The 272375-nt window shown below is 38.1% G+C and overlaps 6 protein-coding genes across 12 annotated transcripts; 4 read left to right on the forward strand and 2 right to left on the reverse strand.

Annotated features, from left to right (window-relative positions):
- Positions 1-7185: 7185 nt before the first annotated feature.
- On the forward strand, positions 7186-104464 carry LOC306858415 (muscarinic acetylcholine receptor M2-like). Of its 3 annotated transcripts, XM_079398956.1 has the most exons (4): positions 7288-7382; positions 67560-67644; positions 67725-67885; positions 100094-104299. In XM_079398956.1, exon 4 carries the CDS (start codon positions 100156-100158, stop codon positions 101638-101640), a length of 1485 nt encoding a protein of 494 aa, XP_079255082.1. In that variant the 5' UTR covers positions 7288-7382; positions 67560-67644; positions 67725-67885; positions 100094-100155; the 3' UTR covers positions 101641-104299. The 3 variants fall into 3 exon arrangements, with proteins under 3 accessions (XP_079255080.1, XP_079255081.1, XP_079255082.1); XM_079398955.1 differs by lacking the exons at positions 67560-67644; positions 67725-67885 and adding an exon at positions 64440-64539 and having other exon boundaries at positions 7282-7382; XM_079398954.1 differs by lacking the exons at positions 67560-67644; positions 67725-67885 and having other exon boundaries at positions 7186-7382; positions 100094-104464.
- Positions 104465-108676: 4212 nt separating this feature from the next.
- On the reverse strand, positions 108677-146089 carry LOC306858417 (pleiotrophin-A-like). Of its 4 annotated transcripts, none has more exons than XM_079398958.1 (5): positions 145911-146089; positions 121459-121547; positions 117210-117383; positions 115711-115869; positions 108677-109780 (listed from the first exon to the last, which is right to left on the reverse strand). In XM_079398958.1, the coding sequence occupies exons 2-5, from the start codon at positions 121544-121546 to the stop codon at positions 109725-109727; spliced, it is 477 nt and encodes a 158-aa protein (XP_079255084.1). In that variant the 5' UTR covers position 121547; positions 145911-146089; the 3' UTR covers positions 108677-109724. The 4 variants fall into 4 exon arrangements, with proteins under 4 accessions (XP_079255084.1, XP_079255085.1, XP_079255087.1 ...); XM_079398959.1 differs by lacking the exon at positions 145911-146089 and adding an exon at positions 135366-135466; XM_079398961.1 differs by lacking the exon at positions 145911-146089 and adding an exon at positions 126268-126446.
- Positions 146090-160160: 14071 nt separating this feature from the next.
- Positions 160161-165443, forward strand: LOC306858418 (zinc-binding protein A33-like). Its single transcript, XM_079398962.1, has 6 exons — positions 160161-160743; positions 163485-163580; positions 163718-163948; positions 164093-164115; positions 164201-164316; positions 164676-165443. The coding sequence occupies exons 1-6, from the start codon at positions 160348-160350 to the stop codon at positions 165197-165199; spliced, it is 1386 nt and encodes a 461-aa protein (XP_079255088.1). The 5' UTR covers positions 160161-160347; the 3' UTR covers positions 165200-165443.
- Positions 165444-170012: 4569 nt separating this feature from the next.
- LOC306858419 (zinc-binding protein A33-like) lies at positions 170013-175830 on the forward strand. 2 transcript variants are annotated; one of them, XM_079398964.1, is made up of 6 exons: positions 170013-170611; positions 170692-170778; positions 170920-171150; positions 174311-174333; positions 174421-174533; positions 175098-175830. In XM_079398964.1, exons 1-6 carry the CDS (start codon positions 170216-170218, stop codon positions 175619-175621), a joined length of 1374 nt encoding a protein of 457 aa, XP_079255090.1. In that variant the 5' UTR covers positions 170013-170215; the 3' UTR covers positions 175622-175830. The 2 variants fall into 2 exon arrangements, with proteins under 2 accessions (XP_079255090.1, XP_079255089.1); XM_079398963.1 differs by having other exon boundaries at positions 170022-170611; positions 170692-170787.
- Positions 175831-177008: 1178 nt separating this feature from the next.
- LOC306858420 (tubby-related protein 3-like) lies at positions 177009-198264 on the reverse strand. Its single transcript, XM_079398965.1, has 12 exons — positions 198167-198264; positions 192489-192530; positions 191725-191776; positions 188123-188285; positions 186112-186297; positions 184710-184843; positions 183196-183387; positions 182987-183099; positions 181883-182000; positions 181706-181804; positions 181456-181627; positions 177009-178777 (listed from the first exon to the last, which is right to left on the reverse strand). Exons 1-12 carry the CDS (start codon positions 198181-198183, stop codon positions 178644-178646), a joined length of 1422 nt encoding a protein of 473 aa, XP_079255091.1. The 5' UTR covers positions 198184-198264; the 3' UTR covers positions 177009-178643.
- Positions 198265-217304: 19040 nt separating this feature from the next.
- LOC306858748 (sodium-coupled neutral amino acid transporter 4-like) lies at positions 217305-253115 on the forward strand. The gene is made up of 16 exons (XM_079399440.1): positions 217305-217371; positions 223915-224039; positions 224210-224297; positions 224380-224495; positions 229281-229354; positions 229432-229524; positions 229610-229691; positions 234959-235041; positions 236068-236126; positions 236326-236583; positions 236688-236767; positions 237644-237744; positions 237830-237954; positions 248726-248870; positions 248979-249076; positions 250550-253115. The coding sequence occupies exons 2-16, from the start codon at positions 223936-223938 to the stop codon at positions 250652-250654; spliced, it is 1611 nt and encodes a 536-aa protein (XP_079255566.1). The 5' UTR covers positions 217305-217371; positions 223915-223935; the 3' UTR covers positions 250655-253115.
- The last annotated feature ends 19260 nt before the right edge of the window (positions 253116-272375 follow it).

Raw genomic sequence — 272375 nt, forward strand, 5'->3', positions numbered from 1 at the left:
ACAGAGTCCGAACGGTGAGACAAGGGTAAATCCAGGAAACACAGACTAGAAAACATGAAACAGGTTCCGTATCGCAGCTAAACTAAACAGAAACACAGAATTGCTTGGTAAGGCAGCTGACACTAGGAGAGTGCTACCCAGAACAATACTCGGCAGAGAGAAAGAGGAAGTCCATGGTTTAAGTAGGGTGTTTGATTGTGTGATAATTCTCAGGTGTGAGCGTGTGATTGAGACAGCTGTGTGTACTTAGTGCAATGAATGATGGGAAATGCAGTCCAGGGTAATATATGACAGTCTGTGTGTTGTGAGAGTCGATTTGATGGAAGAGTGACCTCTGGGGGCGAGCGAATGAAAGTCCGTGGACCTGTTTCATGACAAAACCTCTAACTTATTTTATTTGAGGGTATTTTTATTTTATTATTTCCAAGGCAACATTTACATTTTTCCATTTAGTTTAACATGAAACACTAACATAACTCAAATTAAATAAATGATTACATTAAAAACTATATATACATAATTCTTTAAAAAACTAAAACATTAAAAAATGCATTACTTGAAATAAATGTTAACTGAAATACATTTTTTTGTTTATTATAATTTTTTATGCATCTGTCTGACTGTTTTCATCTCCAGCACTACATCTAGAGTTTAAGCAGATCTAACTTGCTGTTACTCTGACTGTTTGTGCATCTTTATTTACAATCAAGACACTTGATCTGATATTTTGCTATATAATTAAATGACATTCATACATTTATAAGTGACTGCAGTGATACTCAAAAATACTTGAAGTCGCTGTAAGGTTTTGAAACTTGATCTCTCTCTGATCACAGATGTTATCCATTAGGATTGTGGGTCAGAGACGGACTGGAGGCCTGCATCATGAGAAACTACACACGTTGTCACACTGACATCATTCAACACCTAACAAACAGACACATCGCTAGAGGTTATGAAGAACACAATCACTTAAGCAGAGCAAAGTCACGCCGCCCTTCTGTGTGTGTTTGTGTTTATTCACTATATCAACATGCAATTCTTTCAAACTCCTTCAGTTAATAAACGTATAACCTGTAGAGATGAACAGATGAGAGGAAGGACAGGAGCTTCTGTTCCTCTGTGAAGAACATGATTTCTCCAGGTAGTAGAAATTTGCGTGCTAGTTTTATGAACATTGAATACTGACGGTTGTTTGTTGAAACAGCGGCTCTACTGCAGCTTTCACAAACGTTACTCTTCATTTCTGTTTGGGACCAATTTTGTGCCTTGAAGGATTGTGGGCATTCAGTTCAGCAGCACAGAATGATGTAACGCACGCTCAAGACTACAGTATGAATCTGAATAACGTCTCTGTAGCTCTTGGAGAACGTTGCATAAACGTTTTTAGATAGATTTTTTTTTTATGTGATGATATATATATATATATATATTTATGAGATTCTTATATAAAAAAGATTATATATTGCATTATGTCTTGCAAAATTATAAAATGAAATGTTCCCTTAACATTCACATAAGAAAAATTGTTGTTAAAACATTTTCATAACTTAACTGGAACATTAGCAAAATATTCTTAGAACATATCTTGCATATGAATACCCAAACGTGTTTCAATCATCGATAATATTGATAATTAATATCATTGATAATAATTGCTTATAATAAAGAAATTCAGTTTTGCATCACAGGAATAAATTACATTTCATAATATATTAAAATAGTACACAGCTCATGATGTAAAAATATTTCACAATTTTTACTGTCTTTTTATCAAAACCAATAAAGAAACTTATCTATATCTTACAAAAACCTTATATATCTTATGCACACACACACACATTACATATGTGTGTATATATGTATAAACAGACCATCTTTTATTATTTTATCATCTGAAGTGTGGAAGTTTGATGTTTAGTAGAGCATAAATGACACGCTTCCCCTTTAAAATAATTCAGTCTGAACAGCGATATAAGATACAATGCAGCTCTATTCTTCCTGACACTCATTCATTTGGAGGCATTTAGCGGTGTGCTAATGTTATAATGTCTGAATGGGGATTTCAAAGCAATTTAGCGGGAGTGTCTGTCTCTCAGTGAATGTGTGTGTATTGATGCAGCGGTCAGATCAATGGATGTCCTCTAATCCAGCACACTGTTTACTGACACTAAAAGCCAAGAATTAACCTGCACTTGAGCACGTCAGAGACTCCTAGAGACCCCAGAGACCCATTGATGGACCGTGAGGATTGTCCGCAGGCTTGCATGTCGCCTCCCCGGGGATCTGTTCACACCAAGAAAAAGACATTAGTGAGTAAGTAAGACATTAACAGCCCTGAAACAGATGAGAGAGTGAGAGAGAGAGAGAGAGAGAGAGAGAGAGAGAGCAGTGAATATTCTCAATATATTCCAGCTAACAGGGAACATTCTCTTAACATTATGAACAATCTTCCAGTAACATTGTAACAACGTTCGTAGGTCGGGAAGAAGGAGGCGGGAACCGGCAAACATTCAAAGATTTAATAACCAAAATAAACAAACGTAAAAGTACAGCGGCAGCCCCTCACGGACGACTGCCGCACACAAAACACAAAATAATATCCAGGCCTGGTCCTCTCTCGTCTTCCACTGTCGTCACTCCTCCTTTTATCCTTCCGGAGCTCCTCCGTGGGACTCGAGACCGGTGAGTGTCGCAGGTGTCGCTCATTATCATTAACTTCACCGGCCTCGCTCCGTTCCCATGGCTCTCGGCCCCGCCCCACTCACCACATACCCCCATCGCCCCTCGCAGACCGGGGGGTACCCTCGAGACTGCGCTCTACTCCCCCCCTTCCTGGGGGGACCCGTCAGGGCGGCCGCGGCGTACCTGGGGGTACGGACAGACGAGGCGAGAGAAAAGGAGACGGAAGGATGAGGAGTGACAGAGACGAGAGAGGGGAGAGAGGAAAAAAAAAAATTTGGTCCGGTTCCCGGACACACTGCTGGTTGGTCCTCAACCAGCTGAGAGGCTCTCACTCGCGGTGCCATGCGATGGTACTGGACCTCTTTGGTGGACGGCTCGACGCTCCGCCTCCTGGCGGACGGCGATGGCTCCTCCGGTCGAGGGCAGCCGGCAGCGAGTCCCCCACTCCCTGCTCCTCCCCAACATGGCAGAGGGCAGCAGGCTACGGCCACATGGCGAATGGCGCCGACTCCTCCGCTCCCTCTCGGACGGCAGCCCCCCTCCTCGACCCAGGAGCACGGCAGCGAGCCTTCCGTCCCACCTGTTGTTCCATCGCTCCAGCACCACCGCCGCCTCGGACAGCCAGCGGCCGCCCCCGCTACTCCCTGCTGCGCGATCTCCTCAGCACCGCGATCCCCCTCAGCAGCGAGGGCTCTCTCACAGCGTGTCCCTCCTTCCTCCCGGGTTTCGGCACCAATGTAACAACGTTCGTAGGTCGGGAAGAAGGAGGCGGGAACCGGCAAACATTTAAGAATTTAATAATCAAAATAAACAAACGTAAAAGTACTGCGGCAGCCCCTCACGGACGACTGCCGCACACAAAACACAAAATAATATCCAGGCCTGGTCCTCTCTCGTCTTCCACTGTCGTCACTCCTCCTTTTATCCTTCCGGAGCTCCTCCGTGGGACTCGAGACCGGTGAGTGTCGCAGGTGTCGCTCATTATCATTAACTCCACCGGCCTCGCTCCGTTCCCACGGCTCTCGGCCCTGCCCCACTCACCACAAACGTTAATAGAACGTTATCTGGTCTTAAATAACGCTCTCAAAATGTTAGCGAAAAATATTATTCATACATTGTTTATGGAACATTGAAACATTTTAGTTGGACTTTGTCTAACATTTTTCAAATGTTACTAATTCTTTTGGAATGTTCGGAGAACATTCAAAAGTAACATTCTCATAATGTTTGCAAAATGATACAATGGAATGTTCGCATAAACAAGAAAAAACTTGTAAGACATTTAAAAAACTGCATGTTTTGAACATTCAGAGAGCATTGTGATGTTACATAATGCATAATAGATATTATACAAACGACAATAGAATGGTGTTGCTGGGTAATTGCTAAGATGTTCTAGGAGGTTGCCAAGCTGTTGCTATGTGATTTCTAGAGTGTTCTGAGTGATTGCTTAGTGATCAGGCAAAAATCTTAAAGGAATAGTTCACGCAAAAAGGAAAAGTCTGTCATCATTTACTCACCCTCCACTTGTTCCAAACATGTACGAGTTTCTTTCTTCTGCTGTACATGAAAGAAGACATTTTGAAGAATGATGACGGTAGCCATTGACTTCTATAGTTTCTGTACTATGGAAGTCAATGGCTACCGTCAGCTGTTTGGTTACCAACATTCTTCAAAATATCTTCAGTATAAACAGTCTTAAAAAATGTTAGTTGAATGTTCAATTAAAATGTTTCAGAAAAAAATGTTCCATGAACACACACATGAATCAACACAAAATCTTTATTTATATATAAATAAATATTTTCCTGAAACGTTTTATTTGGACATTTGTCTAACGTTTTTTTAATTTTACTACTTATTTCAGAATGTTCCAAGAACATTCAATAGTAATGTTGCCATAACATTTGCAAAATGATTCAACGGAATGACCATCTTAATTTTTTTTTTAAAAACTAGACATTGTCAGAACATTTAGAAATGTTTTCATAACTTAATGGGAACATTAGGAAACTGTTCTTAGCTGGGATGCTATATAAGCAATAGAAAGTACAATATGAGGGTGCCAGGGTGTTGCTAGGTAGTTGCTAAAATCGTTGCTAGACTATATGATTTCTAAGTGAATGCTTACTGATCAGGTAAAAATGGTAAACCTATTAACAAAAGTGGTGCTTGACATAGCATAAAAATGCTAATAACTGTATCGGTAACGTTATGCAACACTTCTTACATGTCACACACCGGCAGGAAAACGCAGCAGTAACAGGTTCCAAATTCTTCTCATTGATTTTTATTTGTCCTGATTCCCGGCTGGTCCCTTAGCCCCCAGTGAGAGTGACAGGTGGCTGATGGACATTTCATTTAAACTGAGACAATCACTCCAGGCTGTCTTTCTCTCCCTGTCTCCCATTCCTTCACTTCATATGGCTCTTTTCTGGGGCGGCAGACAAAGCTATCGCTGCGAGAGGAGCCGCGCTGATTGTATGTGTGTATTGTGTGCTGCTCCTTTCCTAAATGAGAGCCGCGGCTGCAGGAACGCAGCCTCTTCTAATAGCAGCTGTCAATTAAAGCCCCCTCCCCAATCGGATTGTGGCAGTATATACGTACGTATATGCCGAGTGGACAGCGTTAGCTTGACAGCGTGGGATAAATTGGCATGTGAACTAATGCAGAAGACGCTAATTAAACACACAGATCAAACCAACAGCACTGTCTGCTACTAATCCAACTCTCGAGCGCTTACTTTCTCCTCTCATTAAACAAACACAACACAACACTGTTAAAGAGAGACTGATAATGTGGAGAAACATCATGCGAGTGCATGACTTGGGCAGATGCATGCTGTGTGTGTCATGTGTGAACATGTTTAACACAGTGAGGGACGTGCACAATTAACAAGCAAAGCTCAAACCACAAACACAGATATCTTCTGGTTACTCAAAAACACTCAGAAAGACAGTGAGTTTTTCCCCAGTAGATGTCAGTGTAATCTTCACATCCTCAAACACTAGAGCACATTCATGCTTGAAAGCACTCAAACACACCCCTTACAAAAAAAACAAAAAAAAAGTACCGCGGTTGCACTACGGTAACTCTATGGTGCTTCGAAATACGCCACAATATTTAAATGGTACTATAATAAGGCACTTCAAAGAACAGAGTGGTTTCCAAAAACATCCCATTACATTAAAATGTTACATTCTTATGGTAATCCCATGGTACTTTATTTGGGAAGCACATGCACAAACACAATCAGGACATCAGCTGCTTTGATCTTTAAAGTTAATTGACTGGAAAAACTTGTTTAATCTGATATCAGGTCACATGTAAGTGTGGGATCTCATCTCAGTGATGAGCTTCAGTGAATGACACTAATGTGCATATGCACTACATACACCAGGTTAATCATGATCTTTGACTACCTAAACTGGAAATATCACCATGCTGCATGAATACGAATATTCTCAATATCATCACAGCTAATAGTGAACGTTCTGGCAAGGTTCTTCACAAATTATGAACAAACATTCTTCCTGTAGCGTTAAAAGAATGTTTGTTTAAAGTTATCGGCTATTTTTAATAATGTTCACAAAACATCATTTATCATCATTAATGGAACGTTTTTTTCCTGAAATGTTTTAGGCGTATGTTTTTAAAAATGTTTCAAAACGTTCAGAGAACATTCAAAAACAATGTTCCCATAATGTTTGAAAACTGATAAAATAGAATATTTCCTTAAGGTTTGCATAAAAAATGGAACATTCAGGGAACGTTCAAAAACGTTTTTATAACAATGTAAATGTTAAAAGAACGTCCTTAGAACATGTTTTTGTTATATGGGATGTTACTAAGGTGCCAGGGTGTTGCTAGGATGTTGTAAGAGGTTGCTAGGGTGTTGCTATGCCACTTCTATTTCCAGGTGATCTGGGTGGTTGAATATGCTGACTGATACAATGTTTTTTGGACACAATACCATCTGCAACTGATCGTGAAACATATGATAATCATTGATCACCACTATGTATATCAATACATATACTACATACAATACATTATACTACAATGCTATGTTTTTTGGACTCGTACCATAGTAAAACCAGGGGTTTGGAGAATAATATAGAAAATACAAAATTTTGGACGTGCACGCAGGCGATACCATGTTTTTGATCATGTACCATAGTACTGCCAAGAGCGTTACACATGGAGCGTAGCGGTAAATTTTCCGCTAAAATGTTTTTGTGGTTTAGCGGATCTGTGAGGACGCGTCAAAAAAAAAAAAAACTCAAGTCCCGTTTAATCCCCAACGCGGCGTCTGGAGATAGAATCGATCCATCAGCATCTGAAGCCGCGCTCAACGACGCGCATTCACCTAAACGTCACATGCATGTAATCCAGTTAAAGCCTATTTCCCGACTATAAAAGCCCGAGTCTGATGCATCATAACGCATTTGCACGTAAACACTATCAACTGAGAGATATCAATGAAGCTTAGACCCCTGTAAACCGAAGTGTGTTGATGATGTGAGAATGATGCTGTGAAGGGACCTCCTGCGTCTCCTCCCCTCCCTCCTGCTCCTCATTTCCACTTCTCATTTCGCGTTTACCCACGAGAAGAGCACCGAGCGTCCAGCATCATGTCCTCAGACGTCCAGCTGGACAGCAGCGACCCCGCGGGCACCAGGAACGACTGAGAGCAGGTAGGACAAACTAGCCGTTTCTGCGCGTTATCTAGAAAATATTGCAACCGATTTATTACATCACGCGCGGGCCATTGCTTTCATAAGCCAATAACTGCAAACAAATGCACGCGCGTCAAGGAGCGCAAGTGCAACCAACACAAGGTTCGCTCAGAAAAATTATCGTTAAAATGTTCCGCTGAGCCTGAGATCGACGGAAAGGAGCAGGAGGCGCGGAGCACTGTGGTTGTTTCTTGGATTGAGCCATGGAGACTCCAAAAGCAACGCCGATTTCGCGAGCTTTCCCCTTCATAACTCACTCAACTTTAAGACTTCATTCATAAAAGATCATTTAGACTATTTTCTACAGACCCGAGCGCGCAACCCAGAGCAGACCTGTGCTGGAAAACGCACCTCCGTTTTCGCGCAGACTCGCGCCAAACGGGATTTACGCACAAACCAACTCGAGAATTTTAGCTCTTTAATAACATTTGGGCATCCGATCAAGTATTTGAGGGTTATAAGAAACTGATTTAGTTGAATCAGTTGCCGTTCCAGTTGTGCGTAAAAGGTTTTTGCGCACTGAATTTGAGCGCTCATTATAAACACTGGACGGACTAATTATGTAATCTAGTTGGTCAGTTGCTCGTCATGCATCTGCTTCAAATAATGCAATGCACGGGTCGACTACTGTCAAATAAAGTGCCTTTATGTGCCATGACACTGATTTGGACATCGTCCCAATTCAATGTCTGAACTGATTCTCCAGCATGATGTGACGACTCGCTCTTGTTCAAGGCTCTATCATCATTAATTTCCATCTACAGACATTTAACAGAAACAACACTAATCAAACTCATATAAATGCCTCCAACTCAACAGAAATGTGGAAATCCGCAGGGCGAATTGACTTTACGCGCTGTGTGCTGGATGGAGGAGTTCCTTAATGCGTGTTTTTATTTTATTCTCCGAATGAAGTTCACATCATTATTTGGCTGTTCGGATACAATTTTATTTTGCAGAACACTAAAACGTTCAGAAATGAAAAGGGAACGGGCAGAACCGTCCTGGCCTCTAATGCGTGGGCAAGTATTAACTGTTATTAATCAATAGAGTTTGACCAATTACTTGTGCTGGAAGTTTTCAGCTAAGATCTCTAAATGAATTCCTCTGCTGCCCTGTTCATGGATCAGGATGCGCGCGTGGAATTGATCAGATCGCTGCTCTGGTCGATAATCAAAGGGCGTTACGCGGCAGGTGGTCAGATCTGCTATTTTTAACCTTTATGTTTGGCAAATATTTCACAGGGGCAAGAAAACAAAGATTCACTCATGACTGCTCATAATTTAGGTATCAATTCCAGTTGTGCTCATAACGTGATTATCGGTCAGGACACGAGCAGCATATTGATTATCAGTGGATTTGGCACTGATGGATTGTTGCGCTGCTCAAAGAGTCTCTCAGTAAAAGATGCGTGAAATGAGGAAACGAGACAAAATCCAAATGCTCAAAGACCCGGAGGAACCAAACGCTGTGCAGGTGAAATATGCTGATCTGGAACGAGTGCGCGTTTGAAACGAAGCTTTATTGACAGTGAAGATGTTTCATGAGATGTTTTTAAGCTGTTGAACGCTTTTCGCTCTTTTGGTTTGTCGCGTTCTGCCCCGTTAGAGCGCGCATTGCACGCAGACGGGAGCGCGCATGGACGCGCAAAGGTACACTAGAAAAAATCCTATAGCAAATACTGCCAAGTGGAAAAATGTAGTTCTTTAAATTTAACAAAAAAAAATTACATTTATTAATAGCATCTCACTAATGCTCTTAAACATCATATGGAATCAAAATGGAAGTTTTGTGTCTTTTAGTCTATGTACAGTATGTCTCTCTGAGCTCATATACATTCTAGTATGTGCCTTAAATTTGACTACATTTATTCTCCAGCATACACTTTTACAACATACAAACAAGTCTCTCTTAATGGAAAAGGAACTAAAATATTGATGTACTCATTTTTTGTCCAATTAGAATGCCCCGCCCCCTGATGTCACATGATCTAATTCACACAGGTTCAGTCCTCCTAGAGCAACATGAGTTTAAGGCCCATGTCAAGTCGTCCAATGTGTTCGGCACTAAATACAGGTGAACAGGGTCTAAAACAGGGTTAACTGATCTAAATAAATATTCAAATGGACAATAAACATTTGTGCATTAGCAACAGAAAAACAAATGACATAAACCCAATAGAATATTAAATATTAAATGTAAATAAAAAAGAATGATATAAGTAACATTTAAAATATAAATATATAAACACACATAAAATATAAAGTTAGCAATAAAATATGTATATTATCCTAAACATTATAATAAAATATGTTACTATAAAAATCCATGTAATATTTATTATAACAAATTTATATTAAAGAGGTTTTAATTTATTTGATATAAAAATAATATTTTAGCACTATAATGCTATTAATTTATATCGTAAACATTATAATAAAATATTTTATCATTAAAACATACATTAAATATGTAAACAGAAAGGGATATTGTGTTGGTTCATGCCGTTAAAGTCCTGTTTACGACCCGACACTGCATTTCACCTGTCCATCAATATACACCTTTTCATCTTATACATCTATTTTAAGAGTCTCCTGTGTTTGGCTGATGCTGGTGTTAAGCTGGTAAAGAAAAGACATAATGATCTGTGCTGTGTACACATCAACACTCAGTTATAAACATCAGCTGCTGCATGTGTGTGTCTCTATGCTGTTCTTGCATTGGTTAAATCAGCCCGTTAAAGTCTTTCAGCCGCTGATGGACACTCATTCACACTGACCTGCGTGTGTGTAATGTCAGCCATTCAGAGTTTAATGTCAGCGTGAGAGGATGTTTGACTGCAGACAGTGTTTTTGTGTTGTTTAATGGCAGCATGAGGGTGTTTAGGTGAATAATATTTATGGAGTTGCAGCTGAAATCATTTACAAGTGCTAACAGGTCTGTAGAGACCGTGTCAGACTGACTGACTGACACACACACACACACACTCACAGGGACTCCGATCATACACACAGTCTCCTTCTCATCTGTTATTCACACATACACACTTAGTGTGGCGGGTCAATAACACGGAAGGCCTTGGGTACTGAGTGTGTGAGAAAGAATCATTGCTCCTGCTTTGTTTGCAGCACTAGTTGCTTGTCACAGAATCTAAATGCACAACAAGAGGAAGAAAGTCATTGAGCATCTGATCTGAACATCTGGGTTCAGTTGCATAAACAGCCACTGTGTTAAGTCTGTGTCTTAAGATCAACCAACTCAGATTCAAATTTGACCAATCTATTATGACCAATGCTAAAGAAAAAAAATTATATGACTAATTTTTAAGATTAGTCTAAGCTGTTTATGCAATGTGGGTTTAAACTCGTGTAATGATTTCTGCAGGTCATCGTCTGAAGTATTTTGGGAGCGATAGCATGCATATGAATTTATTGAACTATAATCTGTAGACAAATTTGTTAAAATGGCACGAAATGGAAGCTGCGACCCTCTCTTCTTATATATATATCCGAGTGAAATGACTTCTCCACTGACAAAAAACACATGGCGGGTCTTGATTTTGTTTTTGACTTGATTCTATTGGGAACTGACTGAATCGATTGGATCATAGTTGTTTACTAATTGCTGTGATCTTATGCCGGTCATCAGAGAAAAGATTGCATTGGAGAGTGGAAATGAATGTTTTTGACTAAAGATTACAAGGATGTGAATAAAAAAATATGTACGCAGACATGAGTTTGAATGAACAAATACATCAATAAAAAGCGTTGTTGGACTTAATTGTACCTAAATCATCTAATTCTGAACAATATAATATGATACAATTACTGTTTGTTTATATATATATATATAGCTTAATAAATACATGTCTATAATACGCCCTCAACATTCTCAGAATGTTCTGCTAATGTTCTCTAAAAGGTATAAACAAACGTTCTTCCTGTAACTTTAACAGAACGTTTGTTCAAAGTATCTGATCTTTAATAATGTTCTCAAAACAATAGTACAAAAACATTATTTATATATCATTAATGTTAAACAATTCTGCTGAATGTCTGTCTAGCATTTTTTAAACATTACTACTTGTTTCAGAACATTCAGAGAACATTCAAAAGTAACGTTCACGTAACATTCCAAAGTTATAAAATGGAATGTTCTGTTCATTTTTGAACAACCAAGAAAAAACTTTTAGAAACCAGGATGTTTTGAAAGAACTCAAGGTGAATGTTATGAAAAGGTTCTTATGCCATGTTTCGGGGCAGCAGCGTTTAGTATCCCACATCTCCTCTTAAGGAGATCGTTCACCCAAAATTAAAATCCCGTCATCATTTAACTCATCTTCATGTCATTTCAAACCTGAGATATTTAACAGAATGTCCCAGGTGCTCTTCTCCTTCAGACGAGAGTGACTATGATGACAGAACATTCATTTTGGGCTGAACTACTCCTCTAATGATGCTGCACACTCTCCCTGCATCTCATCAGCTTCACAGCAGGTTTGCAAAACCTCCGTCATTTGTTCCACAAAGGGAGACAAATGAAAAAGATATGCAAATGTACTTACTGTTTTCTGGAGCCTGTAGAGCACAGCCCAGAGGAAAGTGTTATTGCTCAGATGTTGCTCTTGCGCAGCTCTGGATACACAATGCCATTCTCAATCGCTTCATGTGCCAACACCGTGTTTCCCATGTTTCTCCTGAGGAGAAATAAAAACAGACACAAAAAAATGGTAACAGTAAAAACCCTTAAAACCAATGAGAAGCAGATAGATCATTGAAAGAGAAATGTTTATATTGAGATCTGATGACGAGTCTTGAGTTAATCTGAGCAGGAACAGAGCTGGTAAACCTAAACATGGGTGTCGAAAACTGTAGATAAAGAAAATAGTGAAATGAAAATAGTTTTAGTACATTGTTAAACTAAATTATAATGACAAATGTTGCTAGCTGAAATAAAACGTGTACATTTACATTTTTATACTGTATTTTGATTTAATATTTTAATATATGTATCATCATATATATTAATTACATATTTTAGTATATATTAGTATAATAATATATATATATATATATATAGACATACAGTGAGGGAAAAAATTTGTACGCTTGCCCACTGACAAAGAAATGATCAGTCTATAATTTTAATGGTAGGTTTATTTGAATAGTGAGAGACAGAATAACAACAACAAAAAATCCAGAAAAACGCATTTTAAAAAAAGTTATAAATTGATTTGCATTTTAATGAGTGAAATAAGTATTTGACCCCTTCGCAAAACATTACATAGTTCTTGGTGACAAAACCCTTGTTGGCAATCACAGAGGTCAGACGTTTCTTGTAGTTTTGTACACATCTCAGGAGGGATTTTGTCCCACTCCTCTTTGCATATCCTCTCCAAGTCATTAAGGTTTCGAGTCTGAACTGGCTAGGCCACTCCAGGACCTTAATGTGCTTCTTCTTGAGCCACTCCTTTGTTGCCTTGGTTGTGTGTTTTGGGTCATTGTCATGCTGGAATACCCATCCACGACCCATTTTCAATGCCCTAGCCCTGACGGTACATGGCCCCGTCCATCGTTCCTTTGATGCGGTGCAGTTGTCCTGTCCCCTTAGCAGAAAAACAACCCCAAGGCATAATGTTTCCACCTCCATGTTTGATGGTGGGGATGGTGTTCTTGGGGTCATAGGCAGCATTCCTCCTCCTCCAAACACGGCGAGTTGAATTGATGCCAAAGAGCTGGATTTCGGTCTCATCTGATCACAACACTTTCACCCAGTTCTCCTCTGAATCATTGGCAAACTTCAGACGGGCCTGTGCATGTGCGTTCTTGAGCAGGGAGACCTTGCGGGCGCAGGATTTCAGTCCTTCACGGTGTAGTGTGTTACCAATCGTTTTATTGGTGTCTATGGTTCCAGCTGCCTTGAGATCATTGACAAGATCCTCCCGTGTAGTTCTGGGCTGATTCCTCACCGTTCTCATGATCATTGAAACTCTACGAGGTGAGATCTTGCATGGAGCCCCAGACCGAGGGAGATTGAGAATTGTTTCAAATAAACCTACCATTAAAATTATGGACTGATCATTTCTTTGTCAGTGGGCAAACTAACAAAATCAGCAAGGGATCAAATAATTTTTTCCCTCACTATATATATATATATATAATAACCCTGCTCTAAAGGAGACGTTGGAGTTTTTTTTGCAAGCTGCAAAAGGCTCCATTTGCACTCTGTTTTATTTCACTGCTATCTTGGAGACATAACTGAGATAATAAAGAGATCTCATTTGTAATTTTAGTCGGGAGCTTACAGTGTGTGAAACACACAATATGACAGACAGTAAAGGAGGACGATTATGCAGTTGTTTTCCCACGAGCAGCGCAACCCCAGAACCAACAGGGGCAAAACATACACAAACTTCATGACATTAAGAGTGGTGACACTTACTCCTCTCCCCCATGGGCGTCTGTCTTAAATGGCACACGCTGAGGCTGCGAGTGTGTGTGTGTGTGAGAAGTCAGTCTGTTGACACACTCTGGTGATCTCTCTGCTCTCTACATTTCACATCTGATATTCTCTGTGCAGAACTCCAGAGGCACACAATGCTGTCAGACACGAGCTGATCTGACAGGACAGAGGAAACTCTGTGTGTGTGTGTGTGTGTGTGTGTGTTTGAGGGGCCTGGAGGTTATTGTGCATCAGTGAAATAGCAGGGCCCACTGGTGAGCTCTCATTCTCGCTCTCGTCACGTTTACACTGTAAGGCTTAATGCACAGAGATATGCATCAGCTTTTGTCCAATCTGTTAATATTAATTTAAAAGGAACAGTACACTGAAAAAAAAATTTCAAGATCTTTTACTCACACTCATGTTTCAAGACTGTACGAGTTTCTTCAAACAGTCGTGACTGTATCTGTTATAAAAGTATAAAAACTTTATTTTTATTAAATATATAATCAAAAATTGTCTGACTATATTGTACAATAGATTTGCATAAAAAACAGACTCAAATTTTTGTTATTATTCACAATCATGATCTAACCAACTTTAAATTTTTACCATTAGAATTTGGTAAACTCATAATGATGAATTTTGTCTGATTTTTAGATTTTTTTTTTATAATCAACAGGACCAAATTTATATATATATATTAGGGCCGGGACTTTAACGCGTTAATTTAGATTAATTAATTACACAAAAATAACGCGTTAAATTTTTTTAACGCATTTTAATCGCACTTATTTTTGCACCGCGGAACGTTTCTCACTGGATGAGTTTCGGCGGACCGATTATACTGCAGTGGAGACCGGTCTTGCCAAGCTTCCTTGGAAGAACGAACTCGGAAGTAGAGCCCTGCGCGGGACTGTTTTCTTCATCCCGCTCCCGCCGAATTTCTGACCATTACCGCCCGCTCCCGCAACGTGTGTGTTACACTCCCACCCGCTCCCGCAATATGTATGTCCACTCCCGCCCGCACCCGCAAAACTCTGAGAATTTATTCCCGCACGATAATAGAGATGCATTGATTTTGTGTCTTCTCCCGTCCCGCAGGAAAAACAAAACGTATTGTATTGCTATTATTAAATAGATTCATGTTTGTTTCTGTCCCTGACCTGCATGTATTCTGACGCACTGGTAGGGAAGATGAATATAGCCTGGGCTATCGGGGACATCTAAAACGCTTAGGCTACCGCGCGTTTCTTTAGACTTCAAGTACTTTGATTTTGTTGACAATGACATCATGTCGCTAGGCTACCTCCCGATCCCGCAGTGTTTTTTTTTAGCCGCCCATTCCCGCCCGCACCAAAATTCAAACCGCCCGCTCCCGCGAGATTTGCGTTGGGTCCCTCTACTCGGAAGGACGCGAGAACACAGAACGCACACTTATGAGAACTGAGATGTACTGAGTTCCTGCTTAACTGACCGCATAGTCTCAGCATAAACAGCGACCAATGAACAATAAATATTACAAAATGTCATAACTTATTAAAACATTTCATACTATTATAGATATTACTTTCATATAATTGTATTGTTTTATTTTACAGCGTTATATGTTTTACTGTTAAGATTCATTTTAATATGCCAATAAAAATGCAGACTTTCTCCGGGTCTTATAACTTTATTAAAATTAACCAAAACAAAACGATAAATGTTTACTTTCAACTTGAAGAGCCGTTAAGTATTTGTGAGAGCGACTTTAAAGCTTACAGGCTTCCGTACACCGGCCACCCACAGCGTTTTCTGTGATTTCTAACGGCTCGATTCTCTCAAGTCTGCACTCGATGCATCCTCAGTTTCAAGAACATATCCGGGCACTTTCATGCATCCTCTGTACTTGCGTTCTTGAGAATTGGAACTGAACTTCGACGGTTAATGATGACGTAGAACGAGAACACAAGGACGCAAGATCGCTGAAGAACGCATATTGAGAAACAGCCAAAAACAAACCACAGTGAACATGGACAAAGAAGCTGATGAGACCGCTTTGGTTGGCCCTGTGGATGGGAAATTTAAAAATCCATATAAAAAAAACGTACTTCTCACTGTTCTCAGGTCAAATATTTATATGCGATTAAAATGCGATTAATTTCGATTAATTAATTACAAAGCCTCTAATTAATTAGATTAATTTTTTTAATCGAGTCCCGGCCCTAATATATATATATATATATATATATATATATATATATATATATATATATTTATAAATTTGGTCCTGTTGATCATACTTGACTGTTTTTGTGACAGTAACAAACAATAGACTATGGAATAAATTTGGATTATTATTAATGCAAGTAGCTTCAACATTTCTTTAATAATTATAAATATACAGAATAAATGCGTAGTATTAATAATGAAACTAGATACAGTTTTAACATTTCTAAAATAAATATCCAAATACATCTATATAATATTAATCAACCTCACTTTTATTGCTAATGTCTATAGAACAAATTTGGATTATTATTAAAAATAAGTATTTACAGCTTCAACATTTCTTTAATAAACATCTAATTTAATCCATATTATATAATATTATTCAACAATTCACACTGTTATTGCAAATGTCTACAGAATAAATTAGTATTATTATTAATGTAACTAGGTACAGTTTTAACATTTTTTAAATAAACACCTACAGTACATAAATCTATCAAATATTAATCAACTAAAGTTGCTGCTACTGTAAATGTGCATAGAATATATTATTATTATAAATGTATCTAGCTACAGCTTCAACATTTCTATAATAAACATAAATAAATCTACATAATATTACTCAACAAGATATCTGATACAAAAGTAACATCTGAAATCTTCTTGTGTTTCTGCTGTTTACACGCATGCACCACTGTGGAAGATATCAGTGAAAACTTTAATAAAGATTCTGTCTTTCATCCTCACGACTCTCTGTATAAACAAATTGGACACACTAACGCGGTAATTTGGTAAAATGCAAACACATAACCCAGCGTAAACACAGCCAGTCGAAATACAAGAACGTCATTCCAGTTTCTCCAAACTCGAATCAAATCTGAATTCTCAGATCGCTTTTACAATGTGCAGAAGCTGCAGTGTGATTTAATTTACCCCGCACACTTCTGCTCTCCGTCGTCCCGGATACATTGTCCACAACTAGTGCGCTTGCTGACGGCCGACCTGACATCAGAGGAGCGACATTTGGAAAGCGGCAGGATTCAGCGAGAATGTGTTTAGATTCAGAGACGCCTGTTTTACATCTTTACAGCCGCGGTATGTCTGTGAGGATGCTTGAGAACGCAGGTTTTATTTGTCAGGATTTCAGTGTTTGTCCTCCAGAAACTAAAATACTGAGCTTATCTAATTCACTAAGTTTCTTCAACTGCCTTTAAACTGGATTATTGATAAGCCTGGAAGATAAAGCACACACACAGTTGCAATAAAGGTGTGTGAAAGATCGGTGGAGCTATAAACCTAGCGAATTGATCAATAAGACTGGCTTAAGATCAAAGTTGGTTTAGTGCAGGTTTAAGTTGTGCGGTTAGACTGCCCATCGGTATTCACGGTTCATCCTTCATTTAAAGTGCATAAAGTGGGCTAACAGTGCTGGACGCGACCCAACACAAGGTCATCAACCCAGTTTTCCCAGTGCGTTTACAGCAATCAATACACACACACACACCTCGCTCTCTCTGCCTTGTAGGTAGATCGTTCTGGCTCTGGCAGGATTCTCGAGTCTGGATATTCAGCCTTACTCTCCGTCTTCCAAACTAAATGAGATTCAGATATCTTTAGACCTGTAGCGCCAGGACTGTTCCAATAACAGTGAAGCGAAGAACATGAGATGCAGTGTAATACACTTAAACACTGGGAACAGATATACAGCAACAAATGTACGCTTCCAAAACCTCTGGTTGTAGGAATAAAGTGAAGTCTTCCAAACTATGGTATTAAATGCATAAAAGGCGAGACACATAGCACATAAAGATTATTTTACTATTTATCAATTTGAATATCTAAAGGGCCAGTCACACTACACTTTCTGTTCCACTGACTTCAATTCATTTGCAAGCTCATTTTCACATTTTGGATGTATTATACAGTATATTGAATTGTCTTTAAAAAAGATACCGCAGAGTTTGACATCATATCACGAGCTTTGGTTTTGATTTTGCTGCCACCGTGGCCTTTGCAATGATACGCTATGTGATTTGTCCAATTATTAGCTGCGCTTTAAAACCTCAGTGGCAAACGGGGTCAAAGTTGATCTAACACCAGTAATATCTAAATGAAAACATTATTTTAACCTTTATATAATGTTGTGGATCAATGCACCAATAATAGAAATAGAAATGCTGGCTAACCTATGATGTTTTAATCAAGGTTTTGTAATGTTTTCTCATTTAGGGTCAACACTCTGATGAATTTATATTATGATTATGATGTTTGCAGATCAGTTTGACCCACATATTTCATGGTTAAAGACAGGTGCACAGACCGAAAATAAAAACATATTTTTAATGTATTCTAGTTGCATGCAAGTCATTTTATCAACTACTCTCAGGTTGTCTACATTTGTGCATTTGGCAGATGCTTTTATCCGAAGAAACATACACTGCACTGAAATTAATATGCATGAACTATTAAGAATGCATACACATTCTTAATAGTTCATGCATATTAATTTCAATGGGAATCAAACCTATGATCTTGGCGTTGCGAGCACCATGCTCTCTATTTGAGCTCCAGGAAAGCACACAGAAAAAGCTTTTTTCACACTTCTTCTGTTTATGTTTAAATGTTACAATACTGTTACAATACTTAAAAAAATAGTTATACAGTTTTAAAAACAAATAATACTGTATGTTCTCATGTTTATTTTTCTGTAATGCGTGTGCCATATTAATGTTACAATTTAATAATTTTTACCTGATATTTTTGTTTGTTTGTTTTTCATAGTGTGATTTTTGGCGAATTGTATTAAATCCAATTAGAGTTAATTTAACCTCCTCCATAAAAATCAGATCCAGAATTTAAACCTAATACAACCGTTAAGAACATTACACACAAAAAACACATTCTATGCAAGTACGCACACACAAATGTTCCTGTAGCTGACTATAAATAGAATTATAAACTATAAACTAACTTTAACTTACTTGCTCAGTAAGTTTCTCATCAAACTGCTGCTCCGAATGAACTGAAAGTAAAAGAAAGTTTACATTAATGCCACCACAGCGGCCCTCGTGCAAAGCTAAGAAGTGAGCTTCTATTTCCAGATGCACTTGTGTTTACGTGGAGTGTGATGAGATATGATCAATACACTCGAAATCATCCGCACACACTCAGAACTATACAAATGAACAGCTGTTGGCATGTCTGGATGCAGGTGAAGCCGCAGCAAACAGATGGACTCATGTGTCTGAATGGCTCTACAGGACGGCAGACCCTCCTGAGACCCAAACACAGAAACATTTAGATTCCTCACACACTTCTCCATTCTAATTACACAAGCCTTCTGATGCGCTTCTCCAGAGAGCCTCTTTCCAATTATCTATCTGCTAGCGATTCATCTCTTTCCATTTCTCCCTCCGTCTATTACACCTCCACACATTCACTTGCTCATTTCCTCCACTGCCTCATTACGGGGAGAGATGGACGGAGAGCCGCTGACACTTCGACCGGAGGATTGAACATAGTATATTACCTGGAAAAAAGGTGATAATGACAAGATAAAGCACAGGCGTTCAATATCTAAATAAATGAATGAATGTTGACCCCCGCTGACTCCACTCCAAATGTGTGTGTGTGTGAATACAGCTCCAATCAGTTCATTTCACTGTACCTGAACACTTTAAAGGAACATGGCATTTACTCCACTTCATGTTCTTCCCATCCTGTATGACTTTCGTTTTTCTGTGGAACCCAAAAAGAGATGTTTAGATGAATCTCCAGTCTTCAATATAGTGAAAGGCAATAATGCCGTTCAGCTCCTAAATGAGAAGAAAAGCACCTTAATGACTATATTTCAAGTCAAACGAAAGCTTTATGCAAGGAACCCAACAGAGTTCGATGTGAGTGGTGTTGAATGCCATTGGTTTTGTGTCATGTGGCCATCGAAATGGTTTCGAAAAGAAACACAAAACCTGTGCTAACTGAAAGAAAACAAGTTAACAAAAAGATTGAATCCAAGATTTGGTGAAAATATAGCATATTGCGAGATTTAATTTAAAGAGCAATTCTTTAAAAAGCCAGTCTTTTTTGACTGGGAACACCAAATTAAGTAAAGGATTTTCAGCACAGCAAAGAGATTAATTAGTATGTTTGTCTCATTTTGTAATTTGTTTTTGACTTTTCTAGTAAAAACAAGTAATCGGCCTGAAATCATGATAAATGTGTACTTAAATGAAAAGTGAAATGAAAAGTGAAATGATTCAAGATAATAGGTCTTGTTTTCTGAAAAATTTATCAAAAGGAAATTAGTTTGTTTAAAACAAGAAAAAATATCTGTCCATGGGGGTATTTTTTTTTTACTTAATTCAAAGTAAAAGCAGGTCTATTTTTCTATTTAGATTAAACTCATTTAATTTTGAGAATTGAATTATCAGAAAAAATATATAATTATAGAGAATGTATGAACACAGATAATTATCATTTGTATCAGAAAACAACACTTCATATCTTCAAAGTCCTTTCAATTTTGAAATAAATATTCTTTGATTAAAGAGTGTTTATTTATTTATTTGTACAGGAAAAGAAAAAAAAATGTATTCAAAATCAGACAAAAATACTGAGGAGTGCATATTTACGGCTTTTTGGAGCTTAGACAGGTTGTGATCATTGTAACGTTCTTTAAAATTCATCCATTTGTGTGGAAAAGGCCAGTGTATTTGTGAACATGAAGTGTTGGAAGTGGATTTACAACAAGAAGCAATGTCATGCACTCAGCTGCTCAGTGTTTCGTCTTCAGTGCATTAACTAAGTCGCCTGGCTTCAGTACAACAGAGAAAAGCAAAATCTCTGAACTGCTTGGGGAGACGCCAGGGGCGGCAGATTGTTCCTGTAGCCCAACTAACCCATTGACTGAAAAAAATAGGAAAGGGCCGAGGATTGAACCTTGAGGGCCCCCAGACCTGGAGGAGATTCCTTTTATCGTCAGCTTTTATTACATGTTTTCTGTACAAACACCATGGCCCACTCAATAACACATGAGCGACCAGATGAAACGATAACGGGAAGCAAGCTTCAGTTAGAAACAATATTCTTCACTACCAAACATGGCTCAAATATGGAGCAACAGCAAAGACTCATCCTGGAGACAAAATGATCAGTCCCACAACAACTGAAGTTTGTGTTTGCTCAGGACTTTAAAAGGAAAAATTGCCTTTCCTTTTCTCTGAAACATCAGTTCCCTTTCAGTTGGTCACTCCGAGTCACGTCGGATGACCGACGAAATTGGGATCTCGCCAGAGAGACCAATCCACTTCGAGTGTAACTAAACGAGCCAATGGAGATTGGCATGCGATCATTGCATCCAGCTGCCGCTGATCACAGCGTGAGCATAAGAGGCAGCAGGTGAACCGCATTAATTCTTCCTTTCGCTTCGGAGCCGAGTGGCAGTGCATCACTGCTGCTCTCCTATCCTGCGAGTGAGAAAGAGCGAGCGAGTGTTGGCGGTATGGCGCAGCAGCGGTGGTCACGTCGGACGGGAAAAAAGATCGTCTTCCGGCTGACAACCACACTAAGAGTGTGCGGTGGCCAGCTCCCCTGCATGCTTCAGCACTGAAAGAGCAAATTTCTCTAAAAGAGCAACACGGGTGATCGCGTCTTTTTAAAGATGTCCTATCACCCGTGCGTTTCTGGGTGTGGTCGTTTCCTGGCGCCTCAGGACGGTCACGATTGCTGCCTCACGTGTCTGGGCATTCAGCACGCTGAGGAAGCTTTCATGGATGGTTCATGTTCTTCTTGTGGGGACATGACCATCTCGGAGTTGCGTAATAGACTCCGTTATGTCAAACATGGCGGAGTCCCTCTGCCTCTGCCGCGATTCAGCGTTCGTCCTGGCACCCGGGGTGACGCTGCGTCGGGTAGAGTCAGAGGTGATTTGAGGATCACGGTGAGGGCATCCCCAAGTGGAGCTCTTCACCCCTCAAGCACTCCGCAGCCGGTGGAGCTGCCGAAGGAGCGTGCTGGGACCTCTGCTGGACGGGGTGCACCAGGCGTTTCCTTCGGCGCCCCCTCTGACGACCAGATGTCGATCGCTGCATCGGAGGGTGAGCACTCTCTCTCCGGGGATGACGACTCGGCTGCGTTGCCCCCTTCGGGTGTGGTAACGTTGTCCGAGCCAGACCCAGAGATGACGGCTATGCTTTCCCGGGCCGCTCAGTATGTCGGGCTCGTGTGGAATCCTCCACCGCGTCCCGATCCTTCGAGGTTGGACGAGTGGTTTCTCGGTGGGGGTCGTGCTGGTTCTCAACGCCCCCCTCCGGTGCCATTCTTTCCGGAAGTGCATGAGGAGCTTACAAGATCGTGGAAGGCACCTTTTACTGCCCGAAACAAATCTTGTGGCTCCTCCTCCCTCACCACCCTCGATGGTGGGGCCGCTTTGGGGTATGCGGGCATCCCCTCGGTGGAGCGGTCTGTGGCCATGCTGTCGACGCTGTCGAGAGCTTTGCCCAGCAGTTTTCAGTAGCACAGAAGCAGACTGAGTCCCTCAGCCTGCTCGTCACCGTGGGCGCCCACCTGTGGCCGCCCCCTGCTCCCGTGCAGCCGCAGCAGCCTTCCACCAGGCAGCGTCGTGGAGCCGGTCGCAGGCAGGACGCTCAGCCCGTCCAGGCCCCAAACCTGACGGTAAGCGCAAGTGCAAGAGGCCCTGAGACGGGCGACCCAGAGATGGATGAGACTGCTCATCGGGAGATGGTGACCGCACCACTCCCTCCCCCGGAGGAGGGCCGGGTGGAGAATCTTTTGTTTCGTTTTGCTTTTGTTGGTACCCAAAACATCTATAAAAGAGCGATTTCCTCAATCTCTGGGTCTCAAGAGGAGGAGTCTGTCCCCAGTCTGTCTCGGTGGCTCCTGCGGACCATCAGACTCGGCTACGCGATTCAGTTCGCCCGGCGTCCCCCCAAGTTCAGGCCGTCGATGCCCCTGTCTTGCGTGCGGAAATCACAGTCCTGCTGGCGAAGGACGCGATAGAGCCGGTCCCTCCAGCCGATATGAGGTCAGGGTTTTACAGCCCTTACTTCATTGTGCCCAAGAAAAGCGGTGGGTTACGACCGATCTTGGATCTGCGAGTTTTGAACCGTGCACTTCACAAGATGCCATTCAAGATGTTGACGCAGAAACGCATTTTCGGGTGCGTCCGTCCCCTAGATTGGTTTGCAGCAATCGACCTGAAGGACGCGTACTTTCATGTCTCGATTCTCCCGCGGCACAGGCCATTCCTGCGGTTCGCGTTCGGGCATATCAGTACAAGGTCCTGCCCTTCGGGCTGTCCCTTTCGCCTCGCGTCTTCACCAAAGTCGCAGAGGCGGCCCTTGTTCCCCTGAGAGAACGGGGTGTGCGCATCCTCAACTATCTCGACGGCTGGCTCATACTTGCACAGTCTCGAGAGCAGTTGTGCGCACACAGGGACCTGGTGCTCAGGCACCTCAGTCAGTTGGGCCTTCGGGTCAACTGGGAAAAGAGCATCTGAGGTCCCTTCGTGCCATCCACATCCTGGGAGTGTTCAATCAGGCAGCCGACGAGCAGCACTTCCAGGGGAGTGGAGACTCCATCCCCAGGTGGTCCAGCTGATTTGGAGTCGGTTCGGAGTTGCTCAGGTAGACCTGTTTGCATCTCCGGAAACCACCCACTGCCAGTGGTTCTACTCCCTAACCGAGGCAACGCTCGGCACGGATGCACTGGCGCACAGCTGGCCCCAGGGCCTGCGCAAATATGCCTTCCCCCCAGTGAGCCTACAAGCACAGATACTGTGCAAGATCAGGGAGGACGAGGAGCAGGTCTTGCTAGTGGCTCCATATTGGCCCAACAGGACCTGGTTCCCGGAATTCATGCTCCTCGCGACAGCCCCTCCCTGGCCGATTCCTCTGAGGAAGGATCTGCTTTCTCAGAGACGGGGCACCCTCTGGCACCCGCGTCCGGACCTGTGGAAACTCCACATATGGTCCCTGGATGGGACACGGAGGTTCTAGGTAACCTACCCCAGGAGGTAGCACTCACTATCGCTTCAGCACGTGCACCGTCCACAAGACGGGCCTATGCTCTGAAGTGGAACCTGTTCGTCGAATGGTGTTCCTCTCACCATGAGGACCCCCGGAGATGTTCGATCAGAGCCGTGCTTTCCTTTCTGCAACAAGGGTTGGAGCATAGGCTATCCCCCTCCACCCTTAAGGTTTATGTTGCTGCCATTTCCGCTCACCACGAGTCGGTGGGGAAGCACGATCTGGGTGTCAGGTTTCTTAGGGGGGCCAGGAGGTTAAATCCTCCTAGGCCTCCCTCCCTACCCTCTTGGGATTTGGCATTGGTGCTAAGAGCCCTACAAACTGCCCCCTTTGAGCCTTTGCAGTCAGTCGAGTTGAAGTTTCTCTCTATGAAAACCCTACTCCTGACTGCATTGGCCTCGATCAAGAGGGTAGGGGACCTGCAGGCATTTTCGGTCGACGAATCGTGCCTCGAGTTTGGGCTGGCTGACTCCAGTGCAACACTCGGAGTGGCTATGTGCCTAAGGTTCCTACCACTCCCTTTAGGGACCAGGTAGTGAACTTGCAAGCACTGCCCCTGGAGGAGGCAGACCCAGCCCTAGCTTTGCTCAGTCCTGTACGCGCACTGCGACAGTACGTGGATAGAACTCAGAGCTTCAGGACCTCAGAACAGCTCTTTGTCTGTTACGGAGGACAGCAGAAGGGGAAGGCTGTCTCCAAGCAGAGGATGGCCCACTGGATAGTGGATGCCGTCACCTTGGCCTATGAAGCACAAGGTGTGCCCTGCCCGCTCAGGTTGCGTGCTCACTCCACTAGGGGTGTTGCATCGTCCTGGGCGCTGGCTCGTGGTGCCTCGCTAGCAGACATCTGTAGAGCTGCGGGTTGGGCGACTCCCAACACATTCGCTAGGTTTTATAGCCTACATGTCGAACCGGTTTCCTCCTGTGTTCTCACCTCAAACGGGTAGTGGTACTGAGAGGCCCGGCTCAGAGTCGGCTTGCGGCGTCCTTACGCCTAATTCTCCAGAGAGTTCCTTAACCAGGCAAACCCTGTCGAGCCCTCCAGCACTCCGGCGTCCGGACGTGGCGGAGCGTCCAGTGCCAGGCCTTTCAGCCAATGAATTCTTGAAATCTGGTGTGAGGCTAGTGCCCATATGAGAGACCCTGTCGGGATCCCATATGTGTATCCGACGGTATGCTTATTAGAGCCGTGTTTCCACTGGCAGACCACGTTCTGCCATCTCTAATGATGCAGCCTAAGCCATCTCAGAAACTTCCATGTGCTATAGGGCCCTACGGGGTTACTTCACATGTCTAAATGTCACTTAACCCCTCTGGGAGGAGGTGACTCCGCAGTGTGCCTCTTCCAAACGGAAGGGCACGCTTCCCAGTGCTATCCAAGTCCTACTGGTGGGTTGCTCAAGGAACAACAGTAGTTGACCTTCTCTGTGTAGAGCCCGGTCCTATCGTCTGCCTTATAGGAAGGATCAGGAGGCCTACACAGGGCACTGGAAGGGGCAGCTTCTGTGGCGCTTTGGTAGGGATCCCAATTTCGTCGGTCATCCGACGTTACTCGGAGTGACCGACTGAAAGGGAACGTCTCAGTTACGTATGTAACCCTCGTTCCCTGAAGGAGGGAACGGAGACGTCACGTCCCGTCGCCACAGTCGCTGTACCACCGCTGAGCTGCCGGGTCACCGGCTCGGCTCCTTAGCGAAAGCATGAATTAAAGCGGTGCACCTGCTGCCTCTTATGCTCACGCTGTGATCAGCGGCAGCTGGATGCAATGATCGCATGCCAATCTCCATTGGCTCGTTTAGTTACACTCGAAGTGGATTGGTCTCTCTGGCGAGATCCCAATTACGTCGGTCATCCGACGTGACGTCTCCATTCCCTCCTTCAGGGAACGAGGGTTACATATGTAACCGAGACGTTTTTTTTGTGCGGACCTCAGGTACTAAAACTGAGATATGAATCAATATGAATCAATAGTTGCCATACAGCAAGTGAATATGACCATAACATTAATGGTGACACTTTACAATAAGGTCTCATTAGGGGACTAACATTACCTAACAATAAACAGTACATTTGTTGAAGTATTTATAAACCTTCATTAAAATTTGTGAAAATACAGTACAAATGAATGAAAATACTACTTTTATTGTTCATGTTAGATAACAACCAGAAAACATTTTAATGAGAAGTTTTTATTTCTGGGGAAAAATATATATGCAAGTTAATTAAACGTTTATGCTTAAAAAGTGTGTGTGTGTGTGTGTGGGGGGGGGGGGGGGGGCTATGTTTCTTTGAATTAAGTTTATTTTTCTTAGCCCATTGGCAGGTATTTTGTCTTGTTTTAAGCATAAACTCACCTAATTTTTGATTAACATTAAGTAATTTTTCTTCAGGTAAATGTTGAAATATTAGTACTAGAACACTGACAAAAAAACTTAGTTAAAAATTACTGAATTAAATTTTTTTGTTGTGACTAAAATTAATAAATGCTTTGGAAGTATTTTTAATTGTTAGTTCATGTTAACTAATACAATTAAGTAACATTAACAAATGGAACTTAACTGTAAAGTGTTATCAAATGAATGTGAATAGCAGCTTAAGTCAGTTACTGATATCAACCCGAACTCACATTTGTTAATCTGAGCACAGTTTTGAGAAACACTAACATCTAGGAAGAACATCTAGAAGCCTTCAACACAAGTCTCCAACTAATCTACGTCAGATAGATGAGTTTAAATAAGAAGCTGTACGAATCGTCATTTTTTTGAGGTCTTTAGGCAATGCTTTAGTACAGAGCTAATCTGAGTGAGCACAGAAGGCTTGTACATCCTGTTTAAAAGCCCCCCGGAGGCTCATCCCCGGGATGCGGCTGACGACTGCGGGGTTATTGGCCTCTGAATGCTGCTCCACTCCTGTGACTTTGAGAGATCAGCGCTCTGTTCTAGATCACAGACATCGGCGGCTGAGCGAGGGACTTTGAAAACCTCTGATGGTATCAGGTGTGTGTGTGCGTGTTGCTCAGGCACCGGAGAGTGTTTTCCTCTTCCTTTTAATGAAATATCCCGGCTACGTGGGTTTGATTGCTTTCTGTGGTTAATTCAAGTTTTTAAAGCTTTTATCTTTTGGATGAGTACACGTAGGAATGAAAGATTATTTGATAGGGCTTCTTTTTGTAGTTTTACCACACATCTCTGTTTTTTAATAGCCATTTTGCCTTGTTTGAAGATTTGCACTCATGTCTCACTTCAGCACTTTGCACTTTCGGTAGATGTTTTTGCTCGCCAGATTACATCTGTTTATTGTAACGTTTTTTCATTTTGAAAGGCTTTCACTGTTTTTGCTCAAGTTCTTCATACATGGAAGCTTATTGTGGGGCTTGTAATTACACCATTAGTGTTGCTATGAAAGGGAAATGAAAGCCTTCAAGCCAAAGAAATGGCATTAAAATGAAATGGCTAGAAATTTATATCACAAACAGACAGCTGAAAACACTGCATTGAAAACTCTGTAGTCTTTGTGAAATTATAGTTTACGATGTTAACAAAACTTTTCCTGTGGTTTCCGTCAGTGAATTCAGGACGGGTTTATGTTTTAGCTGTAGAGCTGGTCTTCTGTCGTTATATGTGGTCTAACAGTGAACGCTCTAATACTGCAGTGAATGAGAGGCTCTTTAAAACCGATCCGGCAGAGACCCAGTTTTCCACCCAGCAGAATCTGCCTGTTCTGATTACCGGTTTAGTCCGGAGAGCAGGTACGGAGCGGTTTTGACTGAGAGTCTATTCCCGAGAGCTCCGGCGCTGTCACACTCAGAACCGGTCCTGGCATTTACATCCCCAGACAGCAGAGGATCGCCCTGGGCCTGGATAGTACCACTTCCAGTCTGGAGCTCGTGGAAGAACGACCTTGTTATTCTAGAGGCTCGTTCTAGCAGTGGAGCGTCTGCACTATCTGTACTGAATCAAAACAGGGTCATTATCAGTATAGAAAACATATGATTTCACAATTATATTAAACAATCAGGAGAACTGCCCATGCAAACCCACGAAAGTATTTAAATACAAGATAAAATATAAATAATTATATATTTCTATTAATTATAAACATAACAAAACATAATATTGTCATTACTATTATATTAATATAATTATATATATATTTATTTTTTTCACTTAAGATAAACATACATGTTTAGTTATTTTGCGAAACATCACTCATGTCATTTTAACATTGTTTTACTTTATTTTTCCACAAAATCTCAAACTTACATGTATCTTCCAATGTCTCAAATATCACGAAACCTCTCAAGATGAGTCACATTTCACCTAAAATCAAAAAACACAAATAAGAAAGGACATTTTTCATTTTATATTGTCATTTTACATTATTTTAATGACAATTAAACACATCTACCCTGAAATTCACATTACTCTAACATGAATATTTTCTTAATTATTATTTATAACAATTAAATAATAATTAAGTACTGCCTTTAATTTAAGCTTATTTAAACTTTAATTTAGGCTAATTTAAAATATTTGTATTGCATTTTTTATTGTAATATAGTGAAGAAAATAATGTATTACAGTAATTAAAATCGCCATTGACAATAAATATTACAGTAAAAATTGAAAAAGGAAACTAAACAATGTAAAACATTTGAATGATTTCCAATAATGGGACTGACATTATTTTCAAGACAATTAAACAAATTTATCCCAAAATTCACATTAATTTAATGTGAAAACAATATTTTTAAATTATTAATTATTTATTTGTTGTGCTGCCTTTAATTTGTTTATTTAAATTGTAATTTATGCAAATTTAATATATATATATATATATATATATCACAGTATCTGTATACTGTATCACAGTATTTTTATTGTAATGCAGTGAAGAAAATGTGTTACAGTAATTACAATCACAATTAACAAAAATACAAAAAATAAAAATTTAAAAATAAAAATTTGGATGCATTACAGTAATGAGAATTTGAGGGACAATGTCTTTAACTGCAATTTAATGCACACAAAAAATCTACATACATAATTCATCTTTCCATTTACTACAATTTTCTTAAGAAATCTGAATAAGATATTTAACAACACAGATATTTGGACATTTCAGCAGCTCAATACGCTTCAGAAGAGAGAACCTGTCAAAACATTTCATTATGAATATGAAACTATAGAAATAACTGCTGCTTCAATATCATAACCTCATTTCCATCTCTCTCTCTCTTTCTCTTCGTGTCGCTGAGATCTGACATGCACTGGGACGCAGTGCTGCATATACGATGCATGAACTTCAGCCTTGAGGTCATCTATAAATTCTATGCATATTGAAAATTTGCATACAGTGTCCGTAATACAGAAATAATATGAGTATTCTGTCTTGAATCTGTGTCGTGCTGATGATGACCTTGTCTGTGGATCTGAGATTTGGCATCAATGTGTGTGTGTGTGTGTTCACACTCCACCATCACTCAACAATCAGCCAACCATAACCATAAAGCTGACAGCAGAGCGGTCGGGAACGCGTCGGATGCTCTGGAAGTGTGTTTTGGAGTATGTGTGAGATATTCCCGCTGCTTTTCCCCCTCTCATCTCTGACAGGCAGGAAAGGGCCATCGGTCACACGTGTGTCCAGTGGCTTTGAAGTGTTTTATGCCGTGTTAACGGTCAGGAGGGCTTCATCGCCGTGATTTTCCCCTGAAGAGCGAGACGGAGCAGGTATTCCCGCCGGAGAGCTTTCTGCTGATTTTAAAGTGCTTTATATGTGCCGTAATTAACCGACAACATCTGTCCCGCTAAGAAGAGACTTTAATCAGACTTTAAAAGCCTCTCCGGGTTCAATACTGTACAATATATATATATTTTTTCCAAGTAGAAAGTCAACATTAAATGGAGTTTACAACCTATTTGACTGATGTGATGTGACATGTATCATAATCAAACTGGAAATTCAATGAGATTAAAATGTAGGGCAGGACTTTATCCTTGGGGAGCTGATTGGAAGAGCGTTTTATGGCAGAAATGAACACGTCTTACATGGTGCTTACATGTTAACATGGCTAATACAATGATTACACGGTGAGTCTCATGAAACTATTCTCATGAAAATATATATTTTGGATTGTGACATTATTTTCATAACAACTAAGCACAAGAATTATATGCAAAAACAGTTATTTAAATGGAACACTATTTAAAGTAACAAGTATTTAAACAGCATGGCAGTATTTACTGCACTGCTCTCAAATCATAAATGAATGAATAAATAATTCTCATAATGTCCAGATGCATTACAATAAAGATAATTAGGAAGAAATCAGCTTAAATGTAATTAAAATAAACTCATAATAGAAAAAAACGTAATGTGTCTTAATGAAATGAAATAATATAATTATTTTCAAACAAGAATTATAAATAATTATAAATAATTAAATAATCATAAATAAATATTTAAATGGAAAATGTGTATTATAAATAAATAAAAAATTATTATGTGGGTGGTGATGGCGCAGTGGATAAGACACATGCCTTTGGTGTGAGAGACCCGGGTTCGAATCCACTGTGAGACACCAATGTGTCCCTGAGCAAGACACTTAACCCCTAGTTGCTCCAGCGGCGTGCGACCTCTGACATATATAGCAATTGTAAGTCACTTTGGATAAAAGCGTCAGCTAAATGAATAAATGTAAATGTATTAACCCAATTTTTAAATAGTCGCCGCTGAGAATAATTTTAATTATTATACATTTTATTTGCAAAACTAAATTCTTTAAATTGAACACTAGTATTATAAATAAATGAAAAATAAATACATTTAGTATATGTTATACATGTATATATATATATATATATATATATATATATATATACACACACACATGTATATTATATATATATAAAATGTTTTTAATAGTCACCATTGAGAATAATGGGAATTAAGAACAATATTTTTAAAAGTAAAATGTCCAGATGTATTACAATAATGAGAATTTGGAGGAAAGAGCTTGAATGTCATTAAAATAAACTCATTACAAAACAGGCTTAATTTTCTGTATGGAAATAAAATTAAGCAATTTCTTATTTCTTTTCTTTTGATTTTAGAGTGAAATGTGAGCTGTACATACTGAGATTCAAGTAGTTATTTAACTGCTACTCATGATTATTACAAAAAGGAAAATAATTTCAAAGGCAAAGTCATTTTTTATTTTAGAATACTAAAAGAATTGTTCAACACGACCAGGAAAGTAAATAGGGTCAATTTAGATGTCATGTTGACTTGAAGTGATTGTCACATCAGGTATAATGAGGCCTGATGCAGTAAATCACACACACTCCTCTCCAAAACTTTAAAGATTTATAACACTTGTCGACTCACTTTACAGACCTGCAGCGTTTTTACATCACCGCGTTACAGCCACGCGCTCTGTGTGTGTGAGACAACGCTTTGACTGTGGCGTTTGATTGAGAATGTCTGCTCTGCGTTTCGATGGCAGCCCCAGTGCATGCTGGGATTGATTGAGCTGTCCCGGCGCCCCCCAAACCTGTCAGCTGCTGGAGTTATGACATCATCAGGCCCCTCATAAGGCTCTCCATTGTTTTGAAATGAAAGAACATAAATTTCCTGCCCAGTGAAGCCTACGAGATGATTTGTGACTGCTATTATCCTGCCAGAGTGTGGCGAGAGCGCAAAAATAAGGACTCTGAGAGAGAGAAAGAGAGACGAGGAAAGTTCTCTCCGTCTAATCACCTGAGACAGCGCTGCATACCTGCCACATCCACATACGCAGCGGCCCCTAAAGCAATTTAGACTCATAAGACACTTAATAATGAAAATACTGTCATACTCACACTTCATCCCGTATTGACTTTTTCTCTTCTGCGGACTACAAAAAGATGCAGATTCAGTGATTATTAGAGACGGATGCTGTCGAGCTCTGAAAAGAATAAAAAACACCATAAGATTATCCAATTAGATTAAACCAGATTAAATTAGTACAAAGCCAATAAAATACAGAATCATGTAACCAAAAAAAGCAAATACCAATATTAAAGGGGTCATCGGATGCAAAATTCACTTTTCAAGTTGTTTGAGCATAAATGTGTGTTGGAAGTGTGTGTACACATCCATCCTATAATGATAAAAATCCACCCAGTGTTTTTTTTAAATCCGTTTTAAAATCTCCTTTCTCAAATCAGGCTGTTCTGAGGTTCCTGTCAGAATGACGTAGTTCTGCACAGGCCCCTCCCACGATAGTTAATTGACAAGCCGTCTTACCTTAGACCCGACCTGAGTGAGCTGAGAGCTGTCCGGTGCAGCAAAAACAAAATGTCTCCGATTAAGCGATTGAGGTGTTTTATGTAGGTGTTTGGATGTGGTAATGAACATAGCAGTCATCATTTACTCCCGACATCTGAGCCGCTGAAGACGCAGAAGATTAATGTTACTTTCATTTTGAAGTGAATGCGGCGATCCCGATCTGCCTAAATGCGTCTATGTTCGCAGGAATCATTCGTGATCCAGCCTCAGCTACAGAAGAAGTGAGTATAAGGGTTTTCTTATAAATCTTTGCAAATCACATTTCCTAATAACATGCTAGTTAGCCAGTTTCGCGGCTAAAGTAAACAGTACTGCTTGTCACCCCACGGAAGAGAGGGGCGGGGTCAGCAGAGCTCATTAGCATTTAAAGCAACATGGACTAAAAAACAGCTTGCTAAAAACAGAGCTGATTTTGACAGGGTAAAGAAGGTGTTTTTTACACTACCGTTGAGAAATTTTAACCAAAGTATGTTATAGACTTTCATTAAGACCCTAAATAATCATATCAACTTGTGGAAAATGGCATCCGATGACCCCTTTAAGTAAAAAGTTATATATAATTTTTTATATATTTAAGTTATATACATATATATATATATATATGTGTGTAATGGAATAATTTTTTACAATATTTTTTTAAGATTTAAAAAAATATAATAATAATAATAAAATTGTGAAATTTTCATCCAATTTAAAATCAGTTTTCTATTGTAATATATTTTAAAAATAATTAATTCCTGTGAGAAGCTGGATTTTCAGTATCATTATTCCAATCTTCAGTGTCACATGATCCTTCAAAAATCATTCTAATATTGCTGCTTAGGTAAAATTTTTGATTATTATCAATGTTGAAAAGTTTGATTTGATAAGTAAGATTTAAAAAAACAGCACTTTTATTCAGCAAGGATACATTAAATTGATCGAAAGTGACAAAAGTAAGCATAACTGTTCCAAACTTTTGACTGGCAGTGTATATGAAAGTTTATGTTAAATGAATGTTAAAGTGCATTTAAGATGCAGATGGTCAACCAGGCAGTGAAGAAGATTCTCTGGTTGTGATTTCATATGAACAGCAGTTTTTCTGATTATTTTCCAATCTGCTGTAGCCAGGATTCACATCAATGTCAAACCTGGCTGAAGCTTCATATCTGATCCAAATGGGATTTGACTAGAGCGAAGGGGAGGATTTTAATCAAATAATGACTTGAATTTTGGTGTTTACTTCACAGAAAGTACTTTTGAACTTCTGAAGACTTAAAAATAATGGTTTTGAAACATATAGATCACTTTCATTTGTCATTTTTGGATCTTGACAGCCCAATATACAAAAACCTCACACTGCACATTGTGCAATATATCCTCTTTCCACAGAAGAAAGCAAGTCATGCAGTTTTGGAATAACATAATGGGAAAGAAAATGATGGCAGAATGTCATTTTTGGTTGAAGTGTCCAGATATTTCTGGGTGCATTGTACCCAAACACCCACCTAGCTCTCAAACGGGCAGCGACTGTCTGTCCGTGTTTCTCGACGGGCTTTAATCTATCAGCGCACCATAGAAAGTGCTGAACGAGGCGGAAAGTTTCATCAGGGAAGAGTTGCTGTCTTGGTGATACAGTGAGATCAGCTTTTCATACCAAAATGAGAATTTCACTTTTTCAAAGGCACAGCCGTAAACCTTCACCCAGAGATTCACGCACACACACACACTTCGCCATGCATCGGCACACAATGGTCTCTAAAGAGTTCATGCTTATATTAAGAGCGCACTTCCGTGGACGTTCGGTGTTCTGTGGGCAGATTGGAGCTGTCACACTGCGTGAGGCTGGACAATAGCGCGAGTTATCAGACAGACGCCCCTGAGTCTCTCACCCGGCGCCGATAGACGCGCAGCACGCAGGATTAATCCCGCCGTAGACACGCAACACGGCTCCAGGATCCGCCGTTGTGTTTGCTGGTCACCGCTGCTCTCTGCATACTGATGGGATATTGTTGTCTAGTTGATTAATTCAGAGGAAATGGGGTATCAGCCGCTTCTGTGTGCATGAGAGCGTGTGTCATTGTGTTATCTGTATTTTAGCACCGTGTTTCGGCCGAAGTCCTCAGTTTCCCAAAATTATCTGCAAACTGAATTACATCTAGAGAGCACAAAACACTGAGAGTGTTGGATCAGAACGACAGGTGTGATGCTGGAGAAAATTTCGAGACAGTTCATATGTTTTTTATTTGCATAAGGATGGGTTTTGGTTGAGTTTAGGTTATTAAACAAAGAAAATAGGAACTTATTATTATAAATATTTAATGTTTTATTAATTTTGCACTGATAATCCTTAAATTTTGGACAGGAAATTAAGGCCAGAAACACATTTCAAATGTTTAACTTGGCAGGAACACTGCAAATGTGTTAATAACCATATGTGTAATTAATTGTAATTCAGGAACTGTTTAACTTTTTCTTTTCTTTGCTGCTGCTTATATTTTTGGGTAAACTGTGATATATTTTATTTTTCAGGATTCTTTGATGAAAAGAAAGTTAAAAAGAACAGCATTTATTTTAAACTGTAATATTTTGTAATTTTATAAATGTCTTTACTGTCACTTTTAATCAATTTAATGTCACTTTTTATTATTTATTGCTGAATAATGTATTTATTTATTTGTTTGTTTTACTTTTTAACAGCAGTATATCATGCTTTTCACAAAAATATTCAGCAGCACAACTGTTTTCAACATTGATAATAATCAGAAATGTTTTTTGAGCAGCAAATCAGAATATTCGAATGATTTCTGAAGGACCATGAGACTGGAGTAATGATGCTGAAAATTCAGCTTTGATCACAGGAATAAATTATATTTTATTATATATATATATATATATATATATATATATATATATATATATATATATATATATATATATATATATATTATTTTATTATTATTTATTGAACAAATAAATGCAGAAGAGACTTCTTTTGTTTAATCTTTTGTAAGTTAAACTATTTTTTTAACTTACTCTGCAAGATGCTTACTCTTCAAACTGTTGCTCCCCCATGATGACAGTATTTGATCTGAAAGAAAAACTGACAACAGAATAACAAAATATAAAAAAAATGCTTGAAAATGTATGGCAATGTTAAGAATACTTTAGGTAATGAAATGTGGATGTACAGTATCAGAATAATGCTAATTACACTTGCGCGGCCAGAATCATCTGTGTTCACTTACGAAGTATAAAAAGGGAGCGTGCAATTTCGTATTGGGTTCAGTCCTGAAATCTGACATCGGTACGGGTCGTGTCAGGTCACAGGTCTCATTAACAAGCAGATCTCTACCCAGAACGAACTCCGAATCACAGACACAATAAACTTCCCAAATAATTCAGCACAATAATCAGAGATGTCAGACAGCAGCTTTAATCTGTCATCTCTTCCGGCTGTTAGTGTGTGGGGTCGTGCGTTGACTTTTCATTTTAAGATAATGTGGCAGCACATTAGAATCTCGTTAATGCTCCAAAAAAACATACAAAAATGTTTGGACTCGGTTCGTGATTGAAAAATCTTTTGATGTAAAGGTTCTGCTTAAATGCTGTAAATCGGTTCTGCAGACACACTGTCTACATTTTAATTAAAACAATTATAATAGCTGTATAGTGAAGGAAAAGGATCATCACATCTGCAGCTTACAGTTCCTCCTTAAATAGTGTTTAAAAAAATCCCAGGATGCATCTGATGAAGTTGGTTGATGAATGTCAAGAGCGAGGAGTGCTGGAAACTAGACATAGAAGCAGTTCAAATATAAGAAAGTTTTCATTTGTATTACATATTTTGATCGCTGCATCATTGCCACACCAGTATTATTTTAGTATCAATGGGAAACTATTGTAGTTTTTAATTCATATTTTGAATATTTACATTACATACAATATTTTGTACAGTGCAATATATTTAATTAATATTTACATTATTTACAGTTTTAGTTTTAGTTATTTTAGTACATCAATTTAAACTAAATCAAAATGAAAAATGTTATACATGTTTTATTTTAAAAAACACATTTTTAATGGTTTTAGTTTTAGTTAGCTATATATTAACATTGTTCCACTTCAGGAACTCGAGCTGTGTCAGGAGACACTTTCGGGAACGCCTACAGCGTAACCGGCTCTGAATACCAATGAAATCTGTCCAAAGGATGGGAGGGACGTCACGGGCGAGGTGACGTAATGACCAGCTGATATAAAAGCACGTGCGGTGAAACCGGCGTCAGCATTTTGTCATTCAGCAAGCGCTCTGTGTTTCTGTCAGTCTTATTTACTGTTGTCTGTCTTTAGCTATGGCTAAGAAGAGCCAGTTTAAGGCTTGGATTATGGGAGAAGTGCAATACGAGCTGTGTGTTCCTCCCTGCAGATGTTTTTTGTGTATGCGGGGGATACACACACCTTGTGTGTGTTTGGCGTTCCCCATGGTGCTTCCCGCTTCTGCTGAGGCGGAGCAGAGGCGGCGCTTGTGGGGTTCGCGGCGGGATCTGATGGAGGGATCGGAGACGAGCGAGTCTCTATCTCCATCCTCACCTGTCAGATCCCATGACCGCTCCTCGAGTTCGGAAGCCCGCCTCGCGGTTACTTTCCCTCGGGCAGCGGCGTCGGCGTTTCTCGTGTCTTCCTCCGAGGAGGTTGACATAGGAAGCGTCGAGCACGTGCACCCACTCTGTCACCCCAATATGAGGAGCTTGTGGAGTGGCTTGTCGAACCGCAGAAAAGGTTTTCTGTGTTTCTGCGGTTTCAGACTCGCCTACACATCCGAGCCTGCCTTTTTTTTCCCCGACCTCCACACTGAGGTGTCGAGGTCGTGGGGAAAACATTCGGCCCGCCTCTTCGTCCCCTCTTTGATTACTACGGTAATGTGATGAGGACGAGTGAGCGCGGCCACAGAGCGATGCCGCGTGTGGAACAGACGCTTGCGAGCTATCTGTCCCTTGACGCTGCGTCGTCTCTGAAGGCAAGGGGTACGCAGCAGCAGGTCGGGCTGGCTTATGTCTGCATGCCATGGTGGTGTTGCGGGCATGCCAGGCTGACCTGCTCAAGGAGTTGGATGAGGGAGGGTTTTCTCCCTCGCCACTCTCTAGCTCACGGGGCTGCTGGGCGAGAGCAGCCCCTGCTGCGTGCTGGCTCCTCGTATAGGCAAGCTCACCCGCCGGAGCGGGTCAGGGCGGTAAGAAGGGTGCGTGGTCAAGGACCTCCCAGCTAAGCAGGCGAAGAGGTCTTCGGCCAAGAAGCCCTGATGTGAGTAGGGCTGGGTATCGTTCCAAAATTTTCGATAGCGATACCGATACCGATACCTTGAGTTCGATACCGGTTCCTGAACGATACTTTTTTCGATACCATTAATAAGATTACATTATCTTAAAAAACTATTTTTTTAGATTGTTGATATTTATACAGACTCAAAGCCTCATCTCCTGAGCCACTGCACAAAGGAACAAAATATATCCAACACAATAAATAAATAAATAATTTTAATAAAGTTCAAATTGTTTTCAGTTTAACCATCTGTTAGGCTACGTTTACATTAGTGCGTGCTCATTTTAAAACACATAGCTCAAACAGAATCATCATTTCTAGGTTGTTAAAGACTTCAAGAAATTTAAAATCTTCATCCACTTTCATAAGTGGGTGTTTTATTTTCTTTCACCACATGTTTTATTGTTATTAAGTTCTGGTGCAGTATGTCTAATTATTTGAATGCATAAAAACAACTAAGTTTATTTAAATTTATTCTTAAAATAGCCTTATGAAATGTTTTATTTTTCCTCAGAAATTCTGTGTTCTGTATCTGGTTTTCAAATGAAGACATAAAACATTAATTTAATTTATCTTTAAATTATTGAAAATCAAAGTTTATTTTGGCAAACAAAGGGGGGTTACTATTAAAATTAAAACATGGAATAACTGTTGTGTGATCATTACTAAAAAAAAAAATAAAGTTTTAATAATTTTAATAGTAGCCTAGTAGTAGCAGTATGTACTGTCTGCTGAACAATATTAATATATTTCTGCCACAGTGTCTTCCGAGTTAAACCGAACTTTTATTTTGACGGGTTGCCTGGAATACCTTTACAGTTCTGTGTGTATATGATATGACGCTAGTTTTCCTCAAATCAAACGGTAAAATGCTCATGAAGTGAGTCTCAGAGCAGTTCTGGAGATGTTGTTCATGTGTTTATGTCCTCATTTAGTGAGACGGCAGACACTGAAATCACCGCGAGCGTCACGCGCGCTCCAGTCTGTGTGTAACGTTAGTAAACAAACCGCGCGATATAAAGAGCGGACTGCTCCGTGCGCTTTCGAAACGCTCTTGCGGAGGTCAAACACTGATCAATCAGCACGTCGCCGTTTCTAGTCAAACACACCTAGTGCTGCAGGATTATTGGCTCACTGATGGTGATGAGATTAACCCCTTAGGTATCGAAATTTGACAAGTCGTTTTTCGATACTTGGTGGTATTGAGGCAATTCGGTCGGTGCCTAAAAAGTATCGAACTTGATACCCAGCCCTAGATGTGAGTGGGATCAGGGCTTATGAGGGTAGGCCCGCTGGGGTAGAGCACGATTCACCGCAGCGTACGGTGCTCGTCTTCCCCCAGTGCCCTCAGGAGATCGAGGAACCAACTCGATGGCTTCCTTCCTCAGCAAAGTATCGACTTCCTGTTCCAAGACCAGAGCCTGCTCGGGGTGGACCGTAGTCACACAGACCCCGTTGAACAGAGGAGGTGGCCCATCGAACTGGATGGAATAGCCAGCCTCTACCATCCGCAGGACCCAAAGAGACACATTCGGCAGTCGCTGCCAGGCTGCCAAACGATCTACTAAGGGAATCAGTCTCTCGAGACTGACCTCTGGTGTTAGAGAAGCGGCCAGACCGCTGCCTCGCTGCGGCGCACCGGCAGGAGACGCGTAATCTGGCGGCCGAGGCGAGTTTCTCAGGCCCGCTGAAATCACAGGCGGAAGAACCTGAGAGTAATACTCGCTGGGACCTGCTGTGCCCTGGAACTGCAGGGTTGACAGAAAAATCCCCGGAGGGCACCGAGGGGAGACGGTCACCGTGTGCCGCGGTGTAAGCCGCTCCACCCCAGTAGGGGTCGTCCTCCGTAGTCCTGGGGCTCACCCGTCAGGACCTCTGAACAAACCAGACCCTGCAAGGTAGGACCCAAAGAGACACATTCGGCAGCTCGCTGCCCAATGATCTTCTAAGGGAATCAGTCTCTCGAGACTGACCTCAGGGTTCAGAGAAGCGGCCAGACTGCTGTCTCGATGCGGCGCACCGGACTGAGACGCGTAATCTGGCGGCTGAGGCGAGTTTCTCAGGCCCGCTGAAATCACAGGCGGAAGAACCTGAGAGTAACACTCGCTGGGACCTGCTGTACCCTGGAACTGCAGGGTTGACAGACAAATCCCCGGAGGGCACCGAGGGGAGACGGTCACCGTGTGCCACGGTGCAAGCCGCTCCACCCCAGTAGGGGTTGCCCCCCGCGGTCCTGGGGCTCTCGTCTCGGGGGGAAGAGACCGCTTCCGAACCGAGAGACGGGGCGCCAGATCAGGCGCGGGAGGAGATAGGGACATGCCCGTCTGACTCTCGCCAGCCAGATCAGCCTTTTTCTTTTTCTCTCTGCAAGCCCCGCGAGCGCAGCCGCCGCTCTGCCTTTTTTTTTCTCTTTTTTACGGCAGAAGCGGGACCGGCTTATTTTTCTCTTTGTGCTTGTGCAAACACTGCAGCTTACAAAGCTCATAGTTATATCATATTGGGGTGACAGAGGCGGCGAAACCTCGTGAACGCTCGTCACATCAACCTCTTCAGAGGAAGAGAGACGAAGCATTGAGCCCTCGTCTCGGGGGAAGAGACCGCTTCCACACCGAGAGACTGGGCGCCAGATCTGGCGGATACGGGAGGAGATAAGGACATGCCCGTCTCACACTCGCCAGCCAGATCAGCCTGCGAGCCCCACGAGTGCAGCCGCCACTCTGCCTCGGCAGCAGCGTGACCGGCACCGCGTGGGGAGCTCGCGAAGGCTCCCTTCTCGAAGAGAGCCCTCCGGGTGCGGAAACCGATTCTGCGTGCTCCGCACCCAGGCAGACCACGCACAAATCGTGATATAGCGAGGGCAAGGATGCACACACGACTTAAAACGTGGTCTGAAAGCTTCACCCCTGAGCTTGCCCTTGGCTTTGGCATGATACTGAATGCTTTCCACTTAAAACTAGGACAAACAACAGTAAATAAGACTGACACACACAGAGCGCTTCGCTGAAGGACAAAAAGCTGACGCCGGCTCCGCCACACGTGCTTTTGTACTTCCTGGTCGTGACGTCACCCCGCCCGTGACGCCTCGCCCTTGTTTAACTGATTACACATCATATTCAGAGCCTGGTCACGCTGAAGGCGTTCCCATATGCGTTTCGACGCAGCTCGAAGTTCCTGGAAGGGAACAATTTTTATAGGTTTTTTTTTTGTCAACTACAGAATAAAAACCCGATCCCAGATTTCTAATTACAATAAACAATGACAATTTGAGTCCAAACCTTTGACTTCCAGTGTAACGCAACATAAAACAGAGACATTTAACTGAACTAATAGACATTTTAACAGACCACACATTCTCTACAAGGGTTTAGATGTGCAGTTGTATTTGTTCGTCTGTTGATCTGAACAGGGCTGTTTGTTGAGGCTTAAACAGAAGGCCATTTCCTAGTGCTAACCTCTGGTTAACCCACATTTCTGCTCCCGCGTCTATGTGGAATCTTCCCAGCTGCGGAAAGTCTTGCAGAAGAAAATTAAATTTTAAAGGGCTGCTCCCTGCAAATCTTTCATTGTTGATTTAATTATGTCTCGCAAAGCAATCCCTCGACCCTGACCTCGCTCTCAAACACACACACAGCCTCTGGAGACCAGTCAAGGTTCCTCTAGCTGTTGGCTTACAATACTGACACAATCATCCTGGTTCTTCACTATTGCCAACGATAAAGACCTCATGTCATGGGAAACAGATTTCCAACAAAGAGTTCATTCTACTAAAGGAAACATTTCAAAACTTCAGCACTCAAAACCTCTTCTCCGGTTCTAAATGAGCGTTTATTGAAACAAAACAGTAAAAACATTGGTTCTGAACCTTTTAAAGAAATTTGCACTACCAGTTTAGTTTGAAATATTACGATTTTTAGAATAAGTCTCTTTTTCTCACCAAAACTGCATTTAAAATTGTGAAATATTATTACCCTTTTTAAAATAACAGTTTTCTATGTGAATATATGTTAAAATGTAATTTATTCCTGTAATCAAAGCTGTACCATAACACCAGTCTTCAGTGTCACATGCTCCTTCAGAAATCATTCTAATATGCTGATTTGCTGCTCAAGAAACATGTCTGTTTATTATCAATGTTGAAAAAAGTTGTGCTGCACCATATTTTTGTGGAAACCGCGATACACTGCCATTCAATGTTAAAAAATATCAATGTTAAATGTTAATGTTTTTAACCACATCAATGTTAAAAAACAAACAAATAGCAAACAGTTATTTTAGATGGTAATAATATTGCACAATATTACTGTATTTTTGATCAAATAAATGCAACCTTGTTGAGGAGAAGAGACTCTTTCAACGACATTAAAAACTCATAATTATTAAAAAGCCCTCATGTCATTTCAAATCTGTAGAACGATGTTCATGCTTTGTGTGATGAACTGACCATAAACTGTTCAATAATAATCTTTGTTAGCTCTCAAATCTCACTCTTGACCTCAAAGAAGCCAAATCTCTCCAACCTAAATCGGAGGTACAAATGCAAGTCGGGTAAACTGTAATTTAACCAATTCCAATAGAAGCACTAGCTCTGTCACAGACAGATGTCAAGGACTTTATTTAGACTAATATCTTCCTAAATGGGTTTCTTGGTCAAGTGAAGAGTTTATTTATCACCACTCGCCCAGGCAATGGCGTCATAAAGCAGCATGTGATATCGTCATCACCAGTGTCGCGAAGGTTTCTACTGAGGTGAAGGGTTTTGCTCAAAGGCACAGTGGAGATTGTTCATGACTCGCTCCTCATGGGGTCAAAACATCAACCTTCTGGTTACCAGCACTGAGCTTTAACCATTACACCGCATCCCATAACCTGACCCAGAGCAGATGTTACCATGGTGATGCCCTGCACTGAAAACTGTGCCACTGTTGTGACATGCAAAATGCTAATGAAGCCCAAAGTCACCTCATTAACCCGCAAATGTTCTCATGCTGAAAACAAGACAATGGTTTTCTTAGCAAGCCACTTGGGTGGCATAATGGAATAATGGATCAAAGGATGACTGTTCTTGTTTTACTGTTCTTGTTTTAAAAATAAAAACATTCCAATGTACTAGATTATTGGATATATTGTTACATTAGCAACACAAAAATCCTCCCCGGTCCATCTAGAAGATCAAACTACAGCTCATTAGCATATGACCACCAACATTTGCATATCAAGAACTATTGCATATTCAGCCACTTGACCCAAAGGATGAAATATGCTGAAACAGGTAGAGATTAATGAAAGAACTTATTTGCATAAAGAACTCTTAAAGGTACAGTAGCAGAAACAGCATGCATAATTAAAGGGATAGTTCACCCAAAAATAACGATTCTGTCCTTGTTTGCTCACCCTCAAGTTTATCCAAATCTCTATGAGTTTCTTTCTTCTGAAAGATGGTTGGCTACCATCAACTATTTGGTTACCAACATTCTTCAAAATATCTTCTTTTGTGTTCAAAAGAAGAAAGAAACTTATACAGGTTTGGATAAATTTGAAGGTGAGTAAATGATGACAAACTTTTCATTTTGGGGTGAACTATCCCTTTAATTCATGCACTGTGAAAATGATTTTTTCGAAGATTAATGGAGTATGTTTTACTTTAAAATACTACTTTAGTTTTTCAACCACAAAATTTAATTCAACGTTTTACTTGCCATTTTTTGTAACTGTTTAGGGAAATTATGTGAGTGTATATTGTTTATACACCATTTTACTACAGTTTATTTATACACGTTACTAGAGTTAACGCTTTAAACTCTAATGTATGGAATGATATTCCAGACATTATTCAAACGGAATTGCAAATTGTATTTGCATTTTCAATTTGTGGATGCATAAAATGTGACATAATCCAAACGCAAATGCAAATCGCGCATTACGTTTGCATTTTCGTTTAAGCGAATGCACAGTGACTGCCAAATTTAAAATGGAAATGCAAAGTCCGTTTGCATCTGTGTTTCCCATATCTTACGAGTATTGACCCAGTCATATTTAAATAGCAATTTCAATTACCACTTCTGCTTTTTCACTTTCTCAGCGTCGCGTATGTAGCCAGCCAAAACTCAAATGGAATCGCAATTCCCTTTGTATTTCCATTTCCGATGCCTTACACGGAAACCTTTTTTTTTTATTATTATGCCTTACATCAGAACAATACAATGAGAAACATTCAAACGTCAAAGAAACATAGAAAAAGAACATTAATATAATGAAACAGTGCCAGAGGACAGTAACAAAATATAATAGACAAATAAATAAATAAATAAAATTACAAACTTTTTTTTTTTTGGGGAGGGGGGCTCACTTTATACAATAGCATACCTGCTTACAATATTATGAGTTCTAATAGCCTTTTTATTTGTGCAATTACACAGGACTTTACAATACAGCTTGAAATCGTTTATAAAATGAGAAAAGTTTGGTTTGGAGCCTGACCACTTCATTTTATGAATATGAAACTTCCCCATTAAAATTAACAATTGTATGAAGTATGCTTTATCTTTATCACCTTACACGGAAACCTGTCAATCAGTGTCAAGGGTGGGATTATGCTATGGGGCGTGTTCGTGTTGGGATGTGACGTCACTCACAGTCAACCGCATTTGGCGGGCCATGCGTTCAATGGGTTTACGTAAAATGTGTTGATCAGAAGATCGGGCAGTTTTTTGTGTACAATTTTCATTTAATCTCGTAATTTTTTTTTCCATTTTAAATTTGGCAGTCACTGTGCATTCACTTAAACGAAAATGCAAACGGTAATGCGCGATTTGCATTTGCGTTTGGATTATGTCACATTTTATGCGTCCACAAATTGATAACGCAATTGCAAATACAATTTGCAATTCCGTTTGAATAATGTCCGGAATATCATTCCATACTAATGTGCAAAACATAAGCCTATTTTAATGTGCAGAATATGGGTGTTTTAAGCAACACAAACTCTGATGTGGTTAGAGGGACTGCTGGTTATTATATACATGTCAGGTGGGGAAACCGAATGACCTCTGACAACTCTTTTGCGTGAGTGATGAGAATATTCCTATTTAATTATTCCAGGCGTTGCATTGACTTCCTCACCTCACCATACCTCCTCAAGAGGAAAGTCAAGGAGGGCCGTTTTAATTGAGTGATAAAATGGTGTGAAATATAAAGACTAGGGACGGAAAATTAGGAATTTAACATTTCCTATTCCACTAAAGATTCTTTTTTTCTGATTCAGTGAGTCACTGGATTGATTCAGTCTGAGAACTCTTGAAAGATTCATTACAAAGAACCGGTTCATAATAATCATTTGACAATAAGAACCCATTTCCAGTGGTGTGAAGTAACGAATTACAAATACTCACGTTACAGTAATTAAGTAGTTTTTATCAGTAATTGTACTTTTTTGAGTAGTTTAAAAATTGTGGACTTTTACTTTTACTTGAGTACATTTTAAGTGATGTATCGGTACTTTTACTCCGCTATTTTCCTCCGTTTGTGGTCGTTACATGCTTATTTTAATTTTATTTTTATCCATTAATGTGATTGGATAGGGAGATAGTGTCTCGTGACTTTCGTCAAATCAAATTGTGCATAGAAAACTTTAACCGCCAACTGCTGTGTAGCTATCATGGCTGCTGGAAGTGCATTCCTCAAGCATCAATGCAGTCACATATTCCTCTAATATGTTAAGGTAAATTTTGGATTTCTGCTTACTAAATGATTTGTATATATGCTTGCCTATCTACACGACCTGAAATTTGGTGTGAGGTTGCGGGTATTGCGTACAGTGTTAACTCCCGCAAGTGCCACGTTCAGTAAATTCCCACTCGAGCCGCGCGATTTGCGCTGCTTCGTCTCTCTCACGTGCGTTCAGCTGCAGTCACTTGGATAAGTTTTTGCTTGTTGAACTTGTTGACTTTTGATGAGTTTGAGCGTGTGATGCGCGCTGTGAAAAAGTGTGTTGGAAACACTGTAAAACAGTTTGCAATATTGTTCTCAAATTGAGGACCAATCTGCACCTTATTGATGACCTGTGGCGTTAATACTGCATCTGTGTCAGCGCGTGATGTAATAAAACTGCAGCTCATTAATAAATGATTTTTTAATTTATCTTTTTTTATCCATTTTATTCAATCCGCTTTCATTTAGCATGTGCACTCGCGCAAGTTCAACACTTTTTGTTGCACTCAGTTGTGGATGCTGCTGATTCACCGAGACCGCCGCGGCTCAGCAAGAGACGTGCGTTTGTGTTTTCTTTTGAAATATTTTCCCCAGAAATACTTTATTTAATGCATTTTTCCTTACAAATTGTTTTATCGACATAACAATTAGAGTAATGTATATGTACATGTAATGTACATGATGCCATACTTCTAGAACAATGTGCATTTGTTAAAATTGTAACATAAATGATCAAGTCTTGTTTCTTTATTGCAAAACGCTAAAACTGGCACCGTTTTGGAGAGAAATGGGCTCTCATTTTAACCCATATCATGGTGTGTGATGATGAACTATGAGTTTCTAATGGTGTTTGTATTTGCACTATTCTAAACATTAATATTTTATGTACAACAACAGCATGCTCTCAGTGGCCTTACACATTATTTTAAATCTATTTTTCAAACTTTATGATTTAAATGGGGATAATTGTACTGAGAATAACTTCTATCTTTTCTTCAACTGAATACTGTTTCCGTGCTGTTTTGATGTGTTTTAAAGAGTTGGCAGTCAAAATCAATCAAAACTGCTGGATTATAGATATTCTTCATTCTTTATGACAAACAAGATAATGTGAATTCCAGGATGTACAACGTTTTTTTAAAGGTGACCCTGGACCACAAAACCATAAGTGACCATTTTTCAAAACATCATCTATACAAAGCTGAGTAAATAAGCTTTCCATTGATGTATGGTTTGTTATGATCGGACAATATTTAGCTGAGATACAACTATTTGAAAATCTGGAATCTGAGGGAGCAAAAAAATCTAAATATTGAGAAAATCTCCTTTAAAGTTGTCCAAATGAAGTTCTTAGCAATGCATATTACTAATCAGAAATGAAGTTTTGATATATTTACGGTAGGAAATTTACAAAATATCTTTATGGAACATGATCTTAATTTAATATCCTAATGATTTTTGGCATAAAAGAAGAATCAAAAATTTTGACCCATACAATGTATTTTTGGCTATTGCTACAAATATACCTCAGCGACTTAAGACTGCTTATGTGCTCCAGGGTCACACATGTATAAATTGCAGTGTACAGCGTTTATTATGACGGGGTAGAATCCACAGCTCAGTACTCACTACTCAATACTCATGAGTACTTTTAAATAGGCTACTCTTTTACTCTTACTCAAGTATTTTTTTTGGACAAGTACTTTTACTCTACTCAAACTACATTTTTTGGAAGGTAATGGTACTTTTACTCGAGTATATATTTTCAGTACTCTTTCCACCACTGCCCATTTCTGCAACCAAACATCTTGAAATGCATTCTGGTCCAGTATTTATTTATTTCTTTTTCAGAAGTGGTTCAGAGTAACTAACATATAATTGTGACACACAGCACGATCTGAGCGCGAGCGCCATGTCGGGGGGGTTTGGTTTGGGATTTACAAAGCATTGAACGGCTGTCAACACGCGCACGGAACGCACTCTCCAGGGAACTCGTGCAAATATCAACACACACAAACACGCTTAAATACCTCTGAGGATTAAAGACAATATAAAGTTTCTCACAGGACACAGTCTGCATTAATCTGAGCAGCACAAACCATTATGCTCACATGTTTGTGTTTACTTTCTAAGACTTCAGGGACAAGTTTGTCCTCAAAAGCGAGCTAAATCTGACAAACCTCCCTTTGGGTATATACAGGGACGTCCTTTATTGGAAAAACCAGTCGTACATAAAATAAATCTTGTAATTATTTCGAAAAATGTGTTTCTTTTAGGGGTACATGCAGCAAACAATTTGTCTGTCTAATTGAACTTGAAAACTGAATTGGACCAATAAGTATGACACCAAGAAACCAAATCATTGAAAAATGTCCATACATTAATCGTGACAAAAACTCAGATTAACAAGGAAGAGATTGATTTTATAGTTGATTAATTATCAATAATAATGCACTTTAAGTATGATGCACTATACATGCCTCTCTTACTGATTTCTTATAGCCAGTTTTGCCTTGGCTAATGCATCTGTGCAGAGTGTGTGCTTGTTTGTGCATGTATCATCACAGATTGTTTATAGACGCAACATATCTCCGTCTCAAGGTCCAGCAACCTTCTTAAACGATTCCTCAAGCTCTCAATCCCAGAGAGAGAGACTGAAAAAGAGACAGACGGTTATGATCTGTTAGGTGGGAGTCATCGGATCTAAACCTCGTGTAAACTCACACACGAGGGACGCAGTCTTTTTAATTGGCTTCATTTGAATGATTGTAAAAGCCACTGCGTTATTAGATTATATTTATCCCTGCAGCGCGGCTGCTTACATCAGCGCTGAAAGAGGGATTAATGTTTAAATTTTTAAACTGCGCTTTAATATTCCGTACAGATTTATCCAAACAGCTGCGTTGAGCCACTCAGATTGAGCTCTGTGCAAAGAAGATTTACCGCCATTACATGCGAGAACCGCACCACGGCTCTTCAAGGGTTCAGAAAACTCTTCAATCTCTTGATTACCAGAGAAAATGACTTCAGCTTGTCACTCGGTTTGTAAAAGCACAGAACAAATGCATTTTGATTAATGCAAGATGTTTAAAAGCTCAAATGTGCAGCTTCAAGCACTTATAATAATTGTTCCATTCAAAACAAAGCGTGTTATTTGAGCTGCAAAGAGCCTAAATCATCTTTTTAGCTCTGGGACTGCTGTAAACAAATTTGTTTTTAGAAATCATTTTCTATGGAAATTACACCACAAGCACTGTCCGTATACGGCTTAAGATGCATTGAACCCGGAACATTTCTCCAACAAAGCGTCGAACGCAAGGTGCTTAGAAACAGTTTTTACACAAAACAGCAACACTACCTGAAAGAAAACAGCCGACCGGCGTCCTTTAATGTCCCGTGGCTGCAGAAGTCCAGCCAAACGCGGCCACATGTTTCAGCTCCAGTAAAAACACTTCAGCGCTGACATTAACAAGAGCCTGACGTTCCCGATATCAAATTTCACACGTTCGCCAAAAGACCATGCAACATTTCTGAGCACATTCCTGGCAGACGTGATACGCTAAAAGACAAATCGCAGATGAGATTCCTTCAATATCTCAAATGTTTCTGCAATGCAGCAATGAGATGTTTGCTGTTTATGTCTCAAACTGTGCTCAGATTTACCAAGACAGTCTGCAATCAAAGGTCTCGATATGAACTCTAATCAGCATCTGCTAAAGATAAACTAGTGATATCCAAATTAAAAATTAATTATTTTGAGTCAGTGATTTGGTTGGTTTGGTTCACCAAACCAGTCTGAGTGATTTGTTTGTGGATTGGACTGAATCAGTCTGGGAAGCTAATGGCTCCTCAACTCAACGAGTCAGTCTAATCGCTTCTCGACTGTCCGTTTCAGACACGTCTGACTCTAAATGAGCCGAGAACCATCTGTACGGGTGCTTTAGCTGCAGAACTGTAATGCAGCACGTCCAAGAGCTCATGAATATTTGTCACAGTCATATTCAACATACAGGGAAAGCCCAGACCCAGGACATTATGGAGTATGAACATTAATCTCAATTAAGATGCAAAAAACTAGAATTGCAAAACCCAAAACGCCCTATAATTAATATACCTTAATTACATAAAAACTTAGTCAACAGCAATGTGTGTCTACATATGGCTTTATTAAAACATGCTACAGAATGTAATATGGCACAGCGGACATTAGCGACGAGTAATTAAATAAAGAAGAAAATTGTTCCTTTATTTTTACGGTTAATTGAAAAAGTGTTCAAAAGAGCCAATTCATAGAAATTATTTGGACTATTATTTTTTCTTACCTTTGAAAAGTGTAGAGATCATCTGAGCCTGATTTAAAGTGTTTTACCTGAAATAAAGAAACAATTTTAATTCTATTAATACTACACAGAGATATCATTAACTAAAACAATAAAAAACATTTTCATTACTGGAAATAAAATAAACATGAACAGAAATCAAATAAAATCTTAAACTATTTTAAAATATAAACTTATTTTATTTTGCAAAGGCAGCCTTTGTCTTTTTCATTTAGTTTAATACTAAATAATAAGTACTAAAATAACTAAAGCTACATAAAAAACTTAAAAAAACGAAAACTTCAACTAAAATTAACAAAAAATATAAAAATAATATCTAACTCAAAATATTAACAAAAATCATAATAGTATATCAATGCTACTAAAATAACATCTATTTCTGCGTTATGACTTTTTTAACTTTAGATAAAAATATATTTATTACTAAAAATACTAATGGCTTATATGCAAAATGTCAAACTGTTCAGGTGAAAATGCTGCTCAACAATAATTGGTCTCTCTCTCTCTCTCTCTACAAATGTGCATTTTGTACATATTATTATGCATCTTCTTGTGAGAGATTTGAAAGCGAGAGCAGCAGAGATTCATGTGTGAGTGTTTGTGTTTAATAAACCCAAAGGGACTGAATATTCCAAACTGGATGTTACCCAAGCCTCACTGTGCCCTTCACAATGTCACCGCTTGCACATCATTGTGTTAGAATCGCACACACACACACAAATGTGCTTGTTAACTCCTGAGATATTGTAAAATGTGCATGTCATAAAAACGTCTTATTAACAAGGCAAAATCAGCTGTGTGTAAAAGTGAGGTAGGATGTTTATCCTGAAGGCACAGAGACTGTCATCTCAAACACACACAACGACACACATGCCCACATGCCCACATACTCACACACTCCAGACCTGCTGCTCAGGAGCGCCGGTATTTGAGTAGCTCAGTCCAGGTGACAGTGTTTCTCTGAGACATTCATAATGGATGAATCCTTCCACACTCTTCTGCAGAGAGAAAACTCTGAATTCAAGTATATCACGACACAATACTTTCTCACATGCACACACACACACAAAATCACATGTTGGGAACATAAACAAGAGCTTTCCTTCTACATTACATGGCAAACTAAATTATTATTGGTTTAGAGTGGTTAATGTACTGTAAGTCGCTCTGTCTGTCTAGTCAGTTGTTTACTATTATTAAGCAGATTTACTTACTAATAAATGATACATAAACATTCACAAAGTGTTGGCTAATTTTATATGAAATATATTCTGGATCTTCTACCACAGAACGATTTACTAAATGCAATTATCTAATCTAAAAAAGTCATTCCGTATAAAAGAGAGAATATATGCATGGTAATTTGCATACTTCTATCCACTTTGCTGATGATGGGAAAGCAGTAAGCATTAGCATCTAACTAAATTCACTATTTTATTGTGTATTTTTAGGTTTTCATGCCTTCAGCCTCATTTCTATACTAATTAAGTTGAAATAAACAAATCACACACTTCTCTCTGGTTGTAGGTAATTATCGCTGAAAAAGCACACTTAGGCTGCATCTGACACTGCATATTTCCCTACTATATACACTGAAAAAAATATTTTCTAAGTTAGAGCATGTTTTACAAGAAAATACCATATCAGTTTTTCTACTTTAAAATTTCATGTTTGATTCACTATTGATTGCTGTTTCTTTGGAATTGTGATGTTTACTAGAAAAAAATCACCAACAAAAAACTGCTTAGTTTGAAAGTGACTTTATACATCGCTATGCTACTGACAAAGACAGTGGCCCTTTTTTGTCCACAAAATTTTACTGAAATATTGAAATGTGAATAATTACTTATTTCAGACGCAGCCTGAAATGAAAAGTCTTTTGGCATACTATTTTAAACATATTATGACTTGAAATGCATTAATTCTTACTTCAGATAATATTTAAAGTGTGATGCAACTGTGGACTCTGAAGAACTCTTACCGAATGATCATGTGGTCAGAATGCCACGTAATCCACACTGATTGGCTGAATTTATGAGCATGAAATCTGCTGTAGTATCTGTCTATAAAATCAAATAAAATAAAAACTTTAATTAAAAATACATCGTATGCAAAACTATTATACACACAAGTGACTTCTTACCACTGGACTGTTTGCATGTTTGTGTGTGTGTGTGTGTGTGTGTGTGTGTAAGTACCTACTTAACCATACTTTTCCAATAAATCTGTACTCAGAATTGAGCTAAACCTGACAAAATCTCCCAAAATTATATAAAAAATATAGTAAAACTGCAGAAAGTTTTCTGTTGGGGTTAGGTTACCGTATTTATAACTAGCTGTACATAAAAAACAATAGAAGTCCATGGAATATCTTTCATTTCTAACAAAAACTAAAGCTCAAATTAAGATAATTTTTATTGTTTTGACTTCTCCTCCTGCAGACATCTTTATATTTGTAGAGCAATAGAGATGTTCTCCTGAATGTGTGTGTTTGTGCGCATGTGTGTGTGTGTTTGTGTGTCAGGCAGTATTGATTTCTGTAACAGCAGTAGATTGAGGAGCTTGTAGTGACATGTTGCTCCCATTGCTGGCCTGATGGAAATGCTGCAGGACACGCGGCACAGCAAAAACACACCCACAGGTCACTTCACACACACTGATGGTCAGGGAACACCTGCAGCCTGTGTACACAATACAGACAGCTGTCAATCAGAGCCAAATTCAACAGATCACGTACGAAACCAGAGAGATACGATAAGAGAACAGAAAAAAAATTCCCTGAGTTAACAAAAACTTTAATACTCAGTGTTAGTAAATGCAACAGTAATAGAGATACTTACAGTGGCAAACAGCAGTAATTAGCATCATTATAATCACGTGCATGTGACATTATGCAAATGAAATATGCATGAAAGCCATTTTCACAGCAGTAAATAGATTATAAGAGACATAAAATGAGAGCAAACTCGCAGGTAAATATAAATGTGCTGGTCTAAATATGGATTATTCTTCGCAATTGAGCTCCCCACTTGTTCATGCATCTAAATTTAGTGTGTACACATCAGTGAATGACGTGGATGGGGTTCCCTTCCAGGAACTTCGAGCTGCGTCGAAACGCTTATGGGAACGCCTTCAGCGTGACCATGCTCTGAATATTATGTGCAATCAGTCCGAAGGAGGGTGAGGCGTCACGGGCAGGGTGACGTCATGACCAGGAAGTATAAAAGCACGTGCGGCGGAGCCGGCTTCAGCTTTCTGTCATTCAGCGAAGCGCTCTGTGTGTGTCAGTCCTATTTATTGTTGTCTGTCCAAAGAAATAAAGCAGTATAGCAATAATGCCAGAACCTGAGGGTAAAAAGAGAAAAAAGGAAAAGGCGATAGTTCCAGGCCACGCTTCAGATTGTGTGTGCGTCCTTGCCCTCGCTACATCACGAGTGGGGACACACACAATTTGTGTGTGGTCTGCCTGGGTGCGGAGCACGAGAAATCGGCTCTCGAGGGAGCCGGTTGCCCTCATTGCGAGCGGCTATCGCTGCTTACACTCCGCACCCGGAGGGCTCTCTTCGAGGAGGGAGCCTTCACGAGCTCTCCACGCAGTGTTGGTCCCGCTTCTGCCGAGGCAGAGCGGCGGCTGCACTCGTGGGGCTCGCAGATCTGGCGCCCCGTCTCTCGTTTGGAAGCGGTCTCTTCCCCCCGAGACGAGAGCTCGACGCTGCGTCTTTCTTCCTCCAAGGAGGTTGATGTGATGAGCGTTCACGAGGTTTCGCCGCCTCTTTTGCCCCAGTATGAGGAGCTTTTAGAGGTGGTTACTCGGGCAGTGGCCAAGCTTGACATCAGCTGGTCCCCCAAGAGAGCATCTGAGCCGCAGACTAGACGTTTGGATTAAGCGTTTTCTGCGCTCGTGGCCGCCACCTCTACACAGGAGCCTTCCGTTTTCCCCGATCTCCACACCAACTTGTCTGCTAACCCTGCCGCTGTTCCAGGGCGCAGCTGGTCCCAGCGAGTGTTCATCTCAGGTCTTTCCGCCCGTGAGCGCAGCGGAGCCAAGAAACTCGCCTCAGCAGCCAGACCTCGCGTCTCCTTCCGGTGCACCGCTTCGAGACAGCGGTCTGGCCGCCTCTATTACAGCAGAGGTCAAAAAAGTCATTCCTCTATTCCCTTAGTAGATCATTTGCCAGCCTGGCAGCGACTGCCGAATGTGTCTTGTCGGGTCCTGCAAACCATAGCGAATGGCTATCGCATGCAGTTCGGCGGGCCACCCCCGCCGTTCAACGGGGTTGTTATGACTGCGGTCCGCCCCGAGCAGGCTCTGGTTCTGGAACAGGAAGTCGTTACTTTGCTAAGGAAGGAAGCCATCGAGTTGGTTCCTCCTCACGGCACCCAGACCGGCTTCTACAGCCGATACTTCATTGTTCCAAAGAAGGATGGAGGGCTGAGGCCCATACTGGATTTGCGTCTACTGAACCGCTCAGTCAGAAAACTGAAGTTCAAGATGCTTACTGTCAAGCAGGTCGTGTCTTAAATCAGGTCCGAGGACTGGTTTGTCACGATAGATCTCAAAGACGCCTACTTCCATGTCTCCATCCTTCCTTCTCACAAGAAGTTCCTGAGGTTCGCTTTCAGGGGCAAAGCGTACCAGTATCGGGTTCTTCCCTTCGTCCTAGCACTCTCACCCCGCACTTTCACCAAGTGTGTGGATGCGGCACTGGCCCCGTTGCGGCAGTGGCAGAGGCTGCTTGGGCTTATGGCAGCTGCGTCCAACGTGATCCCGTTCAGCCTGCTGTACATGAGACCCCTACAGTGGTGGCTCAAGACCAAGGGGGTTTCCCTGAGGGGGAATCCGCTCCGCACTGTCAAAGTGTCACGCCGCTGTATTCGTGCCTTAGACATGTGGAGGAACCCTTGGTTCTTGTCTCAGGGCCCGGTGCTGGGGGCTCCTTGTCGCCTCCCTCACCGGTTGGGGTGCGGTCATGAGTGGCCACCCTGCCCGTGGTCTGTGGAGTGGTCGCCACCTGACGTGGCATATCGACTGGCTAGAGATCCTAGCTGTGTTCCGTGCACTCAAGCACTTCCTCCCAGACCTAAGAGATCACCACGTGCTGGTGCGCACCGACAGCACGGCAGTGGTCTCTTATATCAACCACCAAGGAGGTCTGCGGTCGCACTATCGTGCACCCTCACCCGGAGTTATGGAAGCTGTGTGTTTGGCCCCTGAGGGGGGCCACAAGAATAGCATTTATTTGAAATAGAAATCTTTTGTAACATTATAAACATGTTTTCTGTCACTTTTGATCAATTCAATGCATCTTTGAATAAAAGTATTAATTTCTTTTCTTTTTGTTTTCTACATCTTACCCCAAATTGGAATGGCAACGTATCATGGTTTCCACAAAAATATTCAGCAGCACAATTGTTTTCAACATTGATAATCAGAAATGTTTCGCAGCAGAAAATCAGCATATTAGAATGATTTCTGAAGGATCATGTGACACTAAAGACAGGAGTAATGATGCTGAAAATTCAGATTTAATCACAGAAATAAATGACATTTTAAAATGTAATTTTAAGTGATTCAAGTGATGTCATAACATCGCTTGACTCCATGTTAATATCAATATATCAATAAGCTATTCATAATTGTTTCTACCTCATATTGCTGCTATTTAAATACCCTGTACAACTTTTTTGCACATTATTTTGCACATTCCTGTTATATTAGTATTTATGTCAACAACATACTGTCAATCAACAACATTTTTTTTATCTCTTATTTTGTTTTATTCTTTTTTTTTTTTTCTCTACTTTTCTTTTTCTTAATATTTGTATTCTATACAATTGCACTGTCCTTGGAGCGGACCTGACTTTCATTTCACTGCTGGTTATTATCTGTATAACTGTGTATGTGACGAATAAAAATCTTGAATCTTGAAATAAATTCACATAGCAAAGACTTATTTCAAATAGTAATAATAATTCGCTATTTTACTGTATTTTTTATCAAAAATGCAGCCATGGTGAGCAGAAGGGACTTCTTTTAATAACATTACACAAACATAATTATTTCAAACTACTGACTGGTAGTGTATAAATAGCTTGCAGATAAAATCGCCAAAGAAGAAGTGAACAGGAAGTCCCCACCATCACAGAAAAACAAACACACGCATATGTGTGATTGTAATGAGTTGCTGACCTCTCTTGGATCCCTTCACTTTCTCCTTTAATTAGGTTTGAAATGTCAAGAAGAAACTTCTTTCTGTCTTGGTTACTCTTTATGTGAGTGTAATTGATGCTTAGCCTGCCAAAGTCTTTGCTTGACACAGTTTTAAATTACTTGAAAATGTGAATGGAAAAAACATGTAAAATGAAACAAAGACAGAAAGACAAGAAACTTCAAGACATTATGACCTCTGTGGTTCTGTCTTCTTAATTAATCAACATTTTTGCATCCTAGCAACATCTCATTAAGGTGTCACAGCAGTTTCTGTGTAAATGCAAGTGTAGAGTAATTAAGTCTAAAGAGGAACCAGTCACGAGTCATTAGTCATTAGTGTTTAAGTCAGTATACAGAGTCCTACATATACACACACACACACCTGCTGTATCTGCTGACTGCAGCAAAATCCAGTCCAAAATCATTTAACACACAGCAGACAGCAGTTCAAATTCAACATAAAGCCTGTCCGCAACCCATTTTATTTGACTTCATCACAACGTGACATGTCCAGGGGAACAAGACATTCAAGGAGAACGAAAAATATGGCATGAAATAGAGGAATGTCAGCCATTCATATTGTATGGAGAAAATGTCACTTTATAAAAGTGGTTGAAAAATTTAAATTATCTAGTTATAGCTGCATGAAGAAGTTCCTAATTGCATCATTTCTAAAACATATATATTTTTAAAGTAATAATACAGTTAATATTAGTTAATTTACAGTCAGTTTTAGTATCATTGAGATGCTATTACAGTTTTAGTTCATATTTTTTTTATGTAATTTAATTTTTTGTATTTTCCATTTTCATTTTAGTTTGAGTTTAAGTAATTTTGTGTGCTTGTCATTTTTATTAGTTATTGTTTTTTAATATGTCTTGTAAATAAATATTTTTATTAATTTTTATTTCAGTTTTAGTTGAATGAAAATGAGAAATTTAATAAAATTTTAAGTTAAATGAAAAAAAAAAGTTTCATTTCAGTTAACATTTCTTTTATAACTTTGAATTTAATTAGATTTTAGTACATCAAATTACACTAAATGAAAATGAGAAATGTTTCTTTGCCAAACAGTGGAAAATAAATACTTTCAACGTTTCATTTTAATCATTTTTGCTTATTTTATTTCATCGAAAATATTTTTAAGGTTTTAGTTACCAATAACCTTGGTTAGAGTATCACTTTATTAATCATTAAATTCTCCGGAAATCGATTGTGAGTCAATTTTCTGCTTGCTTCACACTATTCATGTTATGTGCAGCACTTATCACTCACTTCTCAGGTTCCATCTCAGTTACAATGCTGCCTAAGAAGGGAGCCACTAGTTTAGGCTCACTAGGTCAATGTGTGTAAGCAGTTCTGAAGAGGGTCTGTAGGACCCTGAAGATGCTGTTCTTATGAGATCATCACCTCCATCATCATCATCAGCTAATGGGAGGCTCATCACCATAGTAACCGGAGATCTATATGTTGCTAAAGAAAGATCACGACTCGCACAGACACAAACAAAAGCACACACACAAAAGCTACGAGGGTCTCGTTTTTCATAAAATATGAAAGAAGGAGAAACACAGCGGCACGGTTGGATGCTCGCTGTACACACACACATGCATGTCTAAATCATTAACGGCCTTCTCTCTTTCAAAATCAATTCAACCAGGACTGATTCACTGAAATATGGCTCAAATGGAAACTATATTATCGCACAGCTCTGTAAATAAATTTGGATATATGTCAAACTTTATCCACACACATACAGTACACTCATGTAAAGCAATACAATATACTATATATCACAAACCTTAACTGCTTTGTTATGTCTTAAGTGAACATAAACCGTTGGGAGAAAAGTTATATTTCTTTTAATTTCTTTCTTTGTTCATATTTTATTACTGACTTGTCTTTGATAATGTTTGTACTTTATATTAGTGTAACAGCACGGCCAGGCTCTCCGGCCAGGCTCTCCGGCCAGGCTCTCCGCCCAGCCAATTACCACGCTCCACATCACCTGAGTTCTGATCACACGCACCTGCACCCCATCACCATCATCACCCAGAACCACACAAAAGCACTCACCTCCAGTCACTCAGTGTCCGATCTCGTTGATCCAACGTGGACTCCATTCCTGCAAGACAAACTCGATGAGTATTACCTCCTATCCTTTACCTGTTGTACTTACCTCCTGTTCTCCGTCCCGTTGTCTCCCTGTGTCCAGATTGTTCCTCTCCGTGGTCAGTTTCTCAGTTGCCCCGATCCTCATCGGATGCTCTGCTCCTCGCTCCTGGAAAGCACAAAGACAACACTCAGTTCCTTCCCCATTGGCATCCCAAGCCTCTTCGAAGCGGACTTCTCATCCCCAGCCGCACTCATCCACTGCACGATCTCTGCAAATAAAGTCACTGTGTATTACACTTACCTTTGTGTCCGGCTGCGTCTATAACAGAAGATCGGACCTACACCGTTGACACGATGAGCTCGCCGGATCCCTTCCAAGAGCTCGTGGACTCGCTGAAGAGGTTCCTCACACAGTCTGCGGCTCCATCACCACCCTCCACTCCGCCAGTTCCGCCAACCGCCAGTTCTCCTTCGCCTGTGATGTTCGCCAGTCCCATGGCCCGACCAGCGCCCTACTCTGGTGAGCCCGAGGAATGCAATGGTTTCCTAATGCAGTGTTCGCTCCCGATCGATCTAAGATAGCAATCTAAGATAGCGTTTGTGATCACCTCCCTCTCCGGACCAGCGCTGAAATGGGCAGAGACGATCAAGACTCAGGCCGGCCCCGCTACTCAATCCTTCGCCTAGTTCACAGCCCATTTCCGCGAAGTATTCAGTCACTCTCCTGGGGATTCCTCTGTGGGCGAACAACTGTATCAGCTGAGACAGGGCTCTATGACCATCCACGAGTATTCCCTCAAATTCCGTACCCTCGCGGCCGCGAGCGAATGGAACGAACCCTCTTTATTGACTGCTTTCCGTCAAGGCTTAGATCCACCAGTCCGCCTTCACCTCGCCGCCTATGATGACACCTACGGGCTTGAGAAGTTCATTCAATTGGCCATTCGCTGCTCAAATAGGATGCATGCATGCCGTTCCAACTCCATGGCTTCCCCCATCTCAAGCCCGCCTTCCTCCTTCCAACCAGGGACCAGCCCGAGCCTATGCTCACTGACTCCTACCGCCTAACACCGGCAGAAAGACGGAGACGTTTGCAGGGGGGCTTGTGCCTATATTGTGGAAACAGCACTCACAGGATCCAGGAATGCCCTACCCGTCCTTCTCGTCTCTTGGTGAGTGGTATTCGGCCATCCTTCCCTAAGATGAAACCCTTAACCACTCAAGCTCAGCTAACCGTTGGTACCACTTCCCTATCAGTCACCATCCTCCTCGACTCCGGGTCAGCGGGGAATTTCATCGCAGGGTCCCTCTGCAAACAGCTTCAGACCCTCGCCACAGAGACCGCCTACCAAGTACAAACCATAACAGGTAAATCCCTTTCACGTCGTCATGTGAGACGCTGCGTTGGGCCCCTACAGTTGCGCATAGGGATGTTACATCATGAGACTATTCACCTGTTGGTTCTGGAGGAGTCGAGTGTAGACATCATCCTAGGTCTCCCTTGGCTGGTTAAACACAACCCTATCATGTCGTGGCATACCGGAGACATCCTAAAATGGGGTAACTGCTGTTTCCCTCAGTGCTTCCCTCAAATACCTCGACCCTCTCCAGGAAGGCCCATGCCCTTACCACTCCACGCTACCACCATCGAGAGCCCTGTCGCCCAGCAGTCAGTGGAGATTCCAGCCGAGTATGCCCAATATCATGACGTCTTCTGCCCAAGGAGAGCCTCCCAACTACCACCACATCGGCCATGGGACTGTGCTATCGACCTACTTCCGGGTGAGCCAGTACTGCGGGGCAAGATTTACCCACTCTCATTACCAGAACAGAAGGCCATGGAGGAGTACATCGAGGAGGCTTACAATCTCATTCGAATCCGGGAGAAGGATGAATGGAAAATTGCTTTTGTCACGCCCACCGGCCATTATGAATATAGGGTTATGCCATATGGGCTCGTCAACGCCCCCTCCGTGTTCCAGGGATTCATGAATGAGGTGCTCCGAGAGTTCCTCCACCGCTTCGTCATCGTCTACATTGACGATATATTGATCTACTCTCGGAGCCGGGCCGAACATCGCCTACACGTTGCGGAGGTCCTCAAGCAGCTTCGCAAACATCCTCTCTACCTAAAAGCTGAAAAGTGTACCTTCCACCAGCCCACCGTCCACTTCCTCGGTTACGTCATCAACAGTGGTGGCACCCGCATGGACAAGGGGAAGGTGGAAGCCATTTCTTCCTGGCCACTACCCCAGTCCATCAAAGAACTCCAACGCTTCCTCGGATTCGCTAATTTCTATCGCCGCTTCATTTCCAATTTCAGCACCGTCGCAAGCCCACTCACCGATCTGCTCAAGGGAGGAACCAAGACCCTATCCTGGACCATCAACGCCACGAATGCCTTCCAAAAGCTAAAAGAAGCCTTCACGTCCGCACCTCTCCTGGTCCACCCCGATCCAGAGTTACCCTTCGTCATGGAAGTGGATGCCTCGACCACAGGAGTAGGTGCGGTCTTGTCACAGCAGCAGGGGACGCCTCCCAAACTCCATCCATGTGCCTTCTTTTCCCGTAAACTCAGCCCGGCGGAGAAGAACTATGACATAGGGAACCGGGAGTTACTTGCCATCAATCTCGCCCTGGAAGATTGGTGGCATTGGCTGGAGTTGGCCACACATCCCTTCCTAGTACTCACGGACCACAAGAACCTCCAGTACTTGCGTGATGCAAAGCGGCTAAACCCCCGTCAGGCCAGATGGGCCCTATTCTTTACCCGTTTTAATTTTAAAATCTCCTATCGCCCAGGGCCTCGCAATGTGAAGGCAGACGCCCTGTCACGAGTCCATGTCTCAGTGGAGAGTCCGGAAGAACCAGAAGGTATCATACCCACCGAGATAATTGCAAGTCCCATCCAATGGTCCTCTCCACCAGTAGCCTCAACCACTCCACCAGCCAATCCGCCGGGCTGTCCACCCGATCTCCAGTATGTACCCAGGACCCAACGAACCCCGCTCATTTTCGCCACACACACTTCCCTCGGTACTGGCCACCCAGGGGCCAACGCTACTCTCTCGTTGCTACAAGATCGCTTCTGTTGGCCCAACATGGCCAGGGACTTGAGGAGGTTCGTTCAGGGCTGTCCGGACTGTGCCATCTCCAAGAGCCCCTGTCATCTTCCAGCTGGTAAACTACTTCCACTTCCCACACCTAACCGCACCTGGTCACACCTAGGAGTGAATTTCATCACAGACCTACCTTCCTCGGATAACTGCACATGTATTCTAGTCATAGTAGACCGTTTCTCGAAGTTCTGCTGCCTTATACCGCTCTCAGGTCTACCCACTTCCCTCCAAACCGCTGAGTTACTCTTCAACCATGTCTTCAGATACTACGGCATCTCTGAGGACATTGTTTCCGACAGAGGACCGCAGTTCATCTCGAGAGTTTGGAAAGCCTTCTTCTCCCTCCTAGGTGTGACCGTGAGTTTGACCTCCGGATACCACCCACAGTCCAACGGACAGACCGAACACAAGATCCAGGAGATTGGTCGCTTCCTGAGAACCTTCTGCCATAGCCACCAGAACTCTTGGAACCAGTTTCTAGGCTGGGCCGAGTACGCACAAAACTCCTTACGACAAGGCTCCACTGGACTCACGCCCTTCCAGTGCGTATTCGGCTTCCAGCCCCCTCTATTTCCATGGTCAGGAGAACCTTCCGATGTTCCTGCAATCGATTACTGGTTCCGAGAGAGCGAGAGAGTCTGGGACACGGCGCACCATCAGCTGCAGCAGGCAGTGCGCAGGTAAAGGATTACAGCAGATGCCCGACGCTCTGCCACCCCCACTTACCATCCTGGGCAAAAAGTGTGGCTGTCCACCCGGGACATCAGACTGCGCCTGCCTTGCCGAATGCTGAGTCCCAGATTCGTTGGCCCCTTCACCATCCTCGAACGCATCAACCCAGTTACATACAAACTACAACTACCACCACAATACAAGATCCACCCGACCTTCCACGTCTCACTATTAAAACCCTTCTCTCCTCCTGTTTCCCCAGAGCCTGGTCCGGTCGAGGAACCCCCTCTCCCTCTCGTCGTGGATGAAGGCGCCATCTACAGGGTCCAGGAGATCTTACATTCCCGGTGCCGTGGTGGTAAATTAGAGTATTTGGTCGACTGGGAAGGCTACGGCCCCGAAGAACGCTCATGGGTTCCTAGAGAGGATGTTCTTGACCCGACGCTCCTGGAAGAATTTCATGCCACTCACCCAGAACTCCCAGCCCCACTGGGTCGGGGCAGACCACCACGACGCCGGGGTCGGCCCTCAGGAGCGGGCCGTGGAGAGGGGGTACTGTAACAGCACGGCCAGGCTCTCCGCCCAGCCAATTACCACGCTCCACGTCACCTGAGTTCTGATCACACGCACCTGCACCCCATCACCATCATCACCCAGAACCACACAAAAGCACTCACCTCCAGTCACTCAGTGTCCGATCTCGTTGATCCAACGTGGACTCCATTCCTGCAAGACAAACTCGATGAGTATTACCTCCTATCCTTTACCTGTTGTACTTACCTCCTGTTCTCGGTCCCGTTGTCTCCCTGTGTCCAGATTGTTCCTCTCCGTGGTCAGTTTCTCAGTCGCCCCGATCCTCATCGGATGCTCTGCTCCTCGCTCCTGGAAAGCACAAAGACAACACTCAGTTCCTTCCCCATTGGCATCCCAAGCCTCTTCGAAGCGGACTCTCACCTCTCATCCCCAGCCGCACTCATCCACTGCACGATCTCTGCAAATAAAGTCACTGTGTGTTACACTTACCTTTGTGTCCGGCTGCGTCTATAACAATTAAGCTGGGTTAATAGTTTTTGCTGTAGTATCGAAATTGGAATCAAGAGTTATAAAATTTTACTGGTATCTAAAATTTAGCTGTTATTGTTTTTTTAGACTAGAGTTTCACGGGTCAAAAACTAACTGAAAACAAAAACTATTTCTATTATTTATTAATTTGTTTCTGGTGGGAAATTTTGGCAGGGCAAGTAAAAACTGAAATAAAAAAAAATCCTTCGCATTGAGTCCTGACCTTGCTTTTTCATAAGAACAGTGGAGATTTGGTCTTACTGTATGCAAAATACATGATTTATAGGGAATTTCGCCACTATAAAATCTCACTGCTAGATTTCATCACATAAACCCAGAGGTTGCAAACGGTTTCAGTATAATGCATTACAGCATATAAACCATGACATTATGTATTTTAATGGAATGTAATATCTAAACAAATGAATATGAATAGGCTTGAATTATAACTGTAGTTAATATTATTTGCAATACACGACTTGGCATAATAAGGAACTGTAAATGCCTTCAAAACACCTTTATAATATATGCATCCTCGTAGAAATCCTTATTTTTCCACCATCCTCTCTGCGTTACGCGGCCCGAGGGTCTGTTGAAATGATTTGGAGCGACCCGGCTCTCTGAGTGCGGAAAATACGACAGGAAAATGAGATCTGTAGGTCTGATGAAGGTGGGCAATGATTTCTGAGCTGATAGTATGTAATGGATTGAATCAAGGCTACGCTGCGAGAATAAAGAATGCAGGATTTTCCTGAGCTGGTGTTTGTGACGCCGTCTATAGTTTCTAACAAAATTATAGCAGCGTTTTCTTGTGCACCACCTAAAACCTAATCTAATAGTTTAGGGGATTTCTGTATTGTGCTTTAGCTTGTTTGTTTCTAATGTGAGTGTGATGTGAGTGCAGAACGAGTTGCATGCAGAAGTTTAAAGGAATAGCTCAACCAAAAAAGTACATCTGCTGAAAATTTACCCACCCTCAGGAAATCCAAGATGTAGATGAGTTTGTTTCTTCATCAGATTTGGAGAAATGTCGCATTCCATCACTTAGTCACTGATGGATCCTTTGCAGTGAATGGGTGCCGTCAGAATGAGAGTCCAAACAGCAGATAAAAACATCACAATAATAATTATTTTAACTTTAATCATCGCTTCTGGCCAAAATATCAGTCCTTAATCCATAATAATGCTTCTTCTAGTGAAAGGGTGAATTTATAGTGAATTTCTCTCCTGATTCAGATGAGACCGCTTTTTCACCGGAGAGCAAGCGAGCATAAGGAAGATTATAGACTCGTATTTTAGACGGAAGCAATGGTTTGAATTTAAAAATGCCTTAATAATGGATTTGGTTCTTACAAACATGTAGCTTTTGTTTTCTCAAGATGTTAATTGATGGCCTGGAGTGGTGTGGATTACTTGTAGATTATTGTGATTTTTTATCAACTGTTTGGACTCTCATTCTGACAGAACCCATTCACTGCAGAGGATCAGTGAGCAAGTGACGGAATGCTACATTTCTCCAAATCGGATGAAAAAACAAACTCATCTACATCTTGGATGGCTGATGGTGAGTGTATTTTCAGAAAATTTAAATTTTTAGGTGAACTATTCCTTTTTTGTTGTTTGTCCAAATGTCTTATCAAACACTACTAATAGCCAAAGCCTTACAGACTCATCAGAAACCAGGTTAAAGGTATTGAGAAATGTTTCTGCAGTCTCAGTGATGACTGGGTTTCTATTTCTCTGTAACACAATCAGCCTCCCACAGGTTGATGTGTTTTAGGGCGCGAGTACGCGGCTGGTTTTTTTTTACCAGACGCTATCAAAATTGATTTGAGATTCAGCGCTGGATTGATCCTGCAGCAAGTTTAATCAAGCGGCAGAAAATTGAGAACGAAAAAAGAGCCAATCTGTCTCCTTTTATGCATTTACGTAACTTAACACAGTTTTTCACAAAGTGATGGATCAGGCTCAGGAACACACTCAGCATATTACCTAGCGCTCAGACCCTTTGACAATGACACGATGGAGACATCGAACAAAAATAAAGAGAAAACGTGCAGTCCTGCACTGCTCAATGCGAGTTGTCAACGCTTGATAAATGGGTGCTATCACCACGCATGTGTGTGTGTGTGTGTGTGGTCCTCAGCTGACTGATACGGACTCGAGTGTACAGGGTGTCTGTCGGTGTCTATGATAAGGCACACCTCTCTCTGTTCAGGGACGGATATAGAAACCATAGATCTGTCTCTCTATCTTAGCTCCGGCTCTAATCAGAATCCCGTCCACCCACTCTATTTCCTGACACGCTGGAATAACCACACATCTCCCAGAGGCTGCTCAACACACAAATCCATAATTCATCTGTACAGCCTTTAGTACACCTATGTACATAAAGCAGAGTGAGATTTGGATTCCCTGCATCATATGCAAACACATATGTGTCATTTGGCTGTGGTATGTGTGTGTGTGTGTGTGTGTGTGTGTGTTTGTTTGATGGTTTACATGATGTTAGCGTTCAGCCTGAGGGACTAAACTAAACCTGCCAGAATAATAGATAAAACACAACACACTCCGCCCCAGCTGGGCTAATAATAAAACAAACCCAAAGCGAAAATATTTAAGTGCATATTGATCACAAACACAAAGCGCCGACTTGAAAAGGCAATACCAATCAATATGCTGTTGACATTGTTAATAGTTTAAATTATGTTTCACATTTTATATCTATAGCAATTTATTATTGCATCATAGTTTTGAATTTTGGACTATAGTACATTGCAAGACCATACTACAGATACGAACAAATACACACCAAATTTCTAAAATTAAATTCACATTTTGCATGATATTTACTTAAAATTCAAACACTTAAGAAATGGAAACAAATTGTTCACTATACATTGCCAAGAGTGTAGGTACATTTTGGATCAAACACAAGGGGGAGGCAACGCTTCTGTTAATCCTGTTAACTACCCCTCCTCAAAACTTGTTCTGTCCCACTGGCTTAGTAACAGTGTCAGTAATCCCTAGTAAGATTCATCTTTGAACAAGACACTTAAACTCAGGATCCTCCAAAGTTTGTTTCACCTCTCAGAAACTAATTCCACCAGTTTTGGTCATGTGGCAGCAAAAAAGGCATAACATAAAGGCAGATTAATGCAGTCACATCACACAAACGTGGCTCATGTAATCAGAATTTGGAGTCTGAACTATCTATTTTAAAATAAAGATTCCCTTCTATTTCAGTAGACCTTCAGGCTTTAGTTTGACAGAACAGTCACAGTTGATTTAGTTTTATTTTAGCCCAAGATTTTGATCAAATTGACAAAATGAAGGCAGTGAGAGGAGCTGCATTAGACTGTCCACTTCAGCGCTGCCTAGGACAGGAGTGCAAAATTTCTGGCCCTAGACAGACGAGCAGCTTTCATGTGAGAAGACCGCATGCTCTCTGACCTGCACTCGGTCCACAGGTGTGTAATGAGTGCGTAAAGATGCTCTAGAGTCAGGACGACTGTGCAGGTGGCCTGCGGCTATGACACACATACGAGTCTGCAGTCGCGTCCTCAGATGGCACAACCACAGACCATCTGATGCATATTGGACTTAAAAATGGCAACAGAAATGTCATGCTCCAAACTCACTGAATAGACTAATGCATTTTCTAGAGTCAGGATACACAGTTTTTGTTCTTCCAATGTCATGCAAAAAAGTAACCTGCAATGGTTGTTTTACATACCTTGTAGTGTAAGTTGCTTGAGGGATTTTCATCATTATACAGCTTTTGGTGCAGACACAAGCCTAATGTCTGATGGTTTTTTGGTTGGTGTTATAGCTGTTCAATCAAACGTTAGCAGTTGTCTAACAGCCTCCTGGCGACTCGCTGATGACACAAGGGGAATGAAGATCTGAAAAAACAAAGTGTGTTAGAAAGATTAATGCATTCTGTCCTCGAGATGTTTCACCTTTCTACATAAGGTGATCAGAATGAGTCTTTGTGTTGGAAGTAAAATATCTACTTGATATTTCAGAGATTTACATTTGTTGTATATGACTTAAAAATGGCACAGTGTTTCTGAAAATGTCATACAACAAACTCATTGAATGGATTTTGTATACCTTGCAGTTTAAGTGGCTTGTGGGATTTTCATAATAGAGCTTTTGGTGCAGATGCAAGCCTGTCTGGTGGTTCTTTTTGTTGGTGTTATATTTTTCTGAACTCGGACATGCCTGCATGGGTCCTGTGGAGGTTCAGTATGGTTTACATTTAGCATTTCAGCTTGATTTGTGTATGTGAACTGCTTTTGACATCATATTTTCCAGTTACCTGATAATATATTTCTCATTGCAACTCATCTCCGCAGATATCATCTTCAACAAGCAGCTTGCATTGATCTCAATTCCTGAAATGCATCTGCAACATAAACGTGCAAAAAAGCATTCTGTCCTTGAGTGCTTGGACTAGAACGAATTTACCAGTGGAGAAGCCAGTCGAAGAAAGCCAACTGAATTAATCCAAGAAATGAGGCAGCGATACTCTCAAATATTTACCCTGTTCCTTTCCATATATCTCTCATCTTAAAATAGGATACGTTCTTTGAAGGAGCTGACGAGATGGGGGGAAAAACAGCATTACCTCTGGAATGAACTTCATAGCAGGCAATCGTCGCAGGTATATGTTTTCAATCTGAGAGAACCGCATGCCCATATATATTTATATACGCCGTAAATTCAACAGAGCGTCCTCCACAGGCCTCCCCTCAGGAATCAGACGGCCTGTCGGGAATACAGATCTGTAAATGAGCAAAAGGCCGAAGCCATCGCGGCAGCAGACGAGTGCCAGTATGTGTATGACAGCAGAGAAATGAAAGAGGATGAAAGTCGTCACTCAGGGGCGAGACAGCAGAGGGCTGGTAAGATGGAGGAATAACAGTTTACTGCCACATCATGTTGAGGGATAATTCAATCAAATGTTAGCGGTTGGCTATCGGCCTCCTGGCGGCTCGCTGACGAAAGGCAGCGACTGAAGATCTGAAAGAGGAAACAACGTGTGTTAAGGCCATTGCACACTGAGTCCGAATTTTTCGTCCGAAATTTTTGCACGTTGAAAAATAAATACGACCTCACGTTTTGTCAATCACATTTGCACACTGCCTCCGAAATTTTCGTCCGTCAAAAAAGAATTTGGATCGGGTTCGATTTTTTGCGTTTTTCGCATCTGTATAAAGCATTTTGAGATGCTTTGAGAAGGCGTTTTGACAATTCAGAGCCACCATACAAGCGAAAGCCAAAATCCAAAATAGTGTCAGACAAATTAATACACTTCGTCTTGCAGCACAGAGCACTTTATAACAAATAAATTGAGGAATACAAACAGTGTTTCCCACAGGTTTGAAGGCAATGTGTGGTGGTCAGCCCGGGGGGGGGGGGTTAGATGTTTGTCGGGGGGGGGGAATTGAAGCAGCAAACATTCGGTGTAAGAGTAAAGAAACGACATAATTTATAATACGTTTATTTGATTCACAGCTGCTACATATAGTGTTTTGACCTCGACAACCCAACTAGGCTAGCCTACATTTGACCGCAAACTTGCGACTAGTTAACTTTCTAAAGAAGGCGCAATCGCGTTTGCTAAGGGTCGGGACTTACAGTAACATCAACACACTGAAACTATTGTATTCAGAATATAAAAGATTTTATAGCACTTTTTAATCTGTGATTGTGTGTTAAAAGTGTTCACGAGATACCAACCTTTCGCCAGCCGTCTTCTCTCCACAGATGATCCAGACAGATGTGGTGTGCACGGAGGGGAGGGGCTGTGTGTGTGTGTGTGTGTGAGTGTGAGGGAGAGACGCGTGAGTGACAGAGAGATGAAGAGAGAGCAGGGAAAGGAAATGCAGTTGAACGAATTCGCTGCGTGTTTTAAATAGCGTACAAAAGAATAACGAAACGCAATATGTGACGGTCGGTATTGATTTTTTTTTTTTTTGGTCTGTGTTGAATCTGTGGCGGTCGGAATTTAATCTGTGGCGCACCGCCACAGATTCGTCTATGTGTGGGAAACACTGACAAAGATACAGAATATAAAGAACTGCTGTAGCCTATTTTTTTATGCCTGGCGCGCACCTTTCCGATGCCGCAGTTCGGTGTGTGTGTGTGTGTGTGTGTGTCTGTGGGTGTATCCATACCTCAGACAATCTCTGTTCAGGATAAATTGGTTCACGGAAATTGGTGGTCTTCTTTTTAATATGTGGATTCAGTATCGCTAGCAAAGTATCAAACTGAGGCACTGACATCCTGAAATAAACTTTGAATCTCTCGGGATAATCCCACAGCTCTTTGATAAGGAGGTGGAACTCTCCTTCCTCTCTGCGCAATCTAAGGATTGGATGGACCCAATATTTCCTTTTTCTTTTTCTTTTTTTAAAAAGAGAGAGGACAACAAAATCATCCTCACTGCTTGAAGACATTTTGTATAGTTTTGCGAATTTTTTTGCAACGGATTAATTAAAACGCATCGGACTCAGGTCTCTGTGCGTGACGAATTTTTAAGATTGCGAATGCGAAAAAACGCATGCGAAAATTTCGGACTCAGTGTGCAGAGACCTTTAGACAGGAACGTTTCACCTCTCTACGAAAAGCAATCAGAACGAGTCTTCGTATTGCTAGGAAAACAGAACTGATGTGTTTTCATGATCACAATCAGCTTGATGTTTCAGAGAAATTGTGTTGAGTAGCTTCACATTTTTTTCATTTAATTTGCCAAATTAATTTAATTATTAGAGGCAAAATTAAAGATTATGCGGATGAGACTCCCAGCAGTGAGCTGGAACATCTAAAATGTTCATCTGTTCATTTTCAGTTTATTCAGAGAGGTTTCTTCGTCAGGCTTTGATTTGAAATCCAGTAAAATCCATCTGTTTTGCATTTTAACTTCATTTTTGAATTTAATATAAAAAATTATGTCTAATTTGATTCTGTAGCTCTTTTATTCTTTATTTTGGCCTCTTCTACCTTTGTAATCACACCACCTTGTACTTCACAGCTAAGATTCTCTCTCAGTTGCTGCACACGTCTGATGTCACTCCATCACAGACAAAAAGAAAATGCGAGCTGAAGGCAGACTCAAAACTGTGAGGAAAAAAGGTAGAAACATCTTGAATCAGAGCTAAATGAATGGGCAGCGATTCAGCTGGAGTCAATCCGCATGTCCACCGATTTTCAGTATGGAACTGAAGCTGTGAGATATCCTGTGTGGAAATATGTTGCGCTGATTTCATGAGACAAAAGACCATGTCCTAGAATAGTACAGAGATTTGAAATCCATAGTGGCACCAAAGCAGAATTTTGCAAAAATAATTACTGAAGCCCAGACGAGGCTGTGCATTATTATTGGTTTCTGCCTGGTTTTCATGAGATCATGACTTATTTGTCTGATGATATCAACTTAAAAGAGTATCAGAGTTTTACACTCCACAAAAAGTTTTATTAAAAAGCATGTCACATAATTTAACTTTGTAATCATGCCAACTAGAAATGTTGATTTTTGGATCTTTAGGGTGTTAACAGGTCAAATATCCATAGTATTGTGAAAATATAACATCAACATGAAAAATATCAACCAATTTGGAGCACTACAGTACCTAACCATCAGTTCAGACTTCATTTGGCATATCTGTAAAGTCTGTGTTTGGGTCGTATATGTGCAGATGAGCTACATTGCCATTCAGTCCCATTCGCAAACACACACACTCATACACGCTTGGCTGCGGAGAGCACGTTAGCAGAGCGTATCTATCAAAGCCTGCCACTCACCTGCATTAATCTTTCACACACACCTTTCTCATTGAGGTGCAGTAATTACAACATGCATTCAGTGCGGCTGATTGTAAGACGCAGCTAATCGCATTAGCTAATCCTGCAGAATGCAGCTGCTGAGAGCGTGAGACCTCTTCATTTCCCCCGTGCTGAGCTCCAAACACCTCTGACTGCCCCTCACTGCGGATGATTACTGCACGCCTCGATCGGATCAACTCCAACCCTCAAGACCTTATGTATGAGAGAATGATAGATAGAATGAATGAATGATACGATAGACAGACTGACAGCTAGAGCAATAAAACGATTGATAGATAGAATGACAAAACAATACGAACGATAGATAGATAGATAGATAGATAGATAGATAGATAGATAGATAGATAGATAGATAGATAGATAGATAGATAGATAGATAGATAGATAGATAGATAGATAGAACAGACTAGAGACTCAAATCTGATTTTCTGCTGCATTTTCCAACCCACTAATTCTTAACATGCCTTATGGAACAACAGAGAGACAGATATGAAATGCCTCTGAGTGTGTGTGTGTGTGTGTGTGTGTGTGTATATTTAGAGTGAGCAGTGTGAAAAATAAGTCTGTATGTGTGTTTAAAGTGTGTGTTTGGACAGATGCATTAGGTTTAAATGCTCATGGTTTACAGTATTTGAATTATCTCTCATTTAGATCATGGTTATTTTACATTACGGAAACTTCTGGATTCTGAATGTCAGTCTGAACATCAACGCTTGAAGCTCTTTCAGCATAATGAACAGGACGGACTATATATGTATCTGCACAATAAAACAGAGCAAAGAAGAGCAGCAGATGGTTCAGATGAAGATTGGCATTGCACAGTGCTGTGAATAGGCAGATTCTTCCTGGATAAAGGGCCGACTCATAACAGGGACATTGAAAGGGCATATAAACAGCTTATTCCCCAAAATTACTCAATCAGTGGGAATAAATGGAATTTGAGAACTGAGATCTGGGGAATAATATGGGATTATCCTTGGACATGTAATCACAGTCACTGATGCAGGCTGGGTCGTGATATTCACATCCACAGGCATTAAAGGGATAGTTCATCCAAAATGAAAATTCTGTCATGATTTACTCACCCTCATGTTGATTTAAACCCCTGTATGACTGCAAAACAAAAAAGACAATAGATCAAATGGAGATAATGAGAGTGGAATGCTATAAAAATGCAATATTCATAGTGCAAAATACTGAGAAAAACAAAGGTGTGATGCAATGGCCAAACAATCGACAGTCATCTTAAAATGTACTGTTTCAGATGGTGAATTTGCTACAAAAGTGCTGCTTTGATGGTGGTGATGGAGCTTTAGAGGGGATGAATTAAAAAATATAGAAATGCTAATGAAGCAACATTGTGACTATTACAATGGTTTTATTGTGCTTTTTATTTTATCATTAAGTTTCCTAAAGTGTCATCAGACAACAAGCCTTTTGTCTCACACAAGTATTAGGGCACTAGGGCCCTACACATTTTAAGGAAAATGCATAAATAAACAGATTTTGTCTTTTTTTTTTGGGGCTATATTATTTTAATCCTGACCTATTCCCAGTTTGGAATACGCAAGGGTGAGTAAATGACAGAATTGTCATTTTTTGGGTGAACTCACCCTTTAATAATTTATAGAAACCTCTCAGAAATACAGCTGTCATGCCTCTAGCAGCTCGGCTTCTTTAAAACAGCTTATTTTCCACGCTTCACACCTCTGGCACTCCAAAAATTACAGAGGAGACAGCAACTGGAGACGCTGAACAGCATCATCAGCCCTCTTCTTCCTCCTCTGTCTTTGATTTCCCTCTGATTTGCATGTCACAGAGAGAAGAGGAGAGAGTTTCGAAAGCACTCTGCTAAAAGTGTGCAGTGACCCAGTGCAAACCCTGGAGCTGCTCATCACACACACACACACAAGATATGAAAACCACAGCCTGCAGCTGCCCACCAGCCCTGAGCCATCATTACAGCTATGGTGACCATAATATGACTGCAAGTATGTATATAAGAGTGTGCTAGCTGTACTGAGAATACAATACATACAGTTGCTCTGTTCCAAAACCAAGTGTGCTGCCTTGTTGTCTACTGTCTACATAGGCAGCTGCCTACCAAAAGGTTGCTCATCATTGGCAACTTGATTTGGGCACACCTGCCGATGCAAACAGTTAAATATTATGTAAATGAGCAACAAGGGAAAAAAGTGACCGATTTGCGCTCCTTAACAAGTTTAAATTTATTCAGTACTGCACAAAAGCTCACCACTTGCCCTCAGTCACGGTCTGACCTTTCACAAGGACTCTCGTGTCTCACTATCCTATGACCCTAGTGTCTTAACTGTTACAATTAGTACCTGTTTATCCAGCGACTCTATGGCTACTCTAGCGTCTTCCAGAATTGTCTGTTTCTCTAGTGTATTACCTGTTCTCCACTGATTATCTTGTACAGTCAGGTCCATAAATATTGGGACATCGACACAATTCTAACATTTTTGGCTCTATACACCACCACGATGGATTTCAAATGAAACTAACAAGATGTGCTTTAACTGCAGACTGTCAGCTTTAATTTGAGGGTATTTACATCCAAATCAGGTGAACGGTGTAGGAATTACAGTTTGCATATGTGCCTCCCACTTGTTAAGGGACCAATATGTCGATGTCCCAATATTTATGGACCTGACTGTATGTAAATACTCCTTACCATTGTGTTCATGTGTTCGTTGCCTACTTGTTAGAAAAAAACTCACATTTACGTGTGTTCACCACCTCCTCAGCCATCCACACCTGCCTTTTCAGATTCCTCAGTTCAAGTCATATCTGCTTCTCCAATGGTCTTGTCTCAATCCTTGTGAGCCTTATTCTTTCACTTTGCAATCTCCTGACATCCAGGGTCCAAAAACATGAAGGCGGATGACATATCTCAGCAGCACACTCCAAAAATTCCCTCCAATGAGCTTGAACCCATCCTTCCGTCATCACTATATAACCAGCCACTCTCCGTCCTCCCCTCATGGAAGCTTAGTCCACACTTCCCTGGGCACTAGTGACCCAGAATCACACAGACCCAATCACCTTTCCAACAATGGTGCTGGTAGCCCAGTATGTCCCAAGGAGTACACTGCTTCATGCAGGGCTGTCCTGAATGTGCCATTGCCAAGTCACCTCACCACCTACTAGCTGGCAAACTCTTCCTGCTGTTTGTACCAACATCAACCATGATCACACCTGGGAGTGAACTTTGACACAGACTTGCCATATTTTGGAAGGCATACCTGTATCCTGTATACCTGTATCCTCAACCCCTGTATACCTGTATCCTCAACCGGTTCTCCAAAACCTGCCAACTTATTCCCCTAAAAAGACTGCCTACTGCGATGGAAATGACTGAAACCCTCTTCCAACATTATGGAACTATGACTTCCAGAGGACATAGTATCTGACCGTGGTTCCAATTTTATCTCCAGAGTCTGGCGTGCCGCCTTCTCCCTCCTGAGAGTGCACGTGACCTTCTTTGCTGGTTATCACCCACAGACCAAAATGCAGACAGAGAGGAAGGTCCAGGAAATAGGATGCTTCCTGAGAACATACTGCCATACCAACCAACACAGCAGGTGCCCATTCCTTTCCTGGATCTAGTACACACAAAACTCCATCCATAAGCCTGTGACTGAACGCACCTCATTCCAGTGCGTGCTTATTTCCTTTATCAGGAGAGCCTTCCAGTTGGACCACTGGTTCCATAAGAGCGAGAGAGTTTGGGATGCAGCCAAAGTTCAACTTCAGAGAGTAGTATAGCACCAATAGAGTCAGGCCAACACCCGGAGATCATCCACTCCCACCTACCAACTCAGGCAAAAGGTCTAGCTTTCTGTCCGGGATATCTGGCTCAGTCTGTCCAGCTGCAAGTCTGCAAAGTCCTCAAATTATTGGCCACTTCACCATACTGAAACAATTAAACTTAATCACATACCAGCTACATTTACCCAGTGTATGCTGTCAGCTACATCCTTGATTCCTGTCGTGACATTCTTAATCTGGGCCTTCTCCTCAACTTTCATGTAGTACACCCCTATAGCCCAGCTCCAGGAGTCGCTGGAGTCATTGTTTCAAATACTTGGTTATCTGGGAGGAATATGTCCCAAAAGAACAGTCCTGGGTCCCTCAGATTACTTCCCTGATCTGGCCCTTCTCCTCAACTTTCACGTAGAACACCTCAACAGCCCAGCTCCAGGATGGGGCTAGCCACAACACTTGGGTCTCCAACCTTCAGCAGCGGTGCTTTTTCCAGTGACTCATTTGTTTCTCCAGAAACTCTTCTGTAACTCCTGTAAACTTTCCTGTAGCTCAAATAGTAGAGCATGGCGCTCGCAACACCAAGGTCATGGGTTTGATTCCCAGGGAAAGCAAGAGCTGATAAAATGTAAAAACTGTAACTTGAATGCAATTTAAGTCGCTTTGGATAAAAGCGTCTGCTAAATGCATAAATGTAAATTACCTGTTTCTCCAGAGCATTACTTGTTCTCCAGTGACGATCTTATATATAAATAAGAAGAGTCAGGCCAACACCCAGAGATCCTGCACTCCCATCTACTAACCCTGGCAAAAGGTCTGGCTTTCTGCCTGGGACATCTGGCTCAGTCTGTCCAGCCGCAAGTTTGCAATTCAATGAATTTTGCAAAGTCCTCAATTCATTGGCCCCTTCACCATAGTGAAGCAGTTAAATCTAGTCACACACCAGTTACATCTCCCCGGTGTATACTGTGAGACATCCTTATTTCCTGACATTGGAGTCATCATCTCAAATACTTGGTTGACTGGGAAGAATACGGACCAGAAGAACAGTCATAGGTCCCTCAGTTGACTTTCCTCGATCTGGCCCTTCTCCTCAACTTTAATGTAGAACACCCCAACAGCCCAGCTCCAGGATGGGGCCAGCCACAACAGTGGGGTCTTCAACCCTTGGGAGTGGTACTTTTTTCAGCGACTCATTTGTTTCTCCATCAGCTCTCTTGTACCTCCAGTAAATTACCTGTTCCTCCACTGTATTACCTGTTCTCCAGTGACAATCTTATATGTAAATAAGAAGAGTCAGAAGAGTCAGACCAACACCCAGGGATCCTCCTCTCCCACCTACCAGCCAAGGCAAAAGGTCTGGCTTTCTGCCCAGGGCATCTGGCTCAGTCTGTCCAGCCGCAAATCTGCAAAGCCCTCAATTCATCGGCCAATTTACCACACTGAAAAAGTGAAACCTAGTCACATACCAGTTACATTTCCCTGGTATATGCTGTCATCAACATCCTCGATTCCTGAGGTTGGAGTCGTCATCTCAAATACTTGATTGACTGGGAAGAATACGCCCACAAGAACAGTCCTGGGTCCCTCAGATGACATCCGGATCTGGCGCTTCTCCTCAAATTTCACATAGAACACCCCAACAGCACAGATCCAGGACAGAGACAGCCACAAAAATGGGGTCTCCAACCCTCAGGAGCAGTCCTTTTTCCAGCGATGCACCTGTTTCTCCAGCAACTCTCCTAACACTGCAGCGTCTTACCTGTAGCTCCAACAAATTACCTGTTTCTCCAGTGCATTACCTGTTCTCCAACGATGATCTTGTATGCAAATACCCCTTACCATTATCTTCCTGTGTTAGTTGCATTCTTGTTGGGAAAAACTCACAATGTTTAAATGTGTATCCGTGTTATAACACAGCTAAGTTAAGTCTCTGATATATTGCGCTAGTTTGCTCACCTGCTGCCACCACAGACACTACAAAAACACATGACAAAAAAGAACTGACACCAAAAGGGGTTATTTTTTCGAGCTGTCTCGTATTTTCTTTATGACGCGAAAATAACTAAAAATACTCCACGAGTTTTGATCGTACAGATAAGAACAAGGTATCATTTGAAACTTCAAAGGGTCTACTTTTATTTGAGTATAGTCATAATAACAACAAAACAATATGCTTTTAAAAAATAGAGAAAATAAACAGAGACAGAACCGACGGAGAACGCACCCTGTCACCTCTCTTCACAAACACGTAAATAAAACAACATGAATCTCCGCGAATACTCGCCTCAAATACATGAGAAATATATGTATAGACAGCTTGAAATGTCTACTTTTAAATGAAGTAAGTCATGTCCAAAACAAATATTCTATGTTAAAGTAATCCGTATGGAACCAACACGATGTCCAGTTTTCCCATCTCAACTCATTATATCTAATGCGGTCATGAGACGTGCGTGAATGTAAACGCCTACACCTCCTCCACGCTGTAAACAGACAAGTTCATCCCTGCTACTTTCTGTTTCTGGAAGAAGATCTGCTGAGAGAAATAACCCAAAATTTCAAAATGTGTTTTTTATTTTTTCCTTCAGAGCACAAAATGCTAGGTTCAAAAGCCTGGCGTCATATATATACGAATTAAAACTTTTATTTAGCACACAATGATGATAAAGACATCATGTTACAAACGATGCTGTTCTTATGAACTTTCTATTCATAAAAAATAATAATAATAATCCTTAGCTGTTTTCAACATAATAATAATAATAAATGTTTTTTTGTTTTTTTTTGAGCAGCAAATCAGAATATTAGAATGATTTCTGAAGGATTGTGTGACTGGAGTAATGATGCTAAAAAGTCAGCTTTGATTGTTCCTAATAAAATGTTCTGCACTCGCAACTGAATTTCAAGTTATTTTGTGTGATAGCTAAATATATTCTAAATAAACTACAAACAAAAATGTATTTTGTTCTCATATTCTTTCTTGTAACTCTTTCCTCTCAGTCACTTACCTGACTGAATGGCTCATTATGAAGCTCATTATGCAGCTCAGGTGTGAATGTGAAGGTTGACGCCTTCTCGAATAGACCCTTTTTACTCAAAAAGTGACTTAGAAAATTTAAATCAATATATTGGTTTTCTGTGAGCAAGAAAACAAGATGATTTTCACATTATTTTGAAGCAAAAACTCTAGACTACAAGATCCAGTTCCCAAAAAACAATTTTTCTGTATGAAAAAAAAAAATTATGTAATATGTAATACATAATTTATATGTTTATAAGCAACTGAAAAAAGCACAAATGTCAGGGTATGTCAAAACTTCTCCAGGCCCCCAAAACACCCTTAGACCCCAAAGGGTTCAACTCTGACAAGCTGCAATAAAGGATTTATGTAACAACGTGACTCGTTAGTGTTTTTCATAGTGTTGGTTTTTGGCGAATTGCATGGAAACCAATGGGGAGCAATTTGACCCCCAACACAAATAGATTACCCATATTTTCAACACAACAGGAACATGCAATGAAGTTAGATAATGTGACAACAACACAGTAGGCTACAGTCTGAAACATTTGTCATAATACAGCATAGTGTTTCTCAAACTATTAAAAGTGGATGGCAGCATACAGTAAATACTGCACAATATGGAGTAGGCAGCATACGAGTATTACAGTTAACATAAACACAAACACGCTGAGTATGTTGGTGGTCAGATGGTCTAATTCATTTGCCAAAATGTGCAGCAAACTGCCAGAACAGACTGTGTAAAACACTGAGGATAATTTTTTTTAATTAAATCAAACTATTTTTTATCTGTTTTCATTATTCAATAAATGTATATTTATAATCAATATATACACTGAGCGCATTGCAGTAAATACTGTGATTCTCCGTGGAGCCTCACATGCAATGCTGCCTTAGAATTTAAAAAGTATCCTTATTATGTCTGTCGTGCACCTTAAAATGCTCCCTACATAGGCAGCTCACTAGAGACCAGCGAGTGACAGAAATGCAGATATGCTAATGGCCATGAAGGTCTGCACCTCTAGTAAGTGAGGTCTGTTCTTGCAGAACTGGTGTTGTAGTATCTGCCCCAGTGTGCGTGACGCCTGCACATTAAAGCAGCCTCTGTTCCAGCCTACAGCCATAACCCACCGTGCACTAATATATATGATAATCACAGCAGCACACAGCAGCGAAGGCTAATATAATTTTCCCTCCCATAAGAGATTTCCTGTCTCGCATGGCCACCGTTCCTGCTGTCAGAGTGAGCGCACGCCTCCTGAGGGTCCCGCTATACGCAATTTACACTAACAGCTTTATACAAATCATTCACACTCAGTCTCTCCCCAAGTGCACTTCATATGTACATTACCACATGGGCTGTGTTCCGAATGGCACGCTAGCTGGCACATACTTGGTGCAGTATACATACTGTGCACACCATCTGAATTTACTCAGGACCGCATACAACATTCTCCAAAATTTGCAGTGCAGCAACTGTATGCCACATTACAGAGCACTCAACTTAACTTTGAATTTCCCAGCAAATGATTAAAATCGCAATATCAACTGCAATTTTTGCACTAGCCTAGTGCACACTTCAGATAAACATAGTATGTTGCTGCACTAGTACGAGAGACAGACAGGTCTCAGCTCCGCAGGTCGGGTGCTACACAAACAAACAAATCAAATGCCAAAAAGCAAACAAACACCACGAGAAAGCCCTTAAAGCACCATTAATAGCTCATTACGCTGCTCAAATGAAACCCCACTCACGCTATCAGCCTCTCCGAGCATATGAGCTTTTATGAAGCGTGCTGCCTGACTGCTTATTCACTGCCGCTTTAGTCAGAGAATTTGAATTTGCAAATCAAGACCTTGCTGCACTATAGCCACGCTGACTAAAACACTTTCCTGCCAGGACGCTTTGTGGCATACAATTTACACTGATCTCTTATGTCTGTATTCTATCAAGAGACCTATGGTTGGAGTGGAAATCAGCATATGACTAATATATTTATACAAGATGAATTTTCAGGAGTTTAATGACTCAAAACACAACAGTACAGTCACATTATAGTTAACTAAGTAAAACCAAATAAAGTCATTATATGAAACAAAATAAATATTGAATAAAATAAAATAAAATTTGAATAAAATAAAATTTCAGCCAAATTTCTGGCAACATTTCTCCTTTTTATTAAGCTTAACTTGATGTACTAGAATAACTAAAACTGAAATTCAGATATTATATCTATATATATATATATATATATATTGTGGCGGGAGGAGCAAACGACAGACACAGTGGGCGTAGCGTCAGGCCTCGGAGAGGTTTTTATTAAAAAATAATAATCAAAATAGTGTCCAAAAAAGGGGAAAAAAGTGTCCAAAATAAACAGGGTATCTGGTGTCCTCGTCGTGCTGCGGGGTACGTGAAGGAGGGCAGTGTTCAGGAAGGAAGGGTCCAGGGAAGGGGCAGAGTCCGGTGGCCGCACACGCTCCCCTCTCGGGACCGGGAGCGAATGGCGGCGGCTTCTCTTGAGCGGCTTCGTCCTACTCCTTGGCCCCCAGCGCTTCTGGGGGATTAGACGGCCCGGCATCCTGGCCCGTCAGCCGTCACGGGTGCGGCAGTCTTCTTTCTCGACGCGCCCTTCCTGGACCCACGAGGACACCAGCGTGCATGCACGGGGAAGAGACCGGTCTCCCGAGGAGAGGCGCACTCGGCATTTAAACGGCGGCGGTGATGAGGCTCTATTCACATCAGGTGCACCTCATCACACGCCGCCAGCCCTGGCTGTTTCAGCGCCCCTCTTCTCTCACACACCCACTCCCATCGGGAGCCTGGTGAAGGGCGGCGAATACGGGACGGGGTGGTGATGATAATAAGGGGGGAGGCAGCCGACTCGTCACAATATATATATATATATATATATATATATATATATACAGTATATATACACACACATTAAAAAAATTATAAAAAGTTTTTGTTAAAATTAACAAAAATTCAAATGGAAAATATAAAAATATAAACTATTGCAAAATATTAATTAAAAATATCAATATTGTATAGATAATACTAAAATAACACTGCCTCATTTTACCTGTAATGTGACATATTGGTAAGCTTTTAAAAAGCAAAGCTGTGAGCCAGAGCAAGTTATTATATTTTGATGAAAGATTACGAGGCCAAACATTTTGCCCTTTGGATGATGAACATGAATCTTGCACAATAAGACCAGGACAGTGCTTTGAGACAGTAAATAGTGAATTTTGACTTCCTGTGGGCTTTAAACACCACCCTTAAACACTGCCTGATTCCCAGAAGCCCTTGAGTCTTGTTGTCCTGGTTTATTTGCACGGTTCCTAATGAGAATGTATTAGTGGGCTTATTTTGGCAGCAGCTTTGAGAAATGACTTTATTTGCTGGACAGCTGCCAGTCCTCTTCTCAAACATTAGCGCTCGCTTTCTGTCTCTGCCTCAGTCACATCTCAGGGACGCTAAAATCGCTGCACGCTAATACTGACATTAGAAAACCAGCATGATAACTCTGTAATGCATCATCGCTGTCAGTAGCTGATATAAAAGCAAAACCTTTAAAGGCTCTGTTACACTGTGTCCTAATCAGGTGCGACGATAAAGAAAATAAGTGATAAATCTGATCCATTCCACATTAACCTGTTCAGTACAGGGCATTTTGGTGACTAAATCCACCCACAGTGAAATCTCATTGGTTTAAAATCATGCTTGAGCTATTCAAAATTAGCTGCCATGATGCTATGGTGTTCTCAATAGTTGCCAGAGTGTTGCTACGCAGTTGCTAAAGTGTTCTGAGTAGTTGTTAAATTGTTTCCATGCAGTTGTTGGAGTTATTTGGATGCTTGCCAGGGTGTTGCTACACAGTTAGGGTGTTCAGGTGATCGCTAGATGGTTGCTTACATCAAGTCGATGATATTCTGCTCTTTAGATATGGCTCAGGTCCCTCCCTCAGTGTAAAATGGGACATTTTGCACACATTTTATTCCGAAAGGTGAAAATCTGTTTGATCACTTAGTAAAGTAGTGATTTAACATAAATAGTGAGTTAAGTTAACACTGAATATTAGAGGTTTGTTCAAACTCTGGATATTATAATGATGCTTGACTTAAAAACACACTACTAAATATGTTCAGATTGGCTGTGATCTTTGCACAGCACTTGATCGACTGATGGTAGTTAGCACATGTATCATATTGACCATGTTTGAGCAACCCCAAGTGTTCCCCAGTACCTCAGATCTCAGATGGATGGTGGCGGAGGGATCCAGACAGGCTCTGGGCTTCACAGTACTCACTGGCTCAAACACAGCAATATTTTAAAGCCATTACTCCTCTACGCTTTCGCTGGGAGGAGAGAAAATGAAAACCAATCACCCTTGAGCACATTACAGACTTCAGTCAGCTCAGCCTCTCTTGTGTCCTCTTTATCCCTCTCGCTGCAGCACAATACTGTCATTCACACACAACACTGTCCTCATGTCAAGAGTTTATACAGAGTAATGTAATACCAAACCTCTCTCGGGACATAGAATGACAGCCAGTGAATTTACAATCATACACAACATCAAAATAAAAGGAATATTCTGGGTTCAAGTCAACATGGAATGAAAACCAATCCAATCAACTTTCTAAAAAAAATGTTCCTGGTGTTATTGTGAACGATTTAAGTGTTTGCATGCTTGACTTCAATTCCTGATTGATAAAATCAAGTCCTGTCCTACTTTTTCCTCACTGAATATCCTGTTTTACTCATACATACATTATGGTTTTGTTTTGAAATGTTATTCTCACAGTTTAACTACTATCAATTATGAATCGCTCGTTTCTTGGGAAGCTAGTTTCAGAGCCAACTCTTGTAACATTTCATGATTACACATTCAAAACACTGTTGCATATCTCAAATGTTTACCTACGCACTTGCCTGCCAGGCCTCTATTGTAAGTGCATTTATGTCAACGTGTTTCCTTGTTGGTTTATACGCAAAGAGGGATTGTCTACAGCAAAAGATCCTGTACACACATATTCCTTTAAGACTAGGCAGACTTAAAGAGGTGAAGGAAACAACAGAGTTCAGTGGCATCACCCTCTCATCCGGTTTCTGCTCTTCTGCCAACTGGGATGCTGGAAATTATGCAAATCAGCGGATGTGCAAATGTGAGGTATTTAATATACAGTATGCCTAATTTATGAGGGCAGAGGAGGAGAGAGAGGATAATTGAGGCACGGTTTGTGAATAGCTGAGAACTTCTCTGTTCGGCATTGGATGAACAAAAAGATTTTCAAGGCTGATTTTCATCCGCCGCGAATACAGAGAGAGACATGCGCGCTTTAGAGGGACACCGAGAGCCACGCGCAGAGCAAAAGCTATTAATATTAATAAAAGCAGGCTATTAATTCATTATGGCTGACTCATTACTGACCTGCCCGCTTCCATTTGCGCTCCGCTATGTCAGACACAGGCCTTGTGGTAAAGGTTAAGCCACTCAAAATGTGATGTGTCCTGTAAGAGTGTGTTTGAGCAGGACAGGCGAGATGAGCTAGATAAGGTGTCAGGTTAATAGTGGATCAAGTGTGGCATGTTATGACTGCCACAGGTCATGCATACAATGATCAGCTCAAAACTCCATTCCAGGGATTAACTGTCATCAGGCCTGGCTCATCCCAGAAGTTAACGCCACCTAATATAAAGTGTGACCCATATTATTTATGTCTTGTTACTATACTACTGAAATAGTGATGCCACAAAAAAAAAAAAAAAAGGTTGCAATAAAAAAAATATAAAATGTCACAAAATGTCAAAAAGTTTACTAAAAAGTCACAATAAAACAATGACAGATGTTTTCTTCTGTATTGTGATGCATATCTGAGTGAAAAAAAACAAAACAAGTAGGGCTGGGGACTTGGTTTTATACATCGAATGTTGATTGGATAAAGGCAGAAAGGGGTGAGTTTTAAGTGGACTAAGTGACTGTAGAAGCCCGGCTTACATAACCAGAGAGAAGTCTGTCATTTTAACTGTAATGATGTTTTGATTAAAAATTATGAGATCAAAGGTATGTAAAAATAATTAATTTACACATATATGATTCACAATTACATCAATGGTGTGCATTTAGAAAATAGATGAATAGGCTGACTTTAAAGAGAGATTAAAAAGTTTAAAGGTATTATAAAATGATAAAAATTTATAAAAAATAAAGATGGCTTAAGTTGCTTTCCATTAAAATAAAAGAGTCGCTAAACAAGTTGGTAACATGTGACCCTGGAGCACAAAACCTGTTTTAAGTCGCTGGGTCATAAGTAGCACAGGTATTTTTCTCAATATTTAGATTTTTTCGCACTCTCAGATTCCAGTTTTTCAAATAGTTTTATCTCAGTCAAATATTGTACTATCCTAGCCATACATCAATAGAAAGCTTATTTATTCAGCTTTCAGATGATGTAAAAATCTCAATTTTGAAAAATTGACGCATTTGACAGGTTTTGTGGTCCAGGGTCACATATTATTAAGTGTTGGCATGAGCTCAGAATGCAATGGCAAGAGTTTTCTTTACCTTTCCAGTGTTCTCTGAAATCTCGTTTGGCACTGGATCCGTTCAGATCTAAAGTGACGCATCACATATTTACGCTGTAAGATGAGAGAAACTGAAAAACACAGAGAAAGAGAGAAAGAGAATAAGAGGTCAGTGAAAATAATGAAGAGGAACAACTCCAAAAAGCAAATGCTTTATCTCTTTTCTGCTCGTTCTCTTTTCCCATTTCCTCTATCGCTCCCAATCTTAATGAGTACCACGGTCGTCCATCCTACAGCGGCACACAGGCCGTACGTCACCACTCCACGAGGACAGGAGGGAGACGGGACACGAAAAACACAACTCAGCAACAATGACTAGACGGGGCCACAAACACACACTTACACTCAGCTCAATGCGGCTCTTTCTCAAGGGCACCGTTAGAAGAAACTCATTGCATTTCTATGCTTCTTCTGACCTGATGCTGCGCAGTATAACTGGTGATTTTGTGCAGCGTCTGTTCTCTGGGAAGAAAGAAACGCAGCATGAAAACACCCTGGGGAAAGGAAAATCACAAATGAGTTCTCTTTAAAATCTCAGTGTATTCTCCAGGACAGATTTGTACTTAAGCGTCCTGTTTCTCAGATGTTGCATAAGTAAAACACCCTCATAATCTCACGCATGTCTTCGCTGTTTAAGAAATCAAGATATTCAATCTAGAAAACACAGTTTCTTCCTCTCTTTAAACGCGTGAGTCATGTGGTGTGATGGTGGTGCGCATGTATATATGCCGTCTAGACAGTAACGGTTTGAAGTCGGCTCGCAACACCACACCTCTGACCTTCTCAAACACAGAAGTAGAAGGCAAATATTCATCATCGGTGTCTGACAGCAGGATATACAGCAGCAGCCACAACATACATTATAGTCAGAGCAATAGTTAAAGCGTCAACATGGTTATAGTCAAGTCAGATTTATCTGTATAGTGCTTTTCACAATACAAATAATTTCAAAGCAGCTTTACATAAAGTCATACTGTTTTGTCTATAATGCCTTAGTGATTTACCATAGAGCAAGTGCTGGGCGATAGAGCGATATATAATGATGATACAAGTGATCTCCCAGATTTAGATCAAGCTATATTGTACTTATAATGTTGTCTAGCACATATATCAGTGCCGCAGTAACTCGTGCGCATCTGAGCATTTTAGAGATTTAAATATAGGTTGTTCTGTTTTATTAACAGATTCAAATATTTGTCAGGTTTTTTTCTATTAAGAGATTTAAATACTGGTTGTGTTGTTCTGTTAAGAGATTTAAATGTTGGAGGGTTTTGTTCTATTAAGAGATTTACACCTTTGTCAGTTTCGTTCTATCAAGATAACATAGGCCGCTTTCGTGTGTTTGCAAAGAGTATGTTTCTGGCCTAACAAACCGCTCAAACACTGATTACAGTAATAGGAGTGTTAATTAACTTTGTCGATGCTTTCATAGAAGTAGCTAATGAGTTGGTAAAGTTATAGGTGGTGGGTGTAATATATATTAATTGAGTAGAACAAGAAAAACAGGGCTATTTAAGCAGATTGTTGTTTCCCATTTCAGATTGGACTCTCTATCACAGGTCGTGGGTAGTCGGAGAGACGATTAGACCCTGTGGACACAAACCCACACGCGCTCGGGTCTGTGGACCTCATTGCCATGCATTATGTGGAACCAGGCTGCAGCAGAAGCGAATCCCACTACTAACCAGCTGTCACAGACCTGCCAGGCTCTGCCACCAGCCAATCACTCCGCACACCCTCACCTGAGTTCTGATCACGAACACCTGCACCTCATCATGTCCCTCATCACGACACTCCTGTAAAGACACACACCGCCAAACACTAGACGTCCGGTCTTGTTAATCCAAAAAGGACTGCTAGCGCTACCCCAAGCCTAGTTCTACTACCTTTCTGACAAACTTACCTGATAACGTTCTTACCTCTTGTGTGTATGCTCCTAGGATCCCTTGTCTGTCTGCTCCAGGAAAACCTTCCAGTCTGCTCCTCGTCAGCGGTGTGTGTCTCCTCCGTTCTGTCTTCCAGCCCCGTGTCACCGGCAAGACAAGATCCCAAGTTAATCTCCAGTGTCTTCACCTAAGATTCCAAGTCCGATACTCACCGCTACTGCTTCTCTGCTGGTTCAATAAACTTACCCATTACCATCTGTCTGTCTCCGGGCCTCTTCTGTAACAGAAGACCGGACCATCACCGACAACCAGCAGCATGAGCACCACCGATCCCTTCCAGGAACTCGTCGAGCTCATGAGACGAACTCTCACCCCGGCACCATCACCAGCACCCACTGCACCTACCGGCAACTCTTCCTCAACACCGATTTCCAGTCCCATGGCCTCACCAGCGCCCTACTCAGGATCGGCGGAGGATTGCAACGGGTTTTTACTCCAACGCTCACTCACATTTGAGATGCAATCCCAGCAGTTCCCTAACGAAAGTTCCAAGATAAGCCCTACAGTGGGCGGGGACCATTTGGCAACAGGGTGGTCCGGTTACTCAGTCATCCCAAAATTTTATCCACCATTTTCGAGAAGTTTTTGGTAAATCAGCCCTAGACACCTCCATTTGTGATCAGTTGTACCAGTTACATCAAAATTTGTTGCCTATTAAAGAATACGCCCTACAGTTCCGCACCCTTGCCGCTGCTAGAGGTTGGAACAAGCGAGCCCTCCTAACCGCCTACCGCCAAGGTCTAGAACTGCGTCTCCGTCTTCAATTGGCAGCTGTGGATGACTCCTTAGGTCTGGAAAATCTCATTCAACACTCCATCAGATGTTCCACCCAAATGCACTCCTGCCTAGAGGAATTAAATACTGATAACCGCCGCAACCCTCTCCTTCGCCGTCCTGCCGATCTGTACCCTCCAGAACCAGTACAAGAACCCATGAAACTCGACCACTCCCGGTTATCCAACCAGGAAAGAGCTAGACGTTTTTCCCTCGGTCTATGTCTCTACTGTGGAGAAAGGGGACATCTACGCACCTCATGCCCAGTGCGACCTCCGCGCATTATGGTGAGTCCCATCTGCCCCGACGTGCCTAATCTTAAGCCACTGACCATCAAAGTGCTTCTTACTGGCTCTAAATTCTGTTGCAGCACTCCTCGACTCCGGCTCCGCCGGTAATTTAATCTCGAGGCACCCTCTGTCGCCAACTCGGACTCCCAACCACCATCACGCAGAGGCGTTACCAGATCCAGTCAGTAACCGGCACCCCCATAAGCCGCAGGTGCGTAGACCGATACTCTGGTCCAGTGCACCTTAAAATTGGTCTGCTTCACGAAGAGGAGATTAAATTGCTGGTTCTGGAGGGTTCAACAGTCGACATCATCCTGGGACGTTCCTGGTTCATTCTACACGCACCTAACATCTCCTGGCAGTCTGGTGAGGTACTCAAATGGGGAGAACAGTGTTTCCATGGATGTTTCCCCACAATTCCACGACCCAAGTCACCACCCTCCGTCTCCCTGAACCTCAACGTCACTTCCATAGAAAGCCCACCAGAGAAACTCTCCATGGACATTCCAGCCTGCTACAACCAGTTCCAGGACGTGTTCTGCCCCCGGAAAGCCTCCCAGCTGCCTCCTCACCGGCCATGGGACTGCGCAATCGACCTCCTACCGGGTGAGCAGGTGCCCCGTGGCAAAATTTATCCTCTCTCCATCCCCGAGCAGAAGGCCATGGAGGAGTACATTGAGGAGGCTCTCAAGCAAGGCATTCAGAGAATGGCCCACTCCTGACACCATCAAGGGGCTCCAACGTTTCCTGGGGTTTGCCAATTTCTACCGTCGCTTTATCCAGAACTACAGCACAATCACTAGCCCCTTGACTAACCTACTCCGAGATAAGCCCAAGGTCCTACGCTGGACACCAGAAGCCACTCAGGCTTTTCTACTGTTGAAGGAAGCTTTCACCCAAGTGCCCATCCTAGTTCACCCCAACCCCAGGAAACCGTTCATCGTCGTGGTCGACGCGTCCACGTCTGGAGTCGGAGCCATTCTCTCCCAACGGCAGGGGACTCCAGCCAAGCTCCATCCATGTGCCGCCTTCTCCCGTAAACTCAGCCCGGCGGAGAGGAATTACGACATCGGTAACAGGGAGCTTCTTGCGATCAAGCTAGCCCTGGAGGAGTGGAGGCATTGGTTGGAGGGTGCCCAACATCCATTCACTGTTCTAACTGACCACAAAAACTTACAGTATCTCCGGGAAGCCAAGAGACTAAACCCACGCCAGGCTTGTTGGGCACTTTTCTTCACTCGTTTCAACTTCACAATCTCCTACCGACCAGGCTCCAGAAACATCAAGGCTGATGCCCTCTCCCGTCTCTTTGACTCCCAAGATGAAAGCTCAGAGGAACCAGAACCTGTAATCCCTGAAAGACTGTTCGTCAATCCCATCCAGTGGCAACCGGATCCAACCACCTCCTCCAATGTCTCCACTAACACCTCGCCGGGCTGTCCCCCAGGACTGCAATACATCCCCAGGTCCCAACGTTCACCGCTCATTCACTCCGTCCATTCCTCTCTGGGCACTGGCCACCCCAGGACCAACAACACCCTCTCGCTGCTGAAGGATTGCTTCTGGTGGCCTAACATGGCAGAGGAGGTTCGTCCGCGGGTGTGCGGACTGCGCTATGTCCAAGAATCCCCGACGTCTACCTGCAGGCAAGCTCCTACCTCTGCCCGTTCCTAACCGCCCCTGGTCACACCTAGGAGTTGACTTTGTCACTGATCTGCCCCCCTCAAATGGAAATACATGCATCTTCGTGATCGTAGACCGCTTCTCCAAGGCTTGCCGCCTCCTTCCCCTCAAGGGTCTGCCCACCGCCATGGAGGTGGCAGAATTAATGTTCAACCACGTCTTCCGGTACTTTGGCATCCCCGAAGACATCGTCTCTGACAGAGGTCCTCAGTTCATTTCGAGGGTTTGGAGGGCCTTCTTTAGACTCCTAGGTGTGGCCATTAGTCTATCCTCGGGTTACCATCCACAGACGAACGGGCAGACGGAAAGAAAGATTCAGGAGGTAACTCGCTTTCTCCGAACCTTCTGCCATGACCACCAGGACTCCTGGAACCAGTTTATTGGCTGGGCCGAGTATGCCAAGAATTCCCTACGCCAACCGGCCACCGGCATGACTCCCTTTCAGTGCATACTCTGTTACCAGCCACCCATGTTCCCCTGGTCGGGTGAACCGTCGGACTTACCATCTGTGGACCACTGGTTCCGGGAGAGCGAGAGGGTCTGGGACGCCGCTCACTTCCACCTGCAGCGAGCAGTACGTAGATGCAAGATGACAGCCGACCTTCGTAGATCCGAAGCTCCCGAATACCAACCCGGTTAGACGGTCTGGCTGTCAACCAAGGGCATCTGGATGCGTCTACCCTGCAAGAAACTGAGTCCCAGATTTGTTGGTCCCTTTCCCATAGTAAGACAGATCAACCCCATCACTTATCAGCTCCAACTCCCCTCACAATACCGGATCCACCCGACTTTCCATGTTTCCCTGCTCAAGCCTTACCACCCTTCTGTTTCTCCTCCCACAGAGCCTGGCCCCACGGAGGATCCCCCTCTCCTGTTGATCCTAGAGGATGGTACCATCTACCAGGTGAAGGAGATTTTGGACTCCCGACGCCGAGGCGGCAGACTTGAATACCTCGTGGACTGGGAGGGGTATGGTCCAGAGGAGAGGTCTTGGGTACCTCGGGACGACATCCTTGACCCGACCCTTCTCACTGATTTCCATTCCAACCATCCAGAGCGACCTGCACCTAGAGGAAGAGGCAGGCCGCCGCGGCGTCGGGGCCCTCGGGAGCGGGCCGTGGAGAGGGGAATAATGTCACAGACCTGTCAGGCTCTGCCACCAGCCAATCACTGCGCACACCCTCACCTGAGTTCTGATCACGAACACCTGCACCTCATGTCCCTCATCACGACACTCCTATAAAGACACACACCGCCAAACACTAGACGTCCGGTCTCATTAATCCGAAGAGGACTGCTAGTGCTACCCCAAGCCTAGTTCTACTACCTTTCTGACAAACTTACCTGATAACCTTCTTACCTCTTGTGTGTATGCTCCTAGGATCCCTCGTCTGTCTGCTCCAGGAAAACCTTCCAGTCTCCTCGTCGGCGGTGTGTGTCTCCTCCGTTCTGTCCTCCAGCCCCGTGTCACCGGCAAGACAAGATCCCAAGTTAATCTCCAGCGTCTTCACCTAAGATTCCAAGACCGATACTCACCGCTACTGCTTCTCTGCTGGTTCAATAAACTTACCCATTACCATCTGTCTGTCTCCGGGCCTCTTCTGTAACACCAGCATGCTGTCAGACTGTAATGGCTCAAACTAGAACATTACCCTTCGAGACAAACACACACACAACTGCTGTAACACCCCACACACGCCTGATGTGATGTGCTTTTATATATGTCACAGTGCTGAGGTTATGACAACAGACCAGATCTACATGATCAAATGAATTACTCACCTTAACGCACAAATGCATCTTATCCAGGCCATTACCTAGGAGGATGCCGGGGAAATGGCGTCTAACCTCATCAAATAACCTATCAAAAGCCTGTAACCATGTAGAGAGGGTGGAAAATGGGTATGAAAAACTATATTGGCTCAAAAAGCATTTTAAGTGGACCTCAGGGGGAAAATTAAATAGAGTGCAACATTCGGGTCCAGAAGTAAAAACATTTTCTCCATAGGGAAATTGATTTAGAACTATAAACCTTTATAGACAGACCTGCTGTGAGTTCTAAGGTTGTTAATTGGTGGTATATGTTTTTCTGGAAGACATCTGCATTATTTTCACTTATTTTTCAAATAATCATGTTTAACAGAGGCATTTGTGGTGAAAAACTACATTTCCTTTAATGCTGTCCAGAAAATTCCACCAATTTGAGTCGCAATGAGCAAACAACACCAAAAGAGGACCCATGAAGCATTGTTAAAATTCTTTTAAATTTTAATTTCACAGTATTACTGCTTTTACTATATTAGCAGAAGAAAAAAGTTTTTACAAAAAAATTATTTCATAGGTACATATTTTATATATTTGTAATATTTTAAATATGCATATATTTATTTATATTTTTTTAACAATTTTGCATCTTCCATTAAGCACCAAAAATGACATAATCGAGCCTACAGTAGATTTAATTTACTATTTTAAATTAATTGCTTTACATTTATCCATTGATTGACTGTCCTATACAATGCATCATGGGATTGTGGTTTTCTTCCCTCATTAAAGCCGTTAAGTTCACAGTCTTGTACCTTTAAGTTTCAAACACTTTTTTTTGCTTTAAATCAAAGTTTGTAGTGTCACAATTCAGCTCGTAGCTAGTTGGTTTGGTTTATACCATATATTTCTTCAAGGAAGACTTTTTTAAAAATCCCTATGGGAAACATTTATGAAAAATATACTTCCGGAACCAACGCCGCTAAAAAGATAGATGGGCACTAATGCACTCAAAAGCAAAACATGCACAACTTTAAAATCAGGACTGATTAACAGCTAAAAGGATTTTGTCTAATGAAAGAAGCTGTAACAAAAAGCATATGTGCATGTGTGCTAATATTGCATCAGATGTCCCGAGTCGATATCCAGACCTCCAGATGTTTCCGTGTGTCCGTAATGGGTTGTTTCAGGGGCAGTGCCAGTGTCCGCAGAGCCCCGCTGAGCACCATCTCCATCTGCCAACACTAACAGCTGAGGCCCCACGCCACAACCCAGCGCTGAGTTAACCTGTCCAAGAGACCGTAACACACACATGCACACACAACGTATGGAGCAAAACTCAATCTACAGATATTTATGAATGCCTCAGCTTGAGCATTTGTGTACTTAGCAGCACTAATGCTCTGATGGTCAAACTTGATGGCTTCAGGTGTCAGAATGAAACGTTTGAGAGCCGCTCATTCCAGTAAATGTCTTCCAGGATGATTCAGAGACGTTAAGTGTGTTTGTCAGCGTGCTGTCATACACTAAATGTCCAGAGTGACAGCAGCAGATGGAAGACGTTGCAAACACTACTGCTGCCTGTCAAACGCAATCAGGCATCTGTCTCAGGGCACAAACACTCACTGCTGACTATAAACACTCGCATATTCACTTAATATTACAAAATGTTTCCAACAAGCCTCAAGTTTCATAGAGCCTCTCCTCAGTTTGTCATTAACCTTTCAGCCTGACCTACACACCTGCTACACACACACCTGCTGCGAGTTCACTCAAATATAACCGTGTCCATCTGTGTCAGATATCTGTAACAGGGTGGAAACATCGCTCACACACCTAGAGGAAAGAAAAATCACAAAAGACCACATTAATATCTCCCATGTTCCTGAACAGCATATATACATATAATTTTACATACATATACCTATATACAGCTGTTTTCAACATCGATAATAATAAGAAATGTTTCTTAAGCAGAAAATCAGCATATTAGAATGATTTCTGAAGGATCATGTGACACTAAAGACTGGTGTTATGATCTGAAAATTCAGCTTTTCATCTCAGTAATAAATTACATTTTACAATAAATTCACATAGAAAACAGTTATTTTAAATTGTAATAATATTTCACAATATTACAGTTTTTACTGTATTTTTGATCAAATAAATGCAGCTATGGTGAACATAATAAACATCTTTCAAAACCATTAAAAAACCAGTAGTCTAGTGTGTTATTATAAATTTATAATATGTGACCCTGGAGCACAAAAGCAGTCATTAAGTAGCACGGGTATATTTGTAGCAATAGCCAACAACGCTGTAAAAAAAAAAAGTTGGGCCAATTTAAAATTTTAAGGCCACCAGCTTCAGCAGATTTTTGAGTTCTCTCAACTTGTTGTTTTAAGTTTATACAACAAAAAGTAGAGAATCTCCTACAAAAATAAGCTGAGAGAACTCAAAATCTGCAAAAAGCTGGTTGCCTCAAAATTTTAAGTTGGCTCAACTTTTTTTTCTTTTTTTTTTGCAGTGAATACACACTGTATGGGTCACAATTATAGATTTTTCTTTTATGCCAAAATTCATTAGGATATTAAATAAAGATCATGTTCCATGAAGATATTTGGTAAATTTCCTATCGTAAATATATCAAAACTTAATTTTTGATTATTAATATACATTGCTAAGAACTTAATTTGGACAACTTTAAAGGCGATTTTCTCAATATTTAGATTTTTTTGCACCCTCAGATTCAAGATTTTCAAATAATTGTATCTCGACCAAATATTGTCTGATCCTAACAAACCATACATCAATGGAAAGCTTTTTTTTTAGCTTTCAGATGATGTATAAATCTTAATTTCACAAAATTAATCCTTATGACTGGTTTTGTGATACAGGGTCACATATATACAATTTATAAAAATTTAAAAAAGTATTTTAAATATTCTACTATTTAAAAAAAAAAGACAAATAAACACACTTTAAGTCTCTTGATCATTAAAACGTCAACCAAAAACCCCCAAAACACCTCTCTCTCTCTGTCCACACCGCCATCAGCTGCACAGGAAAGACAATCTCTGCACCAGAAGAACTACATCATTAAAATCGCATTGAGGAGCCATTCATCCATTTAGACTGAAATCTCATGCCACTATCTAATCAGAGACCACTGCAGGACCGCCACAGTCAATACAGCAGAGACAAGACACTGGTCCTGTACTCACTGATGCCGTGTGTGTCAGTCAACATCACAGTAAATTACTGGATGCTAATAGTTCGATTACACTGACCATAACAACATAATCCAGACCGAAGCCACAGGGGGGTCCAGCTAGAGACCGCAATGAGACAAAACCAGATTTAGGAAAGCAAACTATAAACTATATTCATCCTACAGATAAACATGTTTGCTATAAATGGACGACTGAACTAATGTTGCAGATAAAACAGATGAAAATAATCCCATAAACTCACATTTGAAAGTAATATCTACAGACTATAATATCAGAGACTTGCAATTCTCTTGACTTGGATATTAAGAAACTGCCTAGCATCACCCTAGCAACCAAGTTTATATAATTTTTTTCTTGCAATTCTGAGAAAAAAGTCTGACTTATGAGATAAAAATGCAGAATTGTGATATATAAACTGGCAATTGTGAAAAAAAGTGAAAATTGTGAGAATAAAATATATATTTTTTTATGGCAAATACAAAAGTAGAAATGTGAGATGTAAACTCATAATTCAGAGAAAAGAATTGTGAGATAAAAAGTCTCAATTACATTTTATAATTTTTTATTTCATGGTGGAAGCAAATTTCCATATGTAGTTACTTGCCATTTCTTTGTATTTATTTGTGAAATTTACTACCAATTTCTGAGTGAAAATTGTTTCAAAGTAAAAAAAAATTGTTGTGATTAAGATAAGATGAACATGCTCTGGCGGAACTTTTGCTAAATGTTATTAAAATCATAACAAAAGGCTCGTAACAATTATATGATTGGCTTAGACTCATGAGCAATACGATCAGCTGAGTGTGTTTTTTTTTATTTTTTGTGGCTACCGTCCAGAGAGCATTAATGAAGACAAACATTGGAGCTGATCTATTATACAGGTCAAGATGGCCGTTGTGCTTTGACTGTTTATGTAAATATATGCATCTGTGGTCAGACACTGAGATTTATCACAGCGGCTACACTGCGGACACAACCCTCTCTCCGAATAGGAGAGGAAAACAGTAAGCAAAGCACAGAAAAGGGGAAAGAGAAAAGGGGCAAAAGTTGGAGATCAGTGCTTGGTGCGTCCCATAGGGCAAAGGCAATTTTCAGCTCTACTGAGCCAATTCCACAACGACTGAAGTCCGAAAGGCTCACAAAACTTATTCATAATGCCAAACTTCTCCATTCTGTCATTCAACATAAGGCCGGGTCAAATTTGGACCAGAGATCAGAGAACTCCATTAGTAAGCAGCAGTGGGATATGAATGCGGTCTCAGGCAGAATAATTCTGACTCGAAATGAGGGCAGTTTGTCATTATAAAACAAACAGCCGGCCTCTGAAGAACCGAATATATGGACGCTTAATGACTCGAATGCATTCCATTACACCTGATTAGTCAAGCAGGTCCAAGCTTTTATGACTCCAAAAGCAGAATATCACACAAATGCCCAATGAAACGAGCCCTGAAAACACAGCCTGAAGAGAGGAGAGCTCAAAAGTACATAAAAACCAGAAGAAAGGATGCCTACAAAAACACAAAAGATCCCTTCCAAAACATGCTGGTTTCTACATTGAAAAAAATAGGTGCAGGATTTACTTTGAAACTATTTTCACGCCGTATTTATTTATTTAGTTATTTTATTTATAATGTTACGCTATTTTGGCATCAAAGTGTATATTCAAGGCACACTCGATAACAATAAGATTTAAATAACAACACTTAAATATATTTTATACAATAATTTAACAATTACAAACAAAAAATAAATATGAAAATAATATTATAAAAGAATAATGAACAAATAAAAAAATATAAAATAACAATTATATATAATCTTTTAATTTGGTATTTACTTAAAAAAAATTCCAGTGTAAATTCCAATGTACTTTCTGTGTAAAAGAAAAAAAAAAACAGAAGAAACAGAATAAAGATTAAAATAATATTTTCATGCAAGACAATCTCCAATAATGTTTTAACTACACAAAAAGTAATAATATTTGTTTACAGAGTAGATGCAAAAGATACCTGACATGAATCGTGTTTCGGATGAATCTGAAGCAGCATCATGTCCTTCACGGATAGAATGAATGCACTGTGATGAGCTCTGTAAAATATGGCAAACAAAGTGAGAGAAATGTCAATTAAAATGTCATTCAATACTAAAAGATCAATAAAAATAGTTCAACTGAATTATAAATGCATTTATGTGTGCTGTGTATTTTTATGAGTATTAATTAAATCAGAATATATAAACAGATGACCACTTTACTGCAGCACATAATATAAAATATAATATAATATATATATATACTTATAAACACAAACATATATAAAAACATATTTAAATGTTAATATATTTATTTATTTTTTAATGACAGTCAACAAAATAATTTGCACCAACCAAGCACAGCATCTTGTGTTTTTCTGTTAATCAATAAGCTAACAAAGGACTCTACTGGAGTCGATTGAGTCAGTTGACTTGCGTGCGTCACGTAAGGAGTTATTTATGTGATGCACACAGTTGCTGCCCACAGTATGCACAGCATCCCTAATCTGCTGTTTTAATTAGGATGCAATAAAAGGCAGCTGACTATATAGACAGCAAGGCTTTGGAACGGAGCCACTGTGTACACATAACTGTGCTTGTCTGAATACACTGGAGTGCTGATCGCCTGTAGCGGGCAGTGATGTGTCGTGTTGCGGTTATTGACTCCTCCCCACAGACACAGCGGGCTCCGTCTGTATTGTTGCCATTTGCCTCTTCTAAAAACACAGATTGCTGGACATGAGCGTTTTTATAGGGATTAGTCTGGCTTAGTGCCATGGCTAACGCCATGATTAGGGCTTTCTGGTACTGGAGATAAGTGAATTCTCTCTGGTTATTCAGGGGAAAAGCAGCAAATAAGGCAGCGTTTTAATGGAGAAAAACAGAGTGAACTGTCGCTCCGTAAGACTGATAACCTCTTCCCTCTAATCACCATTACCGGACTCGTATCTATTCACATTCACAGAGAGAGAGAGAGAGAGAGACAGACAGACAAGCATTAGGTTAATTTTGCCCCCAGGCGCTCATATGGGAACCATTCCTTTGCTCTAATCCTGATTTTTAATACAAAGAGGGAAGGCACGACTAAGCCAGAAGTGGGAGATTAAACTGACAGTGCCAATTTGTCGTTTTTCCTTATATCTTCAGTCTAAAGGATCAAAAAGCTGTAAGGTTACAGAACCAGCTCTGAATTCTTACAACCTGTTGTGTGCAGTCATCCATGGTTCACAAATGTCAGTGGGTACTATTTTTAGGAACATTAACATTTTTGGCCCTCTGACATTATTTTCACAACAACTGAAAAATACATTTTTTTGCAAGGTTTCTGCAGGTTTTATGAAAGTAAATTTACAACTTACCTAGAAATACTGTACCTTCTGATCACACATGTTTTCCAGTGCATGCAATCGTCTAAAGACTCTTATAATCAAGACACATTTACTTGAGAAGCAAAATTACATAAGATAGAAAGTCTTGTTTTCTGAGAAACTGATCAAAATGAAGGGAGTTTATGATTAAAACAAGTTGTCATACCTTATTGATAGATATTTGTTCTCGTTTTAAGCATTAACTCACTTAATTTTGTTTGGTTTCTCAGAAAACAATACTTCTGATCTTTATTTTGCATCTCAAGTAACTGTATCTTGATTTAAGGATGTTTGGATATTTGCATTGGAAAACAAAAGACAAAAATACTTTGGAAGATATTCGTTTTTAGCAGTTTATGCAACATTTTAATGGCACGACTTTATGGATTTTTGCTCCAATTTAAGACCTTTTTACTTTATGGAAGAGCGAATTTAAAAAAAATTAACACCTACAACCCTGTTTCTCCCCCCAAAAATGAAGAAAATGTTAATTATATATGATACAAAAAAAATTACACACACACACACACACATATATATAAAGGTTTATTTTGTTTATTTTATTTAGGGGGGGGGGGGGGGGGGGGGGGCTGAAATGTAACCTGGACGTACATGAGATTTACCATTAACAGTACTAATTAATTCAGTTCTACTACTGAAATGAACCCAAGAATCAAAAACACCGAGCTAAAAAAAACACGTGATGAAACATTTAATCTCCAAAGAAGCATATAAATCAACTGAAGAACCTTATACAGCCACAAATGCGTCTTGACATAAAGCAGGACTGAAGTGAACGGGCGCACGCGCGCGCGAGGAGCCAGTGTAATTGAATGCTGGAGATGGATCAGACAGCGCGCGTGCTGGTGACTTTAAAGCAGAAGCTGAAAGTCACGAACGCTTTCAAGTTCGAGCAGTGCTTAAAATTTCCCTTTCAGTTATTTCATCCGTTTCATTATTCACATTAGTTGAAATCATACCCTTCACGTTTTAATTGGCGTGATGCTGGAATTGGCACTCTTAACAAGATATTTCGACGTTTTACGAGTGTGTGATCATGGAAAATATCCAAAAACACTCCGTTCAATGTTCATTAACATGAAGCCAACGATACTGCACCACATTAAACTACTTAGTTAAACTAGCTCGCTGTTTCCATGGAGACTAACCAGTTTAACTCTGAAATATGATTTCGTTATTCGTTTGTTCGCTTCAAACTGTGATGTTGCGGTGAAGTTTTGACGGATTCTGTGTGGAATACACAGCTGGAATGTATGAAAACACACACTTACTGTAATAATTTCTGCTGTACAGAGCTGGAACAGGAAAATATGCAGCTTTTCAGGGAATATCCATGAATATTAAGTCTTCTGTGTTCCCCTCAGGTGAACGCTGAATCACCTCACCACTTTCTGTTAACAAGTTCGACTGGTAGATGTCCTCATGGTACTTATTTAGTTGGTTATTCGGTACTTTTTAATTTTATAAATCAGAAATATTACTTTATAATCCTCTGTGAGGTAAACCCTAGGCTGCGCTCATCTCACGAGCTTCCCGCTCATTCTTCGCAGCGGCCCGCGCGCCGGTTAATTAGGGCGCGAAAACATAATTTCACTTTTAATTTTTTTATATTTTATCATTTACTGATATAAAACATTATTATGTAAGCATGTAACATTAAACTGAAAACAAATCTAATGTTTAAATAGCCTAGTAATAAAAAGCCTAGTCTTGTAATTTTCATTTTAAAAATTAAGGTGATAGTTACAAATAGCATATATATTTTATACACTATAAAATAAATGGTGTAAATAAATTGTGGTTCAGTGTTGTAGCCTATAGAAACTATTAAGAACTTTTCACTAATAAAACCAAGAGATAGGTTTTCCTTGTTTGTTTAGGAAACGTACGTGGTTTTGAGTCTTGAATTAAGGAAATAATTAAACTGAAAAAAAAATGAAAGAAGGCTACCTATTTATTTTAAGAGAATTAGCTCAATTTTGCAGTTTTATTTTGGCAGTGATTGTTAGCTCCCAGCATGCTTTGTATATGGCTGGATATGGAAAGTAAATATTGAAATAAAGTGCTACTTTATGTGTTTTTTTGAGTAAACACCTATTAATGTTTAATGTTCAGTTATGTTTGACATTTGAAAGAGTCTCTGTTATGTTGAAGTTTCTATCATTAAGCTACCATTGTGTAATTAGAAGAATAGAGCTTATGGTTATGATAACCATATATATTAAAACACTATGAGGCATGATGCTTTGTCCAATGAGTAGTAGCTTTGCTAATGCTAGTACAGTAAAGTTTTTCCTACTTGGACCGCCTGGCGGTACAGTGTTTTACTTGTACAAAATAACTCAAAGTTAAATACAAACAGGACTTACTCATCACAAACTTTTGTGAAACAACTTAAAATAAATGAGCACATTTCACTAATAATATTAAATTAATTGTGTCATAGATTAAATAATTTAGATTATTTATTTTTGTTTTATATTATTATGATGTATTTCAAAAATGGTAGGTTTTATGGATCTGTAATCATATTATTAAGTATGCAATTATGTACTATTGCCTTTTGATACGATCACTTTACCATGGTACTGCCAAAGCATTTTTGTAAGATAAAATTTAGCCTATATAAATTACAAATAGTGCATTGTTTGTCTTTTTGGGTTTGTGGTATCTGCAGATCATTGAAAGTTTCAAGACTCAAATCATTCATAATTTGCAACTTACTAAACCTCATCTCTCTCCCACATAGGTGTCAGAAGTCATACATCCTGCCCATAGTGAACTGACCAGCTGTACCCGAGTGTGGACGCCATGGATACAATAAACTTCACCTTCTGGAACGCCTCTGAGGGCAACGAGACCCAGGAGACGGTGGACGAGAGCCCGTATAAGACAGTGGAGGTGGTGTTCATTGTTCTGGTGGCCGGCTCACTAAGCTTGGTGACCGTTATAGGGAACATCTTGGTCATGCTCTCCATCAAGGTAAACAGGAGCCTGCAGACTGTCAACAACTACTTCCTATTCAGCCTGGCCTGTGCTGACCTCATCATTGGCCTTTGCTCAATGAACTTGTACACAGTCTACATTGTGATTGGATACTGGCCGCTAGGCCCGGTCGTGTGCGACTTGTGGTTGGCGCTGGACTACGTGGTCAGCAACGCCTCCGTCATGAACCTGCTGATCATCAGCTTCGATCGCTACTTTTGCGTCACCAAGCCGCTCAGTTACCCAGTGAAGAGGACGACCAAAATGGCAGGCATGATGATTGCAGCGGCATGGGTTTTGTCCTTCATCCTCTGGGCTCCGGCCATTCTGTTCTGGCAGTTTATCGTTGGCGGGCGCACGGTGCCAGAGAAGGAGTGCTACATTCAGTTCTTCTCCAATGCCGCAGTCACTTTCGGCACGGCCATTGCTGCTTTCTACCTGCCCGTCATCATCATGATGGTGCTGTACTGGCAGATATCTCGTGCCAGCAAGAGCCGCGTCAAGAAGGACAACCGCAAGCCATCAGGCGGCAACCTCGATGTAGCCTCATCCAATCAGATCCGCGAAAACACAGCCAACAAACCCACCAACAACAACCTAACAGCTGAAGAAACAGACCGAGGACAGACCCAGCTAACAGATGACGCCGCCAACCAACACGATGCCAAACTCCAGAACGGCAAAGCGCCATCCAAGGCGAGTGGAGCAGCGGAGGCGGAAGATGGAGGACGAGGAAACTGCGTTACTGCAGAGGAGAAAGAAAGTTCCAATGACTCCACCTCTGGCAGTGGAGCTGTAACCAATCAAAAGGACGAGGCGGTGCCATCCAAAGCCAACGACAACCAGGCTACTGCGAGGCACCGTGCCAAAGCTGGAGGCTCCAAACTGACATGCATCAAGATCATCACCAAATCGCCAAAGGGCGACTGCTACGCACCTTCGAACGCGACGGTGGAGATCGTCCCGGCCACCGAGAGGCAGAACCACGTGACGAGGAAGATCGTGAAGATGACCAAGCAGCCGCCCAAGAAGAAAAAAGCACCATCCTCTCGGGAAAAGAAAGTGACGCGCACCATCATGGCCATCTTGGTGGCGTTCGTGGCTACTTGGACGCCATACAACGTGATGGTCCTCATCAACACCTTCTGTTCTAGCTGTATTCCCAACACCGTGTGGACCATCGGTTACTGGCTCTGCTACATCAACAGCACAATTAACCCCGCTTGCTATGCCCTCTGCAACATCACCTTCAAAAAGACCTTCAAACACCTGCTGCTCTGCCAGTACAAGAACATACGCTCGGCCCGATGAGCTGTAGTGTGTGTGCATGCGTTATATTTTACATGTGTGTTCTGGTTACAAAGGTACATGTGTGGATGTGTTCGTATGTGTGGAAAGATACAGTAGAACCAGTTCAGCAATTGAAGAGTTTATTTGCAAAAACAGAGAACTCCGTCCTTATATCATGTTTAAATCATTGTGTTATCATGTTTTTATTGTGTTTTATTGTGTTAGTTAGCTGTATTTTTTTGTTATTATTATTTAATCAAAACAACCCAACTATAGTTTGATTGATATTAATTGGAATGCAGGACTATAAACGGAGTTATCTGTTTTTGCAAATGAACTCTTGAATTACAAATTGAAGATTGACCCATCAACACCCATCATATACAAAGTATTAAGAATCCTCCGTCCTTGTAGTTTGGCAAATTTGACACGGTCAGCTGCAAGTATTCTATTTGAACAAATTTCACCATGTTTAAATCACAGATTTCCCCTAAAATAAGTGTAAAAATGTGTGTCTGGCAGGTGTGTGATTGCATTTATTGTTTTTTATATATATAGATAGATCATCTGTTGTAGCACTTTACACACGCATAGAGGTGATGCATGTCACAAAAGACAGAAAAGAAGTGCTAAAATATTTGATTTATTGACAAAAATGTTAAAAGTACAAAAAAAAATACAAGCATATAGATCAGATTCATCAGATCATATAGGTCAGATTGGAGTCTGTACTATTCAATACACAAATAAGGGGACAACAGGGCTGACTGAAGATCCAAACCAAACGCGTTTGAGCTTCAGTATAAAATCACACCTGTATATAATCATGTACTGTATCCGTGCCGTGTGTGTGATTGCATGCTGGATGACTGCGTGTATGTAAGTTTGTAGCTAAAGTCAACATGAAACATCCATCCATATATTGTGATTTTATTTAGATTGCGAAGACAATTTTAATACTGTGCACCATTGAATCGTGTAAAATAAGACCAGAAACATGCATTCAGGAAGTAAACAGGCTCATCTTGACTTTAAAGCTTTATTCGATGACAGTACAACAGGTAGCTTGTTGCAGGGGTTGTGTGTGTTTGTCGCATGTGTGTGTGTGTGTGTGCGCTCTCCGAGAGCAATAAGAGGTTTGAAGAGGCTCTCCGGTGTGCCCGTATGTTAAAGTGGATGAGTTTTGAGTGCTCGGGGTCTCCAGGGATGCAAATCTAAACCTTTTAAAGTGAACAGACGCACGGGATGAAGAGGCTCTCACAGGCACGCAGCCATTAGCATCCACCTCACCTCTGCTTTGCATTTACACAAAACAGTTCACTCACGCTAAAGCGAAAAAAGGAAAATACCAGCTACGTGAGCACTAATTCAGCAGATAATCAAAACCGGCTTGTGAAACAAAAAAAAATCCTTATTAAAAGGCCAAAACGCTTGCTCTCTGCCTCATTGTAAATGACATCCAGCACATGCAGGTTCATGCAGAATTGCTGTAGACATGCAACATCCCGAAGACCTGATCTGCTCTCAACATTCATGATTCATGTGTGTGTGTGTGTGTGTGTGTGTGTGTGTGTGTGTGTGTGTGTGTGTGTGTGTTTGATCACCCCGGCAAGGGGTTTAATATAACTCACAGGTTCTTGCCTTGTGAATTTAAAGGGCTAAAGTATATAAGCTTCCTCATCTCATTACCAGACGACAAGTCAACATTAGTTGTTTTTGATTCATTAAAACAAATTAACAGAATCCCCGGTCAGAGCAGAGGATCATGGGAAATGTCAGTCAACCAATGACAGAGCAGCAGCTCATAAATTTGACAGTGATGCATGCTGGGGGAATAGAGCTGGTGTGCGATAGATGAGCTCGATCGCAGTGCTTTTGCATCAGAAACTGTAGCCACAATGTTAATGAATGTACCGTGGTAATGAAGTTTCACTCAAAATACCACAGTAAAATCATTGTAAAGTAACCCAAATCTCAATCTAACTGCTCTAGAAGATCTCATTTGGCATTTTTCCTTCACGAATCAATATCCCATCATATCTATGGGATATTGGAAATCTCTGGTTACCATAGTAAACTTCTTGCAGGAGGTTGCAGAGATACTACAATATGTATAAACATTAATCATCTGATTCACACAGACACATTCATTCTCATCCCATCTGTTATGTCTGTATCTCATAACATTTTTAAAGTATGACAATAATCTCTTTCCAAATAATGCACACATTTACTTTTAGTACAGCCTCTCCTTCTTGCCATTACTTCATACATACAGCTTCATATATAACAGCATCATGCACAATGATGTTTTATTGTTCTTCTGCGGATTGTGATTATTGTAGGGTGACACACTGATTGTGTGTGTTTGCTAGGTTTTGTTCTAGCAGTGACAGGGTGTAAAATACAGAGAAATAGTACTTAAAGTGAACAATTTACTCAGATAAAATTATTCAGCCTAAAAACATCTACATTTGATCATTTTATAGTTGTTTGACAGTTCAATGCAGCCATTTTCAGACACGTAGAAGATTATGTTGTGCTGACTGATGAGACGTCTACTCATTTTACAAGGAAATGGATTTTAAATGGGTTTAAAGTCACCATAAAATCAAAATTGGCAATTATTTTTTTATAGAATATTGTGGCAGGGTTATTATCATTAACTAAAACCATATTTTCCTTGAAACAAAATAAACATTAACTGAAATAAAAAACATTTTATTGCAGCAAGTTGCCTAAGCATTTCTCATATCAATTTAGTTTAACTGGGTGCACTAAAATAAATAAAACTAAATGAACTAAGACTAATAAATAAACATTAATGCAAACTATATACATATTTAAAATAATAATATTAATAAAAATGAAAACAACATGCAACAAAACTAAAAAATCTAATTGAAAATATTAACAAAAACTATAATAGTCAATGATCAATGATTTGATGGACAAAATAAAGTCCTGTCCTACAATTTTCCTTATTCCAGAAGCTGTTTGACTAAGATATATGTCAATGCAAATTCTGTTTTGTGCCGACTTTAAACAAAAATTAAGTAAAATTCACAGGGTAGCAATCTAAATGGCTTGTTGGCACAGTAAGATGGACAAAAATATGTAATGCCTATATATGCAAAGTACATATTTCACAGGTCATCATGATCTAGGGAAACATTTAAGTCATGATGACCTGTAAAACATGTACTTTGTATTTTGAAAGTCTAAACAAAATGGTAAAAAAGTAAGATTTTGCTTTGAAAATGTAATTGACTTAAACACCAATTCCCAAAACAATATAGTATGCACTAAGTATATAGTGAATTACAGTTATTCTAGTGCTTTACACCTGTGTGTGTGTGTGTGTGTGTGTGTGTGCTGGAGGTCAGAGGTCGTGAGAGATGTGCGCTGGTACTGTGTGTCGGTGAGCGTTCAGAGCGTCCGTCCTGTGACCCCAGCCTTACATGGGCCGGCGCTGGTGACACACACTCCTCGTCCTCCAGCGAGGGATAAGACTGAGAGTGAGTGACGCCAGATAAGATGATCTTTACAGAAGCACAGCCAGTCTAAAAGCTCCACAGTGAACACAGGCGGCACCTGGAAAAAGCCAATGCCATCCCGTGGGTCAGTGACGCCGCCGGTGCCCTGCTGGGATTTGTTTAGCGTACACACACACACACACAAATTTATTCAGCTCTGTAAATCTGGATATACTGCAGACTCCAACAGTTTTTATATCAAATTAATTATAGTGACCACAAATAATTCCCAAACTTTTTTTTCTCTCCAAATAATACCCATTAAATATGTATCTAAATATATTTATGTTTATTAATATTTTACCTTAAAATGCATATGTATAATTTTTTTGCATATGTATAAATTAAAAATGCATTTTGCAATAATGTGTGTATATATATATATATATATATAATTTTACACAAATTGTATTAATATACTTTGTTAAGACTGTCAAAATACAAAGTACATATTTTACAGTATGATGACCTGTGAAATATGTATATCCGAGTGAAACAGCTTCTTGAATGACAAAAAAAAAAGTTTTATTTGATTTTAATTAGTTTGCTTAGATTTTTATTTTAAAATGGATATGTACAAAAAATGCATTTGGGAGTAAAAAAAAAATCTTATTTATTATATAAATATCCAGTTTTTATGAAAGTTAATCAGATAGTGAACAGGCTAATTCAAACCTAAACTACACCCATCAAAGAAAACTTGCCTTTTTCAAATAATATTAATATTTAAAAGTAATATTTGTGAGATTTTGGTGAATTATGGTGATACATTGGCACACAGAGTCCACTAAACACACAGTCATTTGCTATCCATAAACTGACTGTATATTACACCTGTAAGATTCATCTTATCTGGATTAAAATGTCTAATAAAAGCTCAGAAAGGAGTCAGGTGTCAACACATTTGGCTATATAGGCCATGTAATGCACTAGCAAGCTAGCTAGAAGGAGTGCTAAAACTTCACCAATACAGAGAAAATGGCTATTTGTAGGTTATATCAAACAATATATACTTACATTCTTAATTTTGGGTGTCTAAAATCCATTTAATCCACTTAATTGACTCATTTTAGGTATCTTTAGGTCATTTCATTCCTGCTAAGCAAGGAAGTTCTACCTGGTTAACTAAAGGTCCTTCCTCTGATTATAGAGAGAGCCAATCACAGTTTAGCGTTTTGGAGTGACACCTAGAGTGGCCAATCAACTTTTGCTACAGCTATAGCAATCTTTTATTTAATCAAACGCTGTGTTCAGAAGTTCAGGTCCATCTTCATCCAGCCATCATCATCATAATCATCCTTATGACAGCACAATTAATACTAAAGGGCTTAAATGTATTTTCTAATCTGTTTAATTTTATGAAATATAATGAAATCTCTTTTCTAGCGTTCAGTGTGGGTTTTCTCAGTTTATTTATAGAAACATCCGTATTGTTAAAGCTTTTGTTAAAAAATAGTTTTTAAGTGTTTGTGTGTATTTTAAGTGTGTGTGTGTGTGATCTGCAGGCTCGTGACCCAGAGGTCAGCGTAGGTATGTAAAGCACATGCTCGCTCTCACACTGATCAACGGACGGTGTGTGTTTTCTAACGCGCCCCTGAAGCACCTCGAGCCTCTTGTGTGTATTACTAATATTGTATATAACTATATTGTGTTTGGTTTATGAATGCAGCCTGTGTGTGTGTGTTTGAGAAACTCAAATCTAGCAGTCACAGCAGTCACACGATGACTGATGACATATCGACAACACATACTGAAGCGCAGACTTTAACAACTCACAGATGCTTTTCTATAACGTTTGTAAATTTATTCTATATAGAAGACGTACAGTATTTCAGTCCGGTGGATTCAGTGCAGAAAAATCAAGCCATACATGGATATTATTCGACTGACACTCCAGACAGACAACAAGAAGAGCCAGGACTTTATGGAAGTTGTTGGTGGCCATAGCAACTGAAGCAGACGTCTGCACACTCGTAAACTTCAAAGTTGTTGTTTTTTTCCATTTTTGGTTTATTAATGGCGAGTTTGAAAGATCAAAGAACTGTGAGACTGTGAACATATTTCACACAAGTACAAAAACGCGACTCCTCTGCCAACAATGAGTCTCATTCAACTTATTGTGGCGGTAAAAAAACCCAGTCCTCAAGGCCAGGGGTCGAAAAAGACAATTCTGATGTATAATATTTTACAAAGCAAATGCACACACACACAAAAAATCAAGTTTGCATATTAAAGCATAGCTACTCTAGCAGTCAAAAGTTTGGACCCAGCTAACAGGGAATGTTCTCAGAATGTTCTGGCAAAAGTTATATTCCATTAACACGAATAGAGCGTTTATTCAAAGTTATCTGGCATTTAACAATGTGCTCAAAACATTATATTTATACATCATTCATGGAACTTTTTCTGAAATGTTTCAGTTGGAATTTGCATCTAACATTTTCAAATGTTACTAGTTTTAGAACATTCAAAAAGTAACAGTTTGCAAACTGATAACATGCAACGTTCCCTTAACATTCATGAAACCAAGAAGAAACATTTAAAAAAACTGGATGTTTTGAACGGTCAGAGAACACAGAAATAATATTTTCATAACCTAATGAGAACGTTAACAAAATAGTTGTATCTCAGCCAAATATTGTCCTATCCTAACAAACCATACATCAATGGAAATATTATTTATTCAGCTTTTCATCAATTCAAAAATAAATAAATCCTTATGACTGGTTTTGTGATCCAGGGTCACATATAGTAACACATGAAACGCATTTCAAATAGAAATAAGATTTCACAATTGTACTGTATTTTTCATCAGAAATACTTGTGTGGAGTATGTTTCTGGTCTAAGGCAGTTAGCCGGAGCACAATGGACTTGAACAGAACACAAGAGTCTCTCAATGTAACACTACATCTTAAAAAGGTAGTACTCATGGCGAGAGACTCTTAAAAAACAGCGAAGGGCGACGCAGCAGCCAGACGTCCGTCTGACGCGTGTGTACATAGACTGAACACAGTGTGTGTGTGTGTGTGTGTGTGTGTGTTTGTGTGTGGAGACAGACGGACGATGAACCCTCCTGAAGCACAGAGACCTACCAAAAACGCTGATATTTGGAGCTGTGTTTGTGGTGTGTGTACAGATGATGCTGTAAATACTCAGAATGCTTTCTTCTCATCGCTGCCGTGCGTCTTGTGCTTCTGTTCACTGTGAGTCATGGCTTTCATCAGTAGATGTGTGTTTGTTATCAGCTTAACGTTTGTATTATACTATATAGTCTATATGTGTAGCACAGATGACGTGTAAATACAAGTGTTTATTAATGAATATGAATGTTATCGATCTTTATTAGGACAATGAGTTATTCTGGATTGGTGATCGCTGTTGAAACATGAGGTGTATTGATGAGATTTGATAAGTATAAGATATACTTTTGGAGAAGAGTTCTGGCAAATAAAGGTGTTATGATGAATTACGCACCTGTTCTGCTCTTTTCTCAGTGAACAAATGACACAAAACTCTGATGGGAAGGAATAATTAACATCTTTATTTACTGGAAATGATGTTACATTCATGACTTTATTTCATTTATAAAGCATTAGTTTAACTTTAGTTGTGTTTTTATTTCATTCTCTAGCAGGGCTGAATTGAGTTGTTTGAATTTGAACTTGTGTTCCAAACAGGATGCAGAATTCTAATTCTAATTTTTAATTGATACATTTCTTTATTTCTCAGTATGTATTATCCATAAATATGTTCCATGTATAGGATATTTCAGAAACATCAGATGATATTAATGATCATTTTAAAATTTTAGGCTATGTATTTAGTAAATTTCATTTTAGTGGAAGGACATTTAATTTCCCCAATCAACTTATATAAGAACACTTAAGGACCTTTTCTGTTCATAAATTACAATTCAAATTCTAATTCAACGTCGTTTGACGAGGACATTTCATTTCAATCTGTACTCATGAATTAAAATCTTGCACTTTATTCATTTCTGATGTTCAGGTGCGCCCAGCTAACCGCAAACATTCTCAGAATGATCTGGCAATGTTATGAATAAGAGTTCTTGAAAGAACATTAATAGAATGTTCATTCGGAATTTTCTGGTTATGTATACATTGTTCATGGAATGTTTTCTTGTTTCAGAACGTTCAGAACATTCAAAAGTAACTTTAATAATGTTTGGAAAATTATCAAATGTAATGATTCCTTAACATCTGCATAACAAAGAGATTTTTTTTTAAAACATTTTAAAAACTGGATGTTTGGAACGTTCAGAGAAAATTCAGAAATACCATTTTCATAACCTAATGGGAATGTGAACTGAGCAGTCTGATACTGCTGGTGCAATGTTAGAAGATTCAGCAGAAGATTTTAGTAATTAACTTGTTTCTTTTATCATTTATGTATTATTCCATGAGCTGTAAATTCAAGCTACAAACGATCTAAAAATATTCTACTGTAAATAAGATCCGGCATCATCTCTCCAGCTCACATCCTCACATCACACACTCTGCCTGAGGAGCAGAAGAGAGCAGCTTTAGGATACAGCTGGAGTTTCTCCTCTAGTCCGCCGGGCTTCGCTCCTCCTTCTTTCCTTCCCGTTTTGGTTTCTGAGAATCTGTGGGGAGATGAACAATACATCAGTCTCTCTCTCTCTCTCTCTCTCTCTCTCTCTCTTTTTCTCTCTCACACACACACACACACACAAACTAATCTCATGAAAACACATCCAGCTCCTATTTCAGCCCTAAATCAGAAGTGTGTGTATGTATATATATATATATATATATATATATTGCTTAAAGAAAATGAGGTCTATTTTATATACATTAAGACAAGTTTTCCACTGTGACATTTAAATGGCAGTTAAATTTTAATTTAATATTTTAATGGCAATTAAATACATTTAACCCTGTATTCTCAGTGCCATTAATTATTTATATGTCTGAATATTTTGCTTTTGAGGTTTTTTTATAATTCTCATTATGATTTATTAATGTATTACAGTATTTTATTTTTATTTAATATTACAGTATTTAAAAATAAAAATGGGAAAAATATAATTTAATTAGAATTATTATTTTTAAATGCTACTGTGGTCTACAAATTATTTATCATTCTCCATAATTCCATTAAAGTATGTATATATATATATATATATATATATATATATATATATATATATATTTTTTTTTTTTTTTTTTTTTTTTTTTTTTTTTTTTGCATCAGTGAGAATTTGCATTTAAAAATTTTAATTAATTTTAAATTGGTTTAAAAAAATATATATATATACTTTATTTAAATCAGTATAAAATGCTCTGGCTTTATTATTCAACATGACTTTTTTTGATTATTGCATGATCATTTGGAGGACAATGTGACACTAGAAATCCAGATAATCACGCTGAATGATTCTATTGTTATATAGAGGATATTTATAAAGGTTCCTCTGCACAAATCTCATCTCAGATATTAAATGAACCTTGACTTAGTTTAATTAACATTCTTCTGAATTTAGTGAGAGCGAGAGCTGGTGGACGTCACCTGTTGATCAGAGTTTATCAAGTGTAAAAGTTCCTGTTGTCATCAACACCTGCCGTCTGCAGTCGTGTCTGAACTCGCCAAACAAATTCGTTTTCACACAAAACAATCAAAATGTGCAGAAAATCTTCATTAAACTGACTGATGATGATTACATGTCCAATAACGCCATCCAAGCATTCATAGCATTAGCATCTCATTAGCATAAAGATTAAATCCATTCAAATCAAACACAAAAACAACCAGAAGACCATCATCCGAACAATGGCTAATTATAGAAGGAAACCGGAGGAAAGACAAACCACAAATGAGATCTTCAGATCAGCTGTTCCTTCTAGACGGCAGTGAGATTAAATGAAGTTTCTCAGATGTTTCTCCAGAGAGAAGCACCACAGTGATCTCACGCGAGCTTCAGAAGAGATCTGTGTCTCAAACTGTGCTCAGATTAGACAGGATCACAAAAGACTGCAATCAAACGTCAGATCTCAATATGAACTCAAAGATTTATCATCAATTCAAGATTAAGTAACGTATAAATAAATAAATACATTTTGGTCAAAAGATTTTAATGTTTCTTAAAGAAATCTCCTGCTCACCAAGGCTGCATTTATTTGATCAAAAATCAATCAGTCAATCAATAAATTAAATAAAATTAAAAAAAACTGTACAAAGAGTAAAACTGTGAAATATTATTAGAACTGATTTCTATTAATAAGTGTAATTTATCCTGTGATGGCAACACTTAAATTACATTTAAGTTACTTTTTAAACTATATTCTAATAGAAATATATTAAAAACGTTGCACATATTCCCCCGGTTTCACAGACAAAGTTTATAAGGCTAGTCCCAGGCTAAAATGCATGTTTGAGCAGTCTCAACTAAAAATATCTTGCTCTAACATATCTTAAAATATGTCAGTGCCATTGATCTTGACCTGTAACGTTTTCTTCTAAGGGATTTTTTATAAAAGCTGCTTAAATATCTTAATTTAACAAAGGCCTAGTCCTGTGAAACCAGGCCATTATGTATTATATATTATACAATTAAAATATTAATTATTCCAAACACACACACACACACATATACATACATTATGTATATGTATATGTATATTTATATATATATATATATATATATATATATAGAATACAAAAACATGCAATTATTTGCATACATATATATATAGTGCGTCCATGTTATTTTTCAAAAATTCATTTGTCTCGTTTGTGATAGATTTTTCTTTCCCCACAAGAGTTTAAGGAGAAACATCTGAAATAAAGTTTGTAATTAAATTAAATGAAACATAATTGAGCATTTCAATGAAGCCTCGTTGAGTTTTGAATGAGCAATGTCTGAGCAATAACATTATACCAGCTGTGATCTGATCACCGTACAGCATGATGGAGAAACGGCTCAGTCATCCACACACACACACGCACATCAGCATCTGCGTCTCATGAGCTGGACGGACCGCAGCGGTTCAGCCTGTTATTAAAGAATTAGCCTTCAATATGAGCCAAATCATGTGACCTGACAGAGACACATAAACAGAAGCCCGGCCAATCAGAGGCTCTGAAAATCCTCATCGCTTCACCATTAACATCAGCGTGAGTAACGTCCCATCCACTCCAGCCTGCTGTACCACAGGACACACTAACAGGTGAGATGATGTGCGTGTCTGTGTTTACCTCCGTTCATCCATCTGGGACAATGACACTCGCTCCCAAACCCCCACAATCCTCTCTGCTGCTGCTCTTATCACCTCAAACAGACCCCTCTCACCCTCTGTGTGTTTGTGTTTCCAGTCCAACTGTAGGGAATTTCTAGGGAGTTTCTAATCACTTCTGTCCTCTGTTTGTTGGCACACTCAAAAGGGCACAAATACACATTACCTGCAGCATCACACAACAGTCACACACACACACACACACACACACACACACACGCAGTCCCAAAGGAACATTTGATTTATTGCTTTGATAGTTTTCATTTATATAAGATTATATAAGATTTATTCTTTTTTTTATCTCTTCTGCTCACCAAGGCTGCATTGATTTGCTCAAAAATACAGTAAAAATGTGAAATATTATTTCAGTTCAATATAACTGTTTTCTATGTGAATATATTTTAGAATAATTTATTCCTGTGATGAAAGCTGAGTTTTCAGCATCATTACTCCAGTCTTCAGCATCACATGATCCTTCAGAAATCATTCTAATATACTGATTTGCTGCTCAAGAAACATTTCTGATTACTATCAATGTTGAACACAGTTGTGCTGCCCAATATTTTTGTGTAGTTTGGGGTAAGACTTAAAAAAAGAGATATTAATACTTTTATTAATCAAGGATGCATTAAATTGATCAAAAGTGCCAGTAAATACATTTATAATGTTACAAAAGATATCTATTTCAAATAAATGCAGTTTTGAACGTTCTATTAATCTGTGAAGCTTGAAAAATAAAATGCATCACAGTTTCCACAAAAACATTGGGCAGCACAACTGTTTTTTTTAACATTGATCATGTTTCTTGAGCAGCAAATCAGCATATTAGAATGATTTCTGAAGGATCATGTGTCACTGAAGACTGGAGTAATGATGCTGGAAATTCAGGTTTGAGCACAGAAATAAAATACACTGCACTACATATTCACATAGAAAACAGCTATTTCAAATGGTAATAATATTTCACAATTTTACACTTTTTGCTGTATTTTTGAACAAATAAATGCAGCCTTGGTGAGCAAATTGGAGTTGGAATGATGTTTCTCCTGAAAGAAAAATTAAAGCAGACACAAACGGGTCAGTTGTTGACATGCATTAAGAATACGGAGCTATTTTTTAAAGAAATGTTTGAGTTCATATTGAGACGCTTATGTTTCTTTCCTGTGGTCAGTTCTTCATCTCTGGTGTTGGATGATGGATTCGGCTCTTTAAGCTCTTTCAAGGTGGCAGCAGCACTTGAGCTCAAGTCCAAATCCTGATAAATGAGACGAGCACACGAGACCCGTCACATCCATTACAGACAAATCCATCTCCCTGCACTTGCTCATCCTCCCTCTATCGTTCTGATCCAGCAGCCTAATCCAGACATTCACAACTGTTACTACAGCACTTTAACACTGGTTAATAAGCAACAATAAGATTCAGAAAAGCTGCTCTTGATCTGAATGTCATCTTTAACTGGTTCCCTGTCCATTTCATCCAAACACAATCATATCGCGAGGTTATTAAACTTTTCTTTATCAGTTAAATAAATGCATATGCTGCTGTCTGTTTTGTTTTGCGATGGAAAATTAAATCTGCAAATTTCAGACTGAAAAACAATGCTCTTGGTAGATTAAGACGAATTTATTTTGATTAGCCTGAATTTTTGCCAACATTTACATTTGCATTGCATTTATTCATTTAGCAGATGCTTTTATCCAAAGTGACTTACAAATGAGCGGGAGACAGTAGCATTAGAAATACTGCCATGAATGTCAGCATATTCCCTTCATAATAATATGAAGCACAGACAACAACACCACAGTCCAGCCGTCTGTGGCCTTTAACACAGACACACTGTCAAACCATCACATTTATTAAACTTTAATAGAGTCTTTAGAATCTTCTTGAGCGGGAGACAGAGAGAAAGACCTTATTGATCAATATTTCAGCGTAACCTTATGATCTCACTGTCCTGCGGTTCAAAATTCAGACCGTTATTCTGTATAGAAGAATAATATGAGAACAGTCTGGAGTATACCATAATGTCAAACATTAGCATAATGCTTGGGATTATAAATAAATATGGATCATTTGGATTTTTAATTATTTTTATGGCAAGACATCACAGAAAAAAAGTTATTTTTCCATGCACTGGTCCATTTTTGGGCTACTTTGCTTTTATAACATGTCTTATTTCAGACTAGCAGAATTTTTTTTTTTAAAAATTCACCTTTAAGTGTTTATTTTATTCAGATTTACTTATTTGAGTCTGTAGATATCTTAAAGGCTATTTCTCAAAATGAGTTTTTATCTCCATTTCAGCAGCACTTATATACATCAAACTTTACAGTTTCATTCCTATTTATATTCTGATGGTTTTTATTGAGGGGTTTGTTCATATATCATTCGCCTGATTTTATGCAACATTTTATTCCTAAATGTATTTTTCCTGGTTTGTTGACAATATTTTTTGATTTATTGATTTATCCAAAATCCCCTCTATAAAAACCTTTAATATGTCAAAAAGTCTGGTTCATCTAATGTTGGATTTTGGTTCTGGAAATGTATGCAAAATAATTAAATATGTCTTTAATGCATATTAATGTCTTAATATAGTGTGATTAATCAGCTACAGAAGCATGGTAATTACATGTTTTACCCTATTCACCTGTGGTACATTTTGCCTTAATGTAAAAACTTGCATCTGTAAATTTTAATAATAATCCATATCTTTAAAGGCTATGAGATTTTTCTCCATTTCAGCAGCACTTACATCAAACTTCCCAGTTTTATTCCAATCTATATTCTGAAGAGTTTTACTGAGGGGGTTATATATAATTTGCTTGGTTTATATTACAGTACATTTTATTCCTAAAAACATGGTGATGCATATATATATATATAATTTTTTTTTTTTTTTTTTTTTTTTTTTTCCCTGGCTGTAGCCAATATTTTCTGATTCATGCAGTGATAAAAAAAAAAAAAAATAAAGAAAAAGTTCCGTTCTGGAAATGTATGCAAATGAATGCATGTTTAATTAGATTATGCCTTGTTTGCATATTTCAACATAGCAATGCAGGAAACTTGTAATACATAACTGTCATAATGTGCTGTGATTAATCAACTAGGGAAGTATGGTAATTTTAATTTTTACCCTATTCACTTGTGGTGCCTTAATGCAAAACTGTTTTTTAGCACTCCAATCAAATCAGTTGATACTGCTTTTGTATTCATTCAAGTTTAGCACATTGCATGCTCAATATCTTTTTGTGTCTTTATGTGTGTGTTCTAGTACCTTGTATCTTGGTCTTGGGTTTGCCGCAGAACTTGGTGGTGCTGACGGTGTTTGGGCAGTTAGCATCCATCAGTGCTCGTTTTAGCATACCAGTGCGCGTCTTCATTCCTGTAGTCGAGTCACACTCTCCCCACGCTTGAAAATCATACTTACACTGACCTGCAAAAGACAAAAACCCACAGCTTGATTTTGACAAGTTCAAATGCAACAAAATTGTGTAAAAAACACATTGCAAATACAAAAGCAAAACAAACATACATGCGTAAACAGATTTAAAGTCAACACAAAATCCAAATTTGGTGTCTCAGTACATCTTTCTGGTGTTATTGTGAAGGATTCCATCAGTGAATGTTATTCTGAAAAATAAATGTTTGTCTTCATAAACTTAAACAAGTTTTCAGCTGCCGTCTCCAATCCCTTTTCAACTATCTGTCACACGGAGAAACTTTTCACCATGCAATAACTCCCAAAGTTTAAAAGCACATTTTTTCTTGTTGAATATCGTTTCACTTGGAAATACATCAGATTATGGAAGTAAAACGGGTTGAGAGATACACAAGGGAAAAGAAAACACAACTCAGACTACATTAAATACAGGTTCACTTACAGTGAGGTTTGTGCCGAGCAGTTTGTTCGTTTTGCGAGGTGAATTATTAGCTGCCGAGAGCATGAGACCATCGAAATGCAATTTTACACGATAAACAATTTAGGTTCTGTGTTGGGTTAGCACTTGACAGCTAATGCAGAATTGGGATCCTGAAGCAAAACCAATTGCGAAGCCCTGATCTATGCTCTCAATCCTGTATCTCTCGTCTCATTTCATCTTTCATTCTTTCTGTCCATACGTTGGAGCGATTTCTCTCGGTCTCTGCCGGAATGGATGGGGGTTAAACTGCTTCAGTCAAGCACAAAATTGTCTCTAATGACATATTTAAAGGCAGAGAGAATGTAATTACATGCAGCAGCCCTCCAGCTGAACGGCCGCTGTCCTGAACCGAGACCCTCAAAAATGAGGCCGGTGTGAAATAGAGCCCTTATAACTCAAGAGGAAAAATTCTGCACCAGACATCAGCGTTTCGATGCTAAACTGCACTGACACGACTGCTGAACTATACAGAAATACACAGAGGATTCATCACTAAACGTTTAGTGTGATCATGTTTTATTAAGTCTGTGATTTCTGATGTTCTTTCAGAGCGAGACGGTCTTGCACATTCCCAGAGAGAGACTTCTTAGAGAAAACACCCTACAGTTTCAGTGTTTGTTGATAGTTTATGTGCATACCTACAAATCCCGAGGGAAGGTGGCATATGCTCTCTCTCTCACACACACACACGGTGGTATATTCTGCCAGCTTGTTTCTGGCTCTCACTGCAGTCGTGTCATTTCTGAGGTCAGAATTCTGTGAGAATCTCCATCTTGTTACTCCACAGCGCTGGCTTATTTACCCTGAGCCCTGTGTGTGTGTGTGTGTAACCTGTGTTTGTGTGGCTTCTCACCTCCAGACTGCTTTTTCCAGTTGCAGGGGATTTTGCAGCGCTGGGTTTTGATGGTCTGTTTACAGTCGGTGCCGGTGCGTGTGCCCTCTCTGGTGCCCAAGCCGCAGTCACCCTCGTTAGCCACACACACGCTCCACTGCCACTCGCCACAGTCCGATTTACGCTCTTTCTTACCTGTCAGAGTGAGAGCACACACACACTTTCATGTCGCACATTACAATTGTATGTATGAGAGCTAGAGAGAGTGTGTGCGGTGTGTGTGTGGAAATATAGAGCACTGTGGGATAATATAGAGGAGTGTGGGGAAATATAGAGTGCTGAAAGGTAATTCAGTACAGTGTGGGTGATATAGAGCAGCATGGGTTGTAGAGCGGCGTTGTAATATATAATGGCATGGGCAACAGAGCAGCATGGGATAATATAGAGCAGCATGGTGTAATACAGAGTGCTATGGGTGATATAGAGTAGTATGGTGTAATATAGAGCTGCATGAGTGAAATAGAGCCGTATGGGGTAATACTGAGAGTCATGGGTGACAGACCAGTATGGGGTAATATAGAGTGGCATGAGTGATATAGACCAGTACTGAGTAATTTAGAGCACCATAGGTGATATAGAGCAGTATGGAGTAATACAGAGTAGCATGAGTGATATAGCGCAGTATGGAGTAATATAGAGAGGCATGGGTGATACAGACCGGTATGGGATAATATAGAGCAGCATGGGTGATATAGAGCAGTATGGGTTAATATAGAGCTGCATGAGTGAAATAGAGCCATACGGGGTAATATAGAGCGGCATGGGTGATATAGAGCAGTATTGAGTAATTTAGAGCACCATGGGTGATATAGAGCAGTATAGATTCCTTTATTTAACCAGGAAAAGACTCACTGAGATTAAAATCTCTTTTCCAGGAGTGTCCTGGCCAAGATAGACAGCCGAGTTTGCATATACAAATAAAAAACATAGTTACAACAAACATTGCAAACCAACATATTGTCAGACTGTGTCTCGTGTTTCCCCGCCTCTCGTGTGCATATTTGGCCTTCCTGTTCCTGTCCTCGTTCCCTGTAATCATTAGTTCACTAGTCCCTAACCCTGTGTTTAATTACTCCACACCTGTTTCTGTTCTTCCTCGTTGATTTCCCTGTGTTCTTAAGCCCTGTGTCTCCCTGTCTCCCATGTCCTGTATTGTTCTTCATATCCCCAAGCTCCTCGTTCCGTGTATTGAATTGAAATAAACGTTGCTATTGGAATCTCTGTGTCTCCTCGCTCCTTGCTCCCTGTGCAGCGTGACACATATAACCAGTTAAAACAATTACACACCGTCAAGTTGCTCCCTAGATTACATAGTGAGGACTTAAAATAATTATAAGAGACCAAGTTTTGTAACTTCATCTCCTTTTGGAGAAGGTTCCAATCTGAGGCAGCAGCATATTTAAAAGAGGTTTTACCAAACTCAGTTCTGACAAAAGGCACGCAGAGATTATAATTTGATTGAGAACGTAATGAATGATTTCCAAACAAAGTCTTTTGTATAAAACACCAGAGATAGTTTGGCAAATGACCCAAAATTGCCATATATATCAACAAGTGCCAATGCATTTTTCTCTGAATTCTCAAAGAAGGCCATGCAACTCTTTCATATAATTCACAGTGATGGGTTAAAAATGTACAATCAGTTATAAATCTCAGAGCACCGTGGTACAAAGCATCCAAGGAAGAAAGAAGATAAGAGGGGGAATGCTGGTAAGCCACATCCCCATAATCGAGAATCGGTAGAAATGTAGTAGACACTAATTTTTTTCTCACCTTAAATGGGAAACATGAATTATTTCTAAAATAAAACCCTAACTACTTCTTTATTTTTTTACTCAGATACTTAATATGTGAACCAAAACGTAATTTGTTATCAAGGATAATACCCAGATATTTGTACTCTGACACTGAGGTAACTTGGCTCCCCTGAGAAGTCTGAAGGACAATAGAATTCTCTAAAGAAGTTCTAGAATTTGAAAATAGCATACATTTCGTTTTTTCAACATTTAAAACCAACTTCAAAGCACGAAACCTGTTTTGGATAATATCAAAAACAGACTGTAATGCAGCCACTGATTGTTGCTTAGAGAGAGCTGAACAGTATGCAATAGTGTCATCTGCGTAGAAATGGAACCTTGCCTTATCAATATTAAAATCAAGGCAGTTTATATATATATACTGAATAATAGTGGTACCAACACAGATCCTTGTGGAACTCCCTTGACAACCTCCAAAAGATCTGACTGAACACCTTCCACCTGGACACATTGGGTTCTACCCTTTAAGTATGCAGTGAACCATAAAATAACATGTTCTGATAGTCCTACCCATCTAAGCCTATCTAATAATATGTTGTGATCCACAGTATCGAAGGCCTTTGATAAGTCAATAAAAAGACATGCACAATGTTGTTTATTATCTAAGGACTCCACGATGTCATTTAAAACCTTTAAGGTGGCTGTAGTAGTACTGTGTCCTTTACGGAAACCAGACTGATTACTAGACGAGATGTTATAATAATTTAAATACTGGGTCAACTGTTTATTAACTAGATTTTCCTACATTTTTGAGAGAATACAGAGCTTCGATATAGGTCTGTAATTATCTATTGAAGAAAGATCGCCCCCTTTTGACAGAGGAACAACAAATGCTTATTTCCAAATCTTAGGAATTGTATTAGTTATTAATGAGAGATTAAAGAGATATGAGAACGGAGGAGAAATAAAGTCAGCCACTAGTTTTAAAAACAGAGGGGCAATATGATCAGGACCTGGCGATTTACTCACGTTTAATTCTTTGAAAGCAGAACAAACATCAGAAAGAGTAATTTGTTGGAAAACAAACTCTCTTGTCCATAAATTACATTCAGCTTCAAGAAATTTGAAATCAGAAATCACATCATTACTTATTGGAAATAAAGACCCTGATGTAATAAAGTGACTGTTAAAACTATTAAGCGTTTGCTTTTTATCTGTAATTTTGGGGTAATATAGAGCGGCATGGGTGATATAGAGCAGTATTGAGTAATTTAGAGCACCATGGGTGATATAGAGCAGTATGGGGTAATATAGAGCGGCATGGGTGATATAGAGCAGTATTGAGTAATTTAGAGCACCATGGGTGATATAGATCAGTATGGCGTAATACAGAGCGGCATGGGTGATATACAGTAGTATGGGGTAATATTGAGAGGCATGGGTGACACAGATCAGTATGGGGTAATATAGAGCCGCATGAGTGATATAAAGCAGTATTGAGTAATTTAAAGCACCATGGGTGATATAGAGCATCATGGAGTAATATAGAGTGGCATGGGTGATATAGAGCAGTATGGGATAATATAGAGCAGCAAGGGTAATAAAGAGCAGACTGGGATAATATAAAGCAGCATGGTGATATAAATCAATATGGGGTAATATGGAGCGGCGAGGGTGACAAAGAGTAGCCTGGAAAAATATAGACTGGTGTGGTGATACAGAACAGTATGGGGTAATATAGAACAGTATGGGGTAATATAGAGCGGCGTGGGTGATGTAGAGCAGCGTGGGGTGATATAGAGTGGAAAGGTTAATAAAGAGCAGACTGGGATAATATTTACATTTATTAATTTAGCAGACGCTTTTATCCAAAGCGACTTACAATTGAGGAATACAAAAAACGATTCATCATAAAGAGGCAAATAAATGCAGGATGTGCTTGCAATTAAAATTTTCAGGCATTGTTCAGATTAGTAAAAGCTAGACAGAGAGCGATTAAGGAAAGAGGAAGCAAAGCGGCGAGGTGATATAAATCAGTACGGGGTAATATAGAATGGTGTGGGTGGTATAGAGTGGTGTACGGTAATACAGAGCAATATGTGGCAATACAGAGCAGTAAGAATAGAAAAGATAGAGCAGTGTTGGAAATATAGATTATGGGGGTAATATAGAGCACAAGGGGATAATATACTGTAGAGGAGCAAGGGGAAATTTAGATCAATCTGGGGTGATACAGAGAAATTCAGGGAAATATAGAGGCATGTGTGGTGATATTGTATGTATAAAGTATGGGATAATATAGCATATTGAGTGGCAATATAGAGCAATATGGGCTAATGGGGTAATATATAGTAGCATATGGGGTAATATATACAGCAGTGTAGGGTAAAATATAGCAATAGGTGGCAATACAGAGCAGCAAGAGTGATACAGAAAAGAAAATGTTCTGTTACCTTGTTTCTCTGTTTTTCCACCATCTGCCAGCGTCACTGTGACAGTCAGGAGGGCCAGTAAAGCCACACACACCCACTGCTGCTGCATGCTGGGAAAAAAATAAATACACATTAAGTGTATGGCTCATAATACAACAAAACAAACAGCGTGCAAATATCAACCTGTAAAATGCTTCATCCTGTCAGTCATTCTCTCTCTGTCTCTCAGGAGGAAACGTAAAGGTGGATTGAATAATTAGAAAGCAATTTTATCCCAAACGCTCGGCTGCACTTCAGTTACAGTAGCAGTGCAGCCCAACGGCGACATCACCTCCATTTCAATTACTTATGAGCCTCCCTCTCTCTCTCTCTCCTTTTCTCTTCCTATTTCTGGTTGGCTGATTTCCTGTTGTGCCCATAAGCATTGGCTTGCTGGACTTTTTTCCTAGTTCTGCCTCATGTTAAAGACGCTCAGCCATTTTCTCTCATCGGGTGAATCTCACGAAATCTATAAATTACATGTCCAGATCAAATTTAAATCAAATGAAGCCTATATTTAGAAAGATGTATTATTTTCAAGAGAGTTAACCACATTTCCTCCAATTTTCCATAATCCAACATCATTGCTGTGATGTGGAAAAAAAGTGTGAAAATGGAACATATTTTACATTATGCTAGTATCTGTTGCACTGCTTTTTATTCATGCAAATTTTAATTAAAACATTATTGTACTACAGTAAAGAGAATGTAATATGTGTCACCACTGAGAATTATGAGAATTATAAAAGACTCCAGATGCAAATGTAAAACACCCAGATGCATTACAGTAACAAGCATTTTGGGACAAAATGTGCTGAATTGTCATGAAAATAAGGTCAAAAAAAAAAAGAAAAAAAAAGAGACCTGTTGATGTTTCTGAGAGATTCATCCCATCATTTCTATATCTATCAGTGCTAATCACACTGGACATGTCTCTGCTGGGCACACACCTCGCACACACCTCGCACACACCTGAACTGTTCCACTCGAGTCAGACTGTGAAATCGTCAGTGCCACATAATAACCGTGATTTCAGTCAGATGGGCAAAAACCTGCCAATCAAAGACTCATGAGTCATGACATATAAAGCGGTTCAGATCGTTAAAACACAATCTGCCCTCCAAACCCTGATTAGCAGCACTGCAAGTGAATGTGTGATACGGGATGAGAGAGAGGATTAGCCTGGAGCGATGTGACAGGAGCACTGAGATTTGAGGACTAGACACCAATTCAGTACCCCAATATCAATCGAAGCGATTTAGCAAACAAGACGCAGAACTGTAATTTGCATGTTAACTTAAAGTAGAATTAACATGGAATGAATTTAACAAAACCCCTTTTTTTAATAAAACATTTCTATAATCTTTTATGGTTTATAATCTATATGGCCATAAAATAATCTTTTATGGTCATGGTTTACCTGTAAGCATGTTGTCACATACATATGTGCAAATCAATGCTTGAAATTTTCTGCTACAAAAATCTGATATTTATAATGCCTGATATTATAGTTATATAACATAAAATAAATGTAAAATAAATGTAAAAAAAAAAAAAACTAAACCAAAAATATAGTTTATATATACAAAACTATACATTTTATATTATTGCTATGTGATTGCTCTATGCTATTGCTTGCTATGTGTTCTATGTATAATTAATTCATAATTACTATAAAATATTTATATAAATATTACTCCTAATAATAATACTAATATAATTAATAATAGTAATATAGTAATACTAATATATTTATTAATTAGAAATTTATTTATTCAATATTTCTACATTTCATTTAAAATTTAATTAACTTTCATTTTACAGAACACTTCCATTTCCTATTAAATGAAGCAAGGAAATGGACAAACTGATAAAATATACAGCTTGAAACTGTAAGTCTCTGTGGATAAAGGCATCTGCAAAATTCATAAATGTAAAGGACAAATCCCATAATAGCCAATCTGTTTCTGGCCATTTTTATTATTGTGATGGACTAATGACATTCCTCTTTTGCGTGACTCTTTAATTCCTTCAGTAAATTCCTCTTCCAGTCATTCTGAATTAATTTCAGCTCATGTATTGACTCAATCTGAATTTTTCCCAATCCTAGTAGACAGATATCATGAATATCTACACATTTAACCTCCACAGACCCTAAAGGAAGTCCACTAGTGTCACAAGACAAATGACTTGTGCTTTCTTACAAACCCCTCCAGAATGAAGACCTGCGGTGGGTCGGCCGTGTGTGTGTGTGTGCACTGAGGTAAAGCTGTTATCCCGCTCTAACACTCCATTAGCTCATTGATCAGTGTAAAAGCAGGGGAGAGAGATTGACAACGTGATCCATCAGAGTGGAACACACACACACACACAAACACACACGCAGACGCACACAGACAAACAGAAGAAAGCTGTACTCCTCATTTGCAATTGACAGATTTCTGTAAGCCTGGTGCATTGACTCTTAAAGGGACGGTGCACCCAGCTATCATCTATTCACCTTCATGTCACACGAAGCGTGTCATTTTCTTCTGTGAAACATAGGAGTTATTTTTTTTTCATAGAATGAAAGTGGAAGGTCAGCCAAAAAGCGCCATCAAAATTTGAGCCTGTTCCTCACATAAAGCTGTCATATACATATACAGCAAATCTCACAGATGCTCTTCTGAAACCTCTCAGTAGGAAGGCATGTTTTCATATGTGCTGTGATTGACAGGGTTTTATCCGCACTGAGTCTGGCTTCGAGAGGAAAAGCTTCATGCTTGATCCAGCTACTCTGACTCAGACCCAAACCCGGATTTGTTGAGTTCTGGGGGTTTGTTTTTAGTGATCAGGGTGCGGAGCTTATCAGAACTTGTTAGAATGCAGAAAGCAAGAAGATGATCTAGAGAAACCGGATAAAAGATGAACCTAGAGAGCATGAAATGTGATCTTTAGGGGAATGAAACTGAGAAAACAGCGTCAACATTCACTATATTGCTATAATAAACCTGCTTCCGCCATTATTTAATTTGGACACACCTCCAGTGTTCTTAGAACGTTCTGGAAAGGTTCTCTCAAAGTTATGAGCAAACATTAATACAATGTTCATTCAAAGTTATCTGGTCTTTCAAAATGTTAGCGTAAAAACATTATTTATACATCGTTCAGTGATTGTTTATTCAGAAACATTTTAGTTGGACGTTTTTTAAATGTTACTACATGTTTCAAAACATTCAGAGGTAATGTTTGGAAAATCATAAAATGGAACGTTCCCTTAATGTTCATTTAACCAAAAAAAGCTTGGTAAAACCTTTAAAAAACAGAACATTCAGAAATCTTAATGGGAACGTTAGCAAAACATTGTTAGAACATTTTTGTTATCTGGGTGTGAGCTCAAAGAAAAAATAGAGTTTCCTGCTGGTAATTATGACATAGCGGTGTTCATATGCGCTCACCTTATAAAAAAATCATCGCGACATGACTTGAAGGCGGCGTATGCTAGAACAGGGAGGAAATGTGAATCGTTAACAGCTTCTCTACACTGAAAGAGTTCTTTCTGCTGTTAACACAGGAAACTGTCAACAGGTCAGCTTTTGGAGAACAAGAAAACTGACAGCACTTATCACAGCATTTCTGTTGGCATTCAGCTGCTTTATTTAGTGACATTTATAGCATAAGAATCAGAGACGTGCTGCGAGCAGCGCTGGGATTTACTGTTTATGAGCCAAAATTCAGTTTGCTGTGAATCTATAAAACAATAGAAATATTCAACAAACCATCGCTGACTGACAGACAGTGAGAGAGACAGGAAAGCTGCTTTGATATGAAAATAATAAAAACATAACTAAAGATTTCATCATTTCACTCTCGTTGATTGTTTATTCTTCCTCAGACAGACGATATGATCACATTACAACCTGAACTCAAACTAGATTTACTGGAGAAAATATGATATGAAAATATTTGCCTGTGCACAATTATGTGTCTGATCACTTAGTAAACACAGTGCTGGGTAGTAATTGATTACATGTAATCCAGATTATGTAATCCAGTACTTGCAATTAGATTAAATTACATTTGAAAATACTCATAATCAGACTGGTGACATTTTTATTGATTACATGATTACATATTATTTACACAATAGCAATAAATTATTCATAATTCACTGATTGTCCCTAATTCTTCTTTTTCATCTTTTGAATTTACCTTTCTAAATTAGCCTATCGAAAGTCTTCCAGTTTTGTGGACATTCACACAAAGACCAGTCACTATTATAACTATATAATATATTGTGACTATAATCAGGTGCCTATAATTGCTCAAAACAATGGAGGCCGCAGCATTTGATCGCTGGATTCACAAAAATCATTTACATTTTTAAGAAATGTCAACATTGCATCAACTACTGATAAACATACATTTTTATTTGAATTATCATTCAGTGAATTATTTAAGAATGCGTTCCTATTTCTTTCAAGGCTTTCATCTTTCAAACACATTAAAATGCTCAAATTCATGTCATTTTTTATTTGCATGTAATGCAGAGATTCTTTTTTGTATATATTCTTTATCAGTATGGTACACGGTTATACAATTTAAATCAATGTAAAAAAACAAGTTAGGTCAAAAGTAATATATAATTTTTGTCATGTAATTTGGAATCAGTAATGATTAAGTAATCTTCCAGCACTGGTAACACACATGATTTGAGGAATCACTGATATCTGCAGCTCAAACACTGCAGGACAAAACACACACACACACATACACACACACTCAACTTGACAGTGTCTTCAAATCCCTGACCTGTATGCAGCGAGCAGTCAGTACTAATAAATCCAGACGATATTCCCCTGTAGCGTTAATGCTGCAGGTCAGAGCATCAGCGAGGCGTCTGATCTCAGTAAACACAAGCCACAAGACACAAATCAAACAATCAGATTCATAAGAGAGAAACCCTGTGCAGAGCAGCACTAAGCCTGTAGACTTACACACACTCAGACGGAGGGATAAAGCTGCCAGGTCTCCGATAAACCTGCCAGGCACCTGTAATCCCAAATCACACACACACACACAGCTCATAGCTGGCAAAACCCTCTCAAATGGAAAATAGATGGGATGTGTTGCAAATCGACTTTTTGACATTCGTGTCTTTCCATGAATTTCACTCCAGAGAAAAGTTCAGCCCCAGGGACAGAGTATTAGCGCACACACACACACACACACCAAAAACATCTTTCAGGATATCTCAGGAAGCACAATACCACCAAAGATGAGCCGTCTCACCTCACCTCACCCGACCCCGAAACACACGGGATGTGTTCCAACAGCACACTAACATACTACACTTACACTTTATACAGTATGTACTACTGGTCAAAAGTTTTGGGTGGTTTTGAAAGAAATCTCCTCCGCTCAGCAAGGCTTGCATTTATTTGATAAAAATACAGTAAAAACAATAAAATTATGAAATATTTTTACAATTTCAATTAGCTTTGTTCTATGTGAATATATAGTTAAATGTAATTGATTGCTGTGATGCGCAGCTGAATTTTCAGCATCATTACTCTAGTCTTCAGTGTCACATGATCCTTCAGAAATCATTCGAATATACTGATTTGCTGCCCAAGAAACATTTCTGATTATTATTAATGTTGAAAACAGTTGTGCTGCGTCATATTTTTGTGGAAATTATTTTTCAGGATTCTTTGATGAATAGAAAGTTCAAAAGAGCAGCATTATTTAAAATATAATCTTTTGTAACATTTTAAATGTCTTTATAAATTATATTATAATTTTTTTCTTTTCTTTTTTTTTTAATAGTACTGACCACAAACATTTGAATGGTAGCATACCATGGTTTCCACAAAAATATTTTCAGCATTGATAATAATCAGAAATGTTTCTTGAGCATCAAATCAGCATGTTAGAATGATTTCTGAAGACTGGAGTAATGATGCTGAAAATTCAGCTTTGATCACAGGAATAAATTACAGTTTAACATATATTCACATAGAAAACAGCTACTTTAAATTGTAATAATATTTCACATTATTAGTTTTTCCTAATTTTTGGATCAAAAAAAGCAGTTAAAACGTAAAAAAAAAACACTTAATTACTCCAAACATTTGTCCAGTAGTATGAAGTAACAACAATGTATTGTTGCGTAATGCAAACTGCTTCATTCACTATATTTAAAACAGGAAGCATGCAGTGCAGTACTTTTGTTTTTCACATTGACACCAACACGACGACAACTATTTAAATAACAGCCTTTAGCAGTGCCGTCTTTACTGTCTCCGTATACCACACCATGATTCTCAGCAGCATTATTTAGACGTTACATGTTGGATTGTCTTTTGAGTTTTTCTCGGGCTGATGACAGATGGTGCATTTGGCAGCAGGTGCGTGAACAAAGCAATTACATCCAAAATAGAGCAACATTAACACCCCCACCCAAATCACTCACCTCTTCATCTTTAAAACACGGCCTGTGTTCGGGGCTTCTGAAAGTTTTATTTTGGTAATGTAAAATGATTTGTGCCCATCCCAGTAGTGTTCATCAGTTAATAGAGAACAAAGCGAGAAGTAAACTGGCAAACACAAGGCCAATTTAGTGTGCGAGCTGAGAGCCGCTGACACCTGCACTAGATGAGAATTCACACCTGTACTCGAGAACACCTGTGTTTATGTTTATTCAGTGTTTATTCCAGCTGCACTTCAGTGTTTTATATGCTAGATAAATATGAAATCACTCAACAATCATTCGCTAATTAACTACATAATAATTGGCCAATTTTAAAAATAGTTTTAATTAGACATTATTTTTATATTTTCTGCTTTAGTTTTAATATCAGCTTGAAGTTTTCATAATTTTTTGTAATTTTTTTTATTTTTTTTTATTAATGTCTATATGTTTTTTTTAATTGTAGTTTATTTAGTTTTAGTACATTAAGTTAAAATAAAATTAGAAATGTTGCCTTGGAAGCTAGTAAAAAAAAATATATATATATATATTGTAACGGGGTGAGGAATCACACGACAAGGAAGGCAGGTTAAAGGCCCCGAAGGGTGGCTTTGAGGCGGTGTGAAGTGCAAGGAAGGGGAAAAGGTCCATGGGAGTGCCCCAGTGTGGTGAGTGCTCTCTTCCTCCTTTCCCAGTGCTGCGAGTGCTCTCTTCCTCCTTTTCCAGTGCGGTGAGTCCGTGTACTGTCCGAGGGGGGCTGGTCGGTCACACGCTGCTGTCTGTGGAAGAAATGAGATGGCGAGTTAGTGCTTGGTCTCATGGAGTCCTCCTCCTGTGTGTGGGGCTTGCGTGGCTTATCTAGCCGCCGCCTGATGAGCCGCAGCTGTGACCGATCAGCCTGTGATGAGGATGTGCAGGTGTTCCTCGCTTGTTTCCAGGGCGACGCTGATGATCCTTCGGGACGCTCGTCTTTCGTCGTTCGAGAGCTGCTCAGCTTTCCTTCTTCCTGGCTGCCGGACACGGTAGGTAACCGGCCCAATTTTCTCCAGCACCGTTTAAGGCCCCTGCCAGGTGGCCAGTAACTTGCAGGCCGCGTTGGGGACTAGGACCATGACTCGGTCGCCTGTCTGGAACTCCCGTGGCTGGGCTGCCCGGTTGTAGTGGCGTTGTTGAGCCTGCTGCGCCTTTGTCAGGTGTTCCCGGACTAACGGCATGACCCGGTCGATCCTCTCCCTCATCTGGCGGACGTACTCGATCACCGAGCGATGGGCTGCTGGCTGTTGCTCCCAGGCCTCCTTCGCCACATCCAGGAGGCCGCGGGGTTGCCAGCCTAAGAGGAGCTCGAAGGGGGTGAATCCAGTTGAGGCCTGGGGCACTTCGCGGATCCCGAAGAGGACGTTGGGGATCATGAGGTCCCAATCGCGCTTGTCCTCCGCGACCACCCATCTCAACATTTGCTTCAGGGTCTGGTTGAAGCGTTCAACCAGAACGTCGGTCTGTGGATGGTAGACGGTGGTCCTCAACTGTTTCACCCGCAACAGCCGGCAGAGGTCAGCCATTAGCCGGGACATAAAGGGGGTACCCTGATCGGTCAGGATCTCCGCTGGGATGCCGACTCGGCTGGAGAGCAGGAAGAGTTCCTGGGCGATGGCTTTCGCGGTGGCTTTGCGAAGGGGAACTGCCTCTGGATACTGGGTGGCATAGTCGACAATCACCAGGATGTGTTCATGTCCCTGGGCAGATTTAGGCAACGGCCCCATGAGGTCCATCCCGATGCGCTCGAAGGGCACCTCGATGATGGGCAGCGGTATCAGCGGACTGGGGGGAGGCGTCCTGGGTGACGTCACTTGGCAGGTGGGGCAGGCTTGGCAGAACCTCTTCACCTCTGCCTCGAGGCCCGGCCAATGGAAGCGGTCACGGATCTGTTGGACCATGTTCGCCACTCCCAGGTGCCCTGCCAAGGGATGTGAGTGGGCCAGTTCCAATACGGTCTCCGTCTTCATGCGTGGCACCACCAACAATAATTTTTCCTCCCCCCTCCGCTGGGCGACACAATAGAGCAGGCCATTTTGGACCACGAAGTGCGGGAGAGGATGGGGGCCAGGCTGAACTTCCTTGCCTCCAATGACTCAGACCTGAGTCCAGCAATGCTTCAGTCTGTCATCCGCTCGCTGTTCCTTCCCGAATGATCCCCCTCCCATCACCTGCTGGAAAACATCATAGAAGAGATTAGTATTTTAGGAGGGGGACTCACCATCTCTCCCGCTGTCCGAAGCCAAAAGGACGGGGCGCTGGCGAGGTCCATTCCTAGGCCTCCATCTCCGGCGGTCCCCTCGAGGGCTGGCACGCTGCATCGCTGCGCCCAGCAGGCGGTCAAACCCGGGCCAGTCTCTCACGATCAGCACGGGCACGGGAAGGTCCTTCACAACTCCGACTTCGATGGGCCAGGTGCCGGATATGGCCGCGATGGTCACTCTGCGGGCGGGCACTTGTCGGGTGTCCCCGTGGACAGGTGATGGGAAGGAAGGTTTTACACTCCATCCGTGGAGCGAGAATGTGAGACTGCACCAGACTGACCGCACTGCCCGAATCCAGGAGGGCCCGGAACGGCTTCCCGTTCACCTTAACCTCCACCGGTAGGTCGCGGTGAACAATGCAGCCTGCCAGCCAGGTCCGTGTGGGAAGCGCGGGAGCCTCTGTTGGCATGGGCTCATCCCGCGGAGGGGAAACCGCCGGCCTGCTCAGAGGTCGCTGGGTGCCCTCCGGCGCGTGTCGCTCCTGAACCACCCTTCGGGGAAACGGCGGCGCTCGCTCGTTGTGCTGCATCCGCCAGCTCGATGGCTTCTACGAGCTCCAGGGTGGTGGTTGGGCCCCTCATCCCAACCGCCTGTCGGAGGGAGCGTGGAAGGGCTCGAAGCAGACGATCTATCACCACGCGTTCCACCACCTGACTGGCTGAAGACATCCCCTCGAGCAGCCAATGTTGTGTCAGTCGCGTGAGTTCGGCAGCCTGGGCACGGGCTGGCAGCCTGGGCTTATACTCCCAGTCGTGGAAATACTGAGTGGCACAGATAGGGGATAATCCCATGCGGGCGAGGATCTCCTTCTTAACCTCCACATACTGGTCAGCGGAGGCTGTGGGAAGAGTGAAGAACGTGCGCTGAGCTTCACCCATCAGCAGGGGAGCCAGTGCCAGTGCCCGTGCCCAGTCATCGGGATGCCATTCTTCAGAGGTTGCCGTTGTCTCAAACATTTGGAGGTAGGCTTCCACATCGTCATGCGGGGTCATTTTGGGGAGCAATTTCGTGGCTTGCACTCGAGGGTCAGGCAGCGGAACGCATTGAGCGGCGAATTGCAAAGCCGCGAGCCCTTGCTCCGTCTCTCCCTGACGGGTGGCGAGGTGCTCAACGATTTGTTGCTGGCGGATACTAACCTCGGCGAGCCGCTGGAGGATTTCGTCCATGGTGAAGGGAGGAGCGCTCGCCTGAATAACAAAAAACAGGAAAAAGAAAAAAGATGAGGTCAGGGAAATCGCTTGTCGGTGATTCCTCACGAATCTGCTCGCATTCTCCACCAGTGTAACGGGGTGAGGAATCACACGACAAGGAAGGCAGGTTAAAGGTCCCGAAGGGTGGCTTTATTGAGGCGGTGTGAAGTGCAAGGAAGGGGAAAAGGTCCTTGGGAGTGCCCCAGTGCGGTGAGTGCTCTCTTCCTCCTTTCCCAGTGCTGTGAGTACTCTCTTCCTCCTTTTCCAGTGCGGTGAGTCCGTGTACTGTCCGAGGGGGGCTGGTCGGTCACACGCTGCTGTCTGTGGAATAAATGAGATGGCGAGTTAGTGCTTGGTCTCATGGAGTCCTCCTCCTGTGTGTGGGGCTTGCGTGGCTTATCTAGCCGCCGCCTGATGACCCACAGCTGTGACCGATCAGCCTGTGATGAGGACGTGCAGGTGTTCCTCGCTTGTTTCCAGGGCGACGCTGATGATCCTTCGGGACGCTCATCACAATATATATAATTTCAGTTAATGTTTATTTTAAGTACTGTAATTTTTTATGGTTTTAGTTTCAGGTTAAGTTAAAAATAACTACACATTATATGATTTTACGTAACCATTGAGTCTTAAATTACAGATGAAAAATATTACAAATTCGATCTGACAGTTTATAATAAATTGGATTTTAATCTTGAATCAGTTTTAAAGATGTTTTTTTCAGACAACAACAAAAAAAAAACTAAATTAATCTGAGTCTGATACAGCATAAAAATAAAAGTTCTGCTGCCTATTTAAACTCTTTTTGCATGGGGCTATATTTGTACTGGTAGTGTACAAAAAACCCACAACCTACAAAGAAACAAAGAGCAAGATAAATGCAATTCCTGAAATTCAGAGAAATGCATCTCTTATTAGAGTTTATTGAGCTTGTCAGGCTTTCTACGGCTGTTGCTGACAGCTCTTATCAGCCTCTAGCCTACACACACACACACACACATACACACAAACACACCTCCAGATGTAAGAGCTCAGCTCACCAGTATTTTTATGTTTGATTGCACTCAGAAACGTCACAAGAGTCTTTCTCAACAGCCTTGGCATAGTTTTATTTAGCTCAATTAGCAATTCAAAAATCTCAAAGTCTACAGTACCAACACACATACACACACAAACACACACACACACACCTGATAAACATGTATGCCACTAAATTTACATCTGTTTTTTGCAATAACATAAAAAATACTTGGAGAAAGTTATCTGGTATGTGCACAAAACATAGTATTAATGTGGTATATATATAAAGATGCACAGCATAGCTTCAATATACATTTTATAGTCTCTATTTATGTTAAATTGTGTATTCTGCTTCTTTCTACTATATTTTTGAAGTTTGCATCATTGATTATATTACTATCTCATACTGTGAAGCTGCTTTAAAACAATCTCTACTACGCACTATAAATAAAAGGTGACTTTACACAGCGGGGTGAGGAACTAGGTGGCAACATATGTGTGACAAACAAAAGAAAGCTGAACCTTGATCAATCATTGTACTTGTCAAAAAAACATGAAAGGTGCATGTCCAAACTCTTCTAAACAAAACAAGAATCTGTAATGGTTTTACTGGTTATTATGGGAATTGTATTGGTTTAATGGCAACTGTAATGGTCCCTGTGGGTCTCTACTGGTAATTTCTTGTTTTCTGTTGGTGGCACGTTAAAACCATTAAATCCTGATAGAACATGACCTAAAACACACTACTGGACAGGGTTGCCAGGTCTGTGTAACAAATCCAGCCCAAAGGCCAATCAAAAACAGCCCAAAACAAGCGCAAATACCCTATCCACATCCAAACTCACTAATAATAGTCCAAACATTAATAATAATAAAGGAACTCAAATGCCACAAAACTCATAATCTAGCAGTTTTATCGTTGATAGAATGTAAAATATTTCAATACACGCATTTCAGTCAATTACTATTTATGCAAACGGTCAAATCTTTAACCTGCAGAAAAAGGAAGTTTACAAGTATCCCAATTCTGCAGAAAACGTGAGAACATGGCAACATGCTACTAACCATCAATGGGTGAAATGCATTACTAGGAAATGAATTACTGTACTTTTACAAGGGAAAAGTAATTCAATTAAAGTAAGGGATTACTCAGAATTTTTCTGTAAGTTAATTTCAGTTACTGCTGATGCAATTGCATTAACCCTTGTGCGACCTTATGGACATTTTTGTCCATTTCAGTTTTGTTTTTTGTTATAAGTGTGCCTGTGTTAATGCCAACTGCATACATTTTGGCTCAGGTGTTTATTTTTATTGGAATTTTAATATTTCACCCTCATTTCCTTCAAAAAATAAATTTTACCCTCTGTACAAAAAATACTCACACTCAGGACCTTAAGGACAAAAATGTCCCAATTGAAACCCATTAAAACTGCTATTTTTAATCGCAGTGCCGTTTAACTGTAAAATGATGCAATTTTTGTTAATAGGCTTTCATTCTGTTGGCAAGGCTTCATAATTACATTTTTTACTATTTTTTACCAGATGGTGCCATTTTTTCAGGTTTGGTCTATAAAGGGTCTATAAAGCAAATATTCGCTTTGTTCCTGTTTTCTGCTTCTGCATATTATAGAGCCAATTGGATAAATAATGCAGCTATAATTGTGTAGGTGTGTTGGTATAGATGTCAGAGTGTGGTTTGTATGTGTGTCATAAAAAATTTTTAGTGTGTGTGCTTGTAATATTTGAGAAAGAAAAACTATTGTAAATCACAAATCCAAGCACTGTGTGCACCAGCAGAGTTTTGCTGGCATCTAATGGGGATAATTTGGTACTGCGTCCAAACAAAATCTTACTGAGAGCTCATTTTTTGAGATATCAACCTCAAAGTTGGAACACAGCTTGTTTAGATTTATGGCTTTGATTTTCTAGCAGGTTTAGAGTTGAACATGATTCATATATAAAATATTCAAAAAATAACAAAATATTGTTCATAAATCTCTTTCATAAACTTAAACCTGTATAACATTTTTTTGGTTTCACTTTTTAAACGTTTTTTACTTCAACAATAATCTGTCATGGGTCTTCTTTAAAATGAGACCACACTTAAGTCTCTGTTCCCAAGCTTCCAATTTTTATGACCATTTTTTTGACATGGACATTTTTGTCCACTATGGACCTAAGTGTCACTTTTTTATTGATGCACAAGGGTTAAATATTGTATAAACAATTCTATAGTTCTATTAATTCAACATTAAAATGTTGCATCGAATATGAAAATTTGTTTTTAAGGTAAACTTCTCCCCTTAAGTCAGTTCAAGAATAATTTATGTAAATGTATATTACTTATTTGAAATAATTAAAAGAGCAGTTTAGTGTCTATCCTTGTATTGTTCAACTGGTCAAGGTTGATATGGGATTTAGAAAGTAAGAAGTAATGAAGTACTTTTTAAGAGTAACTTACCCAACACTGAAAACTATTGTTTAAATCTATTTTTAATAATTAGTAGTAGCAATTCTTCATTATTAATTCATCATTATTTGTTTTATTTGTAGCAAATTAGCTCAAACGGGAATTGTATATAAATAATTACAATTAATTATGATTAATTACAATTATTTATATCGGCTGACAGTAATAACTGTCACAGAATTAAATTGCCATCATCTAATCTGTTCGTCCAGCCAACATTCAGTGTAAATTCATATCAACTCTAAGAACACCTTTCTGACATTTAATTTGCAAAGCAGAACCAGAAACTCATGTAATTTGTGCAAACGACTTTTATTAACTAAACACTAACGCAAACTAGCCAAACAAACATCCGTGCAATCACTCATACATGGGGAAAGGGCAAATGAGAGTTGATGGATGAAACCATCAGGAAATATTATACTAAACCTCTGTTTCATTTAGTTAAATGTTATACTTGCATTGCTTGGTTGTGACGAGTGTCTGGAATGCAGTTTCAGATGAAAGTCTTAATGGTTTCAAGGTTTTGGACTCCCGATCACGTTCTTCCGGGTTGAAGAGTGATGAATTCCAAAGATGTTCTGAGGTAGAAATGTTCTTCCCAGGTAGAAAGATCCTTTAAATCTATTTTTAATAATTAGTAGCAGTATATCTTCATTTTTTATTTTAAACATTTTTTAAACTTTTTTATTTATTTAAATTATTTATTTTTATTTTTTAAATTCACAATTTCTATCTACATTTTTAAGTAGTAAGTAGTAGTTATTTATTTTTTTTTAAAAATTGTTTTTAAATCTAGTTTAATCTTTCTTTTTTTGTAATTTTTTTTTTTTGTGCACCATTTTTTCTCTAGATTTTTACAGACGCCCTACCAAATGTCTATCCTTGTGTTGTTCAACTTTTTTAGAGTAACTTCCCCAACACTGGATGGTTAACAGCTTTAAAGTTTAAAAGTTGACTCTTTGTAATGATATTTGTAGTGGAAACCATCTGTGATGCTTCAATAGTTTTTTTCTGTTTCCCTCTGCTAGTTTTCTACCCCGCTGTTGTTTGGGATGCTGGACTTTCACAGTCAGCCATATATTAACGGAGGAGTTGCGTTATTTTTGGTCAGCACTTGGAGAGTGTGAAGAAGAAGAAAGCAAGCGACATAAAGGGAGAGAAGGAGTGGGTGGGCTCTTTAAAGAACAGCGTGCTCTGTGAACACACACACACACACACGGTGAGGCCGAGGTCGCTGCTCTTATCCCACAGCAGCATCTTCTAACTTCATCTGCACTCAGAAGTCAGAAACAGAGAGAGAGGTGTGTGGAGAGAGCGGGCGGAACGGTGGGCGGTGGCGCTGACCCGACTCCTGACCGCCGCGATTCATCTCCTGCTTTATTAACAGACCTGCGCTTGTTTGTGAACGGCTACAGTCAAGTTTAGTAGGTGGACGCGTCCCCGATTAAACTTTCCAAAAGCCCTCCTCTTCCTCGCCGTCTGTTTGTGAAGATATCAGCCAACACAGCTCCACTTTAATCCCGACGAGAGGATGAGATTTTATAATCGCTCAGATTAGCCACACCATCCGTCGCAACGCTTTTTAAAGCCATCTTAAAATGCACAGTGACGTCAAGACCCAGAAATGAACATTTTGCCATCATTTACTCACCCTGTATAGTGCCTTATGTGTTTTTCTGAGGAACCCAAATGGATAGTATTTACAATACAATGAAATGAAAGCTCTGCATTAAAGTAGTCCATATGATTCATGCTCTACATTCATGTGTGAAAAGAACACTCATTAAAAGTCATTATTTGCTAAAAATCTACACAAATGCTCAGGTCCTTTAATCTTGAATGACTTCAGAAGACTTTGAATATATAGAACATGGATTTCAATCTTTTAGATGTCATAGACCCCAAAATATGATTAGCTTCTTGCAAGTGACCCCATCCAAAAATGTAGAAGGAATCAATATATTGTCATGTATAAAGATACAATTTATTCTGTGAAAATTTGTATTGTTCTGTAAAATTTTATTTGGAGAATTTTTAGTATTTATTATATTATTTTCTACCAAGTAAAGTAATGTAGTGTTATCTGCATTATTTATTTAAATCCATTTATATATATATATATATATATATATATATATATATATATATATATATATATATATATATATATATATATTGTGTGTGTGTGTGTGTGTGAGAATGTATTTTTAGTATTTATTTTAATCACATTTTCATTTTTTTCAATTTAATTTCAAAGTAATGATTTATTTTAAACTTTTCTAAAATGTATCTATTTTAATATTTTTAAAAATATTTTCTATTAAATATATTTTTGTATTTATTTATTTTAATCTAATTTGATTTGTTTTACATTTTTTATTTATATTAATATTTTTACAATTCATTTATTTTTACTTTTTTTATTTACAGTTTTTCTATACATTTTTCCATGGATCCACACTAGCAAAAACCCCAAGGTAGAATACTCCATATTTTTCTAACATTTACTTATATATTTTAACCAAATTTGACTAATTATTATTTAAGTACATTTTTAGTATTTATTTATTTTAATCCAATTTTCATTATTTATTTATTTATATTTATTATTTATTTATTTTTTTTATTTTACAGTTTTTCTCCAAATTTTTCCATGGACACCCTAGCAAACCCCCCTGAGCTAGAATACGAGTTATATGGACTATTTTTATTCTAATTCAATTGTCCTTTTTGTATCTTGAAGCTGAATTGAACTGTTGTTGTGTGGAGAACAGCAACTCCAAACGTCTTTCGTGTCCACCGCAGACATAAATGACGACAGAAACTTGGCTGACCTCTTCCTTCAGCCACAAACCATCAATCATAAACTGTTTACGTGCTCCAGGTTTTGATGATACAAAAGCCCATTAAATCAATACACAAACTGATTGGGTATAATCCATCATTTCCCTGGCGCATCAGCCGGACCCTCATCTCACGTCCCCGGCTTCTTTAATTGAGTGTCAGCCGTAATGACTCGAGGGCCTCGGAGAGGTTTGTGCGAAAAGACAGAGACAATAAAAATAAATGTGGGCCGCAACATTAGAGCAGCGTCTCTATTATTATCTGTGTTCACACTCTTAAGATGAGCTGTGCATTACATGTGCGTGAGTCAGCCGGGCCACAACACCCCTATTAAACGCTTATTCTGGCCCACTGCGTCAACCATTAGCGCACGGCAGCCTATTAGCGCTGAGATTACACACGCTCTGTCCACCCCACATACAGACCGCATTCCCTCTAATGATCTCATGCACACACACACACACACACACACACACTCACTCACTCACTGTTTTTCCACCTACACACTCTTAAAAATACAGATCTTTATTAGAATCAATGGTGTCATTAAGACCCTTCAACATCCACAGAATCTTTCCAATTCACAACAGTGGAAAAAGGTTCTTTAGATTATTCAAATCTTCTTCACAAAATTATTTATATAATTTATTATTTTCTACTCATTACAGTACTGTAATGATAGTCCATATAACATATAATATATTTATTAATATCAATGATATTATTTATTTATTTTTTAAAAGTAGTATTTATTTATTTAATCAAATGTTATTTATTTTACTGTATTTGTTATTGTTTTTCCTGTTTTTACACTGTTTCCTCTGTTTTGCTTCACTGTTTTAAAAATAATCTATATAATAATTATTTTTATAAATTTATTTAACTCAAATGTTTATTGTTTATTTGCTTATTTAAATCTATTTTTAGTTTCTATTTATTTAATCTAACTTTTCATTACTTTATTTATTTTAATCTTTTTTTTACATTTATTTAAAAATTATTTTATGTTTTAAATTTATTTTTAAAAAGATTTACAATGTTATTTTTCCAAAGACCCCCTAGCAAAAAACCCTGAACTAGAAGTAGAACAGGCTATTTTTATTTATTTATTTGCTTGTTTATTTATATCAAATTTTTATTATATAATTATATAATTTTTTTTACCATTTATTTTTACACTTTTTAATATTTTCAATATAATAACAATATTTAGAATATAGACCTAGATTAGATCTAGATTTTTCCAGAGACCCCCTAGCAACAACAACAAAAAACCTTCCCTACAATACAAGTTGTATGAGTTATTTACTATTCTAATTTAATGATCTCTTTGGATCTGTTGTATGGAAAACAGCAACTCTTCCTCAAAACACCTCAACGGTTCCATGAAAAATGGATCTTTTAAAAACTGAACTCTTACCAACAACAATGAATCAGATTTTGAGCACTGAACGTCAGTTTGAGTCAACAGCCGTTGGAAATCTGGCATACGAGGCTGAGAAATGTTGCTCCCGAACACCGGCAAAACACATCCAACATCTCAGCGAAACAAATGAAAGTTTTCCCACGGCGGACTGTTTCACGGGGAAAATGAAAACATGCTCTGCGTTACTGACAGATCAATAGCACTTTCTCTCCATCACTGTGATTAATCACATCAGCTTTAATAATTCAGTTTGCAACAAACTTTCCATCTCTCTCCAGATCCGATTTGATCTTTAATTCTTTAATTAATGTTTCTCATAGCCAGCGTTGAGATGTCGAGTGTAATGAGAGATGTCAAGGTCTCAAACGGTGCTCAGGTTGTCCAAAACTATTTTCTACTACAGAACTGACTGTTTACTTTCCTAATCAATATTCCTGGTCTTATTGTGAATGATTCATAAAATATCTTGTATAAAAAAAACACAAAATTGATCGACCGTGATGACTTTCATTTTCAGCTGACATCATCGATCCCTCATATAAACCCCGCCCCTTCATGTGTAACACCCACTTTTCGTTATCCAATCCAATCACTGAATTAACCACTTTCTATATTATTTTCTACTCATAATAGTACTATTGTGTTAGCGGATTTATTTACTTGTTTATAATATTCAGTATTTATTTAATCAAATTTTATTTATTTGTTTGTTTTAATCTAATTTAATTTTTATTAACTTTAATCTATATTTTTAACTATTTTGTATTGTATTTATTAATTTTTTTAACCACTCACAGAGCTTTGAACTAGAATACAAGTCACATAGGCAATTTTTTAAATATATATATACAAATGTGTTTATTTAAACCTATTTTAAAATCAAAATTTCATTATTTATTTATTTTAATACATTTCTATTTCATTTTTTATTATTTATTTTTGCCTTTTTTCCTTTTCTTCCAGAAAACCGCAAGCTAAGCCCCAGTACTGAAATACAAGTTGTATGGACTATTTTTTTCTAATTTAATTATCTTTTTGGATTTTGATGCTGATATCATCTATCCTTCATTCAAGCCCCGCCCATCCATATGTAACACCCACTTTTCATGATCCAGTCAATCACTGGAGGATAAAGGGCTCTACTTTTTTATTTATCACTGAACATCCTGCTTTCCTCAGAAGTATATCCGATCACTGAAGGAAACACACAGGTTCCCTGAGCTTTGAGAGACCTAAACCGTTCCTCTGTGGATTTGCAGAATCTAGAAGTGATTTACTACAAACCAACAAGACCCAAAAAAAGAGATGATATAAAAAGATAATGTTTTCAATAAAACATAACACATTGTGCTGAACTGCTCATCTGTGGCACTATAGCATCACCAAATGGATCGGGTTTCAGAAACACTCCCTTGTCTGTCATTGGTCAGATAAAGAAATAGCCCCGCCCACAACCACATCACTGGTTGAATTAATGTTTCTTCCAGCTTTGCCTACAAAAATACATCATCACCAGTATTATTTTAGTGTCAAATACTATTTTAGTTTTTGAGATTTTAGTTTTTATTAACATTTTATTCATTCTGATTTTAAAGTAACCATTTAGTTTTGTATGTGTTCTTGCAATTTTTATTTATTTATTATCTGTTTTATTCATTTTTATTAGTCTTACATTGAAAAAAATTGGTAGGATATATTTTGAAACATTTTCAGAAATTGCTAGTAAATTTCACAAATATATTACATATACATATATAAAGTGATTTGAGACAGTATTTTAACATAAAATGTGAATATTTTGAATAATTTCCTGATGTTTCTAGCCTTTCACTTTGGGATAATTTCCTCCTGGTATCTGTTTTGAACAGAACTAATGTATGTTCATTAACAGCCATTGAGTCACTCAGTCTGTCAATCACTCCACTTACTTCATTGCTTCTTTTCTTTCAGTCTCGGGTGACTTCATACTGAGAGACAATCATCTCACTTCATTAGACAAACACAAACAACCCAGCACTCCCACAGGGGCCGGGAAAGAGTCGCAGACAAACAGAACAACAGCCAGAGAGCAAGAGAGAGAGACAGCCGGGTGATCCAGGTGAGATGAACGCTCTGATATGATTTTGTGCAGATCAATAATCACCTGCAAGACACTCTGTGCTTTACAGTGGAGGGGTGCATGCTGGGAAAAGCAGTTTCACAGATTAACTGATCATTATTTTCAAGCAAAAGCGGTCATTCAGTTGCTCTCGGGGGAGAAAACAGCCAATCAGAGGCTGGCAGAGTGAACCAGGCGTTTAGACGCTATGAAAACACAATGACTTTCACTATAAGAGCCAATGAACGGTCAGCTCTGAGTGACCCTTGGTTGGCATCAGCATTAGTTCTGCTGGACCTATCAGTATGAAAGATCCCAGTCATCTCAGATAAACACAATGATGCTAATGAATTTTATTACCAAGATAAAGGCCCATTCACACCAGGAGCCAAAACTATAGCTAGAAAATCTATTATTATCGATGTTGGAAACAGTTTTACCTGCTTAATCATTTTTATGTTGGAGTTTTTTTAAAGAAATTAACACTTTTATTCATCAAGGATAGTTTAAATTGGTCAAAAGTGACAGTGAAAACATTTATAGTGTAACAAAAGATTTCTGCTTCAAATAAATGCTGTTCTTTTGAAGTTTCTATTCATCAAAGAATCCTGAAAACATAGATTCCATAAATTCAGCCTTGCATCAGGAATAAATTACATTTTAAAGTATATTCAGATAGAAAATAGTTATTTTAAATTATAATAATATTACACAATTTTTACTGTATTTTTGATCAAATAAATCAGCCTCGGTGAGCATAAGAGATCTCTTTCAAAAACATTAAAAATCTTATTGAAATATGGTTTCCATAAATTCAGCTTTGCATCACAGGAATAAATTACATTTTTAAATATATTCAAATAGAAAATGTAAAATAAAAATGGGAAAAAAAGCACTCTTTCATTCTCCAAAGACTCTGAAAAAACTGATCAAAACTTGCATGCATAAACATTTATATTAGAAAATATTTATATTTCAAATAAATGTTGTTCTTTCTATTCAGTACTCTAAAATACAATTATCCAATTTTCCACAAAAATATTGAGCAGCACATCTGTTTTCAACATTGATAATAATCAGAAATGTTTTTTGAGCAGCAGATCAGCATATTAGAATGATTTCTGAAGGATCATGTGACACAATGATGCTGAAAATTCAGCATTGCATGACAGCAATAAATTACATTTTACAATATATTCTCACAGAAAAGAGCTATTTTAAATTATAATAATTTTACACAATTTTTACTGTATTTTGGATCAAATAAATCAGCCTTGGTGAGCTCTTTCAGAAACATTAAACTCATTCCACACTTCAGTAGTGCATCGTCAAAACTAAGAATAAATCTTGTGTAACCACAGACCACCATGCTTGTTTCATAACACCATCAGTAACATCCTCATTCGGTCAATCAAGTCAATGGAATCACGTCAGTTCAGACAGAGGTCTGTATATTCCCCACCGGAGCACCAGCTCCGGGACCAATCTGGTGGAAAGGGATCAGCGAGTGTGTGTGTGTTTCCATGGAACATCCTTCTGAGAATCCAAACTCTGTGTGTATGTGTATGTGTATGTGTATGTGTGTGTGCTCCTTACACAAGCAGGGCTGTTATTCTCCATCAGCCTCCTGCACCTTAGCAACCCAATGATTGAGAAAGTGGCCTCAAGCTGCTTGAATGAAAAGAGGGAATCGAACAGAACAGACAGAGAAATGCAACAACCCCCCTGCACCTCTACCCAGCATGCTTTTGTGTTTGGATGTGTATATAACCACCAGTTCCCACATAGTCGACCAGACCCACGGGAGATTAATCTCCACTGACAACGTCAGCTGATCTCACACTCTCAAAATAAAGCTTCCAAACGAGTTTTCGCAGCGATGACTGGTTCCTCAGAGATCAGTTCTTATTAAAAGAACCATTTTGTCTTAGTGCAAAGAAGTTTTTAATAATCTAAACTATGTAATCTTATTTCCACCACGGCATTAAAAAAAAAAAAAAAGTCTGAAATCTTCACAATTCTGACTTTTTTCCCCCTCGCCATTGTGAGAACTGGCAATATTTAGAAAGAAAGTCAGAATTGTGAGATTAAAACTCACAAATCTGAGGAAAAAGTGCAAATTGTGAGACATAAACTGGGAGATAGCTTCACAATTCTGAGGAAAACAGTTGAAATTGTGAAATATAAACTCACAATTCTGAGCAAATAAAGCCTGAAATTTAAGATAAAAACTCACAATTCTGTGAAAAAAAGACTGAATTGTGAGATTCAAACTTCAAATTCCAAACTGTGAGATTTAAAGTCGCAATGACATTATGTTTTGTTTTGTGGCAGAAATAAGCTTCCATACTAAAGAAACTTTTCCCACTATAAAGACCCCTTTGTGGATTGGAAAGATTCCATGGATGTTAAAGGTTCTTTATGGAACCATCAAAGCCAATAAAGAACCTTTATTATTTAATTAGCGCCTCGCTATGTGCTGAACACAAAGAAACCGAGGGAATGTTCCAGGTTAACCTCCATCAACAGCAAAGCCTCCATTACAAAATAAAACAACAGTAACTCATGTCTCCTTATAATTGAGTCATAACTTGGCCCGGAAGTGAGAGACGGTCAGCCGGTGGCTGTTCATCTGAGCAGGACTCGTTCTGATAGGTTAACTGATAACTATGGCAACAGCAGCGGCGTTGAGGCCCGATGCTCGGAGCTCACAGGGTCACATGGCACCCCGCTTATTCTCATTCCAGTCAGGAACGACCCACTTCACACACCACCCTGGGAAAAAAGGCCTCTCTAAAACACACACACACAGACATGCTCTATACGTGGAAGTCTGAATGCAGACGATACGCCCACACACACAAGGCACTCTCTAAAGAAGATGTAACCCGCTGAGGTTTTCACCCGTCACTGTGAGGAGAGGAGGAGCATGAGATGTATGTTGATAAGGAGGAAGGTAAAACACTCTTCGTTTAGCTGCTTTGGCTTGATCTCTCTCTCTCTCTCTCTCTCTCTCTCTCTCTCCTGTCGTCCCAGAGGGGATGTTCCCGACAGATGTGGGCCGGACAGATAAAAGGTGGACCACGGCGAACCTATTTAAATGCTTTTCTAAGGAAATGCTTTGAAGTTTAAACAGGAAGTGCATGCTTTCCTGCATAACAATGTCATTTATATCATCCCGTCCGAGACGTAAAGAAAAACACGAGAAACATTGATTAAAAAAAAAGAAATTATATTACACAAATTTGCAGTCTGACATTATTTTCATCACTTTGATGCGAAAATTCATATCATATTATATATTTAAAAGAATATATAATATTAAATATTTAAAATTTAAATTTAAAACACTATATAATATGTATTACTGTAATACAAAAGAAATTACAAAATTTCAGTAATAAGAATTTTATGAGAATAAACATTCAGAATAATGATTAATTTAAAGATTTTTAGAATCCACAAGATTTTTTGCATCACGAAATTATTTTAATGACAATTAAACATTTTCACATAATCTATAGTTACTGCAATGCAAATATATATTATAATGTATAATATATAGCCTATATAAAAAACAATGTTATATAAAATGTTTTGTTTTAAATATGCATTATATTGTATTTATATAAAAAAGGTATTTCAATTTAAAAATAGAAATTTTAAACTTTGCATATTATTTTTTACTGTAGCAAAAAAATACAATATTACAACAAATAGAATTAAATAAAAATCTACATTCAAAATAACAATACATTTCAAAATTAAAGAAAATGCCTTTTAGGGTCAATAAGATGTTTTTCATTGACATTATTTTCTTGACAATTAAACATATTTCCAAATAATTTGTAATTACTGTAATATAATATAATAATATACAAGTAACATTTAATATTTAAAAATGCATTTAAAAATGTATTAATTAAAAATATTACATATACTGCAATGCAAAAATATAATAAATATTAAAAACAAGATATAACATTTAATATTTAAAAATAAATTAAAAAATTATTTAAAACATTAACATAGTACTTCTACTGTAAAATAAAAAATTACAGTAATTACAATCTAATGAAAATCAACATTCAGAATACAGGCTTAATACCATAAAACATAAAAATTGGCTTTTTTTAAACACAAACTATAATTCTTTTAGTTTTGAGGTGAAATGTCACTTGGACACATTTTCTTGAGATTGAGCCCATAACCTTCAGTCATGTTCTCCAACCAGAGCAGAAACACTTTGGAAAAACTTTAACTTGCATTATTTTTTATTTCGCCAACCAGTGTTCACAAACCCCCGCTGACCCCAGAACCGCTGCCACAGAAGAGATTTCTCACGCTTTAAACCCTGACAGCAGAATGACACGCTTTAAGACACCCATTGCCGTCGTTACACCGCCGCCGAGCACACACAGGCCTCAGACACAGCGGTATCTCAGCCTTTTATCCTCCGGAGCGCTTCAGAAATAACCAGAGAGCGGGATCTGAGGAGACATTTGCTCAAGCTTTTTCCAAGAAAACAGAGAAATCTCTTTCTGACACCTTGTTTGGCTTTAAACGAGCGCAAAAGTGGTGAATTCAGCATTACGGCGGCTCTGAGCTTCAAGACGGAGGTTTAAAGTTACGTACCTGTAGTCTGAGGAATAGTTTGCTGTTTCTCTTCCTAATTCCACCTGTTTGCACTCTTTGTTTTTCTTTTGATCCTCCTGTCTCTCTCTCTTTATCTCTAGCTTTCTATTTCCACCACAGAGTCGTGCTAATGGTATCTGTGAGGGCGACAGACTGAGTGCATATGTGTGTGTGTGTGTGTGTGTGTGGAGGGAGGGATTGTTTGTGTATTTGCTGCGAGCTGAAAGCCCAGCTGACTCGCGATCACACTCTCATTAACCTTAAGTTATCCTCTGGGGTCAATATGACCCCAAGCGACTTTTCTTTAGTTAAAAATAATGGTTCCCTTTATCTCAGTGGAATAAAATCTTGTGACTTTTTCTAAATTATCTATCCATACACACACAAAAAAACTGGGCTTGATTTGGTTGTTCTAAAGGTATGTAAAAAAAAAAGTCACACTCATGACCTTTGGGGTCAATATGACCCCACATTGAAATGAATGGGAAAATCAAAAAAAAAATGTTTTTTATTTTTCATTTGTCAAAAAAAATCTGTAAATCCAGAATAAACCTGAAAATTTCCATACCACAATGAAGTCCTGGTACTAGAGCACAAATGTAATGTGGAACGAACATGATCACTTGCACACACACATGCTCACGCACACAAACACACACACAGGTGTGACTCCAATTGAAAGCATTTTTTTTAGAAATTGACAAATAAAATCAATAATTCCAGCATAAATCTGAAAATTTCCACACAGAAATGAAGGCCTGGTACTAGAGCAAAAATGCAATGTAGAAAAGACATGCTCACTCAACACACACACACACACACACACACACACACACACACACACACACACACAGACAGGTATGACTGCCACAGCCAAATAAAATCAGCCACAAATGCAGAACAAAGATAAAAGGGGTGAGACCTAATGCACACACACATGCGCACGCGCACACACACACACACACACACACACACACACACACACACACACACACACAGACACACATGCGCACGCGCACACACACACACACACACACACACACACACACACAGACAGACAGACAGAGAGAGCAAGGGAGAGATGAAAGGCAACTGACCTGTTCAACTTTGAGAAAGTTTACTCTGAGATCTAAGAGCTGCAACTTTATTTTGAAAACAAAGAAATAGTTCCCACACCAAAGGTATAAAAGAGGGTCTTTGGTGTCACACAGTTCATTCTGTGTCAGTATGGCAAAGCGTTACACTCTCCTGGAGACTTTAGATTGCCTGCTTGATTCAAGTGAAACTGAATCATGCCTGGAAGACACTGAGGGCGATGACTCTGAGCCATTTGAGACATTTGGTTCATTAAAATAAATAATATTCAACTACAATCTGATTCTAAGTCTTGTCCTTTAGGTGTTTCTTATGTGGCAATTTCTGTGGTATTTTGTAAAAACAGACATTTCAAATCGCTTCAAAAACGACCAAAATTCTACTATTTGAAAGAATATTTATTTTTAATGTCTTTAATAATGTTTATACATGTATAAATTCACAAAATCTATCACAAAAGTTATAATATGAGCAGTTGGCTACATCCAGTAAAATGAATGGATCTCTATTGCCCTCTTCTGGGTATCTATGGACAATACAATTTCTTTCTTAAATTTTAATTCCTAAAGGTTTGTCTTTGACCAACAGATGGCAGAATTGTACAGCTAACACCTAGATCAATATCCAGAAACAACTTATATTTAATTTAGATCATTGTTTAAGTATTTTTTTCATAAAAAAATAATATTTTACATGCAAGCTAATGGTATAGTTGAGGAATTGTGTGGTAAATAGGTACAAAAGTACTTTGTATATCCAAAAACACAGCATTACTGTACAGATGAGAAGTAAACAAAAAAAATAATATATTATATGTACTATTAAAAATGTACATTTTTTTCACAATCATTCTTTAAATTTTGGGGTCATATATACCCCAAATGCAGTGAGTGTGAACAGGAAACTAAGGTTATAAGAAGGTTAATACAAGGTCATTCCAGGGACGAGAAAGAAAGAGATGCTGTCTGTCATTCAGACGAGGATAAAAGTATGAAAGGAAACAGAATATATTCTGTCTGCTGCGTTAAATTAAACTCCAGCACCTTTCACTGGATGAAGTTTCCCTGGACACACTGTAGTAAAGCGAAGCGGAGGTAATGCGTCAGACCAGCCGTAAAACATGGTTTCAAACGAGCGCTAACACCGTGCCGTGTAGCCTTTCCTTTCGTGCCGGTACGTCGCCAAGAAGATTGTCTGGTGTAAATGCATTTCTTTCAGCTTACTCTGGTACAAATAAATCAAGTGTTCTGTCTGAAAACAGGCCAACAGCAGCACTCCAACACCTGCCAGCGGTCTCAAACGCATCCACACACACTTGTTTCGCTATCCTTGTGGGGACTTCCATAGGCGTAATGGTTTTCTACTGTACAGGCCGTATATTATATTGCCCTACACCAACCCTACACCTAAACTTAGCCCTCACAGGAGACTTTTTGCATTTTTAGATTTTCAAAAAACTTCATTCTGTGTGATTTATAAGCTTGTTTGCCCATGGGGACCTCAATTTACTTTTTACTTTACTTTTGTCATTTAGCAGACGCTTTTGTCCAAAGCGACTTACAAATAAGAAAAAGTAACTAAAACTAAAAAGTTACAACTCTATAAATACTATGTACCCACATATTTAAGAAAATAAAGAAATTAAATAAAATTGACACAACATTTCAATAATAAACATATAAAAAATGAAAAAATTAAATAAAAAGCGATACTACTTTAGTAATTTAGGTCCCCACCGTGACAAGTCCCCATGAATCTGTGTGTATTCAGGTTTAAGTCCCCACCGGAATATAAAAACAAACACACACACACACACACACACACACACACACGATATAACTAATCTCAGCACACAAGAGAGCTACTGACGTCTTACAGCAGTTTGGTTAGTTTAATGTGTTTTCTGCAGACACACGGCCGATCTTAAAAAAATTAATAAATAAAAACATTTTTTTCCTATAAATGGAACAATTCATTTAACTTTTAGACTAAATTTACAAAACAAATATGCATATGTGTTTTATGTTATCATATTTGATACATCATTCTTTTATGGCTCATACAGAATAATATAATGAAAATATAGAGGAAAACACCTCAATTTAATTCATTATTATACAGTAAATTAAAATCGAGTTTTAAATCAGTATATTATATGGATTACTATAATACAAAAAATAAAAATATTACTGTAATTAAGAGCATAATGAGAGTCAACATTCAGAATAATGATACACTTAAGAATAAAGAAAATGACTTTTTAGGACTTATGAGACTTTTTGCATCACGACATTATTTATATGGCAAAAAACATATTTCTAAATAATCTGTAATTACTGTAATACAAAAAAGTATATTACATTGTATATATTTAAATCAATATATCATATGAAATATTTTAACTTAAAAATAAAACAGAAATTTAAAACATTATATAATATATTATGTAATATTAGTCTAAAACTTTTTTTTTAATTTATCAAACTTTTAGACAAAAACAGTGTGTGATATATTTGATATATCAGGCTTTTATGGCTCATATAGTCTGATATAGTGAAAGAATTAATTAAAAACAGCAAAATGTTATTCAGAGACTCAAACTGAGCAAAAATATGCAATTTGGTGCAGATGCTGATATTTATATGATGAGATTCTGAAGCTTGTCATGTAAATCAATAAGATCTTTATAACAGATACTGACATAAAATGATGTAAATATCAGCGGTCACTTTATATCTCCAATAATATGTCTTAGTAAGATGAGACTGAAATGATCCAAACATATAATGCAATGCAATGCTGATGGAGAGATGAAGAATTAGACGCTCCTCAGAAGTCGTGAGATGTTTTGGAGGCTTGTGAAGATCATTCCTATGAAAAGCTTCTGGAAACAAATGTTCCGCAAAAGATCCTGATGATCAGATTTGAGACGCACTTATTTTTCAACAAAATGATTGATGGAGAATCAAGTAAAGTCGAGCTGCTTCAGTCCAGTAAGTGTTCATCTGGAAATATTACTACAGTTATTCTCTTTGTTAAGTTTCTTTGATAAAAATTAGATTTGACTGCAAAAAACATATGAAGCACCAGCTGAAGGTGGACGTTAGTACTAAAAGGCCTTTTACTTGCTAAAAAAAAGCCTAAATTTGTGTGCAACAGGTTTAACAGCAACGTTTTGATCATGTGGAACATTTAAAGTGGCACATCAAAACAATACAGGCTTTATAGGGTTAAAAGTTGGTGCCCAGATGCAACAAACCCTACACACAGATGTTAATGTTTAGCCAACATTTGAACACAAAGCTTGTGTTTCTGCCATCCAACCTGACTTATTAGTTACCTAATTAGACTCCAGCTGTAAAGGTTAAAACACGAAGAGTTAACAGACTCGTTATCAGCCCCGATATTCCCTAACTTCATCGAAAGGATCACAGAAGGAAGCGCTAAACAAAACAACTGTAATAAAGTCATCAGCCCAGCTGGAAAATCCATCTGTGATCCTACCAAGAGAGAAAAATCCCTCATATACATACACATCCGGCGCATGAAGACAATCACTTCAGTATGAAATATTAATAGAGGCAGTCAGGGACAGAAACGTTATCAACACCTGCAGAAACACGGCTCTCCTTCCTCCTCTCATTTCCTGCTCATGAATAATACACTTCCATCTGCATCCCTCCATCTCCCTTTCTTTCCTTCTCTATGTGTTTTTTTCACAGAGGAAAGCCCAGAGCGCACAAGGTCGCGTCACATGAACCTCTGATCTGAATATGACCTCTGTTATTTACAAGCAAGCCGTCCTTCCATGGGCCCTCAGCAGCCTTTGAGTGCATCTGATGAAACGAAACGAAATCTCCAATTCATGCTGCTACGTCAGACAGGACGCCCGCTGAACACTAGAAAGCGCTTTCTCTCTGCACACATTCCCATGCATCAACACAAACTCACTTGCATCACTGAGCAAACAGCACTGATGATGCACGTCTGTTTCTGATGATACGAGACACATCCGAGGTTTGTCTGTCAGGCTTCACTGATACTGTGCTCAATAACAAATAAGATCTAGCTGTGCAAAGTTTTTAGAAATGTAATCGTCATTCTTTATCTGTAATTGTGTTGGTTTGTTATGTTTAAGAAAAACTTTGGAGTAAATGCAAAAGAAAAGGACGAAAAGAAAAATACTGTAACAATCTCATTTAAAAGTCGTGTTTTGTTTTTTGTAAAGCTAATCTTTCGTTTCATATGTTTTTAGAAAATGTAATGTGAATCTGAATTAAAGATATAATAGCTACTGCTTTTGACGGCCTAAAGGGGTATTTTTATAAAATTATATTAAAATTAATTTTCCCTCGCATATTTACAAAGAAAATCAATTTTTATTCACTTTTATGTCAGTGCAAAAGAAAAGGATGAAAAAGAATAAACTGTAACAATTGAATGTGTTTTGTTAGAAATCTAGTCTTTGGTTTGATACGTTTTTGAAAACCATTTCCAACTATTTTTATTTAATGACTAAAAAATTATATATATATATATATATATATTTTTTTTTTTTTTGGGGGGGGGGGTATGTTAATAGATCCAAACAAATCAAGTCAGATTTAAGAGCTAAGCAAAACATTTGTAATAAAAGAATATATACATAAATATACATAATAATAATATAAAATATAAGAGTATTAATAATAAAAAATATTCCTTTACAAACTGAATTTTTTTTTTTTTTTTTATGTTTTATATTTTATTTTTTGTCCAAACAAATCAAGTCACACTGCTGATTAATTTACAATGCCACACAGTTTACCCACAATGCAATACACACAGCACCAATTTCACTTCAGACTAACACAATAAGCCACTTGAGGCCATGTGTCTATTACCGCGGGTAAGTGATCTTAACCCAGTGACCTTGGTAAAATCACTGTAATGAACAGCCTCAAGTGGCTTAACAGCAGCAACACTAATAAAATACACTAATGTTCAATAAATATTTATTAATATTAATCTGAATAAATTCTGAATTCATTAGTCTAACTGTGGACTGGCTATACAGAACGTGCGTGCCAGTTTATCATCATTTCATGACAACTTCAAACCTAATCAAATCAGAAATGAGTATGAACTCTGTTTTGTAAAGTAAATTAATCTACCGTCTCTCTCTCACCAGCAATGCATGTCTTTCCGTCTCTTGCATGTATTTATGAGTCCATGTTTGTCTTTTTGAGCTCAAAATCTCATTAATGCAGTACACGATGGTTTCAGAACTCAGAAACTGCAGGAACACGAGCTAATAGTTTTGCATAATTCAGTACAATGGTTGTAACGATAAATAAATTGCTTAATTTTCTCGCTGTCTAACGTAATTTGCTTTTCATTGTAAACGTGTATGAGGTACCTGGTTGATCACGCTGAGGCTCATCCGCCGTGTCCTTCCTGCAAAGAGCGACTCAAGGAAACAAGTCAGAAAAAGCAGAGGAAATCAAATTAAACTCCAAGCTAAACACACACATTTACACACGGCTTTGATTTCTCTTGTTGTTAAAAGTATGTTGGATAATGAAAAGACGGGTAAAACGTTTCACAATGATTTACGCCAAAATCCCCCTCCAAACTTTGAATCTTCATTCAGCCAAAAAATTATCTGCAGGCCGTCGAGCGCATCCATGTGATGCCAGATTCTGAATAATTGGGACTTTTGGAAAGAAGCATGTGTGTGTGTGTGTGTGTGTGTGGTGATTGAAAACCCCTCGAAGCGGTTCAAATATTAAAGCCACGAGGCGGCTGTTGCTTTGCATATTTCACTGCATGTGCTCAAAAACTGCTGTTTTCCACTGATCCAGAAAAACCAAGCCAAACTGAGAGTTTAAAATGCTGTAGGAACACACACACACACACACACACACAGATGTTTTAAAGGACGTCCCGTAAGCAGCATCAGTGACATGCTGTCCATTTCCAAAGACATCATTTTGACTCATCAAAAGAAGCAAAAACAAGTTGCCTGAGGGTATAAAAAAGCAGAAAGGTGAAGCTCATGTTTTCAGTTCAAGCACCTGCATGAATTATTCAATAAAAACTTGCCTAAATCATCATTTTGAGGTGTAACTTCTGTTCTAGGTGAACTTCTGCTAATGTAATTTCTGTTGCTCCATGTAAACAGTGATTTACTGATAGTTGCGTTATGTTCCTTTGTGGTATCTTGGCACGTATCAAGTAAAGTTTAGCCTCCAGCTAAATAATCCATAATCCATATTAACGCTTCCTCCAGTGAAAAAGTGGTCTGTTCTGAATCAGGAGAGAAATCTGCACAGATCAAGCACTGTTTACAAGCCAAAACAGTTCTGAGCATACTGTATATGTGGGTGTATTTTGATGTAACAGGAGACAGACATTTTCACTGGAGGACATGTTATTATGGATAATGGACCTGTATTTTAGCCAGAAGCAATGTTTTGAAAATAAAACGTCCTAATACTGTTTCAGCTTTTGTCTTCTCAAGATGTTAACTGATGGACTGAAGTGGTGTGGTTTTTATCAGCTGTTTGGACTCTCGTTCTGACGGCACCCATTCACTGCAGAGCATCCATTGGTGAGCAAGTGATGCAATGCTACATTTCTCCAAATCTGATGAAGAAATAAACTCATCTACATCTTGGACGGCCTGAGGGTGAGAAAATTTTCAGTACATTGTCGTTTTTGGATGAACTATTCCTTTGACTCTTTCATTTAATGTAAATGTAACAAAACATGGGAAAAATGGGACTTAAAATCTTGAATTAATAAAAAGACTTACTGTATCAAAACATTTCCTCTATCAATCAAACTGAGTCTGTGTTGGTATTTTGGCACAAATTTGTCATTAAATTACTCAGAAGTCAACATGGACAGGTTATGTGACGTCCACATACTAATAAGCCATGAACAAAACTACACAAGGAAGAAAAAAATCATGCAACCCAGAGGACATTAAACCCAAAAACTCAGTGCAACTGTGATGCAAAACGGGTGAAAAGCACTGCTATACTGCTGAAAGAGTACAATGATACTCTACACACAGAAGAGAGAGAGAGCTCTGGATGAGATCCTAATATCCCATTACTGAGCGGAGCAGTGCGTTTCCCCTGATCTCAGTATGAAATGTTATTAAACAGAGCTGGATTACAGAGCAGACGGCTGTAATCTCTAATCTAACCTCAGCGCTGCCCACATAATTCCCAGGATTACAGACAATAAAAACTTCAATCTCTTTAAACACTGCTTTAAACTTTGAGCACACTTCTCAGAGCTCGTTATGAATCGCATGCATTATTAATCAGAATATATTAGCTCTTATAAATTTAAATACTTAGATGCACAGGGATTGTGCATTAATTTCCATGGCAACCCTGAGCCTTACATTGGAACTCAATAACATGATCTTTCCTCCCAAATGAGTTATTTAATGAGGAGGAGGAGGATTTCATTTAATCCGGTTATATATTAGAAAAGTCAACAGAAAGTTGCTCTTTTATTTTATTAAAGCCGTAAGAATATTATTGCTGGAGAATGTTCTAGTCTCTCCATTATCAGATTCAAATGAGATTATCAGAGGTTCATCTCCTCTTTCGCAAACACAAACGCATGTGAGATGCTAAAGTTAGAAAGCACAAGATGCATGCAATTAAGAGCACACACAAGCATCATTTATTTTCTCAAATGCATTGATTGAGAAGTCTAGTTTCTTGTCAATAAATGAATCATTAGATAAATGTAATCAATTGCAACAGCATTTTGGCACCACATATATCTACATCTTTTACTCATTAGTATGCGTGCATGAGATAACGAATGTTTTTAGCCTTCATTTATCAAGTTCACCTTCATCAGGTCATGCCGCATGAAATATACGCTCATGCCGACCTGTAAAATCAAGAGTCAGTGATTCAACAAGAGGCTGCACCACAAACTCAATAAAGCACCTTATAGCCATAGACCAACCAACAACATGAGTCAAACGATTAACCCGCCTACTTCCTGTCTGCTAACTGCACATACATCACTGCTTATCACAATCAAACACACCGTGTATCGAACCAACAGCCGATCAATGAGTGCTTACTGGACAAGGCTTCCCCTTCCTCTTTCTCTCATATATTATGAAGGGAATCGCAGGGATGATTTGCTTCCAGTCAAATCTATTAAGACGAATAAAGATGCATCAGTCATGACAGCCAGAGGAGGATATTAACTAACACTTCTTACTCGGTTTCTAATCTCCTGATTAATAAAACCATGTTACATCATGTGGGAAAGTGGATTATAAACACCCATCATTGTGTAATCGCTGCGTCTTCTAAACCGCAACACATTTGCTGAAAATAATCTGTCATTTTATATTTCTCTTCCCAGTAGAAACAAATATTGAAAAATAAAAACACAAACAGTTCCAGGTGTGATGCAAGCTTGAGAAATACTTCACACCAAAGTCAAAAGAAAAAACTGTATATGATATACATATATCCAATTCTCACAGTATAATTAAAAAAATTATAAATATTTGTAGATATTTTTAAATTAAGTATTTAATATTTATATACTTCAATTAAACATAAATTATATTAAATATAATTATTCTAATTTATTTATATGATATTAAATTATAGAAACATATTATATTTACTAGTAATATATTATTATTCATTTATATATTAATTTATTAATTTATATGTGACCTTGGACCACAAAACCAGCCATAAGGGTGGTTTTAATATCCTACTGATTTTTGACATAAAAGAAAAATGGATAATTTTGACCCATACAAAGTATTTTTGGCTATTGCTACAAATATACCCCAGCGACTTAAGACTGGTTTTGTGCTCCAGGGTTGTGGTCCATTTTTGTAATTTTTGGTGATTTAATTGAAGTCAAAATCATTTTATTTGAATAATTATAAGCTTTTGCAGGAGGGAGGGTGCTTAATTTATAATATGAATAATAGGCTTCATTTTCTTTCAGCGAATCCTCTTATAAATTTCTTTTTTCATTTTTCTTTTAAGAGTAAAACATGACCCAACATTTCTTTAAGAGAATCAACCAATATCTTAAACGACTTACCGAGAGGAGTAAATAGGTTTGGGAGTTTAGGTTAAAGGTTAAATTGTTGGGTTTAAGATGAGAGATGAATTTGATCTACAGAGAGAATGAGTCTGGTCTATCGAGAGAAATATGATACATTTGTGTAACTTTAATAAAGTTCCTATGGCCTGCTGCTCCGTGCTGCATGCTGTAATTGCTAGATGAGGCATTCCTGCTTTGCATCCCAGCAGATCATGTCTATATCTACCCACACACGGGGAAACAGCGGCCGTCTGGTTACCTGAGCAACGAATTTCCACCGTCCCTCCATTCATCACCCTGCACTGCAGTGTGATCCTCAAACACACACAGTTTACATGGTGCAAAGACACATTCAGGAACTCTCTGTTCTCATGTGCAGACTGACACTGCTTGAACAGAAAAGTTAAACGTGTCGCTCTAAATGCATTGTGGGAGATTACTTTGGCTCATGCAAGCAATTTCAATGTAACATTTTGTCCCATTTGACTCAAAATCATAATTTCCCGATTTAAAGGTGCCATAGAATGGAAAACTGTATTTACCTTGGCATAGTTGAATAATAAGAGTTCTGTTCATGGAAATGACATACAGTGAGCCTCAAACACCTTTGTTTCCTCCTCCTTATGTAAATCTCGTGCAAGCAAAAGACCACTGAAAAATAGGCGAATCAGAACATAACACCGACTGTGACGTTACAGTCGGGATCACTAATAGTTACGCCTCTAACATTTGCATAAACCCGCCCATGTTCTAGGCCAGCCGAACCATCAGAAGTTCTGCAGGTATTGTAAATAAACAAGCAAGGACAACAGCAAAAATGGCAGACCATGGAAATAAATGTTATGTTCTGGGCTGTGCAGGGGAAGTGAAGTGCAGGGATGGGTTGGTGTCTGTATTCAAAAAGGCATGGAAAGCAAATTAACGCGTTCTAATAAAATAATGCGAGCCACTAAAGGGACATGGTTAGCTTCTTGCCAGCGGTAGCCTGTTACATTACAGTACATAAGATTTGTCTTACCACATAAACAGAGTAAGGAGAGATGACTGAGGATGATGGTGAATGATTTACAGATCCTGAGCACCACTGACAAGCATCTGATCTTGTAAAATGTGCGGTAAGTGCTGCCGCTCCACAGTATAAACCGAGTATGTGCGATCACGAATCTCGAAAGCGAAAGTAAAAAGCGATCGTGAAAGCAGTTTCAGTGCCCAGCATATTAATAGCGGCTCCCTGATGCCCGCATTTTATTTACAGTATAATTACCCGACGATATAACTGCGCGAGAAAGTATTGAAATATGTATTTTCCCTGTGTTTCCTTCATGCAGTGTGAGCTACTGAAAACAGCCAATCAGAGCAGAGCTCAACATTATTATTCATGACCCTTCCAAATAAGCCAATAACAGACCATTTCATTCTAGGGACAAATCCTAGGGTTGTAAATGCACATGTAAAACCATTTCTGGAGATTTTTTGCCCTTACCTAAGCCACATACCTTCTATGTAGATATCAGATAAAATATTGTATCAATGCATTCTATGGCACCTTTAAAATTATACTGTACTGGGCAAAAGTTTCCTCCAGTGAAAATTCCTGTTGTCCCTCACATTAAAATACACCCACATATTGTTTAGAGTTGTTTTGGCTTGTAACAGTACTTGATCTGTGCAGATTTCTCTCCTAATTCAGGAGAGATATATGCTTTTTCACTGGAGAGAGCGATAATATGTATAGAGAACTTGCATTTTACCCGGAAGCATTGGCTTAAAGTTGAAAATGTCTTAATGATGGATTTGTTTCTTTTGGCTTCTCAAGACGTTAACTGATGGACAGGAGTGGTGTGGATTATTGTTATGTTTTTAGCAGCTCTCCTTCTGACGGCACCCATTCACTGCAGAGGATCCATTGGTGAGCAAGTGTTGGAACTTGAATTTCTCCAAGAAACAAACTCATACATATTGGATGGCCTGAGGGTGAGCACATTTTCATTTATGGGAGAACCATTCCTTTAAAGAGATCTCATCTGAGGTTTTCTTTTCCTGTGAGACATGACCAGAATTAAATATGAATGTGTGCCTGTTTTGAAGTATTCCATTACCCACAACAACCTGGACAGATGCACCTGCATATCAAGAGCCCTTTCGAGAAAACTTTGTGTCTTTGCCCTTGGCATTGATTGTCTGTTTGTCTATATATCCCACTGTTCGCCACAGAGATGAGACATCAGCTGAAAAGGTGACTGGCACTTTGTAAGCAGCTCTGGTCCATCTGGTGAAATTGTGCATTTAATCCAATTTTTCCGATGGTCTGAATTCATGTGTGAAAACTGAAATGAGATGCACCCATTATGCATAAACCGAGGTTCGCCACTACAAACATGGAGGGCATGCAAAGAAGCCTTTTGACATGGTATAATTAATTTTATTCATATACTATCAAAGATTAAATTTTGGATAAAACACTTTGTTTAGCTTTCCAAAGGGCCACATAATATTACTTAGGCAGGCAGCAAGTGCTCTGTCACCAAAATGATATATTGTTATGGGACTAGTTCATTATGAAATAATGCCATTATATACTTTTTTCAAAGTCATGTGTTATACTTATTACTATAAAACATAAAACAATCTTTATGCAGCTCTTTATGGGATTGGAATCAAATAATGGAACGTAAAATAATGACAGAACACTTAAAAATAAAGGTTCTTTATGAAGAATCTTTAACATCCATGGAATTTTTATATTCCACAAAAAGTTCTTTATAGTGAACTTTATAATGAAGTATTACCGTTCACTGAAAGCTTTTTTGTGGAATCTGGTTCTTCTATGGCTTTGCTGCAAAACCCCTCTTTTTTAACCTTTATTTTGAAGAGTGGAGATCATCTGGGACAAACTGTTCCTTTAACAGATAAGGATCAGGGTGAATTTTTTTTTTTTATAGAAAATTATAATGCCACATGTACCATAGAGAACCAAGAGCAGTTTATCTTTGATTGAAAGCTCTTGCAGTGTTTGGCCGACTGGAGTTCGGACAGAGGCGTTGCCAATTCTGATGTAAGGACTATTTGAGAGAGAGACAGCGTGAAAGAAAGGAGGAAAACTGACATTGACAATATTGGTGAACAAACAAATTGCGCCAGCATTGTAGAGGATTTGATGCAGCGTCGCGTCCCACATGGATGAAGCGCCGCAGACAGCGCAGAAGAGCCCTGGGAGATGAGCACACATAACAGAATGCCGACAGAAACACCTGGGCCCCTCAAATATCACAGCTCCTGCCTCCGATCTGTCTTTCTGGCTGTCCAATACTCTAGCTTGAGCGATATATCTCTCTACAGTTCTCATTTTTTCTATTTATTAAATAATGAAATAATAAAGGAAATTATGTAATTATTCCAAGATGCAAAAATGACTACAAAAAACCATAGAGTACATTCAAATTGTGCTTTGAAAGAATATGGAGAGTAAGTTTTCTTTTTTTGAGTGAACTAACCTTTTATGCATATGACAGTGTAGAAACAGCAGCTGCAGGACCCCACTGTGATTAATAAGAGCCATGCAATGAACTGATCTTCGTTTAGCTGTAGGACTCTTAGACACCATATGCTGGAGAAAAACAAGCTAATGAAATAAAAGGAAACACACACATGAACACACAGAGAACTTTTTGCACACCTGCAAGAGAGTGAGGTTGTTTGGGAACCACTTGTGGGTTTTTGATTTTCTTTTAAAGAAAAATCAAATGTGAAATACCCTTCAATGTCCTAAAGTCAAATTACATGGATGCATACTGCCATCTAGTGACTTTATTCAATTCAGCTCGTCTCTCTCAATCTGTGGTCAGTGCAGCCCCTGCTGACTTAAAAGAATAGTTCACTAAGTAATAGTTTACTCACTCCTAGGACGTTTGCCTAGTTGGACACTAATGAATGACTAAATACTGGTGCATTGTAGAATATAGTCAACCAAATAAATAAAACAAATCAGATACAAACTAACTAGTGGTTATTGGCTGTGTCATATTCTGGAGGGAGGAGTTGTTTACTAATGCTTCCAGAGAAACGGAAGTTAACGAACTGAAATGAAAGGGTGGGGTTTGAGGGACAGATAAAGTAGGTTTCGTAATACTATATCTCCAATAGAGTGCAATGTCCAGTTTACAGTGTTTTAGAAGTAGAGACTGCCTGCTTCTTTACAGTCTTTTTCAGTATTAAGTGTTTCTACTAAGAACTGAATTCAATCATGGCGGATGATTTGGCCTTTCTGGAGGAGGATTTGACCTGTTTCGTCTGTTGTGATATCTTCACCGATCCGGTCACTCTGAAATGTAGCCACAGTTTGTGTGAGGAATGTCTCCAGCTTCTCTGGGAGACTCAGGACGTGCCGCAGTGTCCAGTCTGTCACAATGAATGCTCTCATGAGGAGCCCACCAAGACCCTGGCGTTCAGAGCCCTCTGTAAGTCCTTCAAGAAGAGAAAACCCACTGCTGTTTCAGGAGACGTTTGTCCAGAACATAAAGAGGCTCTCAAACTCTTCTGCTTTGAGGACCAGCAGCCCATCTGTGTGGTCTGTTACACATCAAAGAAGCATGAAAATCACAAGTGTTCTCCTCTCGAGGAGGCTGCAGGGAATTTAAAGGTACATCAGATCTGACTGGCTTTTGGTATCTTCAAGCTCAATATTAAAGGGCATATTGCAGGTTAGAGACCCCAGTGAGTCGATGTATAGATAAAATAATGTAGGAACTAGATTTTCTTTAAAATACGCTATTAATGCATCTGGAGTCGTTTTTGTGAAATAATTTTAATTCCGCATCTGAAAAACTCGTTCGTTAATATCAGACACTAGTGAGGAGAGAGATTAACACGTTTTTGTTTCATTAAGTGTTTGTGGTAAATGCGAGGCCATGGTCACAGCTGAGGAAAGTCAGTGCTGCAGGGTCTCAATGGAGAACGTGAACCCCACACTTGATGTAGTTTCTGACTCTGCACCCAGGCTTTGAGGCTTGCTGTCTGAAGTATGTGCTACCGATAGCTTATATGCACTTCAGACAGGAGCATGGACCTCTCCAGGCTAGCAGACATGAGTATGTTTAGGGCAAGGATAATTTATTACTCTGAGCTAAATACTTTTATGTATAAATACATAGTAAATTAAATATTTGAATATTAAAACAATCTTAATAATTTTATCAATTACAAGTTGCCTATATTTAGGTCACAACTACCCTTAAGTCACACTTTTTGATGCCATTGGTATTAGACAATCAATATTGACAGCATACAGACAAGTTGTCCGCTGGGCCTATGGTGTTCTGGGCAGCCCTTACCTGCATGTGTTGTGTCAGCCATTAGAAGACTGTTTCTAGAGGAAGGAGGACTTTATAAAGGTTTTGAATGGCCCCATTTTGGTGACAATAAAAAATAATCACAATCACAAATTGTCTTGCTGTATAAAAACTTTTTTATGAAGTTTACATCAGATATATATCAAGCAGATCTGCATTAATGGTTAATTCAAATCATTTTTCATAGCACTGTTAGTACCTAACTCAAAACATAACATATATATGTATATATGTATATGTAGATGTACCAAACATATACTACCAAAAGAAAAATATACCATCTGACACATTTAAAAACATTTAACAATCTTTTGGGTATCGCACTGTGTTGTTAAAGTGTGTAAAATCGTGAATGCTATGCTAGATACACGCCAACAGCCTGATCTTGTTGATCCTGTGGAGGGATCTGGAAAGAAGAGCAGGCGTAGTGGAAGACAAGACAGTGCTACTGCTACGTTCTCGTGGAGCCTGTGGTGACCTGCAGTATAACACTCTCAGACAGCATATGCTGGGAGAAGCAAGCAAACGTTTAGATCTCATTCACTGCTGACCATGCTTTTCCACTTGTCCTCCATCACATCTGCATCTCCATTAGGAGTGGAAGCTGCAGTCCAGTAGAGGTGGTTCATAACAGCTGGCCTCCACTGCTTCAGATCTTCACACTCCCGTCTTACAAAGCCTTATAAACACACCACATGACAAAAAAATGACCAATTAGCTGTGCAAACAATGTCACTAAGCTGTAATTAGACTTGATGGTTATAATATTAGCAAACTGAGGTTAACATACCAGTTATGCCTTCTCATATATGGTAAAAATTTAACACGTTTTTTTACAAATATAACGATATCGCTAATGCTTACAAGCTAGCTGCGGTGCTTTACAACAACTTATACACATCTCGTTGTGTCTCATTTAAATAATTATGTTCACTGATTTGGTAGTTAGCAAATGTTAAAAACAAGACTTGCGGTGCACAGTTGACATTTTCGTGGAGCAGCATCTCTGACGGATCCTTGAGCATCATGTCTCCCACCGGCGGCCAAACACAGGCGTACCGGGACCCGATGAAGGTGCTGTGTGCACCGAAGGAACCACACCAGCTCGGCGTCTCACTCACTTCTTGCTTCGGTATCCCATGTTGAACTGCATCATATCGCTGGGATGATAATCTTCCGGTATAAAGTGATCACTAAGTTACACACCACCGTGTTGTTTGAAGCAGATGCATTAGTGAAGTCCAGTCTCTTCAGCTGCACTAACGCACTGAGGCCCAGAAGATACCGTCCTCTTTCTTGTTTGGAAACCTGTGGACTCTATGTCCTGACAGGCTGGAGTTAGTGCTACCTTCACAAACACAATAATTTACCATGACGATGATAAATTGAAATAAAAATAACTACCCTGCGTTCCATTCGGAAGGGCTCATCCCTATGCCCTAGTCCCATCAAAGGGTTTACCCTCCGGAGTGAGAGCTTCGAAGGGTTGAAGGGTGTAGGGGACCAAACAACTGTTTCTTGAAGTGCCCTTCAGCATCACCACACAGAGGCGCCGTCATCTTGCAAAGAATCAGCACAAAGGATCATGGGGGCCCGAAGTGTCTATCAGTTGTACCCTTCAAAATCCTTCATTCCGAAGGGCCCTTTGAAGTGGCTAATTCTGAGCACTTCGGTTTGGAACGACACTTCAATATGGCAGCCATGATCGTTTTCACTCCGAAGTGCCTTTCGGAGGGTGATATATCCCGTTTGGAACGCACGGTGACTCACGCCCGCTCAAAGCAGAGCCCGGCAGACGACTCCCTTATGTGACGTAATATGACACGATGTTGGGAAAAAAAAAGCAGGTTTTGAGAACTGTCAAGGAAAGCGTCACATTTTCTTCAAAATGTGTACGTAAAAATAACGTAAAACGTTTTCAAATCCTGCATTAACGGTTCATATGGTATTTTCATACAAGGTTATATATTAATTTGGAGAAAAAAAAATTAACCTGCAATATGCACTTTAAGAGTTTATTATGTGATTCTAGGGAGATCTCAAGACACAGATGGACAGACTGCAGGCGACACTCGCTGACCTCAAGAAAGCCCAAAAGAGCTGCGTGAAACGGGCTGAGCTCCTTAAGGTAAGAGTTTATGGCATGTTCAAGTCCTCCTGGGAAGTTCATATTTACGAATTAGGAACATGACTTGAATGCACTATTAGTGTTGTAATTCGTAGTAAACTTTTAAACTGTTAACAGAAAAAGTTAAACTCTTTCAGGAACGCGCTAGTATGGATGAAAACCAGATCAAGGGGGAATTTGAGAAGCTCCATCAGTTTCTTAGAGATGAGGAGGAGAAACACATCAGATCCTTACATAAAGAAATTAAACTTCAAGATGACAAACTCAAGGCCAGAATGAAGGAGTTATCCACACAGATATCAGATCTGTCTGAGAATATGGCAGCTGTCTGGCAGGACATGGAAGCTGAAAACATCACATTTCTCCAGGTACAGATCAAATACTCAACGATACACCAGGTACCAAAGTCTATCAGAGAGCTGTATCTGGTGCAAATATGTCTGATAATCAATATTCATGATGTTTGCATAACCACATTACTGAGTGCCAATTGCTTTTTATTTCTCATTCAGAATTACAGCGATACAGTAAAAAGGTGAGTCTTTCCCAGTTTGCATTTGGTTACAGCTGCAACCCCATTTTAGCCAGTGAACACCAAATATCTTACTGTTTATCTACAGACTCCAGCACCCATCAGTACTAAACACGACCCCTGAGCTACAGGAATATCAGCACTATCCCATTCAGACAGTGATCTTCACCACCTGGGCCAGAATGCAGCACCTTGTTGAACAGCGTAAGTAACAAAGCCTGCTTAAATTGTGTACATCATTTATTTACTAAAATGTTTTTCATTGGTAGTAGTACACTTATATTGACTGATGATTGATTGGTTGGTTGGGGTTTTAATGCCATGCCAGCACCCTTGGCTATTTTCATGACAAGTTACAAGTTGAAAAATTGTGTTTATATATAGCGGTGGATGTTATTTGATGTTAAGAAATTGTGTGTGATTCTGAAATGTTCTATTAAGCATCATGTGTGTATATATATATGAACTGATCCTAGCAATTACTTAAAATAAAGATGTGAATTTTATCAAAAGTAAGGTTGACTCCATAAAGGCTCTGTAGTTTACAGTCATCTGTGTTTCAGCTCCTGTGACTCTGGATCCAGACACAGCCTCCAATAAACTGCTGGTATCAGGGGATTACACCAGTGTTGGGTACTCAGAAATGAAAATGATTATGTATGATAATCCAGAGAGGCTGCATGTAGGAGTGCTGGCCTCACAGGGCTTTAGCTCAGGTGTGCACTGCTGGGACATAGAGGTAAGAGACAATGACCACTGGACACTGGGGGTGGTGGGGGAAACAGTGAACCGCAAAAGACTTTACAAAATGAATCCAAAGAGTAATTTTTGGTGTTTTCGTTACGTGAATGGTACATACAAGAAAGGAAATAAACCTGTCAGTGATATTGATAGCAATGAGAGGCCAAATATCATCCGACTGCAGCTGGACTTTGATGAAGGAGAGCTGATATTCAGCGACCCGTTCAGAAACAGAAGTTTGTGCACCTACACGGGTGGATTTCCAGAGAAAGTGTTCCCATATTTCTGTACAGGAGATGCAGACACATCACTTAATGTTTTCCCAGCAAATAAACAAAAACTGTGAACTGCGACTAATGTTTTTTTAAAACACACTGTGTTTTGTGCACGTGCCAAGATAATAATCAAAAGGAATGATGTTTATGCAGTGTGACTTGAATGTACACATAATTCTTGGGGCCACTGTATGTCATGCAATGTTTAAGTATATAGGGTGATGTATTAATAAGAACGCAAAACGTTTAATGAGATTATCAATTTAAAAAACAATAAAGTTAAATAAATATTTGGTGTACCTACACTATATTGCCAAAAGTATTGGGTCACCCCCTTCTAATGAATATGTTTGACTGCTTTAGTAATTTCTATGAGTACAAATCTTAATGTTAAAGCATATAATGATATTCTAGGGAATTGTGTGCTTCTAATTTTATAGCAACAGTTTGGACAGGACCCTTTTCTATTCTAACATGACAGTGCCTCTGTGTATAAGACATGGTTCAAAAAGACATGATTGATTCAGTCAGTGTGGAAGAACTTGACTGGTCTGCAGAAAGCCAATTCCTAATCCCAGCTGAACACCTCTGGTGTGACTTTATATGCAGACCTTGAGCCAAAAACATTCCACCAGCAAGGAACGGTGAACGAAAATAACGTGCAGCGTGCACTGTTAGGAAGGGCCTGATCTTCCTTGATGTTGTGCAGTGCAAACCTGGATGATCAAGTTTGTCGACTGATCATCAAAGATTTCTCCAAGATTCTGGTTGAACCAGATGGGATTTGTGTTGATGAACCTAGCTGGATAGTGAAATTGTGCTGTACAGTAGGAGTGGCAGGAAAAACGAGAAGTCCCAATGATGTCGTGTATATGAAGAAAAGGAGGGGTCCTAGAACTGATTCCTAAGGAACCCCCTGACCAGTTAAAGTCCTTTGGATACCTTCCCACTCCAGACAACCCTGAAAGACCTACCTGTGAGATAAAGACTTACCAGTGAAGTAGAGTTCCTGTGATGTCCATTGATGAGAGGGTGACAGGAGAATCTGATGATCTACAGCAGGAGTCAGCAACCTACGGCATGGGTGCCAACAGTGGCACGAAGAGGGATAATCGCTGACACGCGAGCAATAGTGAACACTACTGACGTACATTTTAAGAGAAGGGGAAGAGAGAGTGTTGGTTATTTACTTCCCCCACCTACAATCCCTGCCGGACCTGAGACTCGAACTCACGACCTTCGGGTTACAAGTCCAACTCTCTATCCATTAGGCCACAACTGCCCCTTTTGATGTAATAACTTCTCATACTCACACAGCCTTTTAGGAGCTATAAATACTATTAAAGTGTGAGAATTAACTCTCGCTAGTCTACGGATGCGCACGTGACCGCTGCACATACTAGGCGCTTCAGATCAAATCCTCAGCGGTCTTAAAGTGCTCGTCAATGTCAAAATGACTGAGATGGCCAATCAAATCAAAGGAGGCGGGGTTTACCATTCACAGATGCTGAGCTCGAAGCATCAGGTTAATGCTGAAAGAGAGCGAGGCAAGATGAAACTGCAAATAATTTAATATTAGTCAACTGTTTTACAATAGAAATGTTAAATGACCGACAGTTATATCCAGCGATGCAAACTACTTGAGTTTTTTTTCTCAAATATGGCCATTTTAAGAGAGAGAGAGAGAGAGAGAGAGATGTGAGAACTGTCTGTCTGTCTCTACAAACAATGAAGCTGAGTTTAATTGTTTTAAAAAAACAGCGATTTTACTCCCTCGTTGCTGAGAAATATAATGTAGCGATTCAGTATCAATTAATAAAAGTCGCGTGGCAGCACTGACAAGAAGTTTGAGCTTCTGAATGTTACTTTTTGCACAGAGTGATCTCCGATCTCTGTGTGCGAGTGGTGTGTGTGTGCGCGCGCGCGCTCGCACGCAACAATTAAAGCAGCGCAACGGTGATTAAACTGGTGTTCAGTATGGTGGTGTTCAGTACGGTCACACTGAATATGTTATTCAAGAAACTCTTGAAAAGTTTAAAAAACTATATGAAAAAATCTTAAGAAGCTATTCGCATGAAAATTAAATATTGTTTTTTTGTCGTATCATTTAAAAATGTTTATGTACTGGGGGGGGGGGGCAACAGATCCAACAGAATGAGAACTGATGATTTGGAATAAGCTTTCGTAATTTGAAGGGCTTCAGCCCCCAACAGTAATGCAGTTTTGAATGAGTGGCTATTTTGGAAACCTCCATGTCGTTCCAAACTCGTAAAAGCTTTGCCGCACCACACGGATACACTGTTTTCGTTCAAATCAAAGCGTAAATAAATGTAGAAGACGTAACCGTGTGGTGTGGCTGACACAGCATACGCATGTTTGCGTCCAGCGGATACTCTCCAAGATACTTTCATACTTTTCTGGGCCTTGACAGTGGTATTTACTTGGCAGTCAATGGGACAGTCACAAGCTTCCCAGTTTTCATCCAAAATATCTTAAATTGTGTTCTGAATACGAACAAAGCTTTTACGGGTTTGGAACATGGGGGTAAGTGATTAATGACAAAATTTTCATTTTGGGGTGGAATAACCCTTTAAAGGTTACTCCATGTTTTACTCGCACTCATCCTAGGTATATATGACTTTCTTCTTTCAGATGAATCCAATCGGAGTAATATTCAAAATTGTTCTGGCTCTTCTAAGGTCTATCATTGCAGTCAGTGGGTTTTTCTGTTACACAGTCCAAAACACGTAAAATAAAGTGTGAATCTATAAAAAAACGTGCCTCACACGGCTCCGGTGGGTGAATAAAAGGCCTCCTGTACCGAATCAATGCGTTTTTGTAAAAAAAAAATCCATATTTAAAACAATATAAATAGTTTTGTGTAACTTCCGCCATTTGTCGAACTAAAGTTCATAACTCTGACAGTACTCCCCCTCCCCTGAAGGCGCGACCTCGTGCCCTAACAGGATGAACCAAGGAGAGCAGGAGGGGGTTTGGGAGGAGGACAAAGGAGTGACAAAGGGCTGGCAGAAGGGCAGGCAGGCGGCCAGGGTGGTGATGACGGTGGGAGGAGCCATTTAGGAGGCTGTAGTGACCCAGGAGGAGCAGACAGAGGGAGGAGCCAGGAAGACAAAAGGAGAGAGCTGGAGCAGGAGGAGCCAGGCAGGACCCAGATGGCAGCCCACGGAGGGAAGAGCCATGGTCGAGGAAGGGCTGACAACTCCAGGGGGCCGACTGAGGGCGGCGGAGCAGGTGGTGGTGGCGCCCATGATGTGGAGCCGATGAGCCTGAGTGAAGCCGAGGATCCGGAGGGCCAAGGCGGAGCAGATGGCTTCAGCGACCGAGGCTAAGGCGGAAATCCGAAAGGCCGCAGCAGAGCTGGAGCAACAGAGGTCTGAGGTGAAGCTGAAGGGAAGGAGGAGCCCAATGGAGCCGGAGGGATGAACGACTGATCAAGGCGGAGCCGGAGGGATGATGGAGTCCGGCGGAGCTTGTGGACAGAGGCATGTTTTTTTATGGATTGGCGCTCTTTATTTTAAGTGATTTGGACTGTGTAACAGAAACACCCACTGACTGCAATGATAGAGCTTAGAAGAGCCAGGACAATTTTTAATATAACTCCAATTGGATTCATCTGAAAGAAGAAAGTCATATACACCTAGGATGGCTTGAGGGTGAGTAAATAAATGGATCATTTTCATTTTTTGGTAAACTAACCGTTTAAGTGTTTTGACTATGAATGGGAGGAGACAGGTCTGTAACTATCTACAAGTGAAGAGTTCAGTGTTGGTTTTAAGGATGTGAGGCAAGGCTAGTGTACAGTCAGCAGATTTTTATATAAAAAGAAATGTCTTCAGGGTGATGCAAGACCCCACTGTGAAAATATATTGCTTATTATATGGCTACTTGCCACATATGTAAATAATTTAACATAAAATATTAATTACATCATATTTTATTACCTCAAGACAGCTGGCAGTACCCGCTCAAACAGTCTGTTATCAGTTGTAGCGGTTGTTGTCATAAAATAACAGACCACTAGATGGTGCGATTGATGAATCAGAAATGAGTATTGCCATTAGCCAAGTAAAATTATGAATGAATGATGCATAGTAGATCTGCTTTAAGCAGTGGTCGAAGAGGCGATGTTCATAAGGAAGTGATTTTCGTCTTGATGTTGCCCAGACGCACTGAAGAGGAAACAGGGAAACTGAATTCTCCGGAACACATGGTACCATGACTTACCTCTCATGTCTACAAATCATCTGAATAATGAGGTCAGTCTACCACAAGGGTTTTTTTAATTCACGAGAACATGTTTGGTGGGTGCGCAGAGTAGTAAAAAAAGAAAAAGATTAATTATTGATAACTAAATTGAATCAGTATATAATACCAAAAACAATACCTTAAATTACTATTACTACAAACCTTACAAACCTTCCAGTGGCAAATGCCATCTACTGACAATCTTATACAACTGAGCTCTTTTCTCCTACTCTGCAGTCACAGCAGCCCCTGCTGGCATTAAAGAAATGAAAACTCAATCATCATTTACACATTCAAGACATTTGCTTAGTTGTATCATACATGGACAGTAAAAAATTACTAAATATTGGTGCACTGCATTATTAAACATAAATGTATGTAATCAGTGCAAGAGTTGTGACTAGACATCATTACTTGTGCATTCTGAGATTATGACCAAACTTACAGTCAACCAAATTAAGTAAACAAGTAAATTCCAAACTAACTAGTAGTTGCTAATTCCCAAATGTAAAATTTATGCTCAAATTTAAGATTTTTTACTGAGCACATGCAGTCGCACTGTGTGATCATTTCCTGGCTGGTTTTTCATTGTAATGTGACATCCTGGAGGGAGGAGCTGATAAAGCTTATAGTGAAACGAAAGTTAACTAAAAGAAATTAAAGTTTTGGGTGTAGTGGGGAAAGGTAAAGCAGGTTTTGCAGTATATCTCCAAAAAGAAAGTGAAGTAAATTTATTGGGTTTTGAAGTAAAGCAGCATGCTATTACTATAATTTCTGTTGAAAATTTTATTGGTTGAGTGTTTTTACTGAGAACTGACTTCATGGCAGACGCTCTGTCCTTCCTGGAAGAGGATTTGACATGTCTCATCTGTTGTGATATCTTCACCGATCCGGTCACTCTGAAATGTAGCCACAGTTTGTGTGAGGAATGTCTCCAGCGTTTCTGGAGGACTCAGGACGTGCCGCAGTGTCCAGTCTGTCGGAAGGAATGCTCACACGACGAGCCCACCAAGAGCCTGGCGTTCAGAGCGCTCTGTGAGTCCTTCAAGAAGAGAAAACCCACTGCTGTTTCAGGAGACGTTTGTCCAGAACATAAAGAGGCTCTCAAACTCTTCTGCTTTGAGGACCAGCAGCCCATCTGTGTGGTCTGTTACACATCAAAGAAGCATGAAAATCACAAGTGTTCTCCTCTCGAGGAGGCTGCAGGGAATTTAAAAGTATGAAGAGTTTGGAATCTGATCTGACTGACTTCTGGCTTCTTTATGCTCAATATTAAGAGTTTATGATGTGATTCTAGGGAGATCTCAAGACACAGATGGACAGACTGCAGGAGACCCTTGATAAACTCAAGAAAACCAGTGAGAGCTGTGTGAAACAGGCTGAGGTCAGTAAGGTATGTGGTGATAGTGTGTTCAGAACTTCTTGGGAAGTTCAAAATTGCAAATTAATTATTAGAATGCACCATTAGTGTTGTAATCAGTAGTCAACATTTACATTGTTAACAGAAAGGGTTAAACCATTTCAGGAACACACTAGTATGGATGAAAACCAGATCAAGAAGGAATTTGAGAAGCTCCATCAGTTTCTTCGAGATGAGGAGGAGAAACAGATCAGATCCTTGCATAAAGAAAAGGAACGTCAAGATGGGAAACTCAAGGCCAGAATAAAGGACCTGTCCAAACAGATATCGGATCTGTCTGAGAGGATGGCAGCTGTCTGGCAGGATATGGAAGCAGAAAACATCACATTTCTCAAGGTACAGAACAAATACTCAACAATACACATGATGCCATAGACAGGGACAGCAAGCTCAACTGCCGCTAACCAACGGGCACGTTCAGGCTCACACCAGTACCCAACGTTTTGCTACGGTTTCCGGGTTGAACGACATGTTTCCTGGAAACTGTGTGCAACGGGGTTTTCTCTTGTTTGGTGGGTGTGTCAAAAATGTCAGCCCAATCAGCAGCAACGTGCATATTAACTACGCAGTATTAAAGAGACAGCTCGCACAATGGGTCCAAGTTAAGTAATTTAATAGTCTCAGCCTCAGACATCCCGCCCACGAACTGTTGGCTAAACATCTGATGCATATGGCACACTTTTCTGGAAACACTTCAGGAATGTTGAAGTCGTAATCTGACTGGTTGAATTAAACCGGATTTCCGGGAGACACGAGTGTCGCATTTATTTTTGGTCCGCCGGGAAACAAAGATGCCGTGGCGCCAAACCCCCTCACGAAAGAAGAAAGCCGTCGTGTTTACAAATGTGACGACGAATGCTTATCAGGATCAATAAACACTGGATTTTCAAAAGTATATGAAATATTTAAAGTTTGCGGCATAGAATCTTTAAAATACATCAGAGAGTTTCGCACACCGGTTTGTTATTGTGGCGACATTTCCACACACCGAAACGTGACGCTAAACGAAATGAACTGTGATTGGTTGTTTGACATGTCGGTCAAACGGACTCATGGGCGGGCCTTGGCCAATGAAAGCTACGATACATTCCAGACCTTCAGCCGTCAGTCTGAGGTCTGGCTATGCGAGACTATTCAATATGTGTCCGCTGCAGCTCGGTATACGCAACAATTGAAGATATTAGAAGATGTTTTTGTCATAAGAGCTTTATAGTAACATAGCATGTCAACATGATGATGATTAATTTGTAAGTAAATGTAATTAACATCAAAATAAATTCACAAGAGCAAGTATTTTTTTGGACGTTTATTTACATAAAAGGCAAAATAACTTAAATAATAAGAGAAGTATAGATCTGGAACTTCTTTAAGTCTGTCTAAATATGTAGTAATTGCAATGTCTTCTGGTCCATATCCTTTCCTTAGGAAGGTGTGCTAGACACTGATTAATATAACATAAAAATACTATACATATTTATATATTTTGCTATTGTATTATGGAGTGACACGTTCATAAACTTTTCTATGCTCCTCTGATTATATAATGGTAAATATTACAATATCATAGCACAACAACAGTGATCAGCAATAATAAGCCTAATACTCACAAAAATAATAAGGTCATATAGATCATTACACAGTTTTGGAGGTAAGAAGTAGATTATCCTTCACCTGAAATATATTTTCATCCTGAAATGCGAGGCAAATGTTGGATCACAATAATTAGGAACCACAGGGTCCCCAAATCCCTTCACTCGATTAGGATGTTCTTTTTTATTCTGGACGACTGTAACATTGAGCGTATTTTGCAGTAGGCTATTAAACACGTATTTATACCGATTTCATCAGGCTCCGAAAATTCTTCAAAAAGAACACAAAGAATGGCCTTCTCAGCTCCTCCAGTTGCAACACGTGCGTCATCAGAACAGGGTGTTCAACGCATCACTGTTTCCGTTTAATAAACGTTTTGCACCGTTTTTTCGGGGCTGAACGCAGCCATAGTTTTGCATTTTTAAATTCGTTTTTATTTTAATAATTTGGTTAATTTTAGTTTAGTTTTTATTTTGTGAACCGTTTTCTAGCTTATAGTGTTTATACAGTTTATTTTCCTTTTTAATTTTAGTCCTTTTTCATTTTAACACATTCCAGAGCGCAGACCAAAGACATTTTAATTGAAGTTTATTGACGCAAACCTCTAGCAACACAAAATTAAAGCATGCTGAGATTGATTAGAAAACGATTATTTATTTTTGATTATTTTATTTAGTTGCTGTTGGTTTTGTTTTAGTTTTTCATTTATTTTGATATTTTTTTATTCTTTCTTTCTTTCTTGCCTAGATGCTTTTATTTTCATCAAATACAGTTCTTAATACAACATATTTTACATAAACATGTAGGCTATACAACATTTCTTACATTTAAACTCGTTTAACAAGCATCTTATAGGTAAAACTAAAACATTTCATAGTCACAAAAAGACCGATGCGGCTCATTTTGGTGACTTGGTTTACTTTGCATAAAATAAAATGGTTTACTGTTTTATAGATTAAATGAAACAAACCTATATTTGACCAAAGAAATAAGTCAGCGGCACTGAGAACTGCTCTCACCCAAAGAGATTGCAAAATATCTGCTTGCACTCATTGCAAACACAAATGCTGGGTTGTTGCGACTGTCCTATAGGAGCTGGGTTACAAACACTAAAAAATGTTGAGTAGCCTATATGTGCACACTATAAAAGCAACTGATGCAAGCTGGTAATCACTTATGTGGGTCAACAAAGTGATTGCGCGAATGATCCCTTACTCTCCATCCTCTGAAAGAATGGATGAAATGCATTTGTCCCTGTTTCTCTCTGTCTCGAATTGCTCTGATGGAAAGCCCTCGAGAAACAGTACTCTCTCTTCCGTGGCTTGGTACGCTTTCAACTCTTTTTTTTTTTTTTTTTTAGTCTGGAGCAAGAGACTGTATGACATTCACGTATGACATTTGACTGATTTTTACGTAGAGAGGGTGACAGTGCACTGCATTAAAAGAAATGATATTCATGTTTTCATAACCGCTGGCCAAATTCAAAAAGGAAACTAAAATATCTTTGAGATCAAGGGGCCCCCCTGGTGTTTAGGGGGCCCTACGCAGCTTGCGTATTCTGCGTATAGGGAGGATCGGCTCTGAGCAGCCTTTTGAAGCCGCACAGGTGGGGGGCGGCACGGGAGTGGCATTACTATGAAGCAAAGTTAATTTAGATTTAGAATAACTAAGGGGTGGTAACTTGTTGATCTGAGTGCAATAATTCCAAACAAATGCCCAAAAGATAAAAAATATCTGTCCTTTTTGCCGCCCTGACTGTGCTGCTGCCTAGTTCGCCGGCCCTGGCCATAGACAAAAGTCCATCAGAGAGCTGCAATCTGATGCAAATATGTCTGATAATCAATGTTCATGATGTTTGCTCAACCACATGACTGAGCACTAATTGCTTTTTTTATTTCTCATTCAGAATTACAAGGATACATTAAAAAGGTGAGTCTTTCCCAATTAGCATTTGGTTACAGCTGCAATCCCGTTTTACCCAGTGAACACCAAATATCTTCCTGTTTATCTACACAGACTCAAACAGCCATCAGTACACACGGCCCCTAAACAAGAAGAATTTCAGCACCATCATATTCAGACAATGATCTTCACTACCTGGGCCAGAATGCAGAACCTTGTGGAAAAGTGTAAGTAATAATGTCTGCTTGGACTCTGATCGCGAACATAATTTTCTTACCCAAATGTTTTTTCCAAATCGTGCTATGCTGTTTTTTTCCCCCATGGATTTTTTTCCCTTGGAAATTACACTTCGTGCAGCTCTTTTTCATACAGTTCATGACATACATTGTGTGGAACAAAAAAACAGCACAGAGATTTGGAAAGACATGATGGTGAGGAAATAATACTTTCAATTACAACACAAAAACATATTCTGACACTGGCAGTAGTACACTGGTACTGACTGATAATTGGTTGGTTGATGTTTTTAACAACATGCCAGCTTCCTTGGCTAGTTTCATGGTGAGTAGCAAGTTGAAATACTATTAAAAGAGCAATTAAAAAAAAAAAAAAAACTATGTAAGATTTTTTATACAGTATAGTGGTGGATCTTCATTTGATATTAAGAACTTGAAATGTCCTGTTTGGTGGTGTTTATGAATATGATCTGATCCCAGCAATTATTAAAAATAAAGATGTGATTTTGTTGACTGGTGAAAGGCTCTGTAGTTTACAGTCATCTGTGTTAACAGCTCCTGTGACTCTGGATCCAGACACAGCCTCCAGTAAACTGCAGGTGTCAGAGGATTGCACCAGTGTTGAGTACAAAAAAAAGAAAATACATGTGTCTGATAACCCAAAGAGGTTGTATGTGGGAGTGCTGGCCTCACAGGGCTTTAGCTCAGGTGTGCACTGCTGGGACGTAGAGGTAAGAAACAACAACAACTGGACACTGGGAGTGGTGGGGGAAATGGTGAACCGCCAAAAACTTTACAAAATGGATCCAAAGAGTCGTTTTTGGTGTTTTCGTTATTTTAATTATGAATACAAGAAAGGAAATAAAACTGTCAGCCATATTAAGAGCAATGAGAAGCCAAATGTCATCAGACTGCAGCTGGACTTTGAAAAAGGAGAGCTGAGATTCATCGACCCTTTCAGAAACAGAAGTTTGTGCACCTACACAGGTGGATTTCCAGAGAAGGTGTTCCCATATTTCTGTACAGGAGATGTGGACAAGCCACTTAATGTTTTTGCGGCAAAAAAACTAAACTTATAAACAACTTTTTTGTTACAAATGTTGTGTTTTCTGCATGTGCCAAGAAAATAATCAAATGCATTGACTTTCATGCAGTGTGGCTTGGGGCCACTGTATATCAAGCTACTGTACGTGATTGTTTAATCATGCAGTGTATATATTGTGATGCATTAATAGTTAATAAAGCAATTTTTTAATGTGATTATCAAAATAAAAAAGCAGTAAAGACTATTTGGTGTACCGATGTGATATTATTGAAATTCAAGTAAAACACAATATCATGATGTCACCTCTGCCAGCTGATTGGTCCAGGGTAATGTGCTCAACCTCATGGAGTGGTGTTGGTGTTCTGCTGCAACACCTGGGGGCTGTTTCATAAAACAAGTTTACCAAATAAGCCAGGCTTATTTCAGTTAGTCTGACTTATTTTGAATCAAATCAAGTGACAATAAGTCAGACTAACTGAAATAACCCTGGCTTATTTGGTCAACTTGTTTTATGAAACAGCCCCCTGCTCTGATTAGACTCTCAGGCCATGAATACAAGTAAACCATGAGCTGTAATTCTCATGCCTACCTGAGGGTGTTAGTCAATATAATCAGCTTCATATTCTCCAAGGGGTGTTTTTTGTTTTATTTATCCAATGACTCTAGTCTAGGGAATCTTTTCACAACATTAACATTCCAGTTACAGCACGTTAAACAACTTTTACTAAAGATAATTTTTCATAGAGTAGAGTATTAATTAAACTAGCAAGTTTCACCTGATGGTAAATAATCAAACTTCGCGTCGCCATCGCGGCTAGTTAGGACAAAAACTCTGATTAACATGGAAAATATACTTTTTATCTGTAAATATCACAAATATGCGACAAAAAACGTTGGTCTGTAAATAAAATCGTATCTTTAGTAGCTGATGTTTGGCTGACTATGCTAGCAACACCGTTAACAATCAAAATAGCGCGGGATGCACAGATTGCTCCAGAAAACTTCCTATATATATTTCTAAATGCACATTTTATATCTCCATCTTTTTGTATACATTTCATAACTATTTCATAACACCATGATATAATTAATTAACCATCAGGTAATGTTACAAGAGACTCACCTCAAAAAGCGCACCAGACTCCTCTATCAAGTAACGCCGCGCGCCACTGCTGCGCAGTACGCATGCGCAACCGCTACTGTACTACTGTATCTTCCCAAAAATAAATTGACATTTATCTTATTAAATGATTAATACACTCCACTGGTTGTACTGTGTTTATGAAAGTTAAAATCATACAGAAAATTAAGAAAAATATTTTGTATTTAACTAGAAAAGTTTGTCAATACAAGCTATAGGCCTTCTGTAGTTTCAAGCCTACGTGTCACGTGATCAGGATCCACAGTAATGCATGTTTTTTCATATTTATGAATTTTAATTACTGTATTTCTACCAACAGTGTCATCATAAAATACAGTTTGTGCAAACAGGTTATTGGTTTAAAATGAAAACTATTTTTTTTGCATATATATATATATAGTATACTCTTGGCTGACAGACACACAACATATGATGAATATCAACACACACATCAAACATATCAATTGGAAACACACTAAACAGGAACAAATGTGCTTGAGCTTCCCTTTTTCTGTAGTTGCTCAGGATGTAAACACGTTGTAAAAGGCGACGTTCACCATCCATGCAGCAGAAAGCGGTAAGAACCGGAAGTGTGCGTCAGTTTTTAAAGTTAACAAAGAGTCCAGCGCTTCTCCTCATTTATTAACATGCAATGTGTTTCCTCAGGGACTTTTGGTGAACAAAGACTAGTGAAAAGACAAATAACGGACCACGTTTAAAAACAGAAGGTGTTAAAAATGTCATATTTGAACATGCAGAATGCAAAAAATACATCAACATCATCCAAAAAAAAAAATAATAATAATAATTTAAATCTCATGAAGATACATCTAGGACACATATCACCTTGATAACAAAAAAAAAAGAAACTATACTCTACCTGAAGAAAATGAAGCACATTTTTAGATATGAAAACTTTCACTACCATAATGCATCTGGATAAATTACTGTAATTCCCAATTGCTCTATTACATGATTTTTTTTTGTTTAATTTTCTTAATCCACAATATAAGTTTTTCTTTTAATTTCAGTGGTGAAGTCTTTGGAAGCTTCGGGATAAAAAAAAAAAAAAAAAAGTAATTGTGACAATTTTTACAATTCTGAGATTGTCTCACAATTTAGACTTTTTTTCTTGCAATTCAGAATTGTGAGAAATAAAAATCTGAATTACGAGATATAAACAGAATTGAGAGATATAAACTCATTGTAAGATATAAACTCAGAATTGTGCAAAATAATCAGAATTTAAACAGATACTGTGATATAAACGCAGAATAGCGAGATATGAACAGAATGTGATATATAAGCACAGAATTGCATGATATAAATGCAAAATTGCATTATATAAACTTTTGTGAGACATTAATGCTGAATTGTGAGTTATAAACTCAATATTTTGAGAAGAAATGTCCAAATTGTGAAATATAATCTCACACCTGTGAGAAAAAAAGTCAGAATTTTTATTTTTTATCCCATGGCAGAAACAAGCTTCAGTAAAATTCTGAGCAGAAAATGTTCTTAACTGTTTGTGTGAGATTTTCCCTAATAACAACATGCTCTTCAAATCCATCAGACACTTACAGAACATCACAGAAAACATCATAAAAAGCATAAATAAAATCAATCTCATTTCAGAAAATTCCTCAGTCTCTTTTCTACTGGTCCATTAAAGCATAAATCTGGCGTATTTTCTCTTTTTAGAAAAAAAAGTTGCAGGATCATCTTGTCAGTTATTCCAGGTAGTAAAAGGTTAAATGATTCCATGTGTTTCCTTTACAAAACGATTAATTTGGTCCTTTTGTTTCTAATTATTGTGATATAGCACAAATATCTTCCTGAGGACGACTGTACTTTAGTGTCCTGAGTGAAGAGCTGTGTGTGTGTGTGTGTGTGTGTGTAGGGGTGAGTCACATGGTCACTCGCAGGCCAGTTTGCTGTCAAAGCTGGACAGGCCGATAGCAAAGGCCTGCAGGGCACACATGGGGTAGTTATAGTCCAGAGTGAAGATGTCCTCTGCCACTCGGCCAAACTGCATCACGATGTAGTCAGCTGAAAACACACCAACAGAAATGATGTAAAGACAAACCTTTAATGTAAAGTCCATTATATGAAGAGAGCTATATATGATATGATTTTGATTTGATTTATTATTAAAAAGCAATGTACAAGAATAAAATTCTTCTTTTTATTTTTTTAATTGTACTTTAATATCAAGTGCTTTAAAAAAAACTATTTAAATCTATTTTTAAATAATTAAAAAGAGAGGGGGGAACTGTACTTTTGAATTGTAATTTGGTAGCAAGTTAAATAAAAATTAATAACAATAAAATTATTATTAATAATAAAAAAGATATATCAAAACAACTTTAAAACTACTAATACTTTAACTAAAATTAAATTAAAAACAGAACATTTAAAATAAATACGCAACATTTATTCCATTTAGTTTACCGTGATTTACTAAAATAACTAAAACTGAAATAAAAATGAATGAAACCAATTCAAACATAAAAAATGAAATAAAGAATAAAAATGACTAAAACAGCTTTAACATTACTAATACTTGAACTAAAATTAAAAACAAAACAGAAAATATAAAAATAAAGATGCAACATTTCTCATTTTCATTTATCTTTCATTTAAATGTAAAACCGAAATAAAAAATAAAATAAAAAATATAATACAAATGATTAAAACAACTTCAAAATTACAAATACTTCAACTAAAATGAAAATGAAAACAGACCATATAAAAATAAAAAGGCAACATTTCTAATTTTCATTTCATCTTGAAACTTAATAAAAAACTAATAAAAATTGTATACATATTTAAAATAAAAATGACTTCAAAATTACTAATACTTTACCTAAAATAAGAAAATTAAAATTATATATATATATATATATATACACAAAATAATTAAAAAATATTATTTATATGTGATGTACTAAAATAACTATACCTGAAACTGAAATAAAAAGTAATATAAATTATATGAAAAATTATAAAAAATGACTACAGCTTTAAAATGACTAATACTTCACCTAAAATTAAAACATCAAATATAAAAAAAAAAAAAAAAAACACACACACATATACAGGTCCTTCTCAAAAAATTAGCATATTGTGATAAAGTTCATTATTTTCTGTAATGTACTGATAAACATTAGACTTTCATATATTTTAGATTCATTACAACACAACTGAAGTAGTTCAAGCCTTTTATTGTTTTAATATTGATGATTTTGGCATACAGCTCATGAAAACCCAAAATTCTCAAAAATCTCAAAAAATTAGCATATTTCATCCGACCAATAAAAGAAAAGTGTTTTTAATACAAAAAAAGTCAACCTTCAAATAATTATGTTCAGTTATGCACTCAATACTTGGTCGGGAATCCTTTTGCATGAATTACTGCTTCAATGCGGCGTGGCATGGAGCCAATCAGCCTGTGGCACTGCTGAGGTGTTATGGAGGCCCAGGATGCTTCGATAGCGGCCTTAAGCTCATCCAGAGTGTTGGGTCTTGCGTCTCTCAACTTTCTCTTCACAATATCCCACAGATTCTCTATGGGGTTCAGGTCAGGAGAGTTGGCAGGCCAATTGAGCACAGTAATACCATGGTCAGTAAACCATTTACCAGTGGTTTTGGCACTGTGAGCAGGTGCCAGGTCGTGCTGAAAAATTAAATCTTCATCTCCATAAAGCTTTTCAGCAGATGGAAGCATGAAGTGCTCCAAAATCTCCTGATAGCTAGCTGCATTGACCCTTCCCTTGATAAATCACAGTGGACCAACACCAGCATCACTGACTGTGGGTACTTGACACTGGACTTCAGGCATTTTGGCATTTCCCTCTCCCCAGTCTTCCTCCAGACTCTGGCACCTTGATTTCCGAATGACATGCAAAATTTGCTTTCATCCGAAAAAAGTACTTTGGACCACTGAGCAACAGTCCAGTGCTGCTTCTCTGTAGCCCAGGTCAGGCGCTTCTGCCGCTGTTTCTGGTTCAAAAGTGGCTTGACCTGGGGAATGTGGCACCTGTAGCCCATTTCCTGCACACGCCTGTACACGGTGGCTCTGGATGTTTCTACTCCAGACTCAGTCCACTGCTTCCGCAGGTCCCCCAAGGTCTAGAATCGGTCCTTCTCCACAATCTTCCTCAGGGTCCGGTCACCTCTTCTCGTTGTGCTGCGTTTTCTGCCACACTTGTTCCTTCCCACAGACTTCCCACTGAGGTGCCTTGATACAGCACTCTGGGAACAGCCCATTCGTTCAGAAATTTCTTTCTGTGTCTTACCCTCTTGCTTGAGGGTGTCAATGATGGCCTTCTGGACAGCAGTCAGGTCGGCAGTCTTACCCATGATTGCGGTTTTGAGTAATGAACCAGGCTGGGAGTTTTTAAAAGCCTCAGGAATCTTTTGCAGGTGTTTAGAGTTAATTAGTTGATTCAGATGATTAGGTTAATAGCTCATTTAGAGAACCTTTTCATTATATGCTAATTTTTTGAGATAGGAATTTTGGGTTTTCATGAGCTGTATGCCAAAATCACCAATATTAAAACAATAAAAGGCTTGAACTACTTCAGTTGTGTTGTAATGAATCTAAAATAAATGAAAGTCTAATGTTTATCAGTACATTACAGAAAATAATGAACTTTATCACAATATGCTAATTTTTTGAGAAGGACCTGTACATATATATATATGTGTATATATAAACGACTTACGGTCATTGTCGTGGACGATCTGGAAGTTCTTGACGGAGGCCTGCGTGACTCTGCCGTGGAAGTTGAGCACGTAGGACTGCGTGTCGTCGTTCCACACCGGAGCTTTATTGTGCAGCTCGATCAGATTCTCCAGCGAGTGATTCTGCCATTTACTCAGCAGAGACTCCTGCTCCTAAAACACACACACACACACATCAGCTGCTGCGCTCACAGTGATGATCTGACTCACAGCTCCAGAGGAGACACTCACGCACGCGGGCCGAACCGGAACCCGCTCGAAGTTCATGTTCATGCCGGGAATGATCACGGTCATCTTCCGTGGCCCTTTGAAGCCCAGAACATTGGTCTCCTAAAAACACACACACACACACACAATAAGAAGTGGGCAAAAGCACTCAGAAACAGAGAGAAACAGAGACACACTGACGTAGCAGATGGCAGTGAGCTCCTGTCGAGTGTTGGTTTCCTCCAGCAGCGCTCCGGGGGTTTTCGAGGGGTTCGTGCCGTTATCGTACACAGTAAACTTGGTTCCCATCATATTAGACCTGCGGTGAACAGTGAACATCATCAACTCGTCATCTAATGAACGGCAGAACATCAACTCACACACACTCCAAAACAAGCTACATGTGATTTCAGTCACGGAGTGGGGGAGCAAAGGCTAAAAGCTTGTGTTAACTAACTTAAGTGTTTTCAATCTTTTAGACACTATCATAAAATTCAAAAGGCCGCTATATATTTTCATGTATAAAGACCAAATTTATATTGGAAATAATGTGTAAAATATTACTTAGAAAATATTTAGTTCCTATTACATTACATTTTTTATGTTTTTTTTTCTACTTACTATAATACTGTACAGTTGGCTGTATTATTTATCTTTTATATTTTAATATTATTTTTAAAATCTTTATTATGCATTAAGTTTAATATTTTATTAATTATTTATTTTAATCTATTTGTTACTATTTATTTATTTAATACATTTTATTCATTAATGTACTTATTAATGTTGCATTATTTATTTATTTATTTTATTAGCTTTCATTTAAATATAACTTTTAATATTTATTAACTTTAATACAATATCTTGTTTTTTTAAATAGTTTTATTTTAGTACAATTTTCATTATTCCTTTTGTTTCCTTTTATTGTTTTATTCCTTTTATTTTACTATGTAAATGTAATTATTATTTATGTATTTTAATTGTATTTTTATTTTTAATATATATTTTAATCAAATTTTAAAATTTTTAGTTATTTATTTATTTATTATATGTGCTTCTATTGTAAATACAGTATTGAAACTACAATTTGTGCTTTTAAAGAAAGGTGGGAAATTGTTTTCTGTGGTAACTGACTGGATGTCACAAATGCTGTCAATGGTGTCTTGATTACATATTGAACCAGAAACATCCCATCGATCGCAAGTTCGCAGTGTCAAATATGATCCGATCATTTGAAGGTCACTTGTGACTGAATCTCTTGAGACGAGACGAGTTAATACCAGATAAAAAACACCAGAGAGGCACCTCAGCTTTCCTATGAAGCTCTCGCCCTCACGGGACAGATCTGTGGCGTCTACAGAGATCAGATAGTTGGATGTTTTGCTCTTTTTCCTCTTGCGTCCAGCCAATAAGAACACCTGAGAGAGAGAGAGAGAGAGAGAGAGAGAGAGAGAGAGAGAGATGAGCGAGAGCACTAAAGTGAGCAGAAGTGATTGTGAAGGATCAGATCAGACCTTCTTGCCGTCTTCTCTCTCCAGGTGCATGAAGTACGTGGGATAGAGTCCGCGGTCCATGCCCTTCTTATCCCGCGAGATGCGGCACTTGACGGTGACCCCCCGCGGAGCCGGACGGAGAACAAACTCCTCCAGATTATCCACCTCAACGGAGGAGCCCTCAGCTGACGGAGAACCCACTGGGAGACACTCCTGACGGGACAGAAACAAAACTCACACATTTAGTCCTCAAACAGACATGAATCAATGATGAAAATAGATCACTTATTATTCTCACAGGGTCTCTGAGAAAATGAGGAAAGTTCACAAACTGAATGAAATACTTTCCCGTATCCCAATTTAATATCCAGAGTTTAATGGACTCTATGCACAATCACTTCTGCATTCAGGCCACTGCAACTTCCAATGCAACGCAGTGTATGGAAATTGTGAGAAAATTAAGCCAAAATGAAATCTTGTTGCAGTGTTACACTACAGCATTATTGATGTTATTTTATTTTTTCTATCAGTTTTTATTATTTATTTAACTTTATCAATTAAAAAAAATATTTATTTATTTATTTATTTATATTTATATTTATATATATATATATATATATATATATATATATATATATATATATATATATATATATAAAATCTAACATTTTCACTTATAATTTAAATGTATTGTTTATTTAATTTAACTATTATTTATTTTTAATATTTTATTATTCATTTATTTGAATTAAATTTTTTCTTATCTAATATTTTATTTTCCATTATTTATTTATTTATTTAAAGCAATGTTTTATAATTTATTTATTTTAATTATTGTTTAAATTAAATTGTACTAGTTACATGTTTAAATCTTTTATTATTTATTTGTTTTATTTTATTTATTTTTGTATTAAATTGTATTAGTTACATGTTTAAATATTTTTTTATTATTAATTTGTTTTAATCTATTTTGCCATTATGTATTTATTTTCATCTTTTTTATAGTTTTATTATTTTTTTTCATCTTTTTCATTATTTTTTTTCATCTATTTGTATCATTTATTTATTTATTTATTTTAATTGTACTATTTATATTTTAATCTATTTTTTAATATTCATTTATTTTAGTATATTTTACCATTATTTATTTATTTATTTTAATCTATTTTTTTTATTTTGTTTTGTTTTTTATTTTTAATATTTTTGTAGTTGTTTTTTTTAACAAAATTGTATTTATTTATTTATTTTTTATTTAGAGCTTCTGAACCTCATTTCTGAAATGTTTAAAGTTTAATAAAAAATAATGTTATGTTTACAGTAGTTATATAATAATATATCTAATATACTATATTGTAATGTAATTATTTATGAATCAGTTATATGATAAGACAGAAAGAGTTTGCAACAGTTATACGAATGTTCGTGGAGTACTGACACTTCAGCAGAAATACACAGACAGTCAGTGTGCATAGAGTTGATTTGCCTCAAACTGTGACTCTGTGTTTGTGTGGAGGAGGTTGTTGGGTCTGTCTGACCGTGGTGGATTTGGTGCTGGAGGCCGACGCAGGACGAGTGTTCTCTGTGTTTGGCGACAGCGATCGGCTTCGCTCTTCAGCTTCATCATCATCTTCCTCACTGGCCTCGTCGTAGTTCATGCTGCCAGACAGTCCTGAGAGAAACAGAGTTTAAAGAGCTGGAGATGAGAAACAACAGCTGCTGCGCCGAGACTAGGACTGCCATTTACACGCAATCTCCTGAGAGACACACACACACACACACACCAGACAGTGTATGCTGTTCTTGACATTTTTAAAAATGTCCCCAGTAAACATTCAGTAATATGATTTATAGTATATTATTGTTCTTTATAGTTTTGATCTTTTTACACAGTTAAATTTATAAATTTTGTGTACTGTTCAGCATATAAATGTCCAAAGTCTTTTTGTTATATAAAAAAGTTATTAAACTTCTTATTAAGATGACAACATGTAAGTTTCTGTAACTTCTGTAATAAAAGCTTTAGCAATTATCGTGATATGAAAAGTCCCCAGTCTCTAGCAGTGTTGTTTTAGTATCATCAATATACTATTATAGGTTTTGTTCAAATTTTTAATTAGGTTTAACTCTTCTGTTTTCTGGTTTCACTTGAATTCTAATTAAAGTTTTGGTTAATTTGTTGTATGTTTTTATTTTTTTATTATTATTATTTTATTGTTAAGTATTTTCATTATTATTAAAATAAGTACTCTTTTTTTATTGTAGTTTCAGATTTTAACAAAAATGACAAATGTTGTCTTGGCAACTAGCTGAAATCATTGTTTAAATATTTTATTTTTATATTTTTATTATTTATATATTTGAATCAAATTATTATTTAGTTATTTATTTATTTTAATCAAATATTGTCTCTTTTCATCTTTTTTATTATTCATTTATTTTAATCACATTTTTTATATTTATTAATATTTTTTATATTTTATTTTATTTCAGTTAACATTTCTTTCAAGTAACATTTTTAAACATTAATGTTTTTATGGTTTTTGTTTCAGTTAACGTCCCCAGAAAAGAAAGAAAAATCACAGAACTTGAAAAAATGTCCTGACGTCTGTGCAAATGAAAAAATATATCTAAAAATGCCAAATTGTATTTAATTTTTTTATGTATTTATTTTATTTTAATTGACATTTTTATAGACCGCTTTTCAAGTATTATTTATTTTAATAGTTTTTTCATATAATTTTTAAGTATTTATTTATTTTAAATCTCATTTATAATTATTCATTACTTTTTTTGTTTTACTTTAGTTCTTTTATTTGTTTTATTTCAAGTAACGAAAATGTTTTTATGGTTTTACTGTAAGTTACCGTTACCACAGAAAAAACATTATAAACAGAGCTCCCCTGCACCTGTGTGTGTGTGTGTGTGTGTGTGTATTACCGCGTCTCTGCAGTAGTGTGTGTAAGTCAGTTTTGGGCTCCAGCAGTGTGTCGGTGTCGGCATCTGTCTCCGGCTCTTCTGCGGCAGGCAGCGAGGGCTGCTGCGGTGGACTGACCGACAGAACCTGGATCTTACTGCCCAGATCTGGAGCTTCTGAACCCAGCAGAGCCGCGGGGCCATCGATGCCTGACGGACAAACACACACACACACATTCAATCATTCACACACAAAACACACATACAGCCGCAGGGCGAGATACTGAATGCAAATCAAAGCACAATATTCAATTCTAGATCTATTCAGCAGGCGGAGAGATCATTTTTGTTTGATAGAGGAAACTAAAAAAGTCTGACTGCAAATGAAAGAAAAACCTTCTCAGAGAGAGTGAAGGACGAACAGCAGATATGAGTCCTGAGAAACAGATAAGAGAAGGCAAAACTATTACACAAATGACACTGAAGCAAAACAGTGGGATGAATAATAAAAAGCATAGTGAAGAGAGTCATGATTTAAAGGTATAGTTCACCTAAAAATAAAAAAATTGCTGTTCATTTATTCACCTTCAGGCCATCCAAGATGTAGCTGACTTTTTTTTCTTCAGTAGAACAAGATTTTTAGCAGAAACTGTGCTCCTCGGTGAATCATACAATGCAAGTCAATGGGTACCGGCACTTTGAGAGTCAAAAAAAGCAAATACAGGCAACACAAAATTAATCCCTGTGGCTCCTGATGATATATTGAGGTCATATGAAGCAAAGCGATCGCTCTGTGCAAGACACTGAACATCATGTACAACATTATTACCTGTAATCCTCATTACCTGTAATGAGTTTTAATTGAGTAGATCTGTGCTGCTTGAGCTGTGAACTGATTCAGACGATTCTGATTTGATGAACTGATTCAACTAGTTCACTAAAAAGAATCGGTTCAAAAGAATGATTCGTTTGGAAACCAGATATTACTCAGGAGGCTCTGGATTACAGGTAATAATGCTGTAAATAATGTTCAGTTTCTTGCACAGACTGTTCGTTTAGCTTCATAAGACCTCAAAATATCATCAGGAGCCACAGAGATGAATTTTGTGTTGCTTTTTTTTTACTCTCAAAGCTCCGGTAGCCATTGACTGCAATTTTTTACCATTTTTAATTAGTCAACTTGAAAATGTAACTACAACATGATTCAATTAACTTCTTTATTAACCCTCTAGTTAAAGAAAATTCTATTCCAAGTGCACCACACCATTAAGTTGTTAGCATGATGTAAATGTTAAACAAATCACTTGTTAAATATCTTTGCAGATAAGATGCATGAACTACAAGTACATCTTGTACTAACTTGTCTTACAGGTATGTTCAAAAACAACAATTATAACAACAATAATTTGAAAAAAATCTGAAAAGTCAAATTCAAAATGACTGAAGGTATAACACCAGTAGACTATTATTAACTATAATTATTCTGTAAAAACAACAGCAGCTTTCAGCCTGTAACCATGATCCAAACATGAAATATCAGACATACACTAGTAGTTCTTCACAGGTTTTTTTATTCGATTGCGCTGCTTTTCCATAGTTTTTTCTATGTAGACAAGGACGCGTTTGACTGTTGCGCTTGTGTCATGCAATCTAAAATAAAAACACGACGCTCAAGTTGAAAGAAGTTCACTACCATCTTCTTGCATGTATTTCCTATTCCACTGCCCGTATCGCATCTTTGTCAACACAAAAGCGCATTCTGTGTGATATGAGCGCGTCACACATGAGCGGTTAATCGCGTGCGCCGACGTGCGGTTGGATCGATCTTTTCTCTTTACTATCATCATTGGCATGTTGTCAAAGTGTCTAATTTTAACGTTTGGTAATACTTCTACTCAAAATCCTGATTTCTTGATTTCTAAAAAACAATATCGTTACAAAATATTAAATTTGAATGAATCGCTAAAATCGGAAAAATCGCCCAGCCCTACAGCAAATCTTCATTTTTGGGTGAACTATCCGTTTAAAGCCTCACCGTCTAGGATGATGTCACTGGCAGTGCTGAGGTGCGGCTCCACGAGCAGGGCTTGTTCTTCACTGTGGTGCGGCCGAGAGCGCCGCGGACGCCCCTCTGAGTTCGGCTGGACCATCAGCGGCTCCTGACGCTTCCGCCGCTGCTTCTGCTCCAGCAGCGCCCTCTGCAGACATAACACCATTAACACACTCAGATCATTCATTATTCATCACATACTAGATGCTTACAGTGCATTTAATAGAGCGTCAAACCATTAGAACAAGTATAAAATGAGGGTGCTGTCTGTTAATGTGGCTTTTTAGAGAATATGCAATCAGAGACATATGGAGCGGCTTACTGTAGAGGAATCATCATTCTGCTGTTGTGTTTCTTTTCCAGTGTTGTTATTGTTAACTAAAACTACTAATAAATCATTTTCAGTAATTTAAATGAAGATGAAATTAAAATATATATATATATATATATATATATATATAAGTGTTACAAGAAAACTTTAAAAAAATGAATGGGATCTTTTTTTCCAGTGTTATTATTGTTAACTAATTTTTTGGAAATAAAATAATATAAATATTATTTAAATATATAATATTTATATAGAAATATTAAATATAAAAATTTGAACGAAAAACTTGAAATGTTGTCAGTATTGTTATTCTAAATTTTAACTAGTAAAAATTATTTGTCGTTAATTGAAATGAAGCTGGAAAAAAATAAAATATTCCATAAATATTTAAACCTATAAAAACATGAACATAAACTTAAAATGTTGCTTCTATTCAGTGTTTTTATTGTCAACTAAAACTATTAAAAAAATGTTTCTGGAAAATAAAATAAAATAAACCTGTTAAATTTAAAGGCCCGGTTTCACAGACAGGGATTACACTAAACCAGGATTAGGTCATAGCTCAATTAGGACATTCAAGTAATTTTTATAAACATGCTTAGAAAAAAACATTACTGGGGTGCATCTTGAGACAAAACAAAGGCACTGATATATTTTAAGATCAATCAGTGCAAGTTTCTTTCAGCTGAAACAGCTAAGATTTACATTTTAGTCTGGGATTAGGTTTAAGCCTCGTCTGTGAAACCGGGGAAAAATTGTTGTTTCTATTCCAGTATTGTTATTGTTAGCTAAAACTACTAAAAATAATTTATGGTAGTTGAAATGAAGCTGAAATAAAATAAAATATTACATAGAAATATTAAACTTGAATGAAAACTAGAAATAATGTTTTGGCAACTAACTGATATGGGGGTCTTAAGACTAAAGAAGACTAAAATAAACGTTAGAGCTGTCTAAACTGAAAAAAGCTTGCACTGACATATCTTAAAATACATCAATGCCATTGTTTGGTCTTAATGTTTTTTTTGTAAGGCATGTTTGTAAAAACTACTTAAATGTCCTAATTTAACAAAGGCCTAGTCCTGTCTTAATCTAATCCCTATCCGGAAAACCGTCCCATAAAGTTCAAATTGAAGTACTAAAATTACTGAAACTGAAAGCAAAATTAATAAAATCTACATGCAAAAAAAAAGTAACATTAAAATGAAAACTGACGATATAAAAAAAAGCTAATTCAAAATATAAAAAAAAATAATAGTACATTAATAGTATTCATAGTTTTGATGATTATAAAATGTGAAAAACAGTCATACAAAAGAGTAAATAGGATTATCCAAGCATGTGACAGCTATTGTGATACAAAGATAATCTACTAGAGCTGAGATAAAAACAGCGAGAGCTCTGTACGGCACAGGAAGTGAACTATCATAGTCAAGGATCAGGAGGATGAGTAGAAAACACACACAATCCTTCCCAGAAACAAAGCACTCACAGAAAGATGTAGAAGTTGACGCATACTCCCTAGAATCATCCTTTCAACAGCAGAACCGAACAGTGTGTGTGTGTGTGTGTGTGTGTATGTGTGTGTGTGTGAGAGAGATATAGAGAAGTGGGATGAAATGACAGTAGACGACAGACAGGAAGCAAAATGAGGGCTGCTAACACAATGAGAGTTTCACTTAAAGTCAAACGGTGCTGATAAGCTCACGCTGAGGGGCGGAAACACTGGAAACAATCAATTACATCAGAATGGAAAGTAAAATCCATACTGTGTATTATTGTGTGCTATTGTGTTTTATTATCCTTTGATGTGTTTTATAATGCTTTGATGTGTTACCATGTAGCTATTATTTTGTTTTGATGCGTGTTATTGTGTATTATTTTGTTTTATTGTGTTTTTTGATGTGTTTTATAATGCTTTGATGTGTTACCATGTAGCTATTATTTTGTTTTGATGCGTGTTATTGTGTATTATTTTGTTTTGTGTTTTTTGATGTGTTTTATAATGCTTTGATGTGTTACCATGTAGCTATTATTTTGTTTTGATATTTGTTAGTGTATTATTTTGTTTTATTGTGTTTTTTGATGTGTTTTATAATGCTTTGATGTGTTACCATGTAGCTATTATTTTGTTTTGATATTTGTTAGTGTATTATTTAGTTTTATTGTGTTTTTTGATGTGTTTTATAATGCTTTGATGTGTTACCATGTAGCTATTATTTTGTTTTGATATTTGTTATTGTGTATTATTTTGTTTTTTGATGCGTTTTATAATGCTTTGATGTGTTACCATGTAGCTATTATTTTGTTTTGATATTTGTTATTGTGTATTACTGTGGTTTGATGTGGGTTTTGTGCTTTATTGTGTTTTGAGGCATATGTTGTATTGTGTTTTCATGCTTATTATTGTGAATTTTTATGTTTTGAAATGCGTTATTGTGTATTGTATTTTTTGTGGTTTGACACATTATTGCGTATTGTTTTATCGTGGTTTGATGTGTTTTTGTGCTTCGATGCATGTTATTGTATATTATTCTGTTTTCACGTGTTACTGTGTATTGCTTTTTACTGTTTAATGCATATTATTGTATATTGTTGTTTTCTGAAATATGTATTTATTTTAAGTTTTATTGTATTTTGATGTATATTATTGTTCTCTGGCATGTGTTATTGTGTATTATTGTGTTTTTGAGGCATGTTATTGTGTTTTATTGTGTTTTGACAAGTGTGATGATAGATTTCTTTTGATTGTTTTGATGCATGTTATGTTTGATTGTGTTTTCATGCATATTATTGTGCATTTTCTGTGTTATTGTGTATTGTATTTTTTGTGTTTTGTTGTGTGTTATGGTGTATTATTGTATTTTTGACGTGTTATTGTGCATTATTGTGTTTTGATTCATATTATTGTGTATTGTTTTGTTTTGAAATGTGATATTGTGCATTGTATTTTTGTGTTTTGACTATTGTGTATTATCGTTTTATTGTGTTTTGATGTCTTTATGTGTTTAGATGCATGTTATTGTGTATTACTGTGTTTTCACATGTGTCACTGTGTATTGTGTTTTATTGTTTTAATGCATATTCTTGTGTATTGTTGTTCTGAAATGTGTTTTTGTGTTTTATTGTATTTTGATGCATGTTATTATGTATTATTGTACTTTGATGCATATTATTGTGTACTATTGTGTTTTACTGTGTTTTGGCATGTTATTGTTTTGATGATTGTGTTATGTCTTGTCGTGTAAATGTGTCTCACTTGTTTCTCCAGTTTCTGCTGTCTGAGGTTCAGACTTTCATCCTCCAGCGTACTGAAACACAACAAACAACATTAAAAACCCATAAACACACACTTATACCATTCCATTCAGTAGATATAATTTCATTATATTCACCAGTGGCTGAATCTGAATCTAAAACACATCTTTTGACATGATGAGACTAGAGACTGAATGCTGCAGTGTGAGTGTTTTAACCACCATCAGTCATCTGTCAGTCATTGCGTTGCTAGGCAACTGATAGACATTCAAACGAAAGAAAATAAATTTCTTGCAAACATCCTCACATACACACATCTATACATGCTATTTAAATACCCTGTACAACTTTTTTGCACATTCTTTTGCACATTCCTCTTTATTACTATTTAAGTCAGCAACATACTGACCTGCACATTTATATTTATATTTTTTATCTTTTATTTTATTTTATTCTTTTATTTATTTATTTTTTTCTACTTTTCTTTTTCTTAATATTTGTATACTATATAATTGCACTGTCCTTGGAGCGGACCTGACCTACATTTCACTGCTGGTTATACTCTGTATAATTGTGTATGTGACAAATAAAAATCTTGAATCTTGAACATGACTGTGTGTCTAAAAATACACCCACACCCACATAAACACTCACCCTGCAGAGACCAGAGAAACATTTCAGTTCTGCATTAAAAGAATAAGTATAAAGCTTGTTTTATTTTTTTGTTTAAAGCATCACCGCATATGAGTAGTGAGTTCGTTGTACCTGGTCATGGCGGCGGATGCGAAGCTGGAAGAACTGGAGGCTCTTTGTTTCCATGGCGATGACAGACGGAGTGAGAGCAGAGAAACACAAGAGAGGAAGAGTCAGTGAGGAAGATGACGAACGAACACACACCTGAATGAATGTTTCATGCTTACGGAGGTAAGGTGACACACAAGCTGTCTGATGTGACACCTGTGTCGCCGTGGTTACCAGGGTCAACATGACAACTTGAGGTAACACCCCACACACACACACACACACACACACTAACAGATGCTCTCCAGTAAGAAAGAAAGAAAGAACACTAAAAACACACCTATTTCTTACATGAATTGAGTAAAATGAAGTTCATTATATACAACAGAGCACAGTACCCCTCCAAAACACCAAACATTCACAGACATTTCAGTACAGGACGCAGCTTTATAAAAACTAAAATCAGTCAACAGTCTTGACTTTACAATTGCATTAAAAATTGATACAAGATAACATTCCTGATTCTGTTCAATTTTTTCTCTCCTGCTCATGATGCATATTGCCATTTTTCTTTTAGCCAAAACAAAATTTAACAACTGACACTCTCTCTGTCCTCTCCTCCAATATTTAACACCAAAAATAAAAGTTTGCGCTGAAAATTTTTCAACAAGCAAGAAGCAATTCAAACAAATTAGAAAGAAAGATCAAATGAATGAAAAGCATCCATCCATCCATCCATCTATCTATCCATATATCCATCCATTTGTACCAAATGTAATATTTTTAGGAATCAATGACAGCAAAACATGTTTTCCCATCAATGTTTATGATGTCAATAAATGTCAATTGACCCTGCATCCGTCCATCCATTCATTTATACTCATTGAATCAATATCCATATTTGGAAACAACAGCAGCATCATTCAAGAACTAAAACACTGTGGATTTAATGAGTGCAAACATACAACAGAGCGACGGTTCTCATGTGAATCCAAACCACACACTCCTTTATACGAAACACAAACTTTCAACACTAAACCTCTGTTCTGTCTCTCGTGTGTGTGTGTGTGTGTGTACCTGTATGACCAGCGGCTGTAAGCGGGCTGAGAAGAGCTCTTCACCGTCTCCATATCGAGTGTGTGTGTGTGTCTGGGTTTGGGGCATCTCTACCTGTGCAGGTCATGAGGGAACACACACATGACAGCCGCAGGTGAGCCCTCAGGGCTGCTGCTGGTTACTATGGCAACAACATCCCACAGACGCCCTTTGAAAAGAATGACGCAGCCGAGTGTTTGGTGTCACTCTGAAGTGTGAACTCTTCTACACGTGAAACCCACCAGCCGAAAACTACACACGACTGCAGAAATGCATGTTTGACATTTGCAATATAGCGTAATATACAACTATTTAACTTTAATGTGATTTTATTGTTTTCCTCAATCGAGTTTACTCATTATTTTAAACAGCCCTAACCTTCTCTGAACTGTCAATGCAACTGCCACAACTGTTTTATGGGACATCACATCTCTACTGCATGTATGCATAGTAACTCACCTAAAACATCTACAGTTTTTCTCAGTTTTCCTTGCTTTGCCTCAAATGAGAGTTCTCAAAACAATACGCTCAGATTTCTGAACAATTTATTTCTTTTTCCAGCTAGCTTTATATTTCTAATGCATTTAAGCAAATTGCATGTGTTTAGGCACAAATGTACATTTGTCTTCAATTTACATAAATGCACATGGCTTGTTGATCAAAACTGATGAGTGCAAAATTCTCAGTGCAAAATTTTTTAACATTTTTTCATCATGGGAGCCATCGATCAAAATCCATCCGAAATATGTTTATATTTCATAAATATACGATTATGATTGTGATGTGCTAAATTTACAAATGTTTGTGTGTGTGTACAACAGTAATGCTTTTCCCAGTAAACTTTTACCTACTGTTGAAATCTGGATCTAAAAAGTTGAACAGCCAGACAACTTATTATATCATTATAGACTAAACATATCATTAGTAAGCAGTCAGTGCAAACAAAAGAGAAGAACAAAATAGATATTGTTATACAACAAACATTTCCAGAATTGACTGCCATGCTGAAACAAACATCAAAACATTTTGAACATTTAGACAACTTTTCATTTTGGTTGCATTGGCCAATTTACTGACATAATAACCAGGTTTTGAAGCGTGAGTTTAATGTTTTGGTTGAGTAACTGCAGACATGCAATTTGGCAGTTGTGACAAAAATGACAAATATGGCCAAAAATGAGCCAAAGCAGTTGAGAAATACTGAAAAAAACCTCCTTGCTTGAAGTGTGCAAATTGTAGAAAGTTGTACTTGCTCTTTTGCACATATGGGTCAAAATATGTGTAATTTGCTTGAATTAATAAGAAATTAAAATCTGGTGTGAACAAGAAATGAACTGTTCAGAGATGTGAACTTTACTAGTTTAAGGGGGAAAATAGAGAACAGAGTCAACACAAATAAGAAAAATGAACTGTTTTGAATTGTGATGTCCCATAAAATATTTGACAATTGAACTTATAGTTTATCAGACAAAATAACAGTCTTCATTTGACTTCCTCCTTTTTAATCTCATTGTGTCTGGATGGAAGTCTGATTATCATGTAGACATAATTGACATGTAAATGTCACCGTGTTAGTGCAAACAAGATGCTTCTGCTGTTTAATTTCAATCAATGTTTTTTTTGGACTAAGGAGGGAGTTTTGAGGAAGTTCTGAAACTCTTATTTAAAAAAAAAAAAAAATTGTTACTTTAATGCTATGAACAAGTAGTGAAAATACGCTCTAAAACCGAGACTGCTGTGCAAGTTGCTTTGGCAAGCAACGTCTGTTATGTAAATTATTATGAATGTAAACACAAACTGCAATCGTCTCATCTGCAGCGTGTCATTTCCTCTCACGGCTCTGATAATGATGCCAATCTCAGGCAGTGCTGTACTTCCATGTTCCTCTAATGGCTACCGAAGAGACCGTAATTGCGCCATCATGACACTCTCAGACTTATTCATCAGGTCTGCGAGTGGATGGACCATTTTCTGGCTTTGTGAATGAACTCCTTGAAAATGCACGGTGCGATATGAATCCAGGCCAGCTGCACTCATCAAAAGAGATCTAGGAGACACACATATGCAAAAAGACAAATAAAAACGGCAACATGCATGCAAACCCACAGCAAGCGCAATACATTCTGCGTCTCAGTGCTGTTGGTTATAATAGACCACAACAGAAGTAAAAAACATTTATTTTACCAATTATCCCCAAAATTAAAGCTTTCAAGACAGATCCAACATGAGCTTTGAGAAATGTGACCATATACAGTGAATGGGTGCCGTCAGAATGAGAGTCCAATCAGCTGATAAAAACATCACAATAATCCACACCACTCCAGTCCATGGACTGGAGTGTTGTGGAATGGATAATTTGTAGATTATTGTGATGTTTTTATCAGCTGTTTGGACTCTCATTCTGACGGCACCCATTCACTGCAGAGCATCCATTGGTGAGCAAGTGATGGAATGACACATTTCTCCAAATGATGAAGAAACAAACTCATCTACATCTTGGATGGACTGAGAGGGAGACATTTTTAGCAAATTTCCACTTTTGGATCAACTATTCCTTTAATCTTGAAGCAAGTCCACCAATTACAGAAGTCATAGTAACCATAGAAACAGGAATCACAGCAGAATTGCTGTGCAATGATCACCCACTCCAATGAAGCAATGCAAATGATGTAATAAATTCAGTCTCCCTACACTCTCAAACAGCTTATATCTTTGAATGCTTTTCAAACAAGAGGACCAGATCAGATAAAACAACCTCATCAGATCACAACACAAGAAACAATCCAGAATCCCATCCATCCAAACTGAGAGATGAAATTAGGAGTCAAACACAAGGCAGAAGCCAAAATAGAAGCTGGTTCATCATTGCCAGAGATGTGACTTTAAGAAAACTGCGTCAACTCTTCTCAGAAAGCAGCTGAAAGTTAAACAAAAGCTGCAGATAAATCCAAACCACTTCCTGTCCTTGAGCATCAGACCAAACCACACCGAATTCCAGTGTGGTTCTGATAGGAAAGAGCCGGTCACGTCTGGAGGACAAAACTTACACAAAGAAACTGAGGGCAGATGTGGAACATGATCTTAGTCCTGCCAACACTCTCGACTCAGAACAGAGTCAAGGACAGCCAGAGATTCCAGCTGCATCGCATCCTCACAGCTGTCAGATTCATCAACATCACTCTGCTAAACGATTATAACGAGAGACTGTCTAATTAATCACTCCATATGAGCAGCATTAACAGCAGAACAGTAAATAAAAAACTGGTGTACAAATGACTTTGAAACAACTTTCATTTAAAAATTGCTAGTAAATTTCACAATCTAGAAAATATAAAAAGAAAAGTATTTTGGCAGAGCAGATAATTTGTCTAATAGAACAAAATTAAGGCACTCTTAGAAAAAATAAATCATCTTCAAAATAATAAGTATATAATCAATAATAAGTATAAATATATAATCAATATATTATTAACACATTTTACAAATGCAATTAAAAATAACTTAAAATTAAATAAAATAAAATAAATAGATTTTATTAGATTATCAGTTCATGCTAACATATTTCCATTTTTATTGTCTATTTATAGAAATGCATAAACATGTGAATTGGTATTTTCATCTATATAATCAAAAGAAAATAAAGTGAGTAGTTTGCAGTTTGCAAAGGTTTACATCTTTAATAATAATTTACTATATTAATACTTTGCTAACATCAATATCACGTTGTTTACTATATGGTTATCCAAACCTAACCCTAAAATCATGCGAATTTGTGATTTGCGTGAATTTGTTTGTATAACATTTAAGCAATTCCCCCTCAATGATTCCCTTCAATTTTCTAATGATTCTAAATGATGATGTAAAATTTGGACACACTGCATATTATTATTATTTTTTTAAATCCGTGAAAATGTAAAGGAATTGCAACAAATACCTGATTAGTGCATAAATACTTCACAATTAAAATAATAATAAATTATTTTGACATTGCAATTAGAAAGGGGGCTTAATTGTACTGAAAACAATGTAAAAAAAGCCAGAAACCTTAAAGATGTGACTATAAACTGAAAATATGTGTAAAAGCGCAGTTTTAATTTGATGATACATATATATATATACACACACATGTATTAGTAGCAATCACATATACTCTCATCTGAGTGATTGTTAATGAATTACAGCCTGTTGCACTGATTGATTAAAGATTTTTCCAATTATAAAGATAAGCTGTGATTTACAGTTGAGCAGCTGATCATCATATTTACTGATTTAGCACTGTAATGTCGATCATACAGCGATTTTTCATCTATTATCCTCCAGCTAACCGTTACACGCACTCTCCTGCTTCATTTTCACCTCATTTCTGGTCATAGTTCAGCTGTTTGATGGGGATTTGTGTGTTTGTTCAGAGTCTGCGTGTGTTGTTTTGTGTTTTTAGCTTGGACTGATGTTACAGCACGCGTGAAACGCAACAAGACCCACCGAAAAAACACAGCAAAGTTACGAAAGACACGAATGTAAGCACACACGCACGAGCACACAGTGCTCCCCAAACGGACGTCGCTTTTGGATCATTTCTAAGAATTGTGTTTCCATCGGCGTCTTACCTGCTGTAGTAACTCATGTTTATCCGCCGTTGCTATGGACTGGACTCCAATGCTGCCGAGTCGCGTGCGTCCCCGAGCGCAAAACACGCAGCGGCCGCAGGCGCATGCGCACACGGTTACGCGTCAAATGACGATCCTTCCTCAAGGGGGCGCGTGACGGCTCAGAAAATCCATTCCTCCACGTGGGCTAAAAAATTATATAGAAGCTACTTTCAATCTATATGCAAAATAGAATGGTATTTAATTTCATACAAATGGAAATCCCCCTCTCTATAAAATAATCTAAAAAAAAAAAATGACTGTGATTGGTCCATCTTTGAAATGCGCTGCGAAAAGTAACATGTATCATGTGACAGCGCCGCTTATTCTCTCTGAACAAGATTACACTGGAGTAATGACTTTAAAATCCACTGAAGATATACAATAAATTGTTCAAGAGGGAGAATTGGTTTTATACCCATTTTATGATGATTAAATTTATAAAGCAAGCTAGATGTGACAGATTACCTTCAATGAACATTATAAGATAAAATTCCTCAGTTGTTGTGGGAGGTATACGCCCTCTTCTGGTGACTTCCTTTAAATACAACAGCTTTGGCTGGTCACTGGTTCAAAAAGCAATCTGGTTTTTAATAATGTTCTAAAAATGTTGATTTATCATGGAATATTTTTCCTGAAAAGTTTTTGTTTTTTAAATTTAGCTAGGCTACTTGTTTTAGTTTCTTTTTTACAGTCTATGGTTTCAGAGAACATTTACAAATAACATTCCCATTTGTTGCTAAATTATAAAATGGAATGTTCCCTTAACAAAACATTCATATAGGCCTATACAAACAAGAACAAAAAATAAATAAATATATAAAATAAAACTTTTTGGAGGTTCAGAGAACATTTAGAAATATTATTTTCGTAACTTAATGGGAACGTTAGCAAAACGTTCTTAAAACTGATTTTTGGGCTGGTGCTGGTCTCCAGCAAAACCTTGGTACAGTCTTAAAAATAAAGGTGCTTCACGATGCCATATAGAAGAACATTTCTGTCTAAATAGTCCAATAAAGAACCTTTAACATCTGAAGAACCTTTATGTGTTCTTTGTGGCGAAAGAAGGTTCTTCAGATTATAAAAAGGTAAGAAAGTGATAGTTCTTTGACTGAATGGTTCTTTGTGGAACCAAAAATGGTTCTTTTATGGCATTGCTGTGAAGAACCTTTTAAGCACCTTTATTTTTAAGAGTGTAGAGCTGGTTGACTTCAGTTTTACTGATTATGTTAAAATAAGTATGTACACTTTAACAAATGAATGACATTATATTCAAGTGTGAACGAGGTGAAACATACTTTTTGGATCCACAGTTTGTGCCAATGTAAAGAACAGACAGCCCCAGGATATTTAAATCTCTGCTAGATGGCAGTATAGAGTGATTTTTCCTGTTCAGAACCTACTGTTCTCATCTGTTATAAGATTTGTAATAAAGTTCTAACAGTGATGGTTTTGAATCTTAAACATATGAGTATACAGGGGAAAGAGTGAATGTGAGAATCTGATAGAAAACAGGCTGTCATTTAATATTTTTGGTCATCTCACCACTCAACAATTGTTGGAACTGCCTTTACTGGACACTACTTTTAAGTACTTTGATTAGCAGTCCAGAAAAAAGCTCTTCAATACATATATATTTTCTGAGCAGCACCTGGGTACACATATTGCTTGCAAAATAGCCCAAAAATAGTGGCACACGGGGGGGGTCTATGGCGTAGGTGTTTTCTGAACCCTTCATTCTCCATCAACCACAAGAACATGAAAGAAGACATGAAGGTGGACGAGGTTACGCTGAGAAAAACACAGCTGCTATATCCATCTGACCGCTACGTGGACATACATGAGATTATTTATACAGATCATCTGAATGAAACAGCCAAAAAAACCATCCTGCCTCCACAAACAAACACACATGATTAATAAGTCATGCTGTATGTTTTTTCCATTACTCTAACTATTCAAAATAATTTAGCATTTATTTCAACTTCATTTGTTTATGACATTCAACTCGATTTTTATATATATATATATATATATATATATATATTTATCAGATTGATATGATTTAAATTGAAGTGACTTGTTCAGTCGGTTTAGGGATAGTTCACCCAAAAATAAAAATTCTGTCATCCTTTACTTGAGTTTCCTCTGTTGAGCACAAAAGAAGATATTTTGAAGCATGTTTTGTAACCAAACAGTTGACGGTAGCCATTGACTACCATAGTATGATCAAAAATACTATGGAATACCGTCAATGTTACAAAACGTTCTTCAAAATATCTTCTTTTGTGCTCAACAGAAGAAAGAAACTATCCCTTTAAAAGCTTAAGGCACTAACTGAACTTTAAACTACAGTAGGTAGAAATGTTTTACAGTAGATTTTTGTCAAATGCAGAAATCGTGCATCTCATTAACTACATATTTTAATAGGAAATGCATAAAAAATGAAGAAAGGATTGTGCTCATCAAACTAGTGCATGAGTTTGAATCCCATCAGACGAGAAGCTGCACATCTTATCTGTGGGGTTTGCCTCGGGCTCTGTTTCTCGCTGTTGATTCAGGGCGGTGTGGATTGATACGCTGGAAATAAAGCTGTGAATTTCTTGGCCTGAGTGCCAGAAAGTTGTTTTTGAAACCACTGTGGGTGGACGTGCATGAAGTCTCCGCTGCTCTGTGGAAAAATACAGGGAACACAAACAACAGCAAATGAGTGTTGTTTGTGCATCAGGAGCCACATGGAAAATGACTGGCACATGACAGCCTCCATGTGAATCACTCGAGCCCGTCCACTGCTTCAGATCCTGCCGTGCTTAAATTCACATCACTTCATTTACAGAAGCTTGTGTATCTCAACATGACATTAAAACTGACCCAATATATGCTGTTCTTAGTGTGATTGATTCAACAGTTATTCTAAATGACGTGTTTGGCTTCATAAACTTTCATCAAAAATAAATACGTTTTAGTCTGCTTTCATTATCAGCCATTACTTAAATATTCAGTCATGCATTTTGCAGATTATTTCATGCAAAGCAAATTACATCACATTTAATGTATATGAGCAGTTGCATTCCCTGAGAATCGAACCCAAGGCTTAAGTGTTGCTAGCACACATCACAAATTTAGGTTATAAAAACGTTGTGGGAACATTAAAAATTAAAACATCCAGTTTCCTTGCTGAGATTAGAACATTATTTACAACATTGTAACTTTATTTTCACCCAAAATATAACAGTATTTGAACAGTTATTTTAATATTGTATTATACAGTTATTTTAACAGTGATTATAATGTAAGGTTACAAAAACATTTATTTGTATGTTCCTCAAGTACAAATAATATTTATAATAATGTTTTTGTAAGAATGTTTTCTCTCAGCATTATGAGAACATACAGTCAGATATTGATAAAGTTATAAGAACATTCCATAAGCATTACTTTAAGAATATTTTGTCCTAACTTTTATAACTTTAAAAAATCTTTGCCCTTCTTTTTAAGCCATAGTCAGTTCAAGACAAGTCAATTGTATTTGTGCTTTTCACAATCATGATTTTAATGTTTATATTCTTATCCTCATGCCTTATAGTGGCGTTTAGCAGATCAGAGCTGGGCGACAATGTAGTTTACATTTTGCAATGATATGAACAGTCACACAGTTACATGCTGTACTGTATATACTATATATAATGTTTGTCAACAGAAGCCACATTGAGGAAGTTTCTAATGAGTGCATTTCAGTGTATTTAAAATGCATTTGTTGAGTAAAGGACAGTGTTTATGTTTTCTTTGCAGTAAATGGCACGCGCTTTGATATTTTGCATCAATGACATTCAGATATTTTTAAGTGCCACTTAAGTGTCTGTTGTTTGGGGATCACTGAATGTTCGGTTCCAGCTCTGCAGTGTGTTTTCACGAGAACATTCATGTCTTCATTTGTGCCCATTACACTATCAGGTGTGCTCTGTTTTGGATGTGATGCTTGATTGAATCAGTGTGTGTGTGTGTGTGTGTGTGTGTGTTTGCGGGACAGTATGGAATGTGAGCAGTAACATTCCTGCTGTGCAGGGCCTGATGGGACGGCTATTTTTACTGTCCGGTGTAATTATTACTGGACATTCAGTCATCCAAACATCCAGCAGCAAAGATCTCTCATTCAAACCATTCACTGATATAAACCCAGCCAACAAATTTAGCTTATTAAGACGTTGTGGGAACAATGTTTCTAAAACGTTCAAATGTCCAGTTTTCTTGTTGTGATTAGAACATTATTGAAAGGTTACAAAAATGTTTCTTATAACATTCTACTAGGTTTATTTCTTACCCAAAATATAGCGTTATTTGAATGTTTATTTTAAAAATTCTAAGACTGTTAAAATTTTGTTGTGTTTGTAATCTTATTAAACGATTACAAACATGTTCATCAAATCACCCAGCTAACAAAATGTGTTCTAAGTCCATTTTGCGAACATTAGGTTATGAAAATGTTGTGAACGTTCAAAACTCCTTGTTTTTTGAATGTTTTAAAAAGTTTTTTCTTGATTATGCAAATGTTAAGGAAACATTCCATTTGATCATTTTACAAATGTTATGGAAATGTTACTTTTGAATGTTCTCTGAACATTCCGAAACAATTAAGTAGTAACATTTAATAAATGTTAGATAACCGTCCAACTAAAAACATTTCAGGAAAAACATTCCATGCATGATGTATAAATACTGTTTTTGCTAACACTTTGAGAACACTAAAATACTTTGAACAACGTTCTATTAATGTTACTGGAAGAACGTTGAATTCTGAAAAAAAACAAAGTTAGAATATGATTTATTTTGGAACAGTTTCATTCCGAATTTGCTGGTTGATTTCACAAATACAAAGAAATGGCAAGTAACACATTGAATTAAACATGAATATTTGAAGCAGATATACTGATATAGTACTTTCTTGTAAAACATACTCCAATAATCTTTGTTTTATTTGCAACTTTTTTGCAGTGTGTCCACAGTTGAGTTGATGTTTCTGGACTTGTGGACTTCTGCTTTATCTGTGCTCTTGATGACTCTAATGAGCTTCACATGCCAGTGTGAGAGTGGCGCTTCTTCACACAGGCAGTTAATGAGGCTTTGTTAACGGCATGCAAGGAGCGTCCGTCTGTGGCCATCAGACCAAAACACCCCTCAGAAGACACCCACAAGTGCCCTAAACATGTTACATAAGCAGTTACATAACGACTATAAAGACATCAGTGGAGCAGAAGAATCTGATAATTACATGAGAGAAAACGACACACAAGATGATCCATAAATACCCAAATATCTGATTCATGACCTGCATTACACTGATTCCTGCTGCTGGTAATTAAAAACAATCAAATTATCTGATTAAAATTGAAATGCATTGCAAACTCAAAAACATATCCGGTCTCATGATACACAGAAATGTGCACAAACACGCTGGTGTCTCACCTGAGTGAGAGATATTTCACAACTGGACAAACAAATCCTGATGCATGGGAAGTTCAGCGTGCACAAACACACATGTGATTTCCATTCATTTCATCAGCATTTCTCCTTTACTGTTTCCGTATGAATTATTGATTAATTTGACAGAAAAATTGGGTTATATTTATAATAATATAGCCTTTATCAAAATAGTTATTGCTATCAATTAGTGTTATTAAAGATGCTATAGTTTTTAATAATATTTTAAATTAGTTACATTTTCTTGTTTTTGTCTTTTTTAATTAATTTTTTAATGTCTATAGTTTTTATTAATTTTATTTTCAGTTGTAGTTTTGCCTTATAAATGTTGCATTGGCAGCTATTTTTTATTTATTTTTAAGTTAATATTAATTAAACATTTTTTAATGTTTTTAGTGAAATAGCTGATATCAGGGAAACTGAAAAAAAATGTAGGGATTACTTTTTGCTTTAACAAATTTAATAAATAATTACAAAAGAAACAGCAAGTACACCTTGAATGAACTGACATTCTGAAGCAGTATTTTCTTGTAAAACATACTCTAATAATCTTTGTTTTATTAACAACTTCAAATTTTTTGTTATTGGATTTAGCACAGATTTGCTAATAAATGATATTCTCAGTATAGCTTCCTCAGGTGAAGAGGACAAGGTCCATCTGTGTGTTTTTCTCCAGGATCTGTGATGGTCTTTATGTTGTGTATACAGAACATGTTTTGCACCCATCTGTGTCAACACCCTCCCGTGAGTGGGACAGGGCAGATGTCTCCACACACTTGTTATCCTGCTTCAGTGTCAAGGAGCAGGAAAATACATGCAGCTGCAAACCTTACAGCTGGAGCATCACCTCTGGACCTGATGAAAACACATTCAGCGCAGATACAGCGCTTCATCCGTCCATGAATCTGCCTTCATGCAGTGTTCAGATTTCTATTCTGAAATACACTCTTAAAAATAAAGCTTCTTTATTGGCATCAATGGTTAACCTTTACCATCCATGGAACCTTTTCATTCCACAAAAGTGGAAAAACGTTCTGAATGTTTTTTTGGGGAACCAAAACTGGTTCTTCTATGGGATTGCTGTGAAAACCTCCTTTTGGAAACTTTATATTTAAACAATGCATATTTTTTTAATCTCTTTATTTTAATTTTCTTGAAACAACACACACACACAATGTCACAAAAACAGGTACTATACAGAAAAATACAACGTCAAACACCTTTAGCTGTCACACTGTACATGATTTTGAAGCCAAGAACATTAAAGCTTTATATTAAAAAATCAAAACAAAAACAAAACAAAAAAGGTGTAGAAGGTTACTTCAAGTGCTTTACAATCAGGAATGTTGTTTATGAGCAACAGTGTAAATATACAATCTTTTACCCTGATGGATGGCAACAACAGCCATCCAAATAGCGTATATTCAGACAGTTTGATTAAAAGAGATGAATCCAATATATTCAGTCTGCCTGTAAGAACAGCCTTATTGGTTTCCAGATCTTGATGAAAGTGGATAACTTATCTTTTAATATAAATCTCAGTTCTTCCAAATGTAACATATTTCCCAGTTCCCTTGCCCACATCTCAAAAGTAGGGACAGAATCTGCTTTCCACATCTGTAAGACCAATTATTTTATTTTATTTTTTGCAAGAACAATGCATATTTAATTATATAATGCCTCATTTGCATATTTAGACACAACATTTCAGAAAATGTGTAATACAAAAAAATAAAAAATACTTAATGCAATGCAATTAATCAAGTGATTACTTTTAGTTAAAACTTTGACCCTATTCACCTGTACACTCTTAAAAATAAAGGTGCTTCACAAAGCCATAGAAGAGCCTTTTTGTCTAAATGGTTCCATAAAGAACCTTTAACATCTGAAGAACCTTTATGTGTTCTTTGTGGTGAAAGAAGGTTCTTCAGATTATAAAAAGCTAAGAAAGAGATGGCTCTCTGACTGAATGGTTCTTTGTGGAACCAAAAATGGTTATTTTATGAAGAACCTCCTGGAAGACGAAGGTAAAGATATTATTAAATCAATCAACTGTCCTTATACATGTTAAATAAAATCAATAACTTGCACCATACCAGCTAATGAAATACAGGTGCTGGTCATAAAATTAGAATATCATGAAAAAGTTGATTTATTTCAGTAATACCATTCAAAAAGTGAAACTTGTATATTAGATTCATTCATTACACACAGACTGATATATTTCAAATGTTTATTTCCTTTCATTTTGATGATTAACTGACAACTAATGAAAGTCCCAAATTCAGTATCTCAGAAAATTAGAATATCAATTAAGACCAATGCAAAAAAAAAGATTTTTAGAAATGTTGGCCAACTGAAAAGTATGAACATGAAAAGTATGAGCATGTACAGCACTCAATATTTAGTTGGGGCTCCTTTGGCCTGGATTACTGCAGCAATGCGGCGTGGCATGGAGTCGATCAGTCTGTGGCACTGCTCAGGTGTTATAAGAGCCCATGTTGCTCTGATAGTGGCCTTCAGCTCTTCTGAATTGTTGGTCTGGCGTATTGCATCTTCCTCTTCACAATACCCCATAGGTTTTCTATGGGGTTAAGGTCAGGCGAGTTTGCTGGCCAATCAAGAACAGGGATACCATGGTCCTTAAACCAGGTACTGGTAGCTTTGGCAGTATGTGCAGGTGCCAAGTCCTGTTGGAAAATGAAATCTGCATCTCCATAAAGTTGGTCAGCAGCAGGAAGCATGAAATGCTCTAAAACTTCCTGGTAGACGGCTGCGTTGACCTTGGACCTCAGAAAACACAATGGACCAACACCAGCAGATGACATGGCACCCCAAACCATCAATGACTGTGGAAACTTTACACTGGACCTCAAGCAACGTGGATTATGTGCATCTCCTCTCTTCCTCCAGACTCTGGGACCTTGATTTCCAAAGGAAATACAAAATTTACTTTCATCAGAGAAGATAACTTTGGACCACTCAGCAGCAGTCCAGTCAAGACGCTTCTGACGCTGTCTCTTGTTCAAGAGTGGCTTGACACAAGGAATGCGACAGCTGAAACCCATGTCTTGCATACATCTGTGCGTGGTGGTTCTTGAAGCACTGACTCCAGCTGCAGTCCACTCTTTGTGAATCTCCCCCACATTTTTGAATGGGGTTTGTTTCACAATCCTCTCCAGGGTGCGGTTATCCCTATTGCTTGTACACTTTTTTCTACCACATCTTGTCCTTCCCTTCGCCTCTCTATTAATGTGCTTGGACACAGAGCTCTGTGAACAGCCAGCCTCTTTAGCAATGACCTTTTGTGTCTTGCCCTCCTTGTGCAAGGTGTCAATGGTCGTCTTTTGGACAACTGTCAAGTCAGCAGTCTTCCCCATGATTGTCTAGCCTACAGAACTAGACTGAGAGACCATTTAAAGGCTTTTGCAGGTGTTTTGAGTTCATTAGCTGATTAGAGTGTGGCACCAGGGGTCTTCAATATTGAACATTTTCACAATATTCAAATTTTCTGAGATACTGAATTTGGGACTTTCATTAGTTGTCAGTTATAATCATCAAAATGAAAGGAAATAAACATGTGAAATATATCAGTCTGTGTGCAATGAATTAATCTAATATACAAGTTTCACTTTTTGAATGGTATTACTGAAATAAATCAACTTTTTCATGATATTCTAATTTTATGACCAGCACCTATATATTCTATATTCTATTTCTGAATGTTACGTTCAAAACGTCCAGTTTTTAATGTTTTAAAAACGTTTACTCTTGGTTATATGAACATTATTATTTTGCAAACACTATGGGAATGTTACTTTTGAACAATTTTTGTGCTAACATTTTGAGAATGTTATTAAAGACCAGATAACTTTGAACTTTGAGCGTTCTATTAACATTACTGGAAAGTTGTTTGTTCAAGGCTATTATTTAACAATAAAAAGCTTTTCAATCTACAGCACTGAATGTTTTACTCCAATCCTGCTGCTTTCAGCCCGTCATATGCAAGTATCTAAATGGTAAATCATTTGTCTGCTGTTTGTTTTAGTAAGCAATGTGAGGAGTTGAAGGGTGATCTCATTATATAAGAGAGGCATTACAAAATGACCACAAAACTCTGACCTCATTTTCTGTAAGAACGGAAGAAAACTGAGCAGAATCCAGTGTGTTGAGACGGCTGGCGAGCGCATACCTGTGTGGTGAGATCAACACATTCACACTCGTACACTCATATAAAGCCTGTCAGCCGCCTGATTGATGGCTCTTCACAGCAAGAACGGCAGTGTAAGAACAGAACGTACCAGAACCTCAAACAGGCTCCGACAGAATTAATTCGAGCAGAGACTGATGATGATATTGTGGTCATTATATCCAGCATTAAATGCAAATCCCTTCTAAATACACTAGACAGAGAAAGGTCAAAGTCATCAGACTCTGTTCCAATAACAAAGAGTGCTGCCTCCCTAGAGAGATGCCTAATCAGGGAGCACTGGAACTATACGCTGTAAAAACAATTCCGTAATATTTACGGTAAAAAAACTGGCAGCTGTGGTTGCCAGAATTCTACAGTAAAAAATACTGTAACAACATTTTAGGTTTTAACTTAAATTTACAGTTAAATACCGTAATTTCATTAACTGATATAATGTTAATATACCAACCTATTAAAGTACTGGAATATGTTTTGTACCTTTGAAATAAACTGATAACCACCAAATGCAGGTGGTGATGAGAAAGTCACATGATGAACCAAAGCCCATCACAAGCAGCTTTTAAATACTAACATATATAGAAGGTGCAGAGTGTCATTCACACAAACACTAAACACCATTATGATGAGACTCATTCAACTGAAATATGCAATAAACATTCATTTAACAACATTAGATGTAACATACAACCCTAATAAACATAACTGATAAGAAAAAAATAAGAATAAACATAGTTATTTCAAAGAAAAAACATCAAATTCAAACAAAATTTGAAATGCAACGCAGGGAATTCCAGGAACGTCAGTTTTTCCCTGTAAATTTTACAGGAACTTAACATTAACCATTAAACAGGTTTTTGCTGTAGCATTTTCACCGGTTTTTAATATCAGTAATTTTTTACAGTGTTGCTACGTGTTTCAGAACGTTCAGAGAACATTTAAATGTAACATTCCAATAATGTTTTTAAACTGATAAAATGGAATGTTCTTTGCAAAACCAAGAAAAAATTAATTTAAAACATTTAAAAAACTGGACTTAATTTTAAAGAACTTAATGGGAACGTTAACAAAAGGTTCTCAGAACAGATTTTGGTGATTTGGGATCATACCATATGGTGTACACTCAATCTGAGCCACAACAGTCATGTCAGTCTTAACGCTGAACAAAAATCTATTTCTGGTATGTGGGTCACTCACTAATGTAACGTCAATCCAAAAATACCTGCAGTCACTTCCAGTATGCTGTCCGCTGACCTTCTGTTCATCTGAACAGATACGGAAACACATGTCTGCATACGTTTGGAACAGCTTACTACTGCACTGCTATTTATGCAGTATGTATTCTTGCATCGAAAACGTGCTTGATGTTCATTTGCCAAAATGTGCAGTATATGCAAAGAGAGCACACTGCATCCCACAATGCAATGCACTCAACCTCACACTGCATTTCCAAATATATTCATTAGCGTGATTTGAATTCTGCAATTTTTGCATTCCATCTCACTTCGGGTGCAGAAGGTTTGCATGCACTTCAGTCAGGAGGTTGTGTTTGATTTCGCTCAAGGACACGCACATGTATTCACATGAGTGAAACTGGCAGAGAGATCAGAAAATGCAAAGTCATCTGAATCCATTTGGCAAATGTCCTTCTGTTAACAAACTAAACATGATTATCACTCAGCATTTCAAAAAAGATTGCAAAAACCTTGTGATTTATGAATGACACATTGATGAAACCTGAGATTGATAAATTGGATCAATCAGTTCTGGCCTGATGCTGATCTACAGCTGGTTGATGAAAGAACAGAACAGAATTTAGATAGAATTTATAAACAGATAAGTTGCACCTGTGATCAGAGATAGTTGAACATTAAACTAAATAAATAACAGTGCAAGAGTACTAAACTAAACTAAACTAAACAAAAAAAAAATGAATAAAGTAGCAATCAATTAATTTCCTACCTATTGGAATTCAACTTTTACAATATCGCTAAAGCATGCCAGTACCGTAAAAAAAAGAAGTAATTATTTGTGAAATTTTCTAGCAATTTTCCCAATGAAAGTAATAAAAATAAAAAGACAACATTATAGTTGTATGAAATAAAATAATTAAGAAATAAAAAGGCTGTGTAAAAAATTTATCAAGTAACAAGTGAGGTCAAATAAAATAAATTGAAGCAATTTAAGATAAATCCAATCAAAAAAAGTTATAAAATAAAATAAAATAATGTCATGAAGTCATTGTTAACAAAAGCTGTAACAAAACAAAAACACCCTAAATAAAATAAAATAAAATAAAATAAAAGCAAGAACACAAACTGCCCAAACACCCTTGTGGACCACGTACCCACTCATGATAACCTTCTCTGGAAGAGACCCACGACCATTACCGTGTGTGTGAGTGTGTGTGAGTGTTGTTGCTGTAATTTGATGCTCGTGGAGGGTCTGCCATCATCACATGGTGGAAATTTCCATGCGCTCCTCCCTAGTCAAACGGGTTTGATCTCGAGGAGCGACGCCAGTTTCTCTCCATCCTGCGAGCTTTGCGCTGATTCCTTGAAGGATCCAGGTGGGTTCAAACACACACAGACACACATTTATTACCAGAATGAAAGTGAAACATTGATGTTGCGCCTCTGCAGCATCACAGTGTGGCGCTGGTGCGAGATATAAATACATTTGAAAGCATCTCTAAACCGCTCTGAATTGCTATTATAATCACAGAATGATTGCTTTAAACTATATATATATATAAATGCAATTTAAACATATTAATTATTTCAAGGCTGTTAAACGACAAAACGTAGTAACTTTTGCATGTATTTTTTGCGCAAATCACAAACTGAGTTACTTTATCATGCACGCGCGTACAAACCTGAAAGCAACATGTTTGGAACAATATAGTGCGCATTTGAACGATGTATGTATTAAAAACTGCTTCTGAAACGTGCATTTGGAATATTTTGGTGAACAGTATTGTGTCGGTTTCACGCAAACAAAGCGTTTGTGTTTGGCGCGCGCCGGCGCTCGTGCATCAGTCGACCAAACCTGCAGCTCTAAGGGCTTTAAACACTCACAATGCGCACTTACTCTCGCATCAAGTGTTTAACAACATTTGTATCATTTTACGAGGTCTGAGGCTGGAAGAAAGGTGATGCATGTCGTAGTTTGTGTATACTAACAAACGAGCTTTATACAGAGAACACGTGAACTTTACCATTGTTTTCAGAGGGAAATATTATTCCTGTTCCATTTCCATTTAGCAGACACTCTTATTCTTTATGCATTTAGCAGAGCCTTTTCAAAACAGGAAGAAAATCCAACTATTCATTGAGTATTTCGGAGAAGTTTTAGTAAATCCACTCTCTTGATTCCAAACTACATTTAAACACTAAACTGGCAAAGTAGCAATGCATAAGAATGAGAATGAGTGACTCCATGTGCTGCAGTTGTATTGTGTATGCTAATCCAGAACATTCTATAATGTGTGAACCGCCCACCAATGCTCAACTAATTTTCTCTCTCACACACACACACACACACACTACACTGGATGGAGCTTTAATAATTCATGAGAACTACCATTAATTATTGATATTGCATGCATGCATTTAACTCTTATTAATTTAGCGTCTGAGCTATACAGATTTTCAGTTACGTATGTTAGTAGGTTCATTGTGTTCTTTTGACTGTCTTTCAATGTGATGAAGACATTTATTTATCATCAAAACATAATTTAAAAGAACAGAACATTATGAACCGGTAATGACTAACAGAGAAGTGTTTGTTTGTTGGCATAATTGCTTTTTTGTATGTTCTAGATGGCAACAACAGTTTATGATCAAACTCACTATCCAAACACATCATGGCGCCACGGCTGTCTGTCATATTCATGAACTTTGTGTGCGTTCGCTCCAGGTTGTTTGAGGCCCAGCATAGTAAAACTGGTAAAAGTAAACTTTCGCTTGTTCACTTGCACAGTTTAAACAGTGACTCTGCAATAACCTGAGTCAGATTTGAGTCAGACTCTGTTCTTCAGAATATAAGAAATCATTCTAATATTCTGATTTGCTGCTCTAAAAGCATTTATTATTATTATTATGTTGAAAACAGCTGAGTAGAATTTTTTCAGGTTTCTTTGATTAATAGAAAGTTCAGAAGAACAGCATTTATCTGAAATAGAAATCTTTTGTAAGATAATAAATGTCTTTATCGTTATTTTAGATCATTTTAAATCATCCTTGCTAAATAAAAGTATTAATTTCTATAATTTCTTTTCCAATAAATAAATTAATTAATTATACTGACTCCAAGCTTTTGAATGGCATTGTGAATAATGTTACAAAAGCTTTTTATTTCAGATAAATGCGGATCTTTGGATCTATCTGTTGATCAAAGAATATACTCAACAGTTTTAAGTATTGATAATAATAATAAGAAGAAGAAGAAAAATGTTTCTTGAACTGCAAATCAGTATATTCGAATGATTTCTGAAGATCATGTGACACTGAAGACTGGAGTAATGATGAAGAAAATACAGCTGTGCATCACAGGAATCAATTACATTTTAAAATATATTCAAATAGTAAAAATATTTCACAATATTATTAGTGATGTTTGTTCATCACTTTGAGAGAACCTTCTCTGAGAACATTCCCAATTAGCTACGTTATTTTTACATTCAGAAATGTAGCTTAATTTTATTTAAAGTGAAATAAAATACTAGCTGTGTGTGAAATGTGCTGTTCAAATAAACTTGGGCTCATAAACTTCTGTCATTCTGCATGAGTCTTAACGTTTTGTGTGCTTGATGTAAATTGCATTATATACTGTATGTTGCTTTGGAATAGAAGTCACAACATATATTAGATGATAGAAAAGCAACCTTTTTTCCAGAAAATACTGTCATTTTTCTCACAATAACTGTATATCAGAGTGTAGTTATTTTAGATGGCAATTCAAAGAATGAATGGTTTAATATCATGGGAATCATTGAGTTCAGTGTTTTTTCCAATAGCGAAAGGGCTTCAGGAAAAGAACTGATTCTTGGACCCAACTGTAATTTTGGCACAAATGCAAATACTGAATAACCTCAAAGAACAAACACAGATGAAGCCACAATGTTCCTGGCATACCAAGCCAGAGCAGAGACGCCCAGAATGTCACATTTCCAATATCACCTTCATCAGCAGCTTCAAATTGGACATGATGTTTTTGCTAATTATGATCAGAATTATCAGGAGGTATTGTTATGAAACTCGTATTTTTTTAAAGAACATGAGTGCCCATGGAAAACCCACCGCAACGATACAGTGTTCTGAATGGTTGCCAGAACGTTGATATATGGTTACTTATTGGTTTTTAGCACGACACTACTGCTGTCTGGGTGGTTTCTGACTGCCTCGCGTGAAAATAGTCCATCTTCACGTCTATAGATATGGGTTTGTCGTCATTCATTCCCATCTTTCGTTATTTTCAATGCAAGCAGCTCAGGTCACTCCATTATGTGTTCTGCAATGAGCAAATCAATAGACTGATAAGATGTTGGACAGAGAGATGAAACCAAGGACATGACAACCAAAAAATAAACATCAGAAACTCTTTGTCAGGCTTTTGTATTTGCAAATCCATTTTTTAATTCAGTCAAGCAGTTTTTGTAGAGGTCAAGCACCAAAGGTGTGTAGAAACATATTTTCTTATTTGTTTCTACCATTTCTGCTGGTGGTAAATCTGCGGAAGCCCAAAGATTTTACGATTAAAAGTTGTGAAATTTGGCACATTGATCGAGCAGCATTTCAGCTACCCTTATGCCAAATTTGGGGTTTTTATCTTAAATTGTGTAGCACCACCATCAGCTCAAAATTTCCATTAACATTTCTGTTAACAATACCTGAATCTAGGAACATAATGCTTTTTTATCTGATTCTGAGTTCAGTCTTAACGATGGTTTAACTTCTAAGCCAACTAGATTTTTCATAATTTTGAAGTCAAAAACATTATTTTAAACATTTCCTATTGGATTATTCAAGAATTGATCAAATCCATCAAAAGTTACTCTCTGGTTTCAGTGAATAATCATGGCCAACAGCGCCAAAAAAAAAAAATCTCTCTCTCTATATATATATATATATGAAATAATATAAAGAAAAAAATGTTGAAAATGCAAGTATGAGAGTCTGGTTTCAGATTTTATGGAGCAAAGGTGAAGCCGCGTTGTGAGATGGTGCAGGTTCCTGGTGTCTGTCTTTCTGCTGCTTGATATATTTGTGCAATGTAATCTAGAGCTGTACGGAGGGTCGGACTGGATAATCTTAGAGCTGAAGCAGAACATGAGTCCTGCTATGAGCGCTCAGAGAAATAATATTGCTGAGAGCATGCAGGTTGAGATCTGAATGTCACGCGAATGTAAATCGTGTGTTGTTTGGGACAGTTTGTCCAGTTTTTGGGTTGCTGGTCCCGGGCGGGAGTGTGGAATGTTGCTTCCGAGTGTGGCATCTCTCTCATTATTCCTCTGTTTCTATGGCAACCACTCCCACACCGACGACAGCGCATACGGTAATCTGTTGCATGTACATGTTGCTCCAAGATACCCTGTCCTAGAAGCCACGATAATACCATGAGAGTTTGGGCCGTGTTTCCCATCCCTGTTCCTGGAAGCACATCGTCAGTACACATTTTGGACGTCTCTCCTATCTGACCCGTCTATTTCAGGTCTTGAAGTCTTTACTAATGAGCTGATGAGTTTGAACCAGATATGTTTGATGGACGCTTTTCATATTTCTAGGGTTCTCAGAAGCGGAAGTCATTATAAACTGTGGGTAGAACAGGTTTGGTAAACTTCTATAGTGTTGAATTGAAACTACACCAAAAATATTTTTTGTGCTCCAATTTTCCAATAAAAAAATATCAAGAGATTGATTACATTAGTCAGAAGAGAGAAATATGTCAAATTTGAAAATGAAAAATGTTAAAATTTTGAAAACGTTTGCATTTTGAAAACTTTCACATTTTCAAATTTTTAAAACGTTCAAATTTCAAAATTAGAAACCGTGTTAACTAGTTTTCTGAAACTGAATGCTAAGGAAATATAACACAAAGTACGGTGTTATAAATCTATTTATTTTATTTTAAATGGAAATTTAAAAAAACGTGCTGTACTTTAAAAATGAATGTTAAACCTAGCAAAGAGTGCATTATGAAGAGATTGAAGAGTGTACTGTTGGTGCACACCCAGAAAAAGGCTTGGAAATACTGGTTAGAGTACATTTTTTGTTGTTGGCGCTCATCCTTAACAAAATGATGGGTTAATTTTTGGGACACTAGTTGAGTGCTTATTTCAGAGTCTGTCTGAACTGTTGGTTTGTTTGAGGGTGAGATATTTGGATTTATTTTGATGTTTAGCTGTATTTTTAGCAAATTAGTAATTTAATTTATTATACAGTTCTCTGTGAGTGCGAGGTAGAGGTGTTGTGTTTCTGTGGAGCGTTGTGTGTTTGACCCTTGAGCCAGAGCTGCTGATTGGCTCGTGGTGTTGAGAGTGTTGAGTGTCTGCGTATAAGGAAAGGCCTGTCGGCACAGGAAGGCTCTTTCTCCTTGAGATTGGAGCACCTGCATCAAGACAGTAAGATTGACTTTTTACTATGACTAGCATTTTACAGTCATTCAGATGCAGTCATGATGTAGGAGCTGATTGATTTATTGGACTCGTACTTGCAATGAAAAAGTCACTGTCTGTAATTTGTCTTTTTTGTGGGTAGCACGTTTTTTAAATGCCTCATCTTGAATGGCTGGATTGGTTTGACTGGGATTATTTGTTTGGGAGGATGTGGCATACTAGTTAAAGGTTGTTGGTTAGATCTTCCCAAGATGCAAACTATCACAAACCCAGCTTCAGGGTGGTTTAGCTGGTTTACCACTTTGGATAAAGCAGCTGTTAAATGGCAAGTTACAGTACTACATCTATAAAACGTATAGATGTAGTACATCTATAAAAAGTATTTCAGTTGCCCAATATTGATAGCTAGAGATTTGAAGTGTTGTATCTGATATAACGTAGAAGAAATCGGCTGAACACATTTTACAGAAAATTTGCTTAAATATTTACCGAAATTCACCAATAATTGGCAATGTAGCACTATTGGTGGCCAGTATTTCACTTGACATCTGGAGTGCTAGTATTGGATATAATGTTGATGCTGAAAGCATATTTTACACAAGTATTACCATAACATTATAAAGATTTCACCAATAATTGGGAATGTAGCACCAATTATATTGGTGGTCAGTGTTTCAGTTGGCACTGGTGGATTTTTTGGTCAATATTGATATCTAAAGATTTGGAGCGTTGTTATTGGATATAATGCTGATTTATAACTATATAACATACAAAAACATTATCTGAACACGTTTTACACAACATTTACTTGAGTATTTACCGATAATTGGGAATGCAGCACTATTGGTGGCCAGTATTTCAATTGGCGCTGATGGATTTTTCAAGGGCCGATATCTAGAGATCTGGAGTGCTGGTATTGAATAAAATATTGATGCTCTAGACATATTAAGCATGGTTATGACATAATTATTATAAAAACTACTACTAATAATAATAATTGGGAATGCAGTACACTGGTATATTGGTGGTCAGTAGCCTATTTCATTTGGCGCTGATGATGATATCTAGAGATCTGAAGAACTGGTAGATAATGTTGATCTATAACTACATAATTCAAAAAAATTGCCGAATACATATTTTGCTTATATATCTGAATATAATTTCATTTGTTGGTAAATTTTTCCAGTAGCCTATTTCAAGTGGCATTTCAATGGCCGATATTGATATCTGGAGATCTGGAGTGCAGGTATCTGATGTTACGATGATCTATAGCTACTTAATAATAATAATAATAAAAAAACATGTATTTTACTCAATATTTACTTTAATATTTTGCAAAATATCCCAATAATTGTGAAAGTAGCATGTCTTTTTAATCTGTCAAGTGGACGTGGTTGTTGGCTGATATCTATCAATAGGATTTCTGATCGAACAAGGAGTTGAGTGAAGTTTCTGTTCATCTCTGGGTTTTTGATCAGTGACCCCGGAGTGTGTGTCTGCATGTGTGTTTGCACACGCCTCAGTCGCGTATGCAGATTGGCGGCTGCTGGTTGGCATCAATACCTGCGTCCGTGAGGCCGAACGACCCCAGATTCTTGCCCCAGTGCAAACAGAAGTTGATGCAACGCGCCGCCTTATCTCAAACTCATTTCTGGAAGCCCATGTGCCCTCAGTGACGCAGGTGGAGGGGAGAGGGATGGCGGAGCTTTGAGCTGAGTAGTTGACATAGAAGCATCCTGATTGGCTGAACTGGGCCCTCCCAACGCTCTTTAAAGCTTCCAGTCACCTCCAGGGCTAAAAACTGAAGCTCATCCTTGATCTGTGAGCACATCTAGTTTCCTGACTGTCTGACTGGCTCTTATTGTGAGTAACCAAACCACCATTAATACATTATAATTGGGTTAAAGCTAGAGGAGATCTTTGGGTTTTGTGTTTGGTTGCTCGGTGTTGGTGCTTCTGTGTGTGTGTGTGTGTGTGTGTGTATGTGTGTGTGTGTGTGTGTGTGTGTGTGTGTGTATCTGTCTCTGTGTGTGTGTATGTCGTCTGCGTCCAGCCGGCAGCTTGAAGAATGCTGGTTCAAGCACAAACACTGACATTCCCTTTGAAGAGCGAGTGTTTCTTGTCGTAAAAGACTCAGGTCAGCTCCAGCTGCTTGGAGGCATTCACGACGACAGCACAACTAACTTAGACCAGTTTAAAGCCAGTCCGCACAGGTTTCACTCAAACTGCATCTGAACAGTTTGGTTTAGATGGTTTATTTTGTTGTTACTCCACAGGTTCTCTGTTTAATGTCTTTGCTGTCAAGGACAACCAATTGAGGTATTTCGTCTATTGTTTTTCTACTTCTGCTTTTGGTTGTAAATCTAAAAGAGTTGTGTTGAGAGCTGCTGTAAATCAAGCTGCATTGACACATGTGTTATGAGACGGGCAGATCTCAATGTTTCTCAATGTATAATGAAGTTAAAGGTGTGGTCGTGTTTCATGAACGTGGTCTGTTTGAGTTTGTTGCACTCTCTGATATTTACATTTATTCATATAGGATAAGATCTAAACTATATATAGGACATATAGGATAAGAAAAACTACAAATAAATGGTGCACTGAAAAAAATGGTATAAAAACAGTTTCTAGTACATTTCATAAATCATTGCCAAGAAATGGTAAGTATGTTGAATTGCATGACATTTTGAAGTCTGAAATAGTATTTTCTTGTAAAATATCCTCCAACTCAGGTTAAATAAAATAGGTCATAAAAGCTTTCTACTAACTGAAATAAAATAGTTGTTTATTTTACATTGTATTTTATTTCAGCTAAAGTTTAATTTCAAGTAGCAAAAAAAAAAAAAAAAAAGTTATAATCATAATAGCCCACGGAAAGGCCAGTTTATTACTATTATTTTGTATTTTTCAGAGTTGTTGTGCTGTAGTAAACCATACTATAAATTGTCTAAAAAAGTATCTTGTGTATGAAAAGTAATATTATTATGTCTCTGAAATTATTTTAACAATTGTTTTTTATGATTTTAGCTAATAAATGTTGTTAATATTGCAACAACAACTACAACAAAAAGACTGTTTTTTGGAGTATTTTGACATTTCTAAAATGTTCAAATGTCCAGCTGCCTTGTCATGATATTTAAAGGTTACAAAAACTTTCTTACAGTGTTCTACTAACTTTATTTTCACTCAAAATATAGTGTTATTTAAACATTGATTTTTAATATTTTAAGAACGTTAAAATGTACAATGTTTTCTTGTTGTGGCTATAATTATTTAATGTTTTCTCTCAACGTTCTGAGAACATATCAAATATTAATATAAGAATATTCCATAAACATTACTTTAAGAACAATTTGTCCCAAAATGTATAGAACTTTGAAAAAATGTTGTGAGAATGTTCCCTGTTAGTTGGGAATTATCTTTGCTTTTTTAACAACTTTGAAAGTTAATTTTTTAGAGTGTGCTTCAGTAATTCGTTCCGGTTATTTGGATGTTGATGGACAAAGCATCAGATTATTCATTTCGAATGAATGATTAAAAACAGTTTCACATTAAAGAACTCAAAGATTATACAACAAGAATTTCTGACTTGATTAGATGAATTGCTGTAAAATCATTCTGTATTAATGCATTGATTTGCAATGTTGCTTGTCAATCATGAGCAGCCAGATAAATTAATTATTAATATTATTATTATTATTAAATGAAACATTGGTGTGTTTAAACATTACTGCTGTTGTTTTCTAGAAGCAGTAAGTGTCTATAAGTCTAACAGTCCAGCCGTAGTATGAATGCACACAGTAAAAACTGTTCTTGTGTGTAAATCCAGTAAATGTCCCACATCTGCGTTTATTCCCAGTCCTGTGGAATATTTCCATGAGTCTATAGTTCAGCAGTTTCTCTGGCCGCGTTTATGAATTCTATCAATGAGGGCTTTGTGTCGATGAAGAGGAGCATTGTGGGTAATTGGGTGTAAGAATGGTTTGGCGGTGTTTTGGCTTATTAACTGGCTCATCAGAGTCTTATGTAATGTTCTCCGTCCTGGACGCTCAAGAAATGGTTTTCAGGGTGGGTTGTGCCTTGCATGGGCTGGAAATGGCCTGAGGCCAGTGTGTGGTGTGCGCTCGTAACAGGTGTGTGCCGGAGCGCAGCTAAACGCAGCTGATTCCAGAGCTAGTGTGTCATGGAGCAGATCAGACACAGATACTTGAGTCCTCAACCCAAACACTGAACAAACACAGCCTTTATGTGGAGCTGGAGCTAAACTGAGTCCTGCAGCAGCACTCAACAGAGAATAAATGCTGAATCCAGCAATAGTGACGTGTGTGTGATTTGTAATGATAAAAAAAAAGATCTGAGCTGAGTTTGAGTATCATTGAGAAACTGTTACAGTTTTTATTAATATAAAATACTCAACATTTGAGGTGAATCAAAACCTTTCATCAAAGTTGTTCTAAAACCTAAAACCAAAAGGTGTTCTTGTCTTTGGACAACTTTGAACTTTTTTGGTCCAGTTCAAATGCTGACTACTGTATTCTCTGTTTTTAGCTAAATATTTTGTTGTGTTTTGTCATTTAGATTTTTTTATGTCTGTATCGTTTAATTTTTTTCAGGATTTGTTTATTTTAGTATCATTTTATTATCAACTGAGAATGAGAACTAGCTGAAATAAAATAGTTGTTTATTTTACGTTGTATTTTATTTCATTTAATGTTTCATTTCAAGTAGCAAAAAGTTATAATGATAATAGCCCACGGAAAGGCCAGTTTATTACTGTTATTGTGTATTGTGTTGTTGTGCTGTAGTAAACTGTACTATAAATTGTCTAAAAAGTATCTTATATATGACAAGTAATGCTATTATGTCTCTGAAATTATTCTAACAATTGTTTTCAATGATTTTAGCTAATAAAGATTGTTAATATTGCAACAACAACAACAAGAACATGAAAAATCATGACTTAAATGGAAATAGTGAATAAAAATGTATAGAAAAATATATAATATTTATTTATATATATATATATATATATATATTAGTGTTGTCACGATACTGGAATTTCTAACTTCGATACGATACCTTGAAAATATCGATATTCGATACCATTTTCGATACCACGGAGAAAAAAACTGCCACAATATTAAGGGGGTAATTTTTTTAATTTAAAGATAAATGTAACAAGTCGAGAACATGCTGTATATTTTACATGAACAAAAAAATGTCTTGAGGTACTGCATTTGTTGATTTATTTATTCATCTTTTATTAATCTTAGTTAAATGTTAATTGAAACTAACGTTTACTAATACATGTACTAATTAAAATCCAAAGTTCTATTTGTTGATATTCTCATTTGCTTCATAACCAAAATATTTCCAGATATAGGGCCCTATGAAATCCGTTTTATTTTTCCCCAAATTCAGTTTTATTTTTTTCTACATTCAATTTTTTCCATTTGAATTTTTCTGGACTCTTTTTTTTTTAATGGTCAAATTAAATGCTATTAATCTAAAAGCATGTCTAATTCATTAAAATCATGAAAATTATACAAATTAACATTTAATTTATTAAAAGTGTAACAAAAATGACACGTTTAGGGCCGTATGAAATGTTTTATTTTTTTCTCACCTTATGTTTTATTGTTACCAAATTCTGTGTTTTAGCATGTCTATTCTTTGAATGCATACAAACAATTTTTATTTATTCTTACAGTAGCCTTATGAAATGTGTTTTCCCCCTCAGAAATTCTGTGTTGTGTATTTAAATTTTACTGGATATCAGATGAAGGCATAAAACTATTTTAATTAATTGATATTTGAATTAATGAAAATTAAACATTTACATTTTTGGCAAATGAAGGGGATTTACTATTAAAATATTTTGTGATTATTTATTTTTAAAAAGTGAACAGTAGTAGTAAGTAGTAGTATTATGTACATTCTACTAAATAATAGTAATATAGCCTATTTCTGGCACGCGGTCTTTAATAGGCTGTTAAACCGAACTTTTATTTTGACGGGTTGCCGTGAAGACTTTTAAAGTTCTGTGTGTGTATGATATGACGCTAGTTTTACTCAAATTAAATGGTAAAATGCTCGTAAAGTGCCTTTCAGATCAGTTCTGGAGATATTGTTGATGTATTTCTGTCCTCATTGAGACGGCAGACGCTGAAATCACCGCGAGCGCCACATTAGTAAACACAACCGCACGTGCAGCACATTCACACAGAGACGCGCAGAACATGCAGGATTCATATTTAAATCCACTTTTGCAGCTTAATATTTACAGATACTAGTCCATATCGCGATTTGATTTAAGTGTAATGACCTACTTTTGATGAATTAATCTAAACTTTGACAAATTCCGTGACATTCCGCGTTAAACTGTAAATTCCGTTTTTATGACTGGATTCCGTGGCGTTCTCTGCATCGCGGAGATCATAGATCCCTACAGATAGCGCTCCTGCTGTGTTCTTTAACAACCAGAGCAGTCATCTTTCTATTCACTTCACTTTTGCTATTTAACCAGAGCGAAGGAGACGAGTGCGGTCACGTGTGGTGCTTGTCCACACGCCTCTGGAGAGAAGTGAAAGTGACAGCTCGGCTAGTATCGGTGTATCGATACTTCGGGAATATCGATATTTTTGACAACACTAATATATATATATATATATATATATATATATATATATATATATATATATAATATGTATATGTATGTATATTAAGTAAAAATAAAGTAAAATTTGTAAAAAAAAATAAAGTACAAAAAAATTGTAATATATAATATTATATAGATAATAATACAATATATAATATTAATTAATATATGACAAAAATATAAGAAATAATAAAAAAAATATTAACCTTGCAGCTGACAATAGATCAGAATAGAAACTGATAAAGACAGAAGAAATAGATGAGCTCATGCAAGCTCAAATCTGGCTTGTAGCATTTCTTGATTTTGTTTAATCCATCTCTCGTGCCCATAAAAATGTCAAAATGGGCAAATGCCAAGTGCCACAACAGGAAGCTCTAGACGGAGAGTGACGTCGAACTGTGTTTACTGTCCATGGGTGAAAGATTGTGTTGGTGGCAGTCCTTGAAACCGGTGGGCAAAGAACCAGCAGAATGTCAATATTGTGGCACTAATTTGTCTGTCACGTATATATTTTTGCCCAATTTGTATTGTCGAAAGACAATGACAGCGATGGACCCAGTATTGTATTGCTTGTTGAATGTTAAAATGGCAATACGTTTAAAAACAATCAACCTTGAAATTGGTGGAAAACAACATCATGACGTGTTTTACCTCTAGAACAGGCCAGATTTGTTTTGTGTTGAGGTTATATTGATTGATTTATCACAACATGTTCAGAGTCCCAGTCAATACATTTGGCTCCAAATAATGTATCAAGATTATATTTGAGCTGCTTCTTGGTGTTGAATCTAGCTAGGGGTGCACTGTAAAAAAAAAAAAAAAAAAAAAAAAAGTTGAGCCAACTTAAAGTTTTCAGGCAACCAGCTTTTTGCAGATTTTTGAGTTCTCTCAACTTATTTTTGTAGGAGATTCTCAACTTTTTGTTGAATAAACTTAAAACAACAAGTTGAGAAAACTCTTAAAATCTGCTGAAGCTGGTTGCCTTCAAATTTTAAGTTGGCTCAACTTCTTTTTTTTTTACAGTGTGATCGATATACACGATTAACCAGTAGAAATTTGTCAACTGGTAGAGATCTTTATTGCAGTTATGCACTCACTCACGTCGCAGTGATCATGGAAATGTATCGTTTGCCCACATTTTTAAGCATTGCGGTTTAAAAACAAGTGATTTAAGAATTTTTAATGCAAACAACAGCGCTATATATAATGTGTAACAGTGTATCGGGTCTGGATGTTCAGTCTTAAAGTGACAGCAGTCTAATATTCCTGCTGTCTGTCATTCATGTTATTCAAACAACAGTGAAAGAAAATCTCTCAGTGCTCTTGACTGACTTATAATATATAATAAGAAATTTAATTTACACAGTGAAAAGGATGCAGTGCTTTTGATTAATTTATACAATGAATGTAGCATTTATTTATTGTAAGTTTTTTTGTCCTGTTGCTTGTAATTAGTTATTTATCTTCAGTGAGCTTGAGTTTTTTGGCAGTGAGTTTTTCTTTTTTCGTCTTTTTATAAGCTTGTATTAGTTTTTCTGTGATACTGACAGTGGGGACAAGAATTATGAAAATTATATGGTATCAAAAACTTTGATATCATAAAAACCTTATTAAAAGCAAATATAACTATACGTTATATATAAATCGTTATCTTGATATATAATTGCTCATATCATGATATAAGGCCTGCCCCTAATTCTAGCTCTAACCACACTTCTCTGGTTCTTCTTCCGCTTCTTTTCCCAAAGACAAAATCCTTAGCTGTAAACATGGAGCGTATGGAGCTGAAGAAAGTGAGCATGGAGGCAGACGATGAAAGCAGTGTGGATGAACGCTTCACGCCTATCGATTCAGAGAAGGCCACCATAAACAGGTCAGAGTCACTGTTGCAGTTTGATGTCCACATCTAGAACATTGTGACACATAGTTTGATGGAAAACGACAACATATGCTGACATATTTATGCATCGATTCATGTAACCGCAGAACCTGTGAAATGTCTTAATGGTGTCTGAAATCACGTGTTTGTGTTGTCGATTGCAGCTCACTTCTGGATGAGGACGACACAGAGAGTCAGAAGTTTCTCACCAATGGCATCATGAAGAAGAAGAAATATGAGGAAGAAGAATATGTAAGATCCTTGTTCTGAAGCTCATTAGCATATTCGTACTCTCTCTAGAGCTGTTGGTTAACTCTGTCTCTCTGTGTTGCAGCACCCGGGTCACGCGTCGTTTGGGATGTCCGTCTTTAACCTCAGTAACGCCATCATGGGCAGTGGTATTCTGGGACTGTCCTTCGCCATGGCCAACACTGGCATCATACTGTTTGTGTGAGTATCTGTGCTCAGAATGATGTGGAAAGTGGGAGGGGCATGTATCAGTTTGGCTCATGAATATAAATTATGTGCCAGAACTTTCAGTCAATCCTAATCCTAGTTGTGAAAGGCACTGGTTGTATTAGGATAGTGTCATTGCTTTTTCCTCCACTAAATATGTAGTGTAATTTAGTGTAATAAAATATAATATACATTTTTTAAGATTTTTTTAAAAGTACATATAATAATAAAAATGTATAATGATTTCAAAAGTTTTAATAAACTTGCTATGGCCTAACTGCAAAATATGTATTTATTTATTTATTTATTTATTTATTTATTTATTTATGCATACTAAAAAAATACATATAAATAAACTGTGTGTGTGTATATATATGTATGTGTATATATATATATATATATATATATATATATATATATATATATATATATATATATATTGATTTCAAAACTTTTGATGCTTGCTCTAGCCTGATTGTAAAAATAAATAGCAGTTTATGTAAAATTTATGTAATGTGTGTGTGTGTGTGTGTGTGTATACTTTAAATGTAAATTAAGTATTCATTTTTACAATTGGTCTGCAGCAAGCATTAAAACCTGAAACATAAATAAATAAATAAAAATATATATATTTAGTTAATGATATGATAATTAGGACGTAGCAAAAAAAATTTTTAAATATTTTTACATGTTTTTAAATTACCCAAAACTGAAATAAAAATAAAATAAAATAAAAAGAATAAGAATAAACACTACAGTCCTGTTTGTAGCCAAAGTGGTACTACCAGAAACCGCCTGAGAGGTTCTTATCAAAGAATGTGCTGGCGATCACTCTGTTGGGATGGCAGGATTTCTGTGACACGCTACACCACGCATATCACTAATAAACTATATGACTATTTAGCTCAGCGTCTGATGTTCAGTGAGGGGTTAAAGTGTGTGTGCACGTTTTTGTGACAAATGAGGTCATAAATTTGTGAAGGTGACTTTTCAGGACATTGACCCATGTCCCCACTTTTCAAAACGCTTATAAATCATACAGAATGAGTTTTTTGGGGGGAAAGTAGAAATGCACAGTCTCCTTTAGGTGTAGGGTAGGTGTAGGGCAATAGCACATACAGTTTGTACTGTATAAAAACCATTACGCCTATGGGATGAACCCATTTAGATAGCTAAGTAAATTTGTGTGTGTGTGTGTGTGTGTGTGTGTGTGTGTGTGTGTGTGTGACATATGAGGACACAAATTTGTATAATGACATGGGTATGACAAGGAGAACGTGACTTATGAGGACATTGCCCCATGTCCCCATATTTCAAAACGCTTATAAATCATACAGAATGAGTTTTTTTGAGAAAGTAAAAATGCAGAAAGTTTCCTGTAAGGGATAGGTTTAGGTGTAGGGTTGGTGTAGGCCTGTAGGGCAATAGAAAATATAGTTTGTACAGTATAAAAACCATTACACGTATGTAATGTCCCCACAATTGTGTGTGTGTGTGTGTGCGTGTGTGTGCGTGTGTGCGTGTGTGTGTGTGTGCGTGTGTGTGTGTGTGTGAGAGTGTGTGTGTGTGTGTGTGTTAAATGAGCTGAACCTCGCATCGCTCATTTATTCTCGTGTCAGATGGTTATTTCTGTTTGGTTGAGCCACGGGAGGCCGGTGTCAAGTGACCGAACCATCATTAACCGATTCTAGAGATCCATTTTTCTGTCGCTCAGTTTGTGTCTCACTGTAGCTGAGCGTGAAGGTCGCTTTATATGTCATTCAGACGGTCTCTTCCTGTCCAAGCTGGCAGTTCTTGGCTAAAATAAGCTGAATTGTGGAGTAGATTTGCTGATAATTAAAAATCTTGCTTTAGAAAAGCTGTAAGTGTTATCAATGCATATCTTTGACTTTAACATCCACTGTTGTTGCGCAATATTTCAAGTCTCGTCTGTAAGTCAGATGTTCTTCAGCATGTCTGACATCGTCTCATATCATCTGTAACATGCTGTGACATTAACTGAGGTTTATTTTTGAAGGGCTTTCTAAATGCAGACTGCACATATGTGTCTGTGCACTGACCACACACACAGTGCTAATGCTAACATGCTAATGCTAACGATCCTCTCAAAATAAGGTCAACAGAGTTCTGAAATGGAAACCATCAGTTGATGAAATATCATTGAAATTAGAATCTTCTTGAATGTTCATCTTAGAATGTTCATCTAATACATATAACATCATAAGAACATTCCGATAATGTTGATCTCAAAACGTTTTCTCTCAATGTTATGAGAACATATCAGATATTAATAAAGTTACAAGAATGTTCCATAAACATTAAGCATGTATAGTTGTAACATTTACAGTGCCCTCCAAAAGTATTGGAACAGTAAAGACAAAATTGCTCTGTTGGCTGTGGAGTCAAGACATTTACAAATATGATTAAAAGATGAATATGAGACAAAACTACAGAATGTCTTATTTTATTATTGGGTGATTCAACACACACATAGATGTTTTACCAGCTAAGAAACTCAGCACTTTTAGAGTTTCATCCCTCTATCTGATGTGAGCATAAGTATTGGAACAGTTGCCTCACAGGTCTTTCTAAGTGATCAGCTGTGTCCTGTTGCATTAATTCTTCAGATATTAAAAGCAGGGAATGTGTCGTATCAGTTATATCCATTACTTCTGCATTCTGAATCTTGCATTCGATGATGACACACACAAACCAGGATGAAGACGAGGGAGCTGACTTTGAGAGAAAAGCAAGCAATTTGGATGCTAAAAGAAAATAAGAAGTCAGTTAGAGCTATAGCAAAAATAAAGGGCATGGAGAAATCAAGAGATTGGACACCAGCAGCGACACCAGCAACCAACAATGACTACCTGATCGGCTGAGAAAACAACAGTAGTTGATGACAGACAAATCATAAAAGCTGTGAAAATGAACCCTAAAAGACGTGTCTGTAAAATCAGCAACAACTTCCAGAAAGCTGGGGTGATGCTCCGACAATCTACTGTCCTCAGGAGACTTTGACACAGAATTACAGATGCTACACAGCAAGATGCAAACCTCTGACCAGCACCAAAAATAGAAAGACAAGATTAGAGTTTGCAAAAAAGCACAAAGGTGAGCCAGAAGAGTTTTGGAACTGTGTTTATGGACCGATGATACAAAGATGAACCTTTATCTAAGTGATGGGAAAGCAAAAATGTGGAGGAAAAAAGGGAACTGCAATGATCCCAAGCATACAGCCTCATCTGTAAAGCATGGTGGAGGTGGTGTCATGGCATGGGCATGCATGGCTGCCTCTGGAACAGACCCTCTCAACTTTACTGATGACTTAATGTATGATGACAGTAGCAGAATGAATTTGGAAGGGTACAAAACCATCTTGCCTACCAATATTCAAGAAAATGCCTCCAGATTCATTGGGAAGTGCTTCATATTGCATCAAGCCAATGACCCAAAACACCCTGCCAGTTCAGTCAAGGAATTTATAAGGGCAAAGAAATGGAAAGTCTTAGATTGCCCAAGTCAATCTCCAGATTTAAATCTTATTGAACATGAATTTCTCCAGCTGAAGAGGAGAATAAAGGCAGAAACTCCCCAAAGCAAGCAACAATTGGAATTGGCTGCATTAAAGGCTGGGAAAAGTATTTCAAAGGATGAGACCAAGAGTCTGGTGATGTCTATGGGTCACAGACTCACTGCTGTGATTGTGTGCAAGGGATCTGCAACTAAATAATAGCTTTTAATCTTTTATATCTGCCTTATGTTCAACTGTCCCAATACTTATGCTCACATCAGATAGTGGGATGAACTCTAAAAGTGCTGTTCTTTTTATTTGGTAAAACATTTGTGTGTTGAAACGGCTAATAATAAAGTGGGACATTCTGTGGTTTTGTCTCATATTCATCTTTTAATCATATTTGCAAATGTCTCGACTCAACAGCCAACAGAGCAATTTTGTCTTTACAATTCCAATATTTATGGAGGGCACTGTATATAGCATTTAAAAACCGTTGTGAGAACGTTCCCTGTTAGCTGGGTAGCTCTATGTATTTGAACACATGATATTTTAAAGGGGTTATATGACGTTGCTAAAAAGAACATTATTTTGTGTATTTGGTGTAATGCAATGTGTTTATGTGGTTTAAAGTGTAAAAATATACTGTACTTTATTCTTGCTCCTCTATACTCCGCCTTTCTGAAACAAAGCTCATTGTTCTGAGAAGCGAGGTGTGCTCTGATTGGCCAGCTATCCAGTGCGTTGTGATTGGCCGAATACCTTAAACGTGTAGCGGAAATGTTACGCCCCTCACCGTATTGTGATGCCGTGTCCCAGCGCGACGAGACAAAAACAATAAAACCCATTATAAATGAGGCATTTGTTGCATCCAGTAGGGACATAATTACTGATTATAATGACTTATACTGTCTTTTTACGCGTCGTGTTGCATCGCCCCGCGTAAACATACCATGTCTGCATTTTTGATCGGAGAAACGAATAAAAATCACACCCTCTTTCTTTGCGCATACATTTGGCGGTGTTATGCAAATCTTCCCACACAGTGACGTAGACATGTGGGGCGTGTTTAAATGAGCCATTTTAGGAGTCTTTTATAAAGAATTTCTCTTTGGGTTTGAGACTTTAGTCTTTGCAACTTTAGGGATCTTATCTATGCATGAACAGCTTGTAACACTCCAAAGAGAAAGGAAAACTTGAAATCGCATCATATGACCCCTTTAAGTTTCAGGAAGAGTTTCTAATGTTTCCTTCTGTTTTTCCAGCATTCTGCTGCTTGGAGTCGCTATCCTGTCGCTGTACTCCGTTCATCTGTTACTAGTGACGGCCAAAGAAGGAGGTGAGCTTGCTGAGAGATCATAAACACATTAATATATGAAACAATGCATTTGATGCTATAATATCCTTTGGCTACAGGCTCGCTGATCTACGAGAGACTTGGGGAAAAAGCTTTTGGATGGCCGGGAAAAATGGCAGCTTTTGGATCAATAACTCTGCAAAATATAGGAGGTAATGATGCTGTATTTAAAAGTAGCTTGAGTCTTTAGTTTTTAGCGTGAGTGATGTGATAATAATGTGTTTGGCTCGTCTTCAGCCATGTCCAGCTACCTGTTCATAGTCAAATACGAGCTGCCGGAGGTGATTCGAGCTTTTCTGGGGCTGGAGGAGATCTCTGGGTAAGACTCAGTGATGATTAATGAGTGTTTGTGTCTGCATAACAGTAGATAAAAGCATAAGAACTGATTTATGATGGAAATTTGTAGCAGTAGGTGTTTGTCAAGTCGTCACCTTCATTTATATAGCGCTTTTAAAAATGAAAATTGTGTCAAAGCAACTACACAATATCAAAAAAGGAAAATAGTGTGTCAATAATGTAAAATGAAAAGATAAAAAAAAGATTTTCAGTTAAAGGCATTTCATTATTGAATTCAGTGATGTCATCATCCAGCTCAGTTCAGTTTAAATAGTGTCTTTGCAATCAGGTCGACGATATCGCTGGAAATGAAGTGTCCCCAGTTTGTGTGAGTGTCTGTGACTGATTGGAGAGTAATATGAATCGAAGCATCAATCAAACGTGTAAAAAATCGATATATATATAAGATATACATTTTTTTTTTATTTTTTGCATATTCTCTAACAAAAACTAAAATGTGTTTTTGTTATGGATGTCCCAATCGGGATACATGATTTCAATTAAATGTTGAAGCATTTGTGAGTTGCTTAAAACTACATTGCAAAATTGATATCTTCCTCAGTATTTCTGTCTTGTTTACCAATACAAATATCTAAACATCCTTAAATCAATCAATCATCTTGAAGTCTTGATTTCTGAAAGGTATATCAAAATGAAGTGTTGTTTTTTAAGGCCAGGTTACTTTTTAAGAATCCAGTTTTTTATGTTAATGAAATTAATATTTACATTTAATATTTATTTTAAATAGACTAAAATAAGTTACATTTTTATATGTATTATTGTTATACTTTAGAATGTATTTTAAAGAAATATATTAAATTGATATATTATATGTTATGACTTGTATCAAATGTATCAAAATTAAGTGAATTTATGCTTCAATATTTTTCTAACCCCATTGGCGGATATTTTGTCTTCTTTTAATCATTAACTCACTCAGGGGTGGCGCCAGAAAATTTTGAACTCAGGTGCTGAAGAGGTACTAGATCAATGACAGGGGGAGCTGGGCAATTAATAGTAAATATGACCAAAACATGTTGTTATTATTATTATTTTTTTTTTATATGAATCATAAAATCGCTATATAGGCGCATTTCAAATGTTTATGAGGAATGGGAGTATTATCGCGCTTGGCCTACTGTATGACATGGGGGCACCCGCGCAATAATGTTATTATTTATTTATTTTTCCCCTGCGGAATGAGCTTAAAATACTCCCGTTATTTTTGGATGTGCTTTCTGTCATCTCATGCAGTCTCTGTGAATGGAGCGCTCACAACAATGAACCAGCTCACAGACATAAGAACAAAATTTGCAGAAAGCTTGAAAACCAATTAAAAAAACAAATCTTCTTATTAAATCTTCTGATTATGTAGTCCGTATAGGTGCATTTTAGGCTTGCTGCAACGGTGTTGGCGGTGATACCGGTGTTAAGCACCGTCCCTCACCGTCATTTAGATTTTTTTAATAATAATAAAAATCATTTAGTTCAATTAGAGAACAGACACTACAATTAGAACTGAACGCGGCTGCTCAATGCAGCACACCGAACGAAGGACAGTCATACTGTCACGAGGCCGGACTGCAGGTCTGCCCTTCCCCACCAGAGGTCGCCATCTCCCTTTCTCCCGGACTCCACTCACAGGATTACACGCATACACCTGTTTCATTGCACACACCTGGCTAATCATTACACCCACAGCTGATCCCCATCACCTCGGACTATATAGCTTCCGCCTTCTCACCACTCTGTGTGCTTTCATTATATGTTGTTACCCGTGATTCATGTCCCGCTTCCTGTTCTGAGATCTGCTTATGTTATGTTTTGTTTTGGTTTCTGTTTATTGTGCCGTGTTGGCCTTTGTGTTAGTTTGTTTTATTAAAGACACCTCCCTGCATTCTTGGACCCAGACCTCGTTTCTGTAACGTGACAGAATGAAAGCACCAAAGATGGGTCCAGCGGGGAGGTTATTGAACATGCGCCAGGGGGATCGGAGCGTGGAGGATTACTCCAAGGAGTTCATCGGGTTGGCTCGGCAGTCGACCGTTGAGAAGGAGTGTCTGGTGGTCTTTTTCTGGAGTGGTCTAGCTGAGCCGTTCAGGTCCCGAGCACCATACTGGGACCCTGAGGAGTCGTTGGATGGTTACATCGACAGGATTCTTCAGGTGAGCGGCTCAGCCTTCAGGGTGGAGTTAGCGGCGGAGATGTCGGCGGGGCACGCTCGCAGCGCTCCCGAGGCAGCGGTGGCCGTGCACAGCGCTCCCGAGGCGGCGGTGGCCGCTCTCTATCCCCCAGAGGTGGCCGAGAATGCCGCAGCGGCGCCCACTGTGGAGGCTGAGTATGCCACGGCATCCCGTTCCCGGAAACGGAGGAAGAGACGGAAGAAGGCTTCCGTCTCACAAGGCCAGGAGGCCTCCCAAGAGCTCACTGCTGGTCAGGAGGCCGTGTTAGAGCAACTCAAGCTCCTCGCCCTGCCGGCGCCACCCGTGCTCCTCGCCCTGCCGGCGCCACCCGTGCTCCTCGCCCTGCCGGCGCCACCCGTGCTCCTCGCCCTGCCGGCGCCACCCGTGCTCCTCGCCCTGCCGGCGCCACCCAAGCGCCTCGCCCTGCCGGCGCCACCCAGACTCCTTGCCCTGCCGGCGCCACCCAGACTCCTTGCCCTGCCGGCGCCACCCAGACTCCTTGCCCTGCCGGCTCCACTCGAGCTCCTTACTCTGCCAGAGGCCGTCCCTGAACTCACTGTCTGCCCTGTCACGGCCACAGAGACCGTTCCTGAGCTCACTGTTTGCCCTGTCACGGCCACAGAGGCCGTTCCTGAACTCACTGTCTGCCCTGTCACGGCCACAGAGGCCGTTCTTAAACTCACTGCCTGGTTTGTCCCTCCGGCCCCACCCTGGCTGGGCCCTGGGGTTCCTGTTGGGCTGGAGCCCCCCTGGTCCGTTCCTCCAGACCCGCCCTGGCTTCCTGCGCTGCCTCCATCTCCAGACCCTCTGCCCCCACACGGACCTGGCCCGCCATCCCTCCCCCTGTTCACTGTTTCACCCCCCTCCGGACTATTGGATCTTGGGGAACGTCTGGAAGCCGTTCCTTTAAGGTGGGGTACTGTCACGAGGCCGGACTGCAGGTCTGCCCTTCCCCACCAGAGGTCGCCATCTCCCTTTCTCCCGGACTCCACTCACAGGATTACACGCATACACCTGTTTCATTGCACACACCTGGCTAATCATTACACCCACAGCTGATCCCCATCACCTCGGACTATATAGCTTCCGCCTTCTCACCACTCTGTGTGCTTTCATTATATGTTGTTACCCGTGATTCATGTCCCGCTTCCTGTTCTGAGATCTGCTTATGTTATGTTTTGTTTTGGTTTCTGTTTATTGTGCCGTGTTGGCCTTTGTGTTAGTTTGTTTTATTAAAGACACCTCCCTGCATTCTTGGACCCAGACCTCGTTTCTGTAACGTGACACATGCATCACAGATCAGATTTCATTTATTACGTGATAAGAGTGAGTCGAGCTGACTAACAAGAAGAGTGAGGTGAGACAGACAAGACGATGACAGAAGAGTTTCAAAATGAAATGTAAACGCCTGTTTTAAAAATATTTTCCCATTATTTTACTTCAAGGTGTCTGTAGTCCGTGCTTCCAAAATTTCTTAATCGTTTTGCAAATAAATGTTCTAGGTTTTAGCTATAATTAGCCTATTTGTTCCTCAGTCTTTACTGATTTTCAGTTTTGTATACCTATTTAAAATTTGTAATTTATTTGTTATTTTATATTAGGCATATAGAATTGTGTATTTTGATTTGTTTTGTTAATAAAAGTTATATGTTCTACATTGTATTTTGTTGTTGCTTGAATTCAATTCAAGCAATTGATGCCGAATTTACTGCTAATATAAAAATGAAAGTAAAATGTGCACAGTGCTTTTACAAGCAAAAGTAAGTGAGGGAAAGAGTGAAAACTCAAACGAACTAAAAACAAACAGCTTGACGCCGAATTGCCGCAAATTTGAAAGTGAAAGTAAAATGTGCACAAGCTATTTAAAACTGAAGGAAAGCTAGGAAAAGAGGGAAAACTCAAACGACCCCCACCACGGCGATAACGGTATTACCGGTGTTGTCACACGTCGATTAACCGGAGGGAAAATTTCCTCACCGTCACAAACCTATGCATTTCTGTATTAAAGGCACGCCCATAATGTGGAAATAGCGAGTCAGGCTATAATGGCATTCGGCAACTTCATCTTTCCAGCCGACACTGACTGAGAAAGCACTTATTAATAAATAATTAAAATGTCTTCTTTTCCCCCGATGCATTCATAATCATTACTTTAGCCGGTGCTTTGCGGCAAGCTTTATGTGTGCGCTTGAGCGCGGAATAGGCTATAATGCGCCTAAAGGATGGTTTAGGTTATTATTATACTAATCAATTTAATATAAACGTGCGACTAGTTGACTAGAAAAATCTTTAGTTGGGGGCAGGCCTACTTGGCACAATTGAACCGATCCATTTTTAAAATAAAATGCTGACATTACGTGCGACTGCAAATCACGTCACGTTGTAGCCTGTTCCATTGCAGTAGTTATGCATGTGTAATGAGTCAAATATTTTTATTTTATTTTTATGGGGGTGCTATGGGGGTGCTTTGCTTTTTCTTGGGGGTGCTGGAGCACCTGCTAGCCCCGCCCATGAACTCACTTAATTCTGATGCATTTCTCAGAAAAGAAGACTTAATATTTGTGACCCTGGACCACAAAAGCAGTCTTAAGCCGCTGGGGTTTATTTGTAGCAATAAATACATTATATGGGTCAAAATTATTAAATGATGTTTCTTTTATGCCAAAAATCATTAGGATAATAAGTAAAGATCATGCTCCATGAAGATATTTTGTAAATTTCCTACTATAAATCAAAACTTCATTTTTGATTAGTAATATGCATTGCTAAGAACTTAATTTGAACAACTTTAAAGGTGATTTTCTCAATATTTAGATTTTTTTGCACCCTCAGATTCCAGATTTTCAAATAGTTGTATCTCAGACAAATATTGTCCTATCATAACAAACATCAATGGAAATATTATTTATTCAGCTTTCATATGATGTATAAATTTCAATTTTGAAAAATCGACCCTTATGACTGGTTTTGTGATCCAGGGTCACATTTATGATGTAATTTTGCTTGGCATGTAAATGTATCTTGATTTATTGCATCATGATGATTCTGGTTCTGGTTCTTTGTTCAGTGAATGGTATCTGAACGGGAATTACCTGGTGGTGTTTGTGTCCATCGGAATCATTCTGCCACTGTCTCTGCTGAAAAACCTCGGTAAGAGTGTCAGAGTGGTGGAGTTTGTGTCTGTGATGTTGTGAAGTGTGTTTAATAGGGATGCACTGAAATGAACATTCTTGGCCAAAGCCGAACAAAATGAAACACTGGGCCGAAGGCTGAATACCGAACACGGTTTTTCGCATTTTTATCCCCATATGTTTTGCCAGTTTTTTTTTTTCTTTTACCATTGCATAAATTGAATAGCCAAAATATGTTTTTACTGTTCTGTCTAGCTTTTCAAAGAAAAAGTCCTTTACAAAAAAACAATTTAAAATGATTTACTTAACACTGAACTCTTTTAGCAGACACTATACCAACAAAGCACAATTTAACTATACCAACAAAGCCATTTTTGAGACCCCCTTCTTGAATCAGTTACGTATTTTTTACTGTACAAATAAATGCAGCCTTGCTGAGCAGAAATATTAGGCTACAGATCCCAATTTGAACACTATGTGTGAATGTGATAATAAATGTATTAATAGAACTGTTGTAATTATTATTATTAGTGTCTTTTCTTATTTTATTTTAAAAATGCATAAAAATGTTAATGAGCAGCTGACGAGTAACGCAGTTTCAGCGCAGATTTTCCTCACGTTTTAGACTTTGAACCCTGGCTAACGAACTCCTGCAGTGCTGTTTGAAAACATACAATTCATGCTTGTATTAGAAAACATAAGGTTCTGCAGTTTATTTAACAAAGGCCATTTCGTGATTTCAATCATCATACTGTTAACCAGCAATCACCCCTTCAATCACCCCTTCCACTTCTCATCGAAGACATGCGATGCAGTACTACGGTCTCTCGCTGTCGGTGCTTGTAATGATTTTTGCGTCTTTCTCAGTTTTAAATGCTTCCACACTGCAGACGTGTTTGCTGCATTAGTGCGCGCCTCTATTTGATCGCGTCGCGTCATTGTTCAGTACAATTTATTCAATCTTTTTGCTTGTTTGAACAAATAATTTTGGTTGCCGAACATTCGGTGCATCCCTAGTGTTTAACTCTCGTTCTCGTCTCATCAGGGTATCTCGGGTACACCAGCGGCTTCTCTCTCTCATGCATGGTGTTCTTCCTGGGAGTGGTACGTTTACTCGTCATCTATCTTTACTGTGAATGTTTCATAGCAGCTTTACATACCATTGTATTTTATATGAGGTTACAACATGTCTGTCAGTAAGAATAGTTCAGTAAAAAATTCTAATCATTTACTCCTCCTCAATCTGTCCCAAAGCAGTGTTCATTTAGTATTATTGAGATACTATTATTGTTGTCATTCTCAGCTGATCTATAAGAAGACGATCCTGCCGTGTCCTCTGCCGTTCTTCTACCAGCACGAGTCAAACATGAGCATGAACGGCTCGGAGGCTCTGGGTCTGTACGCGCTGCAGAACGCCTCGGTGCTGGCGTATATCTCTGAAGCTCAGCCGGATCCTCACGCTCCGGTGCACGACCCGCTCCACAGCACCATCCAGTTCACGCCTCACCCCGACGACCACCAGGACATGTGCACACCCAAATACTTCGTGTTCAACTCACAGGTGACGCCGCAGACCATATTAAACAAACATGTGACTGAGCCTGTCAGACGAGTCGCTGTGTGTGGAAAGAGCCTCATGGCATTTGCTGTGTTTGTGTGTTTCAGACCGCATACACCGTTCCCATCCTTGCCTTCGCCTTCGTCTGTCATCCTGAAGTTCTGCCCATCTACAGCGAACTCAAAGAGTGAGAAAAACTTTGTACATACGCAAAATAAAACCAAAATAAAAATAAGAAAGCATCAGTGTAGTCAGATTTATACTGTCAAATAAATTAAAGACTAAAAAGACTAAAACATAATGCACCAATGTAGAAAATTGTGTGTGTGTGTGTGTGTGTGTGTGCATGTTTATGTGGTTTATGAGGACACAAATTTGTATAATGACATGGGTATGACAGAGGTATTACAATATGAAGGTGGTTTATGAGGACACTGCCTATGTCCCCGTAATTCAAAAGGCTTAAAAAACATACTAAATGGTGTTTTTTTGAAAATCTAAAAATGCACAAAGTCTCCTGTGAGGGCTAAGTTTAGGTGTAGGGTTGGTGTAGGGCAATAGCACACACAGTTTGTTCAGAATAAAAACCATTACGCCTATGGAGAGTCCCCATAAACCACAAAAACCAACATGTGTGTGTGTGTGTGTGTGTGTGTGTGTGTGTGTAAATGTTATTATTATAAGTATTATTATTTTCATATAGCATCAGTTTCAGTAACAAAAAAATGGCAATTTAAAACATTGGCCTGTATTATTATATTATATTATATAAATATTATTATTTAAATTGTTATTTTAAGGTGTTTTTTTTTACTTATTGTTCTTATTATTTGTAAATAGATCGTTTGACAGCACTAATATATACATATATTATATATATAATACACACACACACATACTTGACAAATTTACTTTTTTTTCAAATAGCATTAGGTCTAGTAACAAAAACAATTGTATATTTAGACATTTTGAATCACATAGAAACACATTTTGCATCTTCCTACCCAGTTCTTCTCATATATTTTCTAAAGCTGTTTCTGTTGTGTTTTCTCGTGTTCCTCAGCCGCTCTCAGAAGAAGATGCAGAGAGTTTCAAACCTGTCCATCCTGGCCATGCTGGTGATGTACCTGCTGTCCGCTCTGTTCGGCTATCTGACGTTTTATGGTACGTTACAAACACACTCTTCTCATACACACCTTCAGCGCTCCTCCATCACACATTATACACTCTCTGTCTGTCTGTGTGTCAGATCATGTCGAGGCAGAGCTGCTTCACACCTTCACAAAGGTCTACAAGTTTGACACGATGCTTCTGCTGGTGCGTTTGGCTGTGCTGACGGCGGTGACGCTGACCGTTCCCATCGTGCTGTTCCCTGTGAGTAACTAAACACACAACATGCTGTCCTTCATTTTGATACACTTTGAAGTGTGTCTGATGCCTTGTGTTGTTGTAGTTATGTCCTCTTATTGAGATTGGAAATGTCCACCAGATGGCGATGCTCTATTGAGATTATTAGTTTTGGCTGCCTTCTCTGAGAAAAATATTTTGTAATATAAGTGGTTAGTTCATTGCCACAATTTTAGTGCAAGTGTCTGTTGCTGCCATTAATTAATGACACCACATTAATCATATTGGCCCTGTTCATTAGATATCAGAATCAGCAACAACTTTTGAAATAACTCTTTTAAACACATTTTATCATATTCTGCACATTTCAACCTTGATTCAGCATGGAAAAAGAGTTACAAGCTGGTTAAGTCCAGGGTTATTATAGTTGAATAAAACTAAAACCATTAAAAAAAAATCATTACTTGAATAAAAATGTTATCTGAAATAAAAAAAACATATTTTGTTTCAGTTAATTGACAATGCAGCATTTCTTGTTTTTATTTAGTGTAACTTTATGTGCTAAAATAACTCAAACTAAGACAAAACAACAAATAAAATGACAAAAAACAACAAAACTTAGTCAAATTTAAGTGAAAACAGAAAAACAAAATATAATTCAAAATATTAATAAAAACTGTAAATATCAATGATACTAAAACCATTAAAAAATACATAAAAAAATTAAATGAATGTTAACTGAGATAAAATATAATATATTAAACCTCACATGAAATAAAATATTTTATTTCAGCTGTTTCTAAGGCAACATTTCTCATTTTTAATTTAACTTGATGTACTAAAATAATTAAAATAAATACTAAAACAAATTTAAAAAACAAATAAAAAATAAAATGTATTAAAAGTATAAAAAAAATAAAAAGTATAAAATATAAAAAACTAATAAAAATGACAGAAACTAGAAAAATAATATCTAATTCCAAATATTAGCAAATTATAATATATCAGTGACACTAAAACCAAAACATTACTTGAAATAAAATAAACGTTAACTTAAATTAAATATATTAACACGTACACCAAGCTAGTCGCTAAGGCAACATTTCTCATTTTTAATCTAACTTGATGTGTTAAATAAGAAAAAATTAATACATTAAAAATGTATAGACATTTAGGGAAATAAATAAATTAAAAAAATGACAAAAACGCACAACAAAATTAAAACCTTGAATGACACTAAAATAACACTGATTTGTTCAATGAAGAACAAATCAGTGTCCCCCCCCCCCCCCCCCCTCTCTCTCTCTCTCTCTCTCACACACACACACACACGAGGGAGGGGCGATCAAAGCCAGTGGAATATTACCTGATGCAGTGCAGTGAGCTTTATGCAGTTACAGCATGTGTCCACCGGAGGCGCTACAAACACACAACACTCCTGCAGCTCCCAGAGGCAGATCAGCTTTTCACTGGAGACTGACATGTGCTGGTGTTATTTAATTAGTTTGTCGCAAGTCACTTCATCTGGACCAGTCAAACCGCTTCGGCATCAGGCGGCTGTTTAAAAGAGCACAGTTGAGCTGATGCCTGTTCAGGGGTCACAGAGTTTGTTTTGTGTTTCCAAGGACTTCTTGGCCTTTGAGTTGCTCTTAAATGTCATGGCCTTTGTGCGTGAGATTTCTTTTGTTTTGTCTGAGAGCCAACGGAGACCTTGAGTCAGATGCGCAGACGACACTCACTAATAGAAACAAGACAGCGGGGATACGAGCGATGAGTGAATGAGGATGAGGAGCGTTTGTTGATTATACAAACTCCTTCGAACTGTGGAATCACTGAGATCATGTGACTCATGACTAATGAAGTCATTCAGACTCTAATTAGCTCATTATTCACAAAGGCTTGCTGAATTCTGGATTTTTGCATGAATAATCAGTTTAAATTTGAAAATCTGCGTTATTTACTCATCTTTTTTTTTTCTTGTCTGCACAATGAATGTCAGTGGGGACTTGTATTGTGTGCATAATAAACATGGTTATTTTATGATGTCCTTTTCAGGATTGTTATCATTAAGTAATATTAATATCAGTAAAATATATATTATTAAATTCAAAGTAAATAAAAAAGTAATGAATGTAGAAATGTAATGATGCAACTAGCAAAAATAAATTTAAGCATTAAAATGACTTAATAATAATATGATAATACACATAATCAAAATATTAAAATATAAATGTTTTAATGTAAATATTTAAACAAAAATTTTATAATTTAAACACAAAATTAATACAAATTAAATTAAAAACTGAAAATATAAAAAACAAGCATTAAAATGAAAATAAAAGTGAACTGAAACTAAAATAAAAATAAATTAAACTCAGACAGACCTCAAACCTAAACAGAAGTATTTAAATTAAAGTTTTTATTTATTTTTTTTTGTTTTTTTTTTGAAGATGGCGCCGGTGAGGTCGGCTGCCGTCACGACTGCTCCGACCACCTTTTCTTTGTTTTTGTCTTTTAAGTTAGTTTTCAGTGTTTTAAAATCGGCAAAATTATCACCATTGCGTACATTAGGTATGACAGAGACACTCTTGTTTCTATTGGTGTACAATGTACTCACAATTCGACGTTTTTAACTCCGGATCCGAGCTGGCCGAGTGAGATCCTGAGGGAGAACAATGGACGCGACGCGAAGCGGCGGCCTCGAGGGAAACGAGCCGGCGTCAGGAACAGGCTGAGAGCCCGTGCACACCGCACGCCTCTGTCTAGCATCCTTCTCGCCAATGTCCAGTCACTGGAGAACAAGCTCGATGACCTCAGGGCCAGGATAAAGTTTCAGAGAGACATTCGGGACTGCAATCTCCTCTGCTTCACCGAGACATGGCTGAACCCAGCGGTGCCGGACCACGCCATCCAGCCGGCCGAGTCCTTCTCGGTTCACCGCATGGACAGGACGCGAGACTCGGGGAAGTCAAGGGGAGGCGGCGTGTGTTTAATGGTGAACAGCAGATGGTGCAACAGCGCGAGCGTTGTTCCTCTCACACGCTCCTGCACACCAAATCTGGAACTACTGTCCGTCATGTGTCGTCCTTTTTATCTACCTCGGGAGTTTACATCGGTCATAATCAGCGCCGTTTATATTCCACCACAAGCGGACACGGACACTGCCTTATGCGAGCTGCATGAGGCACTCACACAGCATCAAACACAACACCGGGACGCTGCGCTTATTGTGGCGGGGGACTTTAACAGGGCCAACCTCAAACGCGCAGCGCCAAACTTCCATCAACATATCTCCTGCCCCACCAGGGGTGAAAGGACACTGGACCACTGTTACACTACAGTCAAGGACGGCTATAAGGCACAATCTCACCCTCCGTTTGGCAAATCCGACCACGCCGCCATCTTCCTCATGCCAAAATACAAACAAAGGCTGAAACAGGGAGTCCCGGTTCAGAGGGAGGTCGCGCGCTGGACGGACCAATCGGTGGCCGCGTTACAGGACGCACTTGATGACGCAGACTGGGACATGTTCCGAAACAGCTCCGATGATGACGTCAGCGTGTTTACGGAAGCGGTTGTGGGATTCATCGGGAAACTAGCGGATGATACCATGGAAAAAAAGACTATTAGAACGTTTCCCAACCAGAAGCCGTGGGTGGATAAAACCATCCGCGACGCTCTGAGATCTCGCACCGCTGCCTACAACACGGGACTTGCGTCGGGGGACATGGAACCATACAAGGCTGCATCATACAACGTCCGGAAAGCGGTGAAAGAGGCGAAGCAGCGCTACGGGAGAAAACTAGAGTCACAGCTCCAACAGAGTGACTCTAGGAGCCTGTGGCAGGGATTAAGGACAATTACGGACTATAAAACACCAACAACCGGTATGACGAACGTGGACGCGACTCTGGCAGACGAGCTGAACACCTTCTATGCTCGCTTCGAGGCTGCAGCTAAAGCCGCTAGCAATGCTAATGCTAACGACGCTAACGGCTACAGACAGGAAGACTCTGCCAGTACCGGAAACGCGTTCATCATCTCCGAGCATGACGTGAGGAGAGCCTTCAAGAGAGTGAACACCAGGAAAGCAGCAGGACCAGACGGCATCTCAGGTCGTATTCTCAGAGCCTGCGCAGACCAGCTAGCACCTGTGTTCACAGAGATATTCAACATCTCTTTATCTCAGTCGGTGATCCCCACATGCTTCAAAGAGTCCATCATTGTTCCTGTCCCGAAGAAACCTCATCCTGCTTCTCTCAATGACTATCGCCCTGTAGCCCTCACCTCAGTAGTGATGAAGTGCTTTGAACGCCTGGTCAGAGACTTCATCATTTCTTCACTACCGGACACACTCGACCCACTACAGTTTGCATACCGCCAGAACCGTTCCACAGACGATGCAATCTCACATCTCCTCCACACATCACTTACTCACCTGGACACTAGGAAAGGGAATTATGTTAAAATGCTCTTCATCGACTACAGCTCTGCATTTAATACCATAATTCCCTCCACACTCACCACCAAGCTGGAGCACCTGGGACTCAGCTCATCAATGTGTCAGTGGATCTCCAATTTTCTGACTGGCAGACCACAGGCAGTAAGGATGGGCGGACATGTCTCAGCCTCACTCACTCTCAGCACTGGAGCCCCCCAGGGTTGTGTTCTGAGCCCCCTGCTGTACTCTTTGTACACCCACGACTGCGTGGCCACTACCAACTCCACCGTCATCATCAAGTTTGCTGACGACACTGTCGTGATGGGCCTGATCACCAACAATGATGAGTCGGCCTACCTAGAGGAGATTGTAAATCTGGAGAACTGGTGCCAGAGGAACAATCTCCTCCTGAACGTCAGCAAGACAAAGGAGCTGATAGTGGACTTTAGTACAAAGCAGGAGAGGAACTACCAGACCCCCATCATCAACAGGAGCCCAGTGGAGAGAGTGGACAGCTTCCGATACCTCGGTGTTCACATCACGCAGGACCTGTCATGGTCCTGTCACATCAACACCGTGGTGAAAAAGACCCGGCAACGTCTCTACCACCTCAGACGCTTGAGAGACTTCAGACTGCCCTCTAAAGTGCTCAGGAATTTCTACTCCTGTACCATAGAGAGCATCCTGACGGGAAACATCACGACCTGGTTTGGAAACAGCACCATGCAGGACAGACGAGCTCTACAGACGGTGGTGCGATCAGCTGAGCGCATCATCCGCACCGAACTCCCTGACCTGCACTCAATCTACAGCAAGCGGTGCTGGACCAAGGCCAGGAAGATCGTAAAGGACCTCAGCCATCCCAACAATGGACTGTTCTCTCTGTTGCGGTCTGGGAAGCGATTCCGCTCCCTGAAGACCAACACAGAGAGACTGAGGAGGAGTTTCTTCCCGCAGGCGATAAGGTCTCTCAATCACACCATCACACAGGAGTAATATCTTTGAAACATTGACATTGACTGGACAATCATGGACACATTCATGCAATACATATTTATATATCTGAACCATTGCACATGACACTTCATAAGTCACTTTAACGTTTCATAAGTCACTTTTGCATTGCCACTTTAAAATTTTTATATATATATGCCCTTATTTGTACAGTTTATTTACCAGTTAAATTTATTTTCTTTTGTATTTCTTCTTATTAACATTTTTTAAGGTCACTGGCTGCCGTACAAGCATTTCACTGCATATCGTACTGTGTATGACTGTGTATGTGACAAATAAAATTTGAATTTGATTTAAAATAAACTGAACAACTGAAAATATAAAAAGAAGCATTAAAATTACTAACTGAAATCAATCAATCAATCAATCAGTTAATCTGCACTAAAGCTTAAAATAATATAAATTAAACCTAAAAATAACTATTTATATAATTGAACCTAAAAAGAAATTGAATTAAACCTAAAAATAAATATTAAAATGTTTTATTTGAAAATTAAAAATTACAAATGTATATCAAACTTACTAAAAATTCAAATGAAAACTGGAAATATAAAAATAGATAATTCAAGGTAATAATGAAACTATAATAGTATATAAAAGTACTAATTTAACCCTGGATCGTGTTGCAGTGTAATTCTATACTTTAATACTGAGTAATATTAATTGTAATATTAAGTGTAAATACTGTAAGGTTAGGGTTTGGTTTAGTTGCATGTAATTATGCATAATTTACTGTTATTACTATAGTAAGTATATAAGTATTACTATAGTCATATTAGCAAATGTGTAAAATGATTGACAGGCCCAGGGTGTTTCTGATTGGCTGAGACAGGGTGGGTCGCTCTTAAAAGCTCCGTTATGAATTCAGGACTGTTGCAGTTTTCTCAGGACACATCTTGGATTGATATCCGATGCATGCTGTTCCCAAAACTCTCACACTGTGCTCTGAATCAAGGCTCTTGGTCATCAGCAGCACGTTTGCTACATGAGCAGCGACAGGTGCGCTGCTTCTGTGCCCTTATAAAGGACCCCGGGGCCCTTCAGCTCTGGTTTCACTTGTATCAGATGCTTGATTCAATGAGGCCACGTTCTCGCTTCTCCTGATGAACATATCTGTAGATGGGCAGTTTGATTTATTACACTTTTCAACAATCTGCAGTTATAAATGGGTTCAAGGAAAATATATAAATTGTTTACATTTTTTAATAGACATTTTTCACATGCACATGTTTTGTTACAAATTATTATGTAATTTGATAAGTATTTTTTAAAATATGAAAGTATAAATATATAATTTTTTTCTTATCTACTTATTATTTTAATAATTTATTAATTCATTATTCAGAAAAATTAAAATAATATATTAATATTTGTAATATTATTAAAAATACTTGTACATTACTTGTACAGTACTATATGTAAAGATAAAAAATTCTGTATGTATTTTATAAAAAAAATTATATAAAAATATAATAGAATATAAATTGTAAATAAAAATATAATGTAATTATATATAAAGTTTTTTTTAATTATTAAATAGATTTTTTTCATTTATTATTAAATGTGTATATATACTTATTATTACTTTTTAATTCACCTTTTTAATATATATTTTTATTTTTATTTTTCCTCCACCAGAACCACATGGGTTTCTCTGAAAAGCGCTTTGTGTTGTTGCTCTGCAGTGGTGCTCATCTTCATCTGGTTTTGTGGTTGATGACTGATCTCTCTACTTCTGTCTTTGTGATCTCAGCAACTATTTTCTTTGGAGCTATCATGTTATTCCAAGTAATTAAACAACACCGAGCCTGAAAATGTAGTTATGTACACTACAATCAACAGGCAGATAACTACACTGAAGCTATTTAGGGCAACAATATCTTACAGACATTTCTTAGATTACAGTATTTGTAAAAAAGCAGAAGTGGTCTGTTTTCATGCCACAAAAACAATGACCTCAGATTTGAATTTGAACATGTAAATGAACACAACATACTACTGTATTATATTACTATATACACTATTGTAACAAGGAACACACTGTACAATACTGCATTTAAAACTGCAGTGAATAACAGCAGCATTTATTTATTTATTTAGTCATTTAGCAGACGCTTTTATCCAAAGCGACTTACAAATGAGGACATAAGAAGCAATCAAAACCAACAAAAGAGCGACAACGTGCAAGTGCTATTACAAGTCTCAGTTAGCCTAACGCAGTACAGATCAATATTATTATTATTCATTTTTATTTATTTATTTATTTTTTATTTTTTAATAAAAAGACATAGATAAAATAAAATTAGAATAGAGAGTGCTAGAGTTAGAGGGTCAAGTAAAGATGGAACAGAGTTTTTAGCCATTTCTTGAAGATGGGTAAGGATTCGGCTACACGGATTGAATTGGGCAGGTCATTTCACCAGATGGGAACAGTTAAGGAAAAAGTCTGTGAAAGTGTTTTTGTGTGTCTTTGGGATGGTACAATAATGCGTCGTTCACTTGAAGAACGCAAGCTTCTAGAGGGCATATAAGTCTGAATTAATGAATTTAGGTAAAGGGGTGCAGAGCCAGTGGTGGTTCTGTAGGCAAACATTAATGCTGTCACGGGACACCGTGAAAAGACGAGGTCAGGGTCCAATTGCAGGTAAGGTTCTTTTAATGAGCAACAAAAAGGCCAACACGGCACAAAAAACAAAACATAAAAGGACTGGGACACAAAAACGGCAACGAGGTGCATGTATCCCAGCCCAGAGCAAACACTCGAAACAAAACACTGCAACACACCAAATAACAAATAATGCAACCAGACAGAGTGGTAGGAGAGGGGAGACTATATAGTCCGTGGTAATGGGGAACAGCTGTGGGTGTAATGAGTGTGGCAGGTGTATGTGATTACGTGAGGTGAGTCCGGGAGGAAGGGACATGGTGACCTCTGGTGGCGACAGGGAGAAGCGCAGGGCCCGGACTCGTGACATGACCCCTCCTTTAAGGAACGGCTTCCAGACGTTCCACCAAACCCCCCCAAAATTCCAGGGGGAGGGATGGTGGGCCAGGCCCGTGTAGTGGAAGGGAACCTGGGCTCTGAGGCAGCGCCGGCGGGATGGAGACCCAGGGCAGAACCGGCGGCCACCACCGCGGTGAGTGTGGAGCTGCCACCCTGGAGCGGGCAATGGTGGGCTCCACCGCTTCGGGGGGCACATCAGGGTGGGGAACATCAGCGGACACCGCCGCCTCGAGGGAACTGTGAGCGGACGCAGCCACCTTGGGAGGCTCGTGAGCGGACACCGCCGCTTCGAGAGCCTCGTGAGCGAACACCGCTCTCTCGAGGGCTTCGTGAGCGAACACCGCTGTCTCGGGAGCCTCGTGAGCGAAAACCGCTGTCTCGGGAGCTTTGTGAGCGAGCACAGCTGTCTCAGGAGGAACGTGAGCGAGCACCATCGCCTCGGGAGGAACGTGAGCGAGCACAGCTGTCTCGGGAGGAACGTGAGCGAGCACCATCGCCTCGGGAGGAACGTGAGCGAGCACAGCTGTCTCGGGAGAAACGTGAGCGGTCAACATCGTAATTTTCCTACTGTAAATATATCAAAACTTCATTTTTGATTAGTAATATGCATTGCTAAGAACTTCATTTGGACAACTTTAAAGGTGATTTTCTCAATATTTAGATTTTTTTGCACCCTCAGATTCCAGATTTCCAAATAGTTGAATCTCAGCCAAATATTGTCCTATCATAACAAACCATACATCAATGGAAAGATTATTTATTCAGCTTTCTGATGATCTATCAATCTCAATTTTGAAAAATTTACACTTAAGACTGCTTTTGTGGTCCAGGGTCACATATGTGCTTAATTTGTACTAATAAATGGCTAATACTCTAGTAATATGCATGCTAATAAACAACGTTAAAAATTCATCAAAAAAAGAAAAAAAACTTTCACATTTTTTGATTAAAAAAAATTATATAATTTAATATTGATTAGTTTTAATGCGATATTATTATATAAAATATATAAATAACTATTTTAATATAAGGTTTTTATTAACTATATATTATTAGTAGTAGTATATTCAGTTATTTTAATAGTTTATTTTAAGAATACTTATTAAAAATAATATATTTCTATATATTTCCTAATTTGTTAATGTTATTTAAAGTACATATATTTTTTACATTTTAAAAAATGTTTTTACAAACATTTTGATTATTATTTGCCTCTTAACTAAATGTATTTTTACTGTAAAACAAGTCAAAAATCTTACATGAGAAAATATTTCTTTGCAGTGTGAAATTGTGGACAGCAACTAGTCGGAAAACTGTGAATTTGAAAGTTTATTTAGTCCATTTGTCTGGAGTACTATTGTATAGATGTGCTCAACATGAACTGAAAGCAGTTGGTTTCACAGGCTCTTAAAAAAGGCTCTGTCTATCATTTGAGGAACATCTGATCTGTGTTCTCTGAAAGTGTATGTTTAGAAGTTGAAAGTCCAGGCTGGTTTAAAGCAATCTCTGCTCGAGTGATCTGTGTCAAGCTCTGTCAGTAAGACGATTATCCTGCTGCTGCTGCTGGCTGATGCAACTCTACCTCACACTTACACTAGTAATCCTGTCTCAGGCTCCGCCCACTGTGTGTGTGTGTGTGTGTGTGTGTGAACTTTGGCCCAGTGTTAGCTGGTTCTCATGCTCTGAGCGGATCAGTCCGTGTCCTGTGACCTGCACTCAGTTAATTCACTCACCTGCTCTAGGTCGTACAGTTCTGCTCCATTCAGACTTCTCTGTGTGTGTGTGTGTGTGTGTGTGTGTGTGTTTGCAGTGCTAGAATAACTTTATAAAATAATATTAGTTCTCAAAGGCATTTGATTACATCTAAACAGAAATTCATGTTCATATATGAAGTTGTTTGCTTTTAATTTGTTTCAAATCATCTGTAAAGCCGCAGGACGGTTGTTCTGGAACAGACTGGAGCTGTATTTCTAATGCCGATTTAGCATTTCATGGTGCAAAGGCTTTCGATTACAGATATTTAATGTGGTCTTAGATTTTTGGAACACAGTACATATAAAAAAATGATGTGTATTATCCCTGCAGAGAGCCATATTTATTACAACAATAACCACCCACATTACCTAGTATGTATAAAATCACATTTATTGTTAAAACTAATATAAATTGAAAAGTGGAAATTTATATATACATACAAACACTATATATAAACAACAATAGTGTTTGTATTTCCCATTTCACTCACAATATTATAAAATAAACTGTGTGCTTTTGTTAAAATGTGTGAATGGTTTAGTGGTCTTTTTCTAAATTCTATGTGTGTTCATTTGTGTCTTCAGATCCGTTCGTCAGTCATCACGCTGTGTTTCGCTGGAAAAGAGTTCAGCTGGATCCGACACTTCCTCATCGCCGCTGCCATACTGGCCTTCAACAACGTCCTGGTGATCTTTGTCCCCACCATCAGAGACATCTTTGGCTTCATCGGTCAGTGCTTTCATTCAGCGTCTCTTAGTAGATGTGGCTCCTTGTGGCTCTTGAGAGGAGAAATAAACGTGATCTCACACATATTCATTCCTCTTCTTCCTCCTGTAGGTTCGTCTGCAGCCACCATGCTCATCTTCATCTTACCGGCGGCGTTTTACCTGCGGCTGGTCAAGAGTTTACCCTTCAGATCGCCTCAGAAAATATCTGTAAGTGTAGACTCTATTCTATTCTATTCTATTCTATTCTATTCTATTCAGTGCTGGCTTAGATTACTTTCAAATTGTGGTCCTTTACTGAATATTGTTGAAAACTGTCATTTGTAACGTAATCTGTTACATTACACATTGTAGGTAATATAATCTGACTACTTTTTTATTACTTTTGACCTGACTCATTTATCATATTGTTTTTAATAGAATGATGATGTACCACATTCATTAATATGAAAATACGAAGAGAGAGAACATATATATATTTTATTCTTTATTATCAACCACATGAAGTGCATTAAAAACTGGGTTTCCTAAACTGGGGGAACTTCAAGAGGGTTCATGAATTGATTAAAAGTGAATTAATTAAATCCTAAAAATGTAAACTTAAAGTAAAAATAAAAGCTAATAATTAATAATAGTAATTAAAATATTGACTTAAAATCTCAGGGGGACTTCAAGTAAATATTAAAATGATGTGTAAATAAAATGTAATCCATAAAGAAAGTAACCTTAATCTGATTATAAACATTTTAAAATCTTATATTTTCTAAATACAAGTATTTCATATTATTATAATATCATATATATTAAATATTAACTTAATTAAGTTAATATTTAGGGGGACTTCAAGTTTTAGTTTAAAATAATGTGTGAATAATATGTAATCTTGTAATCCATTAAAAATGTAACTGTAATCTTATTATTTTAAGCATTTTAAAAAGGCAAGTATTTCATTTTTGGAATCTGATTATGCAAACCTGATTACATACAATTAGTTACTACCCAGCAATTATCATATGTGAGCCTGGAGCACAAAAGCAGTCTTAAGTCACTGGGTATATTTGTAGCAATAGCCAAAAATACACTATGGCTCAAAATTATAGGGTTTTTTTTAAGCCAAAAATCATTAGGATATTAAGTAAAGATCGTGTTCCATGAAGATATTTTGTAAATTTCCTACTGTAAATATGTCAAAACTTCATTTTTGATTAGTAATATGCATTAAAACTTCATTTGGACAACTTTAAAGGCAATTTTCTCAATATTTCAATTTTTTTGCACCCTCAGATTCCAGATTTTCAAATAGTTGTATCTCAGCCAAATATTGCCCTATCATAACAAACCATACATCAATGGAAAGATTATTTATTCAGCTTTCAGGTGATGTATAAATCTCAAATTAGAAAAATTTACCCTTATGACTGGTTTTGTGGTCCAGGGTCATAATTATATTATATAATTATAATTATATTATATTATATTATATATTTTTTCATAATAATTATTTTACTGTATTTATATATATATATATATATATATATATATATATATATATATATATATTAAATATATATATATATATATATATATATATATTAAATATATATATATATATATATTATTTTTTTTTTTTCATAATAATTGTATTAATTATAATTTAATAATTAATAAAAAAAAATTCTGCAGGCAACCATTTTCCTGGTGGTCGGCATCTTCTTCATGATCGGCAGCTTGTCTCTGATCGTTATGGACTGGATTCACAACCCGCCGGGCTCGAAAGGTGCTCATTAAAGCGGCGCCGGTCGGATGCTGAAGCCGTTTCATCCCAGAGATCATCTCTCGACGAACCCTGTGCCTCTACCTCTCACTCTCCTCTCATAAGCTCTCATTTCTTGTTTTAACTTCTCCCGTGTGTTTTCCCAGCTCTCAGCTCACTGTTCACGAGACTCGCTCATTACGAAAGATGGAAAGAGAGAGAGTTGGGTTCATCAAATAAGCACTTGAGGATTTTTATCAAGACATGCCATCAATCTCCTTTTCTTCCTGTTTGACTTCACTAGCTGGTCATAGATAGTTAGTTTGTTGTTATTAGTTCACTCAAAGATGGCGTTTCAGTCGTTTTCCTCTCACGTATGCTGAGGAAGATCATCGAAGTACAAAACGAAGGCAACTAAACGGTGCTGATTTCCATTTCTGAGTGAACTCTGTGTTTAATGCTATCACTTGAATCAGATTTCCTCTTTGAGAGGGGGAAAAAGGTCCAGTTAATGTATTTTTGTACCAAAATGAAGTACAGTTGGTCCACAAAAGCTCAACTTTTTCCTCTCAAACTGATCCATAAGCATCGACTTGATAAGAGGATTTTGAGCGGGTCAGTTCTTCGCAAGATGTCTCTACAACTGCATTCAGCTTTCTAAAGCAATTCAGATGATTCTTTAACCACACCAAACAGGCAGAAACATCAGCTTCTGACTCATTAATCACCGTTTAGTCATCGCACACAGGTCCTGACCTGATCATTCGGCTTGACTTTACGTTAGCAGTGCGCGGTCCGTTCGAATCAGCATTTACTGTCGAGATCCGTGCCTTCTTTGTTTTCTTCCACTGCCTCGCTGGAGAGAAACGTCGAGGTTTACAGAAGCCAGACGGTCACGCCTGTCTCTCAAACAGGTTTCTGCATGCGCCGGTCCAGCCAAAGTGGACGATATTTAAAGATCCTTTGGTGATCTATTTACTCATACAGCAAGTGAATATTTCAAATGAAATGGTTATGATATTTTTGCATGTTTTAAATCACAAACATGGTCTTTTTGGACGTTGTATATGGTTTGTAAATAGTCTAATTTGTTGTTTTACTCACTGATGGACGCTGGAACGGACGGACACATGCTAGAGTTTTAGTATTATATTTTAGATGTCGGTGCCATCATGTTTTCTTTTGTAAATTTGTAGAAAAGCCATTGTATTTCTATTGTGCCTCCTTGACGGTTTTTATGATGAACTGAATAATGGAATTGCGTGGGGGGTTCTTTTCTTTCTTTTTTGTGTGTTACTTGATTAGTTAGCAGCTGAAATGGTACAGAGAGACTCGCAGACCAGTGTTTGCTCACGTTTGACATCGAGAATATGCTTGAAAACCATCAGATTTTGAGCTGTATTTGTCTTCCACCGTTTACCTCTGCAAACCACGTACCGGACGTGTTCGCAAATGCGATTTATGTATTATAAAGTCGACGTGAAATCAAAACAGACACAATTTGCTTTTTTATTAACACTTAAATTCCTGTTAGTTAAGGTATTAACTAACAATAAGTAATACATTTATTACAGTATGTTTTTATTTTTTTTTGTTAACATTACTCATACAGCAGTTTTTTGGGGGGGGGTTCTGGCCAAAATGTATTTTAAATATATGTTATGAACGGTGATGTTATAAGAAGTATATTTTTTACATTAAAAACATATTTCGTTTCAATCATCATATACTAAAATGGTATTTCAAAATGTATTTTAGGGACAAGAAATTGCATTTCTAATTCATTAATTTTTTTATAAGTTCACACGTGTTATTGACAACAAATACGCTTTCCTTCAAATGTGAAACGTGAACATGTTTTCTTGGATTGATCTCAGAAAATACATGGATGCAAAATACTTATTTTAAAAATGTATTTATATTTTTTAAATATATTTTCAAAAATATACAAAAATGGGCAAAAATATATTGGTCAAAAACTTGAAATGAAATTGAAATATAGTTTCAAATGTAAAAATCACTTTCCTTTTTTCTCATTTCTGACCATTTCAGTTTTCATATTTTCATATGTGATTCCGGGTGTAAAATGGGTTGTGAATGTGTTTTCTTGTCAACTTTAAGCGTGTTTACATGCTCCTGATCGCTGCAGACATCCATAGCCTCGTGCTTGTCGCTTCCTTCAGGGAAAATGTGCAGGAATTATGTCTTTGAATGTACAAACTGTAACAGTTTACATGTATTTTGGTAATGTGAAATAAACACAGAATCCCAATATTTTTCTGACTGTAGAGGAACAGTCGTGAGAAACGAGATGAAACCTCGTCTGCTCACAAACTGCCACCATATCCAATCCAATCCACCACAACCAATCAGCTGCGGCCTCTTGCGGCTGGACCAATCACGAGCCGCGTATCTGCCACGTCACTGGGGGATTTTTGTATCACTGAAGCTGTTTCCATATTATGTAACATGAAAAATAAATGTGAAACGACATCCTCCTTTGTGTTTTCACTGATGGAGAAAGTCTTCAGTTGCCATGTTGATATGAATATCAAAGAAAATATCAGAGATATTTAAATTATGATAATGAGATCAGAAATGATGTGATGAATCTTACTTAAACAGTCATAAACATTGCATTTTTTCAATTGTAACAATACATAATATTGTGAAAATTATTTCATTAAAATTAATATTTATAATGTAAGTCACTTGCTTTGGATAAAAGCAAATAAATAAACAAATTGGTAATTTTTTTTTTACTAAATTTAGCCCTAAAGTCTTAGTCCTAAAAATAAGATTAATTTTCTTTAGGCTAAATATGTCTTATTTTTTTTTATTTAGTTTTCATGAGATTTCATCCACATGTTCAAGAACAGTATGTAAGTCACTTTGTATAAAAGTGTTTTCTAAAAGTAATAAATGTAAATTAAATTTAGAGATCATCTCTCTAAATTTAAAATAAGATTAATTCTCTTTAAGCTAAATACAGTTTTATTTCTTGATTTTGACAGTTTTCATGAAATTGATTGTTATTTTTTAAAGTTTTATATATAAATAAGCAATATAAATTTGATTTTAAAAAGTATTAAAATTATTCAAATGTATAATTTTATTTAAAATATTTAAAGCATTTTTTAAAAGGGAATTTTGTGCATTTTAAAACAACACATGGCTACATAAGAAACATTTACATACTCTTCAAAAACTCACTTTGGCTGATCTGTTAAAATAAGAAATGAAAATTAAATCCCTAAATTTATAACTAGATTCTAAGTAGTCCTAAAAATAAGATTAATTTTCTTTCAGCTAAATAAAATGCTTTATTTCTTGATTTTGACAGTTTCATACACGATTATTTTTGGTTTTCTAAAAAGAAAATATTTTATAAATGTAATTAAACAATATAAATGTTAGAAATATAATTTTATTCAAATATATAATTTCATTTAAAATATTTGTGAATTTTGTAAACAGCACAAGAATATTTCAAAACATACAATAGGATTTTTAATACACAATATAATCTGCATCAGATTATCTGTCTGATGCTGTTTATTATTTATTGTGATGAGTCATTTACATTTAGTCATTTGGCAGACGCTTTTATCCAAAGCAATTTACAATTGGGGATTAATCGATTAATCTTGAAGAGGCAATCAGACAGAGGAAGTGCTCGTAACACCAAGTCTCAGTCATTGTTCAAATAAGTACAAACTAGTAAGGGGAGAGAAAGATAGAGGGAAAGAGTTTTTTTTTTTTTTTGAGTTTAGGATGAAGTCAAGTACTGCCGAAAGAGATGAGTTTTCAGTTGCTTGAAGATTGCCAGGGATCCGGCGTTCCGGATAGGGGTGGGAAGATTATTCCACCAGCCAGGAGCGGTGAACGAGAATGTTCTGGAGAATGTTCATTTATGTTGTAATTTCATGGATACACAGCTTTAACCTGCAGGGCAATCAAACACCAGTGTATCATGAACCTCAAACACACCAACACTTGATCTGACAGGCTACACACAGGCACACACACACACCCATGATCCAGAGCTCATGTTTAATGCAGTGCTGTGAATGACTGAATACTGTGTGTGTGTGTGTGTGTGTGTGTGTGTGTGTGTATGTGTGTGTGAGCTCTCAGTCAGAATGCAGGTGACAGGCTCAGCATGAATCATGTCAACATCTGCTTACATAAGACCACCATACAAGCACATCTGGCCACCGGTCCCCCGTGTGTCTGTGTCTCTGTGCCTTGGCAGCCGGCTATATATATATATATATACACTCACCTAAATGATTATTAGGAACACCATACTAATACTGTGTTTGACCCCCTTTCGCCTTCAGAACTGCCTTAATTCTACGTGGCATTGATTCAACAAGGTGCTGAAAGCATTCTTTAGAAATGTTGGCCCATATTGATAGGATAGCATCTTGCAGTTGATGGAGATTTGTGGGATGCACATCCAGAGCACGAAGCTCCCGTTCCACCACATCCCAAAGATGCTCTATTGGGTTGAGATCTGGTGACTGTGGGGGCCATTTTAGTACAGTGAACTCATTGTCATGTTCAAGAAACCAATTTGAAATGATTCGAGCTTTGTGACATGGTGCATTATCCTGCTGGAAGTAGCCATCAGAGGATGGGTACATGGTGGTCATAAAGTGATGGACATGGTCAGAAACAATGCTCAGGTAGGCCGTGGCATTTAAACGATGCCCAATTGGCACTAAGGGGCCTAAAGTGTGCCAAGAAAACATCCCCCACACCATTACACCACCACCACCAGCCTGCACAGTGGTAACAAGGCATGATGGATCCATGTTCTCATTCTGTTTACGCCAAATTCTGACTCTACCATCTGAATGTCTCAACAGAAATCGAGACTCATCAGACCAGGCAACATTTTTCCAGTCTTCAACCGTCCAATTTTGGTGAGCTCGTGCAAATTGTAGCCTCTTTTTCCTATTTGTAGTGGAGATGAGTGGTACCCGGTGGGGTCTTCTGCTGTTGTAGCCAGGGCTGGAAATGGGGGGGGGACGCGGGGGGGACGGAGTCCGGGGAGTGAATTTCGAGGGGGGACGGCGTTTAATTTCCAACTGGTTGGATTTATTTGAAAATTAAAATGATTTATATATTATATCCATTCAAAAGACTACAAAAGCGATCCCAGGTCTGCATAAACGTAGTGCAGTGCAGACTAAACAAAATGTAGCGGGATATTTGTGTCTATGGTTTGCTGGGCAATGCCGTCTTTGATTGGCCATCAAGAGCAGACTGCAGCCAATGGAAATGCTTCTCTATTTCTGCACGTGCTGCTCCTCACAACACAGATCGTGAAAGCAGACTGCAGTTTGTCATTCATTGTAACAAACAAAGTGTAGAAATAATAGATTCAGTTTGCAGTGTAGAGAGCTTCATTCACTAAAATAGAAGTTTGTGAGATCGCGATGAACTTAATGATGATAAAGAGTTTGCAAATGTGAAATTTAATTAATACAACATATTTATACATTATTGATTTTATTCAAAAGTTAATATAAAGCGACTTACATTTTAGGAACACTTGTCTGATCTGTTGAGAACTATTTTGTTGATGAAATAAAGTCACAGCTGAGCCACTGCGCATCTCCAAGCAAACAGCGCTGTTTCAATTATGAATGAATCTTTGTTTTTGAACAAATCTAGTGAGTCGATGATTCTATGATCCATTCATAAAGAGAGTCACTTGCTTCATTCCTTAATGAATCAGCAGTTTGAACGAATCGATTAGATGAATGATTCAGTGACAGACAGTGACTTGCTGCCACCTACTGGGAGTTTCTTTTTTAAAGTATACATTTTAATTGTTTAATGTTTCTGTATTCAATCTCATAACATTGTTTTTATTAAATGTATTAATGCCACCTCTGAGTCTTGTTAAAAAGTCTGTAAATATTCCACATTTGTGCTCTTCTGTTCCGTGCAAAGATTAATTGTTGCTGATTTCAGGTCTTCCTGATTGTATCTTATTATTTTAAATGAATTTATTGTTTAATAATTTATTAATTTTTTACAAAAAGTTAATAAATCTAATTTTGGCACAACATATGACATACATTTGATAAAGATAAAAATGGCATTACAAAGGTTAAAAAAATACTTTAAGGAGTCAAACATCATCTTATAAAATAGTAAGTTTAATTTCTGTCATTGATCAGAACGTGTTCCTAATTTATTTATTTATTTTTTTAAGTAGAAGCACTAGTGCTCCTGAAAAGAAACGTAAGTGTAGAGTCCTTAAGAATGTAATGTTACCTTTTAAAACTAATTGAAAAGGTTTTTGCAAAGTGTAAACTATTAAATATAATCTACAAATCATGCAATACTGTACCGCTAAATAAGACGTGTTTTGAGGGCTTAGCTAATCAGGCCAATGAGAGACAATCATTCTAATATTTTATGAAATCATTAGTTCATTTCACTAATCAATGTTTTTTTGTTTGTTTTTTATTAAACACAAGAGGTCATTAATAATTATTATATTATAAGATGCACAAATTCAAACACAACGCATCTTTAATTTGGGCAGAATTGCAGGTGCCTGTCTTAATGTACAAGAAGGTTTAGAGAAAATATGACATAAGTTCTTAATAAATGTTTTCATAGATTATAAATGTTTTTATGATAAAATACATCCGAAAGGTAATCTAAAATTACCATTGTTCCCCCCCCCCCCCTCCAAGTTAGAGTCCCCCCAGTAAATATCGGCCATTTCCACCACTGGTTGTAGCCCATCCGCCTCAAGGTTGTGCGTGTTGTGGCTTCACAAATGCTTTGCTGCATACCTCGGTTGTAACGAGTAATTTCAGTCAAAGTTGCTCTTTTATCAGCTTGACTCAGTCGGCCCATTCTCCTCTGACCTCTAGCATCAACAAGGCATTTTCGCCCACAGGACTGCCGCATACTGGATGTTTTTCCCTTTTCACACCATTCTTTGTAAACCCTAGAAATGGTTGTGCGTGAAAATCCCAGTAACTGAGCAGATTGTGAAATACTCAGACCGGCCCGTCTGGCACCAACAACCATGCCACGCTCAAAATTGTTTAAATCACCTTTCTTTCCCATTCTGACATTCAGTTTGGAGTTCAGGAGATTGTCTTGACCAGGACCACACCCCTAAATGCATTGAAGCAACTGCCATGTGATTGGTTGATTAGATAATTGCATTAATGAGAAATTGAACAGGTGTTCCTAATAATCCTTTAGGTGAGTGTATATATATATATATGTATGTATTTACATGTGTATATTTACATTCATATAATTTATATTATATTTAAATATATTTAATATATAAATGTAACATTTTTCTTATATAAATGCATGTGTTTGTATTTATATATTCATAATAAATATACAGTACACAGTACACACACATATATTATGTAAACAAAAACTTTTAGTTTGGAAGCGATTAATCGCGATTAATCATTTGACAGCACTATATATATATATATATATATATATATACATATACACTAAATACACACACACAAACACATATGCATATTTTTTTTTTACATTATTTAGTACATTATTTTTTTATAATTTCATAATTGTTTTTACATGCATATAATAAAATCAATATAGGCCTACAATTGACTTACCAAACAAGCAAGTCATGGCAATTTACAATCACATTTTTTGCTTGTGCATTTTCTTGCAAAAGAAACACACTAAAACAAAACCCAAGTCACATGTGAAACTACATTTCAGAGTCTTTCCTCATGTTCATTTGAGGAATTTGACTGGGTTAATCTGGGCACACGGCACACACCACACAATAAACACATTCAGCACACATTGAGTTAAGAATGTGAAGGAGTGTCTGCTTTGGTTTGCTGGTATGTGTGTTGGCATGAGGAAATGAAAACATTAGCCAGATGGTAGAGAATATGAGAAAAAAGTTCTAATAATGATAGGAATGTTTTGTAGTATGCTTTTATGTCTTATAAGACTGTCTGTGGATGGATCATAATGTTTATTAAAGTCAAAAGCATCAGTCGATATACAGAGAAATACTTCATCAGAGAAAAGATGCTCTGTTAAAGCAAAAACTGCACAAATATGAACTGACCGGCAGTTATCTGTGCATTTCTGATGTCTCAGCATCAAAACAGTGTGTAAGTCAGCATTATAAAGCCCACAGAAACAAGTTTTGAGATTTTGCTGACTCATAATGCACACACATGCATTGTATTCAATTAAACACTCGAGCGAAAACAGGGAAATCTCAGGGTCATTCCTCTAGGAACGTTTCCAGAGGTGGGTAGTATTGAGTTACATTTACTTGAGTACATTTTTTGAGTAACTAATACGTTTAGAGTAGCCTATATTTTAAATTGGGTACTTTTACTCAAGTACATTTTTAGTGAAAAAACGGTACTTTTACTTAGTTACTGTGGGCGACGCTCCTCTCGTTACTTTATCTTAATGCAATACGTAATAATAAAGATAAAAATGCTTCAATTTATTCCAAACGCGCAGTCTACCTTTCTCTGGGCAACGAGCGATGTCCGTTCGCGAATGATTCATTCTTTTGAGTCAATTCTGTTCGAAGACTCGATCAAACCAGTTGGCAAACCAGTGAATCGGTTCATGAATCAATTTGAATGATTCGTTCAGTTCCCTGCCGCACGCTGAAGCGGTTCTCACTCAGATAACAAAAGTTTATGAACATTAAGAGCGCTGAAGACGTGGCTTTGGATCAACAATCAGTTGAAAGCAAATCTGCAAAGGCTGTGGTTTGCTGGCTATGAAGATCTTCATTAGATGAACACTGCGTGTGCTGTCGGTTCCACAGGTATAGATTCGTTTACAGTACACGAACCACTATGACATTACCATTTTTTTGTAAATGTACCTTACATTAAATACAATCTAGAATTAATTCATTAAATAAGCTGTCACAGAGTATGAAATGAACACCCGCGTTAGTTCCAGGAGGAATGCCTGTGCCTAGACACAATTAATATTGATATTTTCACAATATTTACGCTTGCAGAAATAAAAGCTACATTTGTTTACATTTTGCGAAACAGACGGAAGAAGATCCGTCATATGCATTTATTTCGTTATGTTCAGATGTTCTGTAGCGGTCTTGTGAGGAGATTTCTCTCTACTCGGTGTCAGAGGTTATAAACATACAAAATACATAATTAATAATTAATTAATATACTTTAAAATATAATTTAATTCAGTAATGCAAATCTGAATTTTTATCAGCTGTTACCCCAGTTTTCAGAGTCATATGATCCTTCAGCAATCATTCTAATACATTGATTTATTATCAGTGTTGTTGAAAAAAACAGCATATGCTAGTTTGGTATGTTTTGAAGCTGTGATGCTGGTTTATGCTGGTCTTTTGCTGGTTTATGCTGGTCCTTAGCTGGTCATGTGCTGGTCTTAAACTGGTGAGACCATTTTAGGACCAGCTTAAACCAGCCCAAACCAGCATCCCATGCTTCAAAACATAACTATAAGCATATGCTGGTTTTTTTCAACAGGGTTTTGCTGCTTTTTTTGGAACCTGTGACATTTTGTTCACAATTCTTTTCTGAATAGAAAGCTGAAAAAAACAGCATTGATAATAAATCAAGATATTGGAATGATTTCTGAAGGATTATGTCACACTGGCTTAAAGGCTGATAAAAATTCATTTGCATCACTGAAATAAATTACATTAAAAAAACATATTTTGAACGGCAGTTCAAAATACTCTACCCACCTCTGAACATATCTAAGCAAGCATAATAACATGTCATTTAAGGCAGATTTGTGTTCAGAAGTAGCAATTAGAGTGCTTTCTTTGCTAAATCCTTTAAAGACTGAGGTACAGCCCTGAGAAAACACTCACTACTATGGCCTGAAAAAGACATACTTCACCTGTATTATGTTCACTCAATACCTTTATTCATGCGATAATGATCATAAACGGAGCCCTGAGGCCTGTAAAGAACATCAGGTGCCTTGAAGTGGCACTTAATAAAAATATAACCACACCTGTCTGTTGGCATTTTTATTAGACAAAGTTTTCTCAAGTGGAATCAAATAGCAGTAGCTCATTTGCTCAATTAGTTTTGCTCATACTCAGGGTTTGGTACATAACACGTCCTGTAGTGTTTGTGCTCCAGACATGAATCATTTTGAGAGGAGTGTGCTGGTACTTTACTAACTGATCAGATGCACCATTTTCACCATGGTGAAAAAATCCCATATACGAGCCAAATCTAGAGCTCTTTTAACTTGGCAACCACAACACAAATTTGCACTGCAAAGGTAGAACAGAAGGCATTACACTGTCTGTCTAAAGACACCTAAATGCCACTTCAGAAGCACCTCTGTGCCAGCTTTGCAGTGTAAATTTGGCCACAGTAAATCCTAAACGGGCATAATTTAGTCTGGCTTTTATACAGCATTTCAATTTTAAATTGAATTCTGAGAAGGCAGAGAGCAGCCATGTAAAGATGTGTTAGACTGCCTTAGCAACCACCCAGAACAATCTAGAATGGTGTCAGTGAGTTTTGCTCTAGTGTGATAAGAGAGTGAGTTGTGCTTTAATTATGCTAAAGGTGTTTGATGAGTCATTGTATAGTGGGGAGTGCCACATTAACTCCCAAAGCTCGATTTACAGCACAAATGACCTCACAAATCTCAATCCGCAGGGATTCTGCTGTCGATGCAGAGTTAAACATCCAGAGAGAGACCAGTGAGGTCATTTAAGGATGTGTTTCCTCATATAACAGGGCACGTCAGTGGAACATGTGTACACAAGCAAACTAAAATGACCTGGACTACATTAAACAAACGCCGACAGTGAGGAGATTCAGGACACGTTCAGAAAACAAAACTGTTCAGCCAATATCATGCTTATAATTGTGCATGTTGTTTGTGGTTGATGAAGAAAATAATAAACTTCAATGTTGATTTTGTAGGGCAATTTTATTTACTTTTTCAAGATAGTGGTACTGTTTTGTGTCACTGTTTCTTGAAGTCCAATGTGAAACGTGTGTCCCGGAGCAAAAGAGAATCAATCAGCAATTATGAATTGAAATGAATTGAATCAGGTACGGTAAAGACACCTTTGATGACTAGGGATTTTGACCCCACAGCAACATCATGCATGAGGAAAGCTTGCAATCTCACTCTCTCTCTCAGACACACCCTCAGCTTTAAGGATACATAACTATCTGGGAAACACATGCTTTCAAGCCCACATAAACAATGCTTCAGAGTAACAGTACAGGCCACGGGAGCAGCAGAAGGCTGTGTCAGCTTGATTCAGGAGCTTTTGAATAAAGCTGAATGTCTTGTTTCAGTCATTTTAACACGCATCTGTTCAGTCTGTCTTGGAGCTTCAGCATTGCTGCAGAGTATTCATTTCTTGGTATTTAGACACAATACAAAGGCTTTTTGTTTTGTCAGTGTTTTCTGTCAGTGTTTTGGATTGGGTATAGAAATTCTTTTAAAAATTAAACATGTATATGGATAAATTATTCAAAATGAGATCTATAACATGCATTTAGAAAACAGTAAATCTTCATTTCACTTACAGCCCATTCACCAGTGCCGGGTAGCAACTGATTACATGTAATCTGGATTATGTAATCAGATTCCAAAAATTAAATACTTGTAATTAGAGTATATTACATTTAAAAATGCTCATAATCTGATTACAGTTACTTTTTATGGATTGCGTGATTCCATATTATTCACACAATGGCAGTAAATTATTAAACATTTAAAAACATTTCAGTAAAAAACATTTCAAGACTTTGGGCTATCATTATTGTTTTCATGTTTATTAATGTTTGTTCAAACCCTGGTGTAATGTACTAATGTTTAATGCATTTTATGGAAATGGAATATATTTTCCTTGCCTTCACTTTTTTATATTAATATGGTAATGTAAGTTTAAAACAAGTTTGATAACAAAATAATCTACAAAGTAGTCGAATTAGGATACATTAGGCTACCTAAAATAAGTAACCTAGATTACAATTTGTAAATCGCTTTGGATAAAAGCGTCTGCTAAATGACTAAATGTAAATGTACATTACTAACTACAGTTTTCATCATGCGATCTGTGATCATAACAGACTACAATTTGTAAGTAATCTACCCAGTTTTTCCGTTCACACAACAAGAATGAGCAACCGAAGTCAATCCTCTTTATTTCACGATTGAATCACCATAGCAACATATGAAGTAAACATGGCGACGTCCATATTACTGAAGAGTCGTATCACAGCTGATGCGACTCAAGCCCAACCAAAGCGTGTCGAATCGTAAGTAGCCCACAGTAGCTTTTGTACCAGAGTTGAGACCTAACCAGACGCGACACGACATGCGATAAAAGTGATCTTTTTCATGTTAATCAGAGTTTTTGTCCAAAACTGCAATGGCGATACGTGACGAGCGACAGGTTAGGTTACCGACGACCTCACGGATGGAACAACAACATAAAAACAATGCTAATCTTGGGTATTATGTGCTTTATTTAATAGCCTATTTAAAGGGTTTAATGTGAATTCCAATATCATTTTGCATGTTTGAGTAGCCATACTGAAAGCAACAGTTGATATTTACCTCAGATTTTGAAAATAAATTAAAGGAAAGAAGACATTGTGATAAACTAACACGTGAATTGTATTAAAATGGTTTACTGTTTATTAATTAGATGATGCAATTATTAATTATGTTGTATGTGCACTACAGCTTGCTTGCAGAAAGAGACTCAGCCTACGCGCTCTTCTGATTGGCTGTGATTTTCAATGATTTTGTCAGGTCTGGACAGAAAATATCACATCTTTGTGATATTCTGGTCTCCACTGGCTCGAGAAGACTGTGAGATCTTTTTATAAGTTTTATTGTGCATCTGATCACTTAGTAAAGTAACGGCACACCTCTCCTCAGCAAGACCCGTGGTTCGAGGACTCATTCACATCTGGAGCACAAACACTGCATGATGAGCAACAGTAATACTCGCCCATGACAGTGACCTGTGACTTCTCTGCGTTTCTCACCTCTTTTTGGAAACTCCGTTTAGGTAACCATGTTAATAACTCGCACCTGTGCTAGAGGGTTAAACGTCTCACTTGGCACCCGTGCATGAAACGCATCGATCAAACCTCTGACAGTCAAGTGCAAAATGACTTCATCATTCTGAAATAGTCACAAAACCTCACAAAGAGGTAAATCACAACTCTATAAAGCCCATTGCACATATAAGCAGCACATATTTTGTTTCGGTGCCTATGTTATCATGTAAGAGCATTCACACTTTGCACAGAGGCAGCGCGTAGTAGGAGCAGAGCATTTTTTAATCTATTTTTGTTGCAAAAACCAAAAAGGTATGTTTAAATGATTTAAACTAGAAGTATAGCTTAAGTTAAAGTCTAATTTTATCATATAAACTATGCTACACAGCATGTTATAAGGTGAAACCTGCTTTATTTCTTCACAAATGCCATGTTTTCTGTTTTACTTTTTATTCCATTTTAATACAAATGTTAATGGTTTTATTAAAATTGAATAATCAAAAAGTATCAATTAAATCATTCAAAAAATGACAGTGATTTTAACAGTAAAAAACTGTGAAAATGCTACAGTAAAAACCTGTTAAATGGTTAACGGTAAGTTCCTGTAAAAGTTACAGGGAAAAACCGTAAACTGATGTTCCCAGAATTCCCTGCGCTGCATTTAAAATTTTGTTAGAATTTTATGTTTTTTCTTTGAAATAACTGTTTATTCTTAGTTTTTTCTTATCAGTTATGTTTATTAGGGTTGTATGTTACATCTAATGTTGTTAAATGAATGTTTATTGCATATTTCAGTTGAATGAGTCTCATCATGATGGTGTTTAGTGTTTGTGTGAATGACACTCTGCACCTTCTATATATGTTAGTATTTAAAAGCTGCTTGTGATGGGCTTTGGTTCATCATGTGACTTTCTCATCACCACCTGCATTTGGTGGTTATCAGTTTATTTCAAAGGAACAAAACAGATTTCAGTACTTCAATAGGTTGGTATGTTAACATTATATCAGTTAATGAAATTACAGTATTTAACTGTAAATTTAAGTTAAAACTGTTAAACCTACAGATGCCATTTTTTTACCGCAAATTTTACAGAATTAGCTAATAGTGTCCCATGAAAAGCATTTTATTTTTAGGTTACTTTATCAAATTTTTATAACTTTATTTTTAGGTTTATTTATCAAAAACAGTGGTAATCTAATAATACATTCATAAAATGTATTTAACCTATTTAGATCATTTAATTAATCAATCAGATTAAATAAAAAATAATAATTTTACAGTATACGAAGTACAATATTTTAATATTGCATTAGTATTATTGTTATTATTTGTTAAGCACATTCTATTGTACAGTAGTAATATATTTCTGTCATAATTTCTTCAAGTTATACCGTGAAGACTTTTGAGTTTCTGTATGCATCTACAATAGTTTTGCAATATGAAAAGGTGAAATGCTGGTGAAGTGACTCTCAGAGTTTGTTTAGTTTATGAAACTTCACAATGCACAATATACAGACTTCATATTTAAATAGTAGTTGGACTTTAATATTCACAGATTTTAGTCCATATCAAAATACCTTTTGATCTCCAGTAGGAATTTCCATCAATTTCAAGCATTCCTGGGGCTGATGGCTGTTATAAATGCATCTGTACTGAATGTAAATTTATTTGTGTTTGTGGTTAACGTGGAGGAACACAATGTACTTTTACACTAAATGATCAAATATGTTGTATGTTGTCTGTCTGGTAGTGGAGACCAACACCTGCAGACGTGTCCATCCATAGTCTTTCATTTTCCCAATGTAAAAGTACGATGTGTTCCTCCATAATTACCACATACGCAAACAAATATTACGAGTACAAGTACATATGCATTGAAGATGGCCACCAGCCCATCATTTAGATCAAGTGTGACACATGAGATCAACACCCAATGTCATGTTTATAGTCATAGTCACAAACTGTTGTCTTTGAATAACTGAATTGATCAGAATGGGAAGATACCAATGACATGGCAAAAGGTGGAATCAACACTTTCTCTTGTATATTGGAAGTGTTTTGCACAGTTGAGGCAGTGTTCGGATCACGGTTTCACCTTCATTGTGCAACATTACTAACATTCTTTAACTTTTGCTGGACTTTGGCACTAAAAACTACCTGCGAATTGTCATTTTCCACATGCCTCTCACTGAAAATGAACCATGAAATGGCTAAATTATTTTAAACCAACTATAGTGAGTTATAGGAACCTAATAATCTGTATAATCTGTTACAAACAAATTTTTTAAATTGATTGCTCAAAAAACAAACAAACAAAAAATTAGTTGCTTCAACTACTGCAACTATTTAGTCTTATCTATTTTAGATAAAATAGTTAAAATTTTAGTTAAAAACAGCTAACATACACTATATTGCCAAAAGTATTGGGTCACCCCCTTCTAATGAACATGTTTGACTAATTTAGTAATTTTCATGAGTACAAATCTTAATGTTAAAGCATATAATGATATTCAACAATTCTAAAGAAGGGGGTCCCAACACTTTTGTCCTTATAGTGTCTATACAAGACATTGGTGTTTGGTGATGAGTTTTTGGCTCAAGGTCTGCATATAAAGTCACACCAGAGGAGTTCAGCTGGGATCAGGACTTGGCTTTCTGCAGACCAGTCAAGTTCTTCCACACTGACTCAATCAATCATGTCTTTTTGAACCGTGTCTTATACACAGAGACACTGTCATGTTAGAATAGAAAAGAGTTCTGTCCAAACTGTTGCTATAAAATTAGAAGCACACAATTCCCTAGAATATCATTATATGCTTAAACATTAAGATTTGTTCTCATAGAAATTACTAAAGTAGTCAAACCTGTTCATTAGAAGGGGGTGACCCAATACTTTTGGCAATATATAGTGTAGCACGTTAAACACAGCTTATTTAAATTGTAAATGTAGTAAATGTGTACAATGTTACTTGTCAGTGGCATAAGTACAGTCATTGCTAGAGTCAATGTAGTGTTTACCTTCATGAGCAGTGTTAGGGAAAGTTACTTTTAAAAGTAATGCATTACTATATTACATTACTTCCTAAAAAACTAACTAATTGTATTATGTTACACATTATGTTACTTTTGCATTGCTTTTTCCTCATCTGACCTGAGATTGTTGTTTTTTTCTTTTTGATTTTAATATAAAAAATTATATTTCTGGCAAATGTAAAAGCCCTTTCACAACAAAAGTGAAATGAATAAGCCTCAATCTGAAATGTAAAATTACAAAATGTAAATTACAAAAGCTTAAACAAATCTTTCAGCTGTGCTGCCATTCTGGATTGCATGAAGAATAGGATACAAGAGAAGTAAGTTCAACACAAAAAAGCAACAAAAGACAAATCTTACAGTATGTTTATCTGAAGTCATTTTTTAGTATAGAACTACAGTAACATCATGTTTACACAACGCCTCTGGACTTACTCCAGATTTCTCTCAACATGACAACACGAGAGCTGCCAATACATGGGAAAACAAAGTAACTGGTGTCACTTATATTAAAAAAGTAGCAGATATTTTCTTGTAAATTAAAAAGTAATGTGTCATTACTATAGCTATACTTTGAATAAAATAATCTGATTATGTAACTGATTATGTAAAATGCGTAGCACAAAAACTTAAATATTACACAAACTATTTCAAATATCTAACAGCATAGCTGGCCTTTCCCTTTACTAAAAAATACACGTAATATAACAGTCAATTTCAACATTTACTCTCCTCATCCAGTCCTGCAAAACATGCTGGGAACAAGAAATCCACTGCCTGATGTCCAAAGTTAACAAGACAATTTCTGCAATTACTGCAACAAAAGAAAGAAACTCAATTAACACAGAAATTTGAGTTTAAATTACACACACACAATATTAATGTAATGTAATGATAAGCATTATTTTACATCACCTGAACTTAACAAAATAGTGTTGCAACTTAAAAGTTTTAAATAAATCAATAAATTAGAATGTTTAACCTGCAAGCAAGCATTTAAGTTTTTAGAGTGATTTTGCCAATTTTCTTCATGTTTCAAGACTGAATTCCATTTTTATGACTGTCCATTATAAATGCGTCTGTATTCAGTGTAATATTTATCTGTGTTTGTGGTTAACATGGAGGAACACAATGTACTTTTACACTAAACGATCAAATACTGTATGTCTTATGTTGTCTTTCTGGTAGTGGAGACCAACACCTGCAGACGTGTCTGTCCATAGTCTTTCATTTTCCCAGTGTAAAAGTACGATGTGTTCCTCCGTAATTACCACATACGCAAACAAATATTACGACAAGTACATATGCATTGAAGATGGCCACCAGCCATGACACCCAATGTCATGTTTATAGTCATAGTCAGGAACTGATTGTCTATACTGACAATGAGATGAAACTTGGGACGTGGCAAACGGCAAATCAACGCTTTCTCTTGTATACTGGACGCATTTTGCATAGTTGAGGCATTGTTCACGTCACAGTTTCACTTTCATTGTGCAACATACCTACATTTTTTTAGCTTTTGCTGGAGTCACTAGAAAAAAGCATAATTTTTCACATGCCTCTCACTAAAAATGAACCGTGAAACAGCCTAAACTCAGTCTAGTAAGATTTACATTTTATGAAGATAATAAGAGTGGTGTTTTCTGTGCAAAACTCTTCTTGAGTGCTTGCCAGGTATAGTTCTTAATAAAGCAAGTCAAAAAAATTTAGAAAATGCTAAATTTCAAAAATTAAAAATGCTGTTCCAAAGCTTTGACTTTATTTATTTATTTTTTAAAGAAAACCAAAGGAGATGCAGGTTAGCTGAAGGTTCATGTTACTCTTTCCTTGCAATGAAAGGACTGACAAGTTCCAAAATGGACAATCAATCAAGTTCTGCATGTTTGAACACACATTCGTCAAGACACATTACACCCATTTGACTAATCTGTGATTAATATCAACACACTGGATTTAATAAGCAAAAACGCACATGAAATTTATTCAATTTGGCTCTGTTCCTCAAAACTAGTATGTGAATTATGTTCAGAAGACTTGAAATAGTGAAAACAAGCACATGCAATTTTTATTTATTTTTTGTCTGTGAAAGCACTGAAAGGAGAAGAGCAGATCTGCTTTTGTGTTTCACTCTGAGGTTGAGTAAACGATGACAGGATGTTCTTTTTTAGGTGAACTGTTTCTTTAAACCAGGAGCCTGTGCTCAGATTCCCAGAATGTGATTGTGAGATACAGGCGAGATGAATCCTGATCAAGCCGTCACTTAATGTCACAGTAAGCATCTGATCAAGGCGTTCATGTCTTTGGCTTCATTTAACAGGAAGAGAGAGACAGTTAATCCACAGTCCTGTATAATAGGCTAAAGTGTGACTCAGTGTGGTGCTTTTCTTACATTTGCGTAGATAACGGGATAGTAACATCATGTCTGCTTTTGGACCGTGGGTGATCACTGAATTGTAAAAACATAAAAAGGCAGAAGGACGCTCGATGGATAGCTGTGAACGTAACCTTCAGAAAAGCAAAGCAGGGGATGGAAATTTCCCAAATGCACAGGGAAGGGTGGGATGGGCTGAGCTGCGCTGTCATGTGATTCGGATGAAAATGAAACACAGCCCTTTTTTATCTGTGTGTGCAGCACCTGGGTCAGTAGGATGTCTCGTTTATTAGCCGATGACGCCCGTCTTGGTGTGACCTTCCTGATTTCTCTCGCAAACACAGAGATCAATGACACGGCTCAGAAACAGTCTCTGATAAAAGTAGCTATTGGAAAATACATGGTTGCTATACTTTGAGAAATCACACTGAACTGCACACAGTGTGTTCTCTCAGGCGAAAGTGAATAGATTTTGAAGAAAATAGTGGAGTTCAATTTAATTCAGGAGAATTTTAGGACAATGTTATGCAGTCATAAGGATGTTTTTTCTCCCTCATGATTTAATATTCTCGTCCCTCATGCTCATCTCATCTCATTTTCTAATGTAAATCAAAGTACTTTTTAAGCAGTTTTATCTTACCAATGACAACTTTAGCTTGTTCAATAATTATTTTGCACTTGGTAAAGCTGTTTTGGAACGCTGTTTATTATGAAATGTTCCATACAAATACATTTAAGTAAAAAAAATGTTCTCCCTTGGGACAAATGGACTGAAAACGTGAAACCCAACTTTCCTTTGAATCATAAATGGTCTGACTAATGCAAGATAGCTTTTTAAAGCATTATTTTTTAAAGCCTTTGTATGTGTTATTTTTTATATAGCCGCTGTCAAAAATTAGGAGAATACAAAACATTTGAAAGATTTAAGAATTACATTTCTAGGATTAATGGCATATAACAATTTTGTAACCGTATTAATATTAATATTTTTGTTTTGTTTTATAATTCCTATCTTGGTCATTATAAAAAAAACGTCTCTTATATTCTAAAATTATGTAGAAAAAAATGCTATAAGGGATTACCTCCCTATGTTATATTGATAGTTGCTGTTAAAAATACAAGATATTTGTTTCCAGGAATGACTGACAATTTTGTACTTATATTACTGTTTTGTTTTCTAGTATAATTCCTATTTTAGTCAGTGTATAACAGAAAGAAAGAGAAAAATATTTCTTATATTCTAAAGTGTCAGAAAATATAAATCAATGAATCTGTCAACCTAATACAAAATGCTTATTTTCCAGATAATATCTCCATAATTTGTTTAGGCTTTTGTACAATGGTGAATAAAGACTAATATATTTTATGTAGGAAACAACATACAATATTCTCTTTAATATTTTTATTAATATTATATAAATGAGTCTTGACATATAGCTTTGTTCTCCTTCAGTACTGTTTAACAGTTGATCTCATTAGTGATTTTTATTTACTGAAATGAATCAAATGAAAAGTCAGAAACAGTTTAGTCCCCTCAGAATGAACTTCACGCTCCACTTTACTGTCCAAACTCAATTTTTAGCTCATTGACTGACGGTTTCGATGAACAGAGCGAGAATGGAATGGCCTGTACAACATTAATGACCATCACGTTTGGTCAATAATATGATGTAATGTCAACAGAGTGACACAGAGCTCTGGCATGTGTTGTTCTTCCTGTCTGTGGGCATCACTTCCTTCCTGATGTTTCAGCACAGGAAATTGTAAGAGCATTGCTATCTGAGTTATTCGCCTTTGTGAAGCGTACCTACAGAAGTATATGAGACACCGCGGTGCTGTAGTTTTATAAGGACATTCAGACCGTATTTCCTGTGGGAATTAAGGGAATATGCTTGGCATGGAAATTAAATCACGCTCCATCCCTGTTATACAATCATCTCACAGCAGGATTTTATGATGCACAGAGGACATCTCTGCTCTCTGTGGTTTTATGGGTCTCATGTGCAGTGTGTAGAGCCGGTGAGAACAGTTTATCCAGGAGACCCGCTGTAATCCCGTTCCCCCACCTCTCGCTAGAAGTCAACGGGTTCATGTGCTTCAGATCCGGGTTGTCTTTTACAATATTAGTGGAAAGTTTTGATGGCGTTTAGAGGTTCATCTCAGCTTCTCCTGCAGGTTCAGGAATTCAGAGCTCTTTCAGCTGTAAGTGGATTACAGGCCCAAAGCTTCATATCAAAAGATGCCTGTATTCCTCCCGGCTCACACCGCCTAATTTCTGCTGTTCATGTGGAAAATTCCCTCGATTTATGTCACAGTTCATTGTGGTTACAACCTGGCCGTGGTGGTGGTGATGTACTTCAAGAGGACCAGTGTTATTTTAGTATGATATATATCATTTTTTTAATTATTTTGAAGTTGCATTTACTTTTATATATTTACTGTTTTCATTCTAATAAAAGTTTTAGTGATTTATCAGTTTTTGTTGTTTTTAAATATTATGATTTAAGTCTAATATATTTTTATTTTATTTTGCTTTTATTTGTCTCCAGTGCTTCAACTTAAACTTAGTTCAGTATTAGTTTACATTTTTCAACTAATATTTAGATTTGATTTTATTTCAAATAATAATAAATATACTAATATATGTTTATACAATTTTTAATGAGCTCTTATTTTTAATTTTTAGTGATTTTGTAATGTGCTTAATTGTCACTTTTATTAGTTTTTGTTCTTTTTAAATATTACTATTAAGGTTTAATTCGTTTGTTTTAGTTTTTATTTATTTCCAGTTAGAAACTGTAGTGTTTCAACTTTTTTCTCTTTTATTTATATGTATTTTTATTTCAGCTTAATTTAAAATAAGATGTATTTTATTTAATTTTTATTCAAATTTTAATTAGCTTTTATTTTTATATGTTGTGTTTTTATTTCAAGCTTTAATTTTAGTTTTTAATTATTTAAGTAATTTTGTATAGTTTGTTTTTCATTCAATATTTATATTTTATATCGATTCAGCTTTATTTCAGTTAACAAAAAATATTTTAATAGTTCAATTGACGATTATAATCCTGACTAGAATCACTGTAGAATATGCACTACACAATCTGAATGATCCATTCACCAAATACTCTCCCTCTCAAGCGTCTTAGAAACCATCTACAGTCATTCATTCAGCAGACGCTTTTATCCAAAGTGACTTGTATTGCATTCAAGATACACACCTTAGTGTTCCTGGTATGACGCTGCATTAAATTTTAGTCCACCAGTTA

This window comes from Barbus barbus (assembly GCF_936440315.1).
Source record: "Barbus barbus genome assembly, chromosome: 39".
Taxonomy (NCBI): domain Eukaryota; kingdom Metazoa; phylum Chordata; class Actinopteri; order Cypriniformes; family Cyprinidae; genus Barbus; species Barbus barbus.

What these genes read in the sequence shown, in the direction of transcription:
- LOC306858417 (XM_079398958.1), bottom strand. Translation starts at nt 121,546, where the DNA reads ATGCAGCAGCAGTGGGTGTGTGTGGCTTTACTGGCCCTCCTGACTGTC. An exon ending in CTGGAAAAAGCAGTCTGGAG is followed by an intron (nt 115,870 to 117,209) that starts GTGAGAAGCCAC and finishes TGTCTTTTGCAG; the next exon opens with GTCAGTGTAAGTATGATTTT. An exon ending in ACCCAAGACCAAGATACAAG is followed by an intron (nt 109,781 to 115,710) that starts GTACTAGAACAC and finishes ATCTCCCCACAG; the next exon opens with ATTCTCAGAAACCAAAACGG.
- LOC306858418 (XM_079398962.1), top strand. Translation starts at nt 160,348, where the DNA reads ATGGCGGATGATTTGGCCTTTCTGGAGGAGGATTTGACCTGTTTCGTC. An exon ending in AAAACATCACATTTCTCCAG is followed by an intron (nt 163,949 to 164,092) that starts GTACAGATCAAA and finishes TTTCTCATTCAG; the next exon opens with AATTACAGCGATACAGTAAA. An exon ending in GCAGCACCTTGTTGAACAGC is followed by an intron (nt 164,317 to 164,675) that starts GTAAGTAACAAA and finishes TCTGTGTTTCAG; the next exon opens with CTCCTGTGACTCTGGATCCA.
- LOC306858420 (XM_079398965.1), bottom strand. An exon ending in GCATCCGCCGCCATGACCAG is followed by an intron (nt 191,777 to 192,488) that starts GTACAACGAACT and finishes GTTGTGTTTCAG; the next exon opens with TACGCTGGAGGATGAAAGTC. An exon ending in AGCTCACTGCCATCTGCTAC is followed by an intron (nt 181,805 to 181,882) that starts GTCAGTGTGTCT and finishes GTGTGTTTTTAG; the next exon opens with GAGACCAATGTTCTGGGCTT.
- LOC306858748 (XM_079399440.1), top strand. Translation starts at nt 223,936, where the DNA reads ATGGAGCGTATGGAGCTGAAGAAAGTGAGCATGGAGGCAGACGATGAA. An exon ending in ATCTACAGCGAACTCAAAGA is followed by an intron (nt 236,768 to 237,643) that starts GTGAGAAAAACT and finishes CGTGTTCCTCAG; the next exon opens with CCGCTCTCAGAAGAAGATGC. An exon ending in AGACATCTTTGGCTTCATCG is followed by an intron (nt 248,871 to 248,978) that starts GTCAGTGCTTTC and finishes TTCCTCCTGTAG; the next exon opens with GTTCGTCTGCAGCCACCATG.
- LOC306858419 (XM_079398963.1), top strand. Translation starts at nt 170,216, where the DNA reads ATGGCAGACGCTCTGTCCTTCCTGGAAGAGGATTTGACATGTCTCATC. An exon ending in AGGCTGCAGGGAATTTAAAA is followed by an intron (nt 170,612 to 170,691) that starts GTATGAAGAGTT and finishes ATGTGATTCTAG; the next exon opens with GGAGATCTCAAGACACAGAT. An exon ending in GCAGAACCTTGTGGAAAAGT is followed by an intron (nt 174,534 to 175,097) that starts GTAAGTAATAAT and finishes CTGTGTTAACAG; the next exon opens with CTCCTGTGACTCTGGATCCA.
- LOC306858415 (XM_079398954.1), top strand. Translation starts at nt 100,156, where the DNA reads ATGGATACAATAAACTTCACCTTCTGGAACGCCTCTGAGGGCAACGAG.